The 288,358-nt window shown below is 35.4% G+C and overlaps 2 protein-coding genes across 4 annotated transcripts; one reads left to right on the top strand and one right to left on the bottom strand.

Moving 5' to 3' along the window:
• The first annotated feature begins 96,709 nt into the window (after nt 1-96,709).
• On the top strand, nt 96,710-225,799 carry TMPRSS15 (transmembrane serine protease 15). Of its 2 annotated transcripts, XM_065877042.1 has the most exons (26): nt 96,710-96,965; nt 99,863-99,993; nt 100,278-100,345; nt 106,160-106,311; nt 109,136-109,180; nt 110,925-110,960; nt 125,219-125,350; nt 131,269-131,377; nt 139,317-139,423; nt 145,321-145,461; nt 146,159-146,308; nt 155,487-155,592; nt 155,870-156,020; nt 158,564-158,699; nt 165,422-165,511; nt 168,050-168,175; nt 170,112-170,252; nt 188,773-188,883; nt 190,222-190,351; nt 201,096-201,191; nt 205,054-205,103; nt 205,829-206,003; nt 215,931-216,112; nt 217,375-217,470; nt 220,650-220,789; nt 225,006-225,799. In XM_065877042.1, the coding sequence occupies exons 1-26, from the start codon at nt 96,821-96,823 to the stop codon at nt 225,159-225,161; spliced, it is 3,102 nt and encodes a 1,033-aa protein (XP_065733114.1). In that variant the 5' UTR covers nt 96,710-96,820; the 3' UTR covers nt 225,162-225,799. The 2 variants fall into 2 exon arrangements, with proteins under 2 accessions (XP_065733114.1, XP_065733115.1); XM_065877043.1 differs by lacking the exon at nt 109,136-109,180 and having other exon boundaries at nt 96,821-96,965; nt 225,006-225,289.
• Nucleotides 225,800-227,619: 1,820 nt separating this feature from the next.
• On the bottom strand, nt 227,620-248,034 carry CHODL (chondrolectin). 2 transcript variants are annotated; one of them, XM_065876627.1, is made up of 6 exons: nt 247,566-248,034; nt 237,266-237,575; nt 236,969-237,126; nt 233,308-233,394; nt 231,329-231,431; nt 227,620-229,033 (listed from the first exon to the last, which is right to left on the bottom strand). In XM_065876627.1, exons 1-6 carry the CDS (start codon nt 247,642-247,644, stop codon nt 228,949-228,951), a joined length of 822 nt encoding a protein of 273 aa, XP_065732699.1. In that variant the 5' UTR covers nt 247,645-248,034; the 3' UTR covers nt 227,620-228,948. The 2 variants fall into 2 exon arrangements, with proteins under 2 accessions (XP_065732699.1, XP_065732700.1); XM_065876628.1 differs by lacking the exons at nt 231,329-231,431; nt 247,566-248,034 and having other exon boundaries at nt 228,915-229,033; nt 237,266-237,531.
• Between the last annotated feature and the right edge of the window lie 40,324 nt (nt 248,035-288,358).

Genomic DNA, 288,358 nt, shown 5'->3' with positions numbered 1-288,358 from the left:
ATTAATGGGGCACTGCAATGAGACTATTAATGGCAGAGGTCCTCTGTACACTGGGTCCCACATCAGGACCATCACTGTGAAGCAGAGACACGGTTCAGTTAGGCTACGAAGGCCTGATTCTGAGGGATAATTAGATAAATTCTGCTGATATTGGAGCAAATTCATGAGTGATAGCATGCTTCTGGTTGCATATATTGGGGACTGTTATATTCCATTGGGAGGTTTACTTCAAAATAATATAAGTAAAGGACAATAGGATTCTCACTAAAGACACTAGAATAGAGGAAGCATTGTGAGAGAAGAAATTGATAAAATTAAGACCATCGACTAAATTTGCAGAAGGTGAAATAATTGGTATCCCTTGAATTGGACCCTCATTTGCACATCAGCTACAACTCTTGTAGCTGGACTTATTGTCTTTTACAGAACAACACATAATCTAGGTAGCTAGACCTTGGACTATTAGGAGAAAATGATGGTGAGATTTAGATCATTTAGGCTTCCAGAAGTAATTCATTTCTTCTGGGAACCTTGAAGGAGACAGCAGAGCACATTAATGTGATATAATATCATAAAGGGTGTATGTGGGAAATAAGGGGGGAGTTATTTGTGTGACTATGTGAGTGTGTGTGTATGTGTGCATACACACTTGCATACAGAATCTTTAGGTTCAGAAAGCCATTATAGTAAAATTATACGAAGTATGTTTGTTTTCTATATAACTGAGTGTAGTCCTTATGACAGCATAGCTAGGGACTGGAAGCAGCCATGGGAATGCATCTGAAAGTCAGGTTGAAAGCTGAATGGAATAAGAATCCCTAAAAACTAACAAAAGTGATTGTATGGATGGAAAACAAGAAAGCCGTCTGTGAAGAGAGAAAAAACGTGTTCCAACAAGTGCCATGTTTTCCTTTTCTCCCTTCCAAAATCCGAGTGTTTTTTCCAGATACCAGTGTAGCATTGAGAGAAGAAATTACAGGTTCTCCTTAAAAGAAGATATGAAGAAATCCAATGAGTCACACGACTGAGGACCTGACAAAGATGGCAGAATCACTGATGGCTTCTAAAAGAATTAAGGCTAATTCCTTGACGAGAGGTTCTTCTGAGTGTATTAGTCCAGAAACATGTGCTTAGCACTGAAACTTAAGTAAAGATAAACATGTCAATGATAACCTTTGATCCATTGTTAATATCCAAAGAAATAAGAGCCAAAGGAAAGCTTGATAATGAGATCTAAAAAGAAAGAAAATCAAGAGTAATATGGCATTAAGAATAACAATATACAGTAAATAGCTCTATCTAAAGAAATTACCCTTTTGTGTTTGTTTGTTCATTTGTTTGTGTTCTGAAAATGCCTGTATTCAAAGGCAGCTAGGTTTACAAGAACCAGGAGTTGCTCTAGCTTTTTTTTTTTCTTTTTTTGCGGTACGCGGGCCTCTCACTGTTGTGGCCTCTCTCCCGTTGCGGAGCGCAGGCTCAGCGGCCATGGCTCACGGGCCCAGGCGCTCCGCGGCACTTGGGATCCTCCCGGACCGGGCCACGAACCCGTGTCCCCTGCATCGGCAGGCGGACTCTCAACCACTGCGCCACCAGGGAAGCCCTGCTCTAGGTCTTTGATCTTCTCTTATCTTCCTGAAGAGTCAAACAACAAATTTCACTACACTGTGGCAAAAATATCCTCAATGTTCAAAAATTGCCAATAGTTGTGAAAGCCTTATCTGCAGTGTCTCAAGCTGGTTAGCATAGTCATGGATATGACTGGATGGTTTCTCTTCCCTCTAGAGTTTACTGGATCCCCAGTGACCTGCTTCCTTTCTCTCTGTTCTCCAGCTCAAGGCTGCCCCACTTCCATTACCTCAACTCTTTCTAAGTGGGGACCCAGAGAGCTAAATCTAACCTTCCTGTGCCCTTTGATTCAGCAGACAAAAGTTTGAAAAACTGAGAAACTTCCTATAAAAGCTCAGTTTCCAGCTACTTTTTAAATAATCCAAGAAGGTATAGCAATACTGAATCTGTCTGGAGATGAGGACCTCTTGACGCCAAAATTTTACTCATTAATTCAACAAAACCCCCATTGCTACCTGTTGTCCAGTACCTGTCCTTGTTCAGCAATTTGAGTCACCTGAATGGCTTCTTAAGACATTTCAGTTTGGGGCCCTTAAAGGTCTTGATCCTCTTTTTTCTCAAGTCTGCAGATAAACAATCTTCACTTTTTAAAAATGGTAGGTATCTGGGCTATTGCACCCATTATTTTATCACTGAAAATTTGCTTTAGTTCTCTAAAGATCTAAGTTAAGCTTCATATGTATTTGGGAAACCACCTAAAAATGTTACTGGATAAGCAACTATACTATATGAGTGATATGATAGAATTTTGTTTGGGTTTGTACTTTGAGAAAACGTATTTCTAATATATAAAATAACTGAGATGAAAACATGGGGATTAAAGGAAAGTAGTTAAATTAGGGTTGGAGAAAATAAATCAATCATTGAAAACTGAAAAAGGTTTTTGAAGTTTGCTTTAGTTCTGTGTTACAAGCTACTTTTTAAAAATTTACATTTCTCAGAGAATGATAAAGTAAATGCACTGCTCTAAATTCCTGAAAATACATATCTTTAAATGTTAAAAAGATCAAATGTTTCCACAAATGCACATTTCTATAATGTTTACTCCTTGCAGAGCAAACAACGTCTAGAAAGTCAAAATAGCAATAGAAAATTAGTGAAATTATGGGGGACAGTTCTGCTGTCTTGTTCCTGGCTCTCTGCTTTCTCACTGTCCTCACATGGTTTCATGAGAGAAAAAGGAAGCAAACTCTCTCAAGTCTCTTATTAGGGCAGTAATCCCATCATGAGGGCCCACTTTCATGACCTAATTACTTCCCAAAGGCACCATCTCCCAATACCATTGCAATGGCATTTGGTGTTAAGGATTTCAACATATGAATTTTGGGGGAGACACAAGCATGAAGTCCAAAACACTGGGTCAAAAGGTATTCATATTTTACATTTTGATAGTTACTACAAAATTACCTTCTTAAAGTATTATATTGATTTCCACATCTATCAACAATAGACTAAGGAATTTGTATTTACTAATATTTTATTTATCAATAAGATCTCAACTCAGATTTCACTTTCTCAGGGGAGCTGACACTGACCACATTTACCACAACTAATACTTCCCATTAGTTACACCTTCATGGCACAACATCCTTGCCCTTCTCAGAATTTAGCATGGTTGCAATTATACATTTATTTCTAAAATCATTGATTGTGTCTCTTCATCTGACTCCTAAGCTTCATAAATATGCAGCAGGATTTTTCCTTGTTTGTTTCTCCCTTCACTGTTGAATCCCTGAGACTTAATAGAGTACTGGGTACATAGTAGGTATTCAACAAACATTTGCTTACTGAATTCTTTTTAGCGAATAAATATATTGCTAGTTCCTTAATTATTGCTAATGTTGCACAGCTTTGACTCTAGCCATCGTTTTGGATCTTCTCTAATTTTTCCATACTCCACTCTGTCTGAAATTCTTACACAAAAAGACAGCCAAGGTAGTTGTCTCAAGTTATTTTAGAAATTAGGCAGAATATAAATTAAGCAAATAATGATCAATAAAATGTTAATGCATTTGGTAAATTCCAACATTCACAGAGAACCAATTATCTGTCCTTTGGTAGGTGCCATGCTATCAATGAAGTCTGATACTTATAACATTTTAGAAACCAACTCACTGTTGATTTATATCAGACTCAGAGTTTTTTAAAAATCTAAAGCTTTTTTACCTATTCTTTGATTCTGCACTTGGTTGAAAAGGGTTTTCCATTTGTCGCTATTATATGATGCCTTATTAGATTCATCTTATAGATTCCAACATGTTAAAATATTTTTGGAACTTGATGATGAATCCAAAATCTAGGGTCCAGAGTGCCATGGCCTCCTGACAGAAACCCATTCTACATTAATTCTAGGGCTTTTCCTGTCAGTATGAATAAGAGGTCTAAATTAAACTGCAAATATGACCATTTGTACAAATATGGCCATTGTTCTATTTACGTATTTTTTCCATGATTTTATCAAATTTTTCTTTGTATAAAACATTCCTACCCATCCCCTTTTGTCCCTTCCTTCATTTGACTGAGTAAAGGAAATGTGCCTTATGCATGCATGCCTGGGCGTATTCATTTTAACAGTGATTTGTACATTGTTGGTCAAAAATGTATTCATTCAACCACTTAAAAAGTATATGTTGAACTCCTACTCTGACTTATAAACTATGCTATAAATGTGAATAAGACACAGAATTGGAGAACAGGAATTCACAGTTCTAGCAAGGTGGCAGGCACATGAAACATTACGAAACAATTGAAAAATGCAATTGTAGCAACGAGCAAAGAATATGTGTCAAATGTTAAATTGAGTTGAAGTAATCCTGTCTGCCCACCTCCTCAATTATTTTTAGTCCTGAATTCTCAGAATAGCAAATGATAGTATGAGGTCCAGAGGCAATCAATCAACCTCTTCATCACCATAAACCAAGCCCTTCATAGATATCTCCTCACCCAGAGAGGTTTTCAATGTATTATATTAATCATATTATATGTATCATATCATATTATATCACATCATATCATTAGTATTTGGAGAGACAGTTGACGTCCTGCCTAGTTCTCATTGTAATCCTATTTCAGCTAAAATGAGCTCTTCTTGTCCAGACCTTGGAAATGTGTAGAATTCTCCAAGGCATCTACAAGAAAATTTTATTAAACTTTCCACCACCTTTTTTTACAGTAAAATCTAAGAATTTGTCACAAAGTACAATCAAATTATTGGAAAGAGATATATGATATGAGCTCTTTTTGCATAAGACCTTGAAGGGGGAAATGATTGCAGTTTATCGAGATAGTCATTGAAAAAATACTGGTTAAGCATCTGCCACATATTTGTTACAGTGCCAAATGTAACATAAAAATAAGAACTCTTGCCCATGGAAAATAGAGTGTAAAGACAGATCTATATATTCATTCATTTATTTAACAAGCATTTATGGAGTGCCTACTATATATTCAGCATTAAACTGAGTTCTGGAGAAACAATAAGATATGTTTTTTACCCTCAATCAAATCTAAGTTTAATGGGGAAAGTAGACCCAGAACAACAGTGACACTATGCTGTACATGCAGAAGCAGAAATACGTACAGGGTTTTATAGAAAAAGAAGAAGCACTCAGCCTATTTGTAGCACCAAGTTAATGTGGAGATGTGTAGTATCAGGAAAGTCATCTCAAGGTGAGCCTTGAGCTGAGTTTCAAAAATTGGAATCTTTAGTCCTGCTAATAGTTGTTGAAAGGGCATTCCATGCAGAGGGGCAATGGGACCAATGTCAAAGAAGGGAGAAAATCCTAGAATAAAGAAGGTCAATTCAGGAAAGTATAACAAGCGTTCTAGGAAACTATGATTTTGCCTGAACTAGGATAAGACACAGAGATATAGAAAGGAAGGAAGTGATTCAAAATGTTTCTAGATGTTTTGGTGAAGGATGAGAATGAGAGGGAGACAGTTGAGGGATAATCCTCACATTTCCAGGTTGATTGACTGGGTGGATGATGACTCCCAAGCAGAATTTCCAGCCCAGTATGGTAACTGGTTGAAATTTAGCAGACTTTATGATCCCCTAAGCTCTCACAATGGTTACTATGGCTTGGGATAGATGAACCCCTCAACACATCCCCACAAATCTTGAGAAGCCTGCTACATTTCTTCAGATCCATGTTAACATATTTTCATTTCCTAAGAATCGTGTGGTATGGGAAAAGTAGGAAGAAACTACATGAAGAATTTATACACAAATAATAATTACCCCTCTCTTAAACATCATGCCATAATAAATCTTTCAGAAAAAAAGCAAAAGAAACATTGATGGTACTTTCTCTGTTATTGAATTCATATGGGTAAGATATACATGTACATAATAGAATCAATTAAGATTTTTTTTCAGCCATAATTAAGTCTAAAGTGGTTCTGTCTTAAGAGAGTTACATAGTTTTAACTCCTAGAAACAATTCATTATAATAGTCCACAATTGGGACCTTAAAATATATTAACTAGAACTCCAGTCTATCTAGACCTAGATAATAGCTAATACATTATAATGAGATTAGTTGATGATTTTTCTCCCTGATGGAGAAATAGTAAAAAATATACCTTAAATCTTGTGAACATCCAATATAAGACATCTATTATAATCCTACATAAAATAAATCCACAACCAAGTTCATTACCTCCTTCACTCTTTCCTATCCATTTAACCCCCATCACCCAGGATTAATAAACCTTGGCATCCTCTTTAATTGCTGTTCCATTAGGACTTGAGGGAAAATGCTTTTCTGAAGGAGGAAGATGAGTCAGGATTAGGAAAGGCCAAGCAAGGCTTGCTGAAGATAGGGTACAGGAGTTCAGGCAGGCAGTCTACACATATCGACACATCCTACACCAAGTTGGAAGAGGCAATTTAGGACTCAAGTAAGCAATATTTGATCAATAACAATCTAGGTACAGGAGGTCAGAGCATGGTAGTCTATCAGCTAGACAGGCAGCTGGGGGATCAAAAGTACACAGGTAGGGAGTTCCTAGAAAAGATGCTGGGTGAGTGAACGGCTGAGCAGGTAGTCAGGAATCAGAAAATTCAAAGGAAGCAAAGAGCAGAGCAAGGTCAGAGGGCCTGCAACCAGATCAGCACAAGAATGAGGAAATTTGAGAGGCAGGACATCTCACCAGCAGTTCTGTACCAGTCGGGATCAAATATAACCAGCAGACTTGTTGCTCTGCTGTTTGTAAATTACAGAATATTTCAGACTTTTAATGTCTGGCTTTTCAAGTGGAAAAATAAAAGCCCATAAAGCTAAATGATGAAAACAGGTAGGTTTAGAACATTGGTCGACAGGCTCTACTATTGCGACTCTTCAGGATTACAAAAAGGCTCAATTTGCTTTTCATGTGTTATTTGATTTAAATAGGCACATAGACAGAACAGTCTTCATGCAAACTCTGATTCACACATTAGAACCCAGATTTTTACTCAACAATGAACATCAGGAAGATTGTGAGGCAGGAAAAATTACCTTTTGTGCCCCCCCCCCACTTTTTAGTGTCATCTCATCTCCTACAACATAAAAATGACTGAAGCGATTCTAGTTTTTATTGATTGACTTGTCCCATATATAATTTCAAAATAGGTTTGAGATAGCTAAGAATATCCTGATGTAAACTCACCATATCACATATCTCTTAAGGCTTATCAAAAGGTGTATTATCACAGCTTTAAAGGGATATTGCTTCAGCCAGGGTCCTCGGTCCCCTCTTTTTATCTCCTTTTGTCCTTCGATTATTCTCTCTTTATTTTGGATCTTTCATTTCTGATTCTCTTTTTCTCTTTTGTCTGCAAGCATGCAATCTACTTGACTAAATATTACAACACAATATTTCCTAAATATTGTAACGCAATATTTCCTAATCTTATGACATGATGTTTGAACCTAATGGTAATCCCTTGATCCTAGTTTCCTACTTATTTCACTGCCTGTATTCTCAAACAGTGATTTACCCTAGCATCTATTTCCCCTTTTCTCTATTCTAACCAGTCAACATCTTTCTCCTATCTCTATCACTTTGATGAAAGGACACTTTCCAATATGGCATTGACCTATTATTAATTACTTAACTCCATGACATTTTCCCTAGCCCTGTTGACCTATTTTTAAAGCTTGACTTCAGGGAATCCCTCATTCTGTGCTTCTGGTTAATTGATCTTTTGTCTCCTATGCACACCTAAGACAATCGTTTTGAATATTTCAGTACTGGTTATTCTTTCTCTAACTATTAAATTCAGATTAACCTGCATTTTAGCTTTTAGTCCCCTATTTCACTTTTTTTTTCCTTTCACTCAAAAATGTATCACCTCCTTCTGATTAAGTTAGCATTTGTAAATACAACTATAAATCTACACTGACAATCTAACTCCTCTCTGCAGCTCTGCCCTGCATCTCTGAGGAGAATCATTATATTGAATCAATGAAAGACATGTTAACATATCTAAAACTGAACAGATTTTTCTGTCTTGTATCCTCAGTACAAATCCACTTCCTCTGTCTTTTGTTTCATGTCCTCTGGGCTTAAATTCTCACAAATGCTTCTCATCCCCTCTCCCTTCTGAGACCTCCACATTTAATCAACCCAAATCCATACCGTTTCCTATTTCTATCTCACTTCTCTTTTAGTCCTTTCTTTGTTATGTCTGTAACCACTGTCCTAATTAAGGCTCATAGCATCTCAGGTTTGTTCTATGAAACAGATTCCTCAAAGGTCTTCTCTCACTCAGGTTTCTCCTCGTATGAATCTATCTGGCAAGCAGATTAATCTTTCTAAACACTGCTTTGATCATGCCACACATCTGATTCCAATGCTTTGGATCAAATCAAAGCATCTCAACCTGGAATTCAAAATTTCATACAATATATCCCTAATGTAGCTTTCTAGATTGCTCCAACTACACCTCTCTACCCCTACTCACCAAAACAGATAGCTTTAGATACTGACTGGCATCGGTACTTGTCTGGACCATCCAGATCTCTGAGTCTTCCCATGTTTTAACATCTTCATCACCTACCTGATGTTGTCCCAAATTTCAAGACCAAGTTCAAATTCCTATCCCCTCTCCATAGAACACTTTAGCTTACTCCAACCCATGATGATATCCTAAAGTCTGTATACACAACACCCAGCATATTTCTCACACAAAATTATGCAGTGTAGTCTATTTTGACATGTGTATTGTCTCTGCAACTCTATTTCAATTATTTACTTCAAAGAATGTGTCTCATATTTCTATATTAGCCACTCATTTTTAGTTCATAGTAAGGACAGTGAACTTTTCATTGCTTTTTAAATTAAAGAGCATAATATTTATTAGTGAAACATAATAACTAACTTCCTTTTCTCTCTCCCATATGTGTATGTTATATGTATGTATGTAATTCATTATTTAATTGTGGATATTTATTTCTTTCAATTTTATTGGAAAATTATTTATTTATCTCCATTGTTGCCCCTGTATGTGCACATACACATCACACATATTCACTCTCTAATTTCTCTGAGATTTAGACAAGCAATGACATTCTGTACCTCAATTTCTTTCCTTTTAAGTTGGTGATTATACTACCTGTCTTCACTGCCTCACTTTGGCGTGTAAACATGAATATATATACTGTGTTATGAATATATATTGTATATGTATAAATACATCATAGCCCTTCTGAGGAAAGCAGCTAAGTTATCATTACCATCATTATCTGACATTATGAAGAATAGAAATCTTTACAATAAAAAAAAACAGGGCTTATCTAAGCAAAACTACTGTGGGGTTCCATAAATATATTTTTCTTTATGTACATTTTTTTTCCTAAATGTACATCACAAAGTCTAGTAAAATTAGTTTGATGGAAGTGCCAATTTAAGTGCTCAGTTTTCAAATCGTCTGATAAATAATATTAACTGTAACAAATTTATTTTTCTTCTTTTAGAGCATTTCATATTACAATCCAAACTTGCCACCTTGAACCCCTACCTTTTAAAATCTTCAGTATTTATTGTGATTACACGTTGGTTTGATGTAGAGCAGCAGTGCCCTCTAGTGGCTACTTTCATTTAGGAAGCAGCATGGTTTTTTTTCCTTAAATAATTTTAACCACTTTTGACTGACTTTTCATAAATGTTTTCTAGTGAAATGTGTCACAAATTATAATTGAATACACATTTTTTCAAATTATCTATCCTTCCGAAAACATATCAAAACATATGCGACCATTAATTTAATAATTTTCAAATATTTAACATTTTTTTTTAACGTGGAAATCAAATCTCTAGAACATTTCTGACAATTTTCCACCCGAACCAGTTTCAACTTCTTGCCAAATATGACTAGAAATTCAATATATATGCGAAACTTTGGGGCAGTTTGAAAAAATATTTTTTATATATTTTATATATAGCAAATTTTAATGTAAAATGGCTAAGGGGGGCATGAGGAAAAGGAACAGCCTGATAATAAGTTCAAATATTTACTCCTTCCCCATTACTAAGTTGCCCAGAATACATAAAGATGTTCAAATAATAATTCTCTTCCAGTGGCTTATATACCTAGGAAAATGAGCAGATGTCTATTGCTGTTTAATTCAGTTAAATAAATATTTATATCAGCACTGGGTGGTGAAGATACACTAATAAATGTGCTTCAGTCACAAACAGCATTTCTCCAGCACTTGTTTTATTAAAATAATATCCTGTGGTAATTTCATTTGGTTCTTGGATATCAATAACCTTCCCGCCGAACCAGTAAAACAACTAGGTTGTAGAAAGTTCAGAATGTGTCTAAGTGCATTTTGAAAATAGGAGCAGAACCCTGGTAGTCATTCAGCATTTAAATCTTAGAATACCTGTCAATCTGTGTGATGTTTTAAAATATACAGTGTTTATAAACACAAGTAGACATACACTTTAATCAAAAATGTGAATAGTTCCATAAGAAGCAAGATTTTTAAAGCTTCCAGGGCAGGTCTATATTGTTGAGAATATGTTATACAAAACTTATGTTGTTTTCATTAACTCCTCAGTTATGAAAAAAGGAGTTGTTAAAGACTTTATTATGCTGGACCTAGTTTGCTGATGCCTTCAAACCGCAGAAGTGGCTACAAGTGATTTCCATGAAATAATGTTGAAATTTCATTTTCGCTGGATATCTTTCATTTGAGTTTTCACATCCTCTCTTGACCCTTCTCAACCTTGTTCTGAGTGCTGGCAGGCTGATGTGGATGCACTACAGAAGTGGTCTTCTGGCATTCCTGTGGCTCCCAGGAGTCAAAGGGAAAGAAGAATTCACTCCCCAGCCTCCTTCCCTCTGGGGCTTTGATTTTTCTCTCACCAACACTCAGGTCCCATCAGGTATCTCTCTGCAAGGTCTTCTCTGTCTCTGGGTTCATATAACTGCTGCTTCTCCTCATTTCTTCAGGCCTCGCCTTGCCGAGAGCACTGTTATGGACTGAATTGTGCTCCCCAAATTCATATGTTGAAGTCCTAACCCCCAGCACCTTAGAAGATATTTGGAGCAATGGTCATTAAAGAGGTGATTAAATTAAAATCCAGCTGTTAGGGTGTGCCCTAATCCAATCTGCCTGGAGGCCTTCTACGAAGAGGAAATTAGCACAGACAAAAGAGGCACCAGGAATGCATGGACAACTAGGAAAGGCCTTCTGAAGACATAGTGGAAAAAGCAGCCATCTGCAAGCCAAGGAGAGAACCTCAGGAAAAAAAAACAACCCTGCCGGCACTTAGAGCGTGGACTCCTATCCTCCAGAACTGTGAGAAAATAAACTTCTCTTGTTTAAGCCCCTCTGTGGTATTTTGTTATGGCAGACCTAGCAAACAAATACCTGCAAGCTTTCCTACACCCTGATCACACCTTTATAAGGAGTCATTTTCTTATATTTTCTTGAATACCCTATTAGAATCATATGGTTCTTGATTGATTTACCCTTATGTATTAGTCCCGTTTGGGGCTTTTCGTTTGTTCGTTTGCTTGTTTTTTGTTTGTTTGTTTGTTTTTTGTTTTTGCGGTACACGGACCTCTCACTGTTGTGGCCTCTCCTGTTGTGGAGCACAGGCTCCGAATGCGCAGGCTCAGGGACCATGGTTCACAGGCCCAGCCACTCCGTGGCATGTGGGATCCTCCCAGACCGGGGCACGAACCCGTGTCCCCCGCATTGGCTGGCGGACTCTCAACCACTGCCCCGCCAGGGAAGCCCCTTGTTTTTTTAAGTTAACGGCAATGATAGCAGTCATTTCCTAGAATAGTTTTGGTGACCAGAAGTCTGAAATCAAGATGTCAACAGGGTTTTACCCACTCTGGGGGCTCTAGGAGAAAATCTGTCCTCACCTCTTCCAGCTTCTATTGGCTCCAGAGGTTCCTCAGTGTTCAGGACTCCAGTCTCTGCCTGCTTTCACACAACCCTCCCCTCTATGTCTTCCATTCCCTTCTCTTCTAAGCACACTTGTTATTGTATTGAGAGCCCACCCTTAATCATCCAGGATATTCTCATTTCAAGATTCTTGAATTAATTACATCTACAAAGACCTTTTTTCCTAAGAAAGGTCACCTTTAGAGGCTACAGGTAAAATTTCTTTTGGAGGACCAACACTCAACTTACTACAGGTAGAAAAAAAAATCTGAAAAGGAACTTAATATCTGATGTCTTTTATTCAGTGTAGGATCTCTCTTGAGAAGAATAATAGAGAAGTATCATTATTAGAAAGCATAGGATCCCATAGAATTAATATAGAAGTAGAGATTGCTGTAATGTTCATCCTTGACTTTCTTAACTCAAAATAAGTCACAAGAGTACTTGAGCATAGAAAAGTGTTAACTAAAAGAATTTTTATAAATAGAATATAATACCAGTTAGCACGTTTTAACAACTATATAAGGAACCATAATTATTTAAGAAGAGCATCCTGTTGACTCATTCACAGGGTGTTTTTATGCCTACTATTTCTAAGACACAGCCTTTTCAAAAAAAAAGAATAGTGCTTCTTAAGAATCTATATTATGAATCATAAAATAATAAGAATTAAGTTGAGAAGATGATTTAATGTAATCATTTATTATACACATGAGAAAATCGAATCTTTATTCATAAAGCTTTTAAATCTTGGCATGGGTTTCATACTCAAATTCCACACCACACATTAACTCTTTCACATTAGCTATCTTACATTTTTTTTTTTTTTTTTGTCCATTGGGAAAAAGAGGATAGTCATAACTATTCTCTATATATAAAAATTGATAATATCTTAAGAGACATATAGAAACACACAGGCCAAAATTGAGCTCTTAAAGCTGTACTTGGTCAATTATGGTCAGGAAATGTATCCTTAGGTAGTTTTCACATTTTTATTTTTTTGAAAGAAATCGAGAAATCATTTCTCTCTAAGGACCCATGGTCTAAAGGAGTCCTATCAGGTTTTTGAATATCATGTGGTTAAGAAAGATTGTTTTAAAACCTGATCATAGCATTTAATGAACCCAATGTGCACCAATTAGCAGTTCATAAAAATCTGGTCCTACAATGTTCACGACAGAAAAATGATAACTCTAAAGCATTCTTATCTCTGCTTCCTCTTTCTCTATAGTATTATGCCCAACTTACTTCCCTTTGTTTTCCAAATGGAGTGTAAAGAGAACGTTATTCTCTAATCTCTGAGATGTTTGTTTTACATTAGATTTGATGATGCTTTCACATTTCAATCAGACATAGCCTTTTACATTACAATTATTTTGAAAAGAATAGATTTGGCAGTTTTTGAGGAATGCTTAGTATTGCTTCATGACTACCTGACAGTGTAATTATTATATAATACAAGTTCTTCAAATAAAACCATCTTTTATCAATTTAAAACTTCTTTTGAAGATAGCAAACTTCATGGAGTCATTCCAAAAAGTAACAGGTTTAAGATCTTTTCATTTTTATTTTATTTATATGTGTCCCCTAAACATTTCCTTCCTCTCCAGGAGAATGAGATTCCAGCACTAAGCCAGTTTTATGCCTGATGCTTCAAGAAATGACCAGGCAAAAAGAAAAAAGTCAAAAGAAATCAAAGAATTTCCTCATTGGTTTATATTTGATTCATACACAGATTCAGGCATTTCTATTACATTCATATTCATCAAAATGTCTGCTGAAAACCGATGCAAACGTTGAATACTCCCTGAGTATTTCCACAGGAGGTTGCAATCCACATCAGGCGCTTGGTGCAGTAACTTTTCATGCTTAGTGTGACCCGTGGCTCACTAGGAAGACGCTACATGGTGATGGAGTCATTAAATTCTTCGCAACTGGACATGTGAGTTAATTTCATTCTTTATTTACAAAGAAATATGTCCGTTTAAGGAATCACTACTAAATATTCGAAATCCAAGGATCTTAGAATGCAATCATCTATGTAGTAATAGTGATAGATGCCATCTTTAGTATCAAAACCAAGACTATGTGGACAGCCATGGAAGTCACTGATGCATTGAAAAGTCAAGGGCATGGAAGACATGAATCAAACAGGATGTCTTTCTTTTTCTCTATTATTTCGTAAAGTAAACTTTGCAATGACGAATGTGCAGAAGATACTTATTTCTGGAGGTATACAATGAGATGTGCTGAATATCTAAAGATTCCACATCAAAGCTAAGTGTCTGACTTTTCTTCACTGTACAATGCAAATTGCAGGTAGGAAAGTTGCAGCTTTACCTTAATTGTGAAACTCAGGGTGTAAACACAGTTCACAAAAGTTTTAAGAGAATAGGCACATCTGGGTTAGTGACTTCTACATTGCTGCACCATGCCCTGCAAAGACTCTGCAGCAAGCTTCCTGTTTTTGTTCCCAATAATGCCTGCTACTGGTTGTAGATATATCATTTTCCTCTAACTCTCTAATCAAAGTTAACAATTTCCTTCCTTTTGCTTCCACTTTCTTTAAGTCACTAGCAAATAATTATATACCCTGAAATAATTAGTGCTTCTATATTTCTAAGTGTATCTTTGTCTCTTAGCATGATGCCTAACACAATGAATACTCAATACATTTTGCTGAATTGCTAGTAAACCTAACCATGATGAACTTTAAAATTTGCTTTTATCCGAATGCTGTCCATAAGCAATTTTTGCACCTTGGGCAAGTAACTCATTTTCTCTACAGCAAGCTCTTATTCAGCAAAATAAATAGTTTTAACCAGAACTAAAATTCTACAAGCCTAAGTTTTGAGCACTACAATTAAAAATGTAAAGAAATAGTCTTAGAATTTCAAACACAGTAGAATCTTGGCCTTTGGAAAAAGTATTCAAGATTGAGAAAAAATATTTTGTCTTTAAAAGCCCGGAGAAAACCTATATCCTTAACATGGGTGCTTAAAATCAAAGGCCTAGTGATCATTAAAACTAGTAGCTACATATGCATTACATAGCAATACAGTGAAGGCTAATTGGTTTGGGAAAACAACATTTGATCATAACTGCCAAATGCATACGATATACAATGATGAGTGAAATAAACCTAGCACACGCTCTGTTCCCACTGTTTAGCTGTAATTATTAGTGGCTGCCTACCACCTTGCCCCCAGCAACATCAGCATTGCTACAGCCCCTGAACCCATTTACTCTCCATTCACTGCTTGCCTTGCTGCCTGCAGCTGTATTAATACCTCCCAGAAGAATTTGTTCCCATCAATTATAGTAGCAGCTATAGTCACTGTTCTGTGACACATCAGCACTACTGCAAGCAGACAAAAATGTATATAAAATAAATAAAATAAAAACAGACTCAGCTCATGAGTTAGTACGATTAAGATGCTGAGATATGAGTAGAAGAGAAAAATAAAAGGCACCTCTACTTTACAAGATGAATTGATACTTAAGATATTGCTAGACAGAGTTTAAGAATTTCTGGAATGACCAATGCATTTAGGGCTAGTTAAATTTTCAGAGTGAGACTGGACAATCAGAATGAAAGATGTACAACACTGGAGAACCAGACTAATTATTTTGAGTCCTTACTTGTGACTCCCCTGAGTTTATTCTTAGAAGATTACTTTTTCTCTTAGGAATCTCTTGTTAAACTTGTATTCCTGCTACCAGAAATTATTTGTAAACAAGAAATGTCATGACTGATAAACATTATGATGTTGCTAAGATTTGAATAATAGTCCTAGAAATAAAAAAATAACACTTTTATGCATGTTTATTACTATGATTACTTATGACTTATATGGACTCACTGAATTTTAAAGGCCAAAGAAAATCTGGATTCACACAGCTACATCAATTCATTAATGATGAAACTGAAATACTTTACCTGGGTACTAGGGGAAATTAGAGCCAATCATAATAGTATATTTAATACTGTAACCTCATCTCTCCCTGAATTCAACCCCGATCTCCTTGACTTCTATCTACTTTTTTTTTTGACTTACAAGTTTCCAATATCTTATCAACTCTACTTATTATTATTTGTCCCTTCCTCCCATTATAATGGAGAACAGTTTCCTGTATCTATTTTATTTGTGAACATATACAAAATATTTGGTGTAGTATTAATACACAGTATTATGCTGAATAAATAATAAAGGAATGGGATACTTCATGGAAAAAAATCCTTTAAGGAAGTAAGGGAGGAAATACTCTCAGACACATAAGTGGAAATACATTTTTACCAATAACAACAGAAGAATGAATTTATATAAGGGTAATGTTGCTACAGATGGGGGTCTTCATATTTTAATATAAAAAGTTGGTAGATTTTTGTAACCTAATATTGTTTTATTTCAAAAGAAGTGGTTGGACAAGAATATTAGCTAAAAGTGAGAGTTGAAACATGGAACACAATCCTTGAAGAGCCCGTGAAAAATTAAAATAAATAGCCAATGAGAAAATAGGAAAGAAATTTCCCAGTGAGTAGATCCCTTTAAGAAGCACTGAGAGGGTGGAAGATGAATATAGAGTGTCTGCAGTTCAAAAGGCTCTTCAATATTTTTCTGTATGAAAGTAACCCTTACTGTGTAGTTGTAGAAAAGACAATCAGTACTGACAAAGACTCAGGACTTTGCTTTACTCATATTGTGGAGATCAAAGGATACAGATGCTCTAGTGAAAATGGTTGATGTGGCCTTGACACTGAAGGCTACACTGCTGTCAAAGGAAATCTGCACTGGATGGAGAGCAATGATAGCTGCAAAGGGGGGAGGTTGTATTGAGAGCAGGCTGTTGAAATTTGAGATAAGAAGTGTAAGAGCCAAGGTTAAAGCAAGATACTTTGTATTTGTCTCTTCCTGGTCCTTTATTCTTCATCCCATAAAAGCTTCCTGCCTTCTGTCCCATTTTGCAATTCTGTGAATGGAGACTGTCTGCTTCACGAGGTTCAACAATAATGTTTGTATTATATAAATCGTCTTTAATCATTTTTCAACAATTTATACAAAATGCTGTGAAAAACTCCTTTTTATCATATTAAATATATACCTCTTTACCTTGATTAATACCCCTTTAACTCTGTCAATACTTCATTTTGTCATTTTTTCACTTTATTTATTGAGATATAATTGACATATAACATTAGTTTCAGTTTTAAAACACAATGCTTCTATATATATGTCTATTGTGGAATGATCACTACAGTAAATCTAGTTAACCACACATAGTTACAATTTTTTCTTCTTGTGATGGGAACATTTACAATCTACTCAATGTTCTCATTTGACAGATAAGGAGACAGTGTCTATAAAAATGTGATCTTTTACTAACTACCTGTGTAACTTTGGGCAAGTTGTTTGTCCTCCTTAAACTCCAATTCCCTGGTTTTTAAAATATCGCTAATACCTCATAGAGTTTCTATATAGATGAAATAAGATAATCCATCTTAGTGGTTTTCCTGCAACAAAATAATACCTCACTATGTTACCCTGTAACATTTACTACAAGTAGTAGTTTAAAAACTCTGGTCCAACCCTAGAATCAGAAGGATTCCCTGGAGACTTCTATAAGGTATTTAAAGAGGAATAAATACAAATATACAAACTCTCCAAGTGTTTTTGCAAGAACTTCCAGAGTTCTAAAAAGTTATGAGACTAGCATCATCTTAATATCAATATCTGAAAATATGTGACAGGAAAGGGAACTACAGATTTATCTCATAAATAAAATATTATCAAATATAACACAACAATATACACAAAAGATGATAAATTATAACAAAGTATGGTTTATTTCAGGAATTCAAGGAAAGTTAAAATTCACAAACCAATTAATATTATTCACCATGTTAACAGAATAAAGGAGAAAGCTTAATTATTTTAATAGGTGCTGAAAAATGATTTGACAAAATTCTGTACTCATTCACAATTAAAAACAAGTAAAACAAGCAAAATAACTTAGCACATAAGAATAGTGTGGAATTTCTTTGATATGAGAAATGGTACCTACAGAAGACCTATAGCTAAGATTATACTTGATGACTTTTCACATTGACTTCAAGAATAAAAAATAGAATGCCCACTATCATCCCTATTTATTCTTCATTATAGTGAAGGTTTTAGAGAGTTATAATATGGAAGGGAAAAAATACATAAAGATTCCAATAAATAGAAAATAAAACTATCATTGTTTAGAGATGAACTGATTCTGTACATAGAAAATCCAGTAATTTAGCAAATGTATGGGATACAAGTCAATATGAAGAAACAATTATATTGATTTTGTTTACTAACTACAAACACATGGAAACTGAGATTGTAAAAGATACCATTTATAATAGCAACAATATACCAAACAAATTATACACAATTTTAACAAAATGTGTAAGAACTCTATATTAAAACAGAAAGAAAGACAGAAAGATAGAGAGAGGGAAAAAGAGAGGGGAAGAAAGAAAGAAAGAGAAAGAAAGAAAGAAAGAAAGAAAGAAAGAAAGAAAGAGAGAAAGAAAGAGAGAGTGGAAGGAAGGGAAGGAGGAAGGAAGGGAGGAAGGAAGGAAGAAAAAGACGACTTAAGTAACTCAATATATTGGAGGGCTTCCCTGATGACACAGTGGTTGAGAGTCCGCCTGCCGATGCAGGGGACACAGGTTCGTGCCCTGGTCCGGGAAGATCCCACATGCCGTGGAGCAGCTAGGCCCGTGAGCCATGGCCGCTGAGGCTGCACATCCAGAGCCTGTGCTCCACAACGGGAGAGGCCACAACAGTGAGAGGCCCACGTATCGAAAAAAAAAAAAAAATATATATATATATATATATATATATATATATATATACACTCAATATTATAAAGGTGTCAATTCTTCCTAATCCGATATGCAAGCCCAATTAAAAATCTCTCATTTATGAGGAAGATGACAATTGATTCTAAAATTTATAAATTAATGCAAAGTGCTGAAAGTAGGCAAGATAATCTTGAAGAATAAGAACAGAAACATGCACACTTGCATATATTTTAAAAACTAATAGTAATTAAGACTGCATGATGATGGTGCTAGATAATTATGGTAGAAATAGATAATAAAAATGGAATATAGAATATGGAAACAGACCAACACATATATGATCACCTTACTTATGTCAACGACCTGCAGTATAGTGGGGAAAGGCAATTCTTTTTAATAAATAGTGCTGAGTCAATTGGAAATCCAATTGGAAAAATATTATATCTTGATGTTTATATATCATATTATGCATAAAAATATACCAGATGGTTTGCATATCTAAATATATAAACCTTATGAATGAATGAATGAATAGAAAAATAGACAAATATAAATATTTTTCTGCATGAGAAGGATAGGGTTAAAATTAAAAGCAGGTTTGTAACCTATTTTCTGGCTTTACTGGGACATTTGAGAAATAGTCTGATCAAATCCCCTTGCAATTATGCCATTAAATAGATGTACTTGTAAAGTCATTGCATAAACATCTCATGTTAAATCCAAACCAGAGCATGTCTGAATACAAGAGATGAAGAGCCTTTGGGGAGTAACATTGACAATTTTGGACCTCCCCAAAGCCTAGTCATGTCTTTTGCTACTTCCTGTATCCTCTGAATCATTAGTAATTTGGTACTGGGTAAGATTTTTTAAAAACTATATTGCATCTGATATGACAATTTGATCTTTATTGTAAGTAAAGACTTCTTAGTTCACCAGGTAGCAAATCCCTTCTAAGAATAGATAAATACACTATGTATAGTCACACAATGGTATACGACACAGAACACGAATGAATACATTCGTGTATTCGTGTATACAACCATATGCAACAATATAGATAAATATTACAAAGATAATTTTTTAGGAAAAAAAGAAAAGGTAAAAAGTCATATACACTATGATTCCAATTATATAAAATTCTAAATCAAGAATTAGTTAAGAAGATTAATCTTTGGGGTTAGATGTCAGAATATTGTTTATAATTGAGGATTAGCTACTGGATGTGGACACAGGAGAAGTTTCTGGCATGATGGTAGCAGTTTCTCTATTGGATTCTGGTTACTTGTGTGTGGTCACCTTGTGAAAATCCATCAAGGTATATGTAATGAATTGTGCATTTGGGGGAGTATAAATGTCATGCTCCAATTTACAAAAAAAAAAAATGACTTAAAAAAACAAGATCTAGAAAAGTGAAGTGGGTTGTTAATAATCACACAATTGCTTTAAGAAAACAGGCTGAAATAATATCAGCCTGGTCTTGTCCTACCATTTTAATAATGAATAAATATGAATAACACACACCTACTATACAAATTCACAAATCTTCAAAGAGAATTTGTGTATGCAACTTTCTAATAATTTTGATAGGCTTGCTAACAAAAAATATTGTGCTATATAAACACTACTAAAACGGAAAAAGTTACATAGAACACCTTAAAAGACTTGCCCAGGGTTTCAAAAATATCATGATGTAGCAAATGTTAAAACCAAAACTCTGACATTAGAACAAAAGGACTGAATCACAAGCAGTTGCTAAACATCAGAGTACAATCTGTTTTAGTTGAGAAATAGCCCAAGGTACAAAGAACCTAACTGCTAACTTTGGAAAAGTAATAAATAACAGTGACAAGTAAAGACTACCTATGCTTTCCCCTGCTTGAAAATCACATTTCATCTGGACTCTAGTGTGCTTTGAGTAAAATTATTTTTAAGAACTACAAAGGAAATTAAATGTTACAAATAAAATACTAATAAATTTGGAAGGGAATGTAGAAATTTTATGGTAACAACTCTAATGAGGTAAATCAGGAATTTCTATGATTAAAGCCTATCTGGTACTATAGATGCTAATAGTACTAACCATGGCTCTTTGAAAAGAATGAACTTTTTGCTATTTAAGGCCCAAGACTTTAGAGATAATCTAAAAGTATGGAGAAAAATAAAAAGTGATAGAAGCACATTAGGATAAAATAAATTATTAATGAGAAAATATTTAAGTTGAATTTAGGAATTACTCCTTATAGAAAAATATTGTATATTGAGATGTCAAATTGGAATAAAGGGGTAAGTATTCTTGAAAGAAAATAAATATAATTCATAAAATTCCAGGCCAGATTTCAAATATTTTTTAATATTTAAATGGGTTTGGAAATGCTTACCTAGTTTATTTATTTAGCATTTGGACTTCAGAGGGATAGTAAGAGAAATGAGAAAGAAATACACTGAGTCACAAAACTTTAAACAATCTTCATTCTAGACCTTTTATAAGAATCACATAAAATATTTTCCTTGGAGTTTAAAATTATATCCTTTGTCTTATACACATTCCAACCAAAATTGCAATTACCAAAAAAAAAGGAGTAAATATAAAACTGAATAAAATTAGGAGATCTGATTTGCAAATATATTCTCTCATTAGGTAGGTTATCTATTTGTTTTGCTGATGTTTTGTTTTGGGGTTTTTTTCAGTGCAGAAACTTTTTTGTTTGATGTAGTCCCATTTGTTTATTCTTGCTTTTGTATCCCTTGTCTGAAGAGACATATCCAGAAAGACATTGCTAAGACCCACGTCAAAGAGCATACTGCCTATGTTTTCTTCTAGGAGTTTTATGGTTTCAGGTCTTAACATTCAAGTCTTTAATCCATTTTGAGTTGATTTTTGTGTATGGTGTGAGATAGTGGTCTCGTTTCATTCTTTTGCTTGTAGCTGTCCAGTTTCCCAGTACCATTTATTGAAGAAACTATCCTTTCTTCATTGTATATTCTTTGTTATTTGCAAATCATATATCTGATAAGGGGTTAATATCCAAAATATATAAAGAACTCATACAACTCTACAACAGAAAAACAAACAACTCAATTAAAAAATGGAGAGAGGAGCCTAATAGACATTTTTCCAAAGAAAACATAGAGTTAGAATGGCTATTATCAAAAAAGCAAGAAATATCAAATGTCGGGGAAGATGTGGAGAAAAGGAAACCATTATATACTATTGGTAGGAATGTAAATTGGTGAAGCCGCTATGGAAAGCAATATGGAGATTCCTCAAAAAATTAGGAATAGAACTACCATATGATCCTCCTATTACACTTCTGGATATTTATCTTAAGATTACAAAAATACTGAGTCAAAAAGGTATATGCACCCCTATGTTGATCACAGCATTATTTACAATAGCCAAGATATGGAAACAACCTAAGTGCCCATGGACAGATGAATGGATAAAAAACAGATGTGATATATATATCTCACATATATATGTGTGTGTGTATATATATATATCACGTATGTGTGTGTGTGACAATACAGACAGAACCTGAAGGTATTATGCTAAGTGAAATAAGTCAGGTGGAAAAAAACAAATACCATATCATTTCATTCATTTGTAGAATAGAAGAAAGAAAAAGAAATAAATAAACAAATCAAACCAAACAAAAACAAACACGTAGATACAGGGAACAGAGTAGTGGTTACTATAGGTGAAAGGTGAGGGAAGGGTCAAATGAGTAAAGGGGTCAACTGTATGGTGATGGATGGAAACTAAACTTTTGGTGGTGAGCATGCTGTAGTATATACAGAGGTCAAAATGTAACATTGTACATTTGAAACTTATATAATGTTATAAACCAATGTTACCTCAATAAATAAAGTTAGGATAAAACTTATGTTTTTAAGAATATATGGTTATTTGTAAACACTTTGAGATATACTGTTCTTAGAAGTGTGAAAATATTGATTTAAATACATACTTTCTGAAATCAAATTTATAAGGGTGTCATCAAAATTAGTGTTCAAACTGGATAATTGTTAGTTAAACTCAGTTTATCAATTATTTACATTATGATTCAAATTCATTAATATTAATAATAAAAAGTGAATAAAATAAATTGAAATAATATGTTTAGTTTAAATACATTCACAAGTGTTTATATATAAAATTATTGAAATCATAGCTATCATAGATAAAATTACAACATTAATATAATTTCCAAAGCAAAATAAAATAATAATTAATTGTATTACACAAAAATTATTAGTATTCAATTATATCTGAAGAAAAACATGTTTAACTTATGAAACAAGTATTTTCTCAGAGTTCACTTTCATGACTTCTCTTTTTCCCCCACTGCATTTGATCAAATATATTAATATTAATTCCTATTGGAACCAGATCTGCCTTGTGGTTATAAAGCCTTGAAATAGGCCCTTGATTAAATGATATTTGTATTGTTTTGTCTACCTGTTGCTGCTATACAAAGTTCGGGGACAGTTGTTTTAAGTTAAAATAGGAAAAAAGAATAAAAAAATAATTAAGAGATTATAAAGACAGAACTGTATATAGGGCTGGAAAAATGTCAATGATTAAGGCTTGACTTTTTATTTTATCTCAAGATAAAAAATTTTATTTTCTGATCTATCTTCCTTAGTTTTGCTTTTGACAGGTTGATAATTTGAGTACAAAGTTCATGAGACAACACCCCTCACCTTTGACATCAAGCAGGAATCAGCAAAAGAAAACATCAAGGAGCAACATAGATTATCCTACAAATGAAAATTATGTGTAACTTAATAAACCAGATCTTTCTTCTTTGATTTATCAGGATAAAACAGATTATACATAACACCTGTATAACCTAGTGAGTTCAATTAGGGACTTTATATACTTTATTTTATTTTATCCTCACAAATATAAGTTGATGCTACCAAAGTCAGTATTTCATAAATGAGCAAAAGGAAGCTCAGAACAGTCAAGAAAACAGACTTAAGTCATCTGACTGATGATCAAACAAGAGAGGAACTGTTTACAATACTACTTTATACATCGAAAAACAAAGTCTCAGAAAGGTGAAGTAACCTTCCAAAGGCCAGTTATCAAATGGTAGAGCAAGGATTCAAATCCTGATATGTAATTTGACCCCAGAATTCACTACAATTGGCCTTCAGTATCTGCAGATTCTGCATCCTTGGATTCAACCAACCATAGATGATGTACCATGTTTAGGTTCTGTGTTGGCTGAGTCCAAGGATACAAAAGGCCAACCATGAGGCTTGAGTATCTGCGGATTTTGGTATCTGAGGAGGGGACTGGAACCAATCCCCAGTGGATACCCAGGGACAAACTTATATCAGGTGTTACTCTGTGCTTCTTCCCATAATATTTCTCTTGGGATTGACATGTACACACTGCTATACAGATACATGCACCCCAATGTTCATTGCAGCACTATTTACAATAGGTAGGATATGGAAGCAACCTAAATGTCCATCAACAGAGGAATGGTTAAAGAATATGTGGTACATATACACAATGGAATATTACTCAGCCATAAAAAAAGAATGAAATAATGCCATTTGCAGCAACATGAATGGTCCTAGAGATTGTCATACTGAGTGAAGTAAGTCAGACAGAGAAAGAGAAATGTATGATATTGCTTATATGTGGAATCAAAAAAAGGCTATCAATGAACTTATTTACAAAACAGAAATAGAGTTACAGATGTTGAAAATAAACTTACAGTTACCAGGGTGTAAGAGGCGGGGAGAGGGACAAATTGGAAGATTGGGATTGACATATACACACTACTATATATAAAACAAATAACTAATAAGGACCTACTGCATAGCAAAGGGAACTCTACTCAATACTCTGTAATAGCATATATGGGGAAAAAAATCTAAAAAAGAGTGGATATATGTATAACAGATTCACTTTGCTGTACACCTGAAACTAACACAACATTGTAAATCAACTATACTCCAATAATTTTTTTTAAAAAATAAAATAGCTAACGAACAAGGACCTACTGTATAACACAGGAAGCTCTGCTCAATACTCTGTAATAACCTAAATGGGAAAAGAATTTGAAAAAGAATAAATACATACATATGTATAACTAAATCATTCTGCTGTACAACTGAAGCTAACACGACCTTGTTAATCAACTATACTCAAATATAAAATAAAATATTTTTTAATTTTTGATTCCAAGACTATAATATTCAGACCTGATTAAATTCTATTAATGGGACTACTGATGACTCATAATATTAATTAGAATTAGTCATGTTTCATTTTGTTCTTTCATTATGCTATCTTGTTGATAAGAGTCAGTCATTTTAGGAATAATGACTGGATAGGTAACCTCCACCAACCCTTAGTAATATAACAAGAGCACATGAAAATGAGGTAAGAGTTAATATTCTTTACCTTGTTCACTTGCTTTGTGTTTAGTGTTAATGAAGCAGAGTCATGAATTTAAATCCCATTTGAGTCACATAAATTTTCTAGACTTGATAGCTGTCTATTGCCCTCTCAGATCCAAGCTAGTCATTTTTTTTCTGAAAAATAAGTAAGGCTGGTCACAAGAGAGGCAAGATAAGAGATTATAGATGAACCCTCATCATCACACTGGCCAAAGAACTAAAGTCCATCCATCAATGTCGTTTAGGCTAGAATTCTGTGATCAAGGAGTTGGAAGGTTTGTTCCTCTCTGAGGTCTCTCTCCTTGGCTTGCAGATGGCTGACTTCTCCCTGTGTCTTCACATGGTCATTTCTTTGTGCATGGTTGTCTCCCTTGTGTTCAAATTTCCTCTTATAAGGACACCAGTCATATTGGATTAGGCCCAATGTAAAGGCCTCATTTTTACTTAATCATCTGTTTAAAAACCCTATCTTCAAGTACAGTCACATTCTGAAGTAATGAGGTTAAGGATTTCAATATATGAATTTGTGAGGAACACAAGTTAGCTCATAATAAAACCCTTCCAGTATTTGAAAGACTCTAATTTTAGATAGGTTTTTAAATGTTCTTTTAGGCCTCAAAAGTGAGAACTGACCATGAGAAAAAATTACCATAAATGTACTTGTGACTCAAAACTATACAACTTAATATGCTTCCCTGTCAGGTAGTTAACAAATTTTAATCACCAGATACTTGGCAACCTGTCACAGAACTATCTTCTCTAAAAGGAAATTTTGACTTATTTACCAGTACTGTCATTTCCTAAGAGTTAGTGAATTCTGAATAGACCACATCTGACATTAAAAGTCAGCGTATACATATTATGGGGTTTTTGTACAAATGTATGTATATGCATGTGTTCAATCATACAGAAACTTCAAATTTAAGGGCCATTGATATATGAAAACATTATACAAAGAGAAATTATAGCTTAAGATTGAAGCTGATATATGTAAAGATAGAGATATAGAGATAGCCATACTTTCAGAGAAGGGAGTACTGAAAGGGAAAAATAGTAATTTTACAGTGAAGAAACCTGAAAAAATTACCTTAACCAAATGATGAAGGTTAACATCGCCAGTAATTTTATGACAAAATCCTGCATTCCCTGATATTACGTAATGAGATCACTTCATATCTGTGTCATTCTTTCCAAAAACCCATAACCCCAAGTTAACCATGAGGAAAACATAAGAAAAAATCCAAATCTGGGGATATTCTATACCATCCCTGGCCAGTATTCCTCAAATCTGACAAGGAAACGAAGAAAGACTGAGAAAGTCACACAGACCAGAAGAGGTTGGAGATACATAACAACTAGATGCCGTGCGGTATCCTGGAGTAGATTCTGAAACAGAAAGAAGGAATTTGTGGGAAAAGTGGTGAAACTCAAGTAAAGCCTGGAGTTTAAATAAAGTAATGTATCAATGTTGATTTCTTATGTGGTAAAATGTACCATGGCCAGGTAAGATATGACACTGGAGGAAACTAGTTGAGAGGTACACCGTGACTCTCTGTATTACCTTAGTCATTTTTCTGTAAAGTTAAAATTATCCCAAAATAAAGAGCTATTTTTAAAAATCTGATAGCCTATAAAATAGATAATAGAAGGATTAAGCTTAATGAGGGGGAGGCAATGCAAAACCCAGATGAGAGATCATGGAATTGGTTTGGGGCAGTGTGGAGGGAGGGATGAAAATAATTCATTTGAAAGTTAAATGTTACAAAGGACATAACTCAGTGACACTGTGGTTTTTCTGTTTTTTTTTTTAATATTTTCAAAAGCCTCATTACTTTTTCTAGCTAATGTATCACATGGTTAATGTATATGGAATTTACTTTGGAAAAAATTCATTAGCCTTTCCACAATCATAAATCAGAAATTTCAACATCCTCTATAGCTACAGCTGCATTTATGAACTCAAGTATAGGATCAGATATTACTCTTATGAATTCAATTCCTCATGGATAACTTTACAGATTTGAATGGATATTACTTACTTTCATCACTCAAATCCATCCACTGTTGTCCTGGAAAGAGGACCTCTCCCAAATTATGAGTGGTAACCACATCTCCCCCATTCTTAAGCGTGGAACTGGAGTATAAATCCAGTATAAGAATGGGCATGTAATTTAGACCTGAGCCAAGCCATCTAAAACAATACCATGGTAAAGACGATTAACACAGAAAGGATAAGTGACCCACCTATGGCATACAATTTTAATCATACTCTTAGGAAAATAAACCTTGTATTTCCTCTAGACCTGCACTTTAATAAATGAAGTCCTGGAGTTCATAGAAACCAAATGCCATGACTGAAGTCTGCATGGAAAAGAACAAGTCAAGAGAGACCATTTACAACTGTATCACTTAATGCTTCTCAAATCCTACAAGACCTGATTTATGTGATTCACTTTTCTTTCCCTTTTCTGCCCATACCAGTTCAATCTTCATGTTTGTTACTTGAGACCAAAAGCCCTAAAGGATAAATGATATCTATGATAATGAACTCTATCATTTTTATGCACTTCGTATCTGTAGATTTGATGGTCTTTTATGACTCCTAATTGTTTATTTAGATCATGAGAAAAATGTAGAAAAGCCCAGAGATCAGTGAGAATTCTGAGATGAATGATTAGAAACCTCACTCATTCATATCCAGCCTCTGGGAATGAATCATGACTGGTGTAAGTCAGTGACTTTCAGACATAATACATCAAAACTACCTAAAGATCTTGGTTATCCTCTGCAGACTCCGATGCCAGAGTCTCTGGCAGAGAATTGGTTTGGGACATGAGAATTTGGATTTGTAACAAGTTCCTAGAGATGAACAAGTTCCTTGAGAACCACTGGTATAGGCATATAATTTTTATGTTGGGACTTCATTACTCTCTGTAACTCAACTAGGGGCTTTCCAGGAACACTTTTCACTGATTTAAGAAAGACATAGGGTAATAGAGCTCTCATTTTCAAGTTGTTTTCTTCCAGTTTTGGACACTGTGATGAGAGATGTAGTGCTAGTAGTTGACACAGTCACATGGGAATCAAGAGAAAAAGCCAAGGGAATTACATCTACGCAATGCCCTGACCAGCCCTGGGACTAACGTCTTTCAGAGTTGTTGTTAGGACAAGCAAATCAGTGTCATTATTATTATCTAAACATTAGTCAGGCACTCCGTTACTTTTAGCTGAATGTTCTGCTTGAGTTGCTTATAATGGCCTATTTGTAGGGCAACGATAGAGACATAGACATAAAGAACGGACATGTGGACACAGGGGGCAAAGGGGATGAATTGAGAGATTAGGTTTGACATAAATACACTACTATGTGTAAAATAGATAGCTAGTGGGAACCTGCTGTATAGCACAGGGAGTGCATCTCGGTGCCCTATGATGACCTAGATGGGTGGGATGGGGGGTGGGAGGGAGATCCAAGAGGGAGGGGATATAGGTATACATATAGCTGATTCACTTCATTGTACAGCAGAAACTAACACACCATTGCAAAGCAGTTTTACTCCAATAAAATTATTTTAAAAAATGAAAGCATTCTTATGGTTGTAAATTATTTTAGTGCAGCAATGTTTTGCTTTAGATTCTATAAACCCACAACACACAGCACAATTTCTTTTTTTATTTTCATTTTTTTATTAAAGTAATACATGTACATGGTTTGAAAAGCCAGTTAATATTGTAAAGCTTTAAGGGAACCCAGCAGGCCCCGCCTCTCTCCTCACTGCAGAGCACAATTTCTTGAACACAGTAGAAGCTCAATAAATATTTGCTAATTTAATGATAAATGACAGCAATAGTTTGGCTTCAGTCTAAAATAGTTTGCAGTTTTAAGCATGAAAATGTTTTATGTAATATTTTTTTCTATCCCTCTCATTAGTTACACAAAATTGCAAAAATCATTTATCTGTTTCTGATATTGTAGTTCATTCTCCCTTTTGAGAGTATTTCTCTCCCACAAAGATTTGAAACACATTTTCCTACCACATATCTAAAAATAATTTAATATGGGGAAGAATCTGGGGTTGCAGTTTGAAGTCATAAAATAATGCATGCTAAAAATGTGGAGTATATGTATCTTTTCTTGTCATGGAATATTTATAAATGCCACCTACAAGGACATCATTTCTCAGGATGTTCTAAGGCCCTAAGTCAGCTATTTAATGGAGAAGAATACTAAGACACATGATTCAGGTAAAATAGTTTTATGGTATATAATTCTTTCTTCATACATAATTTCTTAATATTGTGTGCATGTTCCTATAATTCAGACTTGCACATGTTACATCAAATAATTTTTTGGCAGTAGAGTAAGATACAATTTTCATTAATACTTAACTTACTATAATCTGCATCATCAAGCCTTTTGTAATTAATGTAGCATTTCTAGAATTCTGTCAATAAAATTAAATCTTATATTTAACAGATGTAGATAAGGATCATAATTTTATGTGAGCAAATAAAATCTGTACAAAGTCCAAAAGTGATCTTGTTTAAAAAAAAGGCCAGAAGTTCAAACTATTACAAGCTATAAGTCAAAGCAATTGCTCCCTTGTTTGTAGTACATGTGCTTTATCTTAAAAGTTATAGCACTTGCTGGTAGTGCCTGATAAAGTTAGCAGTTTTCAGCCTAATAGCACTGCTATCATTATTCAAAATAATTTATAATTTATTATCACTTATTCAAAATCAGAAGAAAAATCAGCATTTTTGAAATTAAACCTTTCCCCTTTTCCCTTCATTTTGAAGTGATTTGGAGGACAATTATATTTTAAGCATAAAAAAATTGATATTAATTCACTGTTTTTACCTCTTTTTGTTTAATAATAGCAAACATTCTAAAGACAGACTTTTATTTTAGCTTCCAGTTTGGATTTTTTTTAACATTTGTGTGAACAAAAATAATAATTTGGAATTGGCATTTATACATGGTTCAAATCAAATTGAAAAATGACTAATTTTTCTACTGGGCTATTATATGAGCCCATAATAATTTACAGCCTCTATTGGAAAATAAGGCAAAACAATACACTTAAGTTTCAGCTCCCTTAGAAATAATGTTGCTATTATAAGGGTCATTATGAGTGGCATGCTCACATGGAGACACTGTACACTATTGCCTCACATCTTTCCAGTCCAGGTAACTGCATGGTCTCATCCTACTCACATGAAGTAGGTATCTCTGGGGAGGCTGCCGAATTCATCATGATTTTGATTCTGTGACAGGGTATACTTAGGCCTGTGTTTGAGCTCCATGACCTTTGCTCGTCTACCACGGAAGATGAAGGTACATTTGTGTCTTAGATTAGGCTAATCTGCTTCTCCCCACTCCATCCTATGAAATAGACAATTGGAATGGAGAATCATGGACCCAAATAGTGCTAAAACTTAATAACATCTTTTGTTGACACTATGAAGAGTGTGTGAAAAGTTGTTTTTGGTACCTCCAGAACTTCCCTCATCCTTGACCTTTCTAGCGCTTGGCTAATTAGCTCTTCCTAGCTTCTCTGCAAAATTCCTTTTTGTTGATCACAATAGCCAGTTCACATATCATACGTCATATCCATAGCAAAAATGTGTATCTTTCTTTATATTGTTGCCTACATACTTATCCATGTACCTCTGTTGATATATGGATAGATGGCTAGATGATAGGTAGGTGATAGATGATAGGTGACATATGAATATCTTTATATCTCTGTATATATATATATAGATAGATATATATGACATTTTATATATTTCATAATACACATAGGGTTACAGTGGACTTAAGAGCCGCCCCTTTAAAAGTAAAATGTCCCTGATCACATTGAATAACTTAATGGTCACTGGCTTATGACCTCTGTTTAATACCATCTATCTGTACCAAAAGACTCAATCACATGCCAATGAGGCTTTGACCAAGATAGCACAAATTCTTGAGAGCAACCTAGCTGGAATAGTCTAGAAAAAGTAGATAGTAAATTATATCAATAAAATCAACTTTCCTGTTCATTAATGAAAAAAGTACATTAACAAGAAGGTTGCCATTTACAAAAAATTGCCTTACTCAATAATTAATTATAATATGCAGTCAATAAGATGGAAGAGAGAAATTAGGAATGGATATTCTCAAGGTGTGAAATGGGTAGTATAATCAGTTGTATAACAAATTTTCTTTATTAGAAAGAGTACTTGTCTTGTCCAATTCCCTGTAGCTGCTATAAGAATATTTCCTAGATAAAGATTGATTTATTCAAAATATTTATGTGAAGAACAGATAACTAAAAAGGGATTAAAACACACAGACACACATATGCATTTACAACAGATATGAGGAAAGAAAAGATAGTGAAAAGAATACAAGATTGTTGTAAAAAAAAAAAAAGTCATAGCTGTGCCTGTATGGATACAGCCTGCAGACTTTATCAATTAACGCAAGGACAAATTTAAGGATCATAATCACAAAATGCACATTTTATAAAATAACATTCTGCTAACCAAGCTGACCTGAATTTTCAAATAAGCATAATATTCCTTCCGTGATCAATGACCTCTCTTGTCTTTTACACAAAGTAACTACTCAAAGGCAGAGAGAAACGTGTGCTTTGATAAAACTGCTCATTCTTAAACAGCTTCCGATTTTTATGCTGCACCAAAAACTCAGCTTTAGATAAGAGTGTTTTATTTCCATTTAACTCATTTATTACCTTTCTCCCTTGGGACTTGAAAAATTAGGCTAGAGCTACAACTTGGACAGATTCCTTACCTAGCCCTTAAAAGTGATTTCGATAGAATTTTATTTGGATACAAACAACATCCATCTCATAGTTCTCATTACTATAATCACATGCTTTATTAAAATAGTCTTATCAAACTTATATGTTACTGTGCCCTCTTATTGAACTGCCTCTAGAATTCACATTTTCAGTGAGGTCATTCATATTCTAAAGTACTTCTAGTGTAGTTTTTCTTATTGCCCCAACCTCACACATTCCCATTTATTGATCTAAACGTTTATGCAATTTCTTTTTCTTTCCCCACGGAATTACTGTATGTAAAATTTTGTGTATTATTCCTATTGAATCTCTGGGCATATTTCCTCTTCCTAACTCCTACTTCTTGTCATGAGCTGCTTTATTATTGGTTTCACTTCTTGGTTGTTTTGTGTGTGTGTGTGTGTGTGTGTGTGTGTGTGTGTGTGTGTGTGTGCTTGTGCCATTCATTTAAATTCATCTAATACTTTATTTCGGTGCTTTGTGACATAATTTTGAGCTACTTTGCTATCACGAAGCTAATAGAAACCTAGCCAATTAGATGATTAGATATGTATCACTCATTTAGCTTTAAATTTTTCACATTACACTGTTTTCTATGCTATGAGAAATAACACGCCAATAATTGACTGAGTTGAGTTCCACACATGAAAAGAAATAAGTTCACCTCTAGAACATGACCCATTTATTTATTTTCAGGCTAGTTTCTGTTAGAATATGATATATAAACTGTGAGACTTATTCATTACTTCTACCTCCAGATTTCTTTTCACTGAGAGAAAATGTTTGTTTAGTGATATGAAAATAAAATTTCAGGCAATCACACAAAGGGTAAGCATCACTCATTCAACAATTATTTCTTAATATTTAATCTAAATTTTCTATCCTTGATAGTTATTTCTCTATTGAGTGATACCCACTTCCAAAGCAACTTCTGACTGAAGCAACAATATCTTCAGAGAAAGATGAATTGTGCTGTTTCTCTCTAAGAGCTGTACTTTACTTCCCATTTTATCAGTTTGTTTCAGCCGCGGTTACACAAAGGACAACTGCCCGTATTGCCTGCCCTTTGCTCTCACCCCAGCAGGCCGACCACAGTGATTGTGTTGTCTTGACCCCCATAATGTTACTGGATGTATTTAATTCTCCTGTCTGTCACGTTAATAAACTTCCCTGGCTTCTGCCTTGCAGAGCGAGACCTCAAAAATCTACCCTAGCTGAAAATAGCAGCATAGATACTACAGATAGAAAAAAAGGTACAGTTAATTCATAGACATGAGATTCCAAAACCACAAATAGAATACTAAATTCTTTTATATATATATATATATATATATATATATATATATATATATATATATATATATATCAAAACAGCCTAACTTCTTTTAGGAGACAATGTGTAAACTTGATACAGTTCTATTGAACTTCAGACTGCTGAAACCCAACATTTCTGCCATTGACAGTGAGAAAAACTGAGTTCCATCTATTCTAGTTCACTCTGTAGTGTGTTCCACTATAGACAATGGTTTTCGGGTACCTGCTTTTGTATATCAATCATCCCTGGAAATAGAGATTTAAGAAGTCTTAAAAACAATGATGCTAACTTTTACGAACTTTGTGATTTCTCTACTTCCAGACTAATCTTTTTAAAGATACAAAGATTGGTTTCCCAGAAAAGCATTTTGTGGGTATTTAGCACTAAAATGTCTATTAGTGGAAAAGCCTTATCTTATACCAGTACATTTCAAGTTTTTGAAATAGAGGAAATAAAGCCTCTCTGGCTTTGTTTTTTTACAATGTTAAATACTTGAGATAAGATTATTTACCCTTTGTTTCCCCCATTCTTTCATACTTCTTTTCCTCTCTTCCAAAAGCCTTCATATTAATACAATAAAGTTTATCACTATTGGTAACTGCTTCAAAAAAAAAAAGAAAAAGAAAACAAAGAATCTGTGCAACTCAAGTGAGACATATGTGAAATCAATGAGTAGAACTTATTAATTTGCATTATAAATGAACTTTAAGACTTTAAGCTCTTCTTTTTCTGCTTGTTTTATACACGTTGATCACCTTCACAAAGAGATATAGGTCAGTGTAGTCTAGGCCTAGAAGCACCACATGGTAATATTGAAATGTGTAATTCTTAGTCACTTTCTACAATGTTCTTAAAATTTTACAAGAACAAGGAAGCCCTTAAAAAAGCATTCTCATTTTTGTTTTGTATATGGGAAGGGAATATATGAGACCAAGTATTGGGATCTGGAATTATATGTAAGAAAATCATAGCTAAGGATGACTTGGAGTCACAAAGAAAAGTTGAAGGGAAATGAAAGAAATGGAGAGGGAGTAATATGGGTGCTTTAGTGTCACTTTCTCTGGGAGAGGACAAAGGATATTTTCCAACTAATCCTTACTTGTTCCACAAAGTAGAACGATGACTCTAGTAGATTTGTTCACCTGAAAATTTACTAAAACACACAGCTACCCTTTGTTTCAGACCCAAGTAAATAAAAAAATAAAATATATTTAGGACAATTTACCAAATTTACTAAGAGCTAACAATGTTTCTAGTTCAATTTTAGTTTTCATGGTAATTGAAAATTCAGAATCATTTTACTTACTGTAACATGAAAAAAAAAGTTATCTTTAACTTTAATAAAGATACAGGACTATACTGCATTTGCAGAGATAGTATACAGTACTGAGTCTGAGCTAGTCCTGTAACTAAAAGAAATAAGACTGATGATTACTTAAAATTTTAGAGCATACTTGTGTTGCCATTCCCACAGGATTACAGAACAGAGTTTATAGGAGACTCTCCAAATTAATTCTGCCCATTAATAACATTAAATTCTCACCAAACTCTGTTAAAATATGTGGCTCTTGCACTATATACTTCCTCCCTTCCTTATATCAAGGTTTTAATTATTATAAAGAATATTATAATAATAATTTATGAGGAACAAAAAAACAAAGACCCAGATGGAATTACATGGTGATTTACTACAGAGGATCCAAGATTTTCACAAAATTTTTAAAATGCTAGGTATAAAATTTATTTTTTGTATCTCCTGACAAATAACAAATATTAATAATTTATCCCAGTGATTCTTTTTTTATGGTAAAAATGCTTCAAGGCCCAGGAATGCAAACTGAATTCCAGGGAAATTCCAGAACTTAGGGTATCAAATTATGTACTTAAATTGAGATAAGAAATTATAGGGGGACGAGGGGAAGATGGCGGAAGAGTAAGATGCGGAGATCACCTTCTTCCCCACAGATACACCAGAAATACATCTACACGTGGAACAACTCCTACAGAACACCTACGGAACGCTGGCAGAAGACCTCAGACTTCCCAAAAGGCAAGAAAGTACCCACGTACCTGGATAGGGCAAAAGAAAAAAAGAATAAACAAAGACAAAAGGATAGGAACGGGACTTGCACCAGTGGGAGGGAGCTGCGAAGGAGGAAATGTTTCCACATACTAGGAAGCCCCTTCGTGGGTGGAGACTGCGGGTGGCTGAGGGGGAAAGCTTCAGAGCTGAGGTGGAGAGCACAGCAACAGGAGTGTGGAGAGCAAAGTGGAGAGATTCCTGCACAGAGGATCAGTGCCGACCGGCACTCACCAGCCCAAGAGGCTTGTCTGCTCACCCGCCGGGGCGGGCGGGGCTGGGAGCTGAGGCTCCGGCATCGGTTGGAGCGCAGGGAGAGGACTGGGGTTGGCGGCGTGAGCACAGCCTGCAGGGGCTAGTGCACCAGGGCTAGCTGGGAGGGAGTCTGGGGAAAAGTCTGGACCTGCTGAAGAGGCAAGAGATTTTGTTTTCCCTCTTTGTTTCCTGGTGCGCGAGGAGACGGGATTAAGAGCGCTGCTTAAAGGAGCTCCAGAGACTAAAAGCGCGGCTAAAAACGTGGACCCCAGAGACGGGCATGAGATGCTAAGGGTGCTGCTGCCGCCACCAAGAAGCCTGTGTGCGAGCACAGGTCACTATCCACACCCCCCTTCCAGGGAGCCTGTGCAGCCCGCCACTGCCAGGGTCCCGTAATCCAAGGACAACTTCCCCGGGAGAACGCACAGCACGCCTCGGGCTGGTGCAACGTCATGCCGGCCTCTGCCACCACATGCTTGCCCTGCACTCAGTACCCCTCCCTCCTCCCGGCCTGGATGAGCCAGAGTCCCCGAAGCAGCTGCTCCTTTAACCCCGTCTTGTCTGAGCAAAAAACAGATGCCCTCCGGTGACCTACATGCAGAGGCAGGGCCAAATCCAAAGCTGAGGCCCTGGGAGCTGTGAGAACAAAGAAGAGAAAGGGAAATCCCTCCCAGCAGCCTCAGAAGCAGTGGATTAAAGCTCCACAATCAACTTGATGTACCCTGCATCTGTGGAATACATGAGTAGACAATGAATCATCCCAAACTGAGGAGGTGGACTTTGAGAGCAAGATTTATTTATTTTTTCCCTTTTCCTCTTTTTGTGGGTGTGTATGTGTATGCTTCTGTGTGAGATTTTGTCTGTATAGCTTTGCTTCCACCATTTGTCCTAGGGTTCTATCTGTCCTTTTTTCTTTTTTCTTCTTCTTTAAAAAAAAAAAAAATCTTTTTCTTAATATTTATTCTTTATTTTAATATGTATATTTTATTTTATCTTTATTTTATTTTACCTTTTCTTTCTGTCTGTCTTTCAGTACTTCCCTCCTCCCTTCCTTCCTTCCTTCCTCCCTCCCTCCCTCCTTCTCTCCTTTCTTTCTTTCTTTCTTTCTTTCTTTCTTTCTTTCTTTCTTTCTACTTTTTCTAAAAATCTCCAAGAGATCTCTATCTCAACACCAGCACTCAGCTTCACTCAACAAACAGCAGGCTACAGTGCTGGACACCCTATGCCAAACAACTAGCAAGATAGGAACACAACCCCACCCATTAGCAGAGATGCTACCTAAAATCATAATAAGTTAACAGACACCCCAAAACACACCACCACACATGGACCTGCCCACCAGAAAGACAAGATCCAGCCTCATCCAACAGAACAGAGGCACTAGTCCCCTCCACCAGGAAGCCTACACAACCTAATGAACCAAATTTAGCCACTGGGGACAGACACCAAAAACAACGGAAACTACAAACGTGCAGCCTACAAAAATGAGACCCCAAACACAGTAAGATAAGCGAAATGAGAGGACAGAAAAACACACAGAAGATGAAGGATCAAGATAAAAACTCACCAGACATAACAAATGAAGAGGAAATAGGCAGTCTACCTGAAAAATAGTTCAGAATAATGATAGTAAAGATGATCCAAAATCTTGGAAATAGAATAGACAAAATGCAAGAAACATTTAACAAGGACCTAGAAGAACTAAAGATGAAACAAGCAATGATGAAAAACCAATAAATGAAATTAAAAATACTCTAGATGGGTTCAATAGCAGAATAACTGAGGCAGAAGAACGGATAAGTGACCTGGAAGATAAAGTAGTGGAAATAACTACTGCAGAGCAGAATAAAGAAAAAAGAATGAAAAGAACTGAGGACAGTCGCAGAGACTTCTGGGACAACATTAAACACAACAACATTCGAATTATAGGGGTTCCAGAAGAAGAAGAGAAAAAGAAAGGGACTGAGAAAATATTTGAAGAGATTATAGTCGAAAACTTCCCTAATGTGGGAAAGGAAATAGTTAATCAAGTCCAGGAAGCACAGAGAGTCCCATACAGATAAATCCAAGGAGAACTACGTCAAGACACATATTAATCAAATGGTCAAAAATTAAATACAGAGAAAGCATATTAAAAGCAGCAAGGGAAAAACAACAAATAACACACAAGGAAATCCCCATAAGGTTAACAGCTGATCTTTCAGCAGAAACTATGCAAGCCAGAAGGGACTGGCAAGACATATTTAAAGTGATGAAGGAGAAAATGCAACAACCAAGATTACTCTACCCAGCAAGGATCCCATTCAGATTTGATGGAGAAATTAAAACCTTTACAGACAAGCAAAAGCTAAGAGAGTTCAGCACCACCAAACCAGCTTTACAACAAATACTAAAGGAACTTCTTAGGCAAGAAACACAACAGAAGGAAAGACCTACAATAACAAACCCAAAACAATTAAGAAAATGGGAATAGGAACATACATATAGATGATTACCTTAAATGTAAATGGACTAAATGCTCCCACCAAAAGACACAGGTTGGCTGAATGGATACAAAAACAAGACCCATATATATGCTGTCTACAAGAGACTCACTTCAGACCTAGAGACACATACAGGATGAAAGTAAGGGGATGGAAAAAGATATTCCATGCAAATGGAAACCAAAAGAAAGCTGGAGTAGCGATTCTCATATCAGACAAAATAGACTTTAAAATAAAGACTATTAGAAGAGACAAAGAAGGACACTACATAATGATCAAGGGATTGATCCAAGAAGAAGATATAACAATTGTAAATATTTATGCACCCAACATAGGAGCACTTCAATACATAAGGCAAATGCTAACAGCCATAAAAGGGGGAATCGACAGTAACACATTCATAGTAGGGGACTTTAACACCCCACTTTCACCAATGGACAGATCATCCAAAATGAAAATAAATAAGGAAACACAAGCTTTAAATGATATTAAACAAGATGGACTTAATTGTTATTTATAGGACATTCCATCCCAAAACAAAGGAATACCCTTTCTTCTCAAGTGCTCATGGAACATTCTCCAGGATAGATCATATCCTGGGTCACAAATCAAGCCTTGGTAAATTTAAGAAAATTGAAATTGTATCAAGTATCTTTTCTGACCACAACGCTATGAGACTAGATATCAATTACAGGAAAAGATCTGTAAAAAATACAAACACAGGGAGGCTAAACAATACAATACTTAATAATGAAATGATCACTGAAGAAATCAAAAACTACCTAGAAACAGGGCTTCCCAGGTAGCGCAGTAGTTGGGAGTACGCCTGCCGATGCAGGGGACACGGGTTTGTGCCCCGGTCCTGGAGGATCCCACATGTCATGGAGCGGCTGGGCCAGTGAGCCATGGCTGCTGATCCTGTGCATCCGGAGCCTGTGCTCCACAACGGGAGAGGGCACAACAGTAAGAGGCCCATGTACCACACACACACAAAAAAAAACCCTAGAAACAAATGACAATAGAGACACGATGACCCAAAACCTATGGGATGCAGCAAAAACAGTTCTAAGAGGGAAGTTTATAGCAATACAATCCTATCTCAAGAAGCAGGAAACATCTCGAATAAACAACCTAACCTTGCACCTAAAGCAATTAGAGAAAGGAGAACAACAACAACAAAAAATACCCAACTTTAGCAGAAGGAAAGAAATCATAAAGATCAGATCAGAAAAAAATGAATAAGAAATGAAGGAAACAATAGCAAAGATCAATAAAACTAAGAGCTGGTTCTTTGAGAAGATAAACAAAATTGATAAACCATTAGCCAGACTCATCAAGAAAAAAGGGAGAAGACTCAAATCAATAGAATTAGAAATGAAAAAGGAGAAGTAACAACTGACACTGCAGAAATACAAAAGATCATGAGAGATTACTACAAGCAACTCCATGCCAATAAAATGGACAACCTGGAAGAAATGGACCAATTCTTAGAAATGCACAACGTGACAAGACTGAATCAGGAAGAAATAGAAAATACGAACAGACCAATAACAAGTACTGAAGTTGAAACTGTGATTAAAATTCTTCCAACAAAAAGTGCTCAGGGGCTTCCCTGGTGGCGCAGTGGTTGAGAGTCCGCCTGCCGATGCAGGGGACACGGGTTCGTGCCCCGGTCTGGGAAGATCCCACATGCCGCGGAGCGGCTGGGCCCGTGAGCCATGGCCGCTGAGCCTGCGCGTCCGGAGCCTGTGCTCCACAACGGGAGAGGCCACAACAGTGAGAGGCCCGTGTACCGCCAAAAAAAAAAAAAAAAAAAAAAAAGTGCTCAGGACCAGATGGCTTCACAGGCGAATTCTATCAAACATTTAGAGAAGAGCTAAGACCTATCCTTCTCAAACTCGTCCAAAATATAGCAGAGGGAGGAACACTCCCAAACTCATTCTACAAGGCCACCATCACCCTGACAAAACCAGACAAGGATGTCACAAAGAAAGAAAACTAGAGGCCAATATCACTGATGAACATAGATACAAAAATCCTCAACAAAATACAAGCAAACAGAGTCCAACAGCACATTAAAAGGATCATACATCATGATCAAGTGGGGTTTATTCCAGGAATGCAAGATTCTTCAATATACACAAATCAATCAACGTGATACACCACATTAACAAATTGAAGGAGAAAAACCATATGAACATCTCAATAGATGCAGAGAAAGCTTTTGACAAAATTCAACACCCATTTAAGATAAAAACCCTGCAGAAAGTAAGCATAAAGGGAACTTTCCTCAACATAATAAAGGTCATATATGACAAACCACAGCCAACATCGTCCTCAATGGTGAAAAACTGAAAGCATTTCCACTAAGATCAGGAACAAGACAAGGTTGCGCACTCTCACCACTCTTATTCAATATAGTTTTGGAAGTTTTACCACAGCAATCAGAGAAGAAAAGGAAATAAAAGGAATCCAAATTGGAAAAGAAAAAGTAAAGCTGTCACTGTTTGCAGATGACATGATACTATACATAGAGAATCCTAAAGATGCTACCAGAAAACTACTAGAGCTAATCAATGAATTTGGTAAAGTAGCAGGATACAAAATGAATACACAGAAATCTCTGGCATTCCTATACACTAATGATGAAAATTCTGAAAGTGAAATCAAGAAAACACTCCCATTTACCATTGCAACAAAAAGAATAAAATATCTAGGAATAAACCTACCTAAGCTGTATGCAGAAAATTATAAGACACTGATGAAAGAAATTAAAGATGATACAAATAGATGGAGAGATATACCATGTTCTTGGATGGGAAGAATCAACATTGTGAAAATGACTCTACTACCCAAAGCAATCTACAGATTCAATGCAATCCCTATCAAACTGCCACTGACATTTTTCAGAGAACTAGAACAAAAAATTTCACAATTTGTATGGAAACACAAAAGACCCGAAATAGCCAAAGCAATCTTGAGAACAAAAAACGGAGCTGGAGGAATCAGGCTCCCTGACTTCAGACTATACTACAAAGCTACAGTAATCAAGACAATATGGTACTGACACAAAAACAGAAAGATAGATCAATGGAACAGGATAGAAAGCCCAGAGATAAACCCATGCACATATGGTCACCTTATCTTTGATAAAGGGGGCAGTAATGTACAGTGGAGAAAGGTCAGCCTCTTCAATAAGTGGTGCTGGGAAAGCTGGACAGGTACATGTAAAAGTACGAGATTAGATCACTCCCTAACACCATACACAAAAGTAAGCTCAAAATGGATTAAAGACCTAAATGTAAGTCCAGAAACTATCAAACTCTTAGAGGAAAACATAGGCCAAACACTCTATGACATAAATCACAGCATGATCCTTTTTGACCCACCTCCTAGAGGAATGGAAATAAAAACAAAAGTAAACAAATGGGACCAAATGAAACTTCAAAACTTTTTCACAGCAAAGGAAACCATAAACAAGACCAAAAGACAAACCTCAGAATGTGAGAAAATATTTGCAAATGAATCAACTGACACCCTCCTTTACCTACTTCACCCTCCCCCCCACCCTCCTTCCCCCTGGTAACCACTACTCTAGCACGTTTTTTTTTTTTTTTGGTTTGATTTGTTCATTTACCTTGGGTTTTATTTGTTTGTTTGCTTATATTTCACATATGAGTATAATAACACAGTATTTGCCTTTCTCCTTCTGACTCATTTCACTTAGGGTCATCCATGTTGTAAATGGCAAGATTTCATCTTTTAATGGCTGAATAGTATTCCACTGTATATATATACCACATCCTCTTTATTGATTCATCTATTGATGAACACTTATGTTGCTTCCATATCTCAGCTAGTATAAATAATGCTGCAATGAGCATATGGGTGCACATATCTTTTCGAATTAATGTTTCTGTATTCTTCGGATTAATGCTCAGAGTGGAATAAACACATCATATGGTAGTTCTATTCTTAATTTTTTGAGAAATCGCCATACTGTTTTCCATAGTGGTGCAGCTATTTTGAGTTGACTTTTGTGTATGATGTGATATAGTGGTCTAGTTTCATTCTTCTGTATGTGGCTCTCCAGTTCTCCCAGCACCACTTACTGAAGAGACACTTCTTTCTTCATTGTATGTTCTTTGCTCCTTTGTCATAAAATAATTGTCCGTATACGAGTGGGTTTATTTCTGGGCTCTCAGTTCTCTCCCATTAATCGATGTTTCTGTTTTTCTGCCAATACCATGATTACTATAGTTTTTAATATAGTTTGAATTCAGGGTGTGTGATACCTCCTGCTTTGTTCTTTTTCTCTCAAGATTGCGTTGGGTATTCAGGTCTTTTGTGGCTCTATATAAATTTTAGGATTTTTTGTTCTATTCCTGTGAAAAATGTTATTGGGATTTTGACAGGGATTGTATTGAATCTGTACATTGCTTTAGGTAATATAGACATTTTAACAACGTTAATTCTTCCAATTCGTGAGCACAGAATAGCTTTCCATTTCTTTAGGTCTTCTTCAATTTCTTTCAACAATGTCTTAGTGTTTTCAGTGTACAGATCTTTCACCTCCTTGGTTAAATGTATTCCTAGGTATTTTATTATTTGTGTTGTTATTGTAAATGGAATTGTTTTCCTGATTTCTCTTTCTTCTAGTTCATTGTTAGTTTATAGAAATGCAATAGATTTTTGTATATTAATTTTTACCCTGCAAATTAGCTGTACTCATTTATTACTTCCAAAAGTATTTTGGTGGAGTCTTTAGGATTTTCTATATATAAAATTATGTGATCAGCAAATAATGACAGTTTAACTCCTTCCTTTCCAATTTGAATGCCTTTTATTTCTTCTTCTTGCTTAATTGTTCTGGCTAAAACTTCCAATACAATTTTGAATAGGAGTGGCAAGAGTGGGCATCCTTGTCTTGCTGCTGATCTTAGAGGGACAGTTTTCAGTTTTTCACCATTGGATATGATGTTAGCTGTGGGTTTGTCATATATGACCTTTATTATGCTGAGGTATGTTCATTCTATACATATTTTATTGAGAGTTTTTTTTTTTTTATAATAACTGGGTGTTGAATCTTGTTAAATGCTTTTTCTGCATCTATTGAGGTAATCATGTGATTTTTTTATCCTTCATTTTGTTAATGTGGTGTATCACATTGGTTGATTTGCAGATGTTGAACCATCCTGGTATCCCTGGAATAAATCCTAATTTATCATGGCATACGATCTTTTTAGTGTATTTTTGTATTTGGTTTGCTAATATTTCATTGAGGATTTTTGTGTCTATGTTCATCAGAGATATTGGTCAGCAATATTCTCTTTTTTTGTGCTGTCCTTGTCTGGTTTTTGTATCAGGATAATGTTGGCCTTGTAAAATGACTTTGGAAGCATTCTCTCCTTTTCAATTTTTTGGAAGAGTTTGAGAAGGATAAGTTTTTTTTTTTTTTTTGAATGTTTGTAGAACTTCACCTGTGAAGTCATCTGGTCCCGGACTTTTGTTTTGGGAGAGTTTTTAATTATTGTTTCAATATCCTTCCTAGTGACTAATCTATTCAAGTTTTCTATGATCCAGTCTTGGAAGTTTGTATGATTCTAAGCATTTGCCTGTTTCTTCTATATTGTCCAATTTGTTGGCATATGATTGTTCATAATATTATCTGATAATCCTTTGCATTTCCTAGTACTCCTTGTTATTTCTCCTCTTTCTTTCTGATTTTATTTATCAAAGCCTTCTCTCTTTATCTGTTAGTAAGTCTAGCTAAAGGCTTGTCAATTGTTTGTATCCTTTCAAAGAACTAGCTCTTGGTTTCATTGACCTTTTCTTTTGTCCTTTTAGTTTCCATTTATTTCCACTCTGCTGTTTATTATTTCTTTTCTTCTACTGATTTTGAGCTTCATTTGTTCTTCTCTAATTCCTTTAGGTGTAAGGTCAGATTGTTTATTTGAGATTTTTTCTTGTATCTTGATATATACCTGTATTGCTATAAACTTTTCTCTTAGTATCACTTTTGATGCATCCCACAGAATTTGGAATGTGATATTTTCATTTTCATTCGTCTTCAGGGAATTTTTGCTTTCTCCTTTGATTTCTTTGTTGACCCAATAATTGTTTAGTAGCATGTTGTTCATTCTCCACATATTTGTGATTTTTCCAGCTTTCTTCTTGTAGTTGAATTCTAGTCTCATATCGTTGTGATCAGAAAAATGCTTGATATGATTTCAATCTTCTTAAATTTAATGAGACTTGTTTTGTGCCCCAACATATGGTCTGTCCTTGAGACTATTCCATGTACAGTTGAGAAGAATATGTATTTTGCTGCATTTGGATGGAATGGTCTAAGTAAATCTATCAAGACCATCTGTCCTAATGTTTCATTTAAGGTTGCTGCTTCCTTGCTTACTTCCTGTCCAGATGATATATTGATTGATGTAAGTGGGATATTAAAGCCCCCTACTATTATTGTGCTGCTGTCAGTTTCTCCTGTTTGATTTGTTAATAATTGCTTTATATATATTAGATCTCCAATGTTAGGTGCATATTTATTAATAACTGATGCTGTGAGTTTGTTATCAAATTGAAGACCTCTGTTAAGCAAGAAGGAATTCTGTAGTACATAGCCTTCAGACTTGAACTACAACATAGACTCTCTTTTGAGTTTCCAACCTGGTATCTCATCTTGCAGGTTTGGGACTTGCTGGTCTCCATAATTATGTGAACATATTCCTTAAAATAAATCTCTCAATCTCTCTCTCTCATATATATATATATATATATATATATATATATATATATATATATATATATATATACACACACACACACACACACACACACTCTATTGGTTCCATTTTTATGGAGAAGATGATGAATACATAGTGTAAATAAATAGTTTAATAATTTAAGTAAAATGTTATAATGCTATTACAGGAGCTTATTCAAAGAACCATTGAATTCATCATCTAAACAGAATAAAAAACAAAAATCATACATTCCTGTCAATAGATAGAGGAAAAAAATATATAACGAATTTCAACAATTTATTATAAAAAAATTTAGTGAATTTAATTTGATAAATGGTATCTATGAGAAGCCTACTGTTATACCATATTTACTGGTGAAGTATTGAACTCATCCTTGTTATGACTGAGAACAAAGCAAGGATATCTTTTCTTACAATATATTTTGCAACATTGTGTTGGTGATCCAATCCAATGCAATGAGGTAAGAAAAAGAAATATATAACATAAATATCAAAAAGTAGTAAAACTCCTTTTGTGTAGTGCATTCATAGCCATTCAGTTCTACAAGTGTTTTAATTTCTATTATGATTTTCTCTATGATCCATAGTGTTATTTAGGAGTACTTTTTTTTCTTCCCAAACATTTTATTCTTGAATTCTAATCTTTTTTATCCTGGGCAGAGAACATGTTTTATGCATTAGCTGTTCTTTGAAGTCGTTGAACTCTCTTTGGCGATGTAATATGTGGTCATTAAAAAGAAAAAAAAAATATGTGCACTTGGGAAAAAAAAAAGTAGTAAAACTATCTCTGTCCCAGAACACATAATAAAAATAAAAAGAAATCTATCAAGAAACTACAGCAATTAATAAGTAAATTTTTAAGAGTCACAGAAGAAAATGTCAAACTTTAAAAATCAATTATATTTCTTTATGCTATCAATAATGTAACTTTTTAAAATTCACATATAAATAGCATCAAACAAAATTCTTAGAAATCAATTTAACTTATTATGTATAAGACCTCCAAACTAAAAATTACAAAATATCTCTGAGCTAATTTATGACAAATTAAATAGATGGAGAGATGCACCATATTTATAGATTAGAAAAATCAATATGTTTAGTTGTTAATTCTCCCCTGATTGATTGATATAGTCTCACCATAATTCCAGCAATTTTTAAATAGGAATAGGAAAGCTGATTGTAAAATTTACATAGAAATTAAAAAGACCAAAAATATTGAAAACAGAGCAATACATGGGCAGGATTTACACTATTTGATAAATATTTACTTTAAAGCTATAGTAATCAAGAGATGAGATATTAGCTTAAGGATAGACATATAGATAACTAGAACAGATTGGAATGTCCAGAAATCGATGGATACTTATAAGATACATTTGGATACAATTTTTGATAATGTACCAAGTTCATCAGGAAAAATTGCATTTCAACAAATCATACTGAAAAATGTATATCCATGTAGAAAAAAGCAAACCTGACTTTATACACACTATGTGCTTCACACCATACACACATTAAAAAAAGACATATTATTGACATAAACATAAATGATAAACTATAAAGGTACTAGAAGAAAACAAAGGAGACCATCTTCACCATCTGAGTTAGACAAAGAAATAAGACAAAAATTCAACAACAAAAGAAAAAAATGATGAATTTGATTTTGTGAAATTTTAAATGGTACAATTTTCCATTATAAGATGTTTTCCACTACAGAAAGTTTGCATGATCAATAGGAATATTACTCATGGTATTTTTAGCACCTGTTTCAGTCTTCATATTTCTCAGCTAAGAATTTTATTTTGAGGAAAAAAGTCATGGTCTGGTAGGATTGAGTCTCTTTTATAGATGACATTCAGAGATCACCCTTAATCCCTCCCTTGACTATGAAATGTATAGCTTTTGCAGTAGGATGTTAATTTTGAGGCTTCCTATTCTTAGAGACAGGTTCATTTTTCACCAGTTTATCTGCTGCCACATGTCAGAAATTTCCTGAATGGAAATTTTGTCCAACCACTTTCTAAAAACAGCCCCAACTCTTCTGAGCACTACTCTGACATTTATTAAAAGATATCCAGCTACCATTATTCAACTTCATCTATTTAGTAAGTGCTTGAGATTTTTATTTTGAAATCTCAAAGTTCTAAGAGCTCTGGCTCAGTGTGCATTCAACATTTCTGAGTCAAATGTCTAAAATTTCCCAACCTGAACATGGATGCCAAAAGTAGACTTTGTCATACCTTCCCCATGGTACCACTCTCAATTTTTGCTGGGGAATGCCCGAGCACTTCAATACCTCTAATTCTTTTTTTTCCTCATGCAAAGATTCCAATAGCCATTTCCAAATAGTGTCTGAATTAGTTAAATGACAATATAAGAGTGGGGGAATAGCTTAATCTCAATCCTCCTTATTCTGTCCTTCTAATTGAACTACTTTAATAATATAAGGCTATTAAAAATAGGTTTATTTGCTTCTGATTAGTGAACAAAGAAAGAGGTAGCTGCACCAGCTATACTTCCATTAAACTCCTGGCCTTGCTCTCAAAGCAGTATCCTCTCTCAGTCTGGATTAAATCATTTTTAACAAAGGATATTACTGACAATATAAGGACATACTAACAATGTAACTGGTCACTTCTCTAGAATCAAACATTATAATTTCGGGGCTCCCAAACTAATTTGGTTGTTCAAAGTTTATCCAAGTGTTCAGGCTACAAAATGTTAAACAAAAAAATGGCTATATCAATTATGACCCCATCCATTGATAAGGATTCTTAAAAGTTGTCACCTGCGTCTTTAATATCTATCCTCACTAGAAATGGAAAGTATAACCTTGCTGCCTGCTTACTATCAAGTTCTTCACCTTAGAAGTGAGAGCCTACATTTTAGCCCAAATATTTTACCTTCTTTGCTGAAACTAAGTTTTGTACTTCAGGATTTTAAACTCTTGCATTATTAATGACTAGTATAAGATTTTTACTTTCAAAAATAAAACAATGCTAAGCACTGTTTTATACTCCTAAACCTCCAGGGCGAGTGGTTGTGAAGCAATCTCCTGTGCATAGGAGATACTATACCACCTAAGGTTCTTAATCAGCACCCATTCCAAATTAAGTGGAGGCGTAAAAAGTTGCTTATGTGTGCATGCTCTGAGACAGAACTTTATTCCTCCCAAGGGAGTTAGGGTAAGAGAGAAACATATGTGTCTCCAATAGTGGCCTAGTTAAGGAGAAAACACTCAAATATTCTAAAGCTGACACCATCCACATGTTAACTTTCCTTCTTCATGTGTAATCCTGTACGAAAAATCATTGTGATAGTAGACCACACAGATTGAGGCACTTGGTATAAACACAGTGCTCAGCAAGTTACATGTAATTTTCCCAATGCTTTCAACAATCCTATGAAATAGTTACAATTACTCTCTACAATTTACAGTGAGGAAACTGAGACTTAAATGAGTCAGGTGCTTTACTGAAAAGGTCACACAGGAAGGAACACAGAACAAATTCATGTGCAAATCTATCTGATCCCAGAGCTCACTTTCTTAATCACAACATATTTCCTAAAAGTGATAGGCTAAAATATAGAATATTTTATTGCCTAATTCAGGCTACTTAAACATCTTATTGTGAGGAGCAATATATCTTATACTAAACAATGTTACTTATCTTTTGTAATAACTGTTCACACTTTTTTTAAAGAGAAAAATACAAATCTCTGGGGAAATCTCTTTTAATTTTGAAGTGTGTGTATCAAGGATAATATGTTTATTCCAAGTATAAACTTTGCTGACTCTTATAAGCAGCAGTAGCACTACTTACGTATTAAATTATTCATTTATGATTTAAATTCATGAACAATATCCAGCTCTAATTAACAATTCTAAACAGCTCTGCAGTAAGAATCTTGCTAAATATTTGTACTGTTTCCTCATGCTCTTTTAAACAAAGATTATCTTAATTTAGTGATTTGAGTATCATATTGGAATTTAGAAAACGATATAGCTCTCTTCAGCTCCATTACTAAATTTCTCCTACAATATGAAGTTGTTCAGTTTAAATGTCCTAAACACTGAGAGATGTAGCAGGCAGAATAAGTGGACTTTATGTGCTGTATATGTTTTATTAAACTGAATTCTAAATGACATAATTTTAATTGTTAACTTTTTAAACCCTATTTGACTAACAATTTCTAAGATAAAAATAAATTTCCCTAAAGAGTTGCTCAATGAAACTGAGTTTGCACAATCATTCCATTTTAAGATTTGGAAATAAATGCTGAAGTTCTAAGGAATCTCCTGTAAGAGAGAGTTAATCCCTGAATGCCCTGTGCATATCTTACTTAGTAAAATTTCCTTCTGTGGGCTCTTTAAAGTTATCTATTAAATAATTCTGTAATATCTGTTCAAAAAGTAATTGCAGTAATTTTATTTCTTTGAAGAAAAATAATTATTTGACTTTTCTAATTAAAGGATTTATTTCCCATGTTAATTATATTCATTTGATTGTATTCAAGAAATTCATTTTACTTTAAATAATTTGCAAAAGGATTGGTTTATTCATTTTAGTGATCTACAAGTAGCCAGAACTTAATGCTTCTGAGGAAACCAAATCAAATTGTGTCTAGATTGTTATTCAAAACTATACAAGAGGAGACATTTTACTTTTACTCCCCTTTGGTTCTGATTTCATCCTCTCAATTGCTAAAATTAGTAACAATTATTTGTTATCTCTTGTCTCCTAAAATATTTTATTGAGTTAAATAACTATACTTCTTTCCCCAAGACTCACTGATTTTCACTTTAATAACTGACATAAAGCAAGAGTCTCTTGCTGAGGAATTTAAGGAAGTCTTCTCTCCCTAAGCACAGGACTAAAGGATGAGCAACCATTCCCTTGTAATGAGAAAATGTTCAAAAGTAAATTTTGATAAATGAATAATTTCAAGGTATGGGAAGTTTAATAGGGATTTAGAAACTGAAGTTCTGATATTTCTGGTAAGTAGAGGTCATGACTTCACCAGATCAATTATTTCCTATATTTTTTAACTAACTCACATTTTGATGAGGAAATATCTGGAACATATCTAAATAGCTTTCCATGAAGGACTACAATTACACAATTCCATTGGCAATGATGAAGCCTTATCAAAATATTAAAATTAATCTTACATGCTCCTAAGAAGAGCCACGTATTTTTATATTAAAATGGCTTTGGGGGCAAAAGAGAATATTCTACCCTAATTGAAGAATTTAATCACTTGTAATTCCAATTGAAGGAAAAAATCCCATCAGGATAAAATGGTATTACATCAACAAGGGGAAAAATATGATGCATTCAACATCTAACCAGTTTTTCTAGAAAATGATTTTCAGAATGCCCAAATTTCTAATTAGAGTTTATTTCATAATTACGAGTATCCTCTTTGAAACTTTGCAAATTGAGTTCTTTATATGAAATTGTCTCCATTATAGAATAAAAGACTTCAGATATTCCAATATTAAATTTCCAATACTCACATTTCTACCTTTGATAACTAGGTCTCAAGGAACAAAGAATAAGTTTGAAAATGCTTTCTGCTGGCTTAGAGTATCAACTCTGTATTGAAATTTTATCAATTAGTTCATATTTATCTGTATTCCTATTCAATAATACAGCACTCAAAATATCCTACTGAATCATAATGTTGCATAATATGCACCTCTGTGTGTGTGTGTGTGTGTGTGTGTGTGTTTGAGTTGTAAGCAGAGAATAACCTAAACAAGTTATTGCTACTCCTCATACCTAGGTGTGCTAATTTCAACAAGCCATGCTTAGGAAATTGTAAACCCAAAACAAAGAATCCCGAAGTATGGGGAAAGGATTAACTAAGTTACTAAGTCATTCAGTCTTTATGTATTTGGAGGTGCCATCACATTAATATTAGCTCATTTATTGCCAGCTGATCTCTCTCCAAGAGCCACAAAGTAGAAGATAGTTTTTCCATCCTGCACTGGTTTCCAGAAGTCCAGAGACAATTTTTTGTCTCAAGTAAAAATCATAACAAATGTTTTTTTTTTTTAATTCAATTGCCTCAGTTGGAAGCAAAAATCACAATGAAAGTATAAAATCACAACTAGGAGAGTAATTGCTTTGTGCATGTCATGTGTGTGAACCTTGACATTGGATTGACAGTAATGATTGCCTCTAAATTCACCTGAGCCAAAACTTATAGCCTGTTATTCTGTTTTCATCTTGAACTGCCATATGAAAAGTGAATCTTTTCCTCCAGGGGAGTATACAAAACAGAATGGAAATAAAAAACAAAAGTAACTTTAATAACAAGTAAAATATGTTAGTGTCTAGAAAAGCACAAGCTCTGCTGCAAAGATTTTTTTGTAATTGCAGAAAACTGTTGTAAGGAAGACAAACCAGAGCCTAGGTAAGTATATAGGACTCTGTTTGTTTAGGAGCTTTTTAAAAAATTTTTATTGGAGTATAGTTGATTTACAATGTTATATTATTTTCTGCTGTACAATAAAGTTTATCAGTTATACATATTCACTCTTTTTTTTAAGATTATTTTCCCATATAGGCCATTACAGAGTACTGGGTAGAGTTCCCTGTGCTATACTGCAGGTTCTTATTAGTTATCTATTTTACATATAGCAATGTTGTATATGTCAATCCCAATCTTCCAATTTATCCTTACCCCCACCCCTTACCCCCTGGTAACAATAAATTTGTTTTCTACATCTGTGACTACTTCTGTTTTGTTAATACATTCATTTTTCCCCTTTATTTTAGATTCCACATATAAGAGATATCATATATTTGTCTTTCTCTGTCTGACTTACTTCACTCAGTATGACAATCTCCAGGTCCATCCATGTTGCTGCAAATGGCATTCTTTTGTTCTTTTTATGGCTAAATAATATTCCATTGTATATATGTACCACATCTTCTTTATCCAGTCCTCTGTTGATGGACATTTAGGTTCCTTCCATATCCTAAATATTGCAAACAGTGTTGCAATGAACATTGGGATGCATGTATTTTTCGAATTTTGGTTTTCTCCAGGTATATGCCCAGGAGTGGGATTGCTGGGTCATATGGTAGCTCCATTTTTACTTTTTTTTTTTTTTTTTTTTTTTTTTTTTTTTTTGCGGTACACAGGCCTCTCACCGCTGTGGCCTCGCCCGTTGCGGAGCACAGGCTCCGGACGTGCAGGCTCAGCGGCCATGGCTCATGGGCCCAGCCACTCCGCGGCACGTGGGATCTTCCCATACCGGGGCACGAACCCGTGTCCCCTGCATTGGCAGGCGGACTCTCAACCACTGCACCACCAGGGAAGCCCCCCATTTTTACTTTCTTTAAGGACTCTCCATACTGTTCTCCATAGTGGCTGTATCAATTTACATTCTCACCAACAGTGTAAGAGGGTTCCTTTTTCTCCGCACCCTCTCCAGCATTTACTATTTGTAGATTTTTGGACTCTTCTACACTGGAGTCCCAAGTTAGCTTGAAGACCTCAGTGTGGCATATTGGGAAACCAAGATTTGTCCATCCTAATTAGAATATTGGCTTTCATTTTGAGGAGTTTACATCTAAACAAGATTATACATTTGCAGTTTTGTACAATATCATGACTTAACATCTTATAAAAGAGATGTGTCAGAGAAATCCATGATCAATCCACTAAGATTAAAAATGGACATTTAATTCAGTAGGTTTTTTGGTGAACTGCTTGCAGTTAAAATAACTTCATAACTATCGGTAACCTTCTGGTCGTGTTTGACACATTATTTCATCTTACCTTTTTCGTTTTCATCATGGACCTTTCATTAAGAAATATCCTTTTACATATGTCCAAACTCCCAGGAAACTGAAGAACTGTATTATAATAAAATTCCTAACAAAATCACTGCATCAGAAATGAAAAAGAAGCATTCAGTGTTTTTTGAAAAGTAGGTCAATCATCTGCATAAATTTGATAGAACATTGCACTGTAATGTTGTGCCAGTGATTAGTTGTGGATTATCTTGAAATGAGTAGGATAGAAATAATCAGCCAATTTGTAATGAATATCACACATAACTATAGAATTTATTTTATAGCTTCAAATATTAGAATGTCTCCCTGGCTTTGTTATTGTTTACCATGTATATATGGACTAAATATTTATAATCCAGGTCTGTATTAACTACTATTTCACCTGACAGATGTAATAACTTCCAGTACTTTATTTGAAAATGCTGGAATTTATATATACACATGACAATCGAATCCCTGAGGCTGATGCCGGAGGGTGCCAGGAGAATACTGACATTCAAGGCTGCGTGGATTTTTTTCCCAGTGGAAGGAGCATTTAAGTGGGTCATGGCCCAAAGGTATTGAACTTCTTCCCTGGCTGACAGCTATTTACCAGAGCACAGTAAAGTAAAGGAAGAGGATTAAAGAGCTCCAATTGATCAGAAAATAGCATTAAAAGTTGCAACCTTTCTCTACTCCCAGGACTCAGCTTTTGAAAATCTTTTAGTGAAGCCATTGTCAAGGGATGGCATAATCACAGAATGAAGTAAGAAGATTTAAAATTCTTAAGCAGATAAAAATGCATTGAGAGTCTCAGTTTTAAGGGCTTGTAGGAAAATAGCCTTGTGAAACTGAATCACAGGGAATAGTCATTAATCCTTTCAAACTATGACAAAAGATTTCAGGAGAAAATAGATCCTTCCATTCCACAACCCCAGATGGAATAGAATGTTAGAGAACCATGTGAAATAATGGAACATGCATTTTATTTAATTTGAAATCATTCATACAAGCAATAAAAAAACATAAGGTTATTTTCATTAACTTGAAAATGAATATGCATTGTATATAAAAGAATGCAAAAAGTGTATATAATGAACTATGTTCTATGGCTGTATATTCCCGTGGAGTTTCCATTCAACCAATTTCTGCCACAAGTTGAAAATGAAAGACTTAAGTGAAATGTAAGTGATAGAAACCTGAAAAGTACATGTTTTAAGAAAAAATTGGGTGGAATCTTATAAATGATATATATCTTATTTTATATTTTCTAAGGGTTATCATTCCATTTTGCATGGATTTGTCTGGGAATAGAAGATTGGTGAGTTTCCTGGGTCACCTCAGAGTAAGATATTTCCCATTGAAGCCTCTGTAAAAAAATCTAAGAGTTGTTCAAAGATTTCAGTGAAGGTCTGGACATTTCTCATTGCTAAAATACTCATAATTTTGAAAGTTTGGTTTAAAAAATGAAATGACAATAATAAGTGGTAGGCATTGAGTGCTAGTCATGTGCCAGCATGACTTTTCTAAACACTTTACATAAATTGACTCAATTACAGTCACAAAGACCTATGGAAGGAAGTTCAATGAGTATCCCCATCTTATTCAGGAGGAAACTGAAGTACGTAAAAGTTCAATAATTTGACCAAAGTCACACAGTCAGTAAGTGGTAATATCAGGAATTGAACTCAAGAACGTTAATTCTTGTTTACACAAGGGAAGAGGATATTGGTAGAACTTGTAGAGTGATCCTGAAGAAGACACACATGCATGTAGTACTTTGACAAGTCAACCCAACTCAGAGCTACTTTTCACCTGTGAGATTGTAACTAAGCAGGACCCTATGGGGCCTTCCCGAGACAGACCCCTCCCCCATATCTTCTGCTTTAGTTTCCCTCTGAAGTACCTAGATAACAGTATCTGATGCACATTTCCTGAGCTGTTTTACAGATGCTAAAACCACCACCAAATGGAAGAAATTAACTACTTGATGACCAAGAGCACATAGAGACCCCCCACCCCAGACCTACTGATGCCTAAGGATTGATAATGTTAACCCCTGTGACACCACCCTGGTACCTCACCATCAACCAATCAGAGAATTGTGCAGGGGCTGATCACACACCCTGGGACTCTCCTATCTCACCTTGCCTCTAAGAATGCTTTGCTGAAACCCATTCAGGAGTTCAAGTTTTTAGAACATTAGCTGTCCTGCCCACACTCCTTGCTTGGTGCCTTACAATAAATGCACTTTCCTTCACAACAACCTGGTATCAGTAGATTGGTTTTACTGCACCGGGGTGAGAGGACCCGTTTTGGTTCTTTAACAAAATGCATTAGCTGTCTCCATCTCACAGCATTACTACATGAATGAAATAGAACCAGATACATGAAAGGTTGTTTTTTGTGAACTGTTAAATTTTGTATTTTATATAGAAATTCTATTTTTCATATAAAATACATTTTCAAAAGCTCTTGGAATAAAGTCATAATTCATTTGATAAACATTAGCCTCTTCCCTTCCTTTTCCCAAATGAAGGAACGAAAAGAGCAGCAACTCATCTCAGTGTGGCCTTTAGAAAAGCAAATTATGTTTATATATTTTAATTACTCAAACATCTATTCTTCATTTACCAAATAGGCTCATATAACTCACCTATACAAACAGCATAATTATCAAATATATTTTGAGTCAGTTTTGTTTTTAAAAAAAGAATAAGACATGCTCCATATATTGTAAAGTATCAGGCAACTTTCAAATCATTGATAGAAATCTTTTATTTATGTTAATATGTGGTAGTTAATTTTTTTTTTTTTTTGGTTCCTAAACCTAACAGCAGAAACTGTAAAGAATAGCTTATCTAAGCAATAGTTTTTGACATTTATAAATAAAAATTGTAAAACAAATGCAAATATAATGGATTCTGGGAATCTGAATATCATAATGGGACAACATTACAACATGATATTTAAAATTATATAAATATATCATGTTGTCATTATAAGGCATATACTAATAAATTTAAGTTTTATCATATTCTATACTTAGAATTTTTATATTTTTTCAAAAACCAACCAAGCAAAAAGAACCAAACTTTACTGATTCCTCAAAATGCATTGTGTATCTTCTTAGTGTGTTGCATCTATTGCCTTATTCAAACAGCAAACAGATTTATGCAGAAGGTGCTGTTATTACCTCCACGGTGAAGATGGTGGAAATGTGGCAGGAAATTTACCTAATCCCCCAAGTTCCCAGAGCTTGTGTCAAATAAACTGGGCTGTGCAATGAGGAAATCTGGCTCCAGACTCAGCATTCTTAGTGACCCTCCTGTAGTAAAGTGTATTAAGATCCAAGATCATTTAGACACAATGTCATAATCCTTTTTGCTGATGCATAGACCAGTATTCTCAAAATATACTAAGAAAACCAAAAGACTGTGGACTATGTTGGGAGACTGTGTTATAAAGCATCTTCTTGGATCGCCCAGGGCCAATGAAATCAGACCTTGGTGATGAGTCTAGATATATATTTTTTTAACCTAACTTTAACAAAATCCCCAAATGATTCTCAAATCCACGAAACTTGAAGAAAACTATGTGCTTTTTAAATAGGATACAGTCTGTGTCCTCAGACCCTAAAACAGACACAGTAGGCAAGCTCAATAAATATGTTAAATAAAATAAATTATAAAAGGATAAATGTGTATCAACAAATCCTTTTCTTCACAAATCAATAATAAATAAAAGCAAACATATTTGCCATAGCAGACACTCCATGGACATACGTTCAAACCAGCCTTCTTGGTTTCTTTCTTCTCTCATTTTGCTTCACCTGTTCCACCACTATGACAATCACTCCTGCACACCATTCTAGGGTTGATGAAATATAAATGTGAAAGACTTTGGAATTTTCTTAAATGTTGGTAACTGCTCTGAAAAACAAAAGGAAGCTCCTGAGGAGCTTATATATGTCCAAAGCACCAAACTTAGTGTTTTTTAGAATTAAACATAGAGAGGGAAAATATAAATATTCTCATTTTTAAAGATAAAAATACTATAATTTTCACTGCCAACTTTCTCAAGCAATTAACTGTGTTCCTCATTTTCTTTTCATTTCTCCAATAATTCCCAAAGTTGCATTTACATATACAACTAAGAATCCCAATACAAAAATGTCACATGACTCTAGGTGGTAGCTCTAAGCTTCTGTGATAAAAGAACTGTTCCCTTTCCCATTAGATATTTATGTCTGTTTTATATGGATGTTTATTATGCTATATTGAAGGCCACATGTCTATGGTTATCTGTATCTTTGCCTAAAAGTGATTGGGTTAATCATATGTTAGATGTTGTGTGAAGACAAGGAAATATAAATTTGAAATGCCAATCATGGAAAAACTGTTTCCCTAGACAATGGGTTTGAGTATCAAAGATGATTCTGCTTGTGCCCAGATGGTATTGATTAATGACAGCCTCTGCTTACCTGGCCATGTAGATTTTCCTTTCTTGAACTGTAAGTTTAAAATAGTTGCCTTAGACTGTTCAGGCTGCTACAAATAGTAAAAGACCATAGTCTGGATGGGCTTATAAACAACAGAAATTTATTTCTCACAGTCTGCAGGCTGGAAAGTTCAAGATCAAGACATGTGCAGATTGTGTATGGTGAGACCCAATTCCTGGTTCAGGGGTGGCTGTCTTCTCCCTGTGTCCTCACATGGCAGAAGGGATCAGGGAGCTCTCTGTGATCCCTTTTACAAGGGCATTCATCCTATTCATAAGGGCTCTACCCTTATGACCTAATCACTTTCCAAAGTCCCCACCTCCAAATATTATTATGTTAGGGAATAGGTCTCAACATACGAATTTTGCATGGACACAGCATTCAGTCTATAGCAGTAAGTTATTTAAACCAGATAATTCTCTTTGAGAAATTTTGTGTTAAGCTGCTGTTAGTGGCTATTAACTGTTATGTACAGGTTCTAGACTTAAGTTGTGAAATACAGTGTTAAAGAGCTGCTCCCCTTGAGGCCAGGTTTGATGGTAAGAGCAGCAATTAATATTCAGAGGAAATTAGCCAAGGGAGAAGGGGACTCATGGGACAAATTGAGAATCTTCCCAGATTTCCAATAGAAGCTTTGGAACTTTATTTTAGAAAGACAGCAGTCTTGTATGTTTTTTCCCCTCTAGCTTTAGTTCTTCCTTTTGTCTCTTCTCCTGTTCTGTTTCCTCATCTCTTATTTTTCTACACTTATTTAATTAGAGTTAGCTTTATGATTTTTTTTTTTTTCTTTTTTGTGGTACGCCGGCCTCTCACTCTTGTGGCCTCTCCCATTGCGGAGCACAGGCTCCGGACGCGCAGGCTCAGTGGTCATGGCTCACAGGCCCAGCCGCTCCGCGGCACGTGGGATCCTCCCGGACCAGGGCACGAACCCGTGTCCCCTGCATTGGCAGGCAGACTCCCAACCACTGTGCCACCAGGGAAGCCCCGATGATTTATTCTTAATTGTAAATATACACAAACAAAATGTTCATGGATAGTCTTGGGGTAAAGATCAGGGATGCACATGGCCAACATATTTGAACTTAATTCTTACCAACACACAGAGTCACCTGTTTCTCCTAACCTGTTCAATAACTTCTTTCATAATATCTTGTGGTGACTAACTACATTTATCATCTCCAAAGTTGATTTTTTTTCAGCTAAATAGAATTTATAAATTAGAAACATAATAAAATATATTCTATTTTTGCACTTATTTTATTCACTCAGAACATTGTCTTTGTGAACCCCAGAATGAAATAGTCACAATAAACTTTTTGATAAACACTTTGATTTTAGCTTAGGAGGAGTTACTATTGACTACCTGGATAGGAAAATAAACAGTAATATTTTGTATTCTTGCTCAGCTAGCTGAATAACTAGCGAGCCTCATAAGCTGTCCCAAACTCACTCTAATAAATGTTATTTTCAGGGTTGTGGGGCTTTGGTCTTGTGTGATGAAGGTGAGTTTCCTCTCCCAACGATGCCTAGAGAAATTGTGTCATTAAAGAAAACCTAGTACTGATGAATTTGAATAATTTCTTTAAAAATTTAACTATTTTATAGCTTCATTTCCATTTGGAATAAAAGTTTGAAAGAGTGAATGAAAAATACATATGAGGAGAAAAAAGCACAGAAAACATTTGTTTGTTCACATAAACAGTCATGTGATGCCAGAATGTTTTATTACTTATAGCAGATAATCTGCTAGCAAACACATCAAGTGTGTCTATGCCAAGAGCTAATGATAGGAAAATTAGGGTAAATATAATTCTGGGAAAGATTTGTATTTGATGGAGATGAGGCAGGAGACAGATGGGCCCTCAGGGAAAACGATTTAAGCTTGTTCCCTGTGGACCGAAACTCTGAGAGGAGAATAACAGGACAGTTGAGAGAGGAGGCTGATCCCTGCCCAGACAGAAGATAAGTGACCACATATTCTCGAAGTCAGGAGACCTCCCCAACTACACATGTGCAGAAAGACTCCTTGGAGGTCAAAAGGGGAGTGATGCCATCTGATGCTCTCTACTCATAGTCCTCTTCGGTAGAATCCATCTTGACTAACAGTTGCATGCGCACACATGGGAAAATCCTAAGATACACCAAATATGGACTCTGAACCAGGTAAATCAAAATGATTGGTCAAAGGAAACACGGAAGAAATGTCCCATAAAAGTGATTCAAACTGCCACGAGGGCGCAACTACTCTCTGAGCTCACCCGTGTGTCTATCCACACGTACTGTACTTCTTTTTTTCTAATAAATACTTTACTTGTTTCACTACTTTCCGTCTTTGTGGGAATTCTTTTTCTGCAAAGCTATAGGGCCAGAGCCTTGTCACTGACGACTGGTCTAGTGGCCAGGATTCAGTGCTCTCACCGTCTCGACCCAACCTCAATCACTGGCCAGGAACTGAAACCCTGCTTGAAGGTGCTGCAGGCCGAGGCCAACCAAGATCAGAGAGAGCAGAGAAGATGTGGGAATAATTTTTTTAATGAAATTAATGAAAGTAACACTCAAGATAACTAAGAAAGAATGCTCATTGATATTAAAATTTAAGCTGTATCATTGGAGAGATAGGAATTTTAATAACAGAAAAGACAATTGTAGTGAAGTAAGAGTACAGGAAGAGGAGGATAAAATGAATAGGAGATTGGGTTAAACTAAAGAAGAATTTGCTCACTGGAGGAGGGAATTTAGTAAAATTAAGTTGTCCTAAAGCTGACAACTTTTATAATCCCACTTTTCTGCAAGAGTCTCCTGAATGTTCAATTGTTCGAATAGTTCATCTTAACTCTTGCTTTTGGGCAGTGCCTTGATCATTTTACAACATAGAAATAGTTACCATAAGCAGAAAAAAAACATATTATTATCAATCATTATAGTACACTGATTTCCTTTCTAATCAGGTCCTTAAAGTATGGAAGAAAAGATATTACAATGAATGCCTAGCTAACATTCATATGAATAGGTCATGAAAAGAATTTAACAAAGAATTATTTGAAATTTAAAAATACACAATTATTCATAATGCATGAATATTGGCTGCTTGTTTAAAAAACTGAAGTGTTTTTATTACTTAATTTCAAATTTAAACATTTTAGAATTTAAAAAACATACATTCAGGATTCTGATATACACCAGATCTGTGAGTTGGCAAGGAAATGCACGTTCCAAGTGCTCATAATCTCAATTCTTTCTCCTATCAGGTTATACAAACTCTTTGTATTGACCCCCATAGAAAGATGTATCACCACAGTTTTGTCTAAGTAAATCCACATAGGTAAGATTTGTCTATAACTTTCCCTAAGCACTTTCCCAGGGAACCTAGCAACCCCATGCTCTTTAATTACAGGACTTCATGATAACTCCCTGCCCCCTTCAGAGATATCCTACATGAAAATATTCTGTGTCATTTAAGTCATTATCTCAGACCTCAACTCTCAGTTCTTAAGTGATTTCTGGCTTTGGATAAACATCTCTGAACTGGGTTGCACTGCTATCCACTCAGAATATTTTACACTCTAATAGGAGATTTAAAGGTGATATCGCTTCTCCCCATGCTATAATTTTCTGCCTTTAAACCTAACCAATCTGTTCTTGTCCACCTATAAATCCTACTTAATATATACTTCTCCTTAACCTGCCTTACCGTTATTGATTGTTGCTCCTTTGATAATGATGCTTTTATAACTCACATCCTTTCAAAATCCTATTTCTCTAAGAAAATGTGACGAATGCTATTTGAATTGGAAAAAATAATGCAGTAGGTGTGAAAATTCTGAGCTCTATATTTTATACTCTGATAACTCTAATACTTTAAAGTTTTTTATTAAAATAAAAAATGCATTCACTATTTTTGTCCAAAATTCTTTCAAAACTTTATTGAACATACTGAAAAAAATACTGCTTCAAAGAAAGAATGAAGACTTCTGAAAAATAAGTGTTCCTGCCTTGTTATCATCAACTAAATTATTCCCTTGCTGACTATTTCTTGGTACATCTTTTAAACCCTCCGAACTACAGTTTCTCCATCAATAATATGATCACAGAAATCATTGCTTCCTTTTGGAAATATTAGCAGAATTATATTAATTTTTAAATGTAATGAACTATTTAAATGCAGAGCATTATAACAAAAAAGGCCATTTGCCATGGGTAAATTTGTAAAAGCAAATTCAGAGATGAATATGTGTAAACCTCAAATGGCCAGCAGTAATTCCTGAGGAGCATATGAGAAATTTTATCTGGAATTGGATATAAAGGGAGAATTGACTTTTTAGAGCAGATTGCTTTCAACATTAACCATAAGAAAAAAGATTTATGAGAAAGAATGCAGAACAGATTAATTAAAAGATTTCAGAGAAAACCATATGGATTTAAGGGCTTCATGACTCCAAGAAAGAACAAATGAATGATCTACAACATTCTTCATTAAAGCATTCTTTCGTGATGATTTGAAGTTGTTAATTAAATCTAGTTCAGTGTTCTCCTAGTGAAATCAACTTCCTTTAAATGGTGGCTGCAAAAAGAAACATAAGTTGATGTACATCCATGACTGACACAGAGGTTTTCTGCTTTAGATTTATTTTCTAGGCCAATGCTCACAGTGTGTCAATTTTCAATACCACACCACCCAACCAAATTTCTACAAAAAAAAAAAAATGCATACAGTCACGCACATATATTTTGCATATAATTAGAGTGTGATTTGTTATTATTGTTGTTTCTGTTAAAGTCCCTACTGTGACTCAGAACCATGTTTATAGGGTTGGCAGTAATTTTTAGTATTCAGTGATATGAAGGTCCTTGAAAAAAAATAACATAAAGCACCATACAAATGTAAAGAAATGTTTATGGTTGTTGCTTAACCACTTTTGTATCCTACAGCTTACCATGTGCTGGTATAAGGGATAATCTGAAGAGGAATTAGCAATTATGTTCACCTTTCCTTGAATAACTGTAATTTTTAGATTTTATTTGAGGAAAGTGGGATAAAATGATGGACAGATGTTTTCAAATGTTCAAAAGGAGAGAAAAGTTAATTACAAAATTTCTGCAAGACTCCAGAACAAATTGTTAAATCACAAGGTTTTATGAAAATGTGTAAAGTTAATGTCAGTGACAAGAAGGTACATCGGAATGTATTTGGCCCTTATCAAAATCAGAGGTAACTATCTTTTGGGGAGATAGGCTAAATCTTTATTACTTTTAAGAGAAATGATGTGGCAGAAATTCCAGAACATTAATCAAAGAGTTTCTCCTGCTCCTTTATTTTCAACACGAGAGTGTGCAGCATGTGGATAGCATCAAACTAGTTTCATTCCACTGTTCCTGAAATCTCTTCTTGTTTTATCAGTTGGAGTGGATCAGACCACTCGTCCCCATGAGTTGGAGTATTGGACGGCTCTAAAATTAAAAGGACAGATATTCCTGGCAGTGGTAAAGTCAGACAATATCTCCATTGTCCCACTGAAGGCAGGTCTAGTGGGCAAGACACTGCTTATTATTTAATATTAACATTTTAAAGAGTAAATTTATATCCTTTATGAATTGAGGTTTTCACCAGGTTATTTTAAGTTTCACATCTTCAATTTCTTTCCAGATAAGAACTTTGTCTTACTAAGAAAAGTACACAGAAATTTTTGTGTGACTTACTTGATAAAAATAAAGTCATAAATAATTACTCCCAAATTTTTTCTAAGAGAAAAAATTTGTGATAATTTATGGGTATAAAACAATAAAAGAATCTGATTATTTCCATAATACCTAAGATATCCAGATGTATCAGTTTCCTAGAGCTGCCATAACAAAGTACCACAAAGTATGTGGCTTAAAAAAACAGAAATTTATTCTCTTCTTCTGAAGGCTAGAAATCCAAAATCAAAGTGACAGCTAGACTGTGCTCTCTCCAAAACCTCTGAGGGGAGGATCCCTCCTTGCTTTATCCAGCTTCTGATAGCCTCAGGCATTACTTGGCTTGTGGCAACATAACTCCAATCTTTTTCTCTGTCTTCATATCACATCTTCTCTGTCTCAGTGTCTTTGTATGTCCATCTTCTTATAAAGACACCAGACATATTGGATTAGGGGTCCGCCCCCTCCAGTATGATCTCATCATAACTTTGCTATTTACATCTGTGATGACCTTATTTACAAATAAGGTGATACTCTCAGGTATTGGAGGTTAAGGTTTCATATCATTTTAGAGGTGAGACAATTCAATCCAAAACATGACACAAAACTAAGCTTACATCATTTTTATAAGGTTATTAAATATTGAATAATTAGATCAGAAGATTGATGAAGACATAGTGTCTCCAACTAATAAAAGAGTTCAGAGAATTCTTAGCAGAGGAGAAAATTATTGAAATATGTCTTAAAGAATACAAGGAGGGCTCTATAAAGAGAGTGTGCCATGGTCCAAACTCTGAAAAGAATTTCCAGACACAAGGTAGAATGTAAAGAGGATAGAATTTATTAGAGGGAATGGTCGCTGCCAGAACAGCAGGCTGACTTCCTAGTAGTCTGGGAGAGCTGACCCCGAACATATGCTATTAGTCAGTTTTTATAACCAGAGAAAACAAAGGAATAGTCCGAGGTGAAAATTTCGTTTACTGATTGGTCGAGGCACATATACCTTCCTTCTATAGTCTGGGAGTGGGACAGAGCATATGCTTTTCCTTATTTGGGACAAGAGAGGAACAGGTCCTGTTGTCCAGGTTGGCTCAGGTATTTCGTATCCATTGCAACATGGTGGGGAGGGCGATGAGAGTCCGGTGCGGTGTGTAACGCGAAACTTTTTCAGACAGGGTTGTCCTTTGTTCTTGAAGCATCATTGTCCTTGCAGTGCCACAGAGTGGAGAAGAGGATAGCTGTAGACTAAAAGAATACTTTATACTAAAGAGTGATGTCGTGAAAAAGCAAAATATGTTCATGAAACTACAAACTATTCAGTTAAAATTTCAGATAAGTGGCAGGAGCTGAAGCTTAAGATAAACATAGGAACACTTATTAAAATTATTTGCATCATATTCCAAAATTTTCAACTTATATTTCTAAAAGCAATGGAAAGTCATTAACCCACTTCAAATAATGGAAATATAGGTTATCTTTGTGTTATAAAAATCCAATCTTGTAGAAGTGCCAAGGATTAACTGGAAAGCATGTTTATCAAATATTCAGAAGATATACTGTGGAAATATTGTAGGTATCTAGTAGGTATTGCTAATTATGTAGATAAAGCCTATGCTTTCTAAAGAGGAAAAACATAAAATTATATGGAAATTGCAGTAAGTAATATTATATATATGAAACTTTTAAAAATAAATTATTCAAGTTATCCAACAATGGCTCAGGTTGCCTCATATGATGAACACTTAAATATATTTGGGAAAATTTTCTTATTAAAAAAAAGGAAAGATGTACACAATAATTAAAAACAAAATTTTAATTGCTATTCAGTGTGGTGGTTTGAATCGATCTATTTACTCTCCTTGAATATTGTCTTTAAAAAGACAAAAAAATAAAGAAACGGGTGGAAAATTCTGAAACCTTTACTTGAAAAGGATGTAATCAAGGGAGAGAACCATAAAAATATTTTACATGGTATTGTCAGTATAAAACTATATTGAGGAACATGTCAACCTGACTGAAATTCAGCATGTGCAGGAAAACTCTGTCTGGGTTGGAAGTGCACAGGATCTTTATCATTATCTGAGTCAGGCCAGGATAAAGCAATAAGATCCTAGTCTAGGCCAGCTCTTGGGGCACTTGCAGCCCAGATGGATCACATATTTCTATTCCATAATTTGATGCAGCAGGTATACAACTCTTTATCTCTCTTTACTGGTCATCTACTCAACAAAGAAAGGAAGCCACCAGGACAATTTTCTTCTAAACACATTAATAAAAAATCAAAAAATAGCCTTGCTACTGGAGAGTCCCATCCTATAGACTACTTTGAGATAGATTGATGTGTGGTAGGACTGTGTATGGTAAGCAAATCTGGTGTCTATGGATATATGGAGCATTGCTTGGAAAATGTCACATAAGTTATACAGCTTATGAGAATCAAATGGAGATGTTTCAAGATCAAAAGAACTCTCTTTTGTGTAAGTAATGTAACTGCATACGTTATTAGAGATTTCATATACTAATGTGGATCAATTCTTCTGATGCAGCAAGAAAGCACTACAGGTGCTGCACTGGTGACAAAGGACCTCTCCCTGCTTTGCTTGTGCCTCATGATTACTTGTATCCTTGAAATTATTAGGAAACCTTGAAAGTAGGTAAGATGCTAAATGTGTGTGAGGCTGATTTTGACAGTCCAATAAGGTGTTATCTCACCAGAACATAGAGCAGCAGATTTTGACAATCGTGATCACTTTTCATTTGAAATGTATGGCATAAGTGAAGTAAGAATACTGTCAGAGATTACACCTAATTAAGACACACCAGCTGGACAAGTGAAAAATGCTCAGATGTATTTGAAGTACTACAGCAGAGATGAAGAATGGACCAATCCACTTAGAAATGAGTCTTCCATCTAGGTCATCACCAGTATATTTCCTCTCCTCAAATCATAACCAGACCCATAATCAAGTAACATAAAATTACCCAAAGGAAAAAAAACTTCCTTTTCTGTTTTAACTGGAAATAAATGTTTTGAACAGAGACTCATACGTCCTCTGAGAAAAACTATTTCAACTATCAATATCAGAATAATGTGGAACCTCCTTTAAGGAAAAAAATTCACTTATTATGGCATGCAATATTACTCATTAGCATGGATACACATCTAATAAGTGGCTTAACACAGAACCCCAAATTTTATTGCCTCCTTTTTAAAAAATTTACTAAAAACAGAGGTTTTTATAACTACAGCTGTGTAAAGTTGATGGGAGCTAAGGCATATCAGTCAGTGCTGATAATCATAACAGGATGATTCATGAGCTGAAAACACATACGTGCACACATACATATTTTTAATTACTTGGCATCATCCTCTGGTGAGCTAAAACTATATCTAAATCAAGAAATGATTTCATAGAGAAGGAAGCTGAAAAGAGGGGACATGAAAAAGACACTGAAGCCGTGTGGCTGATAGGGTCTTTGTGCTCTGGCTGGGTGTCAGGCCTGTGCATCTGAGGTGGGAGAACCGAATTCAGGGCATTGGTCCACCAGAGGCCTCCCGGCTCCATGTAATATCAAAAGGTGAAAGCTCTCCCAGATACCTCAATCTCAATTCTAACACCCAGCTCCACTCAACGACCAGCAAGCTAAAGTGCTGGACACCCTATGCCAAACAACTAGCAAGACAGGAACACAACCCTACCCATCAGCAGAGAGTCTTCCTAAAATCATAATAAGGTCACAGGAACTCCAAAACACATCACCAGATGTGGTCCTGCCCACTAGAAAGACAAGATCCAGCCTCATCCACCAGAACACAGGTACTAACTAGTCCCCTCCATCAGGAAGCCTACACAACCCACTGAACCAACCTTAGCCACTGGGGGAAGACATCAAAAACAGCGGGAACTACAAACTGATAGTCTGCGAAAAGGAGACCCCAAACACAGTAAGTTAAGCAAAATGATAAGACAGGAACACACAGCAGATGAAGTAACAAGGTAAAAACCTACCAGACAAAACAAATGAAGAGAAAATAGGCAGTCTACCTGAAAAATAATTCAGAGTAATAATAGTAAAGATGATCCAAAATCTTGGAAATAGAATGGAGAAAATACAAGAAACATTTAACAAGGACCTAGAAGAACTAAAGAGCAAACAAACAATGATGAACAGCACAATAAATGAAATTTAAAATTCTTTAGAAGGAATCAATAGCAGAATAACTGAGGCACAAGAACGGATAAGTGATCTGGAAGATAAAAAACTGGAAATAACTACTGCAGAGCAGAATAAAGAAAAAAGAATGAAAAGAACTGAAAACAGTCTTAGAGACCTCTGGGACAACATTAAATGCACCAACATTCGAATTATAGGCGTCCCAGAAGAAGAGGAGAAAAATAAAGGGACTGAGAATGTATTTGAAGTGAAAACTTCTCTAATATGGGAAAGGAAATAGTCAATCAAGTCCAGGAAACACGGAGAGTCCCATACAGGATAAATCCAAGGAGAAATACACCAAGACACATATTAATCAAACTATCAAAAATTAAATACAAAGAAAAAATATTAAAAGCAACAAGGGAGAAACAACAAATAACATACAGGGGAATCCCCATAAGGTTAACAGCTGGTCTTTCAGTAGAAACTCTGCAAGGTAAAATGGAGTGGCAGGACATATTTAAAGTGATGAAAGGGAAAAACCTACAATGAAGATTACTGTACCCAGGAAGGATCTCATTCATATTCGACAGAGAAATTAAAATCTTTACAAACAAGCAAAAGCTAAGAGAATTCAACCCCACCAAACCAGCTTTACAACAAATGCTAAAGGAACTTCTCTAGGCAGGAAACACAAGAGAAGGAAAAGACCTACAATAACAAACCCCAAACAATTAAGAAAATGGGAATAGGAAAATACATATCAATAATTACTTTTAATGTAAATAGATTAAATGCTCCAACCAAAAGTCATAGACTGGATGAACGGATACAAAAACAAGACCCATATATATTTGGTCTACAAGAGACCCACTTCAGACCTAGGGACACATACAGACTGAAAGTGAGGGGATGTAAAAAAGATATTCCTTGCAAATGGAAATCAAAAGAAAGCTGGTGTAACAATTCTCATATCAGACAAAATTGGACTTTAAAATAAAGACTATTACAAGAGACCAAGAAGGACACTACATAATGATTAAGGGATCAATCCAGGAAGAATATATAACAATTGCAAATATTTATGCACCCAACATAGGGGTAGCTCAATGCATAAGGCAAATGCTAACAGTCATAAAAGGGGAAATCAACAGTAACACAATCATATTAGGGTACTTTAACACCCCACTTTCACCAATGGACAGATCATCCATAATGATATTAAATAAGGAAACACAAGCTGTAAATGATACATTACACAAGATGGACTTAATTGATATTTTTGGGACATTCCATCCAAAAACAACATTATACACTTTCTTCTCAAGTGCTCATAGAACATTCTCCAGGATAGATAATACCTTGGGTCACAAATCAAGCCTTGGTAAATTTAAGAAAATTGAAATTGTATCAAGTATCTTTTCCAACCACAACACTATGAGACTGGATATCAATTACAAGGGAATAAAACTGTAAAAAATATAAACACATGGAGGCAAAAATATACACTACTTAATAACAAAGAGATCACTGAAGAAATCAAAGAGGAAATCCAAAAATTCCTAGAAACAAATGACAATGAAAACACGATGATCCAAAACCTATGGGATGCAGCAAAAGCAGTTCTAAGAGGGAAGTTTATAGCAATACAATCCTACCTCAAGAAACAAGAAATATCTTTTTTTCTTTTTTTTTAAACAACTTTATTAAGATATAATTTACTACCATAAAATTACCTGAAGAGTATAATTCAACACTTTCTGGTATTTACAGAGTTGTACAACCATTACCATAATCTAATTTTTGAACATTTTCACCACCCCTAGGTAATTCTTATACCCATTAGCAGTCACCCTCCATCTCATTCCTTAGCCCTTGGCAGCCACAAATCTACTTTGTGTCTGTATGGATTTGCCTATGGAATCCATATTTCTAAATGCACTTCCAGGCGACTCCCATTGCATAGATCCATGGTCAGGCATTTGGGAGTCACTGGACCAGACTAGTCCAAGATCACTCCCTAGTCTAAGCTTCCATAGCACAGGATGACAAGTGTTGACTACATCCAAGTAGCAAGCACTTTGCTCAGTGCTGGGGCTCCTAAAGAAATACAGTATAACCCTGCCCTTCAGAACCTACAGATGGTGGGAAAACCAGAATATACCAATAACTTTTCTTTGAGGTAAGGGGAACTATTCAAAACCATTATTGCAATAAGGGGAGGAAGACTACTGCAAAAGGAGAGTGCTCTGTTAACAGGCTGTAAGATCTGCGAGTACCTCCTAAGCTTATAACTTTAATACAGTGTGAGAAGTATTGTAATAGCACATACATAAGAAAGAGGCCTAGGACAGAGACGAGGGGGTGGTTAATTCTGCAGGTACAGAAAGGTATAGAGCAATGGGAACAAGTGAACTGGGTCTTGAGAAGTGAGAAGTCATCCTCAGAATTAACAGTGGCTTAGCATTTAATATTTGAGGGCTTACCACATGCCCATTATGCTAATTGCTCTCCACGCATGATCTCAATTATTCCCCACCAAACTCTTGAGTCAGGTATCAATTTATTTCTGCTGAATTTTGATTAAAGGATCTTCCCAGTAAAGCACAAAGACACTGAGGCAGGAATGTGGTAGCTTTGGGAACAGGCAGAAAAGCAGGGAGGGGGAAATGCTGAAGCTGCAGAGCAGAGGTTTCCTCATCAAGCTCTTCTTTAGCCAAGGCTTCCTGAGCTGTTGACTCCAAAGGAATAGGGGGCACGCTGTCCATTCATTCACATATCTATTCAATCATCTTCTATGTGCCAGGCATTGAATTAGGTGCAGAGGCTACAACCGGTGGGCAAGAGAACATGGTTCCTACCACTGTGGAGTTTACATTCTGGTAGGGGAGACACACAGGCCAATTCCATCCCAGTGTGATAAAGAGGAATGAGAGGGTGCTGAGAGTAACTCCTGTTCTTGCAGGATGAAGGGGGGCTTACTGGAGGACCTCGAGCTCAGGGTGGCTGAGCACCACCAGGGAGGCACAGGCGCTGACATTGTCTCCCTTCACAAAGGACACATCCACAACCCCAACCCTCTGCGGACCCGAAAAAGCGGGGTCCCATTGCCACGCCTCCATGTCCCGGTCCATGACATGTCTTCAACAGAGCTTGTTCCCTGAGAGAAGAAACAGATCTAGTGGGCTGTCCAGCCCAGATCCCCCCACCCTGCAGTCCAGCTGTGGCCACCCACACACGGAGCGTCCAAGCCCAGGGGTCAGGGCTCTACCCGGGGACCCTCCTGGTCTCACACCCTCCCTTCCCTGGGGCCCAGATGCATCACCAAGAAATATCTTAAATAAACAAACTAACCTTACACCTAAAGCAATTAGAGAAAGAAGAAAAAAAAAAAGAAAAAAACCCAAAGTTAGTAGAAGGAAAGAAATCATAAAGATCAGAGTAGAAATAAATGAAATAGAAACAAAGAAAACAATAGCAAAAATCAATAAAACTAAAAGCTGGTTCTTTGAGAAGATAAACAAAATTGATAAACCATTAGCCAGACTCATGAAGAAAAAAAAGAAGACTCAAATCAATAGAATTAGAAATGAAAAAGAAGTAACAACTGACACTGCAGAAATACAAAGGATCATGAGAGATTACTACAAGAAACTCTATGCCAATAAAATGGACAACCTAGAAGAAATGGACAAATTCTAATAAAAGCACAACCTTCTGAGACTGAACCAGGAAGAAATAGAAAATATAAACAGACCAATCATAAGCACTGAAATTGAGACTGTGATTAAAAATCTTCCAACAAACAAAAGCCCAGGACAGGATGACTTCACAGGCGAATTCTATTAAGCATTTATAGAAGAGCTAACACTATCCTTCTCAAACTCTTACAAAACATAGCAGAGGGAGGAACACTCTCAAACTCAGTCTATGAGGCCACCATCACCCTGATATCAAAACCAGAAAAAGATGTCAAAAAAAAAAAGAAAACTACAGGCTAATATCACTGATGAACATAGATGAAAAAATCTTCAACAGATTACTAGCAAACAGAATCAAACAGCATACTAATAGGATATTGCACCATGATCAAGTGGGGTTTTTCCCAGGAATACAAGGATTCTTCAATATATGCAAATCAATCAATGTGATACACCATATTAAAAAATTGGAGAAGAACCATATGATCATCTCTACAGATGCAGAAAAAGCTTTTGACAAAATTCAACACCCATTTATCATAAAAACCCTCCAGAAAACAGGCATAGAGGGAAATTAACCTCAGAAACCTCAACATAAAAAAGGTCATATATGAAAAACCCACAGCCAACATCGTTTGAAATGGTGTAAAACTGAAACCATTTCCTCTAAGATCAGGAACAAGACAAGGTTGTCCACTGTCACCACTATTATTCAACATAGTTTTGGAAGTTTTAGCCACAGCAATCAGAGAAGAAAAAGAAATCCAAATCAGAAAAGAAGAAGTAAAGATGTCACTGTTCGCAGATGACATGATACTATACACAGAGAATCCTAAAGATGCTACCAGAAAACTACTAGAGCTAATCAATGAAGTTGGTAAAGTAGCAGGATACAAAATTAATGTACAGAAATTTTTTGCATTCCTGTACACTAATGCTGAAAAATCTGAAAGAGAAATTAAGGAAACACTCCCATTTACCATTGCAACAAAATGATAAAATACCTAGGAATAAACCTACCTAAGGAGACAAAAGACCTGTATGCAGAAAACTATAAGATACTGAGGAAAGATATTAAAGATGATACAAACAGATGGAGAAATATAACATGTTCATGGATTGGAAGAATCAACATTATGAAAATGACTCTACTACCCAAAGCAATCTGCAGATTCAATGCAATCCCTATCAAACTACCACTGGCATTTTTCACAGAACTAGAACAAAAAATTTCACAATTTGTATGGAAACACAAAAGACCCCAAATAGCCAAAGCAATCTTGAGAATGAAAAATGGAGCTGGAGAAATCAAGCTCCTGGACGTTGGACTATAATACGAAACTATAGTAATCAAGACGGTATGGTACTGGCACTAAAACAGCAATATAGATCAATGGAACAGGATAGAAAGCCCAGAGATAAACCCATGCAAATATGGTCACCTTATTTTTGATAAATGAGGGAAGAATATTCGACAGAGAAAAGACAGCCTCTTCAATAAGTGGTGCTGGGAAAACTGGACAGGCAGATGTAAAAGAATGAAATTAGAACACTCCTTAACACCATACACAACAATAAACTCAAAATGTATTAAAGACCTAAATGCAAGGCCAGACACTATAAAACTCTTAGAGGAAATCATAGGCAGAACACTCTATGACATAAATCACAGCAAGATCCTTTTTGACCCACCTCCTAGAGAAATGGAAATAGAAACAAAAATAAACAAATGGGACCTAATGAAACTTAAAAGCTTTTGCACAGCAAAGGAAACCATAAACAAGACAAAAAGACAACCCTTAGAATGGGAAAATATATATGCAAATGAAGCAACTGACAAAGGATTAATCTCCAAAATATATAAGCAGATCATGATGCTCCATATCAGAAAAGAAACAACCCAATCTACAAATGGATGGAAGACCTAAATAGACATTTCTCCAAAGAAGATATACAGATCACCAACAAACACATGAAAGGAGAGTCAACATCACTAATCATTAGAGAAATGCAAATCAAAACCACAATACGGTACCACCTCATACAGGTCAGAATGGCCATCATCAATAAATCTACAAACAATAAATGCTGGAGAGGGTGTGGAGAAAAGGGAACCCTCTTGCACTGTTGGTGGGAATGTAAATTGATACAGCCACTATGGAGAACAGTATGGAGGTTCCTTAAAAAACTAAAAATAGAACTACCATACGACCCAGCCATCTTGCTACTGGGCATATACCCTGAGAAAACCATAATCCAAAAAGAGTCGAGTACCACAATGTTCATTGCAGCTCTATTTACAATAGGCAGGACATGGAAGCAACCTAAGTGTCCATCAACAGATGAATGGATAAAGAAGATGTGGCATATATATACAATGGAATATTACTCAGCCATAAAAAGAAATGAAATTGAGTTATTTGTAGTGAGGTGGATCGACCTAGAGTCTGTCATACAGAGTGAAGTAAGTCAGAAAGAGGAAAATAAATACCAAATGCTAACACATATATATGGAATCAAAAACAAATGGTCATGAAGAACCTAGGGGTAAGATGGCAATAAAGACACAGACCTACTAGAGAATGGACTTGAGGATATGGGGAGAGGGAAGGGTAAGCTGTGACAAAGTGAGAGAGTGGCATGGACATATATACACTACCAAACTTAAAATAGATAGTTAGTGGGAAGCAGCCGCATAGCACAGGGAGATCAGCTCAGTGTTATGTGACCACCTACAGGGGTGAGAAAGGGAGGGTGGGAGAGAGAGAGATGCAATCGGGAGGAGATATGGGGATGTATGTATAGGTATATCTGATTCACTTTGTTATAAAGCAGAAATTACACCATTGTGAAGAAATTATACTCCAATAAAGATGTTAAAATATAAATAAATAAGAGAAATTTTAAAAAAATTTAAAGAAATGATTTGAGCAAAAAAAAAAATCTGTCTTTAAAATTTTTAATGAATGTGAGAGATATCAAGAGGTTCAATGATAGTAAAGCATGTTGGATGATTTTAGGAACAAAACTGTGAAGCTGCTAGTACAGTGCAAGTGATCTCAACTCTCCAAAACTAGATTTGAAACTTGGTTCATTTAAGCAGAACCTCAACAAGGGGCACACCAGTCATTTAAAAACAAGGCAAAGAATTGTTACACCTAAAGAATCAATACAAATCTCCCACTACAAGATACAAGAGAAAATATTTTAAGTAGAAGATATGAATGAAATCCCCCCTCTCTTTGACCAGTAACAGTGGTCTTGTAAAGACTCATGAGACACAGTAAACGTCACCCAGTATCAAATTGACTTACCTTTAAGAAAGGATCCAGGACAGGTCACACAGCATGCAGTGTGGAAGTCATGTGACTCCCAGGCACATGTTGCAACATTTCTAAATCACTCTGCATTTGGGACATGCGTCTGCTAATAAGAGAAAAGGCTGACTGGGTACCACTTCAGCACAGGTAGCTTGTCAACTCTGGAATCCCTTCCATCTTTATACCTTCCTCAGAACATAACTTCCTTGGGCTGTCTAGTGCCATTCTCCAGTGTGGCTGCATCTCATCCATTACTAGTTACTCAGTGCTTACAGAGTTCTCAGTAAGAATTTTGGTGACACAAGACAGGCCCTGAATTGGCACAGATTATATTCTGCAATTTTTTCCACAGTCCATTTTGATCCTGTGAACGTTCCTTAAGTAAGTGTTGCAACAGGCATTTCACCAGAGGAAATGTCACAGACCAAAGAGTAATTCTTTCTTTCCGGAGAAATATTGCATCATGATTTTCAATTGGATTAAATGAAAGAAAATTTTGAGACAATTAAACACTATTTTCAGCTGAGCAACATCAGTTCCAAATTGAAAAGTTCAAAGAAGTGTATTGAATACTGAAGTCATATAAATCAAGGACATAAAAGACCAACTGAAGAAATTGGGACATCAGAAGAAAAAGCCTGTGTGTGTGTTTACATATGAATATCTATTAAGTACTAAACATTATACATATGAAAATAACTTAAAATTTAAGAGACATGGATACGAAAGCCAGAAGTTTTCCTGTATGTGAACTGGGAATTCTAAAAAGAATTACATGGATGAAGAAAAGGGAATAATTAAATAAATAATAGACGAACAATTTCCTGATTTGAAGAATGATATGAGCAAACACATTTATTAGGCCAATTTCATGATAAAATGTAAATCCCCAGACACATTTTGGTGAAACGTTTTGTATTTTAAAGATCTGGGAGGAAAGGACATAACAGAGTAGCCATGGAAGAAGCACACCTGCAGGGAACAGTGCTTTGGTCTTGAATGTTGCCAAAATCTGCTCCTGGATAATACAAAGGGGTTAAATCAAGAACAATTAGAACCTCACGTCTATGATATTTTCTTGAGGGAAAATAAGCTAGTGAATGGAAATGTGATGGGACGGCCTTTGGGGAAATAGAGCACCACTGAGTAGCTCTGCTTCTGGTAGTGAACTAGTAATAAATGACGTGACTATAACTAAAGTCCTCTACCAGCTGTGACTAAAACAAATCGTTTTTATTCACATAGCATCATCCAAAAGGAGGGTCTGCCTGTATCAAAACAACTGCTTAATGATATAAAAAGGTAAGAATTTTCTTTTGAATCTTTAACATATTGACTTTATTTTCTTAAATATAACAGCAAGTGAGTTGGGGAAAATAGGTAGGTTGAAGGTTAGACTAATCGCGATGCTTTGTCAAGGGCTGCACACATTGACATCCTCATCAAAATTGGGGTTCTGTTAGCAAAGAAGAAGGGAAGCAGAATTTTGGTTATGCAACTAACACTGTCTGCCACAGACACAGGCAAATAAGCAAGTGGCAAGCGGGGAGCTGAATCCATTCTCAGAGGACTGCTGCTAGATACACCTTACCTGCTAACTTGATGCTTAGAGCCAATCACTCTCTGTAAGAAAAAACTAACCAACCAGCAAAACTAAGTTACAATGAAAGCGGTTCCAGTGGCATCATATTTTATCAAAAACTCCAGAAAGGATTAATTTACTCTAAACCAGGCATGGTGGAGGATGGGAATGGGGAGAGGAGACTTTTTAAATTTTTTTATTTCACAACCTTTAAGTAAACAGTTTTGTTGTTGTTCTTTTAATTCCTGTGGTAAAAAGGACTCATATTATGACAAGTGGGTAAGCTAGGAAAAACTGAAATATATTATCATTATACTATTAGTATAATTGGTAAACCATTTGGCAACACATTTTCCCGCCTCTTTATTTTTCAAAAATTTTTTTTTGGCCGCACCCTTAGTTCTCCCTCCAGGGATCGAACCTGGGCCTACGGCAGTGAAAGCTCAGAGTCCTAACCACTGGACATCCAGGGAATTCCCTATTTTTCAAATTTTATCAATGAAAATGTACAGTGTTATAATGATAGAAATCTTTGGGAAGAAGGAAATAATATAAGCTGAGTTCAACAGACCTTAATAATGGAACACATTTTATTGAGATGGCCAATTTATCAGAAAGGATGTTTTAATAAAACCAAGAAATAGAAAGTCTTCTAATCAGAGAGCAGAAGTCATTGAATTCAACTCCTCATGGAGCCTCTTGCTACACATCACAACACTGCACAGTCGAGCACCTCTCTGTGGCCACATCATCTGAATTCTGAATCTACCACTTACTTGCTAAGCAACAGTGGAAGAGTGAATTAACTTCTCTATTCCTTGATATCTCCCTCCGTATAAAGGGAATTATATTAATTCCTACCTTATAGAATATATATGAAGATTAAATGAGGTTGTATCTGTGAAGTACAAGTACTTAGGTTATCTGTATACATAGTAGCTAAACAAGAGTTTGTAAAATAAAGCAATTGTGTGTCCTTGAAGCTAGAAAGGAAAACAAAGACCATTACAGAAAAAGGTATGCAGAGTTAAAAAAGTTTTCCTGAAAATATTTAGGGAGGGAATAAATATGCGAATGAAAAGAGATATTTTGTTAACATTTGTCATATTTATAACATTGAGTTTGGTGCAGAGCCAAAAATCAATGTTACTGTCTTTCTCTTTTCCCACCCCAAAATATTATGCTTCATTGTTATGTTTCATTCAGGTTATTAAAGGCTTTTAACACCAAGCCTGCTTGAAGATCAGAATACTGATGTATCTGAATCATCAAAATATGTAAGAAAATTGTGTACAAGTATATTTGGAAGATTTTTTTAAGCTTTTTTTCCCTGAATGTGGTATAAGGCAAAACAGTTTTCCAGTAAGATAATATTATCACAACATTTGAAACTTTGAGAAGTTTCTTCTCAAAGTTGGAGAAGTTCTTATCTGTATATATATTTAAATTTCTTAAATGATTTACCTATGTAACTACATAAGTAGTTGCTAAAGATTAAGATATATCTTATGATTCACATACCATAGAAGACAATGACAGAAACAGACACACCCCAGGAGAAACTGAAAGGAACATAGCTTCTCCAACAACAGAGATGTTTTAGGTTACTGGTGGAAGCCTTTTGCTCAATAAAGATTTACATTATGGGACTTCCTTTCTTACTATCTCTTGAGTTTTAAATTATTTTTTTGAAGTGTAAGAAATATTACAATCTATGCAGATTTCCTTTAAGCTGCATTCAAAGGAAAGACAGCAGATAAGTTTTGAAAACCTACTAGCCATAATTTTAAATTCAGATTTGACTGTGGAGTCCTACCAGGCAGATTTGCTGATTACAACAAAACACGGATGGCCAAATCAATATGAATGAAAATTTTAATAAGAATACTTTTCTGCTGGCATGCAGCTACTTTACTCATTTTCTTGAAGAGATTTTAGTGTCGACATTCCAAAGATGTCTTCCTCTATTTTGGCTTCTTTGTGAACAGATACTATTCTGCATTGTATTAGTCATGTATTGCTAGGGATTTCTTTGCCTTTAAAATCTTTGGCATCTTACTTTTTTGACATTCTATTAAGGCTCATTGTTTAATTTTTTCATCCTTTCTAATGCTGTATTTACATCAAGAAAACATAAACAGCATGCAATTTAGTAAGTCACTCTTGCTTTTCTATACATCTTTTGTCTAGCTGTTGTATCCCCAGCCCTTTCCTACCGGGCTTATAGCTTATGGGCTTAGAGCTCGTAACTTTTCACAAAGCATAATGCACTCATGTGCAGAGTCCTTTGCATGAATCTGCAGAGTTGGCATTACTTAGGTCTGACTCTGAATTAAACCTATCAGGGACTTGCTTATTTTGTGTTTCTTATTTTAAGCAAAACAGCACCATGAGTTTTATGAATCAAAGGACTAATGAGCCCATCTGTCATATTTTGCAAGAATGCCTCAGTGAAGCACTTTTCTGACTTTAACTGGCACTGGGAAATTACTACATGTAAATAGACTCACTGAGATGTCAAAACAGGAGTGTAGAGTAAAGGAATGGCTGTATAGTTTTTCCACAGTGTTTGGTTGGGTTTAGAGCTTTGTTAGACTATTTGGAGAAGTCTGGGCGCTAGAGGTTAAGTAAGATGTTCAGGATATGAAGGGGGTGAAAAGGAGTATGAAAGGGCTGGAAAATAGAATCTTCTCTCAAGTTAGCAGAAGTTATGAGGTTTGGAAATTATTGCTGAGCTTAAAAGGAAGCCTAAAGAATAAACATGCCTCAGATAACACTATGAGTCTATTGGTGAAGAACATTTAAAATACTTGCTTTAGAGGTGGAAAATATAATGGCTTTCCATTTGAGAACTTGTGAAGGAACACGCTTTCCATTAAAATATTTAGGCATTTCTCCAAAGAAGATATACAGATTGCCAGCAAACATATGAAAGCATGCTCAACATCACCAATCATTAGAGAAATGCAAATCAAAACTACAATGAGGTATCACCTCGCACCAGTCAGAATGGCCATCATCAAAAAATCTACAAACAATAAATGCTGGAGAGGGTGCGGAGAAAAGGGACCCCTCTTGCACTGTTGGTGGGAATGTAAATTGATACAGCCACTATGGAGAACAGTATGGAGGTTTCTTAAAAAACTAAAAATAGAACTACCATACGACCCAGCCATCCTGCTACTGGGCATATGCCCTGAGAAAACTATAATTCAAAAAGAGTCATGTACCAAAATGTTCGTTGCAGTTCTATTTACAATATGCAGGACATGGAAGCAAACTAAATGTCCATCAACAGATGAATGGATAAAGATGTGGCATATATATACAATGGAATATTACTCAGCCATAAAAAGAAACGAAATTGAGTTATTTGTAGTGAGGTGGATTGACCTAGAGTCTGTCATACAGAGTGAAGTAAGTCAGAAAGAGAAAAACAAATACCATATGCTAACACATATATATGAAATCTAAAAACAAAACAAAACAAAGGTCTGAAGAACCTAGGGGCAGGACAGGAATAAAGACGCAGATGTAGAGAATGGACTTGAGGACACAGGGAGGGGGAAGGGTAAGCTGAGATAAAGTGAGAGAGTGGCATGGACATATATACACCACCAGATGTAAAATAGATAGCTAGTGAGAAGCAGCTGCATAGCACAGGGAGATCAGCTCGGTGCTTTGTGACCACCTAGAGGGGTGGGATTGGGAGGGTGGGAGGGAGATGCAAGAGGGAAGAGATATGGGAACATATGTATGTGTATAACTGATTCATTTTGTTATAAAGCAGAAACTAACACAGCATTGTAAAGCAATTATACTCCAATAAAGATGTTTAAAAAAATATTTAAGCAAACTCTTGATGCCTGGTTGAAACAATTTCTTCTTTAACTGAAGCACACTTGAATCTCCCCTTTTTGATTAGCTTTGTGATAATGCCTCCGTGAATTTTTAAGGAGGAAGAAGATGAAGATGAGGATGATATGGAACATCATTGAGTGATCATAATGTCTCTGGCATTATGCTAAACACATTGAGCCATAATTGGTTAACATCAGGAAAGACTTTCTTTTATAGATAATCAGTATTTTTGTTCTATAGATATATGTACCAGTGATGGTTCTATTAGGGAAGGAGAACCTTTGAGAAATATGGATTAAGAAATTCATTTTGGAGATTAGATTCTCCACAATTATGAAAGAATGCACAAAAGGAAAGATTAGAAAAAGTATGGTTGGAGGATCAGAGAAAAGTCACTAACAAGGAATCACAGACCAGAGTTAGTGAAAGCTATAGAAGACTGTTTCCTCTGCATTTGGGACGGGACAGGCTATAGATCAGCAGGATAGGTAATTTTGAATAAAATCTGTATCTAAAGTGAGAAAAATGAAAAATAAGTAAGAAACCATGAGGACAAACTGAAACCCACAAGGATAAACTAAAACCCATACCTGTCATTCATTGCTTTTCTTACTGTTTCTAATGCAACATGTAGCCTTAAGTGACCTGCAGAAGAAGCAGGGACCCTTCACCTTGGCACTACAGAGGAGCTTGACCCACAGCTTAAAGAACCAGAAGGAACTCTGTGCTGGCTGCAGCCCCAGGCTGAGATGAGCTAGCCAATCAGCAACAATGTGAAATCCACAGTGATGCCTGGAGCCATGGCATCAGCCTCCTAGTTTACTAGCTACTGTTTCACATCCACCTTCCAAATCTCACTCATTTCTTTTGGGGCCAGCCTGGCCTAGAACCCTACAGAGAAGGGCATTTGAAAAATCAAGTTAATTTACCTAAATTTACACATGTGAAACCACTGAGTTTACTGTTTAGACCTAGACTACTTGAATCTATTTCCTGAATCTGGTGTTTATTGGCTTTAATACCTTAGGCTAGTTACTCAAATGTTCTGTGCCTCAGTTTCCACACCTCTCAAGTGGGAATAATAGTAGCACCTAACCCACAGTGTTATTATAAGAATTAAATAAAATATACATGTAAAGTTCCTAGAATGACACATAGTGTAGTAAATGACCATTAAATGTAAGAAATTATCTTTGTGTTTTATCTCATTTTACTCTATTTAAAAAATAATCACATGAAATAAAGATCTGTTCCCAAATGACATGTTTCTTCTCTGAGTTAGACGATACTGTGATTTTTAAAAATCATAATACAACAAATATCAAGACTTCAAGGGTTTCACCTTCCCTTTATTGTCTATTAAGGGTAATACGTTGCTTTCAGCCCTCTGCCTGAAGGCAGAAACAACAATAGTGTGAGAAGTCTTTTGTTCAAAGCTGGCATTATAATTTTCAGTGGACATAACTGAAGAGATGTGTCAACAATAATTTTTCTTAGGGCAGTGAATGTTGAACTTAAAACATATGATGAAATGTACTTACAGTCTCCATGAGACTTAATCCATTATCTTTCTGGGCAAAATTTGATATCAGAAAAATGCTATTCAGACCTTAAACAAAGGAGCAAACTATTCCATAAATAGATTAAGGAGAAATACATTCAATATAGTGAGAGCACAATCCCCAAACAAAGTATGAAAATTGCATATGTTATCTATTTTTCTTTAATGAAATTGTGTAGTTATCTAACAAGAAACGTGCTGACCTCTGGCATCCCTAAATTAAAACACTAGGTAGAATTTGAATAGAACCCTACGAAAGGGAAAATTGTTATCTGACCAGGCAAAAGAATATCTGGTCTCAAAGGTGAACTTTTTCTGAAGTTTTCTCTTAATAGTTAGACAATTATTATACCCATTATATTGATGAGGAAACTGACAGGGAAATTAAGTAAAAACTATCCACAGTTTTACAGTTAGTAACAAGAAGCCAAGATTTGAACTAAAGAAGGAGGACTCAAAGTCAATGTTTTTTACAAAGCAATGCCATCCCTTCACAATCAGGATGGAGCAATGAAAACTGTGACCAAGGTCTTGGAACATAAAATTCCAGATTCTTCTACGCAAAGACCAAAAGCCGATTTGAAACATTTAATATACTGTACATTTTTATATCATTGCAGGTCACAGTAATCCTACATTAGTTCTGTTTCCTCAAATTGGTATTTATTAGTATTAATATTCTCAATGTTCACAACTATTAGTACGTAGCATTTCCCAGTATTAGTGGTATGGTATTCAATGGTATAGTGGTCCCAAGTCAGACGTTTAAAATAACAGTTAAAAAGAGAATTTCTGAGTTTCTCACGCAGCTTATTCTTTGAAAAGTCTGTGCTTTTAGAACTTCAATGTGCATATAAGTCACCTGGGCATCTTGTTAAAATAGAGATTCTTGGTAAATTATTCTGGTGAGATTCTGCATTTCTAACAAGCTTCCAGATATTTTTCAGAGACTAAACTTTGAATGGTAAAGATATAACCTCTTCACATCCTCTCTATATACCTCTCTGGGGAGAAAGAAAGCCCACACACCAGGAAACTCTTTGATTATATATTGCTGGCACTCACTGCAGTGGTGTCTCTAATGTAACTAAGACCCAGAGTGACATCTACATGGTGCACCCCACTGGCAGTATATTCCTCAGTGCCCAAGCCTGGCCATGCTATTTGTACTTAACAGGAAATCAGAGATCAAAAGCTGGTTTCATACAGCAGCAAGATCAAGTGTGCTTGTTATATATTACATAGTTTAATCCAGTATGGTGTCATAAAGGACAACATATCACTAAATCAAATTACTAGTTGTTTTAGGTGATATATGAGTTTTAATATGTGCAAGCTACTGTTGGTAATTGAGTTAGTATTCTATGCAACCACAAAGTGCCTTCCAATTACCTAACAAAAAAATAAAGAAAGGAAAGAGATTACAACAAAGCTAGATAATGGTGTTAAGGACTAAATGTTTGTGTTCCTCCAAAATTCATATGTTGAAATCCTAGCTCCCAATGTGACATTATTAGGAGGTGGGGGGGTCTTTGGGAGATGATTAGATCATGAGGTGAAGCTCTCATGAATGGGATTAGTGCACTTAAAAATGAGACCCCAGATTGCTCTCTTGCCTCTTCTGCCACATGAGGATACAATGAGAAAATGGCCATCTGCAACCAGAAGGGGGTCCTCACCATAACCTGATCATGCTGAGACCCTGAGCTCAGACTTCAGACTCCAGAATTGTCATAAATAAATTTCTATTGTTTATAAGCCACCCAGTCTATGGTATTCTGTTGTAGCAGCCTGAAATAAGACAAATGGTGACTTTAGCAATGCTGTTTAAGGTTGCTCTTACCGTAGACTTCGTGATGCTAAAACTGGCTAACATTTTCTCGTCTAAACCATTCATTGTATAAATGCAGAAACTAAAACTCAAACAACTTACTTGAGTTGTTTAAGATAATGTTATTAGCAAACTCAAGAAGGGAACTTTAGATTTTGACTTTTAGACTGGCGTTTAGGAAAGAAAAGCCTCCTATTTACATATACATACCTCCACTATTACTGTATCAGTCAGTATAGGCTAAGTTATGCTGCATTAGAAAATGACTCTCAGGTCTCAGCGACACACAACAAACACCCATTTCTTGCCCATGTTGCATGCCCAATTTTGGTCAGAGGTTGACAGAGCAGCCCTATCTGGGCAATTGCTTTTCTCATTGCACAGGGGAAAAATAATGACTTGTTTTTACTCATATTTCATTAGTCCAAAAAATCATAACATGACAGCATGTATTTTCTACTTGCAGGGAGGAACGCAGCAAAAGTCATGGTCAATCTTGATGTCAGTGGAGCAGAGAAGGATACTTTCCTACTAGGGTAGTATAAATAATATTTTTTAAATGATACAGTCCTCTACAATTACAAATGCTGCGAATTCTGTTGTTTTGGCATAGATCTAGTGTTTATAGTATACACTCAATAAACAGCCCATAGTCAGTCTATTTTCTTTCCCTGGTGGCTCCAATTTCAACAATGTTTTCTAGCAGAGATTGGTCAGGTTTATTTTGAAGTACTTAAATGAGAGTATTCTCTCCTGTGAACAAGAATACAGCTATATGTATTTTTTATAATTATTGAGAGGGTGCCATTTTCTTTGTATTAACAAGAGGTCACACATATGGCAACCCCGAAGCACAGGAAGGTTGACTCAAGCTTAAAGTTATAGCCCAGCCATCTGATGTATACAGGCAGATAATTCCACTCTCACAAAGTTGTGACCACTGTCATTTCTACCTATGTGACTATAAAATCATTGAGTCTACTTCACTGGCTGCAAAATGACATCATTCCAGCTGGTCACAGCAGATAAAAATAAGAGTTGCAGGAAAGAGCATAGGAGGACACTTTTCAGAATAACAGACTTAACTCCCTCATGCATAATTCACAGAAGCAGCGTATCCTTTAGACCCTCTCTTATGGATATTGTCTGCCAGCTGATACCAAATATTAAAGAAATTAATGGATGAAATGAAACCAGAGAGGATGGTGTGTTTGGGAGAGATGGAGAGAAGGTATGAATATCATGTGTAGTTACCTTTTAGCTAAAGAGAGAGACCAGGATGCAAAGTGACTGTTTTTCTTAAATTGTTAGGCAAGCTCAACTTCTCCCAACAACCCTGCTAGGAGAAGGTTGGCTTTTCAATTCTTTCTAACAGGTTCCTTGTGAAACGGATACAGCATTTTTGGCAATTATATTCCAATTATGTTTGTGTGTGTGTGAATATACGTGTGCTTGTTATTGTATGAATGTGTATGCGATTCTGAGTGTGTGTATGTATGTGTGTATGATTGTGTGCAGGTGCATGTGTATATGTGCTTATGTGTGTGCTGTCATGTGAGTCTGTGTGCATGTGTTTTTATATGTGTGTAGGCTGCAGTTCTGACTGATACATAAAGCTGTTTATGATGATAACATTCTCCTCATTCTTTTCTTTTTTTTGAAATTTTCATTGGAGTGTAGTTGATTTACAATATTGTGTTAGTTTCAGGTGTACAGCAAAGTGAATCAGTTATACTTATACATATATTCACTCTTTTTTCTTTTTTAGATTCTTTTCTCATATAAGCCATTACAGAGTATTGAGCAGAGTTCCCTGTGCTATACGGCAGGTTCTTATCAGTTATCTATTTTCTATATAGTAGTGTGTATATGTCAATCCCCACCTCACAATTTATCCCTCCTCCCCCTTATCCCCTGGTAACCATAAGTTTGTTTTCTACATCTGTGACTCTATTTCTGTTTTGTAAATAGATTCATTTGCACCATTTTTTTTAGATTCCATATATAAATGATATCATATGATAATTTGTCTTTCTGTGTCTGACTTACTTCACACAGTATGGCAGTCTCTAGGTCCATCCATGTTGCTGTCATTATTTTCATAATATGGATCAATTCACATTGAGCAAGATTAGTTCCTGACAATCTATTCGGATCATTGCACTGAAGAGTTTATTTTCTAGATCAGAAACACCTAGAGGATACAGACATTTGAGAGTGTTGCGGTCTTTTTTTATCACAGGGTTATTGAGTTTGAATTTAATTGAAGTGTGAACATAACAAGTCTTATTCAACGTAGATACTAACTTAGTAGTAGGAATCTTAAAAATGTTTCTAAAGTAGCGTATTTTTTAGTAGTCTTCTCTTGAAAAGAAATGCGGTAGCTATTTTAATTGCATTCCATTGTTTAATTGCACATTTTAACTACATAACTATGTTTGGGAATCTCTCTGTGACATCTCTGTTTATTCATTATCTTCAGAGACCTCCGTCAAGCTGTCATTGCACTTGCTTATTTGCTCTGGCAAAATTTTTATATAAGGGAGACGATAGTAGGATTATGTAAGGTGTTGGAATGGTTTATTTTTCCCTTATCTTCACAAAGTAGAGACTTTTTTATTGAATCTTTAATATCGTATTTTTGGTGAAAAGAGGTAAAAAATTTTAAAGCAGAAATATCAAATAAATGGTGATTAGGTTTACATGTCCAAAATCTTGAAACTATTTTTCAAGGCATTTTATGTAAAATTTGTCTGAAATGTTACAATCAACACGATTTTTTGATTATGGTTTATTCTATATCCACCCACTTCAAACTGCTACCTCACACAAAAACATTAATCCTACAATTAATCAAAATGTAAATTGATATGATCATTTTACCATTATCTTCAAAGAGATAGAAATTTGACTGGCATGGCTTATTTCAAATTAACGTGGTATGAGCAGGCTTTGTCTTCAGAACTAACATCTTAAAACCTCATTAAAGCAACATAAAGATCACAGAAAATGTGTCCACAGTAGATAAGTACATTCAAGGTACCAGCAGGATATAAATGTGTATATTCTTGAATGAATGAGCTTATCATGTCCAATAGCAAGAGATAAAGTCAAAAGCTCTGGATATTTTAAAGTCAAAACCAACAAGAAGACATTTTTAAAATGCTTTAGAATATGCTGCAAATAGTTTGTGACTTTATCAAAGGATTTCACATTTTGGCTAAATATTAGAACTTCACAAACTAAAGAATACCATCTCCACTTTGTTAATGGTATAGATAAATCATAGGGATCGAATGTCCTTTAGACACCATTGCAGACCAGGGAGATAGCAAACTGAGCTCTCAAAACAAATGCCTTATGTTAACAGTACATCCACACATGTCCACTGTCCAAAAGATGTTTAGGATGATCTGAATTTTAATCTAGGATATCCTGGAAAATTGAAGGTTACAATGGAGTATAAATACTGTAAAATCATAAGAATTAGAAAAATATTTTAAAGAAACTAAGAAAAAATAGAAATGATATCATAATAATGGCAGTCTATTAAGTTCAGAACTAATACATTCCTACACTGGAACACTTACTCATTGAAAAGAAAAATGTTATTAAAATATAGCAATTTTCAAATAAACAAGTGAGCACTTTCTAAAGATAGTTTTTTAAATCTTTTAAAAGTGCATCATGAATTATATTTAAATTCCTCATCAAAACCCATAGTTAAAGTTTATTATAAAAGTGAAGTAAAGAAGTAATAGGTTGATTAAATAACATAGATGTTTGTTTTCCTCTCACATATTAGCACAGATATAAAGGGCCAGGGCATGTGTCTGGCTCTGCCATTCACAAGTAGCTTCCAAGACCACTACTTTTCCCCATTTTATAAGCTTCAGGAAGAAAGAAAAAAAAATATAGCAAGGCTCCTTAAAGAGATGATCCAGAAGTTGCACATATAACTTTCTCTCATACCCCACTCTCCTGAAATTAATCACAAGGCCACATCTAAACTGAAAGAAAGCTGTTGTTCATGGCTCACAGGTAAAACTCAGGGAGTTCCATCTCTAAAAGGATGAGGGAGAATGAAAAGAGGGAAAGAGTGATCTCCACCACAGTTATGCTTATATAAATTTTTTCTTAGTTTTACATAATCTCTCCAATGATCTAGTGTAAGAAATCTCAATTAACATATATGTACCCTACTTAATTCCTTATGTCTAACCAACTTCACCAAACTCATGCCTCTGTCATTGACTTTGTCACCCTAAAATAATGACTTAACAGCAACTTGCAGTAGCAAGTTATTTTATTTTATTTTTAAGGTCAGTAGTCCCAACTCAGCAGTAGCAGCAAGAAACATTCATTAAACACATAATTCTGAATACATTACATTATTTAAGCAAAAGCTCACTACATATCTGGCCACTTTCATCTAGGAACTGACACTCAATAATAAAGGAGAAGTAAACAAAATTCATGTAAAGAAACTATGCATTTACCTAGTAAACAATATTACCAAAAGGGTTTATTTGGGTGATATCTAAAAAGGCATAGTCATAAAGTGAAGTGCAAAATTTTATGTGGGAATTTTGACGTCTGGATCAAAGCTGAAAACTTTAGTTTCCTTAACTAGATGGTCTCTTAATTTGATCTTATCTTTATTCTTTCAGTTAGAAAAGAAAAGAGGATGAGCTTTCTGAAACTGTTTTAATGACATGACAGTGAAAACTGCTTTAGCAAGTTAATGTGGAAAATTTGTTCTGTGGAAAAATTACAGCTTGACCAAAGACTTTGGTGATGATAACAGGGCAATTAGATAAAAAGCACTGGGAAATTTGACAAGTAGGCTGACTCCCTTTCAATATCAAAAAATCTTTTGACCTCCAGGCACTAAGATGATTAAAGTTCAAAAGTAGCATGGTGAGATGATAAATCCAGCCTTAGCTACAGATGTGGCCACCACAATAATATAAAATCATGGGGGTGTGAATTGGTTAGGATTCTGGATACATAGGGGGTTTCTTTGAAAATGACCTAAACTAGCAGGTGACAGGGAAGAATATACTGATATTTTTTCAAAGCTCCCTACTAACCAACTAAGATGCTATAAAAAGTGTGGTAACCCCTATGAGAAAAAGCCAATCTCTCCCAGCCTAGCTCATTTTTCTTTCCTGAAGTACAGGTCTATTTTTGAATACTGCCATGAATAGAGTTCTCTTTGGGAACAGTTAAGTGCTATGCAGTTCAGCATGTCCAGGTATAATACCTTTGATTCAAAAGTTTCATAATCCACTTTACAGACAAAAGTAGATTGGAGAGATATGCTTGGTGAGAGTGACTTTCATATGGCAAGGTAAGAAGCCACGTGTAGAGCAGGAACAAAGGATGAAGAAAGGGGAAGCATAATTTGCATCAACAAAGGGAAAGTAAATATAATTTCACTGTAGTCAGACAAGAGAAGGATAAAAAAAGCTGCACTGAGACTAAAAGGTCAATGGGAGAGATGAAGGAAAAGATCTTAAGAAAATGTTTGAAAAGACCTTGTCTCACACAGGTGATTTTTAGGTGAATCTCTGAAAGAAATCTGGGAAACAAAGACTTTTTAATGTGAAGAGACATAAATTATATACTTTCCTTTTGAAGGGACCATAAAAATCATAAACTAAGGAAATTTGAGAAATGAAAGTGATTTTAAGATCAATAACTTTGTCCTCCAGATGAGAAAACTGCAGCTCAATAAGAGGTTCGGTGAAATGTCCCAGGTTGCATAGGCAAGGTCCATGTCTATATGTAAAGGTGGGTGTACTGTCGATAGGACTAGTGCATTTTTCACATCACACCACCTTCTTTGAATGGCAAATACATTTTTTACTAATTCAAGAGATGCAGTTTTGCAATTTAAACAGAATATTTCAGTGTGTAACAACTTTAAAGGATTTCTTTTTATCATCAACCTAAAAGTAGTACAGGAATCCAACTCCTGTTTGATTGGACTGTTAAACGATGCAAGAGATTACTATAAATTGAAAGGATTTTTATTCTCTTCATTTTCAGTTTTCATGTATGTAGCCATTAGTAAACTAGTATTCACCTGAAAACATTGTCCCTAAATGAACTAAGTAATATTGTGTACTCAAATTTTTTCAGAGCCAGGAAGCTTTGGTATGACATCTAAACTAATTTTTAGGTATAGTTTAGTTGAATAAAATTGAAATAGTCTTTAGGTCAGAAATTATATTGGATGGACTTTTGTGTAAAGTCTGAATTGAAGCTGAAGATTAAAGCATCCTTCTCAAGAACCTAATTGAATGACTTATAAACCAGTTATAAGCTAGCCAAAATTCACCAGCAGGGGCAAAAAAAAGCCAGAAAAAAACAAAGAAAAAACAACAAAGTTCATGGCAAAAACTATATCCAATACAAGAATATTATGAAACTCAACATGGCTCTTTTTTCTATCTGTCATCTATAAACCCTATCCTCTCCACCAGTATTGCTGAAAAGAACTCCAAAAAAGTTCTAATTTTCATTAATATCCTGCAATTTGTAGAAAAGCAGGTCAAATTGGTGAGTCAGCAGCCTGAGAAAAGAGAAAATATCTCAGGACTAGCAACCCCTAGTAGCTAATGATGCTAGAGTATCTAAGTGGAGACAGGCAGAAAACCACAGGACCTTGTGATCTCTCAGTGCTATTCATCAATTTGTAAGAAAGAGTATGCAGCACAGGTGTACCTCACACACATTCACAAACAAAAAACCCCACATTAGTACAAAGGAACCTTTTGACAGGGTGTTTGGTAAAATTGCAGAAGAGAGAAAGGAATGTGAGCCATCATACAAAGGGGGTATATAGCCTCCTATGGGTTACTTCTCCTCTCTCAACACCTTTCCCCAGCCCCTCAGTTTACAAAAAGTAAAAAAACAGATCATATGCATTCCTCAAACTGTTGTTCATACAAAAGCACGGAGAATTCACCCACTCTATGGGAAAGCCATGGGAAAGAGCCTAAGAGAACTAAATAAAGCATGAACCAAACAAAAAGTAATAGCAAGGCAGCCATGCAAATATACCTCAGAAGGAAAGAAGGAAGGAAGGAAGGGAGAAGGGAAGAGATTAGTTTATAAAATGTTGCCCAAAACTTTGATTCTAGAAGCAAATTCAACAAAAGGAAAGTTTTCTACAGTACTATTTATTATAAAATAAGTTAATAAGAAAATAAGTTGAAGACAATAATAAGATAATAAAACACAGAAGTGGTTAAAAGAGAAAGATTATGATTTAAAAACCCAATTGCAATCTGAATCAGCAGCATGATACAAACTAACAATAAATTACAAACAACAGAAAACAAAAAACCCAGAGTTGAATATCGTATATAATTAAAATGTATAAGGGAGTTACAGATATGGTAACAATTAGGAGAAATGTATAAATAATATAAAGAAATAACTAAGAGAATCCAACCTAAAAAAATTGGACTCCAACCCCCAGTAAGACATCTAGTAGATTGAACAACAAACAATTTCAAAATTTTAATAAAGGAAGGCTAATTTTTAAATGAAGTGGAAACTGAAAAAGGTACACAACATTCCAAGAAAACTCAATTCAGAATAATCAATGCTAAATTATTTACTATTGAACCTCATGTATGAAACAAGAATTCTCTAGGCAATCAAGCAGATATAAAACATGTCACATAGAGAAATAAGATATGGAGTTTGCTTTAGACATTTTCCCAATTATGTTCTGTGTCAGAACGACAATATTAGAAAAATATCTTCAGAATTCCAAGGAAAAAAATAAACTTGTCATTTTCCCATGCATATAATCCCCAGAAAAGTATCATTCAAGTATAAAAGAAAGAGGAAGGTTTCTCACATATGAATAAACTCAAGGAATATATAGAATCCATCAGCCCTAAAAATAACACACACAGAAAAACTGGCTGACAATGATGATGCACATGCAATCAGAAGATGAAAGAAAGTCATAAAAGAAGGTTAGTTCAATACTTGGTGTCAGAGAATAGCAGAGGAATACCTACAAGCTTCTGAGGGAAAGATGATATGGCACCACAATTTTACATCCCATCAAATTTTTCTTCAAGTGTCAAAACTATAAAAAATAATACCTAGTGATCTAGAATTACAGTATCTAAGGATTCTCATTGACAAAGATGTCTAACAATATGTAAAGACCTACTCTTTTTTTCACCCCATAAGATGTTTATCAAAGTCCTCAGATATTTCACAAAGAAAGATTACTGTCCCTTGTAACACCTAAATATAAAGACTTATCAATTAGGTTTTAGAATACTGTGTTGACATTATATGAAAAGTCAAAGAAAAACATACCAGCCTTGGAGACAAGCAGATGTGTATTTCATACAGCTCTGTCATCCTTGAACCAGGAATCGTAGGAGTCACCTAAGTGTTAATTGACTGACTATACTGGAGTATTTGGACACATTTTCAGAGAAAAATATCATCTGTAGAATATCCAAAAGTATTATTGATGAGTAATATTGATTTTCTTGTTTTATATTATTTTTTTAATTTAATCTTTATTCAAGAAATGTGTCCAATAACAACCCAGTCACAGGAATTTATAAAAAGATGAAAACTATTGGGAGTTTCTCACATTATGCTGAATAGTGGAAGAAATGTTTATAAATGCCCAGGGCCTTAATCTTTAGAGATTGTTTGCAGTTACTACAGCTACATAGGACAGTCAGAGTATAAAATCACACTGAGCAAATGAATAGACTATGTTATGCACCATGATTCTTAACTCTCTGGTCCTTATGCTTCAATAATATTGACAAGAGCTTATACACTCTTAATTTTCTTAGTTTCCAATTCTTATCCTTTCATTCATTATAGGCTAAAATACATATAATCTCCCCTAGGAGTCTCCAAAAGTTCAATATTGGCTCTACCTACTCTATTTTTCACTATCTTCAAGTATCTTCCTACTTCATTATTCACTTAACTGGAATGTGTCATTCCCATCATTGAACTGGTCACAATTTTGAGTTCCTCACTGAAAGCTTCATTCAGAGTATTAATGATGTTGACCTATCCAGAGCTACATATTCTCTTCATTGATCATACCAGATATTTGTTCTTACTTATTTGTTTCTACTTCATCTAGATCATTTTAACTTATATGGTTAAGTTTTTAAATATATGTTTAAAATAAATATTTTACTCTCCTATAAATATTCAATGACTGACTTAAGGGGGCTGGTTCTGTGACTTCCACGTTTCTCAAAGTAGAAAGTTCTATGCATAAAGTTTTTTAAATTTACTTGTTATTTAGTAAAGATGAAACCAATACAGAGACATCAATCATATGCTTTCCCTTTCCCTTTATATATATAGATAGATATAGATATAGATATAGATATAAAGTGAAGAATATATATATATAAAAGAAGAATGCAGAAAACTATTAACTTATATGTCTTAATCATCTAACTCTGTCAAGTTAACATGGTTCACTAATTTATTTCAAAAATTTTAAGAGAACTGACACAATTCAAATACAGTTGAAGTCCCCTTGGTTGGTATTTCATTCCCATACTATCCAATCCCATCCCTACCTAGAAGTAATCATGATACTGAAGTTTTTATTTACCATTCCCATGTAAACTTTTATTACATATAACTGCATTACTAAACAAATTATTTTCTATTTTGACTTTAAATAGTGTAACACTGCATATATTCTTCTGCAACTTGTTTCTTGTTTTTTATTGAAATATAATTGACTTACAATATTATGTTAGTTTCAGGTGTACAACATAGTAGTTGATTTCCAGTCTCATAGTACTGTGGTCAGAAAAGATCCTTGATATGATTTCAATCTTCCTAAATTTAATGAGACTTGTTTTGTGACCTAGCATGTGATCTATCCTGGGGAATGTTCCATGTCACTCGAAAAGAATGTGTATTCTGCTGCTTTTGGACAGAATACTCTATCTATCTATCTATCTATCTATCTATCTATCTATCTATCTATCATCTATCTATCAACTATCTGATGATGGGCAGGGCCAGATCCTGGGGTATAGCTTGTTTCTTTGTGTAAAAGTTTGTTTATTATTTCCAAGCTGGTACACAGAGCTCCAGTTTGTACACTTTTAACTTGTGTATAATACTTTATTATTTAAAAAGTACAATTCATTTTCCTATTGATGGACACAAGTTTTCTCTCTATTTTGTGGGGTTTAAAATAGTGTTGTAACAAATATCATCTCATAGCCTGCAACTGTTAGAGTTTCTCTAGGATGTATAGTTAGTAGACTAATTCAGGGGTCAAATTATATATGCATATTTAGTTTTGATAGATATTACCAAATTGCTCTTCTATATGATTATTTGAATTTTCTTTCTCACAAGTGATGAATGCCACTGCTTAGTAATACTAAGGATGTTAATTGTTGCTAGTATATTTGAGGTCAGTAATATTTCACTTTTTATTTTAATTGGAATTCCATAATTACTACTGAAGTTGACCATCTACTAAAAGTGAGAACCTATAGAAATTTGTGTGATCATGTTTTATTTCCGTATTGTTTGTTTGGGTTTGTGTTTTTTTTAATTGCCTGCTGTTTGTCTTTTATGTGTTAATTAGTAGAAATTCTCCATGAATTATGGAAAATGTTTTTCAGTTGTAAACTATAAGGGTACTTCCCACATAGGCTCTTTTCATCTCTGCAAGCTGAGGGCAGAGTTTCATGAATGTTCTATGCACACACAGGGTAAGCTGAAAGTAGGAGAGTTAAAGCCCCATAAGCTACTCTGTACCAGTGAGCAAGGCTATTTGATTAATAAACATCCCTGCCTCCTTGCGCATTAATTGTGGTAATCCTGAGGACTTTTCTCTCTGTCTCATGCAGCAGTCCCCAGCAGGATTATGTTCCTGAGATTATGGTAGTTTCCGGCTTGATTACATACTTTTATTGTCTTTATTTTCCCCACTTTTCACTTCCCAACTCATTTCATGGACTTTCCATGGATTACCTTCCAAATAAATTTCAGAAACTCATACAAAAATCTTTGTTGCACTTCTGTTCTGTTGTAGCCAAACAAAAATATACACAGTAAAAAAAGAAAAGAAAAAAAAAAAGGAAACAATCCGTTTTGTGTCTTGTTTTTACTTTCTTTTTATATCTTTTGTTTAAAAATCACTCAGTGTTATTATTGCCTAAATTTATCAATATTCTTCTACCTAGTTCATCCTTTTATTTTTTAATAAAATTAAAAATGTTTATTCTTTTTTAAAAACTCCTTTAGTATCCCACATCAGGAGGACATCTTCCTACGTTTTCTTCAAACTTTTTTCTGTAGTTTTTCATTATATTTAACCCACCTGGAATTTATTTTTCTTCATGATGTGAGATAAGGATCTAATTTTATTTATCCTGAGATGAATAACCTGCTGACCCAGCATCATTTGTTGAATAGCCATCCTTGTCTCACGTATTGGTAAGACTATCTTTTTGACATGTGAAGTTTCCACATATGAATCAGGATGTTTGTGGGATCTTTATTCTACTGAGATATTTTTCTACCCCTGGACCAATACCACTCACTATTATTATAACTGCTTAATGAGTTTTGTTATATGATATGCCAAGTTCCATTTTATTTTAGTAAATTTTTCAATTTCAGGACATATGATTTATCCGTTTTTCACATTAACCTGTTTGTTTTATTTCATTCTGTCCTTTACAAATTAATGCCTTTTTAAAGGAAAGCTATTCTTCCACTCATTTATTTGAACATATTAAGTATAATCACTTAAAACATATAAGTTAAGGAAAATTTATAATATGAATGCTGATTTCATTTCTGAACATAAGTATATATATATATATCTTTTATTTTCAATCTTATGTTTAATATATTATTGTCCAGTGTTTGGAGCATAGTATGTGAACTCATTTTGTTATATTCTCCTTCCCTTATATAAAGTCAAAATAAAACAAAGTTCTACTCGATTTCCTGAAAGCAAATATGCTTCACCTGCATCAGCTATAATGAAGAAAACAGTCATTGTACTTCCATATTCTTGGCTCCCCAAATTCAAGTGTCATTCTCCAGGCTCCCATTGTATGGGAGGGTCTCACCTATTACTAGGATATAAATAAGATAAAGCTCTCCCAACTCCACCAGTGATGTCTCTCATTTCATGTGTATTTTAAAGGGATTAAGAATACAGTTAGTATTAATTCAGTTAAATAAAAAATATAAATACATTCCATGACATACCTTTATTTATTTATATTTCACTTTTTACCAGCAAGGCTTTCAGAGAGCAACATGTGGTTCTTTTCCTTCAAGAGTGAAGAAAAAACAAACATGGCTCTTGCTTATTTTAGCCAATTATAAAATGCCACAATTTCAGCACATTAACCTCTGACCTAGTATTTCCTTATCTCTGGCCAGTTTTACTTGCCAGAACAAGAGGTAAATTGGTTTACTTCAGAACAGGTTTGGTTTTATTTATTAATTTTTAATTCTAAACTCGTTATTCAAAGTGTGGAAGTTCCCATGATAAACTGTACTTTAATTATCAGAGAACAGTCCTGGTTTTCCCATAACCACAGTTATGAGTGTGGAATTTTCAACATGTCCTCTTGTTATTATTGGCTTTTTTTTTTTTTTCGGTACGCGGGCCTCTCACTGTTGTGGCCTCTCCCGTTGCGGAGCACAGGCTCCGGACGCGCAGGCTCAGCGGCCATGGCTCACGGGCCCAGCCGCTCCGCGGCATGTGGGATCCTCCCAGACCGGGGCACGAACCCGTGTCCCCTGCATCGGCAGGCGGACTCTCAACCACTGCGCTACCAGGGAAGCCCTATTGGCATCTTTAGAAAGATAAAGTCCTGGTCAAGTGAGTAATGTTTTCCCCACCCAGAATACTTTCTTAAAATAGAAAAAAAAAATGCTTAATTCCTCTCACAGCTGCTACTCCTGTTCATTGATAACTACATGAGGCCATAAAAAGTTGGCATATGAAGCCTTGTTTCAGTGGACTTTCCTTTAGGTTAGATCAATACTCCCTTACACTGCATAACTTCACATGGGTGATGTAATGAAGATTACAAAATTTGTGATTGTTTCAATAAGAAAAATAAATATATGTATATATATATATATGTGTGTGTGTGTGTATACAGAGATACAGAAAAAGAGAGAGAAAGTGGGATAGAGGGAGGGTGGGAAGAGAGTTTAAGTATTAATATATATGTTAGGCTTTATATATATATATATATATATATATATATATATATATATACACACATACACACACATATGTGCTTAAAATTTATCTTTAGAATGTCTACACCTACATAAAACAGGAAAAAATGCCTTAATAATGACTTGAGTCAGAGGGTGGAAGGTTGATCTGTTAGGGACTGTTTACAAATGTCATGTGCATGTGCCCAATGATTAATTTGACTATCATGAACTTCATATTTCTTCTACCAGTTATCAAAATGATAAAGTATCATTTTTGTTTACAACATGCAGTTAACATCATTCACACTGACAACTGGCCTGTTCAGGTGATTAACATTTACAACTCTAAGCTTCTCTGTACTCACTAATATCTTTTTAAACATTAACTGCACTTTTAAAGCTACTTAATGTATAGAGACATAATGTTGCCAAAGGGACATACACAACTCATTTACACTGACTAGTAAGACTAGTGTAGATTTGTTTGACAAGTCTTCTTGGAAAACTTGAGAGCTTGTGCTCTTCAGTTGGTGAAGCTTCTATGCTCTCTCAGAGCCCTTAGAGTAGCAAACCTTCAAAAACCAAAGATGGGCTCAAAGCGAAGTGTACCCTCAAGGCGCCGTTCTCTCAGCACCTATGAAGTCATGTTTGCAGCTCTCTTTGCCATATTGGTGATGCTCTGTGCTGGGTTAATTGCAGTGGCCTGGCTGTCAATCAAGGGATCAGAAAGAGGTAAGTCACATAGACCTGGCTATAGAAAAGTGCTCTCAGATGAATGTATACACTTTAATCTCCAGAATCCTGCCAGCATATTGTATGCATTGCTGTGCTTTCATGGCAAGGTATTTATATTGCATCCAGATGCTTCACCGTAGTTTACTTCATAGAATTTTTTTTAACATGATATATAATTTGGATTTTAATTCAGAATTCAAACATGAGACTAAGTTTTTAAAACAGAAAATGATAATGTTCTCAGTTCCAACATATAATAAAGTAGGTTCATAGCCTGTGGGTCTGTTCTGATAGAATTTAAGTCATAAACCTATTCAAACATTGTTGACCATAGAAGAAGATAAGTAGGCCAAGTTAAAGAAAAAATATTGTTTATTTCTAGAGAATTATATCTTTATTCTCTTATTAGTACAACAATTTGAATTGCAACAGTATAAGGCAACTTGAATGTAATTGTGGATTTATAAAGATCTCAAGTTGCCTGAGTAGCAATTTGTGATTGACAGAAAGAAAAAAGAAAAGGTAATTCTTATTTAGAGCTAAATTACCTGTACCAACTGCTTTTAAAAGATCTCCAATTGTATTATCTTGTTACAACAAACCTATGAGTTAGTTTTTATTGTTACCCTCCTTTTATAGGTGAAAAATCAGAGACAGAGAATTTAGGTAACTTGCTTAAATTTGCAACATTGCCAGGTGGTGCAAACTAGACAGTCCAACTTTAGAACTTGTGCTCTTCTTTACCATTTATTCATTTCTAAGATAATTTTTAAAAAATGGCAGCATAGCAGAAACTTGGGTATTAGATTTATTTTTTCTGAGAACATTTTCACCTTTTTTTAAAAAAAAATGATGAATTATATATAGGCATATTAATTCCTTCTGAAAACTCTCAGGGCAAAACGTTTTATATGTGAGTGATTTTGGTTTTACCAAGAAAACAAAATGCTCAACCTTTGAGTTAGTTCTTTTCCCTTAGTAAATAAGTAAATTAGAATGTAATAAATATGATTTATAGTTTTATAAAATAAGTCCAATATAATTTCTGGTTTATTTAACTACTATAGCTACATACAGGAATATATTTTAAAGAGAAAGAAAGCTTGTGATATTTTATATAATTATAAGAACAATTTAATAAATTATAGAAATTCACTGAGACTTTTAGAAAAGAGGCTGCTTTGGTCTTACTTAAATACTGTGAATAACTTCAAGGATATGTAATTATTTGGAAGTCTATTGGAAGTCTTGATGCTCAATAAAAATACAAAAGTTAGTTATTTTACCAGAAAAATAAATATTTATAAATGTTAATATGATTTAATTGTGAACAACTGAATATAAGAAGGGATTTGAGATAGGCAATAATAGAACACTAGAGGATATAAGACATTCTACTTTCAGTACATACTTTTACTTTAATACACTCTTAACACTTTTTATTGGAAACCATTGTAGACTTTTAAAAAGTTGCAAAAATTGTAGACATTCATCCAGCTTCCCCTAATGTCAATATCTAATACACACATAGTATAATTGTCACAACCAAGAAATTAACATTGTTACAATGTTATTAACTGAACCAAAACTTTATTCAACTTTCACCAGTTTTTCCACTAATGTTTTTACCTGTTCAGAAGCCAGTGCAGATTCCAACACTGGGTTTAGTTATCATGTTTCCTTAGTCTCCTCCAATCCATGACAGTTCCTCAATCTTTCCTTGCCTTTCACTTTTAAATATGCAAGTCTAAATGTTATTTTGAATGTTTAAAAAACAAATGAATTAGTATTAATAATATGTTACATCAATTATGCAATGATAACTGTATAGATGAAGTGCAAGTTTATTATTTAAAGTATTAATTCTACAGTTCCTTCTGGACTGGGAGATTTGTGTCAATATATGACAGATCTTGGGTTCTGAAGTCAGTCAATCCTTTTTCTAAATTCCAGATCTGTAACTTTTATCACATTGGGAAATTTTCTTAGTGAATCTAAGCCCAAATTTCCCCATCTGGGAAAAGAAGAAATAACATCTTCGCATACCAGGTCAATGCATCATTATTATTACATTTACTAATGATTTCATCATTGTGTGGGTTTCACCTGAAGCAATTCATTTTAAATATAAATATATATGCAAAGAAAATAATCTCATAATGGGATTGTACTGGCCTTAGTGGCACATTTTATTTCCCATGTTTGTATTCAGTTTGTTAGCTTTTTTCTTATATTGTTTCATATTGAGATAATAAATTTTCTGCAGCATTCTCAATAACTTCTCCAGTAATGACAGTCTCCATCTAATGGCAAAAGGTCATACATGCCAATTTTATAATTATTAGAATGAGAGAAGTAGTTTCAAAGCTATGCTCCAAAGTAATACACACACTGAAATCTTCACAGCAATCCACATGTAGAAAATGAGCAGTGTCCCTTGATGCCAGGTGTTCAAGAAGTATCTGAAAGTAACTACAAAAGTTTTAATGGTCCACTTCTCACTATGTTTCCCTGAATCAGTTCCCATAATTGGTGGAAGTTGATCATCCCTGTATCTTCCAACAGAAATCTCAATGACAAAGAAACAAAAACCAAACAAAACTTGGAAGCTTGGAGAGTTGGTTAGACTTCAAAGAAAAGAAAAAAAAATAATGGGATAGAGAAGAAGAAGTTTAATATTCAGTCTTTTAAAACAACTAGATAGCTAAAAATATAAGTTAAAAAATAAAAAACAGCTGATGATGAAACACGAAGACTGCAAAGAAAAGAATCAAGAACCCCAGGGCCAACACATTAAGCAAGAACTTTACTTCTATGTCTTAACTGGAATGTGCATATTTTCTCTTATTCATTATTCACATTTTCAGTGTTTTGTTTCTTATTAATTCATCTAGATGCAGCATTTGGAAAAAGTCATGAAGCCAGAGGGACGTTGACAATAACATCCGGAGTTACATATAATCCTAATTTGCAAGACAAACTCTCAGTGGATTTCAAAGTTCTTGCTTTTGACATTCAGCAAATGGTAAGAGACCTTCTTTCCTCAACTAGTTTAAAATTTCATAACATAGTTTCGCTAACCACTTGCCAAAAGATACATAGATCTTGTTCTCTTTGAGAAAAATTAGTCAATAAATGTAAATGTACTTACAGTTACATTTACTCATACATAAATGTATGAGACCCATCATCACAGAGAAGAAAATCACTCCAATACAGTTCTAAGTAGAATATAAAGATTATTTTGTTTAAAATTTTAAACAAAATCTAAAATTTAATATGCCTTTTCTTAACCTTTTCTTTTTTTAGATAGATGATATCTTTCAATCAAGTAATCTGAAAAATAAATATAAAAATTCAAGAGTTTTACAATTTGAGTAAGTATAGCTCAAAATTTTTCTATGGATAGAAAGCACAGGATCACAAAAGAGTGATCTTTTTGTTAATATTTGTAAAAGAGTGTCACTATTTTTAGGAGAAAATGGAACATTTTAAATTTTCAACATTTTCCAGGAGGATTGAGAAAAGTGGCAAAGTATAAACTTTTATATTTGTAACAAATAATAATAATAATGCTAGATAATTTATCTCATATTAAAATGATTCTCTCTCCTAAGTGCAAAATCTTTCAGAGACACATGGAGAAGGCTGAGGTTGACTGCATACAGATGCCTAGGAGTCTTGACATTTAACCTATATCAAATAGAAGCCATAGGGTACTCCAGGTCATTGGAGAATGCAGTGAGCCTCACTTTATAGAAAGACTAATCTCCTATCTCAAATCAGAAACAATTGAACCTGAAAGCCTGGCACCAAAGATACTTGGTACATGGTCTTCACAAAAGTCCTGACATTAGTAAAAGGGTCCTTAGTTCTCAATGACCAAATAGAGGTAGAGAGGTCAAGTCAAAGGAAAAGAGATTATGTTTAGAAAAAGAAAAACAATGACAGAATTAGTTAATGGGCAGAAGGAAACTTTAGGCCTTGCCATTTCTTGTTGGAACAAAACGTATTCACTTAGTGGAAGCCATCATGAATAAAAGCACAAAGATTCATTTTATACCAAAAAAAAAAAAAAAATTAGAACTCTGTTTCCTTCTTTCTCACCTACTTATCTATCTATATTTATCATTCTTTATCCCACTGCATATTCATGAGATCATAGTCTCAGTAGCCAGTCCACCCTCCCTCCATCTACTGGCTTCATTCCTATCCACAACACAGAGGCTTCGACTCCTGTTTTCCAGGGCTTATGATCTCTGATAGCCTCTTTCATGGCCTAATTTCAGAGCTATAATGACACAGGTGGACTCTCAGGAAAGGTTATTATTATTTTCTTTTGTTTGTGTGTTTTCCTCAAAGTGCTGTTTTAAAATATTTATTCAGTATTTATTCTGTGAAGGTAAAACCATGCATGAAAGATTTTATTTCACTTTATTTCTCTGTTTTGGAATGAGTGGAACCAATTTCTCTTTGCCAGTTTTGGAGAGGATTGAGTGTGGAGATCTGCATTAAATCTTCAATTCAAATTTAGTTCTTAAAGGTTTTAGAACTAAAACCTTGCTTAAGGAGAGGTAACCCTGGTCTTTCCTCGCCTTCCTCAGGCTCTAACCGGTGAAACCCATGCAAAGCACAGTATCTAGTGCAGAGTTTATTAGGATAGTTTTGCTAATGGAACTCTTTGTCTTCTGTTGTTTACAACATGCTGGATAACTTTGTTTTTACTAGATTGGGAAAATTTGCTGAATATAGACTTTTATATAAGGTCTGGTGTTTTATCAAAACCCAAGCATTTTCTTTGATATTTATTAAGTAAACTTATGTTTCTCTAGATAGTAAAATCACTATATGTAAAACTGTAAATTATTTGAGCTAAGGAATGATTTCTTTCCCTTCCTTTAAACTACCTAGGAGACTAATATAGTTCCTAAGCCTTGATACATATTTTATAACAATTCTCAAATAATATACTTCATCAGTGTAGAGAGACTTTCACCTCATTGTAGCTGAACTACTTTTAAATCAGAAGTGAGTTTTTAAAAGATGCAATGCAAAGGAATTTCATGAAAATGTCTGTAATATACATTACAGGTAGGTACTTTGGGAGACAGAGAAGAAAAGGATGAGAAAAATTCAGAAGCAGGAAAGAAAGTAACAAGTAAACGTTTAGGTTTACTTTAAATAATCAAATTTAAAATGACATATTCCACTTATAGAAAAAATCGACAGACTCCTAATTCCTTTTGTAAATTATTTTCACCTTAAACTCCAATTGATAAAATCAAGACACAGAAATAACTGACTTCTCAACTAACTAACAATAGCCACACCAACTGTGAAAAATACATCTAAAGATCCTTTAAAATGCCTATTTCCTTTTTTGTTACTGATTTTACTGAAATACACACCCCATGCTTGTGTACATGGTCAAGTTATAACACTCAGAATACTAAACTTAGTCATTAATCTATCTCTTCTTCCTTTTAAAAATATTATTTAATGTCAAATCTTGCTCCCCCTGCTAAGTTTTGTGTGTGTGTGTGTGTGTGTAGAGCCACCCTACAGGACAAGCAAATGGTTTACACTCATCTAGGAACACTTTCTATTATTCTGCTTTGTGGAAAGTGCTTTGATTCAAAGAGCATTTGATTCTTCTAATAAAGTGTTGTTTACACTTTATGGCAATATGAAGCTTATTTTGCCCTTTGAGCACAGATAAGTCATCAAGTTAGGAAAGGAAAGACTTTTGTTTACTCAGCAACCCTAGAGGTTATCAGTATCATTAAGGAAAATAAGAGATAAGAAACATTTGATTTATTGCACACAAGCTCTCTGTATAATGATAGGATTTATCTGTTAAAAAAAAAACAGACTCAGATATTCCACTGGAACAGTACTTTGAAATGGAAATGGCCATTGTTTTTTTTTTTCCTAAAGGAAGAATTCACATTACCTTAATAAATAAATTCAATTTCACAGCAGTGATAGAGAGCATTATTAAACTACTAACATAATATAGCTTTCTTATTACATGAAACACAAATGTTTATTATGGGTTTCCTGATTTTTACTGTATATCTCTCTTATCTCAACATTTACTCTGAATAAGAAACAAATTTTAAAGAATACAACTGTATGTGGATATAGGATCTGTCACTCCTGTCCTTGCAAAGTATAAATTATTAAATTCAATGTATAATTCACAAGTAAGAAAACACATCTTTCATACAAAGATGTTTTATGCCTGAGGATGAACTTATCCAGTTACTTTCAACTCAGTGAAAGAAAAGTCCAGATTTGTATGCTCTCTACCAAAATTACCTTACCTCTTTTACTGCCTAACTCAAATAAAATAAAAGCAAGTGGTCAGTTAAACTTAATATGTCAAAGTTACACAAAGAGAAAAATCCGGTTTAATCAGAATTAAAGCTATCTGTTGTGCAACCAAGGAGGTAAAGATTAGAAATTGAAGACAGAGAAACGAATGGACTTTGTTCACTCTCACTTTATCTTTACCATATTGAACCCTGTCCATTTAAGAATTTTGGGAGGTGAGGTTTGTTAAGGAGACAATGAAAAGGAGGAGGCAGAGGAGGAGGAAGAGATGGAGGATGAGGGAAAATGAGAAGAAAAAGAAGAACAGGTGGCGGGGGAGGAGGAGGGAGAAAGGGAAAGGGACAGGAAGAGGGAAGCTTCTCTCTCTCAAAGTGTGGCGGCAATAAAATATCCATCCTCCCCCCTCCCCCCAATTCCAACTAGCTATTTTCTGCATCTTTTTAGATATAAAGTTCTGGTAACAATGCAAGATGATAAAAACCTGGATCTGCATCTAAGCAAATGTGTTGTATTGTCTTTCCTATTGACAAATAGTTCATAATGGTGTTGATAGCAGTGGTATGTGGGGTGGGGATGGGAACTATAGCAAAACACATCTGGGAAACAGAGGTTCTGGGTTTTATTCCTCTCTCTCTCTCTGATATTAATAAGCTGTATAACTCTAGGCAAGGTTACCTATATTACTCTGAGTCTCATTCTTCCTATTTATAAAATTGCAATGTTGGCCAACATCAGATGCAAAAATAGAGTCATCTCCCTTTTCTTGAGCATCTGTTTAAATAAATATGGATGAGGCCTGAGAGTTGTATGCCAGTTAAGATTTTTTTTAATTGCAATGAACAGAACACGTGACTAAAAGTGCCTTAAACAACAAAAATTTACCATCTGACATCACAAGAAATCTGAAGGTTTCAGCAGAGGTTAATTCAGTGGAACAATGACAGAGACATAATCAAGAATTTAGGTGGTTTCATTGTTTTATTGTACTATCTTTAGCTTGTCAATCATAGCTTGCCTCATGGTCCCAAGATAGATGTGACAGTTCCAGCAATCACATGTATACATAATAACATTCAACAAAGAAGAGTAGTAGTCCACTATGAACCTTTATTTGATTAAATATAGAGAAGTTTTCAAGAAGTTCCCGATCAGCATCCCCTCATGTTCCATTGACCAGGGCCTCGTCATATGCCGATGAATAAAACTATCATTGACATGAGGAATGGTTGGAGAAGCCATGAGAAAATAGAGAGTTATTCTCAAACAAAATTAGAGACCAGCCAGCATGGAAAAATTAACAAGTGTGGAAGAATAGATAAAAACAGTGCCTGTGATGAAATCTATTTTTATCAAGGACAGCAGTGATTCCATGTGCGGGTAAATTTGGGGAACCCGGACCTAAATAGTTACTAAGGAGCCTTGCCATTTACAAGATTTGGATACTCTGATTTAATCAGATGATTGGAAAGTTAAACATTCTAACAGTTTAAAATAATATATCTAATAGAGGTGAAATGTGCAATTATTGATCAGAGTATCCTGTTCACGTCAATCATGAAAAGCTAGCTACATAAAAAGGAATCACTTCTGTTAAACGATGAACCTGAATATTAGCACGGAAACCAAAAAGAAATATCCTACCGAGAGGAAATGCTGATCTGCTGTGATCTTTCAGGAACATTTTTATCCTGTATATAGTCTTGGAGGAAAAAAAAAAAACATTTATTATAGGTTTTTATCAAGACATACATATATATACAGATACATAAAGAACTCTTCAGGAGTCGATGAAACCCTTCAAGAAACTCATTAACTTAAAGATATCACAAGGATATGAATGTAAATGTGTAAATTTCAGAACCAACAAACATGCCATGCAAAATCTGGTTCTCCCTAGTCTGCCTCTTAAGGGTCCAAGTAAACCCTGAGTACCCCCAGCTTTACTGAAGGATACAGAATGAAGACCAGAGCTAGAGTTTGTTTCCCAAGCAGTTGTATCCTAAAAGCACAGTAGCAAAGTAGAAATGTAGACAGAAGAGCAAAAATCTCTCCAGTATTTCTAGTGGGCCCAAAATTTATTCATTTTTATGGTTCTTTAAACTGTAAACAAATCACCAGTGAAGAAAACTTTGAAAATGCATATTTCAGAGAAGGCGATGAAGTAGAAGAGAAGATGACTTGGGTCATGTACTTGAACTCTAATGTTATGGTCGGAGATGAGTAGGCAAGATAATCCCAGCACTTGACCATGAGACAGAATATCCCACAAATTCCCAATAATCCACTTAAGCTTGTCTTCTTTCTACCCTTCTAAATCAGGGCATATTTTATTTATTTTATATTAAGAATATAGAAGAAAAAGTAGATATAAATTAGTTGCTATAAGCTTGCTATCAAGCATTCATAAACTATATAGAAAATTTTTCTCTGAAATCAGTGAAACTACTTTAGACCTATTCCTACTTAGAAGTCATCTACGAAAAATTACAAATTCACATTCTTCATTTTTTCAAAGAGTAAAATAAGAATAAATGTCATGATACCATGTGATTTGGTTTAATTTGACACAAGTATCTGTGGTCTAGCCTAGGGATTAGCATGCTAATGTGGAACTCAGAAAAATCAGGTTCTAATCTGGATATATCTTGTATTCTTGGAGAAACATTGTCTTTTCATTTCTCTTTCTTCCACCTGTGAAATAAAGATAGTATTTGATATGACCTACTTTGTATAGGTGTAATAAGGATTAACAAGGGGATAACCATGGAGAATTTCAAAGACACCTTACATAAATTGAACACAAATCATTTGAAGAAGGCTAACTTTTTTCTCTTATGTCATTTTTTGCTTTGCAGAAATGGCAGCATTATAGTCATATTTGACCTTCTCTTTGCCCAGTGGGTGTCAGATGAAAATGTAAAAGAAGAAATGATTCAAGGCATTGAAGCAAATAAATCCAGCCAACTGGCCATTTTCCATATTGATGTGAACAGCATTGATATTACAGGTACCTGTGAAGAGTATTTGATTTCTTTGAATTGTTAAGCTATGAAATTAAAATTCTAGCTATGTATCAGGGGAGCAGTGGGATCACCCTGGACTTTAGAAACCTGTCTTATTGACTGATGTAACACATTTACATAATAAAAATAAAATATGGAGAAACTGTTTTGGAGAAAAATGTCAGTGAGAAAATGTTTGTAAAATATCAAACATCAAAAAGGTTCTGAAAATACTGGCATGCATAAATGTTTGTGGGTCTGATCACACTTTTGCCATTGGCCAAGCACACCCTGACTTTCCAGGAATGCTGCATTGGAAAGTGACACATTACTTTGTGATATATAGATATTATCAGATTACATAGTAATTGGCAAATCCAGTCTCTGACTGAAGACTTAAAAGAAGGGCTTCCCTGGTGGCACAGTGGTTGAGAGTCCGCCTGCCAATGCAAGGGACATGGGTTCGTGCCCCGGTCTGGGAAGATTCCACATGCCACAGAGCGGCTAGGCCCGTGAGCCATAGCCACTGAGCCTGCGCAACAGGAAAGACCACAACCGTGAGAGGCCCGCATAACGCAAAGAAAAAAAAAAAGGAAGGAAAGGAAGTAAAAAGAGGGGATTATGAGTTTGATTCATCTCAGTTACTTATAAAAAATAAAACTTTATTTTAAAGTGATAAATAATTTTAAGATAAAAATAATCAAAGGGGAAGAGATATAGGACATCAAAAATAATAGCAAGACAATAATGCCTATCAATGTTAGGTTATTCTAAATTTTCCATTTTAGTTATTTCCCATTCAATTTAATTCAACAAACATGTATACATGTATACCGAGTCCTATTTTGGTTGAAAACAATAGTAAGTTGCCAGGCCAATCCAGATCCACAATCTCTTATCTGTAAACCTTCAGGCTAAATATGTTTTAGAATTCAGAAATTTTTAGATGTTAGAAAGCTCATCAATATATAAATATCCACATCAAGTGGAATAAAGGCAAACAGCCTATTGCCAGTTCAAATAGTTTTGCTTCAGAATGAGATGTCAGTATAGATTTGCCCTTAAAGGAAACATAAAAAAACATGCATTTTTAAAATTTTGTTATAGTGGATACAAAATTGCAGACCTCGAGTTGCTTTTCTTTACAACATGGGTTCATAAAGCACAGTACTCCTTCACTAAGCCCCCTACTATATCCTGCCGTGCCTGTTCAGTGAGAAGAAAGATCAGGCTCTTAAGTGTTTCTTCTACTGATGGTTTGGTCCCCTCTGGCACAGCTGCTGGAGCAGAGACTGTTTTGGATTTTTGTCTGATTCAAATGAGCTGAAAACTACTACTAACTATTATTAGCTACAACAGGTGGTTTTTCTATCAACACATTTACTCCTCATACCAATCTTATTACACAGTATCTTTACTACCCCCATTTTACAGATGAGACACCTAACATACAGAAAATTTAGCTATTTCGAGGTGGATTGAGGATTCTGACCCACGTGGTCTTAGCCTAATATCTGCGCTCTTATATTAGAGTTTCTTTGTAATAGCTTTGTCTTTAAACAATGTTGATTATTTTTCAATAGTCAATTTTCTTCTAGAAAGGTGGTATCTTGCTATCTTTATTTGAATAGGCATCAGTTTCTGGAGGTCTGCTGAGGCAAATGAATTGACAGGTGTGCTGAAACTTATTTTCATGACTCTATGGTGGGACTACTTGGGAGAGGGGAGTTTGTGATTTTAAAAACTTTATTTATTCAATAAAACTATATCCTTTGAATTAACTTAGGATAAGGATCATAAATGCAATAAACTATATCACAACATCAACTCAAGAATATGATCCAGAAGTTGAAGTTACATTTAACTTGTTGAACTATATTAAAACACGTTTATAAACATAATTAATATAATTAACATAATCAACATAATTAATTTTAGGTGTTTAATATTTACTCACATCATGTGAATTTTCAAATTTATTACATTTTTAAATTGGTTAATAATTTCACAGATACCTTTGATTTTTATGTAGTATACTGTCAAACCAAACATAGTGAAAATTAAAATATTATCTTTTTTATGAAAATATCTTGTAAAACTTATTTTATCTTCTTCATCAATAATCTACCATATAACATTTATGAAACTGCTATAGATCTTTTAGAAAGAAGACAGTGCAGTAATGAAGAAATACCATAATAAACAATCTAGTTAGTAGAAGAGGACATACCTCTTAACCCACTTACCATAAATATTGTTTTGAATGAAAACAAATTCATTAGATCATAAGATATGATTTTCTTTATTTTTAATATAGTCATCATTATATCTTTAAAAATATTAAACATGTTAATGGGTGAAGAAAATAGCTAGTTTTTATCTTTTATGTGAAAAGCACTTTATACTTAAACAGTACTTAGTTCCCTGTAGATATTATCATGTGTAAGATTATTTTGGCATTCATTTGTTTCAGTGCAAAACAATTGATTCTAGGTCTGACAAGATATGGTGTGTTATATTGTCTCTCTTAAATATAAATTATTCTATATAATTATGATGAATAAATAGATATCTTTCTTAAATGGGTAAAATAAAGCAAATATTTTGCATAGGTAAATTTATAGAGAATACATAGAGATTCTGGAAATTCATCAAATGTATCACAATCAAATTATAATTAAATAAATAAATAGGAACATTCAGGATGAAAAAGGATGAAATGGAAACTCTGGTAGATCAGATGCCCTTTGAATGAATATTCAAACTGCACTTGATGTTTTGTAATATATTTATACTCTAAGCCCTAACTTCAAACCAACTTTATTCCAGCGTCTTTGGAGAATTTCTCTACGATAAGTCCTGCAACAACTTCAGGTCAGTACTTATGGCATTTCAAAATGCATAATTCGGTGATCATAAAACTTTATGACATTAGGCAAGGATTCAATATTTTTCTGGCGGCTCTTTCTAAATTAGATATTTAGTCTTCATATCAAAATGTATAAAGCATACATTTGGTTAAGAATAACATAGTTAATAATATTGCAAAGTTCATAGTGCCTAGTTATATATACAAGGTTATGCATTTCCAATTCCAATGCTCCTTTCATATTTTAAATTCTATATATGTATGTATGCATATATGATGTGTGAGAGTGTTTGTGTGTGCGCATGTGTGTGATCTCAAAATATGGCTCTGATAATGCAGCCTTGGAAATGAAACCCTGACATTTGTAAGGTCACTATAAATGAGGGAAAGGAATTTAAAATATAATGAAATGATAACTTTCAAAATGTATCATACTCTTTGGAAAGGACAATCTAAAGTTTAATGTTAAATTTGCTCTATTCCAGCATTTTCTCCACCCTATGTTTCTAACTACAATTGGTCACTACCTCTTCACTTTGTCTTATCAAGATCATACTATCAAAAGAGTGCTTTGAGAAATTATCAATCATTTAAAAACTAACCTGAGTTATCTTAAAATGGAAAATCATTCTGTTGTAGAAAAATTATTCAAATTGAAGTCAAAAGATTTGAACACTAATCCTGTCTGGCAACTACCAGAATCACTGGGCATTTCACCTTCTGAAAATCTGCTTCCCATAAATTGTAAATAATAAAATTTTCTAATATTTTAGAAGTCATCACAAGTATTGAATTCATATACAAATGATTTTAAAGTGTAAATTGTTATAAAACTATAACCACATTACTTTTAGTGTTATCCATAATCATGACCATTTTTATAATATTTGAAAAATCTATTTGTTTGAAATATCTACTTGGACCAGGTACCATACACACACACACACACACACACACACATATATATATATATATATTTACATCTTTATTGGAGTATAATTGCTTTTAAATGGTGTGTTAATTTCTGCTTTATAACAAAGTGAATCAGTTATACATATATATATATCCCCATATCTCTTCCCTCTTGCATCTCCCTCCCTCCCACCCTCCCTATCCCACCCCTCTAGGTGGTCACAAGGCACTCAGCTGATCTCCCTGTGCTATGTTGCTGCTTCCCACTAGCTATCTATTTTATGTTTGGTAGTGTATATATGTCCATGCCACTCTCTCGCAAACATTATCTCATTTAGTTCTCAGAATGATTCTGTAGAGACTAATAATTTTTCCACTTAAAAATACATAAGTAATAAAGAATGTGCCCAGAGCCACACAGCTATTAATTATCAAAGTCAGGAATTAAAAAGAATTCCTCTGGACTCCAAAGCCCATGGTCTAAGCATAACTCAAGCTCCTATTTCAAACAATAGCAGATTAATCTAGAACATTTTAATCTATAGCCATTATGAAATTAATGAATTCTTATGTTTAGTTATTGATAATTGAAAAACATCATCTTCATTATTTAAAAAGTAAGCACATCTAAAAACCTCTGCTCTACAGCTCTAAAAATCAATAAAAGCATAATAGATTTATTTTCAGCTCCAGATACAAATGATGTATTCTTAAGTTAATAAATACTAATAATTCATAGTAATTTTTTAAATTCTCAAGTAAAATATTAAACAGAAGGAATTCCTAATAATCAGTTTTTAAATGTAATTGTTATTTTTATGTCATTTATTTTTACAGACAAGCTAACTACCAGCAGTCCTCTGGCAACTTCAGGTCAGTTTTAATATTATTTCTCTTATTTTAAAACAACTTTTTGCTAATATTTCATTTTGACTCCTGAGAATTCTCTGATAACACAGCAGTTAACAGTACCCTTATTTAATTGATAAGAAAACTAGAGCATCAAAGTTTATACTTTTAGCCTAATATTTTACCAAAAATTAACAATATATTTGAGGCAATCAAGGCCTGGATTATCTGATCTCACTTCAGTCCTTCATCTATTAGAGCCATGGTTATTACCTTTTGCTAAGAACACCACCAATAGGATCAAAATGTCTGCCAGAAAGGATGTAGGCTTCATAGGATGTGAGGGAATTTTTTCTCTAATTATTCTCTCTGCATGCAAGGGAGACGTGCTTGCTCTCTCCTCTTAACGGTATGGTTGCCAAACCAGTACCAAAGTTGCCTTGGATTCATTCATTCAGCAATTTTTCATTAAATGCCTACCTTATGCCAACTCCTGATATGTATCTGTAATGTGAAAATTTTTCTGGATTCCTAGTAATTGTCTACTGTACCTTTGTCTATGTGCTGGTTAACCAAAATGTCTTCTCTGGTCCTAACTTAATCTTCATGTTAAGTGGTCTGGATGTGAACCTAATCTCTTTAGGTAAACTCCATAAAGGCAATAGTGTGTGGATCGTCAGCTCCAAAAGTAATACTGCCATTTTTATGTTATTAGAATTTATATCAAATGTTATATACATACAAGGAGAGAACATTTGTGAAATTATAAATGATCTCTGAGTAACACAATAATTCTTGGATAAAATGGTTGGTGTGATGTTTGAAAAGCAGAATGATATATGAATCATTAATCAAAATGCTTTATGAAACAAGTCATCCCACCTCTAAACCTATAGAGGTATTTTATGGTAGGATAAGCCTGCCTGGGGTTGTATGTAGGTGTTAACCATATAGTAGCACAACATATTGAAAAATAAAACTGCTCTTCAGCCCATAGTCCCTTATCCAATGTAGAAAACTATTTACAGCCTCTAAAATCACCTTTCAACACACTTTCAAAAACTGATTTTAGGATCTATAGTGACTAATTCCTTTAATCTAAAAATAAACTGAAAAATAATTCTAATATATTTTGAGAAATTTATTTCTAAAACTTTAAAAGTCAGCAACAAATATCTAAATTAGTGCTCTGTTTTCCATTTATCTGTCTGTTTACTGATTCACTGAGTGATTCAAATAACCCACGGTTATTGAGGACCTCTTAGGTATATAAAATGCTGTAAGAGAAATATGTGGAATGACTTAGTGGGGGCAAAAAATGTGTTAAAGCAAGGAATCCTTGGACTTAAGTTTTCCCCCTTACTCTCCTAAAGATAAAGCCACCAAAATTACAAAAAGTGGCTGAACCATATGACCAATTCCTTGCAGGACTATGTCTGGTCCAAAACGTCCATAAGAAATTTGTCCACACCAAAAAGGTCCTTGATAACTTGGTCCTGTCCAAAATCATTTGGCATGGACCAAATATGCTCATGGACATTTTATATAGGACCAAATTTTAAGGACCTTTTAGAATGAACCAAATGTCTTATGGACCAAAATATCTCACAGGCCAAAAGTCTTGTGACATATTGGCCAGTAGCAAAAGTTGGCTAACAGCCCAGTTTCTTCTGGTCAAAGGAGATGGAGAATGGGGAACAGAGAGCATGAGGGTAATACTCAACCCTTACTTTTCTCTCCTAGGGAGTGGAATAGAAATCTCCTTTCCTACATGTAAACTATAAGAATGGGATCAGTACATATTTAGTCCTATCTTTCACTCTTTATGTAAGCATTTGGTAATCAAAATGAAGACCAAAACGTAACATACAATTTTCAAACATTGAAAGTGTGTGGGTGAATCCACCATAACCATTTCCTCCAATTACTGTACACATCACTTTTGATAAGCTACCTAGTCTTCTTGAACTTTGTATTTATTATCTGAAAGACAAAGATTTAAATATATATCTTAGAGTGGTCGTGAAGAAGAGAAATAATACAAATTAATGACTGGCATAAAGAGTGACACATGTTAGATCCTTTCTCCTTCCCCCCTTCAGACTTAGACCAAAAAAAAAAAAAAAAAAAAAGCAGCTGGATACTTTTTTAAAAACATTTTTCAAAAACTAAACTAAGGTTAAGACAAGATTACTGTATTCAGTAATGCTCATTTTAATCTGATCATTTATTTGACCAAAGAAACTCCATATCCAAAGCTTTCCTGTTATTAGAGACTGTACTAAATTACTTTACTCAATCCTCACAAAATTATAATAAGGTGAGTAGGTGGCAAAATATCACATTCCCTCTTTTACTGGATCCATGAATCCCCAGTCATCCTTCCCATTTATTCCTCTCATATGTCAAGATACTATAAATCTATAGAAGGGAAAGAGACAATTAAACTTCAAAACTGCAGTTTCCAAGCAATAATTTATTATGAATATGGCTTTCAGGGATGTTAACTTTATTCTCATTTTTTATATACCTGGAAGACAGAGTGTGAGAAAAATCAGCAAATGCATGCATCATATACCTGAGCGTTAGTAATATAAATTATGCCGCAGAGAATTTTTATATGATAGTTGGTACAAAGTCCATGAGGATTATGTTCTATTGCTCAACTGTCTTTGTTGCCAATTACTGTAAAGTTTTACTAACCCATTTGGAAGAATAAAGGGAGAGATGGGAACTAAGGTTGAATTATACCAATTGATTTCTGGCTGCTACAGTGTGCCTGAGAGGGGCTCTTTTGGGCAATTGTTCATATGCTTGAAGGGTTTCTAGAATACAGCTTGTTCTAGTCTTTTGTTGCTTACCATGTAGGCAATGATTGAGAAAAAAACAAAGTTTCATTACCATGGGCTTTCTCAATCTCCAACAACATGCAATTTGCCACAATTCCATTATGTGGAGGGGTTTGGGGACTGAAGAAAAGGAACTGGCTGATTTGGTGAAGAACATAAAGTTGGGTCAAGAGAAGCTAAGGCAGAATTATACTCCTCAAATGAATTAATTGCCCCAGGACAAAGACACAGGCACTGTAACCAACACCAAATGTATTTTGACTTTAAGTATTTTTTTCTCTGCATTTGAGAAAAAATTATACATATATTGCTAAGCACTTTCCTCTAATTTAAGACATTCCTATGTACATGATAATAGAATTAAAGTGTCTTTCCACTATAATTTCATTTGAATTGACCAGTCATAGTCTTACTAAATAGATTAAATTTGTTCTTTTAAAGTAGATGAGAATTTCTGTAAGGTGATATCTCTTTTTCTAATATAGTACAGTGAAATGAACTTGGTCTCTCAAGGCAGGCATTCATGGATTCAGGTTCTGATTCCATTACTAAGTAAGCTATTAAAGGAGACAATTACCAGGAATTGGGTTTAATTTGTCTCATCTTTGGCCAGCAAGCGTTGTTACCCCTATTTAAGTAACAGAGAAAATAAAAATCAAGGATTTCCAAAATGTGATTTTCAAATTACTGTCTTGTGTGTAATACTTCTTATAACTGGTTTGGAAGAAAACAAATAATGGATTTCAGTCTTTTTATCCTCCACAATGCTCAGCACAGAGTCTGCACAAAGTAGGCACAAGAGATTCCTCACCCCAAATCACTGGACATTGATATGACTGTGAATCACTCTGAAGTAATCACATTTCAGTGTGTACTGACTCCTTCATAATACAAATATAAACAGTTACTTAAAACCTTCCATTTACAGAATTCCAAATAATATTAATTTACTGGTGGGTTTTCATAATTTGCCAAAAAATTAATATCCAGAAGATAAAATACCATATAGATATAAAAATATGCCAATCTTTTTCCCACTCAAGAAAACAGCAACTAATATTCAGACAATTTGAACAGCTTTTAATAAACAGAACCAATTATTATTCTCTTTGTGCACATTTCCTTAAATAGAATTTCTTAACTCCTTTGCTAAAAATTCCCTCTTGAGAAGTACAGTACAGATTTCCTAGAAAAGAAGAAATACTAGAGCAAAAATTAAGGAATGAAATGGTAAACTAAGTAGTACACAAATCAAAGGACTCTAGTTTTAAGAATGGAAGGTCATTTAAAAAAACTGGCATCTGGATAATTTCTGTAATAGTTATGTGTTAACCAATGGTTTTGTGGAGAATTGAAATCATATATGTGTACAAAAGGAGATGAGACAGAGACAGCAGACTAAGTAAAAATAAAATCTGATAAAATCCCAAAACACACTTCCTTTATATAGCAAAACAATATTCATATTTTCCATATTGGTATTTATTTTTTAACATTTTTATTGGAGTATAATTGCCTTACAATGTTGTGTTAGTATCTGCTGTATAACAAAGTGAATCAGATATATGTATACATATATACCCATATCTCCTCCCTCTTGTGTCTCCCTCCCACCCTCCCTATCCCATCCCCCATCCCACCCCCCTAGGTGGTCACAAAGCACCGAGCTGATCTCCCTGTGCTATGTGGCTGATTCCCACTAGCTATCTATTTTATGTTTGGTAGTGTATATATGTTCATGCCACTCTTTTACTTTGTCCCAGCTTACCCTTTCCCCTTCCCAGTATCCTCAAGTCCATTCTCTACGTCTACGTCTTTATTCCTGTCCTGCCCCTAGGTTCTTCAGTACCATTATTATTATTTTTTTTTAGATTGCATATACATGCGTTAGCATACAGTATTTGTTTTTCTCTTTTTGACTTTCTTCACTCTGTATGACAGATTCTTAGTCCATCGACCTCACTACAAAGAACTCAATTTCATTTTCTTTTATGGCTGAGTAATATTCCATTGTATATATGTGCCACATCTTCTTTATCCATTCATCTGTCGATGGACATTCAGGTTGCTTCCATGTCCTGGCTATTGTGAATAGAGCTGCAATGAACATTGTGGTACTTGACTATTTTTGAACTATGGTTTTCTCAGGGTATACGCCCAAGAGTGAGATTGCTGGGTCGTATGACAGTTCTATTTTAGTTTTTAAAGGAAACTCCATGTTGTTCTCCACAGTGGCTGTAACAATTTACACTCCCACCAACAGTGCAAGAGGGTCCCCATTTCATCACACCCTCTCCAGCATTTATTGTTTGTAGATTTTTTGATTATAGCCATTCTGACGGCTGTGAGGTGATACCTCATTGTAGTTTTGATTTGCATTTCTCTAATGATTAGTGATGTTGAGCATCCTTTCATGTGTTTGCTGGCAAACTATATATCTTCTTCGGAGAAATGTTTATTTAGGTTTTCTGCCCATTTTTGGACTGGGTTGTTTGTTTTTTGGATATTGAGTTGCATGAGCTGCTTGTAAATTTTGGAGATTAATCCTCTGTCAGTTGCTTCATTTGCAAATATTTTCTCCCATTCTGAGGGTCGTCTTTTCAGCTTGTTTATGGTTTCCTTTGCTCTGCAGAAGCTTTTAAGTTTCATTAGGTCCCATTTGTTTATTTTTGTTTTTATTTCCATTTCTCTAGGAGGAGGGTCAAAAAGGTTCTTGCTGTGATTTATATTATAGAATGTTCTGCCTATGATTTCCTCTAAGAGTTTGATAGTGTCTGGCCTTACATTTAGGTCTTTAATCCATTTTGAGTTTATTTTTGTGTACAGTGTTAGGGAGTGTTCTAATTTCATTCTTTTATGTGTAGCTGTACAGTTTTCCCAGCATCACTTATTGAAGAGGCTGTCTTTTCTCCATTGTATATTCTTGTATCCTTTATCAAAGATAAGGTGACCATATGTGCGTGGGTTTATCTCTGGGCTTTCTATCCTGTTCCATTGATCTATATTTCTGTTTTTGTGCCAGTACCATATTGTCTTGATTACTGTAGCTTTGTAGTATAGTCTGAAGTCCAGGAGCCTATTCTTCCAGCTTGGGTTTCCTTTCTCAAGATTGCTTTGGCTATTCATGGTCTTTTGTGTTTCCATACAAATTGTGAATTTTTTTTGTTCTAGTTCTGTGGAAAATGGCATTAGTAGTTTGATAGTGATTGCATTGAATCTGTAGATTGCTTTGGGTAGTACAGTCATTTTCACAAAGTTGATTCTTCCAACCCAAGAACATGGTATATCTCTCCATCTGTTCGTGTCATCTTTAATTTTTTTCAACAGTGTCTTGTAGATTTCTGCACACAGGTCTTTTGTCTCTTTAGGTAGGTTTATTTCTAGGTATTTTATTCTTTTTATTTCAATGGTAAATGGGGTGCTTCCTTAATTTCTCTTTCAGATTTTTCATCATTAGTGTATAGGAATGCCAGAGATTTCTGTGCATTCATCTTGTATACTGCGACTTTACCAAATTCATTGATTAGCTCTCGCAGTTTTCTGGTAGCATCTTTAGGATTCTCTATGTATAGCATCATGTCATCTGCAAACAGTGACAGTTTTACTTCTTCTTTTCTGATTTGGATTCCTTTTATTTCTTTTTCTTCTCTGATTTCTGTGGCTAAAACCTCCAGAACTATAATAATATTGGTGAGAGTTGCAACCCTGTCTTGTTCCTGATCTTAGTGGAAATGCTTTCAGTTTTTCACCATTGAAAACAATGTTGGCTGTGGCTTTGTTATATATGGCCTTTATTTTGTTGAGGTAAGTTCCCTTCATGCCTACTTTCTGGAGAGTTTTTATCATAAATGTGTGTTGAATTTTGTTGAAAGTGTTTTCTACATCTGTAGAGATGATCATATGGTTTTTCTCCTTCAGCTTATTAATCTGGTGTATCACATTGATTGATTTGCGTATAATGAAGAATCCTTGCATTCCTGGGATAAACCCCACCTGATCATGGTGTATGATCCTTTTAATGTGCTGTTGGATTCTGTTTGCTAGTATTTTGTTGAGGATTTTTGCATCCATGTTCATCAGTGATATTGTCCTGTAGTTTTCTTTCTTTGTGACATCTTTATCTGGTTTTGATATCAGGTTGATGGTGGCCTTGTAGAATGAGTTTGGGAGTGTTCCTCCCTCTGTTATATTTTGGAAGAGTTCGAAAAGGATAGGTGTTAGCTCTTCTCTAAATATTTGATAGAATTCACCTGTGAAGCCATCTGGTCCTGGGCTTTTGTTTGTTAGAAGATTTTTAATCACAGTCTCAATTTCAGTGCTTGAAATATTCTATTTCTTCTTGATTCAGTCTCACAAGGTTGTGCTTTTCGAAAAATTTGTCCATTTCTTCCAGGTTGTCCATTTTATTGGCATATACTTCCTTGTAGTAATCTTTCGTGATCCTTTGTATTTTTGCAGTGTCAGTTGTTACTTCTCCTTCTCATTCTTAATTCTATTGATTTGAGTCTTCTCCCTTTCTTTCTTGATGAGTCTGGCTAATGGTTTATCAAGTTTGTTTATCTTCTCAAAGTACCAGCTTTCAGTTTTATTGATCTTTGCTACTGTTTCCTTCATTTCTTTTTCATTTATTTCTGCTCTGATATTTATGGTTTCTTTCCTTCTGCTAACTTTGGGTTTTTTTTGTTCTTGTTGTTCTTTCTCTAATTGCTTTAGGTGTAAGGTTAGGTTGTTTCTTTGAGATGTTTCTTGTTTCTTGAGGTAGGATTGTATTGCTATAAACTTCCTTCTTAGAACTGTTTTGCTGCATTCCATAGGTTTTGGGTCATCATGTTTTCATTATCATTTGTTTCTAGGTATTATTTGATTTCCTCTTTGACTTCTTCAGTGATCTCTTGTTTATTTAGTAATGTATTGTTTAGTCTCCATGTGTTAGTATTTTTTGCAGATGTTTTCCTGTAATTGATATCTTGTCTCATAGTGTTGTGGTTGGAAAAGATACTTGATACAATTTCAATTTCCTTAAATCTACCAAAGCTTGATTTGTGACCCAAGATATGATCTATCCTGGAGAATGTTCCATGAGAACTTGAGAAGAAATTGTATAACGTTATTTTTGGATGGAATATCCTATAAATATCATTTAAGTCCATCTTGCTTAATTTATCATCTAAAGCTTGTGTTTCCTTATTTATTTTCATTTTGGATGATCTATTTGTGAAAATGGGGTATTAATGTCCCCTATGATTATTGTATTACTGTTGATTTCCCCTTTCATGGTTGTTAGCATTTCCCGTATGTATTGAGGTGCTCCTATGTTGAGTGCATAAATATTTATAATTGTTATATCTTCTTCTCAGATTGATCCCTTGATCATTATGTAGTTTCTTTCTTGGTCTCTTGTAATACTCTTTATTTTAAAGCCTATTTTGTCTGATATGAGAATTGTTACACCAGCTTTTTTTGATTTCCATTTGCATGGAATATCTTTTTCCACCCACTCACTTTCAGTCTGTATGCGTCCCTAGGTCTGAAGTGGGTGTCTTGTAGACAGCATATATACAGGTCGTGTTTTTGTATCCATTCAGCCAGTCTATGTCTTTTGGTTGGAACATTTAATCCATTTACATGTAAGGTAGTTATCGATATGTATGTTCCTGTTACTATTTTCTTAATTGCTTTGGGTTTGTTATTGTAGGTCTTTTCCTTCTCTTGTGTTTCCTGCCTAGAGAAGTTCTTTAGCATTTGTTGTAAAGCTGGTTTGGTGGTGCTGAATTCTCTTAGCTTTTGCTTGTCTGTAAAGATTTTAATTTTTCCATCAAATCTGAATGAGATCCTTGCTGTGTAGAGTAATCTTGGTTGTAGGTTTTTCTATTTTATCACTTTAAATATGTCCTGCCACTCCCTTCTGGCTTGCAGAGTTTCTCCTGAAAGTTCAGCTGTAACCTTATGGGGATTCCCTTATATGTTATTTCTTGTCTTTCACTTGCTGCTTTTAATATTTTTTCTTTGTATTTACTTTTTGATAGTTTGATTAATATGTGTCTTGGCATGTTTCCCCTTGGATTTATCCTGTAAAGGACTCTCTGCACTTCCTGGACTTGATTGACTATATCCTTTCCCAAACTAGGGAAGTTTTCAACTATAATCTCTTCAAATATTTTCTCAGTCCCTTTCTTTTTTCTTCCTCTTCTGAGATCCATATGATTTGAATGTTGGTGCACTTAATATTGTCCCAGAGGTCTCTAAGGCTGTCCTCAATTCTTTTCATTCTTTTTTCTTTATTCTGTTCTGCTGTAGTTATTTCCATGATTTTATATTTCAGGTCACTTATCGGTTCTTCTGCTTCAGTTATTCTGCTATTGATTCCTTTTGGAGAATTTTAAATTTCATTTATTGTGTTGTTCATCACTGTTTGTTTGCTCTTTAATTCTTCTAGGTCTTTGTTAAACATTTCTTGTATTTTCTCCATTCTATTTCCACGATTTTGGATCACCTTTACTATCATTACTCTGAGTTGTTTTTCAGGTAGACTGCCTATTTCCTCTTCATTTGTTTGGTCTGGTGGGTTTTTACCTTGCCCCTTAATTTGCTGTGTGTTTTTCTGTCTTCTCATTTTGCTTAACTTACTGTGTTTGTGGTCTCCTTTTAGTAGCCTGCAGGTTCATAGTTCCTGTTGTTTTTGGTGTCTGCCCCAGTGGCTAAGGTTGATTCAATGGGTTGGGTAGGTTTCCTGGTGGAGGGGACTGGCACCTGTGTTCTGGTGGATGAGGCTGGATCTTGTCTTTCTGGTGGGTAGGACCATGTCTGGTGATGTGTTTTGTGTTGTCTGTGACCTTATTATGATTTTAGGCAGCCTCTCTGCTAATGCGTGTGATTGTGTTCCTGTATTGCTAGTTGTTTGGCATAGGGTGTCCAGCACTGTAGCTTGCTGGTCATTGAATGGAGCTGGGTCTTAGCATTGAGCAGGAAATCTCTGGGAGAACTTTCACCATTATATATTATGTGGAACCAAGAGGTCTCTGATGGACCAATGTCCTGAACTTGGCTCTCCCACCTCAGAGGCACTGGCCTGACACCCGGCCAGAGCACCAAGACCCTGTCAGCCACACGGCTCAGAAGAAAAGGGAGAAAAAAGAAAAAATAAAATAATTAAAATTTTAAAAATTGTTAAAAATAAAAAAAAAATTAAAAGCAATAAAAATAAAGGAAAGAAAGAAAGAAGAGAGCAATCAAACCAAAAAACAAATCCACTAATGATAACAAGCATTAAAGACTATACTAAAAACACAACAATATATGGACAGACAGAACCCTAGGATAAATGGTACAAGCAAAGCTATACAGACAAAATCACCCATAGAAGCATACACATACACACTCACAAAACGAGAAAAACGAAATATATATATATATATATATATATATATATATATATATATATATATGAAGAGAGCTACCAAATCAATAAACAAATCTACCAATGATAATAAACTCTAAATACTAACCTAAGGTAAACATAAAACCAGAAACCAATTAAATGCAGAAAGCAAACCCTAAGTCTACAGTTGCTCCCAAAGTCCACTGCCTCAATTTTGGGATGATTCGTTGTCTATTTAGGTATTCCACAGATGCAGGGTACCTCACGTCGACTGTGGAGATTTAATCTGCTGCTCCTGAGGCTGCTGGGAGAGATTTCCCTTTCTCTTTTTTGATCGCACAACTCCTGGGGTTCAGCTTTGGATTTGGAACCCCTCTGTGTGTAGGTCGCCTGAGGGCGTCTGTTCTTCCCTTAGACTGGACGGGGTTAAAGGAGTAGCTGATTCGGGGGCTCTGGCTCACTCAGGCCGGGGGGAGGGAGGGGCACGGAGTACAGGGCGAGCCTGCGGAGGCAGAGGCTGGTGTGACGTTGCACCCGCCTGAGGCGCACCATGTGTTCTCCTGGGCAAGTTGTCCCTGGATCACGGGACACTGGCAGTGGCGGGCGGCAGAAGCTCCCGGGAGGGGAGGTAGGGATAGTGACCTGTGCTTGCACACAGGCTTCTTGGTAGTGGCAGCAGCAGCCTTAGCATCTCCTGCCCATCTCTGGGGTCTGCTCTGATAGCCGCAGCTCACGCCCGTCTCTGGAGCTCCTTTAAGTGGCGCTCTCAATCCCCTCTCCTCGTGCGCCAGGAAACAAAGAGGCAAGAAAAAGTCTCTTGTCTCTTCGGCAGGTCCAGATTTTCCCGGACTCACTCCCGGCTAGCTGTGGCGCACTAACCCCTTTTGGCTGTGTTCACACAGCCAACCCCAGTCCTCTCTCTGGGGTCTGACCTCTGAAGCCCGAGCCTCAGTTCCCAGCCCCGCCCGGCCCAGCGGGTGAGCAGACAAGCCTCTCGGGCTGGTGAGTGCCGGTCAGCACTGATCCTCTGTGTGGGAATCTCTCCGCTTTGCCCTCTGCACCACTATTGCTGTGCTCTCCTCGGTGGCTCTGATGCTTCCACCCTGCCCACCCATCATCTCTGCCTGCAAAGAGGCTTCCTAGTGCGTGGAAACCTTTCCTCCTTCACAGCTCCCTCCCTCTGGTGCAGGTCCCGTCCTAATTCTTTTGTCTCTGTTTTTTTCTTTTTTCTTTTGCCCTACCCAGGTACGTGGGGAGTTTCCTGCCTTTAGGGAGGTCTGAGGTCTTCTGCCGGCGTTCAGTAGGTGTTCTGAAGGAGCTATTCCACTTGTAGATGTATTTCTGATGTGTTTGTGGGGAGGAAGGTGATCTCCATATCTTACTCCTCCGCCATCTTGAAGGTCTCCCCGCCATGTTGGTTTTGATATGAGGAATTTCTCTTTATTCATGGGCCAAGACAGCTGAAGAGTGTTTATATACCAGAATCTGGAGATACAGTCTTGATATAATATAATATTTCTACCTTCAAATCAAAATATTTCAAACTAGAGTCATTTTCTAATCCCACCAGCTGTTTCTCTTATAATCACTAACATGACTAATGACCGTTGGTAATTCAAGTGGCCACTCCAAAAGTGGACTTACCATCCTTAGCATCCCCTTAGCCACCGCTCTCTGGTCAGGGGCACATCTGGTCACTAAAGCTCATCAATTCTACTTATAAAATAGCGGTTGGAATATGCCCCATCTCTTCTGCAAGTGCAAGAGTTGAGTTCCAACCCTCATCAACTTTCACCTTGACCATTGAAACAGTTTCTCAATTGGTCTGCTCTGAAGAGATTCTCCACTTGGTCCTGGAATTGTCTTTATGGAACATGGACTGGTCATATCACATATATATGTAAACACTTTCAATGCCATTGCTTATAGAAAAATACTTTAATATGTTAAAAGATTTTTAAAAAGTCCCCCAGAATTTGGCACTAAACTCCCTTCCTGCCATAGCTTCAATTAACATCCCAACATCTAGATAGAGTCCTCTGTTCTGCATATATTAATATGCTCTTGTCATATCACTATGTATACATTTCACATACCTCTCTTCCTTGTGCATTTCTAAGCATCCTTCAAAATTTAGTTTATGTGAAGATGCTTTCAATCCCTGCCTCAGAAGGAAAATAATCCATTTTGTAGCCCAGTCTTTGATGTTCTCATATCACTTTTTTCTACATCATTTAAAAAATTTATTAGTTAATGAACCAGTCTCCAGCTAAACTCCAAGCTCCATGAGAATAGTCTCTGCCTTACTCATCCTTTTATCTCTATCCCTTAAAAATCCATGACACAAAGTAGAAATAAATACTTGTAGAGTGAATGAATGATCATTAATAAGATCAAAAGATCCCAAGGGGTGTCACATGCCAGTGTGGTTTTGAAATTCACTCTATAAAGTTCAATAAGCAACAGACAAAATATGAAACATCAGGAAGTGAAGTTCCCATGAGAAGCATTAAATCAGACAAAATTATAATTTTCCTAGTTATATCCCCAAATCTATTCTTATAGATGCTGAACACTTAGAATTCTATTAACTACTGTTAAAATGAGACTTAGAATTTCTAGAATAATGCCCTTTTTTCTCATTTATTTATTTATCAAGCATTTATGGAATACTATCAACACTATGCCTTTCATGGATTAGGGACTCAACAATTAAGGACTCTCTTGATGAGTATCTCATATATATCTCATAATATGCATATGTATTTATTCAATACAATTTTTATCAATTTTTATTCTCTTAAGTGGGAGTATTTTGTCATTTGGGAATGGCTCTGGTTTTTATCCTTTCCTATTTTAGATGTTAGGTGATTCTTGAATTTCCCAATGGTTTATATCCACGTTAATTACAGACAATTACAAAAGTCCAATTTAGTTGTATATATACTCAGCAACCCTGTCCATAATGTTCCTAATTAAGTATTACCTTAGCAGATTTATTGACAGAAGCACTTTTCTTTCTTCAATTAATTTCTTGAAGTATAAGGAGAAATTTCAGAATCAAATATATGTTTAAAACCCAGCAGATGGCAGTGTAATGCTGGTTTTAAGATTAAGAACAATAACAAAAAATGTTATTGAGCTTAAAGATTTTCCAAAAACTTTAAACTGTCATTGTTATTCTAATCATAGACAAAAAATATTCAAATTCTCACATTGCTTAGAAAAATAAAAACATATGTGTTTATCTAGTGGGCATACAAATATATTTTTAGAATTGCACCTAAAATTTCCCAGTCAATTTCTAGAAGTAAAATGTGTTTCTCAGTCCATCTCTATATCTAGAAATGTGGAAGAGGAGAAGGGGAAGGACAGGACAGGCTGAGAGGTACAAATTGATCAGATCATGGCCAGAGTATGGCATGGAGTCCTTCAGGGCCATGTTTGCACCTTTCCCCCTAAGAACCTCTGATTCAAGAAGCAAGGAGATATTGAACAGATATAACCTTTGGGTTCCTCATGCTCAATGCGCTGGGAATTTTAAGTGTTTTATTTTACTATAAAATTGCTTTCTTTGACAAATTTTACTCTGCAGGATGCAAACCTTGACTTCAGCCACTATATTTTCAAATGATAAGTTTATAAGTAAACGAAGTGGCTACTAGATACTGCAGATGATGTGATACATATTCCAATAAATTGTCCCACATTACACATTACAATCCTAGGAGGTGTAAATATTGGTGACTAAATGTCCAAACTGTAGTACTGATTTGTCGAGGTTAAAAATCAACAAAATAAACATCATATTTGACATCTATGAAGAAATATGTATCTTTTTTCAAAATTTAACACTCTAAGTTTTTACAAATGATCAATTTATTAAATGAAATATGTATTTCTTTTGGAAATTGAAATACATGCTTATAAGTAAGCACATACTTACCTAAATGACAAAAAATACATGATAACTATCCAGACATTGTACATATCTCATTAGTTGGAAATTAAATCTACTATGTGGGAAACTTATAAATCCAATCTTTTTTTAAAAGGATATGTCTCAGTAGAGTGCCCACCTGATTCAAGGCTGTGTGCTGATGCTCTAAATTGCATAGCAATTGATTTATTTTGTGATGGAGAATTGAACTGTCCAGATGGCTCTGATGAAGACAATAAAACTTGTGGTAAGTGATGACCTTCCCTCCCTCTTCCCCCTTCTTTTCCATCCTCCCTCACTATGTACTCACACACACACACACACACACACACACACCCCTCAAGTACCAAAAACTACTGGAGAATGATATATCCCAATAGCCATGTTTATTATTTAATACAAAACTCCAGAAAATAATTATATTAATATTTCCTAAACTTTATCACATGACATTAAGCATATTAATTAAACAGAATTCCATTTGACAAGTGTAGAAAGAATGCTGTAGTTAATGTCTGGGGGAGGAGATTGGCATTATTTTTCATCCCATATTAAGCTACTACAAACTATTATGAATTTGAACACTTTTTCACCATCTTATCATACTATTGGTCATTTTATTTTTGCTATTTTAACAGTTTCTAACTTAGTAATCACCACCCCTTAATTTTGATTGTTGCCTTTATTCACCTTATGGCAAATAAACAAAAGATATCTTAAAAACTGTACTGAGTTGTTGTTCTGTGAATAAGGGAAACCAGCTACAAATAAGATCTTCATGTTTGATCAATAAAATATCTGTTTTTTTTGTAAATTTTGGCATTTGTTTTGAGTGCTAATAATTTTTAAAATCACTATTATTATTATTATTTAACACTTAAGTAGTACTTACTAAATGCCAAACATGGCTCTGAGTGATATAAACATATTTCTTCTTTGGCTTATGTCTTCATTTTATCACTGGGTAATATACACATGAAATATTAACACGTAAATGTACATACAGATTGGTAAGGAATATGAGAAACTATCTGAACAATTCTAATCTATAATTTGTTCTTGAAAAATTAAACAGCAGGAATTGAACAAATTTTTGGTGTGGTTTACAATCAGTTTAAAAATTGACCATGAGTACCATTAGTTCCTGAAATGTGAAAAGGCTTTAGTTACAATTTGCTACACTTTGTTCTTCTATTATTTGTTACACTTTGCTCTTCTTGCTTGATTTTAATTGAAGATGAATGCTCCATTACCAACTGAAGTTTAAAAAATTACCTATATACTTGGAAAGACAGGCAGTTGTTCTGTTTCCCAGAACCAACTCAAAAACTGGCAATTTGACTGAAGAGTCTTCTACTAAGCAATCCTAATTCAAATGTTCTTGGATAAAATTCAAACTTCAGAGTTTAACTACATACTTTGAAGTGCACTCAGAGCATATTGGAAGAAAGTGTAGGCTACAGAATATTTTTTAATCTATTTTATATAACTAAGTTACTCAAAGAAAGCAACATCCTATTTTGCTATGGTTTTCAGGCAGTTTTCAAAACCTTTTCACAGAGAATGTGATGCAAGTGTGCCATCATGAGGTAATAAAGGTGATGCTGATTTATATTTCAAAAATAATGTGTATCGAAGTGAGACACATACCTTTAAGCCTGTATAATGATGATCAATAACTTTAAATGGGGAAAAATATATAAGATGAATAATCAGAAAATGAACCACACCTATTATGTGCTCTTTACTGTCATGGAGTTTATAATTTTCATAATAAATTAGTATCCATGCATATCAAAAAATAACCATAGAAATACCCTATGTGTGGCAACTTGTCCTAAAACAAGTTATAAGGCCATGAATTATTTTTCTTAGTCATTCTAAACTCATGACATTAACCTCACTATTAAACTGAATTCTCTAAATTTGCCTGAAAAACATAATCAAACTGCATTATTATTTTTCAATATCATGGAGATTTTATGTTAATTTAAACAGTATCAATTCACCATCCATGTCACTCACTTTCTTAAGCCTCTGAATCCTCATTTGCCACTTTTTCTCGATTCTTATCTTTATTTGTGTTTTAAAGTTAGCATTATATCTATTTTTGAAAAATAATTTAAAGTTGTTGTGGAAAAAGTGGACAAATCAATTACTCTACCCATCTAGGATTTTCAAGCATATATAAGTTGTTTTATTTATTATTTAATCATGAATGATTGTGAGTTATTCACCTCAGCACCACCTCAAACTTCTATAGCATAATTTCTACATGAAAGCCCTGTCCATCAATCTACATTAACTGAAAGATTATTTTAAGAGAATTCTCTATGTGAAACTGACCTTTGCTCTATCTCTTTTTTCTCCTCCAGCTGTGAGCTCTAATTCTAGTTTGTGTTATTAATGGAGTCATAATAATGTTGACTTGCTAAACCGCTTCTTTTACAGTCTTTAGTTATTTAGGTTTTCACAGCTTATAGCTGACTATAGCGGAACCAAGATTTCTTTAAATTGTTTTTTTCTTCTGATGAAAATTGCTTCAGCAGGAAAGTTCACTTTTTAGTTGACCTATGAGAAGAAGAGATGCTGACTCACAGCCTTTAGGATAATGTTCAGGCCTGTTTGGAAGTTGGCAAGTGTCTCCATAGATTGTTTGCATGCACAATGTATGTGCATGCCTTATAGGTATGTGCACGATAGATGGGTAGAGATCATGTTTGATTTACGTTCCTAGAGAATTCAAAACCCTGAGAAAACACACAACTAATAAACATTGAGCCAGCAGAAAGAGCTCTAAGTGGGTCCTAAGAACTCACCTATATGAATCCCATTCCATTACAGGCAATTTCAGATAGTGCAATAGAATGGCTGATATTATTTGGTAGGCTCATTGATCTCTCACTGAGAATTTTTTTGGGTGCTACACTTAAAAGAACTTCATAGTCAAAAATTATAATCCTGAATACCCAGTAATCCTACTCAGCCATGGCTGGGTTATATCTGTTTTGCCAAAAGTCTGTCCTGCTTCATGACATGTAACATTAGGTTCTCCAGAAATATCCTGAAATTAAATGAAAGAATGTACGGGAAAGTCCCTAGCACAAGTCTATATCTTGAAATGATAATATTTTGGCATTCTGAATTTTGCTATTATAAGTAGTTCAATATTATTGTAATTTTATTTTAAATGTGTTCAGGAATATTCTTCTTAATCTTTACTTAAGTGCAGGAATTCCCAGAGGCCCTTTAGAGCAGAACTAGACCTGTAGATTATCCATTTCCACTAAAACTCAGCAACTTCATAGAAAACTGAACAGGCAAACATCATATTCTTAAGGGCAAGCTAAATATTATGATAAACAATCTTAGCAATGTAAGACAATTATAGTTTATTTATCACTTACGTTATAGTCCAAGAAAGATGGCAAGAGGCTGTGCTCTGCAGACATTCAGCATGCCGGTTCCTCCACCATCCCTTCTGTGCCAAGTTCTCCCCTGGATCCTTTGCAACCTGTTGAGAGACAATGGAAAAATGTTATAGAAGATCTTTTTAGAAATCATATCTGGAGATAAACACAATCACTTTCACTATAGTTTATTAACCAGACTCTGTCACGTGACCCATTTTAGGATATGCAGTCTAGTCATGTACCTAGAAAGGGACTGAATAAGGATATGGCAAACATACAACAATTTCTGCCACCAGGGTCATCACTCAGCTTTTTGGAAATTTATGAACCCCATTGTACAGCCCAAAACTATTGATATCTTCCCCCCAAATATGTAGTGAGTGGACATGAAGAATTACTAAAGTGTCACCAGCTTTGCAAATAGGTTTTACAAATTCTAAAACCGGTCTTGTTTTTTTTCCCTTTTTCACTCTATCTTTTTTTGCTCCCTCCTGTTTGTTGTAAAGTGCTGTTGCAAACGTGATCTATATTCTAATTTTAAAAACACTGGACATGACGAAATTCTTTTAATTTTCTGTTTCTTCTTTCATTTAAAATTTCTCTCTCTCTCTCTCTCTCTTCTCTCTCTCTCTCTCTCTCTCACACACACACACACACACACACACATCCTGCTTTGCAATGACTGAGTGATGTCACCCTGATAGCTCTATATATTGCTGTATTAGGCTAATATTAGGTATTGCCTGGCTTTGAATCAACCCTTGTAAGCTGGAAGAACTGATGTTAGTTAACTTACCCGCTCTGTACCTCAGCTTCCCCACCTAAAACTTCATAAATTTGTGGTGAAGGGGACATTAATACTTACATAATGACCTTAGAGCAATGCTGGCACATAATAAACATTCCACCAATGCTAACAGTTGTATTTTAGGGCTGGTAGGATTGATTGCTCTTCCTTACTGTGTTCCTAAGTGTCATAGTTTAAATATAAACTACTTATAATAGTGGTGGATTTTCTTGCACTGCCTATACTCTTGGAGCCCACATGTTTCATGACAAACTGTGACTAAAAAGCTCCATATATCACTTAAAATACAAGCAGACACTATTCTTACTTTTATGGTCATTGAAGCTAAGGGATTTTCTCATTTATTTGGCGTGGTTTGTGATGCACAGAGAGTTAAGAGTGAAGAAGGAGATTTTTTTTTACAACTAGAAAATGATTTAGCTCTGCATTAAACAGACATATATTTTACTGTTTATCTTCAAATCATACAAATTAGCCTTAATTGTCCTTTCTGCTCCAGCAAGTATTACACATAAGGTGATTCAGTTCTCTCAACAAGTCACAATTTTTTCTCTTTAATTTCCTGAGGTCTATGATATTGGGTTATTATCTTTTCTGTTCTTAATTTTTTTCCCTTGGGAATTGGGCTGTAATAATCCAATGCATAATCCAATGCAATTAATTCCTAGGACATTATTCTTAAATGGACTTTGAATCTTAAAATTTATTTACCTTTCTTTATGCCTCTACCTTATATGCCTTTTAAAAATATACACCAAAAGTAGCAAAAAGCCAACCAAAATGTGGTATTTTTATCAAGATTTCTATGTGCTTTTCAATTTCTTTCTTCTGTTCATATAAAACATTTGATGTCATATAATAGCTTGTGTTTTATAACTTGGCAGAATTACTGTGTAATGTTACAGTGGGTTTTTCCATTTATCAATTTAGGATTAGCTTATTCTGCACTCAGATTCCAAGGGCAGCAATTTAATTTTGATAAATTTCCTTGATTTTGCTGCCCTCTATCAACACTTCCAACATACGAGGAATAAACAAAATACCAAAAGAAAAAGGACACATTCCAGGAGTCATTATTTTAGAATTATGGTGTCAACAGTAGTAAGAATATAGAAAATAACCTAAGAAAAGCTAAAGATTGTGAAAATCAAATCAGTTTTATTTTTAATGAATAATACACATAGCAAGTATAAAATAAAAAGCTACAAATTATGACTCCTCGTTCATGCTTTCAAGATTTTAATCTAGTAGGAAATGACTCAGATATAAATTAAGACAGCTGGTAATTCATGACATTAAAGAGATGTAAGAGAAGTACATGAAATAAATGTGCTACAAGAATTAAAAGAGGAAAATGAGTTGTCATGGGAGATAAAAACACACTCAAGAATATTGAATGAAAATACTGAGCTAGATTGTGAGTCCATACAAAAGGAGCAAAAGTGATGAAGGTTAAAAGTTGTGTGCAGTAGATTGAATGGAAGGATCTCTTCAGGCCCCTTGCACCATATGTATCATTTTCCTGGCCATTTTCTGATCATTTTCAGGAAAACGTATCACTAGTGCGCATAGAGGAAGTTCACCCTAGCTCCAATTTAATGGGGAAAATAAAGCAAAAAATAGTAGTTGCTTCTTTAAATTGGAAGTTTACAATTAAGGTGTATTTGTTTTCTTACAAATATAAAAGAATATACTAAAAATGCAACTTAACTATGGGTATTTAGAAATAGAATGATTTTCTAAAGGATCTATAATGGATCTATAAAGATTTAAAACACGAAATCTGATCTATTTCCATTCGATCATTTTAGTTTTGTGAAATGGCCTCGTATAGATTTAATCATGAGTAGTCTATGAAGGTTCGTTAGGCAATTTGAATCCCATTTCATTTGAGAAACCCTTCCAAGATTGTTTTGTCTAATATTAATTGCCATTTTTTCACAGCCACAGCTTGTGATGGCAGATTTTTGTTGACTGGATCTTCTGGGTCCTTCGAAGCTGCCCATTATCCAAAGTCTTCTAATCCAAGTGTTGTTTGTCGGTGGATTATACGGTAATATACCACCTTCTATTCCATGTTCTTAAGTCATAAAGTCTTTCTCTGATGCAGTTAGTCTTACCATATTTAGTAATGTATTTATTTTTTGGACAATTTTTTTCATTAACTACGAAGCAAAGCCTTCCCAACTGATATCCTGACCAAGAAATTTCTCTCTCATTCTTAACCTTTTAAAAAGGAATTTTGCCCTATGAACAATAAATGGGGCCATCTCATTGGGTTTTGTAGAAAGTTTTTTTTTCCATATAGTTGGCAAAAATCAAATGCTGCCGAAATTAACAACATGCCTGTATGTCTGTGTATTGCAAGAAACTGTATTTCACTTAGCTGCATCTTAGCTACAGAGTAGTTCCTTTCTCATTATGCTTGCATCCATGTGAAATCTCCGATGGTGTGATTTGGTCATGGCAGATCAAGAGCTGGGAAACCCATTATACTCATCCTTTGTGTTGTATCTTGAATAACACTTAGTTCACTTACTATATATTTGACCTCCAAGTCTTAATTCAATTGACAAATCCAATCATTATGATGATCAAAATAATCAAACTGCTGATAGCTTGTCTACTTTAATATTTGCCTAAACGTTTTTCACAGAGGAGTAGTACCTAATGTTTCTCTCAGATATTTCAAGGTAAAGATCATTTGTACTAGAATAAATATAAGGAGCTCTGAAATCAACTCATTACAATTTTTTTAAAAGTACAAGATTTCTCACAGCTTTAAATAAGTTAAGATGCAAGTAAATTTCCCCCAAAATATACAGTTGACCCTTGACAACAGAAGGCTTAGGGGGCGCCAATAGCCCATGCAGTCAAAATCCCCATATAACATTACAGTTGGCCCTCTGTTCTATGGTTCCCCAGGGTTTGTGTAGTATGCATTTATTGAAAAAATCCACATATGAGTGGATCCACACACTTCAAGCCAGTATTGTTCAAGAGTCAACTGTATATATATATTTTTTCTATTAAGCCACTGAACATTTTTCCCCACAGAGCATTCAGCACAAGTGCTCTGTGGAATTCATTTTGAGAAATGCATTCTAGTTCGTTCATTTTTCTTAACAGCTGGATAGAATTATGGTTTCCCAATCTGACCTACTATATATTTATTTTAATCATTGTGATAACTCACTAGAAAATGGGGAATCAATATAACAGCTGGTTAGAGAAGGCTAAAAGACAGAGCTTTGGGTTCTTGCCAAACAAATGATAGGAAATGGCCCCATAAAGACTCACAAGAGTTGTTTTCCTGAGTAGACATATTCCAGAGATGAGATGAGGTATGAAGGGAAGATTTTTCTAAGCACATTTACTTGGCATTATTCAGGAAACCAAGAACATCTTGTTCTGCTTAAATAATTTCTATTTTGGAGCTCAGCCTCATGTAAGTCATGTGATATAACTAAGAGCACTATTTCCTTTTTTTCATGCTCTAAAGAACATGTTACTTGTGTTCCAAAGATAAGATTTTGTATTTAAAATGGCAGTTCTAGGTAATTCTTGTCAAGTGAAAACTTAAAAATTTAGAGGACATCATTTCTAATATAATCACATCATATTTAAAGAGAAGCATTTATAAATGGCTATTAGCATTGTTCATAAAAAAATGAAAAATATTCAATTCTTTACCTAAAATGCCAGCAGAAAAGCTTAGAAAAATCTTAAATTACTTCCTTTGAAAATTGAAAGAAAATGAATTCTAACTGATCTACATTCCTAACTACACAGTGATTTCTTCATGTGATCTTTGAAATTTTATTAATACTAAATAATGATAATTTAATTGTTCAATCCACTTCTTAGTAGAGCTAGGTCAAAACTACAGGGAGGTCTTATAAGCAGATCACAATAAACTTTTGCTGTAATAGTACCTAATATCATTTATGTAATAATCACACTATGTTAATTAAAGATTTATATGGTTCTATTCTTTTTACTTCTTTTTCCATCACTTAATTTTTAAAACTATTTTAAGAAATCCACCATTAATCTAGGGATGATTTTTAAAACCTATAGAATCTAAAATAAATAAACACTGTACTTCATGATAAAATTATGGTTTAAAATTATATAAATAATCTAAGTGTATTTTCTTCTCAAAACTGATTACTACATTAGAGATGTATTAGACCTGATGGTTTGTTTTTCCTAATGGTGATCAAAATGGGGTTAAGACAATAATGTTTCTTACAAGCTTGGAAGACCAAATAACTAGTGGAGAAATGGTTAAGATGCAATTAAGCTATATTTTGGGATTATATTAGGACCACATGTAGCAGAGTGTCAGTGATAGAGAACGCAAGCACTGGAGACTGTCGGCATGGGTTTCAAATCTGGCTTCTTCAGATTCAAGATATGTGATCTCAGACAAATAATTAAATCTCTTAGACAAAATTTCTACATCTATATAGTTCAATATCTCTAACTACAGAGGTCAAAGTCATTATGAAAAGTAATATTGAATGTAAAACACTTAACACTCTTTTATATGCTCAGTAAAAATGGGCTCTAAAAAGAGTAGCTATTGATACAAAAATGTAAAATATAAAAATTACATTTAGGAAATTATCCTTCCCTTCAAAAATTCAGAAGGTAACTGTGGTTAATATTATAAAAACATCAGATATGATATTCTACAATTAATCTCACCTTTATAAATGCCTTTGTTTTATTGCAAATAAGTTGGCTTTTCTGAAACAGAAGAAAGTAGAAAACAGTATGCACTCATTTCTCTCCTCTACCTATCTACTTTGAAAAAGTAAGCATCTTTTGAACACAAAGTTTCCTAGGAAGCTCCTCTTGCATCCTTTAGTTTCTTGAAAACAACATCACTTGTTAAAAAAACAAACAAAACAAACAAGCAAACAACAACAACCAAAAAAACCTCACTGTTTTCTTGCCTGGAGACACCAAAACTTTCATTAAAATAAGAGAAACCATCCCTGATGGCAGCTTATTTCTTCTTCCTCTGTCTTCTTCAGTTTTGATGCTGGATTTCCTAAAGTTCTCACTAGCAGGCTCACTTTCCACATGGCTGAAGAGACCTAACGGAGGTAGAATTTTTTTAAACAACTGCCATCATCTGCTTTTCTCTCCTTCTCTCAGTCTGCTCTGGGAGTATCTCCTGCTCCCTCATGTTGATCTCCTTCCACCCCTGTCAACTTCCTGTGGTTACTAAATACATCTGAGGGTAGCCCATGAGTGTGGCATCTTCTGCATCTGCCTATCTTCCTCCAGTGGCCCTCAAACCTAAGAGCACATCACAATCGCTCCCGGAGTATTTAAAAACGTACATCCCCAAATCCATTCCAGAACCATGGAATCTGATATCCAGGGTTGAGGTCCCTGTGTCAATATTTTTTAAAACCAACCCACCATTGTTCTAACCTCACCTTCCTGACAGCAAACACTGGTCATATCCAAAAACCTGGGTTAGTGCTTACATGTCTTTTAATCCTCCCCTGCTAGTCGCTGCCATTGCAATGCTGACAACCACACTCCTTGAAGACAAAACTTTAGCCCTGCCTCCAGCCCCTCATCAGGAATCTAATATGTTTGCCAAACCTCAGGCCTTGCCCCAAATGGACATTTCCCAACCATGAAACTTAGAGTTTCAAAATTAACTACATTTGTGATGAATGTCCCCAGTTTACCAACTGATCAAGGTACTACTGATAACTTACCGAAAATCCAAACTTGCCATGCCCCTGGGCAGGAGCCATGATTCAATCAGCAGCCTCCACAGCCAGCCTCTGAATCCAAGTATCTTCTCAGTCTCCTTCTTGGCTTTGGAGACTAGATCTCTCCCTATTATCCACCCTTTCAATATTCAACCAGCTTCAACGATATCTATGCTCTGCTTTAATTGTTTGGCCTTCCTCCTTTTTGCAGAGTTCAGGGGAACCTTGTACCTCCAAAACACTAAAGAATTATTCACATTTCTGATCCTACACTTCAGTGAGACAGTAGAGTTATAAATAGGTATTGCCCTAGACACCTTTTCCCCAAACTGAAAATTAAAATTTGAACATTTTTCCCCATAGAGCATTCAGCATAAGGTAGATAAGCCATTGGCAACTTGATTATTTTGATCATCATAATGATTGGATTGGTCAACCAAATTGAGAGCTTGGAGGTCAAATATATAGCAACTGATCCAAATTTTATTCAAGATTTAGCACAAAGGGTGTATATACAGGGTGTTCTCAGCTTTTAATCTGCCGTGACTAAATCACACTATAGGAGATTTTCATACAGATGTTGACATAATGAGATAGGAATTATTCGGTAGCCAAGAAGCCTCAGCTTTTGTTCCCCCACAGATATGTTGATTTAACAGCGAAATGTGAACCAAAAGTCATTTATGGGAATTCCAGAATTCAGTTAAGAAGTTGAATACCCCAGGTGAACACAAAGCCAAGGACAGCTGCACTGAAATGGACAAGAAGATCAAGTTCATTTTACCCTCCATCAACTCCTTCCCCAACACAGCACAGCTCAGCACAAGTCTTGACTCACTACTTCTTCCTTGGAAGGAAAAAGAAGGATGAAACATGGATCCAGTGTCCCAGCTTTTCCAAGAGCTGCCTAAGGGACTAGTTTCTGTCTCACCTTATATGGATAAGTGATGGAACTGGTATTGTTTGGATGCCTGAGAGATACTGAGAACAAAGAGAAGTGGATACAGCTTGCTATGGCCAGCAAGGCTTGATACAATTGGGACAAAGTGCACAATTCAAGGCTTCTCCCTAAGGATGGAAAGAAAGAAGTGCAGCATGCTTCCAACATTCTGTTTCAAGAGCTTCCCCAGCAACGGGTATATGTCTTGCATGAATGTGGAGCTGATGAGCCAGCACAATTTGCATGGACTGTGGCTGCAGAGAAAAAGGTATAGTTGGGTGACTTGCTGTGGTAGGACCATAGAATATGCAGCACCACATACAGACACCAGAGAGAGCAAAAAATTAGACACCACTGAAAAAGAAACTTACAAGGTTCTAATTGCTCTTGAACAGTCAATGGATCTCATACTAAATCAAAAAGGAAATTAGAAAATGTCTTGAAGCAAATGAAAAACAACAACAGCAACATACCAAATCTTATGAGATAGAGAAAAAGAAGTGCTAAGTGAAATAACCTAGAAGGAAAGGATAAATCCCTAGAAACTTACAATCTACTAACACTGAATCATAAAGAAATACAAAATCTGAACAGACAATTTACTAGTAAGAAGATTGAATCAGTAACCAAAGACCTCCCAACAAAAAAACCATGACCCACTGGTTTTACTGGTGAATTCTACCAAATATTTAAAGATGAGTTAATACTAATCTTTTTCAGACTCTTCCAAAAATTGGAAAAGAAGGAACACTCACTTTGATACCAAAGCCAGACAAAGTCACCACAAGAAAAGAAAACTACAGTCCTGATAATATACCCCTGAAAATATAAATGTACAAATCCTTAAGCAAAATACTAGCAAACCAAATTCGATGGAAAATTAAAAGGATTATACACCATCACCAAGTGAGATTCATCTCTGGGATGCAAGGATGTTTCAATATATAAAAATCAATCAACTTGATATACCACATTAACGGAATGAAGGCTAAAAATCACAGGATCTTCTCAACAGATTCAGAAAAAGCTTTTGACAAAATTCAACACCCTTTCATGATAAAAAAAAACACTAAGCAAAATAAGGATAGAAGGAAATTACCTAAATCTAATAAAGGTCATGCAAGAAAAGTTAAGAGTAAATATCATACTCAATGATAAAAATGTAAAGGCTTTTCCTCTAAGATCAGGAACAAAACAAGGATGCCCCCTCTCACCACTCTTATTCAACTTAATACTGGAAGTCCTAGCCAGAGCAATTAAGCAAGAAAAAAAAAATACAATATATCCAAACAAGAAAGGAAGAAGTAAAATTATCTGTTCACAGGTGGCAAGATCTTATATATAGAAAACCATAAATTCCACAAAAACCCTGTTGGAAATAATAAAATAATTCAACAAAGTTACAGGATACAAAATCCACATAGAAAGATCACTTGTGTTTCTATACACTAATCATCCAGAAAGGAAATTAAGAAAACAGTCCCATTTACAATAGCAGTAAAAAGAATAAAGTACTTAGGAATAAACTTAATCAAGGAGGTAAAAGACACAGTGAAAATAATAAAACATTACTGACTGAATTTAAAGACAAATAAATGGAAAGACATCTCATGTTCATGGATTTGAAGACTTAATATTGTTAAAATATAATAATGTAATATAATAATGTCCATATTACTGAGCATGATCTATAGATTCATCACAATCTCTATCAAAATCCCAATGATTTTAAAAGAAAAAGAATCCTAAAATTCATATGGAACCACAAAGGACCCCAAATAGCCAAAACAATCTTGAGAAAGAGAACAAAGCCTCATACTTCCTGATTTCAAAATATATTACAAAGCTACAGTAATCAGTACCAGTATAGTACCAGCATGAAAATAGACATACAGACCAGTGAAACAGAATAGAGAGGTCACAAATAAGCCCACACATATATGGTCAAATTATCTTTGACAAGGATGTCAAAACTACACAATGGGGAAACAATATAGTCTCTTCAACAAAGGGTGTTGGTAAAACTAGATATTCAGATGCAGAACAAAATTGGAACTTTACCTTACACCATACACAAGAAATAAACTCAAAATGAATTAAAGGCTTAAACATAAGACTTGAAATCATAAAACTCCTAGAAGAAATCATAAAAGGAAAGCTTCATAACATTGGTCTTCACAATAATTTCCTGGATTTGAAAACAAAAGCGCAGGCAGCAAAAGCAAAAATCAACAAGTGGCAATATATCTCATTAAAAGCCTTCTATACAGCAAAGGAAACAACAGAAAACAACAGAATGAAAAGGCAACCTAAAGAATGGAAGCAAATATTTGCAAACCATATATCTAATTAGGGTTAATATCCAAAATATGTAAGGAGCTCCTACAAAACTCAATAGCAAAATAAACCAAATAAAAAGTGGGCAAAAGACTCAAATAGATATTGCTCAAAAAAAAAAAAAAAGGCATACAAATGGCTAAAGGGCATCGCTCAACATAGTAATCATCAGGGAAATGCAAATCAAAATCATAATGGCCATTACCAAAAAAAACAGAACATTATAAATGTTGGTGAGGATGTGGGGAAATTGGAACACTTGTGTGCTGTTGGATGGAGTGCAAAATGGTGTAGATAGTACGGAAAACAGTATGAAGGCTCCCTAAAGGCATAAGAAATAGAACCACCATACGATCTAGCAATCCAATTTCTTGGTATTTTTCCCAAAGTATTGAAGTCAAGATCTCTAAAAGATACACACTCCTATGTTCGTTGCAGCATTATTCACAATAGCTAAGAGGGGGAAACAACCTAAATGTTCATTGACAGATGAATAGATAAAGAAAATGTGGTGTATACATACAGTGGAATATTATTCCGTCATTAAAAGAAGGAAATCCTATCATAGACAACAACATGGTTGCACCTTGAGAACATTATGCTAAGTGAAATAAGTCAGTCATAGGAGGACAAATCCTGCATGATTTCACTTATATGAAGCATCTAAAGTATTCAAACTCAGAGAGTCAGAAGGTATAATGGTTGTCAGAGGCTGGGAGAGAAAAAATGGGGAGTTACTGTTCAGTGGGTATAGAGTTTCAGTCATGCAAGTTGAAAGAGTTCAAGAGAGCTGCAGTACAATATTGTGCTTATAGTTAAAAATACTGTTCCATACATTTAAAAATTGTTAAGAGAGTCTATCATGTTACATATTCTTTATCACAATTAGAAAAATACATTCAAATTCTAGAATACATTGAGTTGTGCCAACTGTTAAGAGTGTAATAGTCTATTTTTTGCTTTTAATTTAGTGTAAACCAAGGACTTTCCATTCAACTGAACTTTGATTATTTTAATACATATTATACAGATGTATTAAATATTTATGAAAGTGTGGGTTCAAGCAAGATTTTAAGAGGTAAGTTAAAACAAATATACAGTCCATTATCAAAATGAAAATATGTGGAAAACCTTCTGGAGTGATGCGCTTTCCCTTTGATTTTTTTTTTTTTGAGGTTTTATGTCTGGTTTTATTTTCTTCCAGATATGTAGCAATATGATTTGTGAAATAACCCATTCTCTTATTGATGCAAGAGTTGTTTGTTTGTTTGTTTGTTTTTATTGGAGTGTAATTGCTTTACAATGTTGGGTTAGTTTCTGCTATACAACGAAGTGAATCAGCTATATGTATGCATATATCCCCTCCTTCTTGGACCTCCCTCCCATCCACCACCATCCCACCTATCTAGGTGATCACAGAGCACTGAGCTGAGCTCCCTGTGCTATACTGATGGTTCCCACTAGCTATCTATTTTACACATGGTAGTGTATTTATGTCAAACCTAATCTCTCAATTCATCCTGCCCTCTCCTTCCCGCCCCCCATGTCCACACATCTGTTCTCTACATCTGTGTCTCTATTCCTGTCCTGGAAATAAGTTCATCTGTACAATTTTTTTTAGATTTCACATATATGCATTAATAAATGATATTTGTTTTTCTCTTTCTGACTTACTTCACTCTGTATGACAGACTGTAAGTCCATCCACATCTCTGCAAATGACCTAATTTTGTTCCTTTATATGGCTGAGTAATATTCCACTGTATATATGTACCACATCTTCTTTATCCATTCATCTGTTGATGGGCACATTTAGGTTGTTTCCATGACCTGGCTATTGCAAATAGTGCTGCAATGAACACTGTGGTCCATGTGTCTTTTCGAATTATGGTTTTCTCCGGGTATATGCCCAGTAGTGGGATTGCTGCGTCATATTAGCTCTGTTTTTAGTTTTTTAAGGAACCTCCATACTATTCTCCACAGTGGCTGTATCAATTTACATTCCCACAAACAGTGTGAGAGGGCTCCCTTTTCTCCACACCCTCTACAGCATTTATTGTTTGTAGATTTCTTGATGATGGCCATTCTGACCACTGGGAGTTGATACTTCATTGTAGTTTTGATTTGCATTTCTCTAATATTTAGTGATGTTGAGCATCTTTTCATGTGCCTCTTGACAATCTGTATGTCTTCTTTGGACAAATGTCTATTTAGTTCTTACACCCATTTTTTGATTTTGAACTGAATATGAGCTTGTACTTTAAGTTACTGAAAGGAAAAAGAAAAACTGGTCCTGATTATAAAAATTAATAATTTAGTGCTCTGTGTAATCAAACTTCTTAGTAATAAATGATGTACTGTTTCACATGATTCTCTTCTAATTGATGTTTTAAAAATCATGTGGAATTCTACTATACTGTAAGTGTTGCTCCCCGTTCAGCAAAATTCAAACAAACCCTAAAAACAGCTATTTTGCTTCAACAATGAATCTCTTTTTTCTATTTTTATTATGCACTCTGCTTCTCAGTCTCTTGAAGGACTATTACTAATAAAGTTGGTAAAACAATGAGTAGATCAGGATGTAGTCTCACTAAATGGAAGGTGTGGATGGTATTGTTATTACGTAGCCATTTGTCATTATGGACATAGACACCGATGGGAGCTGAGAAAGGGCAGGGAACGCTCTAATAATACATGTGTGACTACCCCACTTTATTCCATCTGGTCCCCAAATGAATAGACCTATTCATGGTATCCAACAAAAGTAGGAGTGAAATTCCAGGAGGAAATAAAATAAGGATGAAGAAAAGAATGTGGCAGCGGAGTCCAGGGAATAACTAGTTTTCCTCACACTTTTGAGGAATAGTCAATAGTCATCTTAGCAGAGCTAAGGTTACAAGTGACATCTCTTATTAACATGTATATAAAGCTGTATTTATTTTAATAATTTTGGATTTTAAATTGCACTTGTGAATAATGAAAAGTAGATCCTATCGAATAAATGTTTTGATTGACTTATTGATTTGAGAAATATTTAAGCATATGATAATAATAAGTACTTTTTATTGGGTGCTTTTAATATGACACACATCATACTGAGTACTCTATGTGGATATCCTTATTTAATATTTTCAATAAATCTACAAAGTATGCATTACAGGAGAAGAAAATGAGATCTAAGAAGTTAAATGACCACAAGTCCACAAAGCTAGTTAGTGTTGGAGATAGAAATCAGACCCAGACCCTCCGACTTCAAACGCAACGCATTTATTCATTGTGCTTTAAAAGCCCCAAGTACAAGTATAATCATGAATATACATAAAACAGATGAACTCATGGTAAATCACATTTGGCTTAAATAAATGGACCAGCCATTTCATAATCTACTTTTTCTGTAGTTGATAAATCTAGCTCCTTAAAATTATGTCAACATAAATATTTACATAGGTAGACAAATAAGCCAGTTCATATAAATTTCTCCAAGGGCTAATGTGATATTAATAATAAATGTTAGCATACTTTGATCACTTGCAATATGCAAAGTAGTGTTCTCAGCACTTTAACTCAAAAAAAAAAAAAAATTTCTCCCCTGAACCATATTACACAGGTGCTATTAGAATCTTTATTTTACAGATAAAAACTAAATTCATAGAGGTTAACTTCCCAAAAATGATAGGTGTAAATTACCCTCATGTTCCCTTCTCTTCAGATACCATTTGCCTGAACGCTATTTTTACTTATTTTCACATGCTTAGATCATCAGAAATACATAACTAAATCTTAGAATCATTATATATAGTGATGTCAATAATGCACAAATAATTATCATAAAAATGCAATGAACTAAATATACAAATAGAAAATAGAAAAAATCTAAGAAAATGAATTTAAATTATAACAAATAGGTAGTTGTTTAATTTTTAAGGTCTTTTTGAAATATAAATGTATTTCAAAGATTTTTAAATTAAATATTTTAATTTAACTTGAAAAAATATGAGAAATGGCATTAGCTGTTAAAATTACATTTTAAATTTAAAAATAACACCTTTTTTAAAGATATGTAAAAATGTCTTACCTCCAGCATCTAGCCCATGCCTGATATATTGTAAAAATTTAGTATTTGTTGATTTAAATTTAAACCAGCAGGTTTATATATCATGGTATTATAGTAGTTAATTAATGGAGATCAGTAGCATTTCTTATAACTCTACAGTTATTTTGTTTTGTAACAATGCTGATACTTTCACTCTTGGTTCAAAATCCCATCTTTTTTTCTAAATATTTTAGCAAGTCTCTTATTGTGAGAGATGTGTACACAATTACTTTTATTAAATTACAATTCAGAATAAAGATAATTATCTTTATCACGTGGAAAATATATAGATATTTTAATTAAATCAAGAAAAATAAGATTATGTAAAGGAATTATAAGAAAATAAAAGTATCCAGTACCATAAAATAGTTCTTATATACTTGATTAGGGGTAAGTTAGTATGAACAAATTTTAAAGGCATTTTTCAGTCATTTTTAGATACAGTCATGATGCAAAAGTTCTCTGACTGGTAAAAAGTTTCAGAGGAAGGTGGGCATTTCATATAGATAGATGATATAGAATGCAATAGAGTCTTTTCCAAATAAGTGTGGAAATCAGGGTAAATCAGAATAAATTAACAGGATAGTAGTCAAAAATGTTTTCTTTAAACTGTAGTGATGAAGGTAAAATCTTCAATTCATTGGTGGTAATAATTAACAGTACTGGGTATGGAAGTGGTAGAAGATGATAAATATGCTCCATTAATGCTTTATTCAAAAAATACATAGATATATTTATGTATCCTCAAAGAAAGACAACAAAAACAGCCTGTATGGGCACGCTGAAACCAATTTCAAGTTGACAAGCCAGGAAAATGCATTTCTGTGTGTTTAGTTGTTACACCATTCTTTACATCTGAAGTGCTTAGCTCTTCTTCTGTTCCCAAAGGACTATTAATAGCATATCCCCAATGTTGGAGCTTAGCAGTTTAAGGACATGTTTTTAAAACTGAATCACACAAAAGTTGGCATAGATATAGATGAAGTTATGTAATAAACATAGTGGATCTTCCTGAATTGTCAACTTATCCTACAACAAAAATAATCGTACTGTGGACATGGAATTAAATAATATATACAAACACTTTTCACAGTAAAACATTTTTATTAAAATTTGTACTTTTATTAGAATACTTTCACGTAGTGTTAGAAGTACCCATTCATTCACTTCTGTTGATAGGGGTATGTTATATGGAAAAATTTAACAAGCACTGGCTTAAGGTGTTGGACTTCCCAGAGGCTCTTGAAGATTCCTCAGTGATAGTGCCTGGAAAAATTAAGAACTACTTCCTCAGTACCCCTATGGCATTTCTCTCATATCTATCAATTCCAAAGTAATTTTTTTTATAATTCATTAACCTGAACTTTTCACATCACAACCATGAAGGGTGCCATTGAACCAGTAGCCACATTCAGATCCTATCAGAAGCCATGCCGCCCCCCCAAAACTCCATTGCTATAGAAAAGAAAGAAAGAAAGAGAGGCAGATAGGTTTTAAGCAAAATTTCTAGTATATTCACATGCTTTAAGCAACTAGACATATATGGACTACAAAGATTTTAAATATGACAACCATTTGAGTTACACAGTTACATATGCTTGTAGAAGGAATTTAAATAACCAATGTAGTCCTTCATGAGAAAATACTGAAAGAATGAAATACAACTTTATTGCGGAAAAGAGTAAGATATAAATCAATGCTTATTCATGGTTTTCTTTCCATTAGATTTTCCTGAAATTATCATGCATGTAATCACATTTTTTCACTAATTTCTACATGATAAGCACAGAATTTTTCAGTAGTTTATGAAAGTATCTTTCTTCAGAACTCAATAATTAACAGTGGTGCTTTGTCTTCAATCTGCAAGTGAGATACCTTTCATAAACTTGAATCTGATACCCAGTTCAAACTGTCGAACTAAAATGCGAAGCCATTGCTTCCTATCCTTTTTTTTCATTATCACTCCCACTAAGAAACTTTTAGACCTTTTTCTCCCCTAATTGCTCCCCATGAAATTTTAATATTTCAGATATTCTCCATACCTGTTTATGTACTGTACATAAACAGGCTTCAAAGATGTACTGTACATCTTTGGCTTCATAAATTTAAAAACTAAGAATTTTTCTGTCCCTGAATACAAATTTTTACCATGTAGGAGGCAATATCACCCTCTTTGAGAATGTATGTGCTAAATAATAAATTTCTATAAAAGCAAATTTTATATAACAATGCTTTTTTTGGTAAATCACCATGTGAGTACTTCTTATTTCTCAAGCACTATATTAACCCTTGAAAATAAAAAGGCTAGAAAGTTAATATCTTTTGTAGCTAGAATTAAAATGGAAAAGAGATAAGATCAATATCTGTAGAAACAATCCTTAAATTGTCTAGGATTATTTTGAGGTCCTACAGCTATATGGGTAGAAAGCTAAAGAAATACCCTTATTTCTACTATTGTGATTGAGTTTAGCCTCTGTTAGTGTGGTATGGGAAAAACCTGATAGAATCAAGCTCATGTTTTGTTTTATAACTGTTTAACTTGTATGTTTCTTAGATTAATTTTTTCCGTAAAAGAATGGATCTTTTTTTATATGTGTTTACAGTGTATCTAACTAACAAAAATGAAAATATAGTTTATCAAACCACAAATATATGTAATAATTTGAAACATTATTATTATAGGACAAGAGATATTTATTTTAAATAAATTAATTATAGGACTAATGCTTTTAGTTAACAGTAGGATCAGATAAAAAGATTGATAGATCAATTGATAGATCAATAGATTGATTGATGAATGGATAGATGGATGGATGGACAGATCAATAGATAAGTGAATATATGTATATGTACATATAACAGTCATTCATTTTCTTTTGTAGCTTCTCTCTGGTCAAATAATCCTGGCACAATTAGGATTTTTTCCAATCAAGTTACTGCCACTTTTCTTATACAATCTGTTGAAAATGATTATATTGGCTTTAATGCAACATACACTGCATTTAACAGCAAAGTGCTTAATAGTAAGTATTGTTTATTTCTTAGCCTCTGAATCTTCAGGTGCTTTAATACTGTAATGGAATTTTAAAAGTAGCAGGACCTAATATTTTAGAACAGGGTTACTATCTGTTTCATTATGCAGGTTCTTTAATGAGTATCTCTTATGTATACCTTTCTCCATTTGATACTTGCAAAGAAATGAGAAATTAGAAAACAGCTCACATTCTTCAAAACAATCAAATAACCAATTTGAGAAAAATTATAAATCAATAGGAAAATAAACTTTTATATACTGCAAGTATTCAAACCTTAAGAAATTAGCATAAAACTAATTCTGAGAATGTTCCACATCAACCTAATTTTGACCAGAGTATTAAATTTAGTAAATAAATAGGGGGAGCAAAAAATTTGGGACAAAGTTTATGTGGGTAAGCCAACAGAGGTAAAATATAAAAATTAAAGAACAATAAGAACAAGATGCTTGTCTTTGCTGAAGCCCTAATGGGGTATAGGAAACATAAGAACACAGTTGGCAACAAAATGATGTGGGTTTTTTTTAACTAAATGGAATTAAACAGTTAAAATGAATTTAGCAAATGATTTTGTGCATGCCACTTAATTATAAACTGTGTGAGTTTACATTATTTTCAATTCAATCTATTATAATTAGTCATATTGTTGACTACATTTGAAATATTTTATTATTTTTTTAATTTACAGATTATGAGAAAATCAACTGTAATTTTGAAGATGGCTTTTGTTTCTGGATCCAGGATCTAAATGATGACAATGAGTGGGAAAGGATTCAGGGAAACACCTTTCCTCCCTCTACTGGTCCAAATTTTGACCACACTTTTGGCAATGATTCAGGTATAATTCATATTTAATTCATAAACTAAAAGAAAAGTGTCATGCGCTGTTCTATAGTTCCGGACATGCAGGCCCAGCGGCCACGGCCCACAGGCCCAGCTGCTCCGCGGCATGTGGGATCTTCCCAGACCGGGGCACGAACCCGTGTCGCCTGCATCAGCAGGCAGACTCTCAACTACTGCGCCACCAGGGAAGCCCCAGATTTTCTTTTTTTTTGATCATGGACTAATAAATGAATTTAAATGAAAACGGTAATCAAGTAGGCAAGTAAGAGTATTTCAAGAAATATATTTTTTACCCTATATATTCATGAAATGTTGAAAAGTACACAGAGGCCGTTAGAGACAAAGAGACTTGGGTTGTCAACCTAGATTTGCCACTTATTATTAACTAAGGGGACTTGTGGGAGGTAAATAACTGTTCTGAACTTTGGTCTACTCTGCCTTAATTTCCATTTTCTGATTGTTCATTGCTAGTGTATAGAAATGCAATTGATTTTGTGTGTTGATCTTGTACCCTGCAGCCTTGCTGAAACTGTTTATTAACTCTATTAGTTTTTTAAGAATTTTTTAGAATTTTCAATAGATCAAGATCATACCATTTTGAAATATAGATAAAAAGGCAGGTTTACTTCTTCTGATAAGCTTTCTTAGTTCGTCAGGGCTTCCATAACTAAATACCACAGACTGATTATCCTAAACAATCAATATTTATTTTTCAAAGTTCTGGAGACTGGAAGTCTGAGGTCAGGGTGCAAGCATGGTATGGTTCTGATGAGAGCCCTCCTTTGGTTCACGACACCAGCCTCCTTACTGTATCCTCACATAACAGAGAGAGAGAACATAAGAGAGAGCTCTCTCCTGTCTCTTCTTATAAGATCACTTATATTGACACCATCATGAGGGCTCCACATTCATGACCTAATTACATCCCAAAGGACCTATCTCCAATATCATCACATTGGGTTTTAGGATTTCAACGTATGGGGCGGGGGGGGACAACCATTCAGTCCATAGCAGAAAAACTATGGAAGAGCTGATTCTAAAGCATGGTCCCAAGGGAAAAGTGATGTTTTGTAGGTATATTTTTCATGTGAGTGGGATATTAGAAATGGATTTCAGGTGGAGACATTAACATTGAGACAATAAAATTTGAGAAGACCAGAACTTACTGGGAATTATCAGGAGATAAGGAACTCATAGTGAGAAGACCAACCATGTAAACCTTGGAAGCATGTATTTATAATACTAAATACAATCTAATTACAAATCTAGAAGTAATATGGATCTTACAAAGTAAGGAAAAGGACAGAATAGAAATTCATGCATTTAGATAATTTTCTTAGACAAAATCTATCCTATAGTATCTCTTTTTACCAATGAGAATTCAATTCAATTCAAAGAACACATATTAAAACCTCTCTCTAACCAGGTATGGTTCTAGGCATTGAGGACACAGATCACACATCACCATTTCTACAAAGTCTTTCTGGAGCCTCCAAGTTAAAATCTTCCTTTCCGTTAAACATCAAAGCACCTCTTGTTTTTCCTATCACATGGCCTTATATCTGCTTACTTATTTGTTTCTTTCCAACACAGTGTTCTCTTCAGGAACAAGAACCTTGTCTTTTTCATCTTTGAATTGCTAGTGTATTCTCAGTGACTGAATCTAACATGTAAAATTATTTTTAAATATATGGATGAATGTCTATAACTTTTATTCAGTAAGTCATTTCTAAATAAGTGATTGACTACATGAAATTGCTTATAACATAATAATAGCTTGAGCACATATGCATTGTAATTTATTATTAATAGCCCCTTATATTACAAAGATCAATATCCTTGTTTTTATAACCTGAAAAGTAAATGGCTTGAGTTAATGTCAATTGTGAATGACATCTAGTAAGGGTACATTAAAAAGTTATTTTTTTCATGGTAGAAATGTATCTGAGTAATCCTGATTCCTTAGAAAATATATCCTCAGAATAATAAAATACAGTTCATCATACTACTTCAAATTGAAAGTATTTCTTAATAAAATGTGACTAATTTTAATCTATTTCCCTACGAAATCATTGAAAGTTCCTCTCAGTGTGTTTATTCACTCCTTTATTTAAGAAGTATTTTTTGAACCCAGGCCTTATTCAAGGCCTCAGAATGTATCTGTGAATATAAAAAAGATTTTCTGCTCTCGTGGAACACATATTTTAGCAAAGAAAAACAGAAAATAAGCAATATGCATGACAAGTCATTACATTTTGGGGGTCTGTTTAATGTGAAAGAGTACTCTGGGAAAATACAGAGCTTAGTAAGGTCAGTGAGGAGGGCAGGTGTTAAGGTGCTTTTGCAAATTAAAATAGAGTCATCAGTTCGGGTCTCATTGAAACAGTAAGTGACATTTGAATCAAAACTTCCAAGGAATGGAAGGAATTAGCCATATAGATTATTCCAGACAGAGGAAACAAGCAGAGTAAAGGCTCTAAAGGGAGCGTGCCTGACCTGCTTGAAGAAAGGCCAGGAAACCAGCATGGCTGAAATGGAATCAATAGGGACAGTAGGGCCTAGATAATAACAGGTCTTCCACGGCTTTGGCTTTTTCCCCAGTGAAATTAGGAGCTATTGAAGTTTAAGTGTAGGAATGAGAGAATTCACACTGGCTGGTAGAATATTTTATGGCAGGGCAAGGTGTTGTCAGAGAGACCAGTGAAAGGCTATCACCTAATCCAGAAAAGAGGCCATGGGACTCTCAGCTATGGTGAGAAGAGGTCAGATTCTGGATATAATCTGAAAGTAAAGTTAACAGGATCCTGCTAAACTAGTTACTAGAGTGGACCTATAGACAAAAAATGTGCACTGCACAGATGGCCAATCTCATTAGACCTACATGTTTAATACTGAAAATTATGACATGCATCATCTCATACATAATTTTTCTCCTTTGAATAAATGATTTCCAGAACCTGATCCTCTATGGATAAATTAGTAATCTCCACAGCTGAAGACTAACCCCAAGTGATAATCACCCAACCCTCTAAAGAATCCTGACCTAAAACAGTCAAATAATTTGACTAATTTTTTCCCTTAACTTTAATTAAAAAAAAATGTCTCTACCACACTTGGACAAGGGTAGTTAGAGTAAAGTGCAGAAAGGATTTATATCTACTGACTATGGCAGATAGTTTTTACGTAGCTGAAATCTTTGATGTTCAAATTATCATTTTCTCCTTTTATGTCATCATAATAAGAGATAAAAATAATTCCACTGATATTTGAACACTATAAGTACGTTACAGGAGAAAAATGGTTTCAGCTTGCCAACAGATTAAATAACGAAAGAAATAAAATGAAACTGACCAAAATGAAAGAGGTTGAATGTCAGGCGGAGGTTTTAAATAGTTGGGTTGGAAATGGAGTCTCAGGAGAAAGTCGTGTAGCAGGAGTTATTTAAAATGAGATGAGTTAGAGCAGTTCAGAGCCCACCAGAGGCAGCATTGTAATGAGAATGGATGAGAGGCCTTAATAGGTCCTTTCCAACTCTCACACCAGTGATTTCATAACCTACCAGTCATTCCCCACCAAGGGGCATTTTTCTTCCAGCCTGCTTTTTTATGTGTCAGAACATTCTGCCTCTGAGATGGAAGGGAATTAAATCTCTCCCGCTGTTCCTCTTACCCATGCAGGGTTTTTTGTTTTTTTACCTTCACTTTAAATGACAGGGAAGTCTATATGAAACAGATAAACTTTGAATTAACATTGCTTTAGGGAAGAACATCCAAGTCCCTTAACTTTCTGAGTCCTTCTGAGGAAGTTTCTCCTAGTGGAGCACCGGCTCCTGAATCTGTTTTTTCAATGCTCAGTTTCTCTGTACTTCTCAGAAACAAAGGGAATTGGCAGAGACAGTGGCCCTGATACAGGGCAGCATCTTGGGGTGCTCAGCAGTGGCCTGTTTTTTCAGAACGTTCAGGGAAAATGAGGTTAGTAACATGTGAAAACTTAAGAAATGGAAGAGTCACAAAAGAGCTAGCGGAGCCAAAGAAAACATTTTTTCATTGGCCTTTCTTGGTGAAATCATAATTTTTCTAACACCTGGGGGCTAGCATAGTGTAGTAGTAAAGATCATTAAAATAGAGACCCTGATATCATAGCTAGGTTTAAATTTGAGCTCTGCCATTTAGACAAGTTATCTATCTACTATCTCAATTCCTTCATCTGGAAAGTGGGTCAATGATAATAGAACCTGACTTTGGAGGCATGTTATGAACATTAAATTAGTATGTTGGAAAAAAACTTAGGAAAATACCTGGCATATGAAAAATGTTTTATAAATGTTAGGTATTATAACTATTTTCTTTTCATGCCACAGATGTATTCAACAGAAACAAATTGGCTGTGATATTGTTCTAAATACTATTGTTCAACTTTCAAAAGTATATTAAGTCTTTTGGATAAGTCATTTATTTAGCTTATAACCTTATTCTAAAATAAGTAGAATTTTAGTGTTTCAAAGTAAAATTGTCCTTATTTCCTTATCTTTCCTGTGATGTTGAATTTCAGAAAATAATATTACTCTTTAGTATTGATAGAATCTGACTGAATTTGCACCATTCTCCAATCTAAACCTTTCAATATTTATCTACCAGATTCAATTAACTTTATATGCACCCACAAACTCACAAAGTGATTTATATAAGCTTATTTTCTTCTTGAGAGGGACCTCCAAGTTTCCAGAAGGTCCTGCTATCTCTGCAGTTTCTGCTGTCTCTACAGCAGCATCAGCACATGTCCAGCACTTCTTTTTATTTGGGCTGTTGGAGGCAGAGGTTAGGTTCAGTTCATAGAGAAATAAGCAGAAAAAGGGATAGATAGAAGTTGTAAGAGAAACCTTATGGCTCACAGAGAAAGCTCACTGAATGCTTAAATTACAAAATGTTCTGGGTTTGAAGCTGACTCTGCGATTAATTCCAAGAGCTCTCAAAGATATTTCAAGAAAGCTGATGGAGACGCAAGAGAGAGGAGATATGGGAACATGTGTATATGTATAACTGATTCACTTTGTCATAAAGCAGAAACTAACACATCATTGTAAAGCAATTATACTCCAATAAAGATGTAAAAAAAAAAGAAATTATCATTTAACCATATAATTCCCCATATGGTTATGGAAAATAACTATTTAATCATTTATTTTGTGCAGTACTTTAATAAATTTAAAAAGCCAGTCGAATTAGTGTAACAAGAATATATTAAACAGTATTCAGCTAATCCATACAGAGAATTCAAAAATGTACCTTGTCTTTCTTTTTGCCAAATTTCTAGTAAGTTTTAAAAGTCACATGTAAACATAAATACAATACACAACGGAATACACTAAGTGACATCAGGGAAGTACAAGTGCAACTGAGAATTCCAAAGGAAGGGTTATATCTAGTTGGAAAGACCAAGAAGGGTTTTCTGAAGGAGATGTTAATTTGATTTAAATGATCTCAAAAAATTTGTAGGATATTGACAGGTACAATTGTAAGGAGAATTAAAAGGACAGGAAAACAGAAACAAAGACCCCAAGAGTTATAAAATTTCTTGGTGATGGAAAAATTAAAATAATCTAATTTTGTAGAAGTGCTGCATGTCAATATTAATACATGAATTATAAGAACTGTGGCTAGAAAAGGATAGTGAAGTCATAGCACAGAGGCCTCAAACATCACAGTGAATTTGTTGGTTTAGTAGGAAACAAAGAGATGGTGAAAAATGTTGAATAGGGACAGATTAGATTGTACAGAAGGAAGCATTATTAAACAATGATGTAAGTGATGAAGAATTCTCACGGGGAGTCAGAGTACTACGAGACACATTTGGAAAAAGATAGTGACTATGATGGGATGACTTAAGTCTTAGTCCCAAGTTTTATGATGTTCCTACTCCTCCACCTGGTGAAATACTCCAGCAGAAATATTGTGTGGACTTCTAGTTTCCATACTCTGAGTTGGTTCTGAGTAGAACCAACTGGATGTACAACTATTGAGAATTTATCAGATGAAGAATCAAACTGAAATTGCGCCACATTAAAATCATTGAAGGGAAAAAGGACCGATAATCTTGAGAAGACCAAGAGAGTCATTATAGTGGCCTTTACATATTTGTAGAGCTACCATAAATTCATCTTATCCTAATGAGCCCAGGAGGCAAAATTGGAAATAATAGGTGCACAATAACTTATTCTTAAAAAAGAAATGAATTTTCTAATCATGTTGAAATGGAATGGGCTGCCTTGAAATGCAATGATTCCTGCTGCATCTGATATATGTTAAACAGAGGTCAAGTGACCCCCCATAGGCAAAATGTTGTGGATGAAACTTAAGGACAGTGGGTAGTTGGACTAAGTAAATTTTTATGTCAACTATAATTCTCTACTTTTGAAATTCACAATTTTATGAAGAATTTACTTCCTCTTCTAATCTGTTAACTAAAGAATTTAGCTCATTTCATAGGAATAATAATTTATCATTTTACTTTATTCAAAAATGCACAATTCTATCTGATACTTAGTGTATTGTGTTTTTTAAATTTATTTATGCAAAATTCATAAGGTATTACAGTCCACATAATTAATTTTTTATCTGAACCATGATACAAAGCTCATAACATCACGATACATTAATTGGATGGAAAACCCCAAGTTTATTACTGTTTAATGGGTAAACAGTAAATTCAAAATATTTCTAATTATAACTAATTGATTGTGAACATGGCCAAACATAAATAGGAGCATGATGTGTGTTTAAGTTATATAATTGCTGCTAACTAGAAATATTTCTGAATAGCGTAGCCATTTCAGTACTTATTCATGGCATTCAGTGACATTTTAATTATTTCCTCTAGAACTATACTCTAAGTAACTCAAAAGGGACTTGGAGTTGGGCATTTAGAGAGTCGATTCTGGAATATGTCTTCTGTATCTATACTACTTTTTATTGGGTTGAATAATTGAACACTAACTACATGGCTAAAATAAGTACTCATGAAATATCACAGCACTATACAAAGTGTAAGTAGTATGTTAATACTATAAAATATTAAATACACATTCATTTCTATTTTACCTTTTGTAATCTAAATCCAATGATGTGCATATATTACATTTAGTAAGATATTTGATGATGATTTCACCTTGATAAAATACTCATTCTGAATAATTTTTGCCTCATTGATCTAAATATGCATTGATATATCTATTGGAAGTTCTACTAGCATTTTTCTTCGTGTCTTGTCCTTACTCCGCATGCTATAAATAAACGGGTCTGAATTTTATACATAGCACTGACTATAAAAATTTCTATATAAAACCTTTGTGGTTCAAAGGATACCATCAGAAAATTTTTAAAATAACCCACAGAATGGGATAAACTATTAGAAAATTTTATGTTTTGATCAAATATTTGAAAATCATATTCCCTGGTGAGGGAATTTTATCCAGAATATAGAAAGAACTCTCAAAACTCAATAATAGAGACAAATAACAGCCAAAGGATTTGAACACTTCTCCAAAGAAGATATACGAGAGGCCAATGACATAAAAGGATTTTGAACATCATTAAATTAGTCATTAGGTACATACAAATCAAAACTACAATTTGTTACTTTTCACATCTAAGATGGCTATAATCAAAAAAACAGACAATAACAAGGGTTATCTCATATTCATATACTGCTGGTGGGAATGTAAAATGGTGTGGTCACTCTGGAAAACAGTCTTGTAGTTCCTTGAAAGGTTAAACATAGAGTTTAACATTATTAATACAGTTAAATACATGACCCTGCAATTCTACTCCCTGTTACATACTCAAGAGAAATGAAAATGAGCATCTTCATAAAAACAAGTTGATAGCAGCATTACTCAAAATATCCAGAAAAGCAGAAACAACTTAAATGTCCTCTACCTGGTGAATGGATAAATTTTACAATGTGATATATGCCTACAATGGAATATTATCCTGCCATAAAAGGTAATGAAGCAATAGTACATTACAACCTGGAGGAACCTTGAAAACACTAACTAAATAAAAGAAGTCATTCACAAAAGACCATATGTTGCATGGTTTCATTTATACGAACTATTCAGAATAGGCAAGTCTACAGGTTTAAAGTAGATTAGTGGCTGCAAGAGGCTGGAAGAAGGGTGACAGGAATGGGGAGTGCCTGCAATTGGGCATGGGTTTCTTTTTGGAATTATGAAAATGTCCTAAAAAAACCACTTCTGTTTGAAAGCACAAGAGAGAAGATGATTGCTTTCAAATAATCACTAAATTTCAGCATTTCATAAAAAATTACATTCCAATAAAATTAAATTTATACAATATTTCATTTGCTTTACATCATATTTGGTTTCATGATTCCTGCTTTCTGTCATAATACATGAGCTGCAGACTAAAAATAAAAAAATTAAATCTGCCTAAGGAAACGTTCAAGAGATCTCATCCCAACAACTCTTCCCACACTTCATATGACTCAAATCATTGGCTGCAAGAATGAATTCCAGACCAGAAAGCACTTTATGCAGTGGCTTGAGCTATTTAGAAAGCTCTTATGTGGATTAGCATGTTTCCTGCTCCTCTGTAATCTAACTAGTTATCATTCAAAGGAATATGGAAGATAAGACCATTGTAAAATCAGGTCACTTCTTATTTAGAGAAACACAGTATAGGCGATGGAATAAAAAACTGACCTTCTTTGAAACACTTAACTTTGCCTTCGAATTTGTACTTAACTACTTGCCTGTATCATGCATTAGTCCACTAACATAACTTAATATCTTAAAGGACTGATTGTTTCTAAAGGAGTGAATTAATCAAAACATCTAATAAATTGGAATTAAAGTGGTATTTGGACATAATAATATGACGAAACAGTCATGTGGACTCATAGTAACTCAGACTTTGATATATCCTTCCAATTCAAGGCTATTGGGAAGTCCAGAGTTGAGAAGTGATTTTCTTAAATAACAATTGGTTATGGAAGCTGTCTTCTGGCTTGCAGTCTATTGTCCTTTCCACTGTACATAAATACATTTCCTTATATTTTCATCTTAAAGTTGTGCTTTCCTGCTTATGAATGATATAGCTCACACAACAAATATGCTAATAGCTAAGTGAAGTAAACAATTTTTGTTGTTTTTACAGGATTTTACATTTCCACCCCAACTGGACCAGGAGGGAGACAAGAAAGGGTAGGACTTTTAAGTCTCCTTTTAGACCCCACTTTGGAACCAGTCTGCCTTAGTTTCTGGTATGTTATAAACACATGTTAAGTAACATCTTATTTAATGAGTAACATTGCCAGGCTCAAATTTTACTAAGGTGTTGTCCCAAGTTTTAATGTATTAGTCATTACTTTTCCAGCTGATAAAGTAGCAAAATACTGGGAAACTCCCTCCTTTTCTCTAGCAACTCCCTCATCCAAGATAAAAGGGGGTATTTGAGTATAGAAGGGTTTAGAAGAACCCTAAAATATATATATTCTAATGTTGTAGGAATCCATTCATTTTTGCTTGCTTCCAAACTAGGTATTATATGTATGGTGAAAATGTCTATAAACTAAGCATTAATATCAGCAGTGACCAAAACATGGAGAAGACAATTTTCCAAAAGGAAGGAAATTATGGAGAAAATTGGAACTATGGACAAGTAACATTAAATGAGGCAGTGGAATTTAAGGTTGGCAAAACGCTTTATAATCATGTATTTGTATTATAAAAATGGTGGTACAATTACAGTTTATGGTGATATGGTGAAAAATTTAATTTACTTACTGGATATAGCCAAGTCACCCTACTTTCCTAATCTTCCTGCTTTATTATCTTTGAGTGCCTTTATTTTCAATTATTCATTGACTTATTAAAAACCATTTACTGAGGAATGATTTACTACATGAAAGTACTACTTATAATGAGCCATAAAAGTCATAGAAACCTTGAAGGATATTTCAGCTTTCTTCAGCAACTTTCTAGCATAAGCCAACTGTGTTTTCCTATGTCCCCTGCCTAACTAGGTCTTGCAACTTTTCACATACACCACCTAGATTAGCCCTGCACTTTTCTAGGGAATCATCTTTTCCTGTTAGAACATCCACACCCACCAGAATCCATCCACTCTGCCCCACTTAATCACATATCTTTCCTTTAGAAACAAATTCTATGAGCCGTCTCATTGGGAAGTCTCTGATCATTTATTTTACATTAGGGTGAATTAATTTTTCATGTAACAGCTTCTCGTGTATTTTCCTAAGGGTGTTTGCAAGTAAAATGTAGGATAGGGGCTTCCGTGGTGGTGCAGTGGTTCAGAATCTGCCTGCCAATGCAGGGGACACGGGTTCAAGCCCTGATCTGGGAAGATCCCACATGCCCAGGAGCAATTAAGCCCGTGCGCTACAACTATGGAGCCTGCACTCTAGAGCCTGCAAGCCACAACTACTGAAGCCCACACACCTAGAGCCTGTACTCCACAACAAGAGAAGCCACTCAATGAGAAGCCCACACATCACAAGGAAGAGTAGCCCCCACTCGCCACAACTAGAGAAAGTCTGTGCAGGAATGAAGACCCAATGCAGCCAAAAATTAATAAATTAATTTAAAAAAATAAAATGTAGGCTAATACAGGCTAATCGTTTGACCAAATTAACAATGTTTTAGTTGGGTAATTTCAGACAAGAGAATATAACTTTCAGAAGATATATATTTGGACAGACACCATCATCAGCGAAGTTTCAGTGCTTTCCTGTGACTTGAAAAAAGGCAGGAGATAATCAATGACCCTCATCTGTATTCCTCCCATCTTTCTTTTATTTCTTCCTTTCCTTTTTCCTTATCCTCTTTCTTTTGATTCTATACTTCTGTGACGTTTTCTTCTCCACCTTTGTTTTCTGATAATTCAAGGAAGGGTAAAGGAAAATGGAACATGAAGGAACAAAGAGATGGAAGAATCAGGGAGCTAAGTATTTTAGTGACCATATCTGGCTCAACTCACCAAGTGTTTCTTAAAAGTAATTAAACGGGGGCTTCCCTGGTGGCGCAGTGGTTGAGAGTCCGCCTGCCGATGCAGGGGACACGGGTTCGTGCCCCGGTCCGGGAAGATCCCACATGCCGCGGAGCGGCTGGGCCCGTGAGCCATGGCCGCTGAGCCTGCACGTCCGGAGCCTGTGCTCCGCAATGGGAGAGGCCACAACAGTGAGAGGCCCGCGTACCGAAAAAAAAAAAAAAAAAAAAAAAAAAGTAATAAAACTGCATCCACTTTTTCAAAGTTAGCTCATCAGGCAGTGTGAGAGCACTGAGTTCTACAGATATTTGCACGTTGGCTTTGCCACTTTGTTGTGAAATCTTGAACAAGTTATTTTAGTATCTTTGACATTCTTCTTGTGCATACATAAAAGGGAGAGGACAATTATTTGGAACAGTATCTATCGTGAAGTAGGTGGAATGAATGAACAAATGAGTGAATGGATGACTGTACATTAGTGTTGGGAAAAGTAAATGAGATAATGTACACAATGTGCCTTGCACAGTAATTAGCATATCAGGTATTCAGTTTATGTCTTTCCTTTCCCAGAGAGGAGAGGATTCAGGAAAGTCCAGTAAAAATACCCACTGTTCTTAAGAACCTAATATGTTTCATCTGCCCACTGGACATTTCTCCCAAGTCTGGGTTGGTGTCCTCTGAGCATCACCCTCACAATATATCCCACACCAGCTTCCTGGGTAAACTATGACCAGTACCAGCTGTCCCTGAACAACTATATCATACTCATATTTTCTCTTGTTTCCTTCTCTCATTTAAATGATCTAATCAGTGTGTCTTCTCTTCAAGGTTGTATGCTCTAAGAAGGCAGACAGCTACCTGGATTTTTAATATTGTTAGGGAAAGAACCTAGAATAAGATTGGTCTCCCCTGCCAGATGATGTGTATATGTGATGGAGTGGAATGGAGTGTGACAATATCATGAAAGAAAGAGCTAGAGACAGAAACTGTGACAATGTTGCCTAACAAAGAAAGAAGACACTAGTGAAATTTTAGACTAGTATGAGCACATAATAGGAAGCTGGGCTCAGCTGAAGGACACTGAAAAGCAATATTTCACTTTGCGATAACTTGTCCACATTTATTGGGCATGGCAGTATTGATTCTCCAGAGAAAACTGGACCACAAGAAGAATCAATGAGAAAAGATTAAAGCAGAATTGTTTTATGTGCCTCTATGAATTACAGGTTGCTTTTAATGCATTTAAAAACCAGTTCCTGAGTGATATAGCACTGGATGACATTAGCCTAACATATGGGATTTGCAATGTGAGTCTTTATCCAGAACCAACTTTGGTCCCAACTCCTCTGCCAGAACTTCCTAGTAAGTAACCTTAACATGTATTTTTCCTAATTATGTTATTACTATTTTCAGGTAGCTCTCTCTCTGACTTATTTTTTTATTATCTTTCCCTAGTATTATTTTTTTCACTGAAAATCAAAACCTTTAAAATATAAGTAAAATGGAAGCTAGTAAAATATTACATATTATATAAAAATTCACAATGAAATTACTTTGTTATGCATCATGTTTATGATAATTTGACTAAATTTTCACTTTTGATAATAATCAAAGTGCTTATTTCTATTTTGTTTTCAACTTAATACAAACTAATGCCGTATTAGCCATGTAGCATGGCCTATAGTCTTTTGGGAAGAAGCCTTAAGATTCTCATAGCCTTCTTATGAGAGTGATGTTAAGATCTCAAGAGGAGTTTACTTAAGGCTGAAACCCACCAAGTCTATTTTCAGAATAATTTAACAATAATGATTCGGTCTGGACTTTGAATATACCTAGATCACACAAAAGATTTTTGTCCTGTCATGGTGCCTTTGTAAGACCTTGCAAGAGCAATGACCAGGATTTCCAATGTTCTATGGAATCTTTTGCCTCAAAGGAACAAAACGGAGCCTGTATCTACCTGTGCTCTTAACTCAAATTTGAAACATGACATTTCAGAAGCAAAAGGTACATTATCAACCATCTTATTATGTCAAAGGAGACAATAACTTCATACCACTTTCAGACTATGGGATCTGACCAAAATAAACAAACAAACGAAACGTGTGTGTGTGTGTAGTGAAAAATGATATGAAACATCCATTACCTATTGTCCCTCTATTGGGATGTTTTCACTACATTGTAGTTTTGATGCAAAAACATCCCTTTTGTTTTTGGATTATGGTGGTAGGAAGCTCATCTAGCTGTACAGCTTTGCTTGTGTTGAATCTCATAGATGTTTTTGTTTTATCATAAAACACAGCACTTTTTCCATTTCCCCTTTTGTGCCAAGCACACTTGAAATTCTAACCATATTCATATCAGCAAATCAGGTGGCAACCTATCCAAATTTGATTTTACTTCAAAAATTATATATTTTTATGCTTCTAATTTTGTTGTTGTTGTTTGTTTGGCGGTACGCGGGCCTCTCACTGTTGTGGCCTCTCCCATTGCGGAGCACAGGCTCCGGACACGCAGGCTCAGTGGCTATGGATCACAGGCCCAGCCGCTCCGCGGCATGTGGGATCTTCCCGGACGGGGGCATGAACCCGTGTCGCCTGCATCGGCAGGTGGACTCTCAACCATTGTGCCACCTATGCTTCTAATCTTTAAGTTAAACAAAAACTGACTTTTCAGATGAGTGTCTTTAACAACTCGAAAGCTTTAAAGACAAATGACTGGCATTTGAGAATGTATGACAAATGAGGAGGAGAGTAATCACATTGTCATACTTGTCCCATGCCACCATATTGAATGTGCACTTACATCCCACCAAAAGGCTAATTTACACTTACCATCATGTGTATTAACATGTTTAGATGCATGTATGAGTTATATACATATTCCTCAATATTTCAAGCATTCATTCGAATTTTATAAATATCTGCTACATACAAAGCACTGCACAAGAAATGTAAGATGTAGCAATAACCATTGATACATGAAACAATATATAATATTAATGAATTAACAAACTAATAAATATTAAAAGCAATATATAACTATGTGCCCCTAAAAGTAGTAAATGAGAGAATTAAGTGATAGAAGACTTTGGAGAAGAGAGTGTGAGCTGGAAAAACCATCAAGGAAGCATTCAGTTTAAGAGATAGAATGACACTCAAAATTGAAACAAAACCAGGAAATTACCATGCATTCCCACAGAATTGTGACAAGAAGTTTTCTTGACACCAAACTCTGGATCTAATTCACCTTTGCTTCACTGGTGTCTGACTGGTTCTTAACATTGCATAAATAGATCATCAACAAATACTATTAGGTATAAACTTATCCTCTCTCATTCTCTTTCTCTCTCTATTTTGGCTGTATGTTCTAAACATTTTTGCCAAACAAAATTCTGATACCAGAACTAAAGCTTGGAAATAATGGTGGGGCTAGGGATGGATAAAATACCACATGAACACAATAATTTGGGCTTCACAGTGTTGTTTAAAAATAATTGTCTCGGCCTTTCCTGGTGGCACAGTGGTTGGGAGGCCGCCTGCCGATGCAGGGGACGCGGGTTCATGCCCCGGTCCGGGAGGATCCCACATACCGCAGAGCGGCTGGGCCCGTGAGCCATGGCCGCTGGACCTGCACGTCCGGAGCCTGTGCTCTGCGGCGGGAGAGGCCACGGCAGTGAGAGGCCCGCGTACCGCCAAAAAAAAAATAATAATAATAATAATTGTCTCACTTCATTTTGTATGTGTCCCACTCCCTTCCTGTCTGTTATATGAAACATTTTCATGCAAAACAACATTATAATCGTTAAAATCACTGCTGGTTTGATAAATAATTGCTATAGACACCAAATATTAGCAACATCTTGCTATTTTGATATTGCAATCATTTAATAAAACAGATTGTCTTGGGCTTCCCTGGTGGCACAGTGGTTGGGGGTCCGCCTGCCGATGCAGGGGACACGGGTTCATGCCCCGGTCCGGGGGCATCCCACATGCCGCGGAGCGGCTGGACCCGTGGGCCATGGCCGCTGAGCCTGCGCGTCCGGGGACTGTGCTCCGCGACGGGAGAGGCCACAACAGTGAGAGGCCCGCATATCAAAATAAAAGAATAAAGTTAAAAAAACAAATAAAAAAAACAGATTGTCTTCATAATCCTTTCTGCCAGCATGTTCTATTCATCAATAAGTGGTCAAGAAGAAAATATTTTATAGGTGAAAGTAACATAGTTTCATAGGCTCAATATCTTAAAAGTAGCAAAATCTCATCACTGTATAAAATAGAAATTTGAGATAACTTTCATATGTAAAGTCATAAATATATAAAGAAAATTTTAAATATGATTTTTCATATTAGAAATGTATCTGTCTAACCCACACAGTCCTCCTATCTCTTCCAATCAGAAAGAGAAAAATATAATACCTCAATGTCAAGGAAGCATGATATGCCTGCATATTTTTACAATAGGGAAATTATAACGGTAGAAGAACCCATCTGATTTTAAAATATAAACTTTAGAATTTTCCCAGAGTGTATTTGTTCCAGGTTCCAAATGGTTCACTTCAGGGCAATATTTAGCACAGCAGAAAATGCTAATTACCATCAAATGCATTCTGAACAATTTCATTCTAATGCCCTTTGCAATTGGTTCAGCGAAACTCTTACCTAAGCAAAGCTTTTCTGGTACCAGATCACTGATTTGTTTAAGCAGAAACAAAGGGAAACCATGGTTGACTGGCTAATAGTCTTTTCTTTGGTTCTTATAGAACATTTAAATAAGAAAATAATCAAGTAACTGACTAGCTAAGGCCATTTTTCTCTGTTGTTCCTAGGGATCCAGGCTGTGCTTTGTTTGGGGAAATGTAAGTTCAGTTTTCATAACTGCAGGGCTTTTTCCATCATGTGATTTTAATCACTTGCTGCATCAGCTCTATGATTTTTGCCCTGTGACATTGGCACAAATAATTTAACTGTGGGGATTGTACTGAGAACATTTTTAAAAAGTAAACATTTCATTACACAAATATAATGCCAATTTGCAACACAATTGGAATGATTCATGACAAGTACCTAGTAAATAGAATAGGTATATACAAAAAGAAATCAACCTTTCAGCACCTGGCTTATTTCTGGGCTGTTAAAACTAGTTACGGGAAAAAAAAAAAAAAAAAAAGGATAAGCTAGTTTTAACTATTGTAATAGTCATTCTATTTTTATAGTTTCACTCTATTTGGCCATTTTTAGGCCACTTTCCATTTCCAAAAACAAAATAAAAGTTAATTTGGAAAGTTTATAGGCTTGATATTATACTTAGAGCTAAATGATCTTAAACTTTAGATATTCATGTAAAAATGAATCAGTACCAATTTAACGCTCATGTAATTGATGGTCATGTAGAGCTGCTTGCCTTTTATATCATTAGTATGATTTGATACTCTTAGCAATCACACTTGACTTAACAATCACAGTTGACAATATTTTAGTTCTGGTTGTGTGTTTATTTAAGTCCTACCTACTCATCTGCATATAATATAATGTACCATCAAGTGTTCAGAGAAGTGAACACTCAATACATTCTCCAAATTGTTGGCTATTTCCTATATGAGGAGTATACGATTTAGATTTTTTTTTCCTTGAAGAGAAATGAGAATGATGCTTAAACAACAGCACTCCCACTGGCCACACTGGCCATGGCTAAATTTAAGAAGAGCTGGCTTTCCCCCTCACCAATCAGCAGTGTTATTTTTGTCCCTGCAGTTACACTCTCCCCTCATCATTAGTTTTCTTGAAGATTGAAGAAAGCATTTCACGGCACTTTAGAGTTACTAAAGTTAGGTGAGTTGTGTGTATGTGGGAGTTGAGGGGTTGTAGTGGATGCTTCTTCAGAAATCTTGTCAAGACAATAAGTCGCACAATCGAGGAGAGGATTCGCCTTGGAGGAACTGCTGCTGTAGGAGTACACAGTTCCCTCAGCATTTCCCAGTGGAGAACCTGCCCTTGTTCCGAATTATCACTCTTTCTTTGGTTCCAATGTCTTCTTCAGCACCCTGTGTACACTGCTTTCTTCCTTCTAGGTCTGTCCATCATTGACCTTTCTTGTTAGTGCTCTCATCCACGTTCCCTTCTGTCCTCCTCCTTGTCACATACCCACCAAGTGCCACTTACTGAGACTCAGCCTAAACCCTGCCTATAGCTCAGACCAGATGGTTGAAATGATTCTGTTTAATCAATCCAATAACAGACAGTAACATATTGTGAGATGAGTTTGAGGTTAACTGAGTTGAAGCCTTGACTTTGACACTAAGTGGTTATGCTTGGCATTAACAAGTAACAGAACACCTCCGATGCCTGAATTGTCCGTTAGCAGCTCGGTGCTTTGTGACCACCTAGAGGGGTGGGATAGGGAGGGTGGGAGGGAGGGAGGGAGACTCAAGAGGGAAGAGATATGAGGATATATGTATATGTACAGCTAATTCACTTTGTTATAAAGCAGAAACTAACACCATTGTAAAGCAATTGTACTCCAATAAAGATGTTAAAAAAGAAAATTGAAATAGTCATAGTAATTACCTAATTTACAAGAATGCACTGACAACCAGGACTGAGCGTGCCAGGTAATGTGTAGGCACTTTTCATAAATTATGTCTGATTTTTACAACCTTGAAAATCTCTAATATATATCTAGTTTCTATATGAGAAGACCCAGTCTCAAAAAGACAAGTAACTAAGTCAGAACGATAGTTTTAATCCACCAACTGCAACACATCTTTCCTTTATACACCACCTTCTCTCTCCAGATAAGACAATGTGCATGGAAACTTTGCAAACAGTAAGGTTTTTAAAAAAGATTTTATTATTCTTGCTAAGTTCAGCTGGTTCTGGACAAGCCAGTCCCAGGAGAGCATATAAGGTAGACCAAGCCCTTACAGAACCAAACCTTACAGAACAGGATATGCTGGCAATGATACTAGTTTGAGCCACAGCAACTGCCTCTCTCTGTCCCATTGTACATATCATAAAACCCAAATCTAAGAAGATTATTACATACAAACTTGAAAGATGCGCATGAATTCAAAGGATCTACATAAATGAGGCAGATGACATGTAAAAGAGGGATCAAACAAGAGGGTCTGATGGAAATCACTGCTGTAGATGTAGAGACATTTAATTTTTCCCTCCTCTAATCTGATTTCTGTGTTATTGGGAGGAAGTAATACCATTATCGTCTGCCTTTAATAATAGAAAAATTATCTACTTATCTCAGTTTTATATATTCTTCTAATTAGATTATTTTTATTCTTTTGATCTTAAGTATAACATGGTAATAAAAAATAAGATAGAACTGGGATACTCAAAGTGGTTGATGAAGTTTTACATTAGTTTAGAATGTCTTTCTAATAAGCAAGATAAATAAAGTAGATTAAGAATTTCATAAAGTTAGTTAACCCACTTGAAGCATCTACTCTTAACTGGAAGATCTGTGCTCTATTTTTTTCTAATAAATTTGCATTAAGTTCAGTTCCAACTTGACTCCTGAACAGTCTAGGCCAATTATCTAGAAGGTAGAGATTTTATCCCCTTCCTGACAGTCAAATGCCTCAATACAATAATCAGGATGGTGAAGCTTCTTCTCTACTGAAAAAGAAAAGTAGGAAAAAAGAAGAAAAAACAAGAAATGACAGGATTAGTAATTTACTAGCCCTTCTCATAAGAGAGTGACAGATATAAGATTTGTTCTATTATGAAGATTCATCTTTTTTTCTACAGTAGAGCATTGATACCTCATTTCATGAAGCCTATTTATAAAAGATGCTTTCAAAATTGTTTTCTTGCCTAAATAATTTTGGGAAATGCTGAATACTATTATGCCTTCTTGGAGAATCACAAAGAACGTAAGAATATTTAAGGTTTTGAGAAATTCTTCAGTAAAGAGACCTGTTAACCTATATTTTTCCCTTCCACAAACTCTAAAATGTATCTGTCAAAACCAGTATTCCAAGAAATATAATTGGAAATTTATGGGCATATAGTATTATGTCTGAAATAAACAATATGTTACTCATGATTTTTCAATACTTTCCTTTTCAGCGGACTGTGGAGGACCTTTTAAACTGTGGGAGCCAAATACAACATTCATGTCTATGAACTTTCCAAACAACTACCCTAATCAGGCTTTCTGTGAGTCATTTCTTTTCCAGCCATGAGAAACAAATGTATATATCAAAGTTACATTCTCCCCTTGACACAGCAAAGTAATTATAAATTTGCTGTATCTGAATACAACTACCACATCTGTGAGATTGTTTAATAGAATGATAACAAGAATAACAATAATTAATTACTAACTTTTTAACATTTATTTTATGCCAGTCACTGCACTAATGCTTTATATACCTTATTTTAGACAGTTCTCACAATAATTCTTTAAAACAGATGATATTATTATATTTCTCAAATTTAAAAGTTGAATAAAACCAGTAAGTGAAAGAGGAAGCCTTACCCCAGACACCACTTCCCTTGATTATGCATATAATGTTTATGGTGTGTATAACAAAGTTGCAATTCCATAGAATAAGGTCAGTGGAAAGTATAAAAAGCAAAGAGCCAGTTGTGACATACACACCCTTTATAAATATAGACTAAGGTCAATAAAGCAGACAGTTATAGTAATGTGATTAGATTCCCAATATAAAAGATGAACTAATAAAGAGGATCATTAAATATTCTAAGTCTAGAGAGAAGAATAGACTAGTATGCTAAAACCATAAAAAGCTTGTCTCTAGGTCATTAGTCCTAAATAGAGAAGCTCATAAGGCTGCTTAGAGATTGTCTGTGTTAAAGATGCAGATTCCCAGGCCCATCCTACAAAGATTCCACTCCAGTAGTTCTGAGAAACAGACATGTTCTTCCCCTGCCTTTCACAGCCATCCATAACACCACCAACCTAAATGGAAAATTCTACCAGTGAAAAAAATGTCCCAATGATAGTGAAAAATGTGTCATTAGAAAATGTCATTTCTTCCTTCAAATGATCCAGAGATAAGTATTATTTTGATAGGACAATAGAGTTACTATTATAGGGAGATATCTGATTCCAAAAAATAAACAGCCATTAATCTAATTTGACTTGTATGGGGAACCAGAGATGATCATCTCTTCTTCGCATTGGAAATATCTTTTAAATGTGTCGTTTGTACAAAGTAATGATTTAAAAATATCTGAAAATAAGCAGAACATTGAAAGAACAATTTGGAGAAATTTATTAAATTTATTGATTTATTCAACAAATATTTATTGAATGCTTCATCTGTTAGAAACTGAAGTAAGTAAAGAAGAAACAAACATAATTCAGTCTACATAAGGATTCAGATAAATTGTCAGGCATTACAAAATGTTTAAGGTACTGTTTGTAATAAGTGCAAAGGCAGAAGACTGTGGAGGGACATGAGAGGAGAGGTACCTAACATACAAAAAGTTCAAAGGTAGAAGACCTTGATTTTTTTTTCTTGAATTTTCAAGCAAAGTTAAGTAATAATAACAAATGTAATTGAAGTGTGAAGGTATTTCACACCACATTAAGCAGTTTGGATTTTATTCTGAGAGCACTAAGGAAACTTTAAATGGTTTAGAGGAAAATAGTGATGAAATCATGTTTGCATCTTCGATGGATCCGTCTGGCTGTAGAATCAGAGACAGGTGGTAAGGGAGCCATCAGCATCAACAATTAGGAGATGAAAAATAAAGGTGACTTGAACTCAGATAGTGGCAGTGGAGACTTGAGAAGGAAATAGGATTCCAGGGATATAGGGGGTAGTATTGGCAGCCTTGGTGATTGATTGGATGCAGTAGGAGAGAGGACATCAAGGGAGATGCAGAGGTTTCTGGTATAGACAACTATGAGTAGATGATTAGTGGTGCTATTCACCAAGATAGGAAGAATGAAAAAAGAATGAGTTGGGGAAATAGATAATTGAGTGTTCCCTGTATTACACGTTGAATTTGAGATATGTACATCTGTACACAGTAAGTAATTGAATAAATGGATCTGCTTCTCAAAAAAAAAAGTGTAGAAAATAAAGACTTAGATGTCATTACTATGTTGATGAAATGATTTCCTTAAGAGTGAATGAGAACACTCAAGCAGAATGAGGAAAGAACCTAGAACAAAATCTAAAGACTAAATCTTTTAAGAAATCAATAAAGAACAAGGAGTGTTTGTTGTTACTAAGGCTAGTAATTTTGTTTTGTTCCAAAAGGAACTACCATCATATGACACATATAAATAATGGCAACAATTACTTAAAGAAATACTAAAGTTTAGTTGCCCTAAAAATTGCATTTTAATCACTTCGTTTTCCTCTGCATTTAGTCATGGAAATAAAATAAATGGAAATAGAATATTCACATCTTTGAAATTCATAAATTTTAGATTGTAGGAGTAAAAGGCTATTGGCAAGCTTTGATTAAAGTATTCCATTTTATATGAAACAAAGCAAATTCAATTACAGTAAATTATTTTGTATTTAGTTGAAATTTTACTACAAATATTCTGGAATAGACAAAATGTTTCTTCACACACACAAACAGCTTGTAATATTGGTTTATATGAAATGAAATAAATCTTTAAAAGTAATTTGAAATTCTCAAGAGATTGAAGTTTTGAAGAGAAATCAAAAGAACTATGTTTAAACTATGTTGTTATTTATTACTTTTAAGGTGTTTGGAATTTAAATGCACAAAAGGGAAAAAATATTCAGCTTCACTTTCAAGCATTTGACTTAGAAAATATTGCAGATGTTGTTGAAATCAGAGATGGTGAAGGAGATGATTCCTTGCTCTTAGGTAAGTCTCCAGTTTAAATATTGTGAAGGTTGTATGGTTCAAGACACTGGACTGATGGAGAGAGCATTTCTCAATAAATGTAGTCACTCTTTTACAGCTAGCAAAGTGAAATTACAGAGTAGAGTAACATGTCAAACTGTATGTCACACTTCCAATATGGGGAGTGTTTACAATGATGACAGAATGGTATTTTTCTGAAGCATTCTTGGCAAACGAGGATTCGTAGTTTTGATTCAGCTGATATTAATTTACTACAATAAGCATTACACTTTAGAGACTAAAAGCTAAGAACATCCATTATGCAGTTTTCTATGCATTATGTGTATTTCCAAAGATAGCTATTATATTATGTTTTATTTCATTTCAAACTAGAGGAACAATTGTGTTATGCAAAATTTTTAAATGCTTTTTACTTTCTGTTTCACTATTACTTTGTCTATGTCTCTAGTACTAGCTGCTTCTATATAAGTATCTGAGAATGAGTCAAAAGTTGAGCAAGTTGATTTTTCCCTAACATCTGTTGATCATTAATTTTTTTAAATAGACATGGGGGAAAGTGTTCTATTCTACAGGAAATTATTATACCTAGATCATAAAATACATGTTAATATAATAAAAATCTATCAAGTATAATGACTAATATCTTGCTCAATTACTACCAATTTTTAAGAAAGAAGTGTCTCTTGATAAGTCATGCACTGAACTATGAAAATACATGAAATGTCAACTGGAATGCAGAAACAGCACACTTTACAAGTAAAAGTATTTTATCTAACTGTACTTTAGACCTGTATTAATTATTTCCTATAAAATCCAGCCAGATAGCTATACAATCACATGAACACTGCAACCAGTGGATGAAGACTCCAGAGGGCATGCTCTATAGCAATGAAGGAGCAGAGTGGTGGAGAGGGTTCCCCAGCCATACTAATCAGTCACCATTATGTAGGCTTTTCAGAAAAATCCCACATAGTTCTAAAGTACAAGTTTCCTGGGAGAGGATTTTGAGAGCCACACACAGAACAAATAACAATGAAAGTCTCGGTGAGGTGAGGAGCCTTGTGCTAGCAAGAACTGAGGAACTTCAAATTTGATTTTCAATACAGTTATAAACACATTTTGAGTAGTTTTTCCATTTTCAGTTTACTCTGTCTTTCTAATAAAAACTTCAGTGTTCTCATGATCTAAGAAAAATCAATTTTTATCATTTCACTTCTTAGTATTTCCATCAATCACAGAAAAGTAAATATGAATTCTAAAATGATCTCAGAATCATCCTTTTCAAATATGTAGGTGAGAAGTTCTCTTGATACAGAATCACTTTCAAGGATTCCAATATATAAAATATTTAATAAGATGAATGTATTTTTAAATTAACTGAACCTTTAGTTTTTAATAAAGAATATTTTATTGTTTATGAAACCCTCAAAGCCCAGGGATTAGAGGGAAAAAAATTGAAAACCATCATTTAGGTTTATATTATCAGTCTCTAATTAATTCATCTTTCAGATTAGGTTAGTGATTCAGTTTATAAAAAATACAAAATTAATTTAGACAAAAAATTATTAAGGGAGACTATAAGCTCTGTTATTTTATAAGGGTCTTTAAAAACAGGCAAACAATTATTTTTCTGTGATAACATGAGCTTTAAATAGTAGTGATGCAAAGCCAGACAATATTATGAGTAATTCATCATTAAATTATAGAGCTGCAGAAACCTTAAGTAATACTTGAAAAGATCAATAGAGAAGTTGGCTTTCCTAGAAGCAGTGCCTAAAATGTAAGAGAATGTATGCATTTACTTACATGTGGTGCTTCCTGAGCAAGCCAGGCTGTATGTTTCATACCTCTGGGAGACAGAACTGAGAAAAAGGGTATATTCCTTCTAGAATCAAAGGATCATCTCACTATTTTTTTTTTTTTTTTTTTTGAGCAGCTGTGTACACAGGGCCTGGTCCAGTAAAGGATGTGTTCTCAACCACCAACAGAATGACTGTGCTTTTTATCACTGATGATGTGATGGCAAAAGGGGGATTTAAAGCAAATTTCACTACTGGCTATCACTTGGGGATTCCAGGTAAGTGCACTCGGGATTACATGCTGCCTTGTAACTTTTGGAGCAAAACAGTAGAAACATACAGGAGGGGAGATTTGTTCAAGGTGGCGGAGTAGAAGGACGTGTGCTCACTCCCTCTTGCAAGAGCACCTTCACAGCTAACTGCTGAACAGTCACTAACAGGAAGACACTGGAACTCACTAAAAAAGATACCCCATATCTAAAGACAAAGGAGAAGCCACAATGAGACAGTAGGAGGGGTTCAATCACAAAATCAAATCCCATAACTGCTGGGTGGGTGACTCACAAACCGGAGAACAATTATACCACAGGAGTCCACCCACTGGAGTGATGGCTCTGAGCCCTTGTCAGGCTTCCCAATCTGGGGGTCTGGCAATGGGAGGAGGAAATCCCAGAGAATCAAACTTGAAGGCTAGCAGAATTTGATTGCAGGACTTCAACAGGACTGAGGTAAACAGAGACTCCACTCTTGGAGGACACACACAAAGTAGTATATGCAGCAGGACCCAAGGGGAAGGAGCAATGACCCCATAAGAGAATGAACCAGACCTACCTACGAGTGTTGGAAGGTCTCCTGAAGAGATAGTGGGTGGCTGTGGCTCACCATGGGGACAAGGACCCTAGCAGCAGTAGTTCTGGGAAGTACTCATTGGCATGAGCCCTCCCGGAGTCAACCATTAGCCCCACTAAAGGGCCTGTAGCCTCCAGTGTTGGGTCACCTCAGGCCAAACAACCAACAGGGAGGAAACTCAGCCCCACCCATCAAAAGACAAGTAGATTAAAGTTTTACTGAGCTCTGCTCACCAGAGCAACAGCCAGCTCTACACACCACCAGTCCCTCCCATCAGGAAGACTGAACAAGCCCCTTAGATAGCATCATCCACCAGCGGGCAGACAAAAGAAGCAAGAAGAACTATAATCCTGCAGCCTGTGGAACAAAAACCACATTCACAGAAAGATAGACAAAATTAAAGGGTACAGGACTATTTACCAGAAGAAGGAACGAGATAAAACAGAGAAAAACAATTAAATGAAGTGGAGATAGGCAACCTTCCAGAAAAAGAATTCAGAATAATCATAGTAAAGATGATCCAGGACCTCGGAAAAAGAATGGAGGCAAAAATCAAGAAGATGAAAGAAATGTTTAATAAAGACATAGATGAATTAAAGAATAAACAAACAGAGATGAACAATACAATAGCTGAAATGAAAAATACACAAGAAGGAATCAATAGCAGAATAACTGAGGCAGAAGAACGGATAAGTGACCTGGAAGACAGAATGGTGGAATTCACTGCCGTGAAACAAAATAAAGAAAAAAGAATGAAAAGAAATGAAGACAGCCTTAAAGACCTCTGGGACAACATAAAATGCAACAACATTCACATTATAGGGGTCCCAGAAGGAGAAGAGAGAGAGAAAGGACCTGAGAAAATATTTGAAGAGATTATAGTTGAAAACATCCCTAAATTGTGAAAGGAAATAGCCACCCAATTCCAGGAAGCATAGAGAGTCCCGGCAGGATAAACCCAAGGAGAAACACACCGAGACACATAGTAATCAAATTGGCAATTTTTTTTTTTTACATCTTTATTGGAGTATAATTGCTTTACAATGGTGTGTTAGTTTCTGCTTTATAACAAAGTGAATCAGCTATACATATAGATATATCCCCATATCTCTTCCTTCTTGCATCTCCCCCCCCACCACGCTCCCTATCCCACCCTTCTAGGTGGTCACAAAGCACAGAGCTGATCTCCCTGTGCTATGCAGTTGCTTCCCACTAGCTATCTATTTTACGTTTGGTAGTGTATATATGTCCATGCCACGCTCTTGCTTTGTCACAGCTTACCATTCCCCCTCCCCATATCCTCAAGTCCATTCTCTAGTAGGTCTGTGTCTTTATTCCTGTCTTACTCCTATGTTCTTCATGACATTTTTTTTCTTAAGTTCCATATATATGTGCTAGCATACGGTATTTGTCTTTCTCTTTCTGACTTACTTCACTCTGTACGACAGACTCTAGGTCCATCCACCTCACTATAACTAGCTCAGTTTCATTTCTTTTTATGGCTAAGTAATATTCCATTGTATATATGTGCCACATCTTCTTTATCCATTAATCTGATAATGGACACTTAGGTTTTTTCCATCTCCTGGCTATTGTAAATAGAGCTGCAATGAATATTTTGGTACATGGCTCTTTTTGAATTATGTTTTTCTCAGGGTATATGCCCAGTAGTGGGATTGCTGGGTCATATGGTAGTTCTATTTGTAGTTTTTTAAGCAATCTCCATACTGTCCTCCATAGTGGCTGTATCAATTCAGGGCAAATATTAAAGACAAAGAAAAATTATTGAAAGCAGCAAGGAAAAAAACACAAGTAACATACAAGGAAACTCCCATAAGGTTAACAGCTGATTTCTCAGCAGAAAAACTACAAGTGGCACTATATATTTAAAGTGATGAAAGGGAAGAACCTACAACCAAGATTACTCTACCCAACAAGAATCTCATTCAGATTCGATGGAGATTTCAAAAGCTTTACAGACAAGCAAAAGCTAAGAGAATTCAGTACCACCAAACCAGCTCTACAACAAATGCTGAAGGAACTTCTCTAAGTGCAAAAAACAAGAGAAGAAAAGGACCTACAAAAACAAACCCAAAACAATGAAGAAAATGGGAATAGGAACATACATATCGATAATTACCTTAAATGTGAATGGATTAAATGCTCCAACCAAAAGACACAGGCTCACTGAATGGATACAAAAACAAGACTGTATATAGGCTGTCTAAAAGAGACCCACTTCAGACCTAGGGACACATACAGACTGAAAGTGGGGGGATGGAAAATGATATTCCATGCAAATGGAAATCAAAAGGAAGCTGGAGTAGCAATATTCATATCAGATAAAATAGACTTTAAAATAAAGAATGTTACAAGAGACAAGGAAAGACACTGCATAATGAACAAGGGATCAATCCAAGAAGAAGATATAACATTATAAATATTTATGCACTTAACATAGGAGCACCTCAATACATAAGGTAAATGCTAACAGCTATAAAAGAGGAAATCAACAGTAACACAATAATAGTGGGGAATTTTAACACCTCACTTACACCAATGGACAGATCATCCAGACAGAAAATTAATAAGGAAACACAAGCTTTAAATGATACAACAGACCAGATAGATTTAACTGATATTTATAGGACATTACCTCCAAAAACAACAGAATAAACTTTCTTCTCAAGTGCACATAGAACATTCTACAGGGTAGATCACATCTTGGGTCACATCAAACCTTAGTAAATTTAAGAAAATTGAAATCATATCAAGCATCTTTTTGGACCCCAATGTTATGAAATTATAAATCAGTTACAGGGAGAAAAACATAAAAAACACAAACACATGGAGGCTAAACAATGCGTTACTAAATAACCAAGAGATCACTGAAGAAATCGAAGAGGAAATAAAAAAATACCTCGAGACAAATGACAAGGAAAATATGATGATCCAAAACCTATGGGTTGCAGCAAAAGCAGTTTTAAGAGGGATGTTTACAGCAATACAATCTTACCTCAAAAGACAAAAAAAAAAAAAAAAAATCACAAATAAACAATCTAACCTTACACCTAAAGGAACTAGAGAAAGAAGAACAAACAAAACCCAAAGTTAGTAGGAGGAAAGAAATTATAAAGATCAGAGCAGAAATAAATGAAAGAGAAACATAGGAAACAGTAGCAAAGATCAATAAAGCTAAAAGCAGGTTCTTTGAGAAGATAAACAAAATGGATAAACCTTTAGCCAGACACATCAAGAAAAAGACGGAGATGACCCAAATCAATAAAATTAGAAATGAAAAAGGAGAAGTTAAAATGGATACCACAGAAATAAAAAGAATCATAAGAGACGACTACAAGCAACTCTATCCCAATAAAATGGACAACCTGGAAGAAATGGACAAATTCTTATAAAGGTATAACCTTCCAAGACTGAACCAAGACAAAACAGAATTTCTGAACAAACCAATAAGGAGTAATGAAATTGACACTGTAATTAAAAGTCTTCCAACAAACAAAAGTACAGGACCAAATGGCTTCACAGGTGAATTCTATCAAACATTTAGAGAAGAGCTAACATGCATCCTTCTCAAACTCTCCCAAAAAATTGCAGAAGAATGAACACTCCCAAACTCATTCTATGAGGCCACCATCACCCTGATACCAAAACCAAAGATACTACAAAAAGAAAAGTACAGACCAATATCACTGATGAATATAGATGCAAAAATCCTCAACAAAATGTTAACAAACAGAATCCAACAACACATTAAAAAGATCATACACCATGATCAAGTGGGATTTATCCCAGAGATGCAAGGATTCTTCAATATATGCAAATCAATCAATGTGATACACCATATTAACAAACTGAAGGATAAAAACCACATGATCATATCAATAGACGCAGAAAAAGCTTTTGACAAAATTCAACACCCATTTATGATTAAAAACTCTCCAGAAAGTGGGCATAGAGGGAACCTACCTCAACATAATAAAGGCCAAATACAACAAACCCACAGCAAACATCATTCTCAATGGTGAAAAACTGAAAGCATTTCCTCTAAGATCAGGAACATGACAACGATGCCCTCTCTTGCCACTGTTATTCAACATAGTTTTGGAAGTCCTGGCCATGGCAATCAGAGAAGAAAAAGAAATTAAAAGAATACAAATTGGAAAAGAAGAAGTAAAGCTGTCATTGTTTGCAGATGACATGATACTATACAGAAAAAATCCTAATGATGCCACCAGAAAACTACTAGAGTTAATCAATGAATTTGGTAAAGTTGCAGGATACAAAATTAATGCACAGAAATCTCTTGCATTCCTATACACTAACAATGAAAGATCGGAGAGAGAAATTAAGGAAACAATCCCATTCACCATTGCAACAAAAAGAATAAAATACTTAAGAATAAACCTACCTAAAGAGGTAAAAGGCGTGTACTCAGAAAACTATAAGACACTGATAAAAGAAATCAAAGATGATACAAACAGGGGCTTCCCTGGTGGCGCAGTGGTTGAGAGTCCACCTGCCGATGCAGGGGACATGGGTTCGTGCCCCAGTCCGGGAGGATCCCACATGCCGCGGAGCGGCTGGGCCCATGAGCCATGGCCACTGAGCCTGCATGTCCAGAGCCTGTGCTCTGCAACGGGAGAGGCCGCAACAGTGAGATGCCCACATACTGCAAAAAAAAAAAAAAAAAACCAACAACAACAAAGATGATACAAACAGATGTAGAGATATACCATGTTCTTGGATTGGAAGAATAAATATTGTGAAAATGACTATACTAACCAAAGCGATCTACAGGTTCAAGACAATCCCTACCAAATTACCAATGGCATTTTTCTCACAACTAGAACAAAATATCTTAAAATTTGTGTGGAGACACAAAAGACCCCAAATAACAAAAGCAATCTTGAGGGAAAAAAATAGAGCTGGAGGAATCAGACTTCCTGACTTCAGACTATACTGCAAAGCTACAGTAATCAAGACAATATGGTACTGGCACAAAAACAGAAATATAGATCAATGGAACAGGATAAAAAGCCCAGAGATAAACCCACGCACCTATGGTTAACTAATCTATAATAAAGGAGGCAAGGATATACAATGGAGAAAAGACAGTCTCTTCAATAAGTGGTGCTGGGCTACCAAATGTAAAACCGATAGCTAGTGGGAAGCAGCTGCATAGCACATGGAGATCAGCTCAGTGTTTGTGACCACCTAGAGGGGTGGGATAGGGAGGGTGGGAGGGAGGGAAACGCAAGAGGGAAGAGATATGAGGATATATCTATATGTATAGCTGATTTACTTTGTTATAAAGCAGAAACCAACCACCATTGTAAAGCAATTATACTCCAATAAAGATGTTAAAAAAGTATAAAATAAAAATTAAAAAATAAGTGGTGCAGGGAAAACTGGATGGCTACATGTAAAAGAATGAAATTACAACACTCCCAAACACCATACACGAAAATAAACTCAAAATGGATTAAAGACCTAAATGTAATGCCAGAAACTATAAACCTCTTAGAGGAAAACATAGGCAGAACACTCTATGATATAAATCACAGCAAGATCCTTTTTGATACACCTCCTAGAGTAACGGAAATAAAAACAAAAATAAACAAATGGACCTAATGAAACGTCAAAGCTTTTGCACAGCAAAGGAAACCATAAACAAGACAAAAAGACAACACTCAGAATGGAAGAAAATACTTGCAAACAAATCAATAGACAAAGGGCTAATCTCCAAAATATCTAAACAGCTCATGCAGCTCAATATTAAAAAAACTAACAACCCAGTCAAAAAATGGGCAGAAGACCTAAATAGACATTTCTCCAAAGAAGACATACAGATGGCCAAGGGTCACATGAAAAGCTGCTCAACATCACTAATTATTAGAGAAATGCAAATCAAAACTACAATGAGGTATTACCTCACACCAGTTAGAATGGGCATCATCAGGAAATCTATAAACAGCAAATGCTGGAGAGGGTGTGGAGAAAAGGGAACCCTCTTGCACTGTTGGTGGGAATGTAAGTTGATACAGCCACTATTGAGAACAGTATGGAGGTTCCTTAAAAAACTAAAAATAGAATTACCATATGACCCTGCAATCCCACTACTGGGCATATACCCAGAGAAAATCATAATTCAGCACACACACATACCACAATATTCATTACAGCACTATTTACAATAGCCAGGACATGGAAGCAACCTGAGTGTCCATGGACAGTTGAATGGTTAAAGAAGCTGTGGTACATATACACAATGGAATATTACTCAGCCATAAAAAGGAACAAAATTGGGTCTTTTGTGGAGATGTGGATGGACCTAGAGACTGTCATACAGAGTGAAGTAAGTCAGAAAGAGAAAAACAAATATCATATGCTAACACATATGTGTGGAATCCAGAATAATTGTACTGATGACTAGTTTGCAAGGCAGAAAGAGAGACACAGATGTAGAGAACTAACGTATGGACACCAAGGCGGGAAAGCAGGGGTGGTGGTAGGGGTGGATGAATTGGGAGATTGGGATTGACATATATACAATAATATGTATAAAATTGATAACTAATAAGAACCTTCTGTATCATGGAGATATATAGATATATATGTAGATGTAGATATAGATATAAATATTTTCATTCATATATGTAAAATATAACTCTGCATTCAACAGTCTATAGAGGATTTTTATAGCTTGCTTCTCCCCTTGTACTATGATTTTTTTAAATACTTCTGTCCCACAACTTAGTAGTTCTCTCTAGATGCAAATATGCCAGGAAAACAGAATACACATTCCTTCCTACCTCTATCCTTCCCTTCCATAAGAGATTGTGGTCAGTTTGTCTTTAATTAAAATGTCTAGAAAAGAGGTAGTGCTGGAGCATTGTTCATCATCTGGCCTATTATCTGATCCTAGAATCATCTGTACAAATCTCTGCTCCTCTGCTTACAACTGGCCTAAAACTTAGACCCCATGCCAGAAAGTTGTATGCTTTCAGCATTACTACAAATATGAAAATTGACCTGTAGCTTATATACCCTCTGGCTCTGAAAATAAGTCATAACAATTGTTACTACCCAAGCTACATAGGTGAGAGTAAGTGGTAGCCCAGCCAACTATCCTGTTCATCAGAAGAATTTTGTGATGTTTTAGAAGCAGCTACTTATGATTTATAAGCAATGTTGACATGAATCAATCAAAAAATCCATTAGTGAAGTAAACAAAAAAAATCAATTAATGAAGTATACAAACAAAAGATCAACTAAGGAAGTAAACAAACAAAAATATTAAGGCCTATGAAAGAACATACAACACCAAAGGAAAGCAATAAAGACTTTTAGATCAACAGAAAATTGGAATTTATCTTAAAATAGAGTACATGAAAAATGAGAAAAGTATAGAAAGGGATATGATTTATAATTATTTTAATTTATAAATGATATTACTTATTTATTTTTAAATTATACTTATAATTATTTTTCAAAATAGCAAAAAAGAAAATATATTGACATGAAAATATATTTATGTGTATAAATATATAATGTATAAATTATATATTATACATTATGTATAAATATAATGTATAAGATATATAGACATAGAGAGAGATATAATGTATAAAAATCAGAAACTAACTTAGAGGAGAAGTAAATCACTGCCTTGGAAAATATTAATCAAGACAATTTTCAGACTACCATTATGAATTGTCACTACTCTATCCCTATGGCCACCTTTGGGCAGAGGAATTTCTCATTGAAACTCTACCACAACCAGATTATTATTTCTGACTTGATCAGAGGTTTTTGTTAATGGTGTGAACTGCACAGCTTATTTTGCACACCTATTCAAAAACCCTGGCACCAAAATACCACATTGTCACAAAAGTGCAGCACAAAAGCATGATCAAGTAAGCAAAAACAATAGGTAAAGAGATGGAAAAATGTGGGAGTCTGTGATGGGTAAACAGGAAAAAGACCAACCCACAAGTTGAAAATAATAGAACCAGTTAAAACTAACACTGAAAGGTGTAATGGGAAAAAACGATATACTTTCTAGATCTGATTAAAGTGACTGAAAAATCATGAAGTCTTATTGCTTACTGTAAAAAATTTATAAGCAGAAATCAGTGTTGTAACATTTCCTGTTTAAAATTTTTAATTTCAAGAGGAAAATTTTTCAGCAAATTTTTTTTACATCTTTATTAGAGTATAATTGCTTTACAATGGTGTGTTAGTTTCTGCTTTATAACAAAGTGAATCTGTTATACATATGCATATGTTCCCATACCTCTTCCATCTTGCATCTCCCTCCCTCTCACCCTCCCTATCCCACCCCTCCAGGCGGTCACAAAGCACCGAGCTGATATCCCTGTGCTATGTGGCTGCTTCCCATCAGAGTCAGCAAATTTTTTAAGGAGAATAAACAGAATCATTTTTCAAAGATGTCAAAAATCAGTTCAGCTTTATATTTTAGTCATTTTATGGTGAATATTTTAAAACAGTGGAGTGACATTTTTAATTTTTGAGGAGAAACTTCTGCAATAAAAATGTATAGACATCATTATCACTTGTATTTGAATGCAATAGAATTAAGTGCTCAGTTCTATAAAGTATTTTAAAATAGAGCAAGAAAATACGTAATAGATATTCTCTTGGAGGGGAGGGCCTCCCAACTTTTTTCCAAGGATGTCATGAAAGGAACTTTTGAGAAATACTATATATTTTTTAAATTTATTATATTTATTTATTTGTTTTTACAATAAAATTTATTTTTCAACATTTATTTCTAGTAAGTATAAAAACACAAAATAAACTAAGAACTTGTAGCACATTATATTAACTGCAACTCTAATTAATTATTAGCTGTTTAATATTGTTCCATATCTATTCACCAAATTAACATGAACTGCAAACATAAACTTTTTATTTTTTACTTTCTTCTTTTAATTGAAGTATAGTTGATTTATTATACTGTGTTAGCTTCAGGTGTACACAGCAATTCAGTTACATATACCATATATATATATATATATATATATATATATATATATATATGGTATATATAACTGAATGGTATATATGGTATATATACTATATACCATATATATATGGTATATATATATATATATATATATATATTCTTTTCAGATTATTTTTCCTTATAGGTTATTACAAAATATTGAGTATAGTTCCCTGTGCTATACAGTAGGTCCTTGTTGGTTACCTATATATTTTACATATAGTAGTGTGTATATGTTAATCCCAACCTCCTAATTTATCCCTCCCCCCAACCCCTTTCCCCCTTTGGTAAACATAAGTTTGTTTTCTATGTCTGTGAGTCTCTTTCTGTTTTGTAAATAATTTCATTTGTATCATTTTTTAATTTTTTAAAATTTTTATTGGAGTAAGGATGATTTACAATGTTCTGTTAGTTACATAGAAAATTCTAAAGTTGCCATCAGAAAACTACTGGAGCTCACGGATGAATTTGGTAAAGTTGCAGGATACAAAATTAACACACAGAAATCCTTTGCATTCCTATACATTAACAACAAAAGATCAGAAAGAGAAGTTAAGAAAACAATCCCATTCACCATCGCACCAAAAAGAATAAACTTATGTATCATGTTTTTAGATTCCACATATAAGTGATATCATATGATATTGGTCTTTGGCTGAGAAGTACTATATTTTTAAAGAAATGAAGATGAATAGTAAAATCAACTGAACTAATGAGATAAGAAAACTAATAGCACTAACCAAGAAGGGAGTGACTTTATTTACAAATCCAAACAACTGAAATAATTATTGAGCATTCCTCCATCTGCAAAAGTGAAAGCATCTTGAAATTTTAGAGAAATAGTAGGTCTTTAAAGCCATATTTTAAATTGTAAGGGAAAAGGGAGGAAAGAAGTGGAAAGAGAATAGGTTGGGAAAAGGAAGGCAGCAACATCTCTTCTATTAACAATATTACAGTTACTAGCTTTCATTAGAATCTTATAATAAGATAAATACATTAGGATTTTGAAAAATAGTACAATAAATTTCCCTTCAAGATAAAAGCCAAAAGAACATAATCTATGGCTTCCAACAAAAAATAGATTGGAGATTTATGGCATAGGTGTTGCTTATATTTGTTTGCCCTTTCACTAGATTTCAGTTCCTATGATTATGTTATTTAGGTAATAAACCATTTAGAGAAATTGAAGCTAAAATGGAGTCTTCCATGACCATCACTGTGTGCTTAATATGCTGGGAATGTGGTTTCATATCCCTCTTGGCCACAGGACAGATGCTGCTGGAGAGCAGAAAATGGAGGGATTGAGTCATCATCAGCACAATATTCTCCCAGAGAGATTTTTACACCAAAAGGCTGAAAAGCAATTATAGAAACAGGGAATTGGCAGTGGCAGATAATCACACTGGTAGTCGAAAGAGACATTAGGCACACATATCTGTTTATATTGGTGCTCTGCTTTGCTGGTCATTTTAGGAAAAAGCAATCAAAGGAATATCATAAATTTGCAGCATGTATGTGCTTCATTTATCTTCTGAGATATTTTAGGGACACCTTCCAAAGCATTCAGTTGATGAATAAAACAATTATATAACATATTTTTGTATCTCCTTTCTTTATCTTAGTTTTCACATTTTATTTACATTAAACTAGAGTATATGAAATATAGATTTATTAAGATCACTCTCCTCTGAATGTCCCTTCATTGCTCTTTTCTGAATATCAGAATCTTAATTTGGAATTCAATAGTGCTTATCTGGCAACTGTGGAAGTGGCAGCTGATTACATTTAGGGGTTTAGAGCACTCCCCAGATTGTGTGGCATGTGCCTTAGAGATCAGTCCAGTTCCATTAAAACCAAGCATATGTTGACTAAATGAGGCAGGGCTACTGGAGACTTCATAAAAAGGAGATGGGAAAATTCAGTTCTTAGCAATATTTTTTTTTCTCTCTCTCACTATGGGTATAAAATTATCAGAAATAAGATATAAGAGGCCACAGAGAGTTAAACTTTTGGATTAAAGACTTCTTAATGAAGCCGAGCTGTTATATGTTGCAAAGAATCAGAATTCAGTTCATGCATGTAAAGGGAAATTTTGAAAGAGTTTATTCACACTTCTCCTCAGAATTTGTCATTCTTTTCAGTTCAGCAGCAATAGATTGTTTTGCTCCATACAGCATTTTTTCATCCAATATATTCATCTTATAGAAATAAGTTAATATTTCTACGTTCATATGGTATAACCTTAACAGCTTTGGCTACAGCACAAAAATAAATTACAATTTTCAGATATTTATACATGTTTTCATTCATATTTTTATTCAGATATTTAAATTTTCATTCAATGGATATGTGTTCTCCAATTAAATATAGCCTGGCTACACTAGTAAAAGAGTAAAATTATTAATAAATTATCTATTATTAAATTATTGATATTGAAAACTCATTTTTACATAATGATTTTAACAAACTATGAAAACAAAGAAATGGGGTAATATAAAAATAACTAGCTGTGACTAACATTCTATAAGTATATTATGATATTTGATTATGGGTACATAATTAGGCCATCAGGTTTTAAAATAAATATAATACTTATTAAGTATAGATTTAAAATAGAATATATAAATTCAAAAATATATGTACCTAGCTTTAAGTATTCCTGTTTGCTAACTGAAAATTAACACTAGAAAGATTAAAATATAAATTCAGTTAGAACATTAATGCTTGCCTGTAGAGTAAGTAGCTGTCTTTGCCCATTTATCATCTCACTAACCTGGTTTAAAAATATGTGTTTGTGGGGCTTCCCTGGTGGCGCAGTGATCGACAGTCTGCCTGCCAATGCAGGGGACACGGGTTCGTGCCCCGGTCTGGGAAGATCCCACATGCTGTGGAGCGGCTAGGCCCGTGAGCCATGGCTGCTGAGCCTGCATGTCCGGAGCCTGTGTTCTGCAATGGGAGAGGCCACAAGAGTGAGAGGCCCACGTACTGCAAAAAAAAAAAAAAAAAAAAAAAAATGTGTTTTTGAAATAAATTGATAATTACATTTACAAGAACCTCCCTAATAGTATTATACTTGATATATGTAACTTACTCTCATTGGATAAAGATTTGTAGAAACAACCAGCCCAGTCATGCCTTCCTTAAAGTATTTTTTATTAAAGTAACTTAAATTTGGATTGAAAAAATATAGACTTCATCAAAGTTTAAAATAACCTATACAAATAGCTCCAATTATTGTTGTGAGATACCCAGAGGAAAGGATTATGTGTGATTTCTTGCATTATCTGGAGGGGAAAGTCACACAACCAGAACATAGAAGTAAGAATAGTAACTTAAAAATATCAATGAAAAGGATGATTTCTAAATGTTACTATCAATACTTTGCTATTAAGGATAAAATTTATTCTGCATTCAATGTATTCATATTGGTATACTAAATGCATTTAACTTTATAAAAATTTACTCTCATGATATACCTAAGACATAAGTAGTATTTATCCTATTTGACAGTGAAGGAAACTGAGTTTCTGAAAGACTAATTTATTTGCCCAGGGTCAAAAATAAATAAAAAGGAAGTGGCTAGTATGGTATTGACACAAAAACAGAAATATAGATCAATGGAACAGGATAGAAAGCCCAGAGATAAATCCACACACATATGGTCACCTTATTTTTGATAAAGGAGGCAAGAATATACAATGGAGAAAAGACAGCCTCTCAATAAGTGGTGCTGGAAAAACTGGACTGCTACATGTAAAAGAATGAAATTAGAACACCATACACAAAAATAAACTCAAAATGGATTAAAGACCTAAATATAAGGCCAGACACTATAAAACTCTTAGAGAAAAACATAGGCAGAACACCCTATGACAAAAATCACAGAAAGATCCTTTTTGACCCACCTCCTAGAGAAATGGAAATAAAAACAAAAATAAACAAATGGGACCTAATGAAACTCAAAAGCTTTTGCACAGCAAAGGAAACCATAAACGAGATGAAAATACAACCCTCAAAATGGGAGAAGATATTTGCAGATGAAGGAACTGACAAAGGATTAATCTCCAAAATATACAAGCAGCTCATGCAGCTCAATATCAAAAAAAGAAACAACCCAATCCAAAAATGGGCAGAAGACCTAAATAGACATTTCTCCAAAGAAGATATACAGATTACCAACACATGAAAGAATTCTCAACATCATTAATCATTAGAGAAATGCAAATCAAAACTACAATGAGCTATCACCTTACACCAGTCAGAATGGCCATCATCAAAAAATCTACAAACAATAACTGCTGGAGAGGGTGTGGAGAATAGGGAACCCTCTTGCACTGCTGGTGGCAATGTAAATTGATGCAGCCACTATGGAGAAAAGTATGGAAGTTCCTTAAAAAACTAAAAATAGAACTACCATACGACCCAGCAATCCTACTACTGGGCATATACCCTGAGAAAAACCATAATTCAAAAAGATTCATGTACCATAATGTTCATTGCAACTCTATTTACAATAGCCAGGACATGGAAGCAATCTAAGTGTCCATCGACAGATGAATGGATACAGAATATGTGGCACATATACACAATGGAATATTACTCAGCCATAAAAAGAAACGAAATTGAGTTATTTGTAGTGAGGTGGATGGACCTAGAGTCTGTCATACATAGTGAAATAAGTCAAAAAGAGAAAAACAAATACCATATGCTAACACATATATATGGAATCTAAAAAAAAAAAAAAAGGTCATGAAGAACCTAGGGGCAGGATGGGAATAAAGATGGAGACCTACTAGAGAATGGACTTGAAGACACAGGGAAGGGGAAGGGTAAACTAGGACAAAGTAAGAGAGTGGCATGGACATATATACACTACCAAATGTAAAACCGATAGCTAGTGGGAAGCAGCCGCATAGCACAGGGAGATCAGCTCGGTGCTTTGTGACCACCTAGAGGGGTGGGATAGAGAGAGTGGAAGGGAGGGAGATGCAAGAGGGAAGAGATATGGGGATGTATCTATATGTATAGCTGATTCACTTTGTTATAAAGCAGAAACTAACACAGCATTGTAAAGCAATTATACTCCAATAAAGATGTTAAAAAAAAAATAGGAAATGGCTAAGCTGCAGATCAAACCAGTCATATGATTCCAGAGCTTATGTTTTAACCACCACTCAAATCAGTAAATTTTATCTTCATAATTCATAGAATCAATTTTTATTTTTCAAATCAATAGAGTTACCATCAGCCAATCAACTGCCTAATTTTTAAATGTTTTTTTGAAATCATACTTTTAAAGATTTCTTTGTATTGTGTCAACTCTATTACTAAGGTTCATACTGATTTTTGAGGCATGTCACTCATTTAACATAAATTAATTCACTTAACACTTAACAAATATCTACTGATTTCCTACTTTGTTCCAGTCATTTTGTCAAGTCCTAAACATATAAAATGAAGAAACAAGGCATAAGGGTATTACAGATAGTACATTGTACATTCAATTTAAAGAATGGACCCGATGAGAATATAAACAGATAAAACTTGTTTTTCTCTACTTACTTTATTTCAAATCTCTCTTTTATTTTATTTTTTATTTTTATTTATTTATTTTTTGCGGTATGCGGGCCTCTCACTGTTGTGGCCTCTCCAGTTGCGGAGCACAGGCTCTGGACGTGCAGGCTCAAGCGGCCATGGCTCACAGGCCCACCTGCTCCGCGGCATGTGGGATCTTCCTGGACCGGGAAACAAAGCCGTGTCCCCTGCATCGGCAGGCGGACTCTCAACCACTGCGCCACCAGGGAAGCCCCAAATCTCTCTTTTTATTCTGGGATATTTCAGGCAGACCTCTTCATTTTTCCCGTTATTTTAGATATGCAATTTTCTTAACTGGGTAATTAAAACTCACTTTTAGGTATTAAAATGTACAGTCAAATACAACATTAAAACTTTACTATCATCTAAGTCACAGCTATTTTTTTTTAATCTCCCAACTCAGGCATAAATCTTGGCCCCATATCTTGAAGTAGAAGAAGGTGGAAATATTGTCTTTAACTTATTTCCCACTTTCTTTCCCTTCCATCTTCCCATAGCTCCAGTGTTGGAAGAGAGGCAGAAAAGGCTAATCTTCCACCACTGTAGTTTTCTTTCAGCTAACAGTAGCTCCTGGACAAATGCTAACTCTTTTGTAGAACAGAGTTGTGGGTTCTTTGCTGTGTTCCTCTCCCCCCTCCCCAGGACCACTGCACAGTAGGCATGGGTAGTGCACTACTTACCCTGTGATCTCTTATAACCCTGCTTTGCTCATAATCTCCACCAACCAGGCTTCATTCCCGCACGTATTTGTGCTGGAGCCAGCTTGTCCTGACAGGCAGCTGTCACTCAGTTATCTTTCCCAGTGTCCATGTGGCCAAAACGAAACGCATGCACTGCCCTGCACATGGAGAAAATGCAGGTTTTTTCTACTGCCACCCTCTCTCTTATACCTAACTATCATGAAGGAAAGTTCCAGCCAAATGTCTGGCTTCTAAATTCATTACACAGGAAGTGAATACTGATCTTTATTTATATAGCTATCTACCCACAAAATTTAGGACACTAAAGTTACCGTCTCCATGAAATTTTTCACTATACTTCAGTTTAGTCTGGTATTTTTCAAAAAGTGTATCATGAGGGCTTCCCTGGTGGAGCAGTGGTTGAGAGTCCACCTGCCGATGCAGGGGACACGGGTTCGTGCCCCAGTCCGGGAAGATCCCACATGCCACGGAGCGGCTGGGCCCGTGAGCTGCGGCTGCTGAGCCTGCATGTTTGGAGCCTGTGCTCCACAACGGGAGAGGCCACAGCAGTGAGAGGCCCGCGTACCACAAGAAAAAAAAAAAGTGTATCATGAAATCAATTTATTGAGTTTTGGCCACCATTCTTTGCTATGGAGCAAAATGGATGGAATAGAATAGAATAGAATAGAATAGAATAGAATAGAATAGAATAGGATGGAATGGGATGGGATGGGGTGGGGTGGGGTGGGGTGGGGTGGGGTGGGATGGGATGGGATGGAATGGAATGGAATAGAACAGAAATAACAGAACAAAGTAAATTTTAATTCAGTTACATGCACACACACTCACACACACACATATACACATTGGGGTGTGCCCTAGAGTACGATTTAAAAGACGTATTTTTACTGTGGTCCCAGCTGAAAAAAGTACCTGAAAGTCCCTGCACTAGTCCCGTGTAAGCACTAGCCCTTATGACTCTGCAGTGTAACAAACTTTCAGCTGGGGAGTGAGATGACCTCTCTTCTTTAAGGCAACCCAGTATGAGTTGGTTCTCTCGGGGCATCCTTCACTTGGTTTGCTGGATGGCAACTTCCTCCCATGTTGCACATGAAAACACTATTCCTTAAGACCCTTATTTAGTCTGTTTCTAGAAAAAAACTCGAATCCTCTGTTTCATAGCTGGAAATAGGTGCTAGATAGAAATTTATAGTCACCAGACTAGTTTTGGTAATTTTTCAAGTATTAGTATGGCTACATTTAGTACGTCTCTTTAGAACATTACAGTATTTGTCAATGCTCACAGATTTGGGGCTACAACCTAGATTCTAAAGCAACAGAAGTTATTCTTTTCAGGTGTCATTACATTTGGCTGCCATAAATTCAGAAGATCTCTATGGAGACCAGTACCATTTGGTTTTGAAACCATTTTAACATGAATTGTGTATCTATGAAAGCAGTACAGTATAGTAGTCAATGATTAATATTCATTAATAGCTTTTAAAATACAGGTTTCCCTTTTCCTTTTTTTTTTTTCAAGTGCTTTTTCTTCCCCATTATTGTTGTGCATGCACCACTAGGGGAAGAAACTTCAAGTTTCTCCATACCCAACTAATATTTCCTTTCTCAGAGGGTCCAAATCCCGTGTGGCCCCAACAGAGATCCTAATATCAGGATGTAGCTACCCCTCCCAAGTGAATCAGAAAACAACTTGAGGAAAGCAAACCCCTCTTTCCAGTGAGATGAAGACTCTCCCAGGGCAAAAGTCCTTAAGATTTAAACAAACATTTACAGGAAACATAGTTCTCACTCCTTTTAAACAATGAGTATTTCAAGTAGACATCTTTCTGCACAACTCAAATTCTGGAAAAAACTACCGGATCTACTCAGTTCCCTCCTTGTCCAGCCTCTTCATTTTCCTTCTGTTTCTTAATGCCCAAGCACATTCCCATGACTCCAACCCTGCTTTTCTTGTTTGGCTCTCCATTCCTACCTCCCTTCAAATTACCACTATTGCAGGTTCCATTTCTTTAGATGACTTTCTCCCATCTCATCACATTTTAATCAAGCTCACTGTTTCCAGCCTGGTCCAACTTTGATCCCACCAAAAGGCCCCTTCCACATTTCTATATAATAAAGGTTTGGAGGTATCATTTGGATGGTAAAACCAAGAGATCTCTCTATGCTTGTGTAACATGCCAGTGGTTGTTACTTGTATTGGGTTGGCCAAAAAGTTTGTTCTGGTTTTCCCATAACATCTTATGAACGAACTTTTTGGCCAGCCCAATATGTTCATTTGGGTTGGAAGAATTTGAGACTCACAGAGATGGTGCGGGAGAGGTATGTCCAAAACCTCTCAGCCATCTCTTGCAACTGCCCTGCCCTCTGCTGCAAAGGAGTTGCTTAAGGTTTTATACATGCTCTTCTTAAGCCATGCCTCTGGCTTTGACAGAACTATTGCAGAAACAGTCTGAGCAGTTAAGTGTGTAGTCATAGTCAATATCAAAGCCAGCTTTAACTATGCACTGTGGCAAATAACAAGATGTTTAAAGGGGCAGAAATGGGATGGGTACTCTAGAACCGTCTGTCATTTCTTTATGCTATACAGTACATATTTTTCCCCCACAGAGCCCTGCAAGGAAGACAATTTTCAGTGTAAAAATGGAGAGTGTGTCCCACTGGTGAATCTCTGTGACAGTTTTCCACACTGTAAGGATGGCTCAGATGAAGCACATTGTGGTACGTTTTATTTTTAGGAAAATACTTTTTATCAGCTTAACCTCTACATTTGGATTCTACAGATGTGAAAGGGAGATTATGACTATATTCATTAGGATATATTTTGGTACTCTGAAGTTATGATCTCCCGCTGATTTCAGCATCGCTGTCATCATTCTAGTTAGAATAAAAGCTAACATGCAAACTCTTGTTTCTGTTTGTTTGTTTAAACTTGACTACATTTAATAACTTTAAGTCTAGGACAACCCATCTTCAGGTAAAAAGCATAAATACCACAGAGAGACAACAGCCCACACCAAGCACTCTAGCATCACTCTTATTAACTATTATACTCTGTACATTGCCTACACACAGAGACACCTTCATGCTCATTTATAACTGTCTTTCTTAGACTTGTTCCTTCACATGCTTGATTCTTCAGTATCTACTACTCCTTCTGCCTGTGACTCCTGTCCAGCCCCACTCCAGATCTCTATCACATTAGGAGTGATGGCTACTTTTACTCTGTCTTACTTTTATTTCAGAGCACATACTTAATGCTATTTATGATGTGCCATGCACTGTAACTAAGTGCTGTAAAACAATCTTAACGTAATTAGAATTAACTCTATTTCAGTCATGAGAAAGCTGAGGCTTGGAGGAGCTAAGGGGCTGCCAAAGGTCACACACCTAGCAAGGGCTAGAGCTGTGTTTCCAACCTAAGTCTGTCTAATTCTAAAGTGCATGCGGTTATTCTTTTTATAATAGGGAAAAAATGTAAACATAACATTCACTTACAGAATTACAATGTGGTGTCTGTGGGTAAAACTATGATGGGTGATATTTTACCTGTTTGATAAACTAGCTTCGCTTAACCCAATCCCCACTTAGCCACTAATGGCCTTAACACTCTATCAAAAATGGTTGTAAGATAGAGGGGAAGATGACGGAAACCAAACAGCAAAAGAATAAGGGCAAAGAAAATAGCTTCTGGAGAAAGAAGTAGGAAAAAAAATGCTTACAGTTATTCCTGAACTTGAGTTTTCCTTCTTCTAGAGAACACATTTGTAAGATATTCTCCTCAAAAAGCTTTATTTTCTGTTTATTTGCTGTATTGGTATGCAGTGAACTCACATATCTCTGCCCTTTCCCTTTTTATAGTCATATTAAAGAGCAAAATTAAGTCTACCGAATTTATCTTTTTCAACTTAAGACTTCCAGCATAATGTTACGAAAAACTACGTACTATCAATCTCTAAATTCTAAATGTTAAGAACATTGCATGTTTAGTTTAGAGTCCATCATTTCCTTTTATCAACTTAGGTCACAATGACCCTATGTATGATCTAATCTCTTTAGTGCGTCTCTTCAATGGTACGACAAACCGTGGTTTGGTGCAGTTCAGAATACAGAGCATATGGCATGTAGCTTGTGCTGAGAACTGGACGACCCAGATTTCAAATGATGTTTGTCAGCTGCTGGGACTAGGGTAAGTAATTCTACCCAGCTCACTCTTAAATTATTATCAAGCTTTTTTATGGGTTTCAAATTGGGTTTATTAAGAAATTTAAAATTTATGGAAGTTATGGATTTAGAAAATATACATGATCAAAAGGAAAAAAATAAAAATCTTGCCTAACCCCATTCTCAAACAACAACCACAGTTCATAACCTTTTTATAAAGATTACATGAATATAAGTATATAGAAATAGTATATTACAAAATCATACAAAATACCATATTATGCTCTGTCTTATAGCCTACTTACACATGAACATTTCTCATGTCATTAAATATTTTCTGTAGATTTTTAAGAAAAGGAAATATTCCATTTTATGCTATATTATAATATATATAACTAATCACAAGGGTAACGCAGAGAACACGCTTTTGCTGTATCTTTGTGACATGTTCATAATAGTTCTTTCAGAAGATCTGTATCAGTATAATTATTGTGATAAAGAATATGCAAAATTCAAGACTTAATTCAAGTGAAAATTCCATATTAATGATTCACCAAAACTTTACTTTATATTCCAGTTTAATATCATAATATATTACCTCAAATATATAAGTTCACCATATTCGTCCTTTACCTCCCCATCAGTCTCAAAAGTGATGAGGTGAAAAATGGTGGGTGATAAGTAGTAATAATTTACTTCATTTAAGCTGTGTAATCTGTCAACTCTAATTCACCATTCTGATCCTTTGGTATTCATGATCTGAGAGACTTAACCATATTGGGTCACATATGGTTATTTATCACTCATAGCACTATATTATTTACTGGGTTAACCTGTAAACTAAGAAGTCTGTAAATGTAAGACCCATGTCTATTTTATCCATTATTGCATTGCTAATATCTAGACTTATATTTGTTTCAAAACACAGGTGCTAAAAGATATTTGTTGAAGCAATAAATTATTCTTTATGTATAAGTATATATGTAAATATAAATATAAATATTTCTAGCTAAATAAATGTATGCCAGAAGTATACATTTGCCAGTTATAAATCATTATAATTTCCTTTCCACCTTGAACTGCAGAATTGTTTTCTAATTTATTTTAGAAGATTATACAAAGTTACAAAGGAAAATAATTTAAGTCCACATCCACCTATACTCCCAGCATTTCCAAGTTATCTCAGCTATTTCTAATTCATCAAAATCAAAGGTAATTGATTGCTTTCCTCTTAAGGGGCCCTTCTTGCTGATTAATAATTCATAGAGTCATCATTCTATACACAGATTTTTGGAATTTATTTCAAAATGCTTATTTCTTAACCCAAAACATATTTTCCACTAGAAATAATGTTAGTGCAGATTTTTAATTTCTAGTAGACTTGGAGAGTTATATTGATTACCAGTGCAAAAAATAGCACCTAACCACCACATAGAGATATATTACAATAGGAAAATGTGTTGAGGCCCCAGTCAGAGTGTCAGAAATGCTCTATAACTTCTTGGATACTAGAAGTTGGATAACTACTAGTTGGATTGAGAGCTTTCAGCTCCCTTTACCTCCCAAAATGCTGTTCCTTCAGAATGGGAACTCGCCAGCTCCAAGTCTCATGCAAGTGATGTCATCCTCGTCAGGAAAGCAGTTCTTGTCAAATTCAAATGGAGGAAGTGAGTTTTACCATCCATCATGTAAATAATCATCAATTTGGTTTATGTGTCTTATTTGGAAACCTTGCAATTTATATATATATATATATATATATATATATATATATATATATATATATATATCCCTTTTATTATACATTGTAGTTTGTGTTCTAACAAAAACCCTTTTAACCTGGGAAGCTTTGAGACATAAAGAGTCTTGGAGGAGGGTAGGTTAGGGGAAATAAAGTTTTTTTAGGAAGAATCAACAAAACACTGAAAGAGACAATTGTTTAACCCCACTTCAAGTAAAGCACTGCATAAGTGACACTGACTCCAGGTTCCTACTTTAGTGTTGATTTTAGTTCAATAGCAAGTTCATGCAGGTGAGGCCCTAGGAAGTCCTTGGCTTCCACTACTAAACTTGCCTGTAATGCTGAGGAACTATTTTATAGACTCAGAAACTTAGTAAAATTTAGGCTGAGGAGATGGGTTACTTGACCTTGTGTCCACAATGGATGAATCTAAATGCCCTGGATGATTGGGCTTTTATTACACAGGAGCTTGAGTCCCAATTCATCACCTAAGCATCACTATATGCTTATAAACACAGATGTTCTTTCCACTGTGGTTTGTGAATCTTAGCTGAATTGTTTCCTCGAGGATAGATCGGGGTTAAGATGAATCATTTACAAAGATCAAAGTGATTGATATCTTCTTTGGTAGAAATATTTTGAATGCATTTGAATAAAATTTGTTGGGTGATTACATAGTGCTGACTCCTTCATTTGCGTGAGAGAACATATTGGAAAGGAAACATTTATCTTTATTATTTTTTAATAGTTGCTAATATAAATATATTATTTTATTTACTCCCAGATCGGAAATCTAAGCATTGGTAATGATGTTGTGCCCGGTCGTCAGATGAATGAGACATTGTTTTTGCTTTAAATGCTTATGTGGTGGAGATAGACACATAAATAAGCTGATTCACTTTGTTATAAAGCAGAAACTAACACACCATTGTAAAGCAATTATACTCCAATAAAGATGTTAAAAAAAATTACAACATAATGTGATAAATACAATGTGCTATAGGAGAATCTATACTCAATTTGGGCATGTCAGGAAAGGCTTTCTAGAAAATGGCCTGAGCTGTGTGGATGACAGCCAATTCCACACAACTATCTATTTACATGTTTTTCCCCCTCAACCATATTTTACTCTCTAGTTCACTGACCTGATTTCTAATGACTCACAGTCCTTCCAGATGGAGACAGGGACAGAAAACTAGATTTTTTTAGTGTGTGAAAAGCGAGTAGTACATCCCACTCTTGAATACAATATTTTTCGTGAAGGTCAGGCACTTGTTTTCTTCAGAAATGAGTCAGGTAATCTCTGCAAAGACTTTAATCTTTGGACCTGCACTTATTAAATAGTCTCCATAGTGCTCTAGTAATTGAAAGAAAGTTAGAGACTTAATGAGAATTTGTCTAGAGTGGTGCACGGTAATGAAAGAAAACTTGGCGAGTTTAAAATGATGTGTTTGGTACAGTGGGAAGTAATTTAGGAGTCAATTTATTAAAAAGGCACTGTAGTCTCTCAAGATTATTTATTCAGATAGGATACAAAATGCAATTCCCCACAGATTCTAGTAAATCATATGAGGCAGATTTCATCAGCCTTTCCTTTTCTAAATGAAACATTTTCATTCCCTGCCATTGATAGCTGCATAAGTAAAAAGTACTTTGAATAACATTTTCATGTCTCTGATCAAAGTATGAAAGAAAACATTTTATACTGATGCAAGAATAAATGTTAAGGAAACTTAGAGTAGTGATTTTTAAAATGGTATTTCCTAGGAAAGCACACTGCCCTGTTACTAACCCAGTAAATGAACTATGCAGTTGTTTTGCCCTGCTAAGCGATTAAAAATGAGAAGTCATCAGGTCTGTACAGCTCTACAAAATTCAGGAAATACTAATGTTTTAAAAATAGAGTTAGTTATATGTATCCCCATGAGGCAGCCCTCTGAGGAGCTGGTGTTAATTTTTAAATCGCATAATAGTCCTGGCTAGATACCTTCAGTTCAAATATCAAAAACATCAAGTTGAGCCTCTTATTCTGAAACCCCAAATAAGAAACAGAATTACTTCAATGTTCTTCCATTTTAGAAGTGTTTCAAAAATTGGGGGGGGGGGTTGGTGAGGGGTAAAATTTTTTTAAGTTAACCTGCCAAATAAATAGAGCATGATAATTTAATTTCCTGTGTAAGCACTACAGCAAATTTTTATGTACAATTTAGCACTAAAAATAGGTTCCTGGAAAACTGAAAATAGAACCTGTGTTTCCTATTAGTTTAAGAAATTGGTAGAAAAATAATGTTCCTCTTCGTGACTATATTTTCTGTCAGTGTCCCCAAACTTTCAACTATGTGAGAAAAAGCCTTAACATAAAACAACAACAAAGATTAGATATAGGAATTAATAGAAAATATATAACTGCTACATTCAACTTTAAATGATTTCTTTTTATTTGCCAACTTGACACAAAAATAATTAAATAATGTTTTTTGTTATTTTTAAATTTTAATTTACAAGTCCAACACCAAAGGAAATTTTAATTTTAGTCTTAGCTACGTCCCTAGGGTGGGATGAGTGAGGCAGTGAGCTGGTCAGGTAGGGGCGCTAGGGGGAGGAGGTGAAAAGAAATTTTATTTTACTTGGTTTAACTGACCTAGCTAAAAAACTCATCATTTGCCAGAATTGCAATTTATAACTCTGATGGGTTTTTTTTCCTGTTTTAGAATTAGAAATGCATTAATTAAAAATAAGTAAAGAGAAAATAATAGCAAACTACTGTAACTGTGTAACTTGCTAAGATTCATCTTAGGCCTATTATCTAACAGGGTTGGGGAAAACACAGTGGCTAGGTAATTACATGTGCTATGGGCAAGGGCATGAAAGCAAGTGTACCACCATACCACTGATTTGTAATCCAGAAGCTAGATCAGCAGCTCCCAGACCTGGTGATGCATTACAGTCACCTGGTCATGGTCCCAGACATTCAGATTCAGGGTGGCCTATGTCAGTGGTTTTCAGTGTGTGATTTTAGAAGCACATTAATAACTGAATCACTTTGCTATACAGCAGAAATTAACACAACTTTGTAAATCAACTATACTTCAATAAAATGAATTTTAAAAAAAAAGCAAATTAGCAGCATCTGCAACACCTGGGATGCATGTATACAGACTCATATTCTGGAACCGCCACCTCAGACCCACTCATCTGAAAGTCTAGAGCTGGGCAGAGTAATCTGTGTTTGAATAGCTCTTGGTGATTCTGCTGTTCACTGAAGCTTGAGAACCACTATCTAGGGTAGGTGTCCTTAACCTTCTTTTGCGTGTGTCGTGGGCATTTTTGGCAGTCTGGTGAAACTTGCCAACCTCTTCTTAAGTTCATATTTTTGCATAAAGTAAAATACACATAACTACAAAGGAAATTCATTACATTGAAAAAAATTATCAAAGTATTAAAAATACAGGGTAGTATTATATATTTCTTTATTAACATAGTAAATAAGATATACTGGTGATTCCAATGATTATTGTACTGTCAGAAATGAGCATAAATGATATTTTTACAGTTATACAGTAACTGCAGTGTGATCTGAAGATAGCTGCAATTTGTTTTAGTGGCAAAAGTATAGGTGTTTCTAATAATATTGTGGTTAGTCACCTGAATTTGTATCAGAAGAAAAGGCTATGTTTGAATTAGAGGTTAGTAAAAATAAAGATGTCACTATTTCTCCTCCAAATATAAGCCCCCTACAGGTTACCATGAACTACTAGGGCCTCCATAGAACCCAGGCTGGAATTTTGGCTAGAATGAGGCCCAGAGGTCTTGGTTCTTTAAAGAAGCCCCCGTGATTCTGATAAGTAGTCCTCTCATTTCAAAGGAACCCATGGAACTTTGTGTACTTGTTTCAGTAGAAAACATAGAAATTGTACAAAACATCTCCAAAGTTTGGCAGTTTGATTTCATCTGATGTTAAAAACAAAGTAAAAACAAACAAACAAACATTTGTTTCCTACTGCAACCAGGTTTAAATACTCTATGTGAGGGTCATCTCTGACTTAATCCAGGGGATTCCTCAACTTGTCTTTCCAACACTAGCCTATTTTAACTTCTCTGGAAAACTTTTTCCCCCAGTAGATCAAAACAAAATTAGAGAGTTTAAAAAGACCACTATAAGTAGGACATAATTAAAAGGGGAAAAAAAAAATCATGGGTAAGTTTTCAGCAAACACAGGTTGGTATTATTGCTTGCTTGGAAAAAAATCATTCCTGACTTATCCCACTAAGTATTTGAAAACATATTATTGGGAATTAAGGTACTCTTTTATGCGAAATGTCACTTATTTTTATTAATACAATTTAAGGAGAAATCTCTTTGTCTTTAACTTTTATTTTGACTTACACTCAAACGGGTATTTTGTAACCCAGAGAGATTTATGTGGCAAGGAATTTACTGAGAATATAATTATACACATAAAGGTTAAGAAAATCTCTTTTGGTCAGTTGTGAATCATCTATCAATAAATTTTCTGCAACATAGTTGTTTAGTCTATAAAAGTCTGTTAACAGAGTTGGGGATTTTATTTGTTTGTTTTTGTTTTTTACTCAAAGACTTTTTTTTCCACTTAAAGTTTGTTACATAAAAACAACAAGATATTATGGTTTTCCCCAAACCAAAATATCTTCACCATTCCCTTAAATCCTGTTGTTTGGGGAGGGGGAGGGAGGCTTCTATATTCTAAAATAGAAACAGATAAGGACAGGAGAAAATTATCATCCCTTGAATATATTCTCAACAGTTCAATTTTTCAGTTCTGAGACTTTGTTTCTAAAAATAAATGGTGACTTAATATATTGTTACTAACCTTTTATTTTGCCAAGAATATTTTAAATATTGAATATATCTTTATCATTTCCATCATTTCTTAAAATAAGAAATAGTTTGTCGTAAACTTCTGCTGCTTATATTCTGCTTACTATGAATATAAACTGGAATAAATTGTGTTCAGTCTGAAAAAGGTGAGCTTGATTTGGAAGGATTTGAAATGCAGTTACTCTGTCTCCAATTAAATTCCAACTTTTAACATCCAGCACTGACACCTGGAAATATTTGTATGAACTGATGGCCTCTATACACCACTCTTAGGTTGCTGATACCAATATTTACAACAAAAAATTTAATTATGGGAGTACTTTAGAAGTTTTTTCCAGTTGTTCTGCATAACCCCAAACAATATATCTACACCATTAACTGAGGTCTTTTCTCATATAAAGTTTGAGGCTGCATATATAGAACACGATCTTAGAATACAAGCTTTATGTGTGTCATTTTTTCCACGTGTATACATAATCTCTATTTTTCTCAACCAGATAGTGAAAACATCACTATGGAAGAGCACTTCAGAATCCCAGGGTAGCACATTTAGTGTTTACTAAATAGTCTATTCTTAAAGCTTTGCCTCTAGTCTTTCTTCTAGAATAGGCATGTGTTAAAATTTTAACTGCCAATCCTATCAGTGCAATGCCAGTGGTAGGTGTGTAATAAATAGATACTAGATTAAAAACTGATTTATAAATAATTTTTCAATATTTTTTTCAATTTAATTTTGTTTTGAGTTTCCAGAGAAATTAATGCATCCCCTCAGGATCTGTCTTTAAAAAGACAGCTAAGCAATAGACTAAAAACAGCTAGAGATAATAGAAGGCTTAAATCCACAACTCCGATGTATATTTTTAATGAATTACTCTTCTAGATGTCCCCCCACGTAGTCATGAGTGCTGTCAACTGACAAAACTAAAACAATTTAATAACGAGTTGGATGTCATTTATTCAAGAGTAAACGGCCCATAGATTGGGGGTACAGTGCCTCACAAGCAGTGGAGCACTATTCCTGAGGGATTTGGGACAACAGTGAGTTTTATGGAATATTAGAAGAGGCAATGTAGGTCAGGGATTTCCTTATAGGCATATAGGCTACCAGGTCCCATTTTCTAGGGTAAGGTGAGCTAGCTAAACCTGAGTTGGAAGATTGTGACTGGTGTTACATTTTCTTTCTACATTTCAGGAAGTGAAACCCTTCCTGTAAGTGTAGGCTGATTTAGGATTAGATTTGTGATGTGGGCCAGGCCCCTGGGTGACCACCATTTTGTGGGTCCTGATATATGAATTAACTTTATCAGTGGCTCAAACAGATTGCTTATAGTAAGATTACTATAGGTAACTAGAAGTCACTTTGGAAGCCAATGAGCAGACCCCTGAACAAGTAAATAATTAGATATTTTATTTGACTATGACAGTGGTTTGTGACTAGGAAGCATCAGAATCACCTGGAAGGTTTGTTAAAAGACTCATCACTGGATCTTACCCCCAGAGTTTCAAAATTGTGGGTGGATCTGGGTTAGAGCTGGGTGATTTGCAACTAGCCCCTGGTGAGGCTAATGCTACTTATCTGGATTACACACCTGGAAAATCTTTCATCATGGAGAGTTGGGAACATAGAAAACTACCTAGAAGAATATACAACACACATAGGCATTCAGCAGAATAAGGACACTGAGAACATGAACCAAAAGAGGTAAAAGAAGACAGACATCTAAAAGAGAGATTGGAGAATAACTAGGATCCACCAACTTGTCCCTACCAGTGAAGAGGTACACTAATCAACCAATTCCAATGATGTTTCTGGAGACTTCATGCAAAGTCAACACAACTAGAGCCTCTTCAAATTGGATAGACATTCCTTGATATTCTTAAAAGTCAAGATTAGTGTTGATGAATTGTACCAGAAGCTGTACTGATGGTAAAATTCAGTCGTCTAAAATCTCTTTTGATCCACATCCTGTCTTCCCTAAATGTGTGAGTCCTTAACTAAAAGATTCCTGCAGTAGTAAAGTCCTTCCTGATCTAGAGCATTCCTGACCTTCTACACCCTCTGTTGTCGTTTGAGATTTTTTTTTTTTAACTGAAGTATAGTTAACTTACAATATTATATTAATTTCAGGTGTACAACATATTGGATATTTTTATAGATTACACACTGTCAGGGAGGAAGAAATTTTCCTCTACCCTTCTATAGCTTCTTCTGGCTGGTCTAAATTAAATTGATATGAGACAGATTAATAGGAAGTTTCTACCTTTTAATCTACCTCTTTGTCCCTCCTTCCACCCATTTCTCCTCTGGCAACCCCTGTTTGTTCTTTGTATCTGTGAGTCTGTTTCTACTATGTTATATTTGTTCACTTGTTTTGCTATTTAGAAAACATCCGGTATTTGTCTTTCTCTGTCTGACTTATTTTGCTTAACATAATGCCCTCCAGGTCCATCCATTTTGTCATAAATGACAAGATTTCATTCTTTTTTATGGCTGAGTAATATTCCAGCGTGTGTGTGTGTGTGTGTGTGTGTGTGTGTGTGTGTGTGTAGCACATCTTATTTATCCATTCATCTGTCGATGGGCACATAGGTTGCTTCCATATCTTGGCTATTGTAAATAATGTTGCTATGAACTTTGGGGTGCATGTATCTTTTCAGATTAGTGTTTTCCTTTTCTTTGCATGTCTTTATGCCTGCTTTGTTTTCTGAGCTATAAAAAAATATATTTTATATAAGTCCTTAAATAAGTTGTTTCTTCTTCCCACATGGAAGGAATATCTTAATCTTTAGCAATAATGGTAGCAACACTCATTTTCCCTTTGGTAAATCCATTTCAGATTTTATTAAAGGAATGGTGATTGATTTGTGTGCTTGAGTTACATTTATCTGTTTATAAAATGAAAGTGCAAGATGATAAATTCTGGGACATTAAATACAAGCTCCATTGTTCCAGTTCTCTGTTCAGTGAATGAAAGGTATCAGACACTTTCAGTTTCTTTAAGGTCTTGTCTTACCAGAAAGAGAAAGGAAACACCCTCTACTTCATTCTTTTCCTCTTACTGATCATAACAGCCATGTGTTCCTTGGAAACTTCCTCTATGCACACAGACAGAAAAGGGTCAGCGTTGACTATAGCCTAGGAAAAACACTGGACCTTCTTTTGAAGAGGGATTGAATGGGTCCCTCAAGATACTCCAAAAGATAGGAACCACATCATCTTCCTGCCAGCCCAGAGAAGATAGCAGGAATCAGGATGTTTCTAGCCTAAAGGTATATTTTTATATGAAGATTAAAATCTGGAATAAATAAAAGGCAAGAAAAAGATTAGAAAGTGAGAGGCTAAAAGTTTCCAGCTAAGCTTAGGGAAGAGCGGATAATTAAAAGAAATCTTCAGTGAAGGTTCACAGTTGACAGCATGGCTGTAACAGGTTTTCAGGGATAAGAAAGACCAGTAACTTAATGTCTTTTGTCACATGGAGGTGTCTTTTTATCCCATTCTGGTTCACCATTTGACACTTGGAGGTACAGGCTGCATACTCCCTCTTTTAGAGCAAAAACATAACTTCCGATTTTAAATTAGGGCTGTTAGGCTTTGAATTGAATGAAATATCAAGAACAAAGCAACAAAGGTAAACACTGAGGATCTCCTTTTTCTATGTTGTTCTTAGGCAACGTGCATTTTTTTAAAAGATGAATTACACTCAACAGGAAAAAAAAAGATTAATAAATTATGTTGCAGCAATTCTTTGAAGTTGTCATTATAATTGACCATTATAGAAATTGTTGGTCAATTTGTTGGTCAAATTGACCATTATAGAAATTGACCATTATAGAAATTGTTGGACAACATAGAAAAGTCAAATGAAACAAATCAGACACTCAAATGACATTTGCACTGATTTTAACTCTGTTAAATAACATATATGAGCAGGCAAACAAGAACAAGAGGTATTATGCAAAAATTAAAATTACATTTCATGTCATTATGAGTAATTCTTCTACTGAGTTGTACCATCTTTTAGACATCAAAACATTTGAAGCTTAATATTAAAATGTTAATCTCTTTGCCTGGAATTTCATAATTTATTTCAATGTCCACAGCATTAAATAACTAGAAGTTTCGTTTATGACTTTTTTGTGTTTTTGTTTTGTCTGCGTGCTTTTCCCTAGGAGTGGAAACTCATCCATGCCCATCTTTTCTACTGGACATGGACCGTTTGTACAACTAAACACAACACCTAATGGCAGCTTAACACTAACACCAAGGTGGGTCTCAAAATGTGTTCTTTGACTAGTTGTACATGGACAGGAAAGAAGGTGGATTTTGAAGTCAGTCCGATTTTAATACTACCATATATGCCACATAATATTGAAAGTTATTTAATTTTTTTGTTATTCAGGTAATCTCAAACAGTATCTAATCGATCCTATCCGATAACATTGCCTAATCCTCATATACATATAGTAACAGGGTCAAATGAAGTATTACAGTGTAATTAGAGAGCACACTGATAGAGATTCAGTAAGTTTTACTTCCACATTCTTTTTATCCATACTCTTGGATTTATAAACAAGTAAACCCCATACAAAGAAATTGTGAGAGTTGGAATAAATAGGTCCAGTGTTGATCAGACTAAAAAGAGTGACACAAGTAGTTATCATCAAAAGAGAAGAAAGGGATAAAACAGTCATGGTATTCTTTTCTCTAGCAAATAGAACATGGTTATTAAGTGAAAGAGTACAGACTTTAAGTTGTGTCTGCATTTTCTCCTTTGCTCTTTACAATTAGGTTCACTTTTACAGCTTTTACTCATGTTTTAAAAAGCAGCATCCTTCCTGTATTCAAAGATCTGTTTTAGCTTAGATTATGTCATTTCTGCTGTTTGGGAATTAATGATAACTTCGGTTGAAATTGGCTTCTGAATTTTACAGTTCCATTAAAGGTCAGCTTGGATGGGAAGTAAGTAACTTCAAGAAGAAGCTGTAACAACAGACAAGGATTTAAGATATCATTGCTGGTGCATTAGCTTGAAGTTCTTTGTTTAATACACTTAATGGTGAAAAGTGAAATTATATAATTACTCAGCTCTTCATGAAAAGTTGCCACGTCTGTGAGCTCAACCAGTAAAACATTTGTTAAAGGAGTAGTTTTAGTACCAAAGTACTTTGCAGTTGAATATTTTATATGAATATTTGCAGGGCCTTGACTGATTTTATTAGTCTCATCGAGGGTGAAGCAAACCATCTGCAAGTGAGAAAGCGGTCTACTAGATTTCCTTTCTATAAAGCATGTCTAAATTTGCATTATCATTATAGATCTTGAACAGTGTGTATGCTGAGAATGTCTCTTATTTATATTTTATAGACATTTAAGAATCAGTTAGAAAAAAAGGAAAAAGTACAGAATATTTTATATTAATTATATGCATATTTAAAATAAGAACTAGTTTATTCCATGCTTATCAACAAAATGCCAGTATCATTATACATTGATGTCTTTATTGTATGTTCATGTTATTTGAAAGAGACACCATTTACACACAAAGATACTTGAAACTTTCATCACATCAATAATCCAGAACGTTCTTAATCTCTTCCTTAATTAGCCACCTTATACTGGGTTGACAGGAAATCAGACATATATGCACTTAGTTAGTATCTATGTATGTATTTATTTATTTATTGCAGAAATATATTTATTGCCCCATGAAATCTGGTGTTTTTGAAAACACCCTTTCACTAGTGGTCATAATAAAAAAATTAGGAAAGGAAGAGGATATCAAAGAAGATGATTCTTCCAACTATGAAGATCGACTTAGACCCCCATTTTTTTCTCCTATTATGAGGCATATGCATTACTAGACTACTATTTTCCCACCACTGAGAGAAGGCCATTCAACATGGTACCAGCTGACCTGATATAACTGGAAACGTACAATTCATGCTGCTGCCAGTATTGGGTTTCCCTTTCCTCCAATTTTTTGTCTATTAGTCCTAGATAACAACAACAAAAAATTTGACTTAATATATATTGATTGACAATGTGTTCTAAGCATGGTGCTAGTTACAGGATATAGAGTGCTTATCAACAGTTTATTGAATGCCTGTCCTGTGACAGATGCGGTGGCAGAAACATTGCAATGTTACAGAGGTTATTTCTAGTCTCTTTGACTTAATTAGCATGGCTCCACTGTAAGGATGAGGAGAAAAGCCTGGTGTTGATAAGTGACTTGGACTCGTTCACAAAGCTGGAGGCAACATGAGATTCTAACCCAGGTTTATCTGGCTTCAAAGCCCTCCACTTGCCATTCTACTGTGCTACCTCTGAACTCTCCAAGGCAGCATATCACTTTAAATAACAGTTCTGGAAAGGAAAAAGAAAGAAAAAAGGCCACTTGTTGGGCATATATAGGGAGAGAAAATGTGTTCATTTTGTCAACACAGTAGATACAAACCCATCCATTTGTATCCCAATATTGTCCCACTGGGCTGAAAGCAAGACACAGGATCATGGCATTGACTTATTTCCCGTACAGAGGGCTGACCTAATTCTGACTCCAGGACTGAAGGCCAGGAAAGTTATTCTATTTTTCTCTAATCTCTATAACGTACCTGGACAAATGTACTCACTGCTCACTCTGACCATAAGTGAAGCAACTTACTGCTGTATACTGAGACCCTACGTGTGTGTTTGTGTATGAAAATTTTGATTAACCAAAACACTTGAAGAATGAGGTATTAAGCTCAGTTTAATTCTCTGGTAACCATTAAGTTAACCAAAAACTTTTCTGTGCTTGCTGAAAAGAAATTCATCCATTTTTTACAGACCACAGAGTCTTAAATATTGTTTAACACCTAAAAATGATGAACAATTTTGAATATGCGCTTTCATTGATGGATATTGTAGATGTAGAAAGTTTGAATGAAACTTGACAGTATGCTGGGGTACATCCTAAAAACGACTTCTCTCCTAACCATGGGTGGATAACAGAAGAAGCATTAACTGAGACTTCTTCTTTGGGGAATTATGAATGCATATTGATTTATCTATATCTAGATAGATATACCTACATGCACATTGCTTATTAATAAAATGTATATTTACTTATATTTCAATTGGCTATGTCTGCTATCGGGGATTTGACAGACAACATGAATGCATGTAATTTCAAGTAATCCTTATCATGTATGTTCCAGACACACTGAATTGTTTTATTGTACTTAATGATCTCATATGCATCTTGGGTCATGTTTTGTTTTTTGACTTGTTCTTCCCTAAAATTTCAAGCACCTAAAAATCATGCACAATAGGTGTTGTTAAATATGTAAATAGAAACCATTACAATTATATGTGTGTGTGTGTTTTAAGGCAAACGATAGCTACAGTAGCTGCCATCAGGGAAAGGTGTGGGCAAGTACTTTAATTCCTTGTGTTATACTGACCTCTAGTGGTTAGTAAGTATCACACATTTAAAATTTTTTCTTTGTTTTAATTTTTCTTTAGAATTCTTGGCTTTGAAAAACGTTGGTATCCAAATATTTAAATGGGTAGTGAGTTTTTAATTATTTATGCCTGCACTTTATTTTATATTTACATGTCTGCCTCCCTTGAAAGCAGGACTCATGATTCATTCATCATTGAATTCCCTGAATAAAGTACACAGCCTCACACACAGTTTGGGGCCCCGAATAGTTGTCTCGTTAGCAATACTGAAGCATATTCTGTATTATAGAACGGTGAAACCCAAGGTTGGTTCACAAAAACTAACAGTAGCTACCGTTCATCAGGTATTCATTGTGTATAACACACAATAATAATTCCATTACAAATATTTATTTACATCTCACAAAACTCCAATAAAGTACTATTGCCCCTGTTTTATGGGTGTTAAAACTGAGTCTTGGGGATATTGAGCAACTTATCCAAAATCACATGAAGAGTCAGCAGTAGAGTTAAAGATACGAACCCAGCTTTATTTGACTTTGAGGATTTTCTGCTGTGCATTTTATGTATGACACATTTAAAGGTCCATTTTACTAAAGAGAAAAAATAGGACAACTTACACTATGTTTTGCTTTAAAATGTTGTGTGCACCATTTTTGAAATACAATTGTTCTTCTATTGCAGTAAACAGTGCTTAGAGGATTCACTGATTCTGTTACAATGTAACCATAAATGTAAGTCAATATTTCCTCCTGTTCTCCTTCAAGCCTTCAGTTTAAAATTCTGTTTATTTCTTTTTTTTAATTTATCCATACACCCAAAAGGATGCGCACAAAATTTCATTAATAGTAGATAACACAGACAGAGGTGGCAGAATTTTAAAAAGGCATTTAAGAAGATATTAAAATTCACAAATTTCCATGTCCTTTGAAAACTTGAAAAAGATGATTTTTTTATGAGTCAATTTTAAATTTCCCTGTGATATGAGAAAATTTTTTAAATGTGCACTTAATACTTATGGGAGTACTGTAATGAAGCCTTGAAATTACACCATCCTGAGCTTCTCTGTGTAATAATACCTTCATCATTCAAGCTCCTGAGATTTACTCCAATGACAACAATGAAAACAGTCAACATGCCTGGATACAGTTCTCTCCAATATCACCCTGTTGGTCACTTTGAAACTTGAGTCTTCTCATCTTGTTGTTGTGATCTACAGGGAGTGTCCATTGCAACACATCAGTGAGGAATCTCCATACATTATGAAGACTGTCTTTTGGTTTTACTGAAGATGGTGGCAGTAGCAATGGCATCAGTTTTTCCTATTCAGTCATCACAATCATTCTGTTTAGAGTCACTATGTCACCTAAAGTTATTTTGCAGTGATCCACTCAATTTTCATGACCAGAGGAAATCCACCAAAATTAACTAGAAGTTCTTTCTTCAATTATCTTAACAGCGTGTGGAAAAAAACTGGTGGCTCCAGAAGTTAGCCCAAAGATCGTTGGAGGAAATAATTCCCGAGAAGGAGCCTGGCCTTGGATCGTTGCTGTGTATTATAACGACCAGCTGCTCTGTGGGGCTTCTCTGGTCAGCAGGGACTGGCTGGTGTCGGCCGCCCACTGCGTGTATGGGTGAGTGCAATATCACAGCTGGCCCTTCCCCAACGAGGTGACCCCAGCAGACACTAGGCATCCCATTTCAGGCAGCCTCCCCAAACCCTCCCAGCAGGGAAATGTTCCTGCTGTTTATAACATTATAAACTTTCCAATCATTTTCCCATTAAAATCATGTATAAAAATAGAGAAAGTATAATTAAAATTTATTCTTCATTAGACACTTGGATCAAGTATTATGGTTCATACATACATAAAAATTGAAATTTCCACCTATTTACAAGGTAAGCATTTTTTAAGGTATAAAATTAGTTTTCACTATATAAATTGTGCTGGTTATCAGCCAATTAGGACAATATTTATTGTCAGCAAAGTGTCAATGTCAAAAAAAGCATGTATAGATAGCCTTCAAGTTACAAATTAAAAAGTGTGTGGGGGCTTCCCTGGTGGCGCAGTGGTTGAGAGTCCGCCTGCCGATGCAGGGGACACGGGTTCATGCCCCGGTCCGGGAGGATCCCACATGCCGCGCAGCGGCTGGGCCCGTGAGCCATGGCCGCTCAGCCTGCACGTCTGGAGCCTGTGCTCCGCAACGGGAGAGGCCACAACAGTGAGAGGCCCGCATACCGCAAAAAAAAAAAAAAAAAGTGTGCCCTTTGAAATTCACGTATAAGCACTTTGCTCTGAATTAGCATAAAAATGTTTCCTTAGTTCTCAAGTCAGATCTGTTTTGATGCTAACTGTAACTAAAACTTAGAACTAATATCAACCATGTCGAATTCTTTTTTTGATATGACAAAATACATGCTGAATTTTAGAATTTATCTTCTCCCTCTAGAGCAGCCATTCTTAAAGCAGTGCCACAGGAGAAAAGAGAGTGGGTGGAAGGGCCTGGAAATAAACATCAATATTCCTGGGCCCAAGAACATGTTAATTTCTTCTTCTGCCTGAAAGAGGGCACCTCTTTAGGTAATTGTACTCCAACACTTCTGAATTAAGTTAGAAAAAAATGTAACTTCCTCCTAAAGATTCATAAGCCCTAACAAGGGTGATTTCCTGCCCCAAGAAACTTCCAGGGAATGAGGGAATGACCTTACCTGTGAGGATTAGAATGAGCCTCTAGAGTTCAGAATCTCTGAGAGAAGTGTGTGTGCTCAGAATGGAGGATGCAGCCTTAGTTAATCAGGATAAAAGACTAACTCCATACAAACACAGGCATTGAAAGTTCTCGGATGGATGGAGACAAACTATCAGCTACAGGAGGCTATCAAAATTATTTGGGAGATAGGGAGGGCCAGGGAGAAGGAGTATTAAAGGATTGAGCCTACGCAGAAATACCCATCATACAAGAGTGAGAGTAAACTCAAACTCATAAGGCTGGGAACCTGCAAATGAGGACCCTCAGCTACATCCCAGCTTGGCCAATTACCTGCGCTCCAGAAGGACTGTCCAAGGCACTGCCCATCTACATCTAAAGCTGTCTGAGTCTGTGCATTACACCCCATATCTGGGTGACTAAACTATAGCCTCTTCCATATCTAAACTACACCTTCTTAACTTTGCTGCCTCTTGATAATTATATTTTAATCTGTTTTCAGCCATATCATAACAAATAACAAATGTCTACAGCAGCCAACTTTCCCACCCCCTGCTAAACATGACTTCAACCTTTACCTATACATACCCTATGCCTTAGGTGTGCCACAGGTGGGTAACCTATATCCTAACTGTGTTACAAGTAAAAGGTATCTTTAGCTAGAAATTCAGTGTTTCCTGCTGCATCATAGGTAGGCCTTAGTAAGACAGCCACCTCCTGTATTAACCTCAGATTTTGTAAATTCGTCCATTTGACGTTCTTGCAGAACATATGCTTTCTAAAAGTCAACCAGGCTTGCAGTGATATTAGTAACTTCTTTCAATTAGCTACCTTACAGATGTACTTACTATAGGTCAATTATACCAATAACATCTTTTCAAACCGTAAATATATGAGGGAAATAGAAAAGCAGTTTCATCTAATATAAACACATGTTCAGTCATATAGGACATAAAATGTCTTTTCACACAGTTTCAATTTGAACAAAAGCAAACAAACATAAGCTGTAACAGAATTGTGATGAAAAACTTTTGTTCACCAACCTTGCATTTTACTTTTCTTAGCCACTCAGTGGTATTATTTCTTTTTTTTCCGGGTACCAGGAGTTTTCTTGCTTTTTTCTTTATGTCTCTAACCAAGAAAGTTTCTGATATTATTTCAAATAGTTTTATCCAAAAAATATTCTTACCAGTATGCTAATACTGAGTCTTATTTGTCTTTTTAAAACTCTACTTATACAGTAAAAAGTTTAATTTCCTAATAAAAAGAAGAACCCAGATCAAGAAACTTATTGAAACGATACTACACAAATGATCTGACCCCAAGGTAAATCTGCTCCAGTTTTCACCTGTGGGTAGTTAAATGGTCTAATCGGACAGTTCACTGTCTGCATTCAGATTGTCCACACTCTCTTTCCCACCCCTCAGCCTCAGTATTCCTGGATGTCAATAAACCTCCCTGTGCCTGTTCTGTTTCTCTACTACTGACTTGTCTTCTTTTCCAACCTTAAAAGAGATATTTGTGAAGTTTTAAGAAATATGTGCTGTGATTTAAAGACAAGGTTGACTTCAAACCAGAGAATATTTTGATCCAACTTATGCTACTGACTTTGTGTGACTTAGTATCTGTGGGTTTCAGGATCCTCATCTGTACGGTGTCCACAGGATATCTACCTCCTAGGGTGATTGTCAGGACCAAATTAAGATGCTGCAATGCTTTTGCGTACTGTGAATTATAGAAATGTGCAATAAAGTTTTTATTGTTTCCTGCTCAGGAAAGGTCTGTGAAAGAAGACTCTAAGTTTTACCCACGAGACATTCAGCACACTTATTTTCTAAACTTTTTATATTGATATAATTTCAAACGTGCACAGAAAGTGCAAATAACAGTACAGAGAATTCCTGTGTACCTTCACCGAGATTCACCAGTTGTTTACATTTTATGCTATGAAAACTTTCTTATCATTCTTTAATTCCCTCCAATTTGGAGAAATATTTATTTTCTGAATCATTTGCTAGTAGGTTAGACATTGTGCCTCTTTACCCTGTTTTTTATTTTTACTAAGAACAAGGATATTTTCCTACATAATCACAGAAAATCATGGAAATTTAACATTAAGTCAATACAATTATCTAATCTAATTATCTAATACAGTATGTATTCACTTTTGTCAATTGTCCCAGATATGCCCTTTATAACATTTGTAGTTTGTTGGTATGTTTTCCACCCGAGAACCAATTTAGGATAACGCACTGCATTTATTTGCTATGCCTCTTTCATCTTTAATCTAGAATAGCCTTTCCATCAGCCTTACTGTCTTTGTCTTTCTCAGGCTTTCTTTCTTGTCTTTGTTATTTTTCTTAATACAAGCAAGTTATTTTATAGCAAATCAAAGAGTGAAATGAAAGGACAATCACAAGTGTGTGGATAGTCCTGGCTGGGAGTCAAGTGAAGAAAGGAGCTCAAAGGTGATTCCTTAAATTTCTAGAAATAATCCACCAGGTCAAATAATGCTGAGGATTATTTGGCTTACTCCTGGTTCCCTGTACTTCTCTTTTTTTATGCTTAAACAAATAAATGCATACTTTTATTTTAAAAACAAGCTTCTACTTAATGAAATAAAAATACTCACATGTATGACAATCTTGTCCCTACTCAGAATAAAGACTAATAATTGAACACATCCTCCCTGTCTACCCTTTTTTCACAATACAACTGCCTTGTACACACTTTGCTTTTTTGCTTTTGAGTTTCTTTATGGACTCATGGGCCTTCATTAACAGTGTATTTTATTAACTAGGGTACTTATTATGATTAATATATGATGCCCAAATTGTTAAAGCTAGCTAGTGTTATCCCATATAATGTGGCTCCTTTATTCTTTAAAAATTACCTCTGATATTCTTGAAAATTTTCTTGCTCTCTGACAACACCATCACATTTCAGGGGCATTCTAATTTTCACTTGCCTTTAAAAAAAGGAGTTGGCTATTCTCTCAGGAATCCTTTCCCATTCATTGGAGAATGATTAATAGAGACCAGAAGCTCTGTGCTGTGGGTAAACATTGGGACTGGCAGTAAGCAAACTTGCTGAGGTTGCTTTATGCCACCATTAGTAATGGTAGAACATAAAAAAATTTCAATTTATAGTATCGGGTCCCATTGATCTTTTTTTTCCCTTTCAGCATATTATGTTGCTCTATCATAATTATCTTACCACATTTACTTCCCACCACAATGAAAACTCCATGTACAAATGGACAGTCTTACGCTCAGAGTAGTGAAGTTATTTACAACCCAGCACAGAGCAACATAGAACGGGGCAGCGCTAGTTCATCCCATCCAGTGCAACATCTGTGGAGCATCTACTGTATGCCAAGGAGTATGTTAGGCTTTGAGGTTACAGAAGTCAGGATCATGTCTTCCTGTTTCCTATCAAACTGTACCTTTCTTCCCCTTGCTACTGAGAAAAACACTGGTCAGAGCAGGCAAAGGTGAAATAAATGTAGCAGAAATTCAGCCAATTTTCTCTACCTAAAGGTAAGCTATTTCTGCCATCTTTAGCCTCAGATGAATTGGGGTCTGCCTATCCCATGGGATTATGTCCTGTTCCTATCCCCACCTGTCTTCTGTCTTATAGCTTCTCCTTGCTTTTTTGGAATGTAGATGCTTTGAAACAAGAATATTGTGAAATATAATTAAGTCCCTTCTCTTCATCTGCAGTTATTTCTCGGAAGGCTTTCTTCCCCCATTTCTTGGCTTTGGGTGAATGGAAAAGCTAGAAGGATTTTATATTGCTCAGTATCCCAACAGTGATTACAAAGTATGGATTCTTGGGTCCCACGCCAACATTCCTAATTAGAATCTCCAGAGCTAGAAACTAGGAATCTGAATTTTTAGCAAATTTCTCAGTTGCTTCATAAAATTTGAGTACCATTGGCTATGACTTCTGTATTCTCAAGTCTTTGTCCTCAGAGAAAGAAGCTCAGAGACAGGACACCGGGGAGGAGATTTCACCCTACCCCTTCTCCCTGGACAGGTCAAAGTGGGCAGGAGAGTCCCAAGGGACAGTGGAAGTGGGTGCTGTCAGAGCCTCTGAAATTATCATTATGTCCAACTTGGCCAAAGTACTGATTCCTCTGACCTGGAAAAGGGAAAGTGAGAAGACCTTTGATAATCAAACAGGGCCTCTTTAGCACATAATGCCCTCCTGGCCCAGCACCTGGAGAGTTAAGGAGCTGCCACCAATCAGTAGGAGCAGAGACATCCTCCCCTACCTGAGCCCAGGTAACCAACGGCAGCAGGAATGTCTCCCTCTCCTGCCTCCCAACCTGCCCCTCATGTTCTTAGTCCCTCCCACAGAACCTGCCCATAGCTATATGAGGCTCCCCAGTATCCTGGTGCAAGAGAAGCCTCTAAAATCAGACCGTCCCACATAAAGTCTCTGCCCTACCATTTTATTTTATTTGTTTATTTATTTATTTATTTATTTATTTATTTTGGAATCATGACTTTATTTTATTTTGAATGTGTATTTCGTACCAGTATAGACTATAAAGCTTACATACAAAGACATCCCAGGAAGAGTGAGCACCCCAGTGCCAGATTTCCATCTCCAATTCCCCATTCAAAGGCCCAGCTGGAAGGGAGGAAGCTTTCCCAGACTGGTGGAGTATGGCAGAAGCCCCCAGACCCAGGCCGAAGAGGGCCTACAGGCCCCAAACACGCCACTCAGACCATTTAAAGAAAATGTCTACAATTGATGGAATAACCTTAAGCAAATATCAGTCGTGCTCAAACACAGAGAGGCTTTCTCTGTCCCTCCGTAAAATACACACAACTCATTTGTCACCACTGGGAGTGCTGGTGCTCCAGTTTTCTACTTTGAAAGATGGAAATTAAGGGAAAGAATTAAGTTTATTCTCGCTTTCCTAAACAAACTATATTTTAGGAAACCTTATAAATATAATCGATGGGGAAAAGCTTTTATATAGTGTTTTCTTTTCTTTCTATTTTTTTTAACATCTTTATTGGCGTATGATTGCTTTACAATGTTGTGTTAGTTTCTGCTTTATAAAAAAGTGAATCAGTTAATACATATACATATATCCCCATATCTCCTCCCTCTTGCGCCTGCCTCCCACCCTCTCTATCCCACACCTCTAGGTGGTCACAAAGCACCGAGCTGATCTCCCTGTGCTATGTGGCTACTTCCCACTAGCTATCTATTTTACATTTGGTAGTGCATACATGTCCATGCCACTCTCTCACTTCATCCCAGCTTACTTACCCCCTCCCCGTTTCCTCAAGTCCATTCTCTACGTCTCTGTCTTTATTTCCATCCTGCCTCTAGGTTCTTCAGAACCTCTTTTTTTTTTTTTTTTTTTTTTTAGATTCCATATATATGTGTTAGCATACGGTATTTGTTTTTCTCTTTCTGACTTACTTCACTCTGTATGACAGAATCTAGGTCGATCCACCTCACTACAAATAACTCAATGTCATTCCTTTTTATGACTGCGTAATATTCCATTGTACTTATGTGCCACATCTTTATCCATTCATCTGTTAATAGACATTTAGATTGCTTCCATGTCCTGGCTATTGTAAATAGTGCTGCAATGAACACTGTGGTACATGTCTCTTTTTGAATTATGGTTTTCTCAGGGTATATGCCCAGTAGTGGGATTGCTAGGTCATATGGTAGGTTTATTTTTAGTTTTTTAAGGAAACTCCATACTTTTCACAGGCTGCACGTTTGTAGTTCCTGTTATTTTTGGTATCTGCCCCCTATGGATGAGGTTGGTTCAATGTCTTGTGTAGGCTTCCTGGTGGGGAGGGACTCATGTCTGTGTTCTGGGGGTTGGGGCTGGATTTTGTCCTTCTGGTGGGCAGGGCCATGTCCGGTGGTGTGTTTTTGGTGGACTTAATATGACTTTAGGCAGCTTCTCTGCTAATGGGTGGGGTTGTGTTTCTCTCTTATTAGTTGTTTGGCATAGGGCGTCCAGCACTGGAGCTTGCTGGCCGTTGGGTGGAGCTGGGTCTTAGTGCTGAGATGGAGATCTCTGGGAGAGCTCTCACTGATTAATATTAAGTGGGGCTGGAAGGTCTCTTGTGGTCCAATATCCTGGCCTCAGTTCTCCCACCTCAGAGGCTCAGGCCTGACAGTAGGCTGGAGCACCAAGACCCTTCCAGCTACATGGCTCACAAAGAAAAGAAGAACAAAACAAACAGATAGAACCTCAAAACAAATGGTAAAAGCAAAAGTAAACAGATGAAGTCACACAAAGAAACATACACACACAGAGTCATAAAAAGAAACAAACAAAACACAACAACCAAGAAAACAGACAGAACCCTAGGACAAATGGTAAAGCAAACCTAAATAGACAGAATCACACAAAGAAACATGCACACACACAGTGATTAAAAACAAACAAAAATACAAACAGACAGGACCGTAGGACAAATGGTAAAAACAAACCTAAATAGACAGAATCACACAAAGAAACATAGACACTCACAAAAAGAAAAAAAAAAGGAAGAGAGCAACCAAACCAATAAACAAATCCACCAATGATAACAAGCACTAAAAACTAAACTAAGATAAATATAAGACCAAAAACAAATCAGACACGGAAAGCAAACCCCAAGTCTGCAGTTGTTTCCAAAGTCCACCACCTCAATTTTGGGAACATTTGTTGTCTATTCAGGTATTCCTCAGATACAGAGTTTACCAAGTTGATTGCAGGGGTTTAATCGGCTGCTCCTGAGGCTGCACAGAGAGATTTCCCTTTCTCTTCTTTGTTTGCACAGCTCCTGGGGTTCAGCTTTGGTTTTGACCCCAACTCTGCATGTAGGCCACCCTCAGGCCTATGTTCCCTGCCCAGACAGGAGGGGGTTAAAGCAGCAGCCAAATAGGTGGTCTTGCTCATTCAGGTCAGGGAGAGGGAGGGGTACAGTAGTCATAATTGGAATGCGGGGCGAGCCTGAGGTGGCAGAGGCTGGCCTGACGTTGCACCAGCTTGAGGTGTGCCATGTGTTCTCCCGGGAAAGTTGCCCCTGGATCACGGGACACTGGGAGTGGTGGGCTGCACAGGCTCCCAGGGTGGTGTGGGTAGTGACCTGTGCTTGCACACAGGATTCTTGGTGGCAGTGGTGGCAGCGTTAGTGGTCTGTGCCCATCTGTGGGGTCCAAGATGATAGCCGCAGCTCACACCCATCTCTGGAGCCCACTTAGGTGGTGCTCTGCCTTCTGTGAGCACACAGAACAGAAATTCCCTCTCCTTGTGCACCCTGAAACAACTGTCTCTTCCCTCTCCAGCAGGTCCAGACTTTTTCCTAGGCTCCCTCCCGGCTAGCTGTGGCACACTAGCCCCCTTTAGGCTGTCTTCACGCAGCCAACCCTAGTCCTCTCCCTGGGGTCTGACCTCCAAAGCCCGAGCCTCAGCTCCTAGCCCCTACCCACGCCAGTGGGTGAGCAGACAAGCATCTCAGGCTGGTGAGTGCTGGTCGGCACCAATCCTCTCTACCCTACAATTTTAAACTGTTAGCACCCAGTTTGTTCTAATAGTAAAATCCATAGAACTGTGTTAAAGGTGAAATGAGATGATGCAAAGTGTTTGGCACTACACTTGGCACAAAATAGCTTCTCCATAAATGGGAGTTGTTTTACTGCTATAAAACACTTAGTAAGTTTCCTCAGATTTTAAGGCAGTGTGGTTATTAGCAGGTGCTTACTGGATGCTTGGGCATTCATCAGCTTTACTGAAGACTGCTACTTGATCAAACATAATCCTTTAGGAAATATAACAATGTAATGAATAGATAGATAAAAAGATAAACAGATGGACTTGAAATAACTTCATGTTCTTTATATATTTATATATTTGTAGGTGACTTGTATTTTAACATTTGAAATACCACGTTAAACTAGGCATTTGCAACTATTGAGAATTAAATCACTAGCTCTGCTCTAATTGCAGTTATTGAATTTTGACTTCATTGTGAATATGGCTCAGTTGGCTTAAATCCAGCTGTTCACTGGTAATTTCTTGGCATGAAGATGTTGCAGGCCAGTAGCACATTTAGGAGTCCCTGTACACTTTCAGATTCTAATATACTCTCCAATTTAAGCTGCCTATAACACAAATGTTATCTTTTATCAGTACACTATCAGTGGTCAACATTGTGTATGAAAAATTATTCGAGTTCATTATGTGTGGAAATTACTCAAGCTCATGTATTAGCTTATAAACATCATAATAGGTTTTACTGCTTATGTGAACTCTGTGTGAATTCAGTAACCTCCTAAACAGGAGATGCTGCTGAACCTCCTTCCATTGTTACCATAGCTACTGTGGTTGCTGAGGGAGACCCTGCACAAAGATGCAGTCTCCACACTCGAATATGATCTAAAGCAGCGTTTCTCAAAACTGGCTATGCATTACCATCAACATGGAGATTTAACTGAAAAATGAATTTTTAAAATGCCCCTCTCCATCCCAGACTCATTAAACCAGAGATGGAGAAGGGGGAGCAGGTAACAGCATTATTTAAAGGCATTCCAGGTGATTCTAATGGGAAATGGAAGTTGAGAACCACAATCTAGAACCAGAGATTAAGAGATGATTTAAGAGAAGTTATAGAGATTAGCACAAATTAAGGCTTCCTCTATGATCCGATCAGAAAAAATTGAAATTAAGGAAATATTTTTAAAGAAGAATTCTTCAAAGAAATTCAAGAATATTTGAGGATGGGAACACATAATTCTGAAATACCTACTGCGAAGATCTCTAGAAACTAACTGTGGTGGATGGAGTGTTTCTTATTCTTCTTTTTCTTAAACGTAAGGAGAAATTTAGAGCCATCTAAGTGGAAAGCAGTCCTAGGCCTGCATATGACATCGAATCTGACTTCTCCTCAAATAGAAACTCGGTTGATAGACCAAATTGTCATAAATCCACACTACAATAAACAGAGAAAGGACAGTGACATTGCCATGATGCATCTTGAATCGAAAGTGAATTACACAGGTAAGAGAAATCAGTTTTAGTCATCCTATCTGCCCAAATTAATTCAAAATTAGATTTGAAATATCAGTACCAGTGCATTAATAGTCCATAAAAGTTGGATAATTTGTTATAGAAATCACTATAATTTAAATGGAATTGGGGAATGTAGAGAAACACATTAAATTACCTTCATCACAGTGCTTAAATCCAACTTTCTAGAAAATTGAACAGTAAAATACAACTCTAAGAGCCCTCTATATCAGTAAACTCCAAGGAGCAGCCCAGAGATAATAGGTCATGCTCTATTGTGTGCCGTCTTTGTTTCTCATGGGAAAGAAAGATAGGTCCATCTGCCACAAAGGCCGGAGTAGGACAAAGTGAGAGACAAGCATATGTTCAATGAGCGAAGTGAGTAAGAATGGTCATTCATAAAGGAGATTCAATAATATTAATAAAATGGCAGATGGAGGACTTCCTCCAAATACCTAGATAAGGTGCAAGAAATCACCTGAGGGAGTGAACTTTATCCTGAAGGGCTCTGCTCAGCTCCAACCTTTACACTGAAGACTTTCCCAGTGTCCAGTCAGGAGAGAGTGCGTCCCTGTGCTTCTCTGGAATTCTGTCTCCGCATGCATGAGAGCACTTAACAAAGGCAGATGATTGCTGCAGTTCATTGTATTAGCCCTAGCCTTTTATTCACTTTTGTGTCTGCCTTGGGTTTTACATGTCATGGATGTTGAATGAATGTTAGGAGGCTTGCAAACTGTTGGAGAAAGGCTGAAAAAGTCAGCCACCAATGCTAATGCCTCCGTAAGTACCCTATAAAACAATCGCCTAAAAGCTTTTTGAATGTGTAGGTAATTGGGGAAAATAAAAAAAAACCTCAGAACACTTGCCCAACTTTCTCTTAACTGACCCTGAAAAAAACAGTCTTACCAAGATTTTCATAGAACTGGAACCACATTCTATTAAGTACTGTGATTATTTAAAAATCAAGTGTAAATGACTAATTCCAGAACTAGGATGTTGTATACATAATAACAGAGTCATAGAGACAATGGAGAAGATCCTAAAAGGCCATCAGTAGTACCTAATCCACTGTCAAAGAAGTGCTTCTCTGAAATGCTTCTTTCCCCTAAGATTGATGTCTAAAAAATGTCTAGGCAGGATAAAATGAAAATACAAGGCTTTCTTTAGATGAAATGTCGAAAATGAATGATTTTTAAAACTTTTGGAAATGAATGTGTGTCCGTTCTTGTTTTTCTTTTCTTTCATGTTCACAGATTATATACAACCTATTTGTTTACCCGAAGAAAATCAAGTTTTTCCTCCTGGAAGAATTTGTTCTATTGCTGGCTGGGGAACACTTGTATATCAAGGTAAATTATCAGACTCAATAGAAAATGCCTATTAGTAAAAAGCATGCTATTGCTCTATCCTGTGAATATTTTCAACATTTTAAAAAACTTATACTATAATAATTTTCTGCAATATCTCTTAAAAGCTGTCTGGCTTATATTCATATGTTGCATATTTGTATAGTTAAATTTTTTTCCAAATTGCATGGAGCATATTATAAAACTATAATTCTTATTAGAGGGAAATTCAAACATTCCCTAAACTCAATGTCTAATTTTAGTATTATAAACTCTCTGATGAAAATATATACCTATTGAAATAAATATAACCAAAGGCTACAAAAATGTATTTTTATAAAGCATATGGATAAAGTCTCATCAAAAGCCAAGTTATTAACTGTCACATTTTCCAAATCAATAAAACTATTTGTATTTATGATATAAATGTTTCACACTCACATTCCCTAAGATGAGAAGGGAATCAGTTTCAACATGCTAATTCTGCCTACTGACAAGAAGACTCAGATATGGCATGAATCTTACATTGAAGACTATAAATTAATAAACCAATGACTCACCAGCATTATTTAATAGCATGTTTTCCAAACAAAGAATATCGAATTATGTTGTACACCTGAAAATAATATAATGTTGTATGCCAATGATACCTCGATAAAATTTTTTCCAATGTCCTTGCAATATTTCATCAACTCTAAGATGTACATTTTTTCACATTAAACTATGTAAAATAAAAAAATGCCACACTTAAATTGGAAAATTTATTTTCTTTCTTCATGGCAAATAAAGCATATCTTACAATGGAAAAAAATAACACTTTTTTTTTTTTTTTAAAGCATTCTAGTACTTCAAACCCTCTAAACGTAACTGCAAGGTTCACTGGTTTCAAAATTCTTAATAGGAGTTACTCCATCTAGGCTAGAGTTTGACCACTCACTAATAGTTAAGCAAAAAGGAACAGCAGTATTGTTGGCTGGAAAAACCTGGTCTCTAGAGTTACAACAGGTCATATCCATGATATTTAAAAATCCTAATTGCATTTAAGATGAAAAGGCACAAAATCTTGTGGAGAGGTGCATGTCCCAGAAGCAAAGGATTCACAGCTAAAATATCCTTACTTCTTGTAAAAGGGAGCATAAAATCTAAGTCAAACCCTTGCCTGACGATTCTGACAAAGGTTCTCCACTGCAATTACGTTATGTTGTTGAAATGCTTCATTTCCGCTGCCCATAAAGTATGTTGAAGTCAAAGTCTGTGTATTATTGTATTTCCTCCACTTGAAAAATGTCACGACTTATTAAATTTGAAATCTAAAGAGTAAAAATGATTCTTAGATAGATATTTTCTCTATCAGACTTCAAGCTAAAAGACATTTATGACCACAATGTACTCTTCAAAAGCAAATTATCTACTAACAAAATTTAAGACTCTTTATTCCATAGGAAATTATTATTGTTTTAAGAGTTGAGTAAACTTGCTCACATTTGCTTATTGTTACTAAAGATATGCATTTAATTGACTTAGGAAAAGTCTCTAGGAGTGGTATGGAGACAAGAAAAAAATCTGCATCTGAGATCAATTTCATTTAGGAATAAACAGATTACTTTTAAATACTTCTTGGGTGTGGCAATTTTAACAAATTTTATGAGCTTTTTCCTAGGGTTTCCAACTATTTCTAAAACCCCAGTTTTTCCCCTTTGAGTATATTACACTAGTTAATTTTTTAAGATCATGAACATGTTGCTTACTAAGAGAGAAAGGAGTATTATTTGATTAAATTAAGGCAACTAGTAAACTTAAATAACTTTACTGACATTTTTATGTGGGTTTTTTGGTATGAATATGTTTATTTTCAATTATCCTCATGGTAACTCATGTTGACAAATATCAAAGGTAAGAACACTGCTCAAATTTCTTTCTACCAAAAAGTTTTATCATATATCCAAACAATTTTTTCTTCCTTGACAAGCAGCAAAATTTTCTTTTATTTTTATTCTAAAACTAATTCTACCAGCCCATCCTCAATCTTCATAGAACAAATGACAGTGAGATGCTGAAAGTTCTGCCCCATCTTAACCTCTCTAAATCACTTTTTAAAATTAAAGTTCATTGTCAAACTTGAAAAGTCATCCAGCCTCTGAAGTCACTGGCACCAGCTGGTAATCACCTCCCAACTTCACGCTGTCATACTGGTACTTTGAAATTGACCATGTTTGGAGTGTTTACAACAGGCAAATTGGCAGACAATACACAGTGGGGCTTTGTTTTTATTTCTTGAAAAATCGGTTATTAAACATTTACCAACACACCACTGATTACACATACATTGCTTTACACCTATATGCGTGTGCGCGTTTCTTGTCTTTTTAGTGTGGTGATGAAACTTAGCTAGAAATGAGGGCACATACATTTTTGCAACAACATTGGCTGTCAAATGTACTAGCTTATTTTCAACTTTCTGCCTTTCTTGAGAAAGCAAATAGAATTGCTAATTATTAGAAAGTGCTTATCATGTACCTTTTCTGGGTGCACTAGACACCTGTTTTTTTCACATCCCTCTTGGGATTAGTATTTCGGTAAACAGAGATTCATGCTTCCAGTAGATGAGTCATTTTGTGAAAAGCATGGAAGTATACTTTGCTACTAAATGCCTCCTTTCTCTTCCCCTGCACGTGGATGACAAGCTGATTGCCCTGAGACCAGGGCACAGTTCCTCTGAGCTTCGTCTCCTGTTCAGTATGCACCTGTTTGCTCATACAGCCCCACGAAGGAGCTGAATGCCATTATAAGGGAGCACCTCTTCAGGTGCCAAATGAAAAGCACTGCTGGATTTCTGAGACTTTGCTGATTTCCATGAATGAAACTTTTTGTGTTGGCGGGCTTTTTTCCCCCATAAGCAATGCTGTAACCATTTGAAATTACTGAAAATACCTAAAGACCGTCTAGTCCAACCCACCATCCCTGCTAGCCCTTGGAAACTAAAGAAATGTTTTACTGTTACCCACTTGGCAAAATCTGCAGATGGGCTTTATTATGTGCTTTTAGCATTTAGTTCCATTATGTATACACACAGTACTCAGTAATGAGAGTGAACTATTGAAATAAAAAGACTGATGGTGGCTCCTTCAATGATGATCACTTCTGACTTCTGACTGGCTGGCTGCATTATCCATTTTGAACAGGTCCTCCTGCAGACATACTGCAAGAAGCTGATGTTCCCCTTCTATCAAATGAGAAATGCCAACAAGAGATGCCAGAGTATAACATTACAGAAAATATGGTGTGTGCAGGCTATGAAGAAGGAGGTGTAGATTCTTGCCAGGTAAATATGTAAAACTGCTCACCCAATATTTCCAGAAAGCATTGTTACATGATGAGTTCATCACTCAACGATTAGGGAGTGCAGAAATCATCAGGGTCTTAATTTCATTTCCTCATTTACAAAACTGTGGCTTTTCAGTTTTACTTGTGGCTTATTTGCATAGTACTCCTGGGTGGACCTGAGCATTAGAAACAGAACTAATTTTTATCAACAAAGGTTACAAATCAGATGTCTTTAGAGACTAGGCATAACATGTGGATGTGTCTGACTGCCAGGAAAAATATGCAGTAGTGGGCCTGGGGATGAGCTGAAGAGTATGTACCTTAGCTAGAATCATTTATTTTCAAATTTCAAATTCTTTAAAACCCTATTCAAACAAATCAAAGAAAAACAGGTCTGTGGGCCAAATTGGCCTGTACTCCTCTAATTCTCAACCCTGATTTAGAGTCTAGTCCAGGTGTCCAGTGACCCAGAATAATTTCTGCATGAAAACCAACCTAGAGAGCCTGCAATATGTTTGAAGTATCACTAGCTTTTTTTTTTTACAGAATAAAAATTGATTTATTTAAAAAACAAATACTTTGAGAATAACATTAAAATAAATAAATAGAAGCACTAATAAGTTGGCATCCAGTATCCTAATGAGGTTTTCAATTGGAACTTTTTAGAGAGGTGTGATTTTTTGCTCATTCTTTTGACTTGTGTGACTTTCAAAGAAAACTCTTACCCACAAACTAACCCTCATGGAAGATAAAAACATGTTTTTATTTTTTTTGAATTTTATTTATTTTTTATACAGCTGGTTCTTATTAGTTATCTATTTTATACATATTAGTGTGTATATGTCAATCCCACTCTCCCAATTCATCACACCACCACCACCCCTGCCACTTTCCCCCCTTGGTGTCCATACGTTTGTTCTCTACATCTGTGTCTCTATTTCCACCTAGAAATAATGTAGCCATCTATCAGCTCCATGAAATCTATATACATTCAACAAATAAAAAGTAAATTCTGCTAGATTTTAGATTTATAATTAAATTTTAGGTGCAGTATGGACTAGCCATGAAAGCATGGATTCTGTGCTCAAACTACTGTTTTCACCCTTGCTTTAACGCTTACCAGTGAGTCTGGGCAAGTCACTTAGGTATTATTGAGAAGTTTAAAAGAGATAACACGTGTAAGGCATTAAGTACGCACACAAAAATATTAACAATTTTTATTATGAGATTTTTAAAATAAATTTTGGAGCATATTTTCTATATTTGAAAATTAATAAAATATTAATGCACTAACATCTACTGGATTAGATTAAACCTGATAGCATTACTGAGCAAATGAATAATCTACAAATGCAGATGTACCGATCTATACTGTGAGGAAATGGCTTCACTTTGTTAAAGTGTAAACAACTTGTTATCTATATGGACACATACTAATACATATGTCATAATAATTGGACTGAATACAAGACTTTCTTAACAGACAGTTAAACAGGTGGATCCGAATATGTGTTCTCTAGTGAATCCAATGTCTCATGTCATCTTAAATGTTCAGCTTAGTTTTATATTTATTCTGCTTTGATGACACTTGCATATTCAAGATGAATAGGATAGCATTCTTGCTTATAATTTTTCTCTTATACTTTCCTTTTAAAATGAAGAGTGTACTAAAGGTAAGATATATTGCCACTTAGAGGGAGATTTATAGAGTTATTGCTCAGAAGGGAAATCAGCTGTACAACTTCAATTAGAGTTAATGGGGGTTGTGTGGCAGGCACCTCATGCACTAGGTAGAAAATATGACTGCTGATGTTATCGATGCTTGGGTTACATTAAGCCAGCAACTCATGCCAGATCTCTGAAATCTCATATTTGGTTCCAATTTCTAGAGAGTCTAAGTACGTTATTCATTAGCAAGTAAGAAAGCTCCCACACAAGGCAATACCTTGTGTAATATAATGTTATCATGATTGAGTAATCGATCATCTAGAGAGTTACATGATTTTCTTTGTTCATCTTGAATATTGTGTTAAAAAGGAGGACTGATTACAAAAGGATACATTATTTTAAATTATGCATATGTTACTATTGATATATCACTTGAATAAGTTCTTCGAAGCATTATTTTTTCCCTATAGTGGTGAAGAATTTGCCTTATTATTCATTCACATGTTCTTGAATATCTTCTGGCTTCCCAAAGGCTTGTGCTTGCTAGGCAGCTGTTTGGATTTTAAGGCACCATGAGTGGCTGTCGAAAGTTCTCTCTCTATAAAACTAAGTGAATGACAGAAAGAGAAAACCCATTCTGCTGACTATTCTGAGACTTGTTCTATACACTACTGGTTTTTGAAGTGTGGTCTCCAATCCAGGAGATCAGCATCACCTGAAATATTGTTATAGGCGCAAATTCTTGGCCTTGCCAGAGAGTCACTGAATCAGAAACTCTAGAGGTGGAGGCCCAGCAATGTCTGTGTGAGCAAGCCCTCAGGTGATTCTGATGCAACCCAAGGTTTAAGAACCACTACCCTAAACAAAAATGGTCTCCAACCCTTTTACTCAGATGTTCAGTCAACGAAGTTAATGATTTTCATTTTCCTTTATAAATATAGCATCTCCGTAGAAACATAAATTTTAGGTTAATACTTTATGGTCTGGACATTCACTCATATTTTTGAAGTACTTACACATCTCTGAGATAATGGAAGGAAATAACTTCATTGAACAAATCAGAAAATGAAGGCGAAGAGAAGTAACACAGTAGAACTGAAATGGTGTATGTAGTTAGATGATGGGAAGTGATAGACAGACAGAACACTCAGCTGTTTGGCCTCAGGCCTGCTGGTGGATTCTTTGAATAACAGCCACTGAGCCAGTATGTGCTGGGTAATTTAAAATCCTTGTTCAAGTAATCAACGTCTGGATTCTACTGTCTTTTAAAATTATGAAATTATTTTTGAAGATATGAAGCAAACCAAATGACTCCTTTTTAAAATACCCAAACATCTGAGGTTTATTTTTACTAACTTCTAAGTCACGTATCACTTTGAGTCAGTATTTATTCTTACCTTGAATTGACATTGTTCCGTAAATATTTCTGAACCATGTTATGAACTAAGGGCTTAGGATGCAGAAGTACAATCACAACCTCTGCCTTCAAACAGCTTGAACGCATTTGTTAACATCTAGAAAAGGAGTAACCCATGGTTGCCAATGAGATTTATACTCCTCTCCCTCAGGAGAGAAAGGGTGATTTTCTAGACCACAATTTTTTCCCTTAAATATAAGTCCCAAAGGTGATAAAGAATTAGGCAAAATGTCTCTCAGGATACTTTTTAACATAAGCTTAGCTGAAATATTCTATTGTACCATGATTTACCAAAGTACACAGGCTTTAAGTTCCTTCATAAATATAAAAGAGATTAATTTAAAATGTTGTCACAATGTGGGAGACAATATTTGTCAATTCTCTGTCATTAAATAACGGTACGATACATTTGCATTATATTCATTTGCATTACACGGGAATAATCCTGTGGAAATAAAATCTATGTAATTAACTCAACTAGGCATTGCTATAATTAACATTTATGAAAATTAAAAGCATTTCATCAATTAAGATAGATGAAAATGTGTGCCTCTCACTAGAAATTATATCATAAATGTGCCTATTTCAGCTGAAATATTGGTTTTTTTTCAAATCTGACTGTGCTTGTCTAATGCTAAAAAGTTAATGCTGCCCAAGAGAACTAAAATCAACTTTATGTGTGAGTTATTAGCTATCCTAAATCACATAATGTGGAATATTGTCTTACCACAAAGCCCCTCATAATACTTAGGACATATCTCCTTTAATAAAAGGATTAGCTTTTAACATATATTTTGGTTGGGATGCTCTCAGAGTTGTGCCTTAGAAAATTTCTTGGTACCCATTAAAATGCCATACTTAAAGCAAGGAAATGCTTGCTATAAGAGTGAACCATAAAAAAATTACATATAAATTTTGTTTTAGTTCCCATAGTTCCTCTGTGTACTTACTGAGCAGCCAAAGTTTCTAATTCTTGACCTAGAGTGATGATGAGAATATTTACAGATGACTTGCAATGGCAATTAAACCATATTTTTGATCTTCAGTTTTGAACTTATTTGCTTAATATATATATATTTATATCAATTTATCACACATCTATAATTTTCTTTTGCAATTTACTCTTTAGGGGGATTCAGGAGGACCACTCACGTGCCAAGAAAACAACAGATGGTTCCTGGTTGGTGTGACGTCATTTGGATACCAGTGTGCACTCCCTAATCGCCCAGGGGTGTGCTCCCGGGTCCCGAGGTTCACAGAATGGATACAAAGTTTTCTACATTAGAGTGTTTCCTGAAGCAAAGATGAAAATCAGGCAGTTTTCCCATTCCACTTTAAGAAGCATGGAAATTGAGAGTTTTGAAAAAATCATTTCTAAAAGCCTTGATTCTTTACCTAAGCCACCGAAATGCTGGGGGAGAAAACAAAAACTAATCTTTACAATACAAAGTAACTTTAAAATAATAAAGTTTGATTTTATTGTGAAGTTATTCTTTCACAGATATTTCCTTTGTTCTTAATCATTATTTTTATCATATTCTCTTATTTAAAGGAATGTTATTTTAAAGCATATACTATTACACTTAAAGTTTAAGCAAAATTAGGAGAAGCAAAATAAACTGTTTGCACAAAGTATGTTATTGTTTAAAATAGACTGCTGTAAATTATCTAATTCCAGCTTAGATCACTATTATAAGAATCTCAGTCATTCTCCTGCTTTTCTACCCAAATGCATTTCCAATCCAACTTGAGCACATCCTTAATATTTTTCCCACTTATCAAAAATACTTATTGTAAGCTCATGTCACAGACCTGAACTAAATCGATTGCACAATTCTCTCAAATAAGCTAATTAAACAGCAAAATAGCACAAGTCTATATATCGCCCTTGTACCAAAATTAAAGCTAAATTAACTAATATTGTCATACTTTCATTGGATCATTTTTTACCTGGATTATTCATACGGTCCATTTATTTCAAGCTAGTGTTTTTTAGGTTTCCAAAAATTATCAGACATATCAAAGAAATACAACTATTACAAATGTGGTTTTTCTCTGATAGATGAGTTACAGTGGATATTTCTAACATGTGCAAAACTTATTTAGACACAGCTGAATTGCCCACTGGAAGGCCAAAAATGTGGAATAAATGAATTTGCTCCACTGCTTTAATCTCTTGGATCATTTCCAGAGTAAGTGTAAACTTCAATTTAGCTTACCACACAAAATCTACTGATTTATTCAGGAAGACAAAATTCATACAAATTGATACAAATGTACACACACACACATTCTTGCATGGGTCTATATGGTCCAAAGTAATAGAAGAGAGAGTAAGGTTTCGAGCAGTTGAAAGAAGGGGTCAATCAGTTTATATTGGCCTTATGGAAGAAAGGAGACTTGGGCTACACCTGAGAGGAATAGTTGTTACTGACGTACTGAAGAGGCAGTGGGGACCACCGTGTAAGTGGGAGAGATCCTGAAATTTCAGGGAGAAGGGACAGTAGATAATCATGAGTTGTCCTAGCAAAAGACTCTCTCTCTGGGCAATGGTCAGAGAAAGGGAAAACAATACCATATAAAGACGGTGACATGTATACACTGCTACATATAAAACAGATAACCAACAAGGACCTACTGTATAGCACAGGGAACTCTACTCAATACTCTGTAATGATCTATATGGGAAAAAGAGTGGATATATGTACATGTATAACTGATTGACTTTGCTGTACACCTGAAAGTAATGCAACATTGTACATCAACTATACTGCAGTAAAAATTTAAAAAAGAAAAAAAGAAAAGGTGTATCCAGATGATTGAGGATTACAAATTCTTGGTAAACAATCACAGGATTTATTCTTAGGACAAAAATTGGGAGTCCCTGAACACACTACTCTTTTTTAAAACCTTTCCAATGACCTGTTCCTAATAGGAAGGATGGAGTGGTTAGGAAGGATGGAACAGCAAGGGTAGGGTCTGCTGTTTGATTTTATTTCCTGAATATTGTTCTGCATTTCACAACACTTATTAGAAGTATGCTCTGAAAATACAAATACAACACCTATTCCTTTTTATTTTTCAAAGGTCAGCTTAAGGAACCCTTAGGACAGTCTCTGTACCATCTTCCAATAAGACAGAAGTTCATTATCCCAACTCCAGGAACTTATGCGTTTAGTAATTGACACCGGAAGAGTAATCCAACTCTGGATCAAGATAAAAGGCAAAACCAAGTCCCTTCCCCATTGCTTTGCCTCTCCTGCCCTGCAGCTGTTGCAGTTGTGGGTGGCACAGACGATGGGGAAAGCCTAGTCTCCCTCCCTCAAGTCCTGACTAAAGGAAGAAATGCATGGTGGGAGCTTGGAGGGAAGAGGTAGATCCCAGCAGCTGGTCTCCTATTCTGCCCAGAAAGATGGGTCGCCAAGAAAAGAAAAAGAAGTGCTAAATGTGGGCAGATCTAAGCTTAGAATGCAGCTGCCTATTTCCTCAGTCTCTGAGCAGCTGAAAAAGGACCAATGCCCACTAATTTCTATTTTGCCTCTTAATTTTGCCAACCAACTGGAGTTGTGAATTGCCTTAGTGAAAGCTCTTCATTATCTAACTGAAAAGATGAGGTTTAAAACAGCGTACAACCATAACTTCCATTCTTACCACACGTAAACAGTCATTTGTTCCCCTAGATTATTGCAAACATATCTGTACTTTATTCACTTAAGATATTGAGACAACACCAACGATCATTCTTCAGAAACAAGAACTTTTTATTTGGTTAAAAGGAGCACAGAGACATTTGAAGACCAGATAGTTACAACTCTCTCTTGAGAAGAAGGAGCCACAAGCATTGAAGAAACTAGAAGATAGAACAGAGGCATCCCAGTTTACTCTCTCAGCCAAACGTGAACAGCGAACACGTGATCACTGATGCCCTCCAACCCATTTTTACACTAATTCAGTTTCTTTCCTTGCGGAAATGTCAGTGTGCTGTGCTTAACCGCACACTAGTGGTGACCACTCAACTAGTCTCAACTGTAAAACCGCCTTATATGCTGACAGAAGCTAAACGGAGCTAGGAAAAACCTTAGACAAACTCTGTAGGTATCGGCCTCCAGGGTCAGTCCCAGACCCCACACAACCATCTTTGCTTTGCTGGCAAGGTAGGGGCCAAATCGACTCTAGAATCCTCAGAGAGCTACTTGTGGTTACATAGGCAATACGTGAAGACATATGATTTATATCGTATATGCCACTTTTGTTGCTCTAGATTGAGTATATTATTGTTTATACAGCTATTAACAAAGTTATTACAAAATCTGTTGAATTTTAAATGCAAAATAATTGTAAGGCACATGTCTTGCACAACTGAAATTAGACAACTCTTGCCTCCAAGTAAAATATTTGACTAGATTTATACCACGGTTAATGAAATAACTTCTTATTTCTGAAGAGATTTCCTAAACCTACTCTGACCCAAAGCAGAGAAACTAAAAGGAGATGAGCCATTTCTAGAAAAGAAACTTTTTCTATGGTAATATATTTATGTGTGTATGAATTCAGTTGACAACAGTGATACATTTCTTTAATCAAAACAGCATGTATTTAAAAATGAAACACTGTAAAAATAAATACAAGAACAGTCCATTTTTATCTAACACTTATGTAAAGGAAAAATATTTTGCACACTGTAAACTTCAATTCAATTTACCTTACATTAACTAGATTACAACTTATGAAAGGTGAAAGAAACAAAAATAACTGCTTCCAATGCACATACTTCTCTGATGTGTTCATAGCAATTTAATCTGCATGGTCCATCCTATTTACTTGAAGTTTTGGTGCATCCTTTAGCAAAATAAGCATGTCTCACTCCATTATCAGCACAGCGTTATTTTATAAATGAAATAATAAACATATAAAAATTATTTTAATATTTGCCTCAAGGGGGAGCTTACAGTTCATCTTGTACATCCTTTGAGATTTCAAGCCATTCCAAGCTAATGTTCTGATGCCATTCCTTATACAGATCCAGAATTACAAAACTCTATTTTCTTTTCTGGAGCCAAGTCAATGAATTATTATACTTCCATACCACTTTCTTTCCTGGTGCTTTTTGAAATCCACAGCGTGGACTGGTGTGGGCTAGTTTTTGTTCTTCCTTTACTGAAAAACAGAAGAAGTAATAAGTTCAATGTCTGAGACTTCTTATCAAACTAGGCATGTCTTGGTCCAACTGGAGATATGTCAGACCCTTATTATGAAAGCGTCTTTCTTCTCTCACCAGCATACTTTTTCATTCCTACAAAAAATTCTAGATTATTCCAGTATGTGAAGATGGTAATCAGTCTGTCTATCAGACATTGCAGAATTCCTTCAAAGAAAGAAATGAAGTCTTCCTAAACAAGCCTGAGTCATACAATTTTATAATATTATTTAACTGACTTCAATTTAACTGTGAATTTGTTACTAATAAATTACCATATCTAAATGATATGTTTTAGAGATTTGCACCCAATTAAGTAAGATCAGTACATCTCTATCTATGAAGTCATCTAACATGAATGGAAAATAAGCCAAGCAAAGTCTATGAAAAACATGAAAGTTTCCTAAATGGTTAAAACAAAAGGGTGGTTAAGTTATTAATGTGGCTTTTGTATAGCATTAGTATTTACTTAATTTAGGAGTTATTATGAGTTAAGGAAACAAGACTTCTTATTTGAACATGACATGGAATGACAGAAGCCATCATGTGTACCAGATTGGAATTTAAACTTTCTGCAAGGCATTCAGATGACAATGGAGCTGAGTCTTTGATGAAGTTTCTCCTTGCTTTCCTGGAAGAAAGGAAAAAGGGGAGGATCTAAGGGAGAATGAATTAAGTGCTAACAGCTTAATTTCAGAGGTAGTCTATGTTGATTTATTTTCTCACTCTGAGAATTTCAAACAAGTGAAAACTCCACGGGTCTTCAAAGTATAAAAACATGGAAGACTTGAGAATGAGCAGAATCTCCACAACAACACACTATTTGGAAGAAGGAAGACGAACTTCAGAGAAAACTCCAAAAACAGGTACTTTACTAATGTTAATTTTAGAAATGAGAAGGTCTACATAATTTTTTTCAAATTCTTTTTTTTTTCAAATTGATTTGTTATTTACAGCTCTTCTGTAACAGTTTGGCTGGGTTATGGGGGGATTTATATCAAATCCTCGCTCTACTTCATTGTTTGTTGTAATCATAAATTCTCTTTCCATCTATAGCCTTAGGAATTAAGGGTAAAAATTAGATATTTACTATTGTCTTTATTCTGCATAAAATATTGAAAAATAATTTTAAGTGTGTTGTGTATATATATATATATATATATGAAAGTCAAGAGGGCAAAATATGTCACAATAGGTAGTATTAATTTGCCAGGCTTTATTTATCATTATTCAAAATGTCTTCTTTAAACAGCCAGTAAATCACAGGTTGGATTCTTTAAAAAATTTATGTGAACCATTTAGAGTTTACATCTATTTAATTCTTTTTCTGGGGCATTTTTATTTAGCAATTCTTTAGGGTTCATTTCAGGAAGAGAAGAAGATGAAGTAAAGTCAAAAGAGAAAAAATGACTTATTTGCAGGTCCTTCCCTGAAGGAAGCATTCTTTTAATCAGTTGTTATTTAAAACACTTTGACAAAGATGTCTAATTTATTCTAGCAAGCACGCACTAATTAAAATCCACATCTTTTCCTTTAATACATATTTATATTTCATACATTAATGTTTTAGTTTAATTGCGAAACTGACACATATGAAAAAATTTCACCTGTAACTCAGGGTATGCGTAAACAGATATAAAAGAATACTCTCAAGAATCTTGCTGTTAAGACATATCACTTTATTTCAAGATGCCTACTAAAAAGTAACCCATTTTTACCATTATACTATAGTTCCTATACTTAAAAGATCCTTTGGAAATAAAACAGAAGGCTATGAACTGAAATTTTGAAAAGGTACTACAAAGTTCACTTACAAAACTCAAGTCTTTCATACAAATTGAGGTCAGGATTGAAAGGTTTAGCATTAATGCTTATATTTAATAAAAAGAGACAGTGTAACATAGTTGCATATGTTGTGAGCTTATAAGCATTCACATTTCAGGTCCATCACACACATTAGCTATGAGACCCAAGGCAAACTGTGTGACTCATCTAAGCCACCATCTTCTCAACTGAAAAATGGAAACAGAAGGATACCTACTTCATATGGCTTGTGAGGATTAAATGAGATAATTCATAATCCTATAATCAAGGTATATTTTATTAGATTATGTATACGGGTATGTACTGACAGACATGAAAATCAAAACTTTCTTAAGACAACTTAAAAATATAATTTTATGCTAAATTTTTAAAGAGTCCTGAAAACCTATTTAAAGCTTTTCAAGTTGTCTCTGCATATATGAGTTATTTACCTTTTATGCAGCATCTGGAAACAGCAGGTTCCGAAAGCAACCAGTATCAGTAAGAGCAATGGGATCGTTGGTATAACAACATAGATTAGATTGGGAATTATTCCTACAAAAGTAAAACAGTCTTAACGTAAAGAGATAGTTGAGGCAGGATTCTGACATGAAAGTTGTATAAAAACTTTCCAGAAAGTTAAGGCAAAGTATAATTATTATCAATAAGATTCCAAGTAAAATTCTCCCCAGAATACTGAATAATCTAATGAAATAATATATTCATGTTTCATTAGAAATTAAAAACAAAATATACTGCATGGTTGCCACGCTCCACTTAAATGTCCATATTTCCAAAACTATTATTAAATCTTCAGTTAAGATAGGGACTGGTTTTTACAACATATTAATAATCTCAGTTATCTCGCTTCATTAATCCTTCTCAGTTATTACTTTGAGAAACAAGTACTGGTTATTAAAGAATAATCATGATCAAAATAATTGTTGATTTATTGGATATGTAATTATCCTAACTAATAAGCCCAGTGCCATGATGATATGCGTGACTCTCTGAGATTAAACCAAAATATATAAATATTAAATGATGATAGAGTCATAACCTAGAGACATAAGACTACAGAGGCATAAACACTTGATCTTCATTAAATTCTAAAATGAATCATCTTTTAATCCCATTCCATCACATTTGATAACGTTAGGTATTCTTGGTAAAATAAAAAAGTGCCACACTGATGTCCCATACAGCTTAAAATGACTTCATTAAACAATTTTTCAATGTCATAGGAGGGTAAATACTCCTAATGTAATTATTTACTGATCTATTTAATTAGATTTACATGTTCTGAATGGTTTTAAAATCAGACACCTGAAAGTGAAAAGCGCTAAAGTTTAATATCATGTCCATACAAGAAAAGCAAATTGGAAAACTATGCATTGAGCTAGCAAATTGAAAGCCATCGTCATAATTAATCTAAATAATTCTGGTCAAAGTGGACAGGACTTAGATCAAACTCTCCATTTAACTGCACATCATTTCCTTTGTTAAGAGAAGAAAAATTAACTGAGGTCCAGTGATGGGGTATTTTGGGGATAATCTGCTATGTTTTCATCCACTCTTGAGCCTGTTAAGGTGACTGCAAGCATTTTAAGGATTCAAAACACATTTCCTTTCCTTTTCAAAAGACCATCATGATCCTTTACATATAAGAGTAAAGAAAAAAGAAAGTATTTCCTACTCTTTCATGGATTTTGCATCACCTGTGGAAAGACTTTGAGACTTTGGGTCTTTGGCTCAATCTTTACGAAGTAACTAGTATAAATTAATATTCCTGTCCAATTGGCATAGGGCCATGCTAAAACAAGCCCCTAAAGGATCCTAAGAGTAGTTTTTGACTAACGTGAGATTTGCACTGGGATTGCATTTTGTGTCTTTTGCAGACAGTGGTGTGCTGGAGACACAGAGCTGAAAGCTCATTGGATGCCTACTACCCAACCTGCTGTTCAGTGATGTCACTTGGTAGCTTGCAACTGACCAGGGTGGGAGTATCCACACCACAGAAAACTCAAAGTCTACAAATAAGGCTTTTTTAAGCCCAGCCCACCCCAGCCAATCCCTAAACATTTAACAGTACCCAACTGTTTACAGGCCACTGAATGCACCCATTTACATCATAACTCCTACATACTGGGGAAGATCCTTGTGGATCCACGTTTTGGTGTAGGATATACTTAGTTTAGTACTAGATATATCCACTTAAGTGAAAATAGAAAGAAAACAAAATAGGTTTTTCTGTTCAAAAACTAGCTTAGCATCATTTGTTCTAACCTAGTCCTAAAGTAAATTTCCATAGGCCTATATTTAGTGCACTATTTCACCAAGCAACAAGAAAAGTTGGGGCCAACGTGAAGCAAAGTGTAAAAGTACATTTTCTTCTCTTGATAGGTGAGTTAGAGACATGTGAACTAATTACCTGCCTCAGTAACAACCACGTTTTGATGAGTGTCTCCAGGCTGATTTGTAAAATAAGTCTTTTCTATCGGAGCTGTTGGATTAATCTCTGTAAATAATAAGTGCAGTTGTCATACATAATGATAAACAAGACAAATGCAGATGAAAATAAAAGTTTATCATAAAACAAAATAAACATTGATTTCTGAAAAACTTCCAGCTAATTGTATTTTGAATTTAAATTTATATGAAATGATCTAACTATAAAGTCAATATTTAATTACCTCTGAATAAAGATCTCTTTGCAACTTGGATCCACTGGGTGAACTCCTGTAACCCCAAACTGCATTTAGCAATCCAGAGCATCTATGCTGATGATAACCGACTACAGGTAATAATGACAAAGGAGGTACAAAAGTAGGAAAAGATAGGCAAGAATTGGTGAGCATAACATGGGACACTAACTGCGATTCAAAGACCAGCAGGATTATTTCTGTACTATTATTGGTGTATAATTTAGATTTCTCATCGCAACAATAAGCAGCAGATAACTGCATATGGACTGCACCTGGAATTGATGATTCAAGTAAAAATGTTCTAAAGTACATTTCTGTCCCCTACAAACAATGTCATCTTAGATTTGCTTTCCAATAGTGTCTACTTCTTTAAAAAATAATCATAAATTAAGGCTTGCAAGTTGTTTCTTTCCCTGGTTTTACGAGGCAAGATTTCTTCAATTGTCACACACTTGAAAACTGTTGAAATGTCTTACAATGATCTGGTACTGCTCTCTTGCCTAATTTATTTTCCCCTAGGGCACTATTCATTAAATTAATAGTTCAGAGAAAATAAATTGAATTACAAAGAAAATAACCTGTAAATTTGCTTTCATTTGTTCCAAAAATATAATTCTGTTTATTTTTGTCAATTAATGGAAAAGAAAAAAAACACATACAGCATCTTACATTAGTTTTAGAATATTAAATCATTTTAATGTCATGTTTACTCTAGTTTGGTCACATAGTCTCTATTCATTAGAAGCTTAATCATACACCATCCTATAATAATATTTATTATTCTTATACACGTATATTACCCTGATACTTTGCCCGACACAGTCCTATCCTACACAGAATTTAGGCACACTATGCCCCTAGGTGCTCAACTGGTATTTGCTGAACAAATAATACAGATATTATGCAATTTATCAACATAGAACTGGTTATCTTTAAAATATTTTAACAAACTTTACTGCAACTGCTGATTAAGTAACAAAATTTTAGAAACATAATCTCCTACATACTATTTTTAATGTCTAAGAGCGAGAGTACTTAATGTAGGGCTTCCCTGGTGGCGCAGTGGTTGAGAGTCCGCCTGCCGATGCAGGGGACGCGGGTTCGTGCCCCAGTCAGGGAAGATCCCGCATGCTGCAGAGCGGCTGGGCCCTCTGTGAGCCATGGCCGCTGAGCCTGCGCGTCCGGAGCCTGTGCTCCGCAACGGGAGAGGCCACAACAGTGAGAGGCCCTCGTGCCACAAAAAAAAAAAAAAAAAAAAAGAGTACTTAATGTAATTTTAATAAATATAAAAATCAGATTCAGAAGTATCCCCTTAAAATGTCTTTGGATAACACTGATAGACCCAAGGAATAGATATTCAACGCACAGAACAGTAACAACAACAAAAAAAAAGGTGGAGAAGAGAGTGAGAAAACTCAGACGTGAATTATTCAGTTTCTGTAGAGCTAGGTTAATTTTTTACCACTTTGGATATCAGTAGCCATGCTATTAGACAGTATGCAGGAACAGAAGCAGGAGACTAAGTTCACGTGGTACTTTTGGTATAGTTGGAGAAAAAAGTTCAAAATAATCAATGTTATAATCTGTAAATTGTAATTAGTCTCACTACTTGATCCTCCAATCCCCTCACCACTAAGAAGTTAACTACTTACCATCAAAAAAGCACTGACTATACAAGCAAGGAATTTAATCAAACCAACATCCTTCATAAATAAGACACTAAGCTCAAGGAAAGAAGGTTAACTACATAGAAAATATATAAAAATGAAAATATTTAAAGTAAAACAAAGTAGAAAAATTCTATACATTAATAATTCTAAGTACTTTTACACTGTAGAAGTGTACATGTGCTTCAAAAACAAAAAATACATGAAATAATCTTGTTAAAAAACCTATAGGTATTTGAAGATTTAGGTAGAATATAGAAGATAAATGAAAAACTAATTTTATGTCTAAAACGCTCTTCCATGAGTAATATAAACCTAGACTACCTAATACAAAACAAGAGGATTCTGGGGAATAGTGACCTGAATAATGTGGTAAATATGATATAAAATAAAATAAAATACAAAGGGTCACCTAAAAGCTCAAAGAATGAAGATAATATTGTATTAAGAATACACTGTAATATACTTTGTTTCATTTAATAGTTTCAAGCACACAGTGTCACAAATTTAAAATATGAAAGAATTTCAACTTCATATTTTTCTAGGAAAAAAATTAAGACAAAGAACCTAAGTGTGTAACAGATATAGCTTTGCAAAGGCTTCTAGGAGGGTAATGAGGCATTTAGCAACCAGGAGGCTTAAAGACTAAAATCACCAGGGATAAAGTAGGCTAATATACTCAAGAACAGGATAAACATAAGAGAAGGGTAAATCTAATCCCAATAATCCCTTGTGCTTTACAGTCTTATGAGGAAAAGAAGACTCGTGTAATTTCAACAGAATAACGGAAATAGCAGCACTTGATTGTAATTGCCTTCCAAGAACACATGTTATGAGGTCAAGCAGACAGCCCTTGGAAGAGTTCAAATGAAACTTCCAAACACTGAGAAGAGGAAAACAGAAAAAAAAAAAAAAAAAATCCTCATAGCCTAAATATCTAATTTGACTTTCTTTGATGATTAAAACGCTGAGTTTACATCGTTCTGATTAGTCTCTCTTTTGGTCAGATATCGATTCAGTTGAGTTGTTCTAGTCAAAGTAACTCAAATTTACTATTTCAGCAGGAAACCACACTAGCGTAGCTCAGGTCAGTGTGATCTTCCCACGTGCTCCATACGGCAATAAGTTGGAGACTTCAAACAAAAGCGAACTGCCTGCCAAGGCATATTCCAAAGAATGAGGATCACGCGGAGAACGAGGCACACACCCGTAATTTTTTGCGCCATGGTTCTCTGACTTTCTGACTTTCACTGAGGAGCACAAACCAAGTATCACGTCATGAAATGATAAGCTAATGTCCCAGGAGAATGTTGCTTGCTTCCCTTAAATTCACCAGAAAATCTAAAGAACTACTGATCAGATGCGTAAACCTACAGGTACTTCACACACACTATACTAACTTTTGAAATATTTTAAACAGATATTTATTCTTCATAAAATCCATTTACAAAAACACAGTTTGGCCTTAATATTAGAAATAATTATTTTCTCTTAAAAAAACCCCTCTGGATGTTTTCTAGTTGCTCCCTTCTATTTAACTCATAAGGCAGTTTGCTTTATAGCCTAGTGTGCTTCAATACTTTGTCATAAAACTGCAAAGTAATTCCATGTTTCACAGCAGAAAAACAAAATGAGCCAAAGGTAGTGAAGGTTAAAGATAAAACTTAATATAAGCAAATATGCACAAAATCTGCTCCTACGGACTTACAATGCTTCCTACCTGGTTCATACTTGCAGATGTAATTGTGCTTCATGTTGCACCTGTCGTCATTCCACTGGTAAAGGTAGGGACCCCCAAGGCCAGGATTGGCTGTTGGCTGATGATACATCACAACACACTTTTCGCTTCCACAGGAAGGTTCATCAGTATACCAGTTTCTGCCAAGTACAGAGCAGCAGGAACACTTCTCAGTGACTTCGCCTGTTCTATTCTGACATCCTCTACAGATAACAGAAATCTCCCTTTGTCCTCTGCCCTCTGAGTACCCCCCTTTGCGTCCTCAGGATCCCTACTCACCGGTACTGGGAACTGCTTCCATCAGACCACTGGTACAGATCTGGGCAGGCACCAGATGTTTGCCCCTCTCCATTTCTCCAAAGCCCTATCCAGAAATCACCATCAGAAATCCCAGTTCCTGGCTTTGTCAGGTTTTGCAACATGCTTTCTATTAACTTCTGTTCTGCTTCATTCTCAAGGCTGAGAAGGACTCCCCCTTCGCTCTCACAAGCCAGGCGTGCCTCCTGAAAGCTCACTCGGCTGGATAGCTCATGGAAGTAGGCCATCTTGTAGCAGGGATGTTTGAAATCAGCAAAACATACCTTTTGGCCTGAAGAAAAAAGATGCCCATGTACTGATTATCTGAACTCTATTCATAATGCCACTTACTACAAATTAAAATGAAAGAACCAATCAAAACAGAAACAATCTGCCAAGAATGCTTCTCCCATTGAACCACTGCATAAAGTTTATTTTCTAGATTCTTATTTCAATTTACAAAAGCAAATTGATTCCCTAATAAACTTGTAACATAAACTTTTAAACACAGTATATCAAGGAAATTTTTGTAAAGGGAAGTCATAATTCTCCTGGCTTATATTTTGTAAACTGACACCATAGTGAGTGAAAGTAGCTAAAAAAATTGTCAGGTATACACAGTAAAGGAAGCTAAAAGGTCAAAATTATGAAATAAGAATCATAATTCATAAAGGAATTATTAAAAACAAGTTAAAAAAGCAAATTTACATAAGATATCATGAAGTGAATACATTTAAATAATTGAAATTTAAATAAAGTGGCAAATTTAAGTGTAAATATTTGTTTTTATTGTATATATCTGAGAGCAAATACATTAAAATTGAAAGTTAATAGAAGTCAGAATGAAGGTAACGCTAATAATAAACAATTTATTGGGGACTTCCCTGGTGGCGCAGTGGTTAAGAATCTGCCTGCCAATGCTGGGGACACGGGTTTGAGCCCTGGTCCAGGAAGATCCCATGTGCTGTGGAGCAACTAAGCTCGTGTGCCACAACTACTGAAGCCCACACGCCTAAAGCCCGTGCTCCACAACAAGAGAAGCCACCGCAATGAGAAGCCCATGCACTGCAACGAAAAGTAGCCCCCGCTCGCAGCAACTAGAGAAAGCCCACGCACAGCAATGAAGACCCAACACAGCCAAAAATAAATAAATTTTTAAAAACCAATTTATTAATATAATATTGTATTAGAAGTGACAGGTTAACTTTCTAGAGTACTTATAGAATACTCAGAATTTGAAGGTGAAATTGAAAATGTAATTTTTATTTTCACTGGTATTTTAAAGGTTTTTAAAAATTACAGCACTCAGTTTAACCATCTATCCTGATATCTATTAATGATTTTAGAAGTCACTATATAGAGAATATAAACTTGTGTCAAGATATTAAATGGAACCACAAGTTAAGCTTAAAATAATTCTTGAGACCTCTTAATGAAATATCACCTTTTATTATCAAGCTTCATTGCTGTGACATCACTATACTTCTGCTCAGACTACATCAGTGAAGACTTAAATACATAGGCAAGGAAAGTTTGACTTAAAAGCCCTCTTAAAATTGAATTTCACATACCTCTAGGAATTGAGCACAATGAATATTCCTAATTACTTAGTGACATAACTACAAATATGAATGATCATATTGGGTCATAATACAGCCATATATGTAACAGGGATATTACAGTGTACAGGATTTAGCAGTGGAATTCCTATTGTTGTACTATTTACACCTGCCTCTTTTTTTTTTTTTTTTTGCGGTACGCTGGCCTCTCACTGCTGTGGTCTCTCCCATTGCGGGGCACAGGCTCCGGACGTGCAGGCTCAGCGGCCATGGCTCACGGGCACAGCCGCTCCCCGGCATGTGGGATCTTCCCAGACCGGGACACGAACCCGTGTCCCCTGCATCGGCAGGCGGACTCTCAACCACTGAGCCACCAGGGAAGCCCTACACCTACCTCTTTTTACCACCAAATATGTATGCCAAGATTATAGACGCAATCTCCAGAACAGTCACGCTGTTTTGTTTTGTTTTTCATTAGCTTCCTTGGTTCACCTCTGATCTCTGTTGTCAACTTTAAAAACTGCCGTGGATCCCTCTCTGTCACTGTTCCTTAACCCCAGCCTGCTGTCCACAGCTTCCACTACCCTTTTAGTCCCTCTGATTTCAGCTTGAGGCTTGACCTTGGAAAATAGACTATCTAGTATTTTATGTAAAATTAAGGCAAATTACTTCATGCTAAGAAATCAAGGCATAGTTTCACTGCTTACAATTCTAGTTGGGATTGAAGGCTTTTTCACTATGCATTTAATTTTGTAGCCAATCAAGAAAATTTGACAGTAGTGAAGGGCTTGGGGGGGGTGTATTATATTTAAACATTGGCAAAAAAAGTAAAGCATTCAAGCTTTGCATTCTTAATTACAGTATATCACACTGAGCCAGCGTCGGTATCACATCCATTCTCCCCCAGAATCAGCAATTAATGACTGGTGATGACACTTAGAGGCAGGAGGGAGCAGAAATCAGTGGAAGGCCATTAACCTCACAACAGTGTTTGAGTAGTAGGCATTCAATAAGCTGACACTGCTGAGAACAGCCAACTAATAACAGAGCAGTTCCAGCAATGCAAGCAAGACAGCCAGTTGTCCTCTTTGTCTCATTAACTGTGATCTGGACCCAGGAGCAACACACTGAATAATAAGAACAAATTAAGAGACTGCCCCAACTAATTGTTAATGAAAAATAACAGGCTCCTATGAGTGACCACGGGGAAACTGGAATTAAAGAGACGTCAAGAGGACAAACCAGTCTGAAACAAATAATCCTGGAGAGATGACCATGGAAGTCCCAATGGTTGATCCTAATACAATTATTATTTTTTAAAAACTTCTCCTAATTTATTATTAGGGTTTGTGATGTCTTCATTGTTTAAAATGGTTGTTCCTGGAAATACTCTAGCAATGCCATTAAGCCTAGTGATTTTTATGCCTGTATTTTTAAAGCAAGCTCTGTTTCCATTTTTATCTTCTACATCTTTTTCATATTTCTAAGTCTCAAAATATATCTGGACTACATTCCCTTGAGTTTTCAGTTTGTTCAGTTTTTTACTCCAAGAACTCTCAGACTTCAATTTGATTCCAGCACTTGTGAAATATTAAGTTGTCCAATGAGATTGTTTTGCAAGATAATAGAAAGAAGCCAAATTTAAAAAAAAAACAGATTAGCCAGAAGTTTTAATGAGTAAAAATTATTTATGTAACAAAGCCAGCACAAGTTCGGAAAATGCCTAGGTATGACATATATGCTAAAAGTCTCTTCTCATTATCTTTGACGTACTAAAAACAAATGCAGCAGAGATTTATTACTTATGGTGAGAATACAAGAATGATGATAAAAATTACCTTATTTATAAAATTAAAATAGCACTTCTAATTAAATACATAAGAGAGCTTTAAGTGTCTTGTAGAAATTCCTAATACCACTATTAGGTACTAGGAATGTCAATCTGTAGATAAATGTTAGTCTGTAGAGAAATAATAACAATAATAATTAAAGAAAAATCCATAGACAGGGATTATATTTAAAATAATTAAGAACTAATACTGCACAAGCCCTGGATCACAGCCAGCCTTGGCACTCTCTATGCCGGGCATCCTCGCTTTGGCTGTGGATGATGGAATGGTCCAAGGGTCTTAGATGAGGGGATGCAGACTGTAGTGGCTGCATAGCAGGGGGAATCTCAGAGGATCAGGACAGCGGCCAATTACCAACTACAGACAGATATTAACTCCAAAGTGCATTAATTGAATATCAGCTGTGTCCACAGATTTTAAACTGAAAAGTCACTAGCAGTTCAGATCTAGCAAAGCAGTTTTAAGGAAATTATAGATACATTGTAGTTTTTATGGTATCTCTATATAAAATCAGTTAAAGCTGACACTGGGAATTTCTTCATATCCAATTCTCTTTTACTACTGATTTCCACCTTATGGTGCAAATTTGGTCCAAGTTGCAGCAAAATCAGCAGAAACAGCAGCTACTGAACTGCTCACCACGATTTCAGCTGATCACACTTGGCTGTAATAGCAGTGGAACTCCCAACAGCTGGGAAACAAATGTTGTCCTAATTCCCAGAAAAGTCCCATTAATACGGATCTTCTCGAAGCAACTTTCCCACTTCGGTAAAGGCTAATCTTCTTAGGGAACACTTATAATTAGCTCCTTTCTCATTCTGTGAGATCACATAGAGAATTTCCTTTTCTCTTACTTTTAAATATTATATTCAGATAAAATCCTCCATCGACTATTTTGACCAGCAGAAAGCTAGTCTTCCATCTACTACAACTGATCTTCCATCTACTATCCTACCACCCATAAAATATTCAGATAACCATATAGTAGTTTTTATCACACTAACGCTACCTTGATACTGTCTAACAATAATTTACTAAATGTTACCTAACACCTGTAGTGGGAAACCTCCCTTGATTGTTGGCTTATGTGCAAGAAAGACCTTTCACCCAGGATTCTACACCTCCTGGTTTCATACATACACACACACATGCACACACGCACACTCACACACAACTACATACATACACATGCACTTTAATTTAGAGATAATTTTCAGTATTGCCTACTAAAATAAACATTCCTATCATTATCACAGCTAAGATCCTGCTACTATTTCCATGCATAGATAATTCTGTCCTTTTTCTCAGTCATGAAGATTCCTTTAGAGCTAAATATTGGCAGAGTTTTCGATGCTTTTAGCAACAATGTAAAAGCAGGGCCAAACTCATAAAGTCATGGCAGTTTACTTTTTTCTTCCTGAATAGAAAGGATCTATGACTTGGCTTTGATTTGCTTACATTTATCAATTTTCTGGAAGTTGAGTCTTCATTTAGTTATGAAAGTAAGAACCTTTTTCTTATACCTCACACTATAATCATATATTGTCAAATTAAATAAGCATTGAATTTATATCATATTTTTCAGTAAAAACATGGAAGATTATGAATTCCTGTTATTCAGTTATGATCTACCTTTAGTTGCAAAGAAAAAAAACAAGTTGTACAAAAGAGGACCTACATGATAAATCTTCCCCAAAGCAGACTGACCAGACTTTTACTAGAATCCCACAGAATAATTTGTTTTTCATAATTCTTTCTTACTCTACTCAAAATCAAAGGAATAAATATGCTGCAACTACAACATACAATGTGACATGACCTCCAATAGTAAAACTTTCAAACTAAAAAAGGGAATGTTCTCAATCATAAGTATTCTGCTTACAGTGTTCAATATTACACCTACTTTTTAAGAATTTCCTTATAAAAATGTTTTGTTGTAATAAATTTTATTTTTTCAGGAGATTTTATAATGCAATTAATTGCATAGTGCACTATTAAGATTGTGCTCGAATCCGTTTTCCTATATTGATAAACAACCAAAACTGTAGTCTTGGTCATTGTTTGCATGATGGTGGCATCTGCAAGCCCTACATCTCCACCTGGGAAGTATCACAAACTTTCTGAGAAGGGGATGAAATTTATTTTTTTAATCCAGTATTTGAAATCAAGATCTAGATAATAAATTGTAAACCAAGTAGATAAATTGTAAACTGTGTGAGTGAAGAATTCAAGCATTCAATCACTAAGAGCTGGCTTGGAATCCCAGAACCGTACTGGAACTGTGGGGACATTGGGGACATTATTTAAACTTTCCTGACCTTAGTTTTCTCACCTAAAAAGTGAGAGTGGTTAGGAGTTTTAAAGAAATAATGACAATAATAATAGCCTGACAGGGGACTTCCCTGGTTGTCCAGTGGTTAAGACTCTGCACTTCCACTGCAGGGGGCACGGGTTCAATCCCTCGTCAGGGAACTAAGTCCCACATGCCATGTGGCACGGCAAAAAAAAAAAAAAAAAGCCTGACATTTATCAATAGTTTAGTGTGCAGGGCCTCACTGCTAGCACAATCCACACCTTTGGGTAAATTAGGAAAGATGATCTCTCCTGGTGATACAGGCTGCTCAGCTTGAAAAAGTTATGCTCTCCTCCAGGTTGCCTCAGCTGCAGGCACAGGGACTGCCACGTTGAGCGCCCCCTCACAGCTTCCTGGCCGGCAGCTGTGTCCATGAAACAACCTGCACTACTGTGTTTGAACCCCTTTAACCCTGCAACAACTCTGTGATGAAGGTGCTTTCATCCCATTTTAAAAATGAGGCAAGGGAGGCATAGAAAAGTTAAATAATTTGCCAAACTCACATGGCTCATAAATGGTAAAGGGTTTAGAACCAAGCAGACTGGCTCCACAGCTCATACATGTCCTCAGATTTCTATGCTGCCTCCATGGATGTCTCAGACATATTTTTCTAAGGTGAAGAATTTCATGAATAAAGGGATTGATTAATAGGTACATTATTACTATGACCTATGTTACCATGTTCAGCATTGGTCTGTTATTGATACCGGATGGCTAACATATACTAGGGGTTGTACATTGAGGGTTTGTTTCTAAGCAGAATGTAGATTTTCTTTTACTGAACACTTAGACACAGGATCCATATTGGAACATCTATCTCAGATTTTCAGACCCTTTATGTCCTTAATGATTTTTTTTATCTAGCCCTTCTATTTTCCAAGTAAAACAAACAAGGTCCAAACTGAACTTTTTCCCAATTGCAAGGAGTCAAATTGTCAGGCTGTGTTACATTATCAGTAATATGTTAAAACAGTGAAAGAAACAATCGTGTGTCCATCCGTCCACCTGTGTGCAAAGTACCTAACAGAAGAGAGAGGGTTGGAGAAAGCAAAATTTCTAGTGAGACCATCAGCTGAATTTCCACTTTGGACACCTTTATACAACACTGTCCACTTTCTAATGTTAATGTAACAAATATTGCCATCTTCCAGAAAAAGAATTACAAAAACAAAACCATAAAATGATGAAAAACAGCCGTTAAGGATTAATGGCTATGGTGAATGTGTAGTTTATTACATGACTGGTAATAAGATTAATTTGTTCCTTTCTTGCCCAAGAGATACTTAAAGTAATTGCATCTCTGAAAACTGCACTGTCATCACTTTATGCTTTTGATGATGTCATGGAAAATAGTACCATAGGCTGGAATACGCTCAGCAGTTTTTTCTTTTAATTTTAAAAAGTTTTTGTATCTCCCTTGATCTAGGTTACTGGTCACCACCCATGATTTTGCAATATTCTGTGGCATTCGCATGATCAAAACGGAAGTGTCTAAATCGCCCAGTCTTCTAAATAAAATGTTTGCCAATTTAAATAAGTTCAAATTAATACATTTTAAAATGTTCTGCAGAAATGTGGAGGTACCATGAAATACACTTAATGCTTTCTGCAGCATAAACAGGTTGATGGATCACTGCTGTGTGCACTAAAAAGAGAAAGCAAAAACAAACATACACATTACTTCAAAACACCTCAAATGCTTAAGAATATGCATGTGCTCTTCAAACATATCCTCCCATCTCAGAGACCTGAATTTTGAACTCTTCTTTTTCATATGTATCCTTATACCCAAAAGTAAAATCCTCTTACCTTTGTTCTAAAGGTGTCATTACCCACCAGTCACTTCACAGATTTAAATGATGGCAGAACCCAGAGATATCCTCTACACATCTGTGTGTACAACAAATCAGTACAGGTCCAAGACCTTAAAAGTAGTTCCCAAGTTAGAATCACAAATTCACTAAAAAAATATTTGATCATTATCCTTATAGTTTATATTTTTATTGCCTATCCATGAATCAAAATAAGCATAGCCAGTAATCTACACAAATACTTTTCTATTACTGCTAGCTGCTATTAAATCTTATGGGGCAGATTATGATGATGTTTGAAATGTTATTTCTCATTTAAATATTTTCACTTCATTTATAAATAATGCTCTCAACTTTAAAAAGGGTGGTGTAGCTAAAAGTATCAGAAAGTATCTTATTGAATAAAGTACTAAAATGAGAATTACTATAAAGCATTATTTTGAGAGTTCCTGTCTTTTTTTCTGCAGTAATTATTTTGGTACACTGAATAGAAATTATAAGTGGTTGTGCTGATATTCAATAATTAGAAAATGTATTCCATATATTGTAACTATGCTCCTAATAATGGCCCCAAAGAGTTTGTTTCACTTGACAGACAGCTGAGTAGAATTTTGGTAAATGGTCCCTAACGGCATGAAAAAGTTTATGTACTTCTCAAAGCTTAACATCAACCAGGGAGACATTAGACCTACTTCTTCCAAAATGTCAGGCTTTAAACTCCTCTGTACTCATGCCATTATGGTTGAAATACATATTGTAAAAAATTAGTCTTCAAAGGATAAAATCACAAATCAATTTCTAATGGTTAAATTTCAATGTGAGTTTGCAAGGTCAAAGACAATTAAATTATTCATAAGAAAAACATAACTGTTTTAATATCAAGTAAACATCATCATTTATGTTAAATCAAATAGATCATGTTCAGTTAATTAGAAATTTTCCAGATGGCACCTACAAGATGCCTATAAATACTTAATAGGAAAACAGAGCAAAAGGTTTGCAGCAATTTATGCAATAATAGAACACAAAATAAATTTTCATCAACAATGTTTTCAAGTTTTTGTTTTTTTAACTTTATGTATTCTTTTTCTCCCTTTGCAAAGTTTAAGGCATACAATAAGAATATACCTAGTGGATACTATTTAAGTCAATGAAGTGTTTCTATGTGTTTAAGAAACACCTTATGCTCAAAGCCTGATCTCTGCTGTTAATTCATCTGCAAGAATAAATCTGACAGAGACAAGGGCAGTCAGATAAGTAATTTACACATTCAGATGAGTTTTATGGTGAACTTATTTTTAAGCTAAAATAGGGGGAATGGGATCTAATGCTATGGCTTTTGTAACCTCCTTGTTTGATACTGTAAAGTTTTCATTTTATAAATGAATAATAATAACAGCCTGAAAAAAATGTAAGCAACACGCACTTCCAAGTGACATTTCACAATGTATTTAATTCCAGTGTCTCCTGAGGGCCAAAAAGTTAGTGGAGAGTGATTGATAACCAGACATTGAAGGATTATATTCAGAAGATGTAGAACATCACATTGCTGAGGGAAGATCAGTAACGATTAAGCTTAATATGCCAGTTTCTAAAGGTCTAGTTTCACTACTGATTAAGTCGCTGTTAGCTGTCATCTACCTCTACCTCTAGTGACACCTGTTACACAGATGCACAGAATGTGAAAAGGAACTCGTGCTTTTTACATTAAAAAAACTTCCCACACTTAAAACACATGCCCACATAAATTCAACAAATATTTATTGCAACACTTTAATTAGCATCACAAGAGATTTCAATAAGGATAGCTATGCTCAATTTTCCTGTAAGGTCCTATTCATTCATCCTAGGCTTTTGAGAATCTTTATGTTTTTTAAGAGACCTTCCCCAAAAGTAAGGGAGAATGAATGCGACACGAATTGCTCAACAATAGGACAATGAAAGTGGAAGGAAAAGAAAAATCAAAGCCAGCTCCGGGAAGCTTGCCAATTCCGATCCATTTCCCTTGCACTGACTCGACCGACCTAATTGGGCACCTACTGTGTGCACAAACCTGCATCGATGACCATGTACACCTCAACCCAACTCGAACAGACTTCATGTTCTGAGAAGTCCTCAACTTGGAATGAGGTGTGTAAAGACGTCCTCACACAACGACCAGTGCCCTGGTCTTTGTCAGCCCTCCTGAGAACAAAGGCTGCATGCCCCTGGGTCTGTGAGCCCCACACGGCGAACAGGTTTGGTCTCGGAAATCATCTGAGTGAACCCTGTGCGGGCGAGGACTGAAGTCGAGCCAGGACGACAGGGGGTGGCATTTCTGCAGCGGTTCCTCTGTCTCTGGGCTCCCTCTGCCTAGGCCGTACCCCACCCCTTCTACAGGTACCAGCCCTACCCTGCGGCCAACTCTCTTACAAAGAAAGTCGACATTAGTCCTAGACAACGCTGTACTGCTCAGGATGAAGCGGGGCTCGCTTCTCAGCTACTGAACCTGGCGCTTCCAAAACAGTTAAACTTTTCTGTGTGTTTAGCGTGGCTGGGGAGAAAGAATACAATCAATTCCCCCCTGCCTCCTCCGGCCCCCTACCTACCCCGCACGGGTTTCCAACCCCTCGGAGAGCCTCCACCCCAGTACTGGCCGGTCCGCACCGCCCTCGCGCCCCTCCGCCCCCTCTCCCGGCTCGTGCGCTCGGCGAACTGCCCCAGACTCACCGCTGACCACCCGGCGGCAGAAGGCCCCGTGGCCGCAGAGCAGTGCGGCGCCCAGCAACAGCGAGACCACGCGGCTCATCGCGGCGCGGCGGCGGCGGCTGCGGTGGCAGCAGGTGTGGCGTGGAGCGAAGGGGCCTCTGCCCGCCGCGCAGCCGGGGCTCTAAGCCCGCTGCCTCCCTGCCTCCCCGCGGGGCCCTACTCCGGCCGCCCGAACCCGGCTGCCCGGCCCCCTGCACGCATCGCCTCTGGCCAGACCTGGCGCCGGGCGCGCTGGTGCCGCGCGCGAGTGTGCCGGGCTAGAGCGCACGACCCTGCGGGTGCGCGTCTCGGGAGAGGCAACAGAAGTTAGGGGGTCCCGTGTCTATCCCAGAGGTGAGGCAGGAGCCGCGATTTGGACCCCACCGCACCCTTGGCGCCTCTCCTCGGCCTCTGGCAAGTGAGGGGCTGGGCCCATGCGACCTCCTGGTCGCGGCTCCCGTAACAGCAAAGCAGCAGCTCTGCGCTGGAGGCGCCGTCTTATATACCCACATGCCGAGGTTCCAGCCCCTCGCGAGTAATAATTTTTAACTACTTCGTCTCTTCTGTCATGCGGAGCATCCTGGCCCCTCCCCTAAAAACTAGAGCCACTTTGCAAACAGTCCAGTCAGCGGCCCCACCTCCTCTCCTCCGCACCTCCCAGTTTCCTGTTTCCATTCGCTAGCCGACTGGATACTCATTTGTGTAAAATGTGACAGCTTTGCTATTAAACTCTGGCGAAAGTTGGATCCATTTGATTTTCTCAAAGATTAATATCCACGGGGATGCCAAGTTGTGGGGCCTTTTTTTTTTTTTTTTTTCCTGTGCTCAATTGTTTGCTCATATGTATTGCTAGATGCAGGGCACTAGCCACTATTTAAAATGGATTGGCGGAGTGGGAGCCAAAACATGCTCCGTGAATTATACAGCGTGGCAGGTTTTTCTCCACCTAGGTTCTGCAAGTAGATTACTTCCAAGCAGGCTGTTTGACTAAGTTGCCAAGGAGTAAATTAAAGAGAATATTTGAAAGTTTTCCCAACTGATTTCAACCTCAGTCTTTATAGCTCTAGGGAAAACCATCAACATAAATTTTCTGAATACTTGGGAATTTCCTGGACATAAAGGTATGTATTTCTTTGTAATCATCTATCAGTGACCTGGGATTTATATCAGAAGTAAACCATTCTAAAACCTACAAAGGCACTTTTCCATAACATGACTTGGTCTTTATTGTAATAACAGTCCACCCGAGGATGCTGCATTTTCCTGGAGTATTGAAAAACAGTTCATGAGAGTTTTATCTATATCTAGTCCATGATAGGAACCCTGAGGAGGCTCCCATAATGGGCTTCAGTAGAACTGGTATTTTCCCATTACGTTGCTTTAAATGCACCAGGATTTGTTAAACGAAATCCTTTGGTTTTAATGGTTTTGAAATCCTTTGGTTCTTACAGCACCTCCCTGTCTTTTGTTTTCATAAGCCACAAGTACACTCAACACTTGTTGGACTGTTTTCTTAGGGAAAAAACAGTCAATCTTTCTATAGTAAAGACAAGTCATATAGAATAAGAAGTTTTAACACTTGGAAAGATCTTAAGGATTATTAAATCCACTCTACTCAAGAAAGCAAAATTCCAAAATAATTATAATATTGTCTATTACTTTATTTTTCTTATACAGCTATTAAAGGTAATTTATTTCAGGGCCATGGGCAATTCATAAATCATGTAAAGGATATGGATTTTGTGAGTTTCTCCACCAGCTAAAGGTCCAAAAGAAACAGGTATTGCTGGGATCTTGAATGGAAAATGAAAAACATTAAGTCCTCAAAGCAACTGGAGGTATATGTAAGCTCAGCCCTGTAAATCATGTCAAAGAGTGTCACTGGGTATGACTGTAGTCAGAAATTTGCTCCAGGTGCCTTCAGAGTCCAGTGTGGAGGAAGAAATGTAATGATGGCTGTGTGTATAAAGGCTATAGTGGAAGAAGTGTGAATGAGTATCGTGGTTAGCCTGGAGGAATGAGGAATTAGGGATTTTTGCAGGAATTCTCTAGCCACCTTCAGGTTCAGTGTGATGATACTCATTGGCTGATGACCTGGATGACTGCTTCAGGTGCCTGAAGAACTAGGTAGGGTTCTGAATGGGAGCTCCTTTCATGCCATCCTACTCCCGGATAATCATGTGGCTCAGAGCTATCATGGAAAGGTCCCTGTTTGGGAAGAAATGCCAGTGGATTACAATAGAAGCACTGGGTGTAATTTTCCACATATGGATAACCCCCCAAATGTCTCTAATGCCTAAAAAGCCGGCAAGTCCTTGAAGCCATTATTGGCAAGGGGGAGCCCCACGGTTTTCGTACTTCAGAAAGTCCAACTTATATTAATAACTATATCCTCAATATGGTTGCACAGGCTTCCTAGTATAGTTTCTTATCTTTAGGCTATGATTATATCGGTTCAGGGTGGCCACACCCATTAATTAGGGCTACTCAGCAGTTATTCTGGTAGCTGTTTGACTTCTCAGAACAAATCATTAAAGGCTCTTTTCAGATATGATGTTGGAGACCAGCTGACAAGACCAGGTTCTTTATTTGTTTCTCCATCACTAGAAAACATCTGAATGGATCATCATTAAATTCATAGAGTACATTTTGGGTAGTCATAAGTATAGAATATTAGTGGTATTTGATATTCTCTTTGAAGAGCATGGGGCAGAGGGTGTCTATCTTAATTTTTTTTTAATATAGCATATAGGAGACAAACTTAAAATTGTCAGCAAAATTCCTTTTCAAAAATACAAAGTTATGGAAAGTTAGGGGAAAGCAACAAATGTTAATTTTTTTAAACAAATGACTTCCACTGTTTTTTCCTGTGAATACGAACAAGGTATCACAGGAGACAAATGACTTTCTCATAGCAAACATATTTTAGTCCCAGAAGTTTAACTGCTTTGGGATCAATCAGGAGATGAGGGCTTCCACAAGAGTAACCAAGAGAACCTGAAGTTATGTGAAGAATGTTTGTGCATGTGTACAGCTGGGCTTTCACATTCCCTGAAACCAAGGTGTGACAAGACCATGTGACTGGTGAGTGGCAAATCAGGAGAGAGGTCTGTTGAAAGTCAAGATCCTTTGCCCAGGGCTTCCCTGGTGGCGCAGTGGTTGAGAGTCCGCCTGCTGATGCAGGGAACACAGGTTCGTGCCCCGGTCCGGGAAGATCCCACATGCTGCAGAGCGCCATGGCCGCTGAGCCTGCGCGTCCGGAGTCTGGGCTCCGCAATGGGAGAGGCCACAACAGTGAGAGGCCCGCGTACCGCAAAAAAAAAAAAAGATTCTTTGCCCAGTTTAAAAAAAAAAAAAAACTCAAATGAGAACTTCAAACTGATTAGGCTAAGGAGTTCAACATTGATTCAACAACCTAAAATGTTACTCTTCAAGGCCCAGAATAGAAAGGTGATCTCAACAAGAGTAATCCCAAAGAAATCTCAGGCAGAGTCAACCACTGCATCTCCAGAATCTCTGAAACATCATTTGGATTCCAGATGGAATCCAAAGTCTTGGAAAGTGACATCAGGGCCCTTAATAAAACACTATGGAATCTGTATGCCCCAAATATACAACCTCCTCCTTCATTCTCCCTGTTCCTTTTCAAACGTCTGCAATTCTCAGTGAGCATCTGTTTTGTGTGCCCATTAATAAGCCTCAGGAACAGACAGTCTGAATTACAGGTACTGATTTGCACTCAGTGGCTTCTCACTTGGGCAACTCTGTACAGTGGCTTCAGCCTCAGCTGGGTTCACTCATATGTGTTCCAGAGCAAAGAGTGACAAAGGTGGTTGTCTTACTCAGTTCGGGCTGCTGTAACAAAGTACCATAGATGGGTAGCTTACAAACAACAGAAATTTGTTTCTCACAGTTCTTGAGGCTGGAAATTGGAGACCATGGTTGGGTTCTAAAGAGGGCACTCTTCTGGGTTTCAGACTGCCAACTTCTGGTTAGGTCTTCACATGCAGGAAAGACAGCTAAAGAGCTCTCTGGGGTCTCTTTTATAAGGGCACTAGTCACATTTATGAGAGCTCCACTCTCATGACCTAATTACTGCCCAAAGGCCCCACCTCCTAATGCTATCTCATTGGGCAGTAGGATTTCGACATGAGAATACGGAGGGGGATACAAACATTCAGTCCATTGCAATGGGCTACAAAGGGGATTTGTTATATTTAAAATTATTACAACTTTATATTAATATATTTGAAATGTCATTGGAATCCAATAGTAACTAGTTTATTCATTCTATTACACTTTAAAGATGGTAAATGATCCTCCTGAGCATTATCAATAACACTGCCAAGACATAATAAATATTTGAAAGTGAAAAAGAAACCTATTACAATATAACCACTTCAGCAGCAGGCGAAAACTGTTTCTTTTTTTCTACATAATGGTTAGCTGTCACTTCCAGGAAGAGACCACTGAATCCAAGGTTTCTCCTCCCAATTCTTCAGAGGTGACACCTTGGCATGTGTGCAGTCCTGTGACTGCCTTGAATGCAAGGATGAGCAGCTGGTCAAATTCCCCAGATTTACTTGTTCTTTTCAAACCATGTCTGTGCTATGGAATACATGACCTGCCTCATTCAAGAGCCAGTTCTACTCTTCCTCATAATCCCAGGAGAAGCCTTAGTCTTTATAGGGCTATCTTAGGGAGCGTCACTGTTCATAATGCTGTTTGAAATTTAATGAAGAATTATATACACTATAAAAAACTACCTTCTTATCATTTAAAAGTTTAAATTTAGGAACTATTGAGTCTGTTACATGTTTTGACCATTCAGGTGATGGGTTAAAAATATTTACGGAACTCAATTACTAGAAGTATGTTATCGGATCTGAAGAATCATATGAATTTATGTGAATGTGTAATTAAATATCAAATCAGTAAATTAAAATTTCCTTTTAGGGCTTCTTTATTAACTGAAAGCAATGTAATCAGTACCACTGTTATCAATTTACCACGGACCAATACTTTTTATTCTAATCTTGCCTGAAATACTAAATCTGGTCTTAACATACATTAATACAAACAAGCAAAATTGAGGTAATTAAACCAAAAAAAACACTATAAGCTAAAGTCATCCCTACTTCAAGTATCCGGCTTGAATTACCTAGGTATGTAATTGACAAATTCCTTATTGAGTACTGTAATATGGAAAAATTATTTGGCTAGCAGAATCATTAATCTAAATTTTTAGTTAATATGATCTTGGGCAAGTTTCTTCATTTCTTTTGGTTTTCACTTTTAAAATATAAAAAAAGAATGAGTTGAAGAAGTTCTGTGCCTCCTGACTGAATGGCATTTGGCCCCAGAAATATTTCACAAATTTTTCAAATCTTAATCTTTATGTGTACTAAGAATCATCCCCAGCCAGGATGTCAGTAATATATATAATATAAATACATACACACTAATTTTCCAGATGTATACAGATGCAAGTTTAATTTTTAAATGTCAATAAATTCATAAAACTTCTTTTCCACGTTTTTTATCAATATTTACTGAAAGAACAGTTGTTATTATGTGGGGTCATGGAAAAATATGTTTGTTAAAAATAGAGCATCATAGTCAAAGAGGTAGGGAATCACTGAAGTAGATTATTTCTAAAGTCATTTTCAGCTTTATAATTCTCTCACTCTAAAGTTAGGAAAATCTAACACTTCTTTTCCTTCCTTCGTTTTTTTCTTTTCTTTCTCCTTCCCTCCCTCCTTCTCTCTCTTTCTTCCTTTGAAAACAGACAGTGTCAATTTATAACTAATGGGTCCACTCTCTTATTTGATTTCCAAGTTAATCAGAAAATAGGCGTCCTGGAAAATTCTCCTATGATCCTGTGAGTAACAGATCGATATATCGCAGATGCCACATAAATGTAAAATCCAAACAAAGCAAAATAAAACTGAGTGTCAGGTTGAGTGAAAGAAAATACAACTAAGAGACCATAAACCTATAAATAAATATTTGATGAACCCATATTTCCTCCTATAAAAGTGCTCCATTTTATTCAGAAGGACCTTGTATAGGAAGAATAGCTAAAGACCTAGAAAACATAAAATATGCCTTTGTTGTGTGCACAAATATTCAGTGTTTCTCCAAATATATCAAGTGACTAGAAAACAATGGTGTCAGAGCAGCCATAATAGCAATAAAATGGGTTATGTGGAATGACATATAAAGTTAGAGAATTTGGGGGAAAAAACAAAGGTTTTAGGACAAAAAAGTCAATTTATATATCCTTCTGGAGGTACATCTGTCACTTCAGTATTTGTTCATACACTGTTTCTCAGGGGAAAGGCTTATGTGCCAAATGCATGTGTACACTGCAGCACAGCAAAATGGAAACTTTAGAAAAAGCAAGGAACACAACTGTCAGGTAACTGGTAGCTACTGGCATCCATAAAAGTCTCTATCCTCTAGACTACGCTTTTTAAAAATATATATACAAGTTATCATTTATGTGTAATAAAGTCTAAATATTCTGCATTGTAAAGAAGCCCTTTTAAAATAAACCTGAACACAAAGGGGAAAAAAACAGCAAAAGTTAGTACATTTCTATTGTCAAACCTCTTATATCAGAAAAAAATAAACTGACAATATTACATAAGGAGTTGATGCTATAATATTTCTCTCCAAAGAGTGGACACATAAGATTCATAAGACAGCCTTAATTTTCAAGAGCTTTCAAGAACAGAGAGGCAAGAAATCATCATGAATCTGTTAGCTAAGCACCTCCTATCTTTTCTAACAGGTAGGAGTCATTTACTCTGATACTAAACGAAAAGAATGGTTTAGATTTTTAAATATTTGTTAAGTCTAATAATACAACAGTTACAAAAAGATATAAAGTTCTTAATACAAAACTGGGATGATCATTGTAGATTCAGGTTCATTTCCACTGGGGCTCATTAGCATGTAACCTAATGATTTTTGAAAAAAAATAATACATATTGGGAACAAAATGGGGGACAGAGGTAGGCCTGGATATCTTCATCCCCAACTCATTCCCCGACCCATCTACATCAACCCCTCCTAAACAGATTACTTCACCCGGCTTACTCTCACACGTTGAGGGTCACTAGAAGGCTGGGGTCTTCTCCCAGACTGTACATTGATTTCTCTAACCCAACTTCAGAGTTCCAGGTGCTAAGAAGCTCTTTACGATTGCTCATAAAATGAAGACACCGTCCTTCTCTTTCTGCCTAGATCTGCAGAAAGACCTTTCCTCCCTGACCACATAATCCATGTCTGCCTAGATCTGCAGAAAGACCTTTCCTCCCTGACCACATAATCCCTGCTTATCTCTCTCCCAGTCTCCCAGACTGCATCTGTTACTCATTCAACAAACGTTGAAGGAGCACATATTGTATTTTTTTTCTGTTAAAATTGAGGGTATACTTGTTTGGTTGTTTAACGTTTGTCTGTCCCTCTAGATTATAAATTCTGAGCTGGTTTTATTTTCCACCAGTAGGTGCCTGATAAATATTTATCAAGTAAATAAGTGTAAGACTGAACGAGTCTCTGAATTAAGTTTTTCACCTTCACCTGAAACCAGATTTTGGCACTTCTCCCTTTTCATTTTCTGCTTACAGGAATGAGGGTGGGGTGTGTGTGGGAGGGACCTTGGATACGGCCATATTTGGTCCAAATATGGTCCCCTTGGAGGGACCATATTTCCTCCATCCCCTGGCAGGGATGAAAGGAGGCTTCCACAAGTCTGAAGAACCCTCCAAACCTTACTTTTCTTTACTGATAACTGACAGATGTTAAGCTTGCAAAGGGAGAGGTTTTCAAGAATAATTCACATCACTTGCATTCAAGAATCTTAGTTTAAACCCTTCCTTCCTATTCTGCAGAAATTGCAGAGTCACCCACATTTTAGCTGAAGATATTTTTTCTAAGAGAGAATGAACATGAATCCAAGATTCAAATGTACATTCCTTGATGAGAATGTTAGAGACTCTAAATCTTGTTTTTCTATCTCCACAAAGCTACATACTTGCATCAGTAATGTCTTCCATGAATATGGTGACCATACATCGTGATTTGCCTGGCAAAGTTCTACTTTGCACAGAACAATGCCTGTCCACAACTTTTTGATTGACTGTTACCTCCTATATGAAGCTTATTTTTTAATTTCCAGAAAAAAAATATGTTCCTGCTCTGATTTTTTAAAATGGTATACTATATTTCTTCTCCAATAGTTAGTTAGGTATATTATGTCTCTTTATGTAAACACGTCAATTTCCTTTAGGGCAGATTAAATAATATCATGTCATAAATATCCTGTATCTCAGTGCCTAGGAATTCATAAACGTTGACTTCAATTAAGTGTTTTCAAAATCCTACAAATAGAAATTACACAATAAAGTTTTACCTATCTGAATGTTAATATAAAATTTCACTACCTATATGTATTCTTATATAATGTTTGCTATCTGCATGTAAGATACTGACGATATCTTATAACTATAAATAGAAAATGTGCATTTATTGTTCAAATGGTTATCTGAAATTCATGCCAAAATTATTAGGGTGCAAAATATTGTATTTTTATCAAATTGCTGCAAACATTTTGAATTATGAAACTACCTACTCCTTTGCTGAGCCCCACAACTGCAATTCCTAGCGTGGCATTAAGGTAAAATCTAAAAGAAACAGAAAGCACCTAAACCAAGTGGCCATAATGACCATGCTTCCTTCCAAAGAAACCTTAGATATATTTTGTGGAACACTTAGGATTCATAAAACACATTTTGAAAACCAGAGTTTCAATCAATAAATAGCTATCATATCCTGAGCTAAGGATCAAAATGTTCAGAAGCTACCAAAAGTAGTCAAAGCTCAAATAGATGAAAAAAGTTTTTGAGATTCAGAAAAAAATAAAGGATAGTTGAGTCATTTAATAACCAGCAGATGATGCAAATATAACTGGACATTCTAAATCTATACGCTTTTAAGAGGGGAAACTATTCATTTTTGAACACTTGAGAATTTCAAATTTCTCCCTGGATTTATAAAAATCAAAAAGGAATACCAGGGGCTTCCCTGGTGGCGCAGTGGTTGAGAGTCCGCCTGCCGATGCAGGGGACACGGGTTCGTGCCTCGGTCCGGGAAGATCCCACATGCCGCAGAGCATCTGGGCCCATGAGCCATGGCCGCTGAGCCTGCGCCTCCAGAGCCCGTGCTCCGCAACGGAAGAGGCCACAACAGTGAGAGGCCCGTGTACCGCAAAAAAAAAAAAAAAAAAAAAAAAAAAACCATTTAGCTAAATATGAACTATTTGTCTGTCTTTTCTGTCTCACCTTTAATGTTCTAGTTTCCAATTGCTGTTCTAGGTTGTCAGAGCAACAAAATGCTATTTTCAACAAGTTTTGGTGGAAAACCTGTGTAGAACACCTAATTTAGCATAAGTGAAATATATTCAGCTGGTTGCATGTATGACAGATTTTTAATTTTTTTTAAAGAATTATTTGATTGTATTATTCCTGATAACTACTGCTTCTTAAACCTTTTATGACATAAAATAACTCTTACAGTTCATAGACAATAACAGGAATAAGTTCAGTGCATACATACCTGTAGTCACTCTGAAGAGTTGACTGGAATTTAGGTTTTAGCTCCCCCCAACCCCAGTACATCCAATTATCCTACACACCATCAACACGTAGTTTGTCTGAAATACAGATTTCTCATATATTCATTATTTTAATTTCTTAATTTGCTCCTGCTGTCAACATAAATATACTTGTAGAAAACATAAGACAAATATTTTAGAAGGAAAATGTATGCATAATGACACCACCAAAAGCTCCTATTAAAACACACACACAAAGGTTTTCACGTATTTTATTGCTCAAAAGCTTTCGATTACATTCTGACTGATAGACTAAAATTTGAATTCCTTCGTCCTGCATCCAAAGCCCTCCAAAATTTGACCCTTTTTACCTTTCTAGATTTATTTCCATTTCCTGCTTTCATAAATCAGCCAGCACCACCAACCAGGTGACTGACAGTCTTTGTTTTCTCACCACGATGCACACTGCTACAATTTTCCCCATCTTTCCATGCCTGTCTCTGTCACTATGCCTATCATAAACATTGGCTCCTCTTTTCTCAAAACAAAGTCATCTCAGATCACTCTCTCACCTTTCCCAAATGCATAAAACACTTATTTTGTCCTTGAATAAAATCTACCTTGTAGAATGTTTTGGACTATCAATTTTCACAAGTTACTTAGCTGCTTACATGCATGTATTTTACCTTCTCAAATGGAAGGTAAGTTAGTTCAGAAACAGAACCATGTTTGGTGTGTATTTTATCCAACCCAGCAACAGTGTTGTCTATTTTATTTAATAGAAGAGCCTTCAGAGTAGAAGTGGTGTTCCAGATCCTTCCTGCTTTCCAGTGATGAACTTTGGTAACTCACTTTGCACCCATACATTATCAGACATATGGGAACAGTGTTGGGGATTAAAGGCGAAGGGATGTATTGTTCCCTCTCTCTTCTTTTAATTGCATTATCTTCTTTTATCCCAGATATTGCATGACTGTTACAAACAACCACTTATTTCATGAGTTACCTATCAAAGGGGACCTTAGCATACACTCAAAATGTATCGATACATAAGGAAATCTGTAAAAATAGGTTAAGAGCTAGGACACAACATCAGAAAGAGTGGTGTTTCTTTTCTGCTTAACTACAAGCCAGGTAGATAAGCCAGGTTTCATGACAAGACAGGAAAAATAAAATATTCTGTACTCTTCTTTCCTTTTCCTACACACATAAGGAAGTCACCTGATATCCTTTCAGAAACATGATCATCTAAGCAACGATCCCCCGCGGAGACTAGTCTACAGTCATCTGGCTAACACCCACTTTCCACTCACAGGGCAACTCTGACAGCAATCAGAGAGTAAAAGTGGAGCATTTGAATGAGGATATATTAGTTTTCACACAAAGTAGCTTATTTATTGTCATCAAAGTGAAAAATAATAAAATGTGATTTGCTTTCTTGCACTTATGTTAATGTACACAGTTAACCATGAGCCTTGGGCATGGAAAATTTCTTTATCTTAGCATTTTTAAAAGTTAAGCTTTATTGATTCATTGTATGAATAATACAATTTGGAATATCATTCCTCAATATATCACTAAAGAATTAAAATATCATGCATTCTGTATTATGTCCTTTTTGAAAGTTGTGGTCAGACTACAGACAGTATTTTATGGACCTAAACGGTTAAACCTTGATAGATTATTTTAAGTCACAGTAAATTAGTAAATAATACAATTTTGAATATGAAATCTTTTCATTGGCACTTTATAAGAGCAGAAAAGGGGATGCATAAAGTCTTACCAGAAGTAGCCTAACAATTATGAACCAAGGCCAAATTATCTTATTAAAAATATATATATATGTGTATATTCCAAAATATTTGGTTTGGTGTTTTAGTAAAATACTAGCTGGGCTGTTAAAGCTAAACTCAGGTCTTCATAACATATCATGTTATTGGAGACTATGAGTCTTTCTTTCTTAGGAGAAGAATAGCAATAATAATATCAGTTTATAATTACATTCAGAACAGGCACTATTCTGAAAGGTTTACATATGTTAACCCACTGCATCCTCACAAAATTCTTATGACACTCCTGTTACCCCCATTTCTAAAGATAAATTGAAGCACAAGGATGCTAAGTAACTTGTCCAAGGCTACACATGGCTAAAAGACGATAGCTGGGATTTGAACCCAGGCAGTCAGGCCCTAAAATCTGTGCTCTTAACACAATATCAAACCACCTCTCAAGAGGAAGCCCTCCTGAGCAACAGACATGGAAAGACTGGAGCCTCCACTAGCCACTGTTCCCCAGGACAGACTTTTTCCCATTCCACATACCTAAACCTCCATCCATCACACAGCCATTTGCCAATTCTAATCAAAAGTAAGTCAGTGTTTCCCAGAGATGATCTAGAGGGTTTTAGGTGAAATATTTTTTAAATGTTAATAGTTATATATTTACTCTTATGTGTATTAAGAAATCAACATAATTAGCACATGAAAAACATGATCTTACAGATATTACTGCTTGAACTAGACTGAGTGACTAATTTGGATCATTTTCAAGAAAAAATATTAAGCAAATAATAGGATAAATGGGGCAGAAATATTGAAGATGGCATGTGACCAATGGAAATTTGCTGAACATTAACCTCAGCAGTGCTTTTTTCTGAGAGCTCGATTTCCAGATAAACCAGTCCTGGAGTATCTCAGTTAAACTCAGGCAGGATTATTGTAGCTGTGTCTCCTTTGCCACCCTTTTCTTATATAAAACTAGAAGCTTTCTCCTGTCACAAACACCCAGGGCCACTAAGGCAGTCATACCCATTATCCAGTTCTGGTCTTTCCAAAGAGAATCCTATTTAGGACCCAGCAAGGCTCATGTCTCTTTTGTTCTCAGAACACCTAGCCAGGCCCTTTTGTAGAGGCCCAAGCAGCAAACAAGGGTAAACATGAAAAGAGATGGAAAGGAAAAGGGAATTGTGTGACACTTGGGAGACCAAAAAGGGAAAGCCCCTGCTCTGTGCTGAGTGGTGTCTTAAGCACTGTACTGACTAGCCAGTTTACTCTTCCAAATGACTGAGCTGAAGACATCGTTGTCCCACTTTCATAGATAAGGACACCAAAACCCACAAAGCAAGCAGAGTGTACATCAGGCTCTTTGATTCTGAAGCTGGAGGACTTCTACTCTACTGAGCAGTAGAGACTGAAGGGAAGCAATACATAGAGGATGAAATGAAGTTGAAAGAGACCTTGAAAAGATATATTTCAAATCCTCTTTTTTTAATAAGTTAAAAATTAAAGTAAGGTAGAGCCAAATGGTCATGCACCCAGACCTACAACATAGATATTCAAATGGCCAGTTCAGTGCTCTTTCTAGCACCCTTTTTGGAAAGGCTCGGGTACTGGCTGGAAGGTAGAGCTGAAGAAGATGCTTAAATTAAGTCAGATGGAAGGAAGCACTTCTATGCCAAGTCACAGAGCTAGGATACGCCCAATGGCCGGAAGCCATGGAAACAATTTCTGGCTAAACAGGTTATAAAATAAATAGGCAACTGCGCGGAACTTTTCAAGCAGTGTCATTTCATGATATTGGAACAAAAAGTACTGAGCACTTCAGTGGACTGGCAGGGAGAGGAGCTGACAGTTCATCAAAATCTTTATCAGAAGTCCTGCTTCTTTATTGTAACATTGATTAGTACTTTTTTTAAAATTTTAAAAGCTGAGCAAATTTGTTTCTGCAAAGACAAACTCTGACGGACATTCTCCCCAGTGAACTATAATATCACCAACTAAAGGGCCATTTTTGTCTTTATATCCCCACAGCATCTTGCCCATGGTTGGGGACATAAGGTTTGTTGAATTGAATCCAACACATTATAAATATTGAAACACCTGTGCAGGAATAAATGAAGCTCCTCTAAGTGTAAGTGAAAGAAAAATCATAAAATAAAAAAGCATTTGTACCTCTAGCAGTTTGTATTTATCTTCTTTTAAAGCTATCTTTTGAGTAAGTCATTATCATAAAAATAATTTTGGTCAATTATGACATAAATTATGCTAAAATTATAACTTTGCTACTCAATGATTCAGTCATATTTTACCTTTTTCATTGGTATTTTAATGCATAATGCTGCTATTAAGAGGCATATTAACCCACCTTGTAACTCCAGACAATCCTCTTTAACGAAACTTTTTGTTTATAAAATGATACTAGATATAAACTTTCTATTATGTTAATTACTTTGCATTTGTATTTACCCCACTGTCTGTCTTTTAATATTTTATAATAACTGATAAAGCCATATTATATGGAGTCAATGAGCATTAGAGATAATGAAATTCAAGTAATTTCAAGCCTAAATACTTGAAATTCTATTTAGTTTTTATTTCCCTTTTCCTTTTCTAGCGATGACAGCAATGTAAAGCTATTTCATTTAAAAGGTCACATTTCACAAGAAACTAATAGTGCCAATTTTGTAACCCTGAAATGCATGATTCCCTCATTGAAAGCAGTCTTTTCAAGGTAAGAAAAAAAATCTGTGGCCTACAATTTGAGTGACTTTTGTTTTGCTGTTTTAGTATGGTTCTACTTCTTCCCAGCTCTTTTCTCTACAAGGAATGTTCTAGCAAAGTGAGTTCTGTGTGGAACTAGAACGGTGAAGACTCTGAATGGCATTGAGAAAATTGCCCAAGGAAACAAAGGAGGATACTGTAAAGGTAATAGCTTCCTCTCAGGGTAAGTTTAGAAACTTTTTCCCCCTAAAGTCCAAAATTATATTTTATTTGGCTACTACCCACTTAATCATTTGAGATAGGTCATACTACTTTCGCAAAGATTTACTCCCCACTCACACCTTTTACGGGAGGAGTAAAATTCCTATTCACTTGATTGATGTTGGCCACGTGACTGACTGGCCAACAGAACGTAAGGATGTGACATAAGCCATATCCAAGCAAACACTTAAAATGTGCATGGGTGATTTCTCTTGTTCTTTTGCACTTTAGATCTTTCTACAAGGAAAGAGCTCTCCCAGGTGGCAACTGCTCCTTCAGCCTGTAGGATGACGGGCTGCAGGATGACGGACATGTGACAGCAAGCCGATCCTCAGTGACAGCTTAGAGCGTAGCCTCCGCAGCCAACCCACAGGACCATTTTTGGAAATTAATTGTATGTTGCTGTAAGTTACTGACATGCTTCAATCCAATGTTATGTACCATTAGTACAACAAAAACAAACTAATACAAAAATTGATACCAGAAGAGGGATGCCTGAAGGAAAATGTAAAATTAATGACATTGGCTTTGGGGCCAGATGTGGGTGGCAGGAAACTACACATTTTTAGAGATTATCCTGTCCTGTTCCACCACTGAATGTTGGGTGGGGGGTCGGGGGAGGGGCAGCTGTGTTGTAGAGATTATCACAAGATTTTGAACTTCAAGTCTGGTGTCATAAGAGCATAAAACTTTGAGGGGAGGAAGGGGTCTTTACTGGCATAGGGGTGAATATTTTTTGTGGCTGGAAGAAAGGAAAGTTATTATTTGTCATCCAAAGAACAAATTATGGGTAGATTGAATAATTATACCACAAATATTTGTTCTCCCTACCCCATCGCTGAAGAAGTACGTGTTTCCACACTATTGATGTTTGCCTTGACTATGTAGTTTGCCTTGACCAAAGGAATATGATAGGATATGACACACAACCTACTCAGTCAGAGGCTTTAAAGGTGCTTATGTGTTTTGGTTTGGCCTCTTATCTCTTCCTTTCTGCCATCAGAAGAATATGCCCTAGTTAGCTAATGTTTATTCAACCTGCATCTCAGAATGACAGATATATTGAACACACCTAAATGTGCCTGGAGCCTAGAGAAGAGATGCCTCAGCCATCTAGCAGACCTGAGTAAGGAATAAATGTTTTTTGATACAATCCATGGAAGTATTGGTGTTATGTGACATTATCACAGAAAATCTGACTAATATACAATTTCACAATAATGGGTAATCTATACACATGAGAAAACAAAAGTGATATTTCACCTGATCTTGCCTTCTCCCATTTTCATATATTTTATATGTGTAATTTTTACAGTTTTATTTGTAGTTCTGCTTCATCGTCATACAAAAGCACGCTTTTGTAGGTGTTTGTTGTTTTAACCCATACTTCCCTAGAACATCCAAGGGACTTTAGGAGATTCACAAATTGTTGAGCTCATGAGGTCAACCTTGCTATTCCTCCAAATAAACTTTATAGACCCTTAATCTGAGAGGATTTGTCTTTTTATGATAAATTAGGAAAGTGTTGCATTAGACACTACTTTCATTTGGTGGGCTAAAACACAACAACAAAACCTTTGTGACGCATCTAATGGTAACCTCATTAATTACTACCCTACATATGTTTTCTCATTATATCAATGTTTTTAGTTGAAATGAAGCCTCTTCTGTTTTATAATAATCCTAAATCTCACTGATCAAAACTAAAGAGAAAAAAATCTTTGACAAGCCAGCCAATTTAAACGAAAGAAGTATACCAGGGTAGATATTAGGGTTTTAGGATTTGAGTCCTCTTCTAGCTGCCCGCAGAATTAACAAGAGGATTAGGTTGGCTCATGAGCACCTTCTCATGCCAAAGTAGACACCAAGGAACTGAAAACACAGCTGGGACGCTTATATTATGCATGTGACAAACCCTCGAGGAACTGCCAGCCAGATGCCCACAGAAAAGCCAGCATTCCTTGTGCAGCACAGATATGAAACGAATGATGCATTCCATGATTCAGCCATTGAGATAAAACCATCTGTTGGTTTATTCACCCACCATTTTGTCACTACAGATGAGCATTAAGAAAAAAACATGGCACGAAAAGCAATTTACATTGGGAGGTTTCTGGTGTGTAGATACGCCCTAACGACTACACACATCCCTAAATTTGAAACTGTCTATTACAGCACTATCTTATGTTGCACCATCCACATAGTATGTATGTGACCACAGCAGGCTGAAAAATTAAACTACTGGCTGCAGTAAACTTTCAGATTAATTAATTTATGAGGGTAACATGTAAGATGTAAGAAGACTTGAGAAAAGTCAATCAGGTTAATATTACTAGTTTTTAAAAATTGTGAACAAATGGCATTGTTATACAAAATGGCTAAGTTTGTTCCTATCAAATGAAAAGATGCAAAACTGAAAAATTAGTAGTCCAACCATAGCCAATTTATTATTCTGAGTGCTTATATAGTAGTAATACTCATAATAGTGACATCAACATGAAAGTCTTGGTTTTTTAGAAAGCTAGAACTTTTTATTGGAAAGCAATATTTTAATTCAGATGTTGTCACTCACTGTCTTTTGTTTTGCAAATGTATCTACCCAAAAAAGCATTGTAGAGACTTATAAATTTTCCAGTTAATCTATGCTATAAGCAAGTGAATAATAACATTTTATGGATCATTAAGATTTAGAAAATGTTTTTATACAATTTTACCAGCATACCTCAGAGATATTGCAGGTTTGTTTCCAGACCACCACAATAAAGCAAATTTTGCAATAAAGCAAGTCACATTCATCTTTTGGTTTCCCTGTGCATATAAAAATTATATTTATACTACACTGTAGTCTATTAAGTGTGCAACAGTATTATGTCTCCAAAACCAATGTACATACCCTAATTTGAAAATACTTTGTTGCTAAAATTAAAAAATGCTAACCACCATCTGAGCTTTCAGCAAGTCATAGTATTAACAAAGGTCACTGACAACATATCACCATAACAAACACAATAATGAAAAAGTTTGAAATATTGTGAGAACTACCAAAATGTGACACAGAGAAATGAAGTGAGCAAATGCTGTTGGAAAAAATGGTGCTGATAGACTTGCTCAACAGTGTTACCACGAGCCCTCAATTTGTAAAAAACACAGTATCTGTGAAGCACAATAAAGCAAGGTATGCCTGTTTGTTGATTCCATTAACCACCCAGTATGTTACTATCATCTGCATTTAACCATGAGACTCATGAGTATAGGAGAGAGACATGGCCCTGTCCTCTTGCCCCATCACAGAATGGGTAATCAGAAGAGTTTAGACTTGAACCTAGATTTTCTAAATCCAAATCAAGTTGAATTTCCAATAAGTGAACAGATTTTTCTATTTACTAGTTAAATTAACATGTTTTCCCTCTTCATATGAGTATTTCATTGACAAAAGTTAAATACCCACTACATACCTACAAGTATGCTGTAAAATTTTAAACAATATTTTTTTTTTTTTTTTTGCAGTACGCGGGCCTCTCACTGCTGTGGCCTCTCCCGTTGCGGAGCACAGGCTCCGGACGCGCAGGCTCAGCGGCCATGGCTCACGGGCCCAGCCGCTCCGCGGCATGTGGGATCCTCCCAGACCGGGGCACGAACCCGTGTCCCCTGCATCGGCAGGCGGACTCTCAACCACTGCGCCACCAGGGAAGCCCTTAAACAATATTTTTAAATGTAAATAGACACGGGAAATCTTGACAATTTTCATGTTAAGAACCTTAATTTCATAGCAAAATTATTTGGCACTTACCACCATTAGAAATTTTTATATTATTTAAGACAATTATTTTCCTTACAATCTGTTTGGCTAGAAGATGAAGAAAACTAAAATTGGCTAACCTAAGATTTTAGAAGCTTTAAGTATACAAGGGCTGAACCTTTTCTCTGGGATGTAACTATTATTTGTTTTTCTCTCTCTGTCCCCAGAAACAAAATTAAAAACAACTTTTACTGCTTTAAAATAGACTTTGAACAACTACTTTAAATATATGAATCCATATATTTTATTATAAATGACAGGAAACATGAAAAGTTCCAGAGGACTATAATAAAAAATCAATTTATATAAAAAACAAGATATTATAGCAGCACTTCAATGAGTATTGCTAAGAGACAGGAAGAGTATCTTCTATCTAGGACAGAAAATGCAAAGCATTTTCTTTCGATCACAGCTCATTTTATCTATAACTTAAAATAATGAATCCATCCCTTGGAACTCTGGGAGAAATAAGCAATTCATTTCCCAAGCGTGAAGGGGAAGAATCCTTGTGAAAATGATGTACCTCAGTTTTTCCCCAAAGTTGGCAGCCCTCACAGTCATTAAAAGACATACAAGGCAGCAGCGTTTACCTTTGGCTCCTGTCCCACATCTCTTTTAGATCCCTCCTCCCTCCCCTCTCTTCCTGCCTTTTCTTCCGATGTGCTAGAGCTGCTTGCTAACAGTATCATCCCTCCAGATGGAGTGTATTGTCTGCGTGTGTCTATTTATTTTATATGGGTCTTGAGGATAAGTACCCCTAAAATCTAAAGAATTACTATCTTAAGACAGTTATTGTGTGCTTATAGGTTATTTAATTTTGAGTAGGCAATCTATACTTTTTCATTAACTTGAAATCAAAGATATTTACTGTAAAGTATCATCTTGTTTCAATTGTTTTCCTAATTTTCCTGGTTTCCATTCATTCCACCAAAAAGTAACTTATATTAGTCTCAAGTGTTCTTTCACCTATATTTTAAGCATATATGAGAAAAATATATAGTCTGTCTTCCTTCCCACTAGAATTTTATTTTTTATTTTATTATTATTACTATTTTTTTTTTTTTTTTGCGGTACGCGGGCCTCTCACTGTTGTGGCCTCTCCCGTTGCGGAGCACAGGCTCCGGACGCGCAGGCTCAGCGGCCATGGCTCACGGGCCCAGCCGCTCCGCGGCATGTGGGATCCTCCCGGACCGGGGCACGAACCCTTGCCCCCAGCACCGGCAGGCAGACTCTCAACCACTGCGCCACCAGGGAAGCCCCCTCCCACTAGAATTTTTTACTCAGATAATCGAATAATATACAAATGTTTATGTTGCCTTTTTTAAAAATTCACAATATATTCTGAAGATTTTGCACTCAACTACATAAGAGATTCTTCTTTTAAATTGTTAAAATATGCTTCATTTATATTAACACTATAAGAAGGCCTGTATGTCTCTAAAAAACAGTTTAAATGTTACACAGAATAATACCTAATCAGAGAAACTCAACTCAAAACTACAATGAGGTATCACTGCACACCAGTCAAAATGGCCATCATCAAAAAGTCTACAAGTAATAAATGCTGGAGAGGGGTGTGGAGAAAAGGGAACCTTCCTACAATGTTGGTGGAAATGTAAATTAATGCAGCCACTCTGGGAAACAGTATGGAGATTTCTTAAGAAACTGAAAATGGAGTTACCACATGATCCAGCAATCCTACTCCTAGGCATATATCTGGAAGACTAAAGCTCATTTGAAAAGATGCATACACCCAATGTTCATAGTGGCAGTATTTATAATAAGCAAAACATAGAATCAACCTAAGTGTCCATCAGCAGAAGAATGGATAAAGAAGATGTGGTGTGTATACATATAAATATATATATGTATGTGTGTGTGTGCGTATATATATATATACGCACACACACACACACACACACACATACATACATAATATACATACACACAATGGAACATTAGCCAGAAGAAAGAATGAAATAATGCCATTTGTAGCAACATTATCAGATTATCATACTAAGTGAAGTAAGTCAAAGACAAATATATCACTTATATGTGGAATCTAGAAAAATGATACAAATGAACTTATCTACAACACAGATACAGACTCACAGACACAGAAAACTAACTTGTGGTTACCAAAGGGGAAGGGGGGAAGGGATAAATTGGGGATTAACAGATGCATAATACCATATATAAAATAAACAGCAAGGGAACTGTATAGCACAGGGAACTGTATCTTGTAATAAACTATAATGGAATAAAGTCAAATAAAGAATATAGATATATACATATATGTATAACTGAATCACTTGGCTGTATACCTGAAACTAACACAATATTGTAAATCAACTACACTTCAGTTTTAAAAAAGAATAATACCTAATCAAGTTGTATAATTCGTTTAACAGAATTTTTTCCTCCTGTGGGCAAATTGAGTCTATAAGGTGACATCTACAGGTAATAAGCAATGGCCCTTCAATACAAGACCAAACACAGTAGATACACACTCAGGAGTAAACAAAAGAGCTAGTTACCTTTTTAAGAATGACAATATTTTAAGTGAACATATGTGTGTTTAACTCAAATGAAATACATCACCTCTTAATAATTGCATACTTAGGATTATTACCTAAGTAACAACTATTTTATGTAATACCACAAATCATAAAATTAACATGTGTGTGGGTGTATAAAACTTTTCCAGTCTAGCAGAAAAATCAACCCTGTAATGTAAAGAACACTGAACTGCACTTCCATTCAAGCCTTTTTAAATGTAAAATTCACGAAGTATAACCTGAGTTCAAAAAATTACACAAATCATAAATGTCCAGTCTACAAATTTTCACAAAGTGAACACACCTGTATAACAAGCATCCTAATAAAGAAATGGAATATTTACCAGCACCCTGAAGATGCTCGCATGAAAAGAACAGCCAGAGGTACTATCTTGACTGAAGAAAGAACAAGTATCTTTTATGAGAAGAAAAATTATTAAAATTCTGAAACTATTAACTCGAATACTTCACTCCCTCTCCATATAGGAAGTCTATAACCTCCTACCCTCTCAGCTTTTCTACAAAATGCTATAAATATAGTTCATACTTGAAATCACAGGAATGTGAAGGTTTGAAGAATGGGGCATATTCAAGAAGGACACAAAAGTCCAAGTTGTCAATCCCAAGGGAATATAACGAATTCCGTACTAATTTGTGTCTGGAATTTAAATCTCAGAGATTAGATCTAAATCTCCAAGATGGAGAACCAGAAAGTGTCAGGGCTTCTAGTGAGTACCAGCTCTCAGCATCTTTTGAACATCGGGCAATTACAACTAATTAACTGTTAATTACAACAATTGACAATAAGGAGGGCTAACCATGACTGAGTGTTTTGCCATGACATAAGCTCTTCTAGACACTTTATAGCATTATCTCATTTAATTTTCATATCAACTTTATAAGGTAAGTACAAGTATTATCCCTATTTTAAAGATGAGCTAAGTAAGGTAGAGGGACTCAAGTGATAAAAAAAAAAAAACTATTTGGAATGGGTCATCCAGCTTGGAAGTGGTGGAGGCAGTATTTTAAAGCCAGGCAGTCTGATTTCCACTACAGGAGGGGCTAACAAGTCTCTGACAGAAGTCGGAGGGTTCTAAGAGTCAGCTTGGCAAGAAGTCGTGGAGCATATGAGGGATCTCAGTTGATCAGGCAGCAGAGTACAATAGGGCTCCAGGCACAGGAACTCAGGAAACTGGAGTCCAACTCAGTATTCAGAGTCCCAAGGGGATTTAGCATGGTCAGTGTTAGGGTTCTCATCACCCATTCCACTGGGACTCCCTGGTGATAGTTTAGAGGGTCTCCCAAAATTGAGGCGATTTTCCTCCAGCAGATGGTATTCTCTCAGTCAGCCTCTAACACTGGCCTCTGAGTAATGATAGGCTTCTTTTAGTTTAATGATCCTTTCCATGGAGGTATCACAAGGCTCACAGATATATTCTTTCTTGAGAAGAGAATTCCCTGACTTCTTGTGTTAAAAATATACATGTATGTTGATATGTATATTTCAATGGTTTTAGACAAAAAAGTTTTTGTGATTATGGAATCCCACGTGGGTAGATTTTATTTTTTAGTTATGCCATCTAGCACTGGTGATTGTGACGGAAAACTGATAGAAAAATGGCAGAAGCACACCTACTGAGAACTGCCTCAGCCTGTAAGTCCTAACTGCAGAGGAATCTGAATAACAGAGCAGTACACGTGGTATCTGGTGAGCCCTATGTGCCCACCACACACAGCTTACTCTTTCAGAAGTTGGAGACATTCCTGTTGCCCTTCCTTGTTCTGGATTATTGATCTTGGCATTCTGTTTGGTCAATTGTGAGTCTCAAATTTCATTGGCTGTTTCTCCAAGGAGGCCTCCAAGACCCTTATACAAATTGTATTTCTTGTAGGGAATGCTGTAATATCCAAGTGTGGATATGAACCTCTTTAAAAAAAATGTATTAATGTAATTTGAATTAATTTTGTAACTCAAGGAAATAATTCCTATGATTTTCTCTTGGTGCCAGTGACAGCACTTCATAGATATTGGAGATGAAACATTCTAGAAAATATACTGATTGAGCTCTTTGGACCAATAGCTTTGGTTCTCAAATTCCATGACTCTTACTGATTATCACTCTTCAATTTCTGATCATTTCTCCCACTTATGTGATTAAAAACCTTCTAGTCGTTGGCTCTTTTTACTTTTTAATATTTTTTCTATTCAATTCCTCTTCACATGAAATATTATAATAGTTTCATATCAATAATATAGAACTTTACTGGCAATGAGGCTCTTTGCATCCCTGTATTTATGGTGCTCTTAGAAGTTTTATCTTGCCTGGTTGTACTCAAAATTCATTGTTTGACTCCATTTCCAAAGCTGAATAAAAATAATATCTCTTCGTTAATTATTTAAATCAAGGTTAACAATTGCACACAGAAGAAAATACTACTCCAACCTCCCCATGCAGAAACCAATCTAACTGAGACTTGAAAAGATGCTTCCAGATATAAAAGCATATAGAAATAGTGAGTTTTTCAGATGTATGCTAGTAATAGTGCATTTTTCTAGACTAGAAATAGTGAGTTTTTCGGATGTATGCTTCTGCAGCATTTTTCTAGACTAGAAATAGTGAGTTTTTCAGATGTATGCTTCAGCAGGATTTTTCTAGACTAGAAATAGTGAGTTTTTCAGATGTATGCTTCTGTAGCATTTTTCTAGACTAGAAATAGTGAGCTTTTCAGATGTATGTTAGCAATAGTGTGTTTTTCTAGACTAGAAATAATGAGTTTTTCAGATGTATGCTTCTGCAGGATTTTTCTTTTCCAGATAGTCCCCAGAGTGCTTTATTGAGGTCCATGTAGTCTTGATCCAGAGAATTCCTGATAAACAAATGTTTGATAATTGTAAGGGCTCCAAGATTCCAGGACCAATCAAATTCTTGGGTATAACCTTTAGAGGGAAACCTAAACCAGATAGTAAATTCAAGAATTAAATTGGCCTCTGAATCACAGATGGCTTGAAATCAAACAAACTAAATATGCTAATATTAGACTAATAAGAACATGGATTCTTTCAGATGTAAGTGAAATATACATATACATTTATACACTACATATACATACACACATCCACACACAAAGGTACATATATAAAACCAACTCAAACTAGCTAAAGCAAAGAATGGGAAGTCAAGGACTTGAAATTTGAGCATGACTGGATGAAGGGACCCAAAGGATATCAAGACCTTGCCACTCTATATTTCTCTGCTCTGCTTGGCCTCATTCTTAGACATTTCCCTCCACATGCAGCTGATGCTTGCAATCCTGATTGCTCCTGCAATCATGGTTGTGAAGATCAATTGCCCAATCTCCCAAGGTGGGGTTGGTGGATAGGAGGGTTAGTCCCACCCCAGCTGAACAAGTTTATTTTGGAGTGATAGGAGTTTCCCATTGGAGGTGACTCAGAGAACAATATTTTTTTCCTAATAGTGGAAATTAAAGGATATAAGCCTGAGCTCTCTCTCCCATTAGTGAATTACCTTGCACGAGCCTAAGCCTCGAGAGAATGAGGCAAGCTGCCTCCAGATCATGGACAGCAACCTCAAACCATAGCACCTTCTTTACCAAAATTATGTTTAATGGTTTAGGATGATCGTGGTTGTTTTATCATGACTATCTTTGCTTATATTTTCCTGTTTAGTATTTTAATTTACCACCTTTACCCTTTTGGACTCTACTTTTTACCTCTTATTGTTCATATGTTGCTAATTTTACATTCTTGTTATTTCCATACTCTTTTTTAAAAGTATCAGCCAAACATCATAGCAGGGGCAGATGTGAGGTTGATCTATGCTGTAAATCAGGGATATTAGGTAGCTGTCTCATGTATGATACTGGCCAAAGTTCAAATACTGTCTGCACTGAGCTGGCCCAAGAGAGATTCCTCTAGCAACCAATGATGCTCAAAAGAATGCCTGGCAAATTTTAGATGTTCAATAAATATGTACTGAGTCAATGACTGTCTTCCTCATTTCATCCTTATTTGGATTCATTAACTATAAAATTAATCTACAGTGAGAATAAATTACTCCCCTTCAATTTACAAATGAAGAACAGAGGGCAAGATAGGCTAAGTAACCTGAGAACAATAAGTGATTCATTGAGTCAGGCTTAGAATTTGTGTAAATATCATGTAACTTGATTGAATAGATGTTAATTAATGATTGCTATATGCAAACCACTTTGCTAGGTGATGGTGAGATAGATAATTAAGATGTTATTCTTATCCATCCTAAGCATACAATCTAATTAGAAAAATATAGAATCTAAACCATAGCATGAAATAAGTACTACTTAGATTTAAAGAAGCAGGAAGTCCAGAGGACGGTGAGATTCATTATGATGAATAGACCTAGTAAAGATTTAAAAATGAGGTGACTTAATTTTCCCTTACTGGATAAGACTTTAAATGGTAAAGAATGGAGAATGCTGGGCTAATGTAATAATACAAGTCATAATTTAAACCAATGAAAGTTGAAGGAACTTGGATATCTGAAGTGATAAAGTATAGGTAGTGATAAATTTAGCATTACGAATTTATTAGAGTCCATGGATAGGAAAAAAATAATTTCAGAGACCGTAGCCTCATTGAAATATTTGAGGAGAAACTTGTCATCGTTCCCCATTTATTTTAGAATTTCTAGCTTGAACCCTTCCAGTAGAGCAAGAATAAACTACCTAATTTAGTAACCAAGGATCTCTCCACTCAGCTTTCTCAATCTAGTTCACTGTTTACAGTGGTGAGAATACTGCCCTGCCTAAACCCTGACAACTGTTGAATAAACTCAGTTTGACCTAACCCATTGGCTGGGCTCAGTCCTTGTTCCAGTGCCTCAGTTTTACAGATAAAAATCCTTATAGCGGCATAGTTAATTGAAATCTGCATTGGCCTATGCTAAGTGGCTTTTAAGATGCACACCCAGAATGAGATCAGATGCCCCCAGCTTCTTAGCCTCTAGTCTTGTTTACCTTACCCTTGTTCAAACTTATACTTAGTCTCAGCTGGGCTCCCTTCACACCCAAGGTCTACTTGCAGCATTTCCATTTCTTCTATATTCCTACTAGTTTCTTCTAGCTCTAGGTTCAGCCCACCAAATGACTGGTACCACGCTAAGATATCTAAACCCTGTTGGTTGGAATAACAGAGAAACGCTCTCTGTGTCCCAACACAGGCAAAAATGAGAATTGGACAATAATAGAATTTGTTGTTTGACTGGTGTATACTAAATAAGACAAAATGATCAGTCACTGTGGACATTTTGTTTGACTCCTAGATCAGAAAAGATTGCTTTCTGCCTCCTTAGAATTTACAGGCGTTTTGGTCATGCTAATAATCATTTCATAAACAATAAGTAGTCTATCTAAAGCTGGCTAAAGTCTATCTAAAGTAGCAATCTAAAGCTGGCTATTTGTAGCTAAATTATAAGAGAGTCTCAAAAGATGTACCTTCGATTAGAACATTACTCACAATTGCAGTAACACATGCCAAAAGAAAAATTTTTCATGTGTCAGAAATTGGACCCAAGTAATTTGCTTGACATCACCTAACAACTTAGAAAACAAACAAATCATTGCATCTCTGCTAGTGTTTCCTGAATGATGAATGCAATCAATATAAGTGATAGCTCTTTAAATGAGAGCACCATCTCTTCTTCCAAATAATGTGATGGTCTTAGGCTTTTTGCTTCCATCTTAGTTTGCATGTCTAGCTAAGATAAACATGGTATTTACACATCTCACTGCAGGATCATTAGCAATTTCCCTTTGGAGATAAATATTTTAAAATGCCATACTGTCATAAGCAAATCTCAACATATAATTTATGTATAAATAAAGAATAAAAGAATGAATGAAAACTATTCTCATTTTAATACTTAGAGATCTTTCTATAAATTTGTTTCTTGATCAAGTTTTTTATTAAAGTCCAAAATACTTATCTCAGTATATTTTGATAATTTACTATTTTAACTATAGTTTATGTAAGTTTTAAATTTATTTATAACATGATTATTTACTTCTGGCTTTATGAATTCTTTTAGTTTAATACTTATTTCCAATAAAAACATGCAAAGACTCATAATAATAAAACTGTAAATGCCTGTTTGCACTGCTTTAAGTCTAAATTTACAGATCTTAAAAATAAAAATTCTCTCGTTTCTATCTAGGTTTCAAACTAATTTTTTTAAACATCTTTATTGGAGTATAATTGCCTTACAATGTTGTGTTAGTTTCTGCTGTATAACAAAGTGAATCAGCTATATGTATACATATATCCCCATATCCCCTCCTCAAACTAATTTTAAATGTGTCTAGAGTGTCATGATCAAAAGCAACCTTTTCAAAATGTGATGTATTGCTCAATACTCATATCTAAAATCAAAACAACTCTCTTATTGATCTATTGACTTCTGAGGGCAATTATGGTGGTTTCAGACATTAAAATTGCTATTAACTACGATATTGTTTGGGCAGTGGCAAAGCCATGCTATTAGTTAACGTTCGAACTGATATTGATTGGCTTTTTTCGACAATAAATATAAATTTGCTAGACACCAGTGTTCAACTATTTCTTTTCTGACAGTTATGGAACTAGCAAAAATAGATTCAAAATGGTGTTGCATGACCATTCCCATACCTGAGACAAAATTACTGCTTTATTTATGTTCATATAGCACTCTGTATGTGCCTCTAGTGGAACATTTACTGCATAGTATTTATTTACTTTTGTACATGAATTCTAAGTTCTTTAAATTCCAGTGGCCTACTTAATTGGAAGGCTCTCAGATATTCATCATTGAATAAATATTTTCAAATGAATGAACTTACGATAGATAAATTTCAATCAGCAACAATAAGTCTAGAGAGGCGTGACCAATAAGGTGTTGGGTGACGATTGAAATGTTCTAGGTGAATGCTATTCAATACAGGAACCATGAACCACATGTGACCATCACACACTTGATATGTGGCTGATATCACTGAATTTTAAATTTTATTTTTCTTTAAAGTTAAATTAAAATATAAAGAGATATACAGTTAGCAGTTATTGTGCTGGACAGCACATTTCTAGATGTTCTTTAAGGAATAAACTTTGGCAATCTTCCAAAAGTATCATTTTCTTCCATAACTGTCAGGAAATCCAAAAGCTGAAATGGGAATTCAACTATAGATTTCTCTATAGCTATGAGACAGATGTCATAGTCAAGTTTTCATTGATAATGACCAAAAACCACTGAATAGCTAAATAAAATATGAGAAGAAATTCCACAACCAGATCTAAAGACTCCAAAATTCTTGCCTTTTGCTGTCATGATTATTTACTGAGCCCCAGAGCCAAAATCAACTGAAGCAGATGAACAGAAATTAAATGCAAAAGAGGGTGGCCAACTCTATTGGTCAATAGAGTTGGCTACTCAAAAAAGCAGTGAATATTATCAGTGTTCATTCATCTTGAAACATACAGGCCTCAGACATGAATTTCCAGAATGTAACAGGCAAACTCACAATGCACCAAGACTGTGTGCCATGCCACCAAAATTTCCCCAGACTTGTTTAGACTGATGATAACCTTCCCTTTGGACTCATTGTTTGGCCACTGATTGCTTTTAATTTGACTTACTCTCCTCTAACTTAAGTAATTCATTCATTCAATAGTTATTGGGTATCACCCTACATGCTGTTTAGTGTCCCAGGCACTGGGGTACGGATCTGAACAAAGCTGACCAAAATCCTTGCTTCCTAGAGCTTAGAGTAGGGCAATACAGGACATAAACAAACTACACAATTAAAAGACAGCATGTGCTAGTGGATGACAAGTGCTATGGAACAAAATCAAGCAAGAATAGGGAGAGTGTGTGTGTGTGTGTGTGTGTGTGTGTGTGTGTGCGCGTTTAGGATGTAAGGCAGCAAGCCATGTGATTATTTAAAGAAAGAGTATTTCAGTCAAGGGGTAAGAACAGGGGTGGGGGATGGGAATCTTTGAGGTAGAGCAAGAGAACTGTGTAGCTGGAACAGAATGCAATTAGAAGAGCAGGAGGCAGATCAGAGAGGTAATAAGGGCTAAAGAGTGTAGACTTTGAAGACTATTTTAAGGACTTTAACTTTTACTCTGAATGATATGGAAAAATTTTGGAGAAGTAACATTAACCTTTGATAGGGTTAGTATGCCACTCTGACTACTGTGTTAAGACTGCAAGGGGTCAAGAGAAAAAGCAAAGAAATCAGGTTCAGGAGCTCAGGATTAAGAGACTGCAGTTGCTCAGGTAAGAAATGAGGGTAGCTTGAACCAAGGTGATAGCTACTGAGCCGGTGAGAAGTGATCAATTTCTAGATACGGTTTTGAGGTACATCTAAGGCTGTACCACTGGATGGACTGGATGGATCTACTGTAGATGTGAGAAAGAGGAGTCAAGATGTTTAACCTGAATAACTGAATGACTGGAGCGGTACTTACTGAAATGAAGGCAACTGGAAAGTTGGGATTTGGAAAGAGAAAACTGGGAGCTAAATTTTGAATTTGGTTGATTTGAGATGTTTCTTAGACATCTGTGTTTAGTCACAGATTTTAAAAATTGTAGAGTCTGAAGAAAAGTGTGGAACTACAGATATAAATTTGGGACTCATCAACATCTAAACTCTGTGTGAAACCCAGAGACATCATGGAAGACTGCCAAGAGCCGAGAGGGATACAAATGTTTGCAGCAAATGCAGAACTGTCCATGATGGTGAGGTGAAAGGCATCTCCTAGAAAAGCCATGAATCCTAAGGGCAAGCAAAAGAGAAACTGATGTTGCTTATTGACACCTGGGAGTGTCAGAGTACAATAGGTAAAGATCATAAGGATGACCCTGAATTCCTCAGAGAGGAAAAACATTGCCTAATGTTTAAAGTATATGTTCATTTAAAGGAAAAATCTGAATTACATTTTTTAAAGTGTTCTACTACAAATGTCTGCATATAAACATTAGTAAATTTTTTTAACTTTCAGTAATTTGGAAAATCTATTCTGGGACATGTACCCTTACCATTCCAAAAACTGAAGTGTTACTACTATCTCCACCTGTGATACATGGGACAATTAAGAAACTTTCAGACTATAGTTAACAATACTGTATTGTGTTTGAAAGTTGCCAAGACAGTAGATCTTAGAAGTTCTCACCACAAGAAGACAGTTTGTAACTACATGAGGTGATGTATGTTAATTTATTGTGATAATCATTTTGCTCCACATCCATAAATCATTGTTATATAATAAGTAACACAATATTATATGTCAATTATATTGCAATAAAACTGGGGGAGGGTACTAAGAGAGCAAAATTGTTTCTTGTTCTTTATTTTATTCTTCTCCCCCATATGCTTATTGAGCTTCTAGAAAGTTCAGAATTATACATTACTAACGGACTTTACTCTTTGGACCTATCATCTGTAGCCTGAAGAAATTATTCTTTTGGAAGTGTATTAAAAAACAAACAAACAAAAAAACCAAGTGACACCTATTCAGTAAACTAGACCCTTGTTAGAAAATTTAAGTTTCACTGGAATTAAGCAATTTGCTATTCTCAATGGAGATCTTAACTCAGGGGTGTTTTGTGAAGGTATAAATAGGGGTGAGCAGATTGTTCTTTTTCTAGAGGTTATAGTCTCATTGTGACCACAGAAAAATCGTTTCCAAGAGTTGCTTTGTTTGTACCCATCAGGAAAGGGAGGAAGGAAAATATTTCAATAGTTCTATATACTTTGTTAAAAGGAAAGGCTAACACTGTCATTATATAAATCAGGGATGCTGAGTGTTTTTTCAGGTACTGTGTCTCAGAAATAATAAACTGCAATGGGAAAAAATATCCTATCTTTTATGTTAAAAAATAAACTAAACGTCATGGAATGGCAGAATCTGACCTTTAATATAGTTGCAGTATGTCTGGAAGTATGAGTATTATTACCATAATTTAGCCCTAACCCTAACCCTAACCCTAACCCTAACCCTAACCCTAACCCTAACCTATTCCCCAGATAACCACAGTACTCATTTTAAAACAATCTTATAGGACCATGGTATGATTTAGAATCAAGAATCCATATGATGTCTTAATAGTTTCTGGTAAGATTCCAGTTTCTATGAGTTTCTCTTCCATTTCAATAGCTACAACATTTTTTTAAAGTACACAGAATCTTAATCGGTAAACTGCAGAGATGCCTTGAGATTTTTATCCTAAAGTTTTAAAAATTTCTAAACAGAGCACAAAAAAGAGGCAAAGTTTAATTTTTTTCAATGAGCTGATACTTTTTTTTTTTTTTTTTTTTTTGTGGTACGCGGGCCTCTCACTGTTGTGACCTCTCCCATTGCAGAGCACAGGCTCCGGACCCACAGGCTCAGCAGCCATGGCTCACGGGCCCAGCCGCTCCGCGGCATGTGGGATCTTCCCAGACCGGGTCACGAACCCGTGTCCCCGGCATCGGCAGGTGGACTCCCAACAACTGTGCCACCAGGGAAGCCCAAGCTGATACTTTTCAGGATTATTTTTTCAGTCACTGACTTCTCCCAGTTACCACTCTAAAGAGTATTTAAAATGCATAATAATTTCATTCATTTACATGTAGCTGTCCAGTTTTCTCAGAACCACTTATTGAAGAGGCTGTCTTTTCTCCATTGTATATTCTTCCCTCCTTTATCAAAGATAAGTTGACTATATGTGCGTGGGTTTATCTGTGGGCTTTCCATCTGTTCCATTGATCTGTATTTCTGTTTTTGTGTCAGTACCATACTGTCTTGATTACTGCAGCTTTGTAATATAGTATGAAGCCAGGAAGCCTGACTCCTCCAGCTGTTTTTTTTTCCTCAAGATTGCTTTGGCTATTCAGGGTCTTTTGTGTTTCCGTATAAATTGTGAAATTTTTTTTTTTCTAGCTCTGTGAAAAATGCCGTTGGTAGTTTGACAGGGATTGCATTGAATCTGTAGATTGCTTTGGGTAGCATAGTCATTTTCACAATGTTGATTCTTCCAATTCAAGAACATGGTATATCTCTCCATCTGTTTGTATTGCCTTTATTTCATCAGTGTCTTACAGTTTTCTACATACAGGTCATCTGTCTCCTTAGGTAGGTTTATTCCTAGGTATCTTATTCTTTTTGTTGCAGTGGTAAATGGGAGTGAATCTGTAGATTGCTTTGGGCAGTTAGAACACTTCCTACCACCATACACAAAAATAAACTCAAAATGGATTAAAGACCTAAATGTAAGGCCAGACACTATAAAACTCTTAGAAGAAAACATAGGCAGAACACTCTGTGACATAAATCACAGCAAGATCCTTTTTGACCCACCTCCTAGAGAAGTGGAAATAAAAACAAAAATAAACAAATGGGACCTAATGAAACTTCAAAGCTTTTGCACAGCAAAGGAAACCATAAACAAGATGAAAAGACAACCCTCAGAATGGGAGAAAATATTTGCAAACAAAGCAACTGACAAAGGATTAATCTCAAAAATATACAAGCAGCTCATGCTGCTCAATATCAAAAAAACAAACAACCCAATCCAAAAGTGGTCAGAAGATCTAAATAGACACTTCTCCAAAGAAGACATACAGATTGCCAACAAAGACATGAAAGGATGCTCAACATCACTAATCATTAGAGAAATGCAAATCAAAACCACAATGAGGTATCACCTCACACCAGTCAGAATGGCCATCATCAAAAAATCTACAAACAGTAAATGCTGGAGAGGGTGGGGAGAAAAGGGAACCCTCTTGTACTGTTGGTGGGAATGTAAACTGATACAGCCACTATGGAGAACAGCATGGAGGTTCCTTAAAAAACTAAAAATAGAACTACCATACAAACCAGCAGTCCCACTACTGGGCATATACCCTGAGAAAACCATAATTCAAAAAGAGTCATGCACCACGATGTTCATTGCAGCACTGTTTACAATAGCCAGGACATGGAAGCAACCTAAGTGTCCATCGACAGACGAATGGATAAAGAAGATGTGGCACATATATACAATGGGATGTTACTCAGCCATAAAAAGAAACGAAATTGAGTTATTTGTAGTGAGGTGGATGGACCTAGAGTCTGTCATACAGAGTGAAGTAAGTCAGAAAGAGAAAAACAAATACCGTATGTTAACACATATATATGGAATGTAAAAAAAAAAGAAAAAAATGGTTCTGATGAACCTAGAGGCAGGACAGGAATAAAGATGCAGATGTAGAGAGTGGACTTGAGGACACGGGGAGGGGGAAGGGTAAGCTGGTATGAAGTGAGAGAGTAGCATTGACATATATACACTACTAAATGTAAAATAGCTAGCTAGTAGGAAGCAGCTGCATCGCACCAGGAGATCAGCTCAGTGCTTTGTGACCACCTAGAGGAGAGGGATAGGGAGGGTGCGAGGGAGACGCAAGAGGGAGGGGATATAGGGATATAAGTATACATGTAGCTGATTCACTTTGTTATACAGCAGAAAACTAACACAACATTGTGAATCAACTATACCTCAATAAAAAATGTGTAAGAGTAGACTTTGATTAATTTGTTACTTTTAATTGAAACATTTCTATTGAGTCCATTTCTCAAATCATATAATGGCTTTTGAGTGAAAATAGGATATTAAATAACACCATTCAATTTTGGAATACATTGCATGCAAATAGAACTCTAAGATTTATATCAGTTGTCTTCAAGATGGTATTTTTCCATGAGGGAATCTATGAAGATAAGAATGGTGGCCACGAATTAATATTTCATAAGTATCAATCACAGTCATACCTTTGCTGTGGATCAAACTACCCAGGTTGCCTAAAATATTAGACTGTCTTTAATTGAAATTACATTAACTTACTGGCTAAACTGAATATCTCATGCTGAGCAGAGCATAGTAATACATGCCTTTCATTAATATAAAATTAGTTATGTATTATTTTCTAAATACTATTTGGTGATCAAAACCTTCCAAAATATGTGATAAATGAGAGAAAGTAATTTTTAAAATTTTTATTGGGAGTATAGTTGATTTACAATGTTGTGTTAGTTTCTGCTCTACAACAAAGTGAATCAGTTATACATATATATACACTTTTTTTTTTTAGAATCTTTTCCCATATAGGTCATTACAGAGTATTGAGAAGAGTTCCCTGTACTATACAGTAAGTCCTTATTAGTTATCTATTTTATATATAGTAATATGTATATATTAATTCCAATCTCCCAATTTACTCCTACTCCCCGACCCCTCCCCCCCCACTTCCCCCCGTGGTAACCATAAGTTTGTTTTCTACATCTGTGACTCTATTTCTGTTTTGTAAATAAGTTCATTTGTACCATATTTTTTAGATTCCACATATAAGTGATATCATATGATATTTGTCTTAGAGAGAGAAAGTAATTTAAAAAGACCCTTAAATGAAAAACTTGGGAATGGTAGAGTTTTAAGAAGCCATGATTAAAGACTGCAAATTAATATAATTGAAATTTTCTTTATAATTTCACTTATAACAAGAAGTACAATGCCATCTAGAAATGAAACTTGAAATTATAAATCCATAATGATCTGCCAATTTAAATGCAACTTAGAAGGAAGAGTATTTGAAATTTTAAAGCAAACTGTATGCTTGCTCTTATGTATGTGTACATTTTAACTTATAAATTGTTAGGCAATCACTTGAGAATATTGCGGCACTTCATTCAAAATTTGAAAAGAAAGATATATCAGCTGTCTCAGTTGACATTTCCCTCGTATGTCAAAAGCTAATGTATACCCAGATGGCTCTTAAACTTTGCTTCTATCTCCACTCTTTCCCTCATGATCACAAAAATAACTCAGTGAAGATCCTCTCAGATTTAAGCAAAACAAAATTCTTGTGAACCCAAAGATCACCAAATAATATAACTGAATAATTTTGATAGTTTTAAAACTGATTTGATCTGCACATCCAAAACCCACTGAATTTAAAACTCAGAGTTTAATGATTGGATTAATCTTTACCATCTAAAGTGTTTGATTTATATTGGCTGACATTCTCTAACAATGATTTTTCAAGATGAACTTTCCTTTTAAATTATTCAAGTTAATCACTGACATTGAATGATAAGCTAGCATTAGCAGATGTAGATACATGCAGAGTATTTACTGCCTATGTTAAATTCGGCAGGATATATACTTTTAAGGACCAGGATGGACAAAGATGAAAATCTGGTCTCATTCTGTTGAAAACCTAGTGACTTTTCTATTAGCATCAGTCCATTTTGTCAAAAGTGAGAAGATTTACATAAAATTACTAAGAAACATGGAACATTAAATTAAGGACTAATTCTGTGGTTGTATGCTTTCCATTTATCATCTACATTATCAGTGAATCATTTTAATTTAAAATGTATTAAATAAAACTATTCTATAATCTAACCTTCTACTTTCTCAGAAGTTATTAGATTAAAGTCACTTTTTAACAATTAAAGTTTTACAAACTTTAATAAAAATTGTTTATAAAAATTGCATCAAAATGTGCTTTTGCCTCTCTCTCATATATGTGAAATGAGGTGGGAGAAAATATTTGGTGCAATGTGACCGACAAGGAATTAATTTACAAAATATACAAACAGATCATATAGCTCAATATCAAAAAACAGCCCAATCAAAAAATTGGCAGAAGACCTGAATAGGCATTTCTCCAAAGAAGACATACAGATGGCCAAAAGGTATATTAAAAGATGCTCAGCATTGCTAATTATTAGAGAAATACAAACCAAAACTACAATAAGATATCACTTCACACCAGTCAGAATAGACATCATCAAAAAGTCTACAAATAATAAATGCTGGAGAGGGTGTGGAGAAAAGAGAACCCTCCTACACTGTTTGGTGGAACGTAAATTGGTGCAGCCACTATGTAGAACAGTATGGAGGTTCCTTAAAAAACTAAAAATAGAGCTACCACATGATCCTACAATCCCACTCCTGGGCATATATCCAGAGAAAACCATAATTCATAAAGATATATGCACCCTAATGTTCATTGCAGCACTATTTACAATGGCCAAGACATAGAAGCAACCTAAATGTCCATCAACAGATGAATGGATAAAGATATGGTGCATATACACAATGGAATATTACTCAGCCATAAAAAAGAATTAAATAATGCCATTTGCAGCAACATAGATGGACCTAGAGATTATCATACTAAGTAAGCCAGAGAAAGACAAATATCATATGATATCGCTTATATGCGGAATCTAAAAGAAAAAAGAAAAGACAAATGAAGTTATTTCCAAAAACAGAAAGAGACTCACAGACATAGAAAACAAACGTATGGTTAACAAAGGGGAAAGGGGGGTAGGGGGAAGGATAAATTAAGAGGCTGGGATTAACTTATACATACTACTGTGTATAAAATAGATAACAAACAAGGACCTATTGTATAGCACAGGGAACTATACTCAATATTATTTAATAACCTATAAGGGAAAGAATATGTATATATGTATATATACACACATATATATAAAATATATACATACCTATATGTATATATGTATAATTGGATATAGCACAGAATTGCTGTGTTATACACCTGATACTTACATGATATTGTAAATCAACTATACTTTAAAAAAAATTTTTTTTAAAGAAAGAAGCAACAGATAATTTAAGAAAGTGGTTATAAAAAGATCCTTAAATGAAAAACTTGGGAATGGACACAATCTCTAAATTCCAAATGATTTTCTGCATTTAAAGGATGGAGCTTTTAGGAAATGGATTAAGTCAAACAATTTATTATATTAGTTGTTCACTAGTGAATTAGAAATGGTTCCTGTCCTAGTTTAATACGTCAAGGAAAGAAAACACTTTTCAAAATAAGTGTCTATGAAATGCTTGATTGTTCATATCCTTAGCCAAGGAAGTCCACTAAGTCAGCTTATCTTCTGGCCTTCAAATTAGAAGACTTCTCTGTTATTAAATTAGCAACAAATTAATAAGCAAATTACCCTTTGGCAACTGGGTTCAAATACAATAAGGCTACATTTTGATTACCTTTCCCAAATCAAGTAAATGATTTTGTACCATAAGAATTTATTGAAATAAAAATGTCTGTGAACATTTTAGCAATTCCCTATTTATTAAATCCAAGCATTGCAATTTTTAAGCATTAACATGCTTACAGTAGTGAAATAAAGAATGACTGCCAGCACAAAAAGATCAGTGACCTTATCTATAGTTAAGGTCTAAATTCAGCTTCATTAAACTGATAGCCTGGTTCTTTATATCATTGTGTTACTGAGAATGAGATATTAACCAGATATTACTCAGGTATTAAAAATACTCTGCATTTGTTTGCTAAGGCTGCCTTAAACTACCACATATTACGTGACTTAAAGCAATAGAAATTTATCCTCCCACAGTTCTGGAGACTAGAATCCTGAAATCAAAATTTTGGCAGGGCCATGTTCCCTCTGAAGGCTCTAGGAAGAAGTCTTGCTTGCTTCTTCATAGCTTCTGATGGCTCCCAGCCACCTCTGGCATTCTTTGGCTTGTAGCTGCATCACTCCAAGCATTGCCTCTGTCTTCGTATGGCCTTCTCCCCGTCTGTGTGTGTGCATGTGTCCTCTCCTATTCTTATAAGATTACAGATAATAGGAGTTAGAATTTGAACATATCTTTTTAGGTTACAATTCGATGGACTGCAGCCTCTAAGTGGTTAGACTAAAAATATTGATTTGATTCAATACCTTTTCTATTCTAAGAAATGTTAAGATTTTGCTAAATACATCATATGACTAAGGTATGTGAGAAATGAGATGGGGGATATAAAGAGGAAAACTAGTTATCTTATGATCATCTTACAACTAATTTCAGAGAGTATTTCTAATAGGATAAAAAGAAAAAGTGTCTGACCCCCACTGATGAAAGTACATTCCTCATGAAAGAAACAAGAAGAGCAGGTAGAAATATTCTGTGGTAAGGGTATTACCTTAAGATAAACAGCTTACTTGGAAGTTCAATTTAATAGACTATTGAAATAATTTATATCCTAATTTTATACATTTTCTCAGTATAATTCTTTAGATACAATTATATCTACCATTTTTTGTTATATGAATTTTATTCTCTTAATGGTATTATGACTATGAATATTGAAAAGATTTTTTTCAGATGTCCTCGATCAATACTAAGCCAAAATCTCTAATGGCTAAAATCCCAAAAGCTGGCAGTACCAAATGCTAGCAAGAATGCAGAGCAAGAGGAAATGTCGCTCATTGCTGGTGGGAATGCAAAATTGTACAGCCACTTTGCAAGACAGTTCGGCAGTTTCTTACAAGAATTTTATCATAAGATCCAGCAATCTAGCTCCTACATACTTACCCAAACAAGCTAAAGACTTACATCCACACAAAAATCTGAGTATGAGTTATAGAAGCTTTGCTCATAATTGCCCAAAACTGGAAGCAACCAAGATATCCTTTAAAAGTGAATGGGTTAAAAAAAAAAAAAAAAGTGAATGGGTAAACTGTGGTACATCCATACAATGGTATATTATTCCACAATAAAAAGATATGAGCTATAAAGTCAGGAAAAGACGTGGAGGAAAAAACGATACTGCTAAGAAAAAAACCTGAAAGGGCTACATACTATGATTCCAAATATATGACATTGCAGAAAAGGCAAAACTATGTTGACAGTATAAAAAAAAAAAAAAAATCAGTGATTACCAGAGGTTCAGGGTAGGAGAATGAATAGGTAGAGCACAGAGGATTTAAGTCAATGAAACTACACTGTATAACACCGTAATAGTGAGTACACATTATACATTTGTCGAAAACCACAGAATTACAAATACAGAGTGAACCCTAATGTAAGAAATATAATTTAGTTAATAATGTATCAATATTAGTTTATTAATTGTAAGAAATGTACCACACTCATCAAGATGTTAATATGAGAAACTGTGGGGAAAGGGAGTATATGGGAAAGAAATTCTCTGTAGTGTATTTTCTGAAAATCTATAACTTTTAAAAATTAAAGTTTATTAATAAAAAAATATGTTTCTTCTTATCCTAAATCAAGTTTGATTGAACCAATGCAGTCCTTGAGAGTTATGTAGGATTACCCTCCTGACCCATGATGCCTGGTTTATGAGCAATCATTCTATTTTCCTCTTCTGTATATTTTCTGGAGCTCTGTTACAATAATGTTTAAAAGTCAAGAAATAAACCTGTATTTGAGAACTAAATCTCTAAATGTAAACTTATTAGCATTTTAGATTCTCTATCCAGCAGGAAATTACTTAATCAATTTATTTTAATTTTTTGGCCTGTAGGATCTCTCTCAAATTCTTTAAAATGGTATTAGACAAGGGCTGAAATTTTCATTTTTTAAAAAAAATGCCATTTCCTATAAATTTTATAATATTCTATATTCCAAGAACAATTGTATGTGTTAAATGACAGCGCCAATATTCTAATATGTGCTTAATTTTTTCATTTCCTCTGTCTCTTTGGGCATTGGGGCAGAGCTATCCAATGCCACAGAATGTACTTTTTCCCTTTTGGTGCTATTATTACTGCCCTTATTTGAAGTTTTCCATATTTTTGTAATAATACAAGACATTAATCTAAGGAGCACATCTTGGAGTCACACATAAAAATAAAGATTTCTCTCTTCAAAAGTATGTTGTTTATCCTTCTATAATACTACCACAAACACCAAAATTTTTAAAGTATAAAACATGGAGAAAATCTACTCTTTGGAGTTTGGAGATTTTGTTTTCTTTTGTATGGGGACAAATTATGCCAAACAACAATGTCAAATCATATTGACTAAACTTATTATGGTTTCTATGAAGTTATATTATTTTAAATAACTATAATACTGCCTTCTGCTTTTAGTTTAAACATTTTATAATAAAACTTTATAAAGTATATGGTAGAATTTGAGTTATAAAGGAGGAAATAGTACAAATAGTTCATTGAAATAGTCTGTTTTAACCTTGTTTGAACACTTATGTTATCTTCTGTAGAATGAAGCATATAATTTGCTTTTGATTTCCCATTTCCCCAAGATTATTTGAATGTACAGCCTCCGTAAACTATTATATCTACCTAGGGAATATGGGAGTTCTTTGTATAATGGACTACATAGCACTGAACTGAAAAATCTAATTAATGTACATGGTAGAGGAATCTACGTGCGCTCAATTGTCTGTGTTATTTGCTGACCTGTAGATAACTTTCAGCTTACTATTTTCTAATAAAGTCCACTAATAACAATGGCTTTTCATTAACTTATCGCCCTGTGATTGTCAACTCAACTGTGTGCCTCTCTCCTTAATGGGGACCCAAAATGCTTAGGTAAGTTTAAACTATCATGAAATGTTTACTTGGTTGCATTTGCAAATTATACTCATGTGAATAATTGTGAAGTAGACAAAGCTTCTATGTTTGCTTTTCCTTCCTCCCATTTGATGGTCCTTTGCCCAGGTGCCTTTTGCCTCCATCACCATTTTCTTGGCTTCCTCAGGACTTGTATTATGGCAATTCTATATGGCATCCAGTGTGTTATAACGTTGGATATTTTCCCAAGACTCTTTGGCAAGGGCATGAACTGTCAGCGCACCAGTGGCCCCCGGGGTGTAGGCTGCTGCAGCCTTAAACAATATAGACCTAGTTGTGCTAAGCAGGCATGGCTGAAGCAAAGATTATAAAGAAAAAAAAATAGGTTACAGGAAATTATTAGTGCTATGGTTAGATAGGAAACATAAATACACTTCCCCAACTAAGCTACTTCTTATGTTGTCTTGATCTATGTGACTTTGAAGTCAAGGAATGAACTTTGGAGGAGCTAAATTTGGATTCCTATTGTTTGTCCTTAAGCTCAAAGATCACTACACCACATGGTCTCACTTTGTCTCTAAATAGTCTTAGTATATATGAGAAAGTAGACTTCCCATGGATGCAGCCTTATCAGACTTAAGTGATTCCTTGGAAA

This window comes from Phocoena phocoena, chromosome 4 (genome assembly GCF_963924675.1).
Source record: "Phocoena phocoena chromosome 4, mPhoPho1.1, whole genome shotgun sequence".
Classification (NCBI taxonomy): Eukaryota; Metazoa; Chordata; class Mammalia; order Artiodactyla; family Phocoenidae; genus Phocoena; species Phocoena phocoena.
The sequence above is the reverse complement of the archived record's forward strand: the minus strand, read 5'-3'. Positions and strand labels throughout refer to the sequence as shown.

What these genes read in the sequence shown, in the direction of transcription:
- CHODL (XM_065876627.1), bottom strand. Translation starts at nt 247,644, where the DNA reads ATGAGCCGCGTGGTCTCGCTGTTGCTGGGCGCCGCACTGCTCTGCGGC. An exon ending in CTGCCGCCGGGTGGTCAGCG is followed by an intron (nt 237,576 to 247,565) that starts GTGAGTCTGGGG and finishes TTTTTTCTTCAG; the next exon opens with GCCAAAAGGTATGTTTTGCT. An exon ending in CATCTGCAAGTATGAACCAG is followed by an intron (nt 233,395 to 236,968) that starts GTAGGAAGCATT and finishes TATTATTTACAG; the next exon opens with AGATTAATCCAACAGCTCCG.
- TMPRSS15 (XM_065877042.1), top strand. Translation starts at nt 96,821, where the DNA reads ATGGGCTCAAAGCGAAGTGTACCCTCAAGGCGCCGTTCTCTCAGCACC. An exon ending in TCCTCTGCCAGAACTTCCTA is followed by an intron (nt 158,700 to 165,421) that starts GTAAGTAACCTT and finishes TTTCCTTTTCAG; the next exon opens with CGGACTGTGGAGGACCTTTT. An exon ending in TGTCAGCTGCTGGGACTAGG is followed by an intron (nt 190,352 to 201,095) that starts GTAAGTAATTCT and finishes GCTTTTCCCTAG; the next exon opens with GAGTGGAAACTCATCCATGC.